At 43.9% G+C, this 207508-nt stretch overlaps 1 protein-coding gene and 1 long non-coding RNA gene across 2 annotated transcripts; one reads left to right on the top strand and one right to left on the bottom strand.

Moving 5' to 3' along the window:
- The first annotated feature begins 36043 nt into the window (after positions 1-36043).
- On the top strand, positions 36044-188885 carry LOC128902132 (F-BAR domain only protein 2-like). Its single transcript, XM_054184550.1, has 26 exons — positions 36044-36215; positions 43274-43365; positions 51231-51305; positions 53932-54073; positions 54158-54310; positions 88259-88363; positions 91001-91099; positions 92545-92641; positions 122381-122425; positions 124324-124396; positions 138153-138177; positions 143751-143805; positions 151908-152086; positions 152662-152676; positions 153101-153125; positions 153953-153995; positions 155849-155943; positions 159856-159959; positions 166137-166266; positions 176005-176116; positions 176726-176881; positions 179172-179304; positions 181984-182183; positions 185256-185320; positions 188368-188532; positions 188767-188885. Exons 1-26 carry the CDS (start codon positions 36186-36188, stop codon positions 188787-188789), a joined length of 2436 nt encoding a protein of 811 aa, XP_054040525.1. The 5' UTR covers positions 36044-36185; the 3' UTR covers positions 188790-188885.
- On the bottom strand, positions 64454-64708 carry LOC128902135 (uncharacterized). Its single transcript, XR_008463642.1, has 2 exons — positions 64602-64708; positions 64454-64489 (listed from the first exon to the last, which is right to left on the bottom strand). It is a non-coding gene; the product is annotated as an uncharacterized LOC128902135 (long non-coding RNA).
- Positions 188886-207508: the final 18623 nt, after the last annotated feature.

The following is a 207508-nucleotide window of genomic DNA, read 5'->3' as shown; positions in this document are numbered from 1 at the left end:
CACAGCATGGGGAATAAGCAGGAAGAGCTGGAGATCTGTGTGCGGTCGCAGGGCCACGATCTCATTGCAATTACTGAGATGTGGTGGGACAGCTCACATGACTGGAATGCTGTCATGGATGGCTATGTCCTTTTCAGGAAAGACAGGCCAGCGAGGCGAGGTGGTGGAGTTGCTCTTTATGTGAGAGAGCACCTGGAATGCATCGAGCTCTCACTAGGGGCAGATGAAGAGAGGGTCGAGAGCTTATGGGTAAGGATTAAGGGGCAGGCAAATATGAGGGACACTGATGTGGGTGTTTATTACAGGCCACCTGATCAGGATGGGGAAGCTGATGAGGCTTTCTACAGACAGCTGAAGGTAGCCTCAAAGTCACAGGCCTTGGTTCTCATGGGGGACTTCAGTCACCCCGATACCTGCTGGGAAGACCACACAGCCAGGCACGCACAGTCCAGGAGGCTCCTCCAGTGCATTGATGAAAACTTTCTGACACAGGTGGTACAGGAGCCAACAAGGAGAGGAGCACTCCTGGACCTGGTACTGACAAACACAGAGGGACTGGTGGAGGACATGAGGGTTGGGGGCAGCCTTGGCTGTAGTGATCAAGAGAAGATACAGTTCAGGATCATGGGTACTATGCACAAAACAACAAGAAGTAAAATCACAACCTTGGACTTCAGGAGGGCTAACTTGGACATCTTCAAGAAACTGCTTGGAGAGATCCCACGGGCTAGGGCTCTGGAAGGCAAAGGGGCTCAAGAGAGCTGGTTGGTATTCAAAGACCACTTCCTCCAAGCTCAGGATCGGTGCATCCCTAAGAGCAAGAAATCGGCCAAGGGACGCAGGAGACCTGCATGGTTGAGCAGGGAGCTTCTGAAAAAGCTCAAGTGGAAGAAGGAAGTTTACAGTAAGTGGAAGAAGGGACTGACCCCTTGGGAGGATTACAAGAATGCCACCAGAGTGTGCAGGGATGAAACAAGGAAAGCCAAGGCCTCCTTGGAATTAAACCTGGCTAGGGAGGTCAAGCCCAACAGGAAGGGCTTCTACAAGTATATTGGAAGCAAAAGGAAGACCAGAGAAGTTGTGGGCCCACTGTTGAATGAGACACGAGCCATGGTGACGGAGGATGCGGAGAAGGCAGAGTTACTGAATGCCTTCTTTGCTTTGGTCTTTACTGCTCAGCCCAGCCCTCAGGAGTCCCAGGCATTGGGGGAATTAATGCGGAAAGAGGAAGACTTCCTTTGGGTTGAGGAGTATCGAGTGAGGGATCAATTAGGTCAATTAGATATTCACGAGTCCATGGGCCCCAATGGGATGCACCCGAGAGTGCTGAGGGAGCTGGCAGAAGTCATTGCTGGGCCACTCTCCATCATCTTTGAAAGGTCCTGGAGAACAGGCGAGGTGCCTGAGGACTGGAGGAAAGCCAATGTCACTCCAGCCTTCAAAAAGGGCAAGAAGGAGGAGCCGGGGAACTACAGGCTGGTCAGCCTCACCTCCATCCCTGGAAAGATGATGGAACAGCTCATTCTGGGCGTCATCTCAAGGCATGTGGAGGATAAGAAAGCTATCAGAAATAGTCAACATGGATTCACCAAGGGGAAATCATGTCTGACTAATCTGATAGCCTTCTACGATGGCATGACTGGATGAAGAGATGAGGGGAGGGCAGTGGATGTGGTCTACCTTGACTTAAGCAAGGCCTTTGACACAGTCTCCCACAGCATCCTCATAGGGAAGCTTAGGAAGAGTGGGCTAGATGAATGGACAGTAAGGTGGATAGATAACTGGTTGAAAGACAGAGCTCAGAGGGTCGTGATTAGGGGCACAAAGTCTAGTTGGAGGTCAGTGATGAGTGGTGTTCCCCAGGGGTCAGTACTGGGTCCAGTCCTGTTCAATATATTCACCAATGACCTGGATGAGGAGACAGAGTGCACCCTCAGCAAGTTCGTTGATGACACAAAGCTGGGGGGAGGGGTGGCTGACACACCAGAAGGCTGTGCTGCCATTCAGTGAGACCTGGACAGGCTGGAGAGTTGGGCAGAGAGAAACCTTATGAAATTCAACAAGGGCAAGTGTAGGGTGCTGCACCTGGGGAGGAATAACCTCATGCACCAGGACAGGTTGGGGGCTGACCTGCTGGAGAGCAGCTCGGTGGAAAGAGACCTGGGAGTCCTGGTGGACAACAGGATGACCATGAGCCAGCAATGTGCCCTTGTGGCCAAGAAGGCCAATGGTATCCTGGGCTGCATAGGGAAGAGTGTGTCCAGCAGGTCGAGGGAGGTCATCCTCCCCCTCTACTCTGCCCTGGTGAGGCTGCACCTGGAGTACTGTGTCCAGTTCTGGGCTCCCCGGTTCAAGAAGGACAGGGAACTGCTGGAGAGGGTGCAGCAAAGGGCTACCAAGATGATGAGGGGACTGGAACACCTCTCTTATGAAGAAAGGCTGAGGGATTTGGGTCTCTTCAGTCTGGAAAAAAGACAGCTGAGGGGGGACCTTATCAACACTTATAAATACTGAAAGGGGGAGTGTCAGGAGGATGGGGCCAGGCTCTTTTCAGTGGTGCCCAGGGACAGGACAAGAGGTCATGGGCACAAACATGAGCATAGGAAGTTCCACCTAAACGTGAGGAGGAACTTCTTTACTTTGAGGGTGGCAGAGTGGCAGAGGGGAACAGGCTGCCCAGAGAGGTGGTGGAATCTCCAACTCTGGAGACATTCAAAACCCGCCTGTATGCGTTCCTGTGTAACCTGCTCTAAGGTGACCCTGTTCTGGCAGGGGGGTTGGACTAGATGATCTCCAGAGGTCCCTTCCAACCCTATGATTCTATGATTCTATGATATTTGAAAAGTTGTGGCAGTCTGGTGAAGTTCCCACTGACTGGAAAATGGGAAACATAACCCCCATTTTCAAAAAGGGGAAAAAAGGATGACCCAGGGAACTACAGACCGGTCAGTCTCACCTTTGTGCCTGGCAAGATCATGGAGCAGATCCTCCTGGAATCTCTGCTAAGGCACATGGAAAATAAGGAGGCGATTGGTGACAGCCAACATGGCTTCACCAAGGACAAGTCATGCCTGACAAATTTGGTCACCACCTACGATGGGGTTACAGTGTTGGTAGATGAGGGGAGAACAATAGACGTCAGTTACCTGGACTTATGCAAAGCATTTGACGCTGTCCCACATGACATCCTGGTCTCCAAATTGGAGAGACATGGATTTGATGGATGGACCACTTGGTGGGAAGGAATTGGCCAGATGGCTGCACTCAAAGGGTTGCGGTCAACAGCTCAATATCCAAGTGGAGACCACTGACGGGTACCATTTGCAGTGGTACTATTTTATGAACTGTCCAGGAACATAATAGAAAGAATCAATGAGACAAATTTTGAGAGCAGAGGAAAATATGAAATGACCTCTAATAGTAGAACACGTTCAATTTCTCTTGAAGCAGACCAATAATGTAATTATAATTGGTTTGAGACCTCCCTTATGGTATATGATAGATACACATTAAAGTTATGTTATATTACTATAACAGCAATAATGAAGAGAAAACTTAGAGGAGTGGGAGAAAGCCAGTCTCAGAACTGGGACTTATTTTGCATTCTGGGCAGAAGCACAGATTTCATCTGTCAAAACTGGTACAAGAAGCAGCCGAATAAAATAACTCATACAACATAAATGGTAAGACTGTAAAGATGAAATTTTCAAACATCCTTGGGGAATATTATTCTAAAAATTTCTAGTTTTGTAATGTGAGATGATATTAGTTAAGGTGTTAGTGAAGAATTTTGCATTAATTTTGAATTCTTTAATACCCACACAGTGAAGTCATGCTAAAACTGGCTACAAAGTGTCTGCATAATTTTAATAGGATAAATTCCTTTATTATGACTAAAGTTGCAAAATACCATTGAGTATAGAAAACCAAACTGTACTGGAGTCACTCATCCTGAGTAGTAGTTACTCCTTGAGTAACCCCTTGAAAACATGAGGAGCACTTGTAGAATAAACTTCTACTTAGCTTGAGTAACATGTGAGTGAAAGGAATGAACAGTTTTAGTCAGTCCGAAACCTTATAACAGGTGTGCAATAGTTGTAGAGACATATCTTTTTTGGCAACTGTTCAACAGCTCCAACACCATAATCAGCTTGCAGCCTTGGCATTTACAGTGGCCTATGCTGTTGCAAACGCCAAGTCCATCCCAGCATCAACAGTAACAGAACAAGAGAACACGTAACCCAGTAGAGTTTTGAGGTTGGAAAGGTCCCACATTTCATCAGCTCAGAGACAAAATGTACAGCTGTATCCAATTATTAATTTTTCTCTTTGTCTCAGTATGTAGTTTGTACCTACTGAAAGACCCCTGTACCAAACAAGGTGCCGTAGAGAAGCAACCTTCTCCAAGTTGCATGTTAAAATTTAATGGAAAGTAATCTGTAATTTGGGCTAATTTAAAGCAGATAGTGCTCGTCGTATTCCAGCTATATGCTCATAGAGTGATATGCTGATCTAGGAGTCAGAGACTACAGCATGCCTATCAAAGCAGCTGGCTTTCTGCCCACTTGAATGAATGGCTCAAAAAGCCAGTTGCTCATAGCCTAAATGATGAGTCAATTATCCGGTACTGCATTGGCAGCAATGCATCGTTACAACTAGCAGCAAATTACTCAAAACAACAAATTGTCTCAGTTTAATTCCATCACTAGTACAGACAACGGCCATGTTCACTTTTTATAAGTGCAGGAAACTTTGGCCATGCTCACCCTGCCTAAATTTGCCTTAATTCCTTACTCACCAAACCTAAGTTTATTTCCCTCTGCCTGGTGTTTCCTAGTGCTTAGCTGTACACTTACACTTGAATTATATGAGATGGAAATTCCCTAAGCAGATGTCATTTGCTGTCCCATAAACCTCAGGCCAAGAATTAGGCTAATTAGAATTAGGCATACATCTCCAGGCCTGAGCTCTGCAGTGAATTGTTCTGTTAGCCTCAGAAGTTCAGAGGTCCTTAGTAAGTGTACAGCTTACAGTAAAAAGAGTTTCTATAAATACATTAGTAACAAAAGGAGGACTCGGGAGACTCTCCATCCTTTACCGGATGAAGGCAGTAACATAGTGACAAAGGATGAGGAGAAGGCTGAGGTACTTAATGCCGCCTTTGCCTCAGTCTTTAGTAGTAGAATCGGTTGTTCCCTGAGTACCCAGACCCCTGAGCTAGTAGACATAGACAAGGAGCAGAATGAAGCCCCCATAATCCAAAGGGAGATGGTGAGGGACCTGCTCCAACACCTGGACATACCCAAGTCTATGGGGCCGGATGGGATCCACCCGAGGGTACTGAGGGAGCTAGCAGAAGTGCTCACCAAGCCACTTTCCCTCATTTACCAGCAGTCCTGGCTAATCGGGGAGGTCCCAGTTGACTGGCATCTAGCAAATGTGACGCCCATAGACAAGAAGGGCCAGAAGGAGGACCTGGGGAACTACAGGCCTGTCAGTCTGACCTCGGTGCCTGGGAAGGTTAAGGAGCAGCTCATCTTTAGTGCCATCACATTGCACGTACAGGACAACCAGGTGATCAGGCCCCGTCAGCATGGGTTCATGAAAGGTAGCTCCTGCTTGACAAACCTGATCTCCTTCTATGACAAGGTGACCCGCTTGGTGGATGAGGGAAAGGCTGTGGATGTTGTTTACCTGGACTTTAGTAAGGCCTTTGATACAGTTTCCCACAGCATCCTCCTGGAGAAACTGGCTGCCCATGGCTTGGAGTACTCTTTGCTGGGTTAAAAACTGGCTGGAGGGCTGGGCCCAGAGAGTGGTGGTGAATGGAGCTAAATCCAGTTGGTGGCCAGTCACCAGTGGTGTTCCCCAGGGCTCAGTATTGGGGCCAGTTCTCATTAATATCTTTATCAATGATCTGGATGAGGGGATTGAGTGCACCCTCAGTAAGTTTGCAGATGACACCAAGTTGGGCGGGAGTGTTGATCTGCTTGAGGGTAGAAAGGCTTTGCAGAGGGATCTGGAGAGGCTGGATCAATGGACTGAGGCCAGTAGTATAAGGTTCAACAAGGCCAAGTGCTGGGTCCTGCACTTGGGCCACAACAACCCCATGCAGTGTTACAAGCTTGGGGAAGAGTGGCTAGAGACACTGCCTGGCAGAAAAGGACCTTGGGGTGTTGGTCGACTGCCAGCTGAGTATGAGCCAGCAGTGTATCCAGGTGTCCAAGAAGGCCAGTAGCATCCTGGTCTGCATCAGGAAGAGTGTGGTGGTGAGTAGGACTAGGGAAGTGATCGTCCCCCTATACTGGTGAGGCCCCACCTCAAGTACTGTGTCCAATTTTGGGCCCCTCACTGCAAAAAAGACATTGAGGTGCTGGAGCGGGTCCAGAGAAGGGCTACAAAGCTGGTGAGGGGTCTGGAGAATAAGTCTTATGAGGAGTGGCTGAGGGAGCTGGGGTTGTTTAGCCTGGAGTAAAGGAGGCTGAGAGGAGACCTCATCGCTCTCTACAACTACCTGAAAGGAGGCTGTAGTGAGGCGTGTGTCAGTCTCTTCTCCCAAGTAACAGGTGATAGGACAAGAGGAAATGGCCTCAAGTTGTGCCAGGGGAGGTTTAGACTGGATATTAGGAAAAATTTTTACACTGAAAGGGTTATTAAGCATTGGAACAGGCTGCCCAGGGAAGTGGTTGCAGCACCATCCCTGGAGGTATTTAAAATACGGGTAGACATAGAGCTTAGAGATATAGCTTAATGATGATTTTTGCCAGCGTTAGGTTGATAGTTGGACTCAGTGATCTTAAAGGTCCCTTCCAACCTAGGCGATTCTATGATTCTAATGTAATGACATCACTGATGAAGATACCTTCGCTGATGAAAATACCTTCGCTGAAGCTTATGAATATTTTTCAAACTATCATAGCTGCTAACTGTTGTGAAAGGTTGTCGTAATTTTCAGTGCATCTGGAAAAGAAGGCAATTAGTTTGTAGAGTTACTAAGTTACACATTTGGATTTTGTTTTTAAACAGCCTTTTTTTGAAAGTATTGAACATCTCCTTTATAGTGCTTTTTGCCAACTACTCAGGATTTCCAGGTGTCACGGGCGGAGTGAATAACTTCACTTGTAAGAGAGTAGTGGAATGTTTATTAACATAAAACAGTGATTTAACAAAGTTAGTAGTGAATGCAACAGTGTTTTACGAGATTCGATGCCAGGGCACACTTGATTATTTACTGCCTAGAGGCCAGGGTCAGACAAGCTCTCAGGGAGACCCTCCCGTTGAGTCACGAGGTTCAGAAAGGACCCCCTGGCTTTCTAAACTCCTTCTCAGAGAGGAGCCTAGGTGCGACTGGATCCAATCCTAGTCCCAGACTTGGTCAACGGTTTATGTCTAAAGGATTATATATGCACAGTCAATCCTTTATATCACTTAGCTAAGATTTCAAAGTTTAGCATGCTCTCAGTCACTTACCGAGAATCTGCTGCGGCAAGGAATCTCTCAGCCTCGAGGAGCAGAACCTTATGCAACCGTCCCCACGTCCCCACATCCCCACTCAAGGGGAGATCCTGTCGTGCAGCCTGCTGCCGTGCAGGAGAGCTCAAAGGGCTCTTGGGCTGTCCGCTATTTATGGAGTAAGATAATTGACCTATAGCCATATTCTCATGGGAACAAGATACCTAGGCCCCCACTCCAGACAGTGTTTTGACTATGTTGCCAGGCATCCCCCAAAGTTCAAGTGCAACTCATAACTCCCGCTGATGGCCATGGCTTGAGCAGGAGCTGGGGGGGGGGGGGAAGGGAAGAGCACACCGCCACACTAGGATGCTACATGAGAGCGATGAAGGATTTACCACCTTTATCTCAATTTAGACTCAGTGTGTAACATCCAGGCACAGAAGAATTTTTCTTATTGTCTTATTTTCCCCTTATTCCAACAGCTAATTTTATTTGGTTCCTTTTCACCAAGTCTTCATTTTAATCCAATTGTCTCATTTAACACTCCAAGCCTCTTGTTGAGGCAATTTAAAAGACAATTATTCTTCATTATTAATTTAAAGAATGAAATGTCCAAGTCGCACAACTTTGTCAGGATTTCAGTTTTACCATTATCACTACACTTACTAACCTCAGTGGGAGAAATACCACTGATAAGTTGTGTTTTGTTAAATATTTCACCTAGTATGATGACCTCCATTCTGTTTCCCATTGTTTCTCTAAGCAATACATTACTCTGTACAACTCTCTTGTCAGTTCCACTGAACATTTTGTAAAACAAAGTAACAAACATTAGATCAAAAGGCAATCGACCAAATTACTTGTTCTACAGCTCCACTGAAATCCATCCACCTAAGGGATGACCTTGGCCAGCTGATTCAAACTTTGCATTCATCTTACCATATAGTGGGCCAAATCTCCTTTCATAAATCATAGAATAGCCCAGGTTGGAAGGGACCTTGAAAGATCATCTGGTCCAACCTTTCATGGGACCAGAGCATTCTCCAAGGATTCATAATTTGACATAAGGTTAAATCAGGGTAGTATACCACAGCTCATCTGCAAAGCATCCCAGTAAGCATGATATTTAGTCATTGAAAATGTACTGCATTTATGAAAATCATATAGTGAGCTTTTCTGTTATTGCTGTTACATCAAAGCCAAGTGTCATGGTTTGGGCCAGATTGGCCAATGACAAGACAACAGATGACCTCCCCCACCTCTCACTCCAAGGAGAGGAAGAAGAGACATAAAGAGAGCTATGAGTTTAGAAAGAACTAAACTACTTTAATGAAATATTAATAATAAAATAAAAAGGACATAATGAAAAAGATACAATATACATAAAACCATATCAAGTTCCTAGGAAGATGCCACCAGCAGGCACTGAGAAAGACTCACACTAAACTTAGCAACAGACAAGAACTGAAGTCCTAGATCTGACAACACCAACACCAACCCTTTGCTCCCTCAGCTTTTATACTGAGCATGGCAGATGGGATGGAATACCCGATTGGTCAGTTTGGGTCACCTGACCTGTCCACTCCTCCCCACAGGTGCGACCCCTCCATGGGGTAAACAACCAGGTCAGCTGACCCTGGTTGCCACAGCAACAAGTGTGAGCAAGAGCCTCTCTCCCTGAGCAGAAAGTGGGCTCTGCTCCACCCCAAACCAGGACAACAAGAGATTTCAACTAGTTTGGGATCCCACCAAGTAAAGAATTACAAAGATATACAGCAAACTTTCAAGAGTTTATGATTTACATTATTTTCTAAATAGAAAACAAAGAGTAAGAAGAAAACAGAATGACTTTTGAAATGCCTTGTAGCAGGGCCAGGAATGAGAAGCCAATTCTTCCAAATTATTTTCTACGAGTCCATCTACCATGCCACATTATCTCATCAAGATAAACAGATTAAGTTACATCTTGTTACATGAAATAGCTTCTGTGTGTAAATTATATGCACGTGTGTCTGTGTATTCATGGAGATGCATACCTACACATTCCCATAAACATTTTAAAACTTTCTTGGATAGATTAAATTCTTTGCCTATGAGCTTTGACTTTCACATGAAACAGAAATATATTGATTATCTCCTTTCAGGATAAATTGTGGTACTTTTTTATCCTTTCTATTTCTTGTTTATTTTCTGCTCCAGTAACTTCACTTGTCTTTCTGTTGTCTGAAAAATTCTAAAGAAAAAAAACCCACTCAAAACAGCAGCACTTCAAGAGCAAGCTTTTTTCTTGGTGCTTCCCCATAGCAGCATGACCTTTGTCTTACCTTGGTCTATATTTTTTTCAACAATATTACACAGGCTCAAACCACTATACCTGGAATTATTTACACACACAGAGTTTGTATGACTGCACTTGCATAGGCATGTGAATATGTAAACTGCTGTCTTTAGTACTTTTGAAAATGGTAAAGAAATTAGGTATCTATTTGCATGTTTGGACAATAAATACCTTAAAAATTTGATCATGATATATTAATACATAATTTCTGTAATACATAATATGCAATACATAATTAGTGTAACTATAAAAACTATTGACAATTTATATATCTAATTATTTGCATTAGGGGATCAATGCCTGATGTTTTAAAAACTGTAATTGGGACAATCAGAATAGAAACGTTTTTTTTAAAGCCAGTTCCTCCTTCTCTTCCTTGTTTAAGGCAGATGTCCTGATTTGAGGTAAAACAGAACGAATTTTCTTTTCAGTAATTTTACTTTTTAGTGAAGCCTCTTCTAACTGACTGAAATTAACAGCATATTTTTCAAACAGTGTGGGCTTCTAGCAGGGATAAGGCCTGATGTTTATAGTGAATACCAAGGAATGGTATGCAGAGAGGCTCCTGCTTTGCTATAACAACCAAGGTCAGACAACTTCGTTATTTGCCCCATTGGAGGGTCGGAAGCAGAAAAACGTAGAGAGGTCGCACCTGCAGGGAGGAGCGGACAGGACAGGTGACCCAAAACTGACCAACAGGGTATTCCATCCCATCTGCCCCATGCTCAGTATAAAAGCTGAGGGATCAAAGGGGTCAGCCCTCTTTCTTCAATGGCTGGCATCCAAGGAGGACTCTCTCTGTTCATCTGCCTTTGATCCCAATTCGTGCATTCCTGAATCTAGTTCCTGAGTTCAGCTCCTGTCCCTCACTGAGTCCAGTGTGGGGCTTTCCCAGTGCCTGACAGGGATGTGATTGTCATCCTGGGAGCTTGATACTGGTATTGTATATATTTCATTATTTTCTTATTGATATTATCTTTTCTTTTTATTATTAATATTTCATTAGAGTAGTTTTAGTTTTCTTTTCAACCCATAAGCCTCTCCCTTATTTTCTCTCCCTTCTCTTATGGGAAGGGGGAAAGAGAGAGGTTAAAGAGAACATCTGTCATTTATTTTAGTGGCCAGCCCAGCCTAAACCACGACAACCAACCACCTGAGCTCCTTTCCTGCATTTTCCCAGTTCTTTTCCTTGTCTATAGTGTGTTGCCACACTTACATTGTGGAAGAGGGGGAAATTAGTAACAAGGTGGCATGTTAGATTTGAATGAAAGATAGCAAAAGACTATGGGAGTGGGTCCCAATCTCCACTTGAATTCCTGCTGCCCGGCCCCTGTTTTCTGCAGTCCCACCATGGAGTTAGGTTGCATTAGTCTTCAACACTTTTACATCTCAAGATACCAGCTGGGCTCAGACACCATGTCAGAAGATGGCTTTACCACTAAGTCCTCAGACTCCTAAGATCTGCATTTGGCCTGTTGCCAGACTGTACATTATAAGGAGTCATGGGGTAATGTATGCCAATGGAGTTTGACATTGTTTGTGAAATGTACAGGCTTGGCATAATACAACTTCTAGTCTTGTTTAATAGAAAACATTACACTGAACTTTACCTTCTAACTGAATGCAATGCTGCTCTAATAACATGTCTTTCTCATTTGTATCACTCAATGAAATCCTGCTCTCTGACATTAAGTTTCATCTGCACCATCAGCCTCTAGCAGAAAGACATACAGAAGCTTTCCTTAGGGGACTGCACAAATCTTTTTTATTATTATTAATGCTGAGAATAACCACTTTGTAGTCATTATTTTCTGAATTACTATTTTAATTTTTCTGGAACTTGAGAAAAATATAGGGTTTATGTCTTATTTAATGAACTGTGGTTCACACCGTAATGGAATTCCAAGATGTAACGGGTTCTTTTTTAAAGATTCCAACGTACAAACCAGAGCCCACACAAAGGAAAAAATTTAACTCAGCTTTATTGTGAAACCTTGCTTACAGCGAAAAAGGTACTCAGCTTTATTGTGAAGCCTTGTTAAGCAGTTCCCAAATGTCCCAAAAATTACTTCAGAGAGTCTTACCACCCCATAGATCGTAGCAGCACCACTGAGCAGCAGGATAACAAGGAGCCCCATTGGTACGGCAGAGGGAGGCAAGGCACAGCGCGGTAAGGGCGTCCCCTGTATCTTCAAAGTGCGCTCATGTCTCTCTCTCCCTCTCCGCCCGAGACTGCCCCCTTATATCCTGCACTGGATTGAGTGGAGAAGTACAGGCCAGAGTCACTGCACGTGTGGCCAGCGCATGCAGCGAGCCTCACCAAGCTCATGATCCAGCTTTGCTAATGGCAGCTTTCTGATACGTGACCACATTGTTGCACTTCCTTCTTGTTTTCTTCTTCGAAGGTCAGGTTCTCATGGACACGCACAGAGTTTTTGCAGCAACAGTACTGAGGTCCTTTTCTCGGCACGTATACTGGGTTTGGTTCAATTAGTAATTTTCCGTCATGTCTCACTTGGACCATCCTCTATTATCCCTTACACACAAGCTACTGTCAAATCATAGATAATATGCCATCTGTGATGTTATACTAAGTTGTTGGGCCAAATATTTTTCTGGTATAAGGCAGCACAGCTGAATTTACATCAGAGGAGCCTTTTGATCAAACTCAAAATAACAAATTCATCCATCCAAATGATTTTTCCCTTCTAATTCCAGAGCCAAAGTGCAGATTTTAGAAGTTATATTACAACCTCTAAGCGTGAAAGCACTACAGCATCAAAGCAAACAAACAAACAAACAAACAAAACAAACAACCCCAAAGCAAACCTTTTTAAAAGAAGTTCACATATATCTTAAATAGAGATTATTGGGTTCTGTCTGCCTCTAAACATTAAATTGGTCAGTCTATAGCAGAAAATATATTTCCAGTCCTCAAAAACTAATGCATGAACCGAGCTTTTCCATTTGTTGGTGTTTATGGTCACTGATTTTTTCTTGTGAAAGTGGATATTATACTGGGCCCAAAGCACAGTCATATCTTGGCTCTTTCACCAGTAAAAAAACAACAAACAGCTTTTCTTATTTTATTATATTATTCCTGCACAAATACCCGAGGTAGTTTAAGTACCAGCAGCAGTCTGTCTGGAGCAATCACTTGCTTTTCAGCGAGGGCAGAACGTCACAATAAAATGGCTATTCTGCCTCCATGCTATTTCTTATGGGCCTAGCGCGAGTCTAAAAAAGGCACATATCACAGAATGATAGGGGTTGGAAGGGACCTTCAGAGATCATCTAGTCCAACCCCCCTGCCAGAGCAGGGTCACCTAGAACAGGATGCACAAGAATTCGTCCAGGCGGGTTTTGAATGTCTCCAGAGATGGAGACTCCACCACCTCTCTGGGCAGCCTGTGCCAGTACTCTGGCACCCTCAAACAAGTTCCTCCTCATGTTTAGATGGAACACTGAAAAAAGACTGGCCCCATCCTCCTGACACCCACCCTTTAAGGATTTTTATAGAATCATAGAATCATTCAGGTTGGAAAAGACCCTTGGGATCATCGAGTCCAACCATCAGCCCCACTCTACAAAGTTCTCCCTTACACCATATCCCTTAACACTACATCTAAATGAGTCTCAAACACATCCAGGGATGGTGACTCCACCACCTCCCTGGGCAGCCTATTCCAGTGTCTGACCACTCTTTCTGGGAAGAATTTTTTCCTAATGTCCAGTCTAAACCTACCCTGCTGCAGCTTGAACCCATTCCCTCTTGTTCTATCGCTAATTACCTGTGAGAAGAGACCAGCACCAACCTCTCTACAATGGCCTTTCAAGTAGTTGTAGAGAGTGATGAGGTCTCCCCTCAGCCTCCTCTTCCTCAAACTAAACAGTCCCAGCTCCTTCAATCGCTCCTCATAAGATTTATTCTGCAGGCCCTTCACCAGCTTCGTTGCCCTCCTCTGCACTCGCTCCAGCACCTCAAGATCTCTCTCATATTGAGGTGCCCAGAACTGGACACAATACTCAAGGTGTGGCCTCACCCGTGCTGAGTACAGGGGGACAATCACCTCCCTCCTCCTGCTGGTCACACTATTTCTAATACAAGCCAGGATGCCATTGGCCCTCTTGGCCACCTGGGCACACTGCTGGCTCACGCTCAGCCGCTTGTCAATTAGAACCCCCAGGTCCTTTTCTGCCAGGCAGCTCTCCAGCCACACTGCCCCAAGCCTGTAGCGATGCATGGGGTTGTTGTGGCCCAAGTGCAGGACCTGGCACTTGGCCTTGTTGAAGCTCATCCCATTAGCATTGGCCCATCGGTCCAATCTATCCAAGTCTCTCTGTAGAGCCTCCCTACCCTCATGCAGAGCAACACTCCCGCTTAGCTTCGTGTCATCTGCAGACTTGCTGATGATACACTCTATGTCCTTATCAAGGTCATCAATAAAGATGTTAAACAGAAATGGTCCCAACACTGAGCCCTGAGGGACACCACTTGTGACCGGCCGCCAGCTGGATTTAACTCCATTGACCACCACTCTTTGGGACCGCCCATCCAGCCAGTGCTTGATCCAGCAGATCGTATGCTCATCCAGGCCATGAGCAGCCAGTTTTTCCATGAGAATTCTATGGGGGACAGTGTCAAATGCTTTTCAAAAGTCTAGGTAGACAATGTCCACAGCCTTTCCCTTGTCCAATAATCGGGTCATCTTGTCATAGAAGGAGATCAGGTTCATCAGGCAGGATCTGCCTTTCCTAAACCCATGCTGACTAGGCCTGATCCCCTGCTTGTCCCTTATATGGCTTGTAATGGCACTCAAGATGATCTGCTCCATGACCTTCCCTGCTCCCGAGGTCAGACTGACAGGCCTATAGTTTCCTGGATCCTCCTTTCTGCCTTTTTTGTAGATGGGTGCTACATTTGCTACCCTCCAGGCCTTTGGGACCTCCCCAGTTAGCCATGACTTCAGGTAGATCATGGAAAGTGGCTTGGCGAGCACGTCTGCCAACTCTTTCAGCACTCTTGGATGTAACCCATCTGGTCCCATAGACTTGTGTGCATCCAAGCGATGTAGCAGGTCACAGATCACTTCCTCTTTAACTGTGATGACCTCGTTCAGCTTCCCCTCCCTGTCTCCTAGCTCACGAGGCTGGGTGCCCAGGGAACAGCTCGTTCCACTGCTAGAGACTGAGGCAAAGTAGGCGTTGAGCACCTCAGCCTTTTCCTCATCCTTTGTGACTATGTTTCCCTCTGCATCCAGTAAGGGAGGGAGATTTTCCCTAATCCTCCTCTTGTTGTTAATGAATTTATAGAAACATTTTTTGTTATCCTTAACAGCTGTAGCCAGGTTGAGCTCTAGCTGCGCTTTGGCCCTCCTAATTTTCTCCCTGCATAGCTTCGCTATATCCTTATAGTCTTCATGAGAGACCTGCCCCCTCTTCCAGAGGTCATAGACTCTCCTTTTGTTCTGGAGGTCCAGCCAAAGGTCCCTATTTAGCCAGGCCGGTCTCCTTCCCCACCTACTTGTTTTTCGGCACACGGGGACAGCCTCCTCCTGTGCCTTTAAGACTTCTCTCTTGAAGTATGTCCAGCCTTCCTGGGCTCCTATATCCTTCAGGGCAGCCTCCCAAGCGATTTTGTCAAGCAGTCTTCTGAACAGGTCAAAGTTTGCCCTCCGGAAGTCTAAGGTGGCAGTTTTACTAACCCCTCTCCTTGTTTCTCCAAGAATCAAAAACTCAATCATCTCATGATCACTGTGCCCTAGACGGCCACCAACCTTTACTTCCCCCACAAGTTCTTCCCTGTTCACAAGAGGCAGGTCCAGGAGGGCACCTTCCCTGGTCGGCTCACTTACCAGCTGTGTGAGGAAGTTATCTTCCACACATTCCAGGAACCTCCTGGATTGTTCCCTCTCTGCTGTGTTGTATTCCCAGCAGAGAGCCGGGAGGTTGAAGTCCCCCACAAGAACAACGGCAAGTGACCGCGAGATTTCCCCCAGCTGCTTATAGAAAGCTTCATCTGCCTCACTGCTTTGGTCGGGAGGTCTATAGCAGACTCCCACAGCGATATCAGCTTTATCGGCCCTTAACCTAATCCAAACACTCTCCACCCCATCATCACTATACTTGATTTCCGAGCTCTCATAGCATTCTCTAACATACAGGGCCACTCCACCGCCTCTCCTTTCCTGTCTGTCCCTCCTGAAGAGCTTGTAGCCATCGATTGTGGCACTCCAGTCATGTGAGGCATCCCACCATGTTTCTGTGATAGCCACTATGTCATAGTTTTCCTGGTGCATCATGGCTTCAAGCTCCCCCTGTTTGTTGTGCATACTGCGTGCATTGGTATAGATGCACTTCAGATGTGCCAGTGACTCCAGCACCTTTTTGTGAGTGTGGGCCCCATTTCCCACCAGACCCCTCCCAGGTGCTTCCATGATTTCTAAACATCTATCCCTTCTCTCAAATGAAATGGCAGAGTGAGAGTCCTCACTAGTCCACCATCCTTCAAGCCCTGGCATGCCTCCCTTGGGTTTAGTCCTGACAGGCCCAGTTATCTCCCCTTCCCCCCTCATATCTAGTTTAAAGCCCTGTCAATGAGCCTTGCTAACTCCTGCCCCAAAATTCTTTTCCCCTTCTGGGACAGGTGCATCCCACCTGCCACCAGCAGGCCAGGTGACTCATATAGCAGCCTGTGATCAAAAAACCCAAAGCCCTGCTGATAACACCAGTCCTGGAGCCACGAGTTGACCTGATGCCTCTTCCTGTTAATTTCCTCATTCATGATTGCCACTGAAGGGGTAGAGGAGAACACAACTTGCATTCCTGATCCCTTAAGCAGCCATCCCAAGGCTCTAAAAATCTCTTTTAATTGATTTTGGGCTCCTTCTACCCACTTCATCAGTACCCACCTGAAATACTAAGAGGGGGTAATAGTCAGAGGACTTTACTAGGGCAGGAAGTTTGTCCAACACATCCCTAACTCGTGCCCCAGCAGACTTCCCTGTGAAGTGGGTCAGGATGGCATATTGGCCCCTCTGCCCCCCTCAGTAGAGAGTCACCCACAACAATTACCCGTCTGCTTTTCCTTTTGGAGACAGTTGTGATGCTGGGTCCATGGCAACTTGGTCTTTCTGACATTTCTGCCCTGGGTGTATCGTCCTCCTCTCCAACAGCCAGTTCCTCCTGCAGGACTCCATACCTGTTCTGCAAGGGCAACTGGGAAGGTGGGAGGGGCCAGGAGGGGATTCCCCTGCTTCCCCAAGCAGGGACCTGTTTCCATTCCCCCTCTTCTCTGAGATCCCCTCCTACTGACCTCGGTGCCTGGGAAGGTCATGGAACAGATCATCCTGAGTGCCATCACATGGCACATGCAGGAGAACAGGGTGATCAGGCCCAGTCAGCATGGGTTTGTGAAAGGCAGGTCATGCCTGTCAAACCTGATCTCCTTCTATGATAAGGTGACCCACTTAGTGGATGAGGGACAGGCTGTGGATGTTGTCTACCTGGATTTTTGCAAAGCTTTTGACACCGTTTCCCACAGCATTCTCCTGGAGAAACTGGCTGCTCGTGGCCTGGACAGGTGTACTCTTCGCTGGGTAAAAAACTGGCTGGACAGCTGTGCCCAGAGAGTGGTGGTAAATGGAGTTAGATCCAGTTGGTGTCCGGTCACAAGTGGTGTCCCCCAGGGCTCGGTACTGGGGCCGGTTCTCTTTAATATCTTTATCAATGATCTGGATGAAGGGATCGAATGCACCCTCAGTAAGTTCGCAGATGACACTAAACTGGGCGGGCGTGTTGATCTGCTTGAGGGTAGGTTGGATCTGCTTGAGGGTAGGTTGGCTCTGCAGAGGAATCTGGACGGGCTGGACCGATGGGCTGAGACCAATGGTATGAGGTTCAACAAGGCCAAGTGCTGGGTCCTGCACTTGGGTCACAACAACCCCATGCAGCGCTACAGGATTGGGGCAGAGTGGCTGGAAAAGGACCTGGCCCCAGCAGAAAAGGACCTGGGGGTGTTGGTTGACAGCCGGCTGAATATGAGCCAGCAGTGTGCCCAGGGGGCCAAGAAGGCCAACAGCATCCTAGCCTGTATCAGGAACAGTGTGGTGAGCGGGACTAGGGAAGTGATCATCCCCCTGTACTCGGCACTGGTGAGGCCCCACCTTGAGTACTGCGTTCAGTTTTGGGCCCCTCGCTACGAGAAGGACATTGAGGTGTTGGAGCGTGTCCAGATAAAGGCTACAAAGCTGGTGAGGGGTCTGGAGGACAAACCTTATGAGGAACGACTGAGGGAGCTGGGGTTGTTTAGCCTGGAGAAGAGGAGGCTGAGGGGAGACCTTATCACCCTCTACAACTACCTGAAAGGAGGTTGCAGAGAGGTGGGGGCTGACCTCTTCTCCCTGGTGACAAGTGATAGGACAAGAGGAAACGGGTTCAAGTTACGTCAGGGGAGGTTTAGATTGGATATTAGGAAACATTTTTTCACTGAAAGGGTTATTAAACATTGGAATAGGCTGCCCAGGGAGGTGGTGGATTCACCATCCCTGGAGGTGTTTAAAAAAAGGGTAGATGGGGCACTTAGGGACATGGTTTAGAAGTGGTTTTTGTCAGGGTAGGTTAATGGTTGGACTTGATGATCTCAAAGGTCCCTTCCAACCTCAGCAATTCTATGATTCTATGATTCTACTGCCTGGTGACAAGAGGGGAGGGGGTCCTCTGTTATATGTGGGGCCTCAACCTGTTCCCTCTCTCTCAGGGAGTGGGTCCACCAGTCAATCTCCCTCTCACATTCCCTGACACTCCTCAACCTCTCCACTTCATCCTTCAGCTCAGCCACCTGACTGAGCAGATCATTTACCTGTTCACATCTGACACAGGTGTTGTCTCTGCTGCCCTCTATCGCAAGTGCCAGGCTCTGGCATTCTCTGCAGCCAGAGGCCTGGACACCCACATGTTTGTGTGGGGCCTCTGTCTGGGTGCCCACAGCTTTTCTAACAACGGCCTTTGACCGGGTAGCAACCATGGCTGGATCTGTACAAGCAAGTGACACCTTGCGACTCGAGGGTCAGTTGGGATGGGCGCCCTAGTCCTCTGACCACTTAGAGGGATTGAACTTACCTTGTACGCTGTCAGAGGCTCGGCGCCCTGCCGTACAAGCTGCAGTCAGCTGAGGCACCTGCCGGGGCACACACACAAGCACTGGTTGCTCATTCTATGCTCTGTGGGCAGGGACTAGTCCCTGCCCTCCCTGACAGCCCCCAGCCCTCCCTGACAGCCCCCAGCAGAAGCAGAGGGCTTTTCCCAGCTTCAAAAAGCCCCAAAGCTTTTTGTCAGCCCTTTTTGCTGAGATCCCTTCCCCAGGGAAGGAGCTGAGGGAGCTGGGGTTGTTTAGCCTGGAGAAAAGGAGGCTGGGGGAGACCTTATCACTCTCTACATCTACCTGAGAGGAGGTTGTAGAGAGGTGGGGGTCTGTCTCTTCTCCCAAGTATCAAGTGATAGGACAAGAGGAAACATCTTGAAGTTGCGCTAGGGGAGGTTTAGACTGGATATTAGGAAAAATTTCTTCATGGAAAGGGTTATCAAGCACTGGAACAGGCTTCCCAGGGAAGTGGTTGAGTCACCATCCCTGGAGGTATTTAAAAGATTGGGTAGACGTGGTGCTTAGCAACATGGTTTAGTGATGGTTTTCGTCAGTCAGGCTGATGATTGGAGTAGATGATCTGAAAGGTCCCTTCCAAACTAGACAATGCTATGATTCTATGATTCTGTGCCTTATCTTACAGCATGAAGTGCAAAGGATATCAGTGTTAAAATAGGGGTAGGGGAGATTCTCAAACCAGAACTAATACAGTTTCCTTGAGGGGGAACCCAACATAGAATATCAATTTCTTGCTTTTTTGTATCTTGGATAGAGCTTTGTGCTGAGAAAATCATAGATAAAGTTTGGATAAAAAAAATTAACCAATGCCTAGGACTGCGAGCTGCAGCCCCTCACATCATTACTTAGGCCCGGTCCTCTAATTTTAGTCAATAATGAAAAGCTAACTGCTGTCTTGAATAACGAATCATCTTATTTAGGTAGAATAGGAACTCTTTGGGGGTCCCAGAAAGAGACCAGTGGTGCTGACTCTGCCATGAAGAATATCTAAAGATATTCTTACTGAAAAGCAGCAGTCCAGGTACAGAGTGGCCCCAGACAGCAATTCAGTGGATCTGTATTCTTTTTACCTGAAATAAAAGCTCTCGAAACCAAAAGTAGTTTAGAGAGGAGATATTGCTTTATTCGATGTCGGGTGCTAGGGGGAAACCCCACAAATCTAGCACCCCTTACCGGGGATATTCACCCATTATTTATACACAAAAGATTCTCATAATTCCGCCTACCTAATACATAACTCCACCTAGGCTTACATATTCATTTGGATGACTGAATAGCCTTTTTGCACATGCGTATTAAATTTTGCTGCGTTGGCAAGACACTTCTGCACAAGCATGAGCTTCTCAGTGGTCGTTTGGGTAAGGAGACCCTTCCTCACATTATCCTTTTAAGGTATTGAGTCATCTCAGGACAGTAAAAGTTTACTGTAAGTTTGCCAACTTCTTGAGGATGATAAGGGTGTTCCTTGAAGTAGCCACAGCTCTGTCCTAATTGGTATAGGAGGACATACTTGATGCATAAAAGAACCTCGAAGTGATTAACTACTTCTTGTTATCCCATCCTCGGTGATTAGCTACTTCTGGCTGTCTCCTCATTATCACTATCTGTAACATCAGCTCAGTGACTAACTATTTTCTCGCACAGTGAGAAGGTTAGTAGGAAGCAAACAACATTCTAGTTAGCATATGGTTATAAACAAAGCAGAGGCCTGTCTTTGGTAACATTCTGATCCAGCAATCAACATGATACCAACTGGCTAATGATCTACACCAAGGAAAAGAAGAGTCTGGAAAACTGAACTATCATTGAAGAAGATAAAGGTTTGAAGTAAATGGTTTCTCCAGACTCTTTGACTTTAGGTGAAGTGTATAGTTTTTAGAAGCCTGCACTGAAACTGTAAAATTCTGTGAGAGGAGGTACTGGAGAGGGTAAGATACACTTTGTGAAATGTGCTTAACTGATTCGTGTCAGTGTGGAACAGTGTTAGGGCCACAGGGTGAAGTGTGACCTTTGATTGTTTTGTCTGTATGGCCACAGACCAGACGGTGTGTCTATCGTGTCTGTGTTTTGCAGGAGCCACCTGGCGAACATTCTAGAATACCAACTTAAACCGGTCCTGTTGTTATCTGCATAGTGACCTGTAAGAGGGGGGATACACCCATTTTTGGCAAGGGCCAACCATTTTAGAGGCAGTTATGAATATGTATTAGTATAGGAGATATAAACCAAAAATGGGGTCTGTAAGGTGTGTGTCTTGGTTGGGCAGAGACTCCCGGCACACCCAGCGCTGTTTGCTTGCCTTTATTCCTTTAATAAATTATAAATTCTAATTGGAATCCTGTTTGCGATTAAATCATTTATCACAATTTGGGGGCTCGTCCGGGAGGGTCTTAGTTCCTGAATTCTGACTTGATCTAGGAGGGGCGCCCCACCATTAGGTGGCTCCTGATCAGGTCAGGTCGGGACTAATGCCATCCTGAACCTGAGTAAAGGCAAGCAAAGAAAAGATTTTGATTTTTATTTTTATGAGCTCCCTTGTTGGCTGCAGCAGTTTATTTTACCCGTAATTCTGCGCGCGAAGATCCGAACGAAGACGACGGAGTTGTAAGTATTTAAAGTGTATACCGTTCGGTTGGGTGGGATTCGGTTGCCTGTGTGTAAGAGTGTGATTGAGACGGAACCTGGTTCCGAAGTGATTGTGGAGGTCTTCTAACCGCGGTTCCAATCTCCCGCGAGGGACTTGGCCGGTGAAGGACCGAAGCGATTCCTATAGGATTCATGGGTGGGTGATAGGTCCTAAACCCCCTGCAAGACACTCTTACTGGTAACCAAGGGCTGTAGGAATTGCCACAGTAAAATTCCTAGATGGGTCAGACAAAATCGAAGACCCAGGACCAGAGGAAAGGGAGCAAATTACCAGATATACCATTGGAAAGTCCATTAGGAATAATGATTAGGAATTGGAATGAAAGGGGCCCCAGAAAAGGAAAAAGTAAATTAAAATTAGTTCACTATTGTATGATTGAATGGCCGAAGAAACCTTTAAAACCACATGTCTTTTGGCCTGTTTTTGGATCCTTTGAAGACTGGATTTGCCAGGCCTTAAATCTATATGTTAATTCAAAGGAACCTTTTAGTCAGGAGGAAAGTGATTATGCAGGATTATGGATCAGGACTTCATGTCCTTTTCCGGCTTCAATACTTACATTAAAAACGGATGAAAAGTCTGAGAAAGAAGAAGGAAACAAAGACGAAAAAGGGAAGGAAAAAGATGATAAAGGGGAACCACTGGATAACTTACCACCTCCATATCCTAACAATCCTCCTCCGATGGCGGCTCTCCCTCCAGGGGCCGTAGTACCCCCACCAGTGCCACCGTTACCCCTAGCTCCACCACCGACAGCACCGGAATTAGATCGACCTCCGGCTGCATGTACGAGAAGTAGAACTGCCACATCTGGGGGAGCTTCTCTATATCCCTTACGAGAAGTACCCCTTGGAGGCAATCAGGGAGGCATCGGGTTTGTGGCAGTTCCATTAAATACCACAGATGTAAGGAATTTCAAGAAAGAAACGGGGACCCTATTAGATGATCCCCTTGGAGTAGCAGAAAAACTAGACCAATTTTTAGGACCTAATACTTATACCTGGGAAGAAATACAATCCATTTTAGGGGTCTTATTTACTGGTGAGGAAAAGGGACAAAAATTTTTGTAGCAGCAGTAAAAGAAAGTCAGAAAAATCAGAATCCGTTTAGAGAGAAAAGGGAAAAAAGAATAGAGCAGACACCCAGAGGACAGCCTCACAGGGAGAGATTCACAATTCCTGTCTGTTACTACTGTAACAAGAGGGGACATGTTCAGAGGAACTGTCGTAAGCAAGAACAAGATGAGAAAATGTTCAAAGAAGAATAGGGGTGTCAGGGGCTATATCTTTTGGGGACTTCAACATCAACAGAGCCCTTGATAAAATTATTAATAGGTCCCCATAAGGAGGAGGTTTTATTTTTAGTGGATACAGGAGCTGAAAAATCAACCATTCAAAAACTTCCAAAAGGAATAGAGATAGGGAAGAATTATATGTCAGTAGTCGGGGCAAAAGGAGAACCTTTTAAAGTCCCTATCTTGAAAGATGTAGAAGTAGAAACAGAAAAGAAAATTTGTCTTAATGACTTACTTTTGCTCCCTGAAGCGGAATACAATTTACTAGGAAGGGATCTGATTTTGAAGTTAAACTTGAGCATTCAGAGTCAGGGGAACAAACTGCAGATCAAATTATATACTTTAACACAGGAGGATGAAGAAGCTATTAACCCCTCGGTGTGGTATAAAGAAGGGGAAACTGGAAAAATAAAAATGGACCCCATAAGCGTTCAAATAATAGATCCACATCGATTAGAATCAAGCAATACCCTATACCCATGGAGGGTCGAAAAGGATTAAAACCTGTAGTTGACAGACTTTTGGAAAAAGGAACCTTGGAACCATGTATGTCACCTCATAATACACCCATCCTCCCTGTAAAGAAACCGGACGGGTCATACAGAATGGTACAGGATTTAAGAGCTGTAAATCAGCGAACGATTACTAAATTCCCTGTAGTGGCAAATCCCTATACTTTATTAAGTCATATTTCTCCCAGACATACTTGGTATAGTGTGATAGATTTGAAAGATGCTTTTTGGGCCTGTCCTCTGGACGAGGGATCTAGAGATTATTTTGCTTTCGAGTGGGAGGACCCCGAAACAGGACGGAAACAGCAATTAAGATGGACGGTATTACCACAGGGGTTTACGGAGTCACCAAATTTATTTGGGCAAACTTTAGAGAAAATCTTACAGGATTTTACATTACCCCAGGAGATAAAATTATTGCAATATGTAGATGATTTATTAGTAGCAGGAGAAACCGAAGAGGGGACCCAAGAAGCTACTATTAAATTGTTAAATTTTCTAGGGGAGAAGGGATTGAAGGTGTCCCGATCAAAACTACAGTTTGTAGAACAGGAAGTAAAATACTTAGGACATTGGCTAAGTAAGGGAAAGAAGAAACTAGATTCTGATAGGATATCTGGGATTCTATCTTTAAGACCCCCACAAACTAAAAAGGAGGTTCGGCAAATATTGGGATTATTAGGATATTGTAGATCATGGCTTGAAAATTATAGTGACAAGGTAAAATTTCTATATGAAAAATTAACTAGTAACCAACTTAAGTGGTTTACAGAAGATGACCAGAAATTCGAGGAAATAAAAAAGGCATTAATACAAGCACCTGTATTGAGCCTCCCAGATCTAGAAAAACCTTTCCATCTTTTTGTGAATACATCAAATCAGACAGCATATGGAGTTCTTACTCAAGACTGGGCAGGAATAAAAAAACCTGTGGGGTACTGTTCTAAATTACTTGATCCAGTAAGTAGAGGATGGCCTGCTTGTCTCCAAGCTTTGGTAGCTACCGCATTATTAATAGAGGAAGTTCGGAAAATTACCTTTAGTGCTCCTTTAAAAGTGTATACCCCACACAATGTCAGGAGTGTTTTACAACAAAAGGCAGAAAAATGGTTAACGGACAGCCGGATCTTGAAATATGAAGCAATATTAATAGACTCCCCTGATTTAGAACTGAGGGTGACTTCTGCTCAGAGTCCAGCACAGTTTTTGTTTGGAGAGCCATCAAAGGAAGTACAACATAATTGTTTAGAGGTAATTGAGACCCAGACTAAGGTGAGGCCAGACTTAAGAGATACTGAGTTAGAAAATGCAGAAGTGTTATTTGTAGATGGCTCCTCCCGTGTGGTGGAAGGGAGGAGAAAATCAGGATATGCCATAATTAATAAAAATTTAGAACTTATAGAATCAGGACCTCTGAGTCCATCATGGTCAGCTCAAGCTTGTGAGCTGTATGCCCTTTGTAGAGCCCTGGAATTATTACAAGGAAAAAGCGGGACCATATTTACGGATTCTAAATATGCGTATGGAGTAGTCCACGCTTTTGGAAAAATGTGGGAGGAAAGAGGTTTAATTAATACCCAAGGAAGGAATCTAATACATCAAGAACTAATAGTGAAAATTTTAAAGGCGTTAAGAAAACCAAAGGAGATAGCAGTGGTACATGTGAGAGGACACCAAAAGGGATTGGATTATCGAACCAGAGGGAATAACCTAGCCGATAGAGAGGCCCAGGAAGCAGCCCTGAGGACTCAGGTCGCTAAAATTAATGTAGTACAAGTACAAGGAGACATTAGTGAAAAAGAACTAGAGGAGAAAGAAAAGAAATTTACCCCTGAGGAACAGGCAAAATTAGAGAAAATAGGAGCTAAGTTAGAACAGGGAAAATGGATGCTGCCCGACGGGCAAGAGATGTTGCCAAAAGCTTATGCCAGGCAAATATTAGAACGATTACACACCCAAACACATTGGGGTACAAAGGCGATAAGTGATCATTTCCTTAAACAATTTGGCTGTATTGGGATTTTTGAAATAGCAAAGCAAATCACGCGAGGATGTTTAACTTGTCAAAAAGTAAACAAGAAAGTGTTTCGACAAGCAGCCACGGGAGGAAGGAAAACAGCTTATAGACCTTTTGAAAGAATACAAGTCGATTTTACTGAATTGCCTAAGGTAGGGAGAATAAAATATTTACTAGTAATAGTAGATCATTTAACACAATGGGTAGAAGCTTACCCTGTAGCACGAGCTACGGCACAGATGGTAGTAAAAATCTTATTAGAACACTTAATACCTAGATATGGGATAATCCAGTATATTGATTCTGATCAGGGCACACATTTTACTTCTAAAATAATAAAATTATTATGTTAATCATTAGGTATTCAATGGGAATACCACACTCCGTGGCACCCACAAAGCTCAGGGAAAGTAGAAAGAATGAATCAAACAATAAAACAGCAATTGGCTAAATTAATGATTGAGACACAGATGTCCTGGACGAAATGCCTACCATTGGCACTATTAAACATAAGAACTAAGCCACACAGTGAGACTGGATTATCGCCATATGAAATGTTATATGGAATGCCTTACTCCCAAGGGATGCCCCTGGGGAATAATGTAGTTGAAGATTATAGTATCCAAAAATATATAATAACCATTGGAAAAAGGTTAAAAGAACTACGAGAGATTGGGATGATGGCTCAAACACCACCATTAGGATTTGACACATGTGTCGCGAGTGAAAGGTCCAGTGAAGGAGTGGAGAGTCACATCTGAGCCCGGAGAAGCCAAGCTAACCATCAGACGAACTTAAAGAGACCTTCATCAAGAAGCATAAGCTAAGTTCCTGTGGGAATTTCATTGTAACTACTCCTGTAGAATTAGTGGACAGGGATAAATACCTATTAGGAAAGGTGATTTAGTCCATTGTGTAAACGGTGTTGTTTATTTTTAAGGGCAAAGTGTTCTACATGTTTTAAAATATATCATTTTCCAAAAAAGAAGTCAAGGATCTAGGAAACAGTTTAGAATTTTTGTGCATTCGCTGTGGGGCCACCACTCCCCTATATAACCTACCATGGGTTAGGCTTTATTGTTGTCAATTTAATCAAAGAGTGTTTCTTGATTGAAGGTTACCCCTTAAAAGATTAAGGAAGAGGGCAAGACCGGAGGGGAACGAGTGGTGCGGCTTGAAAGGTCTGCCAAGGGCTGCAACCCCTTCGGGCTGTGACCGCCGATCACTATGGCCCTGACCGGACCTCTTCTGGTCCTATTTGGGGTAAGCTCCTTGACTCTGGTTATGGCAAACAACTGCAGCCAGTGCGTAGTAACTACTAGGAGGGGACGGGTAAGTTCCCAGACTTTGGTTTATAATATCGAAATAAAAGAAAGAATAAGGGAATCGGTACAGCACAGACTACTATTTAACTCATTTTATCATGAAATAGAAACAGGAGTGGAATATGAAATTCCCACAGTTGCTAAAAATCTATTTGTAAATCTTGCTGAAAACATTGCTAAGTCATTAAATGTAACTAATTGTTATGTTTGTGGTGGAACAAACCAAGGTGAACGATGGCCATGGGAGGCTATGGAGAGCAACATTAGTAATCCTCAAATATGGAAAACAATGGGAAAGGGTAACAGGAAACAACAGTGGGTACTTCAAATGAGTATAATTGGAAGGAGTTGTTGGCAAAATTTAAAAGAGAATGGAAAACAAGTAGGTAATCTGTAATAAATAGAATCATGTTTGTTAATCAAATCAGGCTTTCTTAAAGGCTGGTGAAAACTTACACTGTTTCGACTCTTCACATACTTGAATCGCAGGCATCCAGCGGGCTATCTGGTGCACTTTGATACCTCAAGGCCTAAATCACAGGCATCCGGTGTGCTGTCTGGGGCACTTTGACACCTCAAGGCCTAAATCACAGGCATCTGGTGTGTTTTAACACTTCAAAGGGAAGAGCTAAGTTGTGAGATAAGCTGAAAAGAGTCTCCCCAAGGACACTGATAAAGATGAGGAGCCTTCAGTCTCACGACCATCAGGAGGCGGGACAAGACCGACCCCCTAGCAACACGTCGCTTAGACACGGAATATACCAGGATTGACACATATACGGGAACCAGAAGAGTATATAATCAACTACTTTCGGGAAGTGGGTGTGCGCCGTTGGCGGAGCAAAGACTCCCCGGCCGCCCAGCGCTGTTTTGCTTGCTGCCGCTTGCTTAATAAACTAATTTGATTAATTGGACTGGTTCCTGTCAATTATTGGGCCACAATCTATAACAAATTTGGTGCCGTGACTCGGATAGAGGCAATTTGGCTGTAAACCTCACAGGGGGGGCGCCCTGCTGAGTAAGCGGCCCCTGTTGGGGGTTTTTACACCCAAAACCTCTACCGACGAACTCGAAATTCGGCAGCAAGCAAATAAAAGCCGGCAACCCCGTAAACTTTGTGCACGAAGACCCGAACGAAGACTCAGGAATGAGTAAGTATAGGCCGGTGATCCGTTCGGTTGGGGTTGGGTATCCTGGAGTGTGCCTGTGTGAGACGTCCACTTGAGGACGAAGCAAGTGCGGACCCCTTAGTAGTGCGGTTCCCATCTCCCGCGAGGGACTGGGCCACGAACAGGGGGAAAAGATTGTGTGTGTGTGTGAAGGCACTCTGGAAGATGGGACAGAAGAAAAGCAAGCCTTCTGATCCCATGGGTGGGTCGGTGCCTAAGGTTAGGTTACCCCAGATACCGCCAGACAGTTCGTTAGGATTAATGATTAAATATTGGGATGATTACCCTTCTAGGCAGGGTAAGGATAAAGCAAAAATGATACGTTATTGTATGAAAGTTTGGGGTGGGAAACAAATTAGAAGTGACCACCTGTATTGGCCCGTTTTTTGGGTCCTTTGAAGATTGGATATGCCAGGCTTTACATATTTATGTTAATTCTAAGGAACCCTTTAGCCTGGAGGAGAGTGAATATGCACACTTGTGGATAAGGTCAGAGACTAGAGTAAATCTATATCATTTGAGAGAGAAGAAACAGGGGGGTAAAAAAAAAAAAAAAAAAAAAAAAAAAAAAAAAAAACCAAACAAAAAAAAAACCAAACCAATTTGTAGCTAAATCATGGACGGACATTAGAAAGAAGCTGGAGAAAGTGGAGGATTGGCAGGATAGGGGTTTGGATGAATTGTTAAGGGAAGCCCAGAAAGTGTATGTCCGCAGGGAGGAGGAAATACATAAGAGACAAGCCAGAATGTTGGTAGCTGCAGTCAGAGAAGGGCAAAGGACGTCAACCCCTGGAAAAGGGTTTGAAGCTCGCCAGATAAGACAGGAGACCCGAAAACCTTTAAGAGGGAGAGAATGGGGAACTGTGGTTTGTTTTTATTGTGGAGGAAAAGGGCATGTTAAAAAGGACTGCAGAAAGAGAATGATGGATGAGAAAATGTTCAAAGACTAGGGGTGTCAGGGGCTCTATTTGCTGGGAACCCGAGGAAAAAAAAAAAAAAAAAAAAAAAAAACAAACAAAAAAAACAAAAAAAACACCAGAGCCCTTGATAAACTAAAAGTGGGTCCCCAGCAACAAGAAATTGAGTTCCTAGTGGACTCGGGAGCAGAAAGATCTACCGTTCAAAAATTGCCCCAAGGATGTAAAATATCCTCGGCGACTATACAGGTTATTGGAGCAAAAGGAGAACCTTTTGGAATACCCGTAATAAAGGATGTGTTTTTTGAAACCCATTCTAAGGTAGGGGTGGGGTCCCTGCTACTCATGCCTGAAGCAGACTATAATTTATTGGGCCGAGATTTGATGATTGAATTAGGAATTGGCTTAGAAGTAAAAAATGAAACACTAAAAAAAAAAAAAAAAATTAAACTGTGTCCCTTACGAGTAATAGATGAAGAGAAAATAAATCCTGAAGTCTGGTACACCCCGGAAACAGTAGGTAAGTTAGATATTGAACCCTTTTCAGTAACAATAAGGAACCCAGAAATAAAAAAGCCGGATGGAAAATATAGGTTAGTACATGACTTATGAGAAATTAACCAGAAAACAATAGCTAGATTCCCGGTGGTGGCGAATCCACACACCCTCCTGAGTCAAATAGGGCCCGATAATCAATGGTATAGTGTAATAGATCTGAAGGATGCATTCTGGGCATGCCCTCTCAAAGAAGATTGCCGAGATTACTTTGCTTTTGAATGGGAAGACCCAGATAACCATCGGAAACAATTACGGTGGACGGTATTGCCCCAAGGGTTTACCGAATCTCCGAACTTGTTCGGACAAGCCTTAGAACAAATCCTGAAGGGGTATGAGTTAAGTGAAGGAGTCACACTGGTCCAATATGTGGATGATTTGCTCCTAGCTGGTGATAGCGAAGAAAAAGTGAGGCAGGAAAGTATTAAGTTACTAAATTTTTTGAGTTTACAAGGATTGAAGGTATCAAAATCAAAACTACAATTTGTTGAGAAAGAAGTAAAATATCTGGGACACAGACTAAGCAAGGGAACTAAGAAATTAGACCCCGAAAGGGTGAATGGCATATTGTCATTACCGGCTCCTAGAACTAAAAGACAGGTTAGGCAATTATTAGGTCTCTTTGGCTATTGCAGGCAATGGATTGAGAACTATAGCAAAAAGGTGAAGTTCCTCTATACCAAATTAACTAAGGATGGATTATGGAAATGGTCGGAGGATGATGATAAACAATTAGAAACACTAAAAAAACTGATTTAGTAAATGCCCCAGTTTTGAGCCTGCCAGATGTAAAGAAACCATTTTATCTATTTATCAGTGTTGATGAAGGGACTGCATTTGGGGTATTAGCACAAGAATGGGCAGGAAGAAAGAAACCTGTGGGATACTTATCTAAACTCCTGGACCCTGTAAGTAGGGGTTGGCCTACCTGCCTTCAAGTGGTAGTAGCCGCAGCCCTTTTGGTAGAGGAAGCCCATAAAATTACCTTTGGAGGAGAATTGAGGGTATTATCACCTCACAACATCAGGGGAATTTTGCAACAAAAAGCTGACAAATGGATAACAGATGCCCCGGCTCCTAAAATATGAAGGCATCCTAATCTCCTCTCCCAAACTGGAACTCGAGGTAACAAGCGTGCAGAATCCAGCACAGTTTTTGTATGGGGAGCCAAGTGACAAAATAAATCATGATTGTCTTTACAACATTGAGGAGCAAACAAAAATCAGGCCAGATTTAGATGAGGAAGAACTTGGAGAAGGAGAAAAGCTATTTGTAGATGGATCATCCCGGGTAGTTGAAGGAAAGAGAAAATCAGGATTTGCAATCATTGATGGAAAAACATTTAGTGTAATAGAATCGGGACCTCTGAGCCCTAGTTGGTCTGCACAGGCTTGTGAACTATATGCTGTATTAAGAGCCTTGCAACTTTTAAAAGGTAAAATTGGAACCATATATATGGATTCAAAATATGCCTTTGGCGTAGTGCATACTTTTGGAAAAATTTGGGAAGAAAGGGGTTTAATAAATTCTCAAGGAAAAGGATTAATACACCAGGAATTAATAATCCAGGTCTTACAAGCATTACGAGGACCGGCGGGAATAGCCGTAGTACATTTAAAAGGACACCAAAAAGGATTAAGCCCATTAGTCAGAGGAAACAATCTTGCTGATCAAGAAGCAAAAAGAGCGGCATTAATGGTGATCCAGACTAAAAGAACTCGGGAGGACTGTATAACTTGTGGAAAGGAATCAGACGAATTTCCATGTTATGAGTGTTGGAAGGATTTTGGAATCGATGCAGTCCCTTGCAGATGTCTAATTTATGATGAGTGTGACAACCCCAAGTATAGCCATTGCCATCTACACGGAAAAATTCACTCAATCCTGAGTTTTACAGTGCAGGAAAAAGATAAGCTGACTCAGATGAGAATCAGGGAGACAGAAAAAGGAAAGTGGAAACTCCCGGATGGCCGGGAAGTTCTCCCAAAACCTCTGGCTTTGAAAATCATGCAAAAATTCCATGAGAACACCCATTGGGGAACTCAGGCGTTAGTGGATCAGTTTGCCACAAAGTATGTGTGCATTGGTATATACAACATAGCAAAGAGAATAGTTAGCGAATGTATGACATGCAAAAGGGTCAATAAACATCAGTTACAGAGAAAAAGCCCTGGGGGGAAGGGAACTGGCTCACAGACCATTTGCTAAAATCCAGCTAGACTTCACTGAACTTCCAAAGGTGGGACGATATAAATACTTATTAGTAATCATAGACCACCTAACCCATTTTGTGGAAGCTTTCCCGACAGCTAGAGCCACCGCTCAAACCGTAGTGAAGACTTTGCTGGAAAATATAATCCCTAGGTATGGATCCATTGAGGTAATACACTCTGATAGGGGCTCCCATTTTGTTTCAAAAATAGCAAGGGAAGCTCTCTCCTCTTTGGGGACAAAATGGGAATATCATACTCCCTGGCATCCACAAAGCTCGGGAAAGGTAGAAAGAGTAAATGGGGAAATAAAGAAACAGCTCACAAAATTGATGTTAGAAACTAAGATGTCACGGGTAAAGTGCCTCCCCTTAGCACTATTGAATATAAGAACACAGCCCCGAACTGATGTAGGAATTTCCCCCTTTGAAATGTTATATGGGATGCCATACGATTTAGAAATTCCGCAGGACCACCCCCAACTTGAAAATTCACAAATTAGACCTTATATAATTCAACTCATGGCTAGGAGAGTAAAGCTGCGGAATAAGGGCTTAGTAGTACAGAGACCCCCCTTGGATGTAGCCATGCATAACATAAAGCCAGGAGACAAAGTGCTAATCAAATCATGGAAAGAGTCCTCATTAACCCCCGTTGGGAAGGGCCCTATCTCGTTTTACTCACCGCAGAAACAGCCATCCGGACAGCAGAGAGAGGCTGGACCCATGCGAGCCGCGTAAAAGGACCATTAAAAGACTATTCTTGGGAAGTGACAAGCCCGCCTGGAGATCTGAAGATTGCCTTCTGGAGGTTGTAAATGGACACACATATAACTGTGGTACAAGTGAGCGACTACAGCATATCGGTGGGGTACGGTTACGGTGATACAGGGGACATAAGAATCAAGTGTGACATTCTGAGCTGTAATTGTTATCCTTTTTATTTGTTTTATTTGTAAAGGGTGTCGAGAACGGAGGGGGACCCATTGCCGTTACGGGATACCCCCTCGAGGGGTTTGCCAACCTTGTGGGGACAAAGAGCGTGAGCTCACCAAATTGGCTCTAAACATAAAAATATTTAATGGTGAAATCCAGGAGCAATCTAGTGAATGGCGGGAGATATTTGCACGGGGTATTAAACCCGAGTACTATTGCTATCACCCTCGCGAACCTGCTCCATTTGTAATTGACATTATTAAAGTGTGTTGTCGCAAGACACTTAAAGGGGTTCAGTGCGATTCACCTGAAATGCACAGAAGCAAGCGACTAAAAATTGCATTTATTCTCCTGAAGACTACCCCTGCTGCCGAGAAGATGATACCCCTCGTGGCTCGAAGCAACCGAGTCGACGAGCGAGGCAGAGGAGTACAAAGCTGTGGAGAACAGAACCCAAAGAGTGGGACTGTACAAAGACACTGGGAGGACTGCCTCAGTGTTAACCAAGGGAATCGCACGAAATGCCCCGGGAGGAGTGATAGCACTGAAAAGGACTGGGTAATTGGAGTGAGTCTTCAAACTAAACTTATTAGCCGGCCGGGTTTCCACCCTTCTCGCCACACTCTAATTTTAATTTTACTAAATCTTGTAGGTGTCTTATTGTTTGCACAGCAAGGGGGGTTGTGTGTTGCTCTGGATGAGGAATGCTGCGTATATGCAGATCACACTGGAGTAGTTAGAGACACCATGACAAAACTACGAGAAGGATTAGAAAAAAGAAAGAAAGAAAGAGAAGCACAGCAAAGTTGGTATGAATCCTGGTTCAATTATTCCCCATGGATGACTACGCTATTGTCTACCATCGCGGGACCTATGCTACTATTAATTTTGGGATTAACATTTGGCCCTTGTATATTGAACAGAGTAATTGAAATTGTACAGGGCAGACTGGAAGCTGCCCATTTAATGCTTCTCAGGGCTAAATACGAGTCATTAGATCAGGAACCAGCAATAGAAGAAACATTAGCTTTAAGTCACGCTGAACTCCAAAGATTTGATGAACAAAATGGTAAATAAAAAAAAAAAAAAAAAAAAAAAAAAGGGGGGATTGTAATAAATAGAATCATGTTTGTTAATCAAATCAGGCTTTCTTAAAGGCTGGTGAAAACTTACACTGTTTCGACTCTTCACATACTTGAATCGCAGGCATCCAGCGGGCTATCTGGTGCACTTTGATACCTCAAGGCCTAAATCACAGGCATCCGGTGTGCTGTCTGGGGCACTTTGACACCTCAAGGCCTAAATCACAGGCATCTGGTGTGTTTTAACACTTCAAAGGGAAGAGCTAAGTTGTGAGATAAGCTGAAAAGAGTCTCCCCAAGGACACTGATAAAGATGAGGAGCCTTCAGTCTCACGACCATCAGGAGGCGGGACAAGACCGACCCCCTAGCAACACGTCGCTTAGACACGGAATATACCAGGATTGACACATATACGGGAACCAGAAGAGTATATAATCAACTACTTTCGGGAAGCGGGTGTGCGCCGTTGGCGGAGCAAAGACTCCCCGGCCGCCCAGCGCTGTTTTGCTTGCTGCCGCTTGCTTAATAAACTAATTTGATTAATTGGACTGGTTCCTGTCAATTATTGGGCCACAATCTATAACATAATCTAGAGTGTGAAGGAGGTTACCTATGGAACGAAACTCAAAATAAATGGGATAAGTGGGGGAGTCCATGGGAAATGAGTGATCAATTTAAAAATTGGACCAATGGAACAAACATACCAAATGGATGGCCCACTCCTGAAGGACATTATTGGATTTGTGGTAAACTAGCTTATGCGTTTTTGCCACAAAATTGGACGGGATCCTGTGTATTGGGAATTATAAGGCCCAGTTTTTTCCTGTTACCTATAAATCGAGGAGAGCGATTGGGAGTCCAAGTGTATGCTGAAGCTGGTGAATTAAGAAAAAGGCACTATAAACGGAGTCTACAAATTGGACATTGGAAAGATAAAGATTGGCCTCCCGAAAGAATCATTGCCTACTATGGTCCAGCCACATGGGCAGAAGATGGATCCTGGGGCTATAGAACTCCAATATATATGCTAAATAGAATAATTAGATTACAAGCTGTATTAGAAATAATTGTAAATACAACTGGAGATGCCCTTGGACGAATTGTGAGACAAAATACCAAGATGAGAACTGCTTTGTATCAAAATCGCTTAGCCTTGGATTATTTGCTAGCACAAGAGGGAGGTGTTTGTGGGAAGTTTAACCTTAGTAATTGTTGTTTAGAAATTGATGATGAAGGGGAAACTGTAAATGAACTTGTAAAAGAAATGAAGAAAATTGCACATGTCCCAGTTCAGACTTGGACTGGAATCGACCTAGAAGGATTCTGGGAAAACTTTACGGGAGGTGATTGGCTTACTAAAATCGGGATTGTTATATTGGGGGCATTTGCAGGATTGTTAATAATTCCATGTTTTATACCTTGTTTTATTAGACTAATACACTCAGTTATACAAGGAAGGCAGATAGCTACAGTACCTGTTGATTCAGAACCAGGGAAAGAGAAAACTCTTTCCCTGATGATCCTAAAGACAAAAGAAGATTCGAAACTAATACCCATTCGGCAAGTATTAACTCGGTTGGAAACAAAAACACGAATCAATGCCATAGAAAAAGAAAATGGGGGATTGTGAAATGTGCTTAACTGATTCGTGTCAGTGTGGAACAGTGTTAGGGCCACAGGGTGAAGTGTGACCTTTGTTTTGTCTGTATGGCCACAGACCAGACGGTGTGTCTATCGTGTCTGTGTTTTGCAGGAGCCACCTGGCGAACATTCTAGAATACCAACTTAAACCGGTCCTGTTGTTATCTGCATAGTGACCTGTAAGAGGGGGGATACACCCATTTTTGGCAAGGGCCAACCATTTTAGAGGCAGTTATGAATATGTATTAGTATAGGAGATATAAACCAAAAATGGGGTCTGTAAGGTGTGTGTCTTGGTTGGGCAGAGACCCCCGGCACACCCAGCGCTGTTTGCTTGCCTTTATTCCTTTAATAAATTATAAATTCTAATTGGAATCCTGTTTGCGATTAAATCATTTATCACAACTTTGTTAATAAGTGCCTAGTAGTCATCAAATGCCTTGAAGGATCTTATCCTATGTGGATGGAAAGATGCTTGGTTATGAAGCCACTTCAAACAGCATGAATCTATTCTCCTGGCTGTCAAATAATTTGTATGCATTCCAGCCCTCAGTATAGTCACTCCTTAGTGTTTACTGAATATTTTAGAGGGGATTTAACTCAAGATTTCTGAATCTGCCTTCTGCAAGTATATTAATATTTCTACAGAGATCAGTGTTTCTTCACTTCTGAGATAGCACTTCTCAGCTGCGGTGGGGCCGGCGCTCTGGGCATGCGCACGCCGCTCCTCCGCCCGGGGGAGGGAGAATGCGACGCGCCTGCGCAGGTGTTGTGGCGCCTGCGCGGGACGGGGTGTGGCGAAGTTGCGTGGAAGGGAGAGGTTGCATCGTTAACAGGAAGGTTGGCGCGCCGTATTGGTGCCCGTTTCCTCATTGCGTCTTGGTGGCTGAGGCTGAACTCGCTGAGGGTCGGGGTGGCGGCGTCGTGATGATGGCGTACTTCGTGGAGAGCTTCTGGGTAGGGAAGCGGCGCGGGACGGTTTTTCCGTGTCGCGGGTGGGATGATGGGCACGGCACGGTAAAGTGCGGTGCGGTGCAGTGCAATACAATACAACACAGTGCAGTCGGCGTACTTTCCATAGGAGCAGCCTCGACTCTTACGCTACCCTGAGGACTGGCCTTGGGTCTTGCTGTGGGGAGCGTGGCGGAGGGAGGGTGGCCGCTGTCCCCTCCGTGGCACCCTGTGCCTCTTGCGGCGGCCTCCTGCGCCTGCCGCGGCTCGCCTTGCCTCGGCCAGGCTGGGCTGTGGGGGAAGCGCTCTATCCCTGCCTCGCTCGGTGGTCCGTTAGGGAGAAACGTTGGGGAGAGGGATTGCTGGGCCAAGGGACGTGCAGGTACGAGCAAGAGACCCTTTGCTAGGGGTCCTACTGTTGCAGCCGCTGTGGTGCGTAGATGGGGCTTCTATTGCAGTTTGAGCTCTCTTCCGTAAGTTTCTTCATTAAGAAACATTAAATGTTTTTGTAAGATATTTCCATTATACATGGCTAGGTTTTGTTTTGTCACTTTGAGTACACTCATACTGGTACAGTAGAATAAAAAGTATTCGTTATCATTGACTTACTGTTTTCTTAGCACTACTTAAGAAGTGTTGCATAAGCTTTAACATAAGTTTGATTTTTAAACTGACTGGTGCAGGCAATACTCTTGTTAATTGTGAGTCTATTAAACCGTTTCAGGTCAACCAAAATAAGCAATTTCTAAGCCAGTCAGTGTATATTTGTTAGTTGTTTTAAATTAATTTGATTCAACTCTTGGAAGTTCTGTGTATAGCTGAAACTGGTCTTTGTGTAATGCTGTGCATGGTAAGTCTGCAAGTTCTGTGATATAAAATTGTGTGTTTAAATTGGTTTTGACTAATTCTTTTTATTTTATCTTTTAATTGCTGGTGTTACCTGTAGATTTTTTTAGAATGGCTGTGAGGAAGATTCCTTTCAAGTTCTTTTGTAATATGTAAGGGCTGGCTGTGTTCAGGGCTAATTATCTTAGCTTTGTGAAGAAGCTTGCTCTAATAAGTATAAGATATATTCTCATATGTGCTTATGTGATATGAGTGATAATGAGGCTTGTCATGCTTCCACCTGGAGTTCCATTCACATGTTTATATAGTGCTACTCTTCTGCTTGGCACACAGTTGGATGCTCAGTTTCAAGAGAGCTGTTGTGCAATATTTTCTCAGTCTCCTCCCTCTCTGTCTGCATTTAGCATGAGTTGGCAACTTTTCATCTCTTTGTTCAAAAAAACATTTTTAGTTATCTAGATATAGATAAAAATATCTGTTCTCCTTCATGTACATAGAGCTTCTCTGGAGCTGATCTTTATTTAATTTATTGAAGCTGGAAGAAGAAAATTGAAATTCCCAGGTTGCTTTTGTGTTCAAATTCCTCAAACCTTTCAGAACTGAAGAAGATATGTTGCCAGTGTAAACATCAGGTGACTCCTTTTTTTGACTTTTGATGCTCTCAATTTTATGTAGCTCTTTCAGACACTTGGTAGTTGAAAATTACTGTTAGCTAGCTTTCAAAAATATAACACCAGAGGAATATTTTCATGTATTCAGGGTACATTAAATAATTGCCTAGGCGGAAGGTATGAAACACGTTACTTATTTGAAACTGCAGCAAGCAGCAACAGTTTAAACAAAATGACAGTGATGTTTATCAGAGCACCTAAAATGAGTTTAAATTTACCCGGAGTTAGGTGAATGAAAAAAAGTCGACAATACAAATGGACAAACCATAATGACTAGTATATGTCTTTCTGAGTTTCTGGGTAAAGATAAGGTTGGTTTTGGTTAATGTTTGGAACTTTAATTTCAGAATTACAGGAACATACACCGAGTTTCTATTGTTCTGTTGCACTAAAACTTGTAAATTAATTATTAAATAGGGTAGCTTTTAAGTAGCATAAATCAAATCTTGTCGTTGTTGAAAAGTTGTACCTAGTTTCAGCAAATACTTTATTTTACCTATATGAGGGAGTTGTGCCCCCCTCCCCCATTAATGGATTGTGTACGGTTATTTGGCATATTGGTATAACTCTGGAATCTTCTTGATGCAGGCAAAATTTTTCTACCAAAAGGACTTCTATGCCATTATGATTTATCTGTATTAGGATTCTTGCATGCATAATCTGCATGTGGTTTTTTTCATTCTCCTATCTGACAGAATAGTATGGGTAGTACTGTTAAGTGTAAAACTAGCTGTAGGACAGCTTCTCTGGAGCTGACCAAAACAAGAGGCAAAGGATACAAATTTTTCAATTCTCACCCCAGAAATTGAAGCAAGTGACTCTATTTCCCACATTCATTCTTTTCTAGGCTTTACCTATTTAGCGTTTATCTAACAAGACGGGTGGATTTTTTTGGTCATATTTCATTGATATATCATGTTTGCCATAGGCAGTTGTACGGTTTAACTAGGGTTTGGAAACTTAATTTGGAGATTATCTAGTTTTCATTTTATGACAATTTGGAGTAAATTAGGGTCTTAAACTTTTTATGGTTGAGTACCACTCTAAATATCCAGTCTAAACCTCCCCGGCGCTCTCTACAGCTACCTGAAAGGAGGTTGTAGAGAGGTGGGGGTCGGCCTCTTATCTCAAGTAACAGGTGATAGGACAAGAGGAAATGGCCTCAAGTTGTGCCAGGGGAGTTTTAGACTGGATATTAGGAAAAATTTTCACACCGAAAGGGTTATTAAGCATTGGAACAGGCTGTCCAAGGAAGTGGTTGAGTCACCATCCCTGGAGGTATTTAAAAGATGGGTAGACATAGTGCTTAGGGATATGGTTTAGTGATGATTTTTGCCAGCGTTAGGTTGATGGTTGGACTAGATGATCTGAAAGGTCCCTTCCAACCTTGGCAATTCTATGATTCTAAGAAGGATATGGACCTTTTGGAGCAAGTCTAGAGTAGAGCCATGAAGATGATCAGAGGGCTGGAACCTCTCTCCTGTGAGTACAGGCTGGGAGAGTTGGGGTTGTTCAAGCTGGAGAAGACTCCAGGGAGACCTTGTAGCAGCCTTCCAGTACCTAAAGGGGGCCTACAAGAAAGCTGCAGAGGGACTTTTTACAAGGCCATATATTGATAGGACGAGGAGTTATGGCTTCAAACTGGACGAGGGTAGATTTAGATTAGATATCGGGAAGAAATTTGTCACTATGAGAGCATGGTGAGGCACTGGAACAGGTTGCCCAGAGAAGCTGTGGATGCCCCGAAGAGGCTGTGGATGCCCCATCCCTGGAGGTGTTCAAGGCCAGGCTGGATGGGGCTTTGAGCAACCTGGTGTAGTGGGAGGTGTCCCTGCCCATGGCAGGGGTTTGGCACTTTAAGGTCCCTTCCAACCTAAACCATTCTATAATACATACTTGTTTTTTGTAAATTGATCTTTTTCCTCTTAGCTGCAGTATACCTCTCTGTCTTTTTCCTAAATAGAGAGCATTAACTCTGCTGCTCAATGTATGAATTGTTTGAGCTACTCTTCATGAAATTACCTTCTAAATGAAGTAGTTCTGGATAGGCCCTATAGCTTTTCCTCAGCAGAAAAATGTGTGCTCTCTGCACTGAGATACCATGCTTTTACATAGGTACGTATATGTCTCCAAACGCAAGCAGAAGATAATCTAATTTATAGAATTGTCATCAGGTTAATAGTCAGTACTCTTCATCATGTAACTTGTAAATAATTGAACAGTTTTGAAATTGAGATGCTTGTGCTCATAGATGGAGCCTGATATTGGTAAGGTAGGCTGCAGTTGGCATTATGTTTGCAAGCAAAAACATCTTTTAGCTTTCCCAAACTTAAGGCACATAGGCCCTCAAATCTGTGAGTCTGCTTTGGACTTGCTGCTTTGTTTAAATCTTAATATATTTTTCACATAGCCTCACAGCCTCTGATAACTATTGAGAATGTATAAAGGTGTGGCTTTCAGGGGACTTTGAATTGAGAAAAGTATCTGTTTCTCTCTTTTGCTTTTTGCTATTCAGTGTGAAGGCAAGAACAAGAGGAGGACTGATTTGAAAACTTCATATAAGTGGATAAACTAGTTTGCAATAATCTTCAGTTACAGTTGTGAAACAAGATGATGACAGGAATTGTTTTTTCTGGCTCATTCCATTCCGTAAAGGTTTGCAAAGTTACATTTCTGATAGATTATCAGCCCTCAGGAAGGCTGCAGCCAGAGGCTGGGTCATGGCTATGCTACCCTTCCTGTATTTCTAAACTGGCAGGAAATTTATGGAGCTCCAGTATAGAAAAGATTAAAAGCTACTCCATTATGAAAAGTTGTTTTTAAAAGTTCAGCAGCAGTCTATGTTCAGCACATTTTGATCAATATGTTGGTTTCGGTAGAATACCTTAAAGCAAGGGAAAGAACATTTCATAAAGGAGAATTTTATTAGTTTTTCTGGAAGAAATGCTTAATGCTTATTTGTAAAAGTTTACTCCAAATTTGGTCACAATAACAACTTTGATATAGTTAAATAAGAGGGGTTTTATTGTATTTTAATTGAAAACATCAGTAATGTCTTAATTATAGAGTTATTCTGGTGATTTTTGTAATGCAGTGGCATTCAAGGTTTATATTAAGTAAATACAGAAAACTAACAAGGTGCACCAGTAGTCAAAATTATTTTGAGCTTCAAACTGGTTAGATAGGAGTAAAAGGGGAGTGGGATTGTTTACTTTTTGCATTTGCAGATATCTTATGTTTAGTCGTTGTGGTTTAACCCCAGCTGGCAAATAAGCCCCAGGCAGCCACTTCCTCATTCCCACACAGTGGGATGGGGGAGAGAATCAGAAGGGTGAAAGTGAGAAAACTCGTGGGTTGAGATAAAGACGGTTTAATAGGTAGAGCAAAAGCCGTGCACGCAAGCAAAGCAAAACAAGGCATTCATTCCCTGCTTCCCATCGGCAGGCAGGTGTTCAGCCATCTCCAGGGAAGCAGGGCTCCATCACGCATAACAGTGACTTGGGAAGACAAACGCCATCGCTCCGAACGTCCCCCCTTCCTTCTCCTTCCCCCAGCTTTATATGCTGAGCATGACGTCATATGGTCTGGAATATCCCTTTGGTCAGTTGGGGTCAGCTGTCCCGGCTGTGTCCCCTCCCAACCTCTTGTGCACCCCCAGCCTGCTCGCTGGTGGGGTGGGGTGAGCAGCAGAAAAGGCCTTGACTCTGTGTAAGTGCTGCTCAGCAGTAGCTAAAACATCCCTGTGTTATCAATGCTGTTTCCAGCACAAATCCAAAACATTGCCCCATACTAACGACTGTGAAGAAAAATAACTCTATCCCAGCCAAAACCAGCATGTTAATAAAAGTGGATCTGGCTTCCTCAAACCTAGTTTGCTAGTTATTAGTTCTTAATTGCATTCCCAATGTGCAAAGTGTTTAAAAAAAGTGTTTGTTCATATTTGTTATCATTAACTACTCCAGTTCATTGAACTGTTCTGATTAGACTGGTACTTGGAATAGTAAGACTACATCAAAAAAACCTAAAAAAAATTACATTTCCTACTAGTTAGTGTCATCCTTCCTTTGTTTTTCAAACATATAAAAGCCTTGCCCTGTAGATAGTCCTTTTAAAGTTTGCTATATTTTGGTGTATTCAATTTAGTTCTACTTGTACTTCTTACAGACCTTTCTGTAATTGTACTTATGCTAAACTGATCTGCGTTTTGATGAACTTTTTCAGATTACAATTTACTGCAGTCTTAGGAACAGTCATTTTATAGGTGTCTGTCTTTTTGTTTGTTTGTTTTTTGTTTTCCCCAATGCTTGGAAGAAGTAAAGCAAATAATTCTAGTGCAGTTAACACTTCACAGAAGTTGGCCTACTACTGCGGCTGCTGTGAGGTTCATCCATCCGCTTGTGTCTGCTTCCACTTAAGCTGGCAGATCCCTGCCCGCCGCCACCTCCTTGTTCCCATCTATTTTGCTGAGCAATGCAGCTGTTCATGTCCTCATAGAGATCTGGATCACTGATTTTTATTTGCTAGCTTTATTTTTCAGCTGTATAGTTTCCCTGATCAGGTGTGCCTTATGGCTCCACAAACAAATTTTTCCAGAACAAAAAGGACAGAAATGATTGGAGTGGTGTCTGACCAAATCCTCAGGCTCCTTTCACTGGAGATGTAGAGCTGCCATTGTGAAAAGTCCAAGATTCTGCTTCCCATCCTTCTTTCCCTTCCAACGTGAACATGCATACAATTTTCCTGAGAGCGTGCTTCTGTCTTTAGCAGCAGCAGCATTATGGATTTGAAGCTTTTGGAAGGCAGGAGGGGAATGGATAGTTTGACAGGAAAACTCTTATAGTAGCAGTGTTGTTCTGTTATTCTGTGCCTTGTCTCACCTTCATTTCATTTATTGTTGCTTTCTCCTGTTTGGGGGAAGTTCACTATGGTGCCAGAGTGATAAGTTGGCTGAGTTTATTAATCAGTTTTTAGGGCAGTGTCTCAGTTTTAATGGTGAGAAATGCCTTACTGATTGGAAAATGTTTTAAGTTTTAAAACTAAACTTAAGAATAGACAAAGGAATGTGACTTGTGAGAAGGAAGAAGTTAGTGATTTTTACCAGTTTTACAAAAAACAGAGGCATATCCATGAAGAATTGGGGAGGTGGGATATCCAGTGATCCCAAAGTGTGAATTTTAGTTCATGGGAAATAATGAAAGATATGAGGGAATGCAGTATTAAGTATATGTTTAATAAGATGGGAAGTGAAAGAATACAAGACCCGTAGAAACATAGAAAATAAATGGCTTTAAATATAGTCTAGAAATACGTAATAGAAGAGTTGTCATTCAAAGGGTAGCAGTGGTTGCTGAGGTGATTTTAATTTGTTTTACATATAAGGGATTGAAGGGAACTAACAGCAATTGGTAAAAAGCTGAAGCATTAGAAATCATTCACTTCATGAAACTTGATCAGTTATTAAAATATATTGGTTCCATACTTTGTTCTGTAATTGGTTTAGCATGTTGTGTTTCATAGTTCTACTTTCTTTTTATTATTAATCTTTAGGGGGAAAGGAACAATGGCTTTGATGTCCTCTATCACAACATGAAACACGGACATTTGTCAACAAAAGACTTAGCAGACTTTATAAGAGAAAGGTAAGTATTCATCCTTGCTAATCCTCGCTCTTTGTGGGTTTTATTTAAGTTTATCATTGTTTAAGTAATGTGCAAAACATAAAAATCAAGGAGCATTTTAAAATGTCTCTCATATCCTACAAGAACATTTAGGTTTATTCCATTCCCTTAGAACTGAATAGTGACTCTTAAGCGTCAATTAATAACAAACTTCTAATTTTTAGGTTTGAATTAAAAAAACAAGAGTAAAAAGCTAGAAGTGCCACATTAGGTGTCCAGCAGTTTATTTAAATTAATCCATATTTTTTTGTCACGTTTGGAAGAAAAGCAACAATTTAAGTAGTAAAAATTATCAGTCTTGAAGTTTTTGACTATAGATGTAGAATTAGGGTATTGGCAAGTTCTAGTATGATCTTAATCTAAAAGTATAATTTTTTTAAGATGTTGAGAAACTAGGTTGATTAAAGAAAAGGGAGTGATACATATGGACAAGAAAATAATATGCAGAAAATGACTCAGGTTGTTCTTTATGGGATGGAAGGGACAGAACTGAAACCTGCAAATGTGACAACTTCCTAAACAGATGTTCTTTATAAAAGATGATTGCTGCTGCTACTTTGACCATAAGAATTTCCATGATGGATGAAATTAATGATATGTCTGCTTCAGAATTTTGTCTTATTTGGTTACTGACACCAGATGATGTATGGAAAAAACTTGCAAGAGACTAATTGAGGACCTGTTTCAGTGAAGGTTTCTTGCAGTAAAAGCTGTCTAAAAAAACCAGCCTTTGTTTTCTGGATTTTTTCTTATCAAAATTTCAGTTTTGGCCTGAAATAGACCTCAACTAAGAATTTTTTAAAAAAATTTCAACAAGATGTAGCCATCATATCTGACAGGTACTCAGCGACACTGACTTTTGCATAGTTTCAAAGGGAGTTGAAGTGGAGAAAATGACAAAAATCTTTCCACTGAGTGAAACAGGTGAATTCCAGAGTCCGTATCTGATAGGCTGTCTCCTGTTGGAAGGACTGCACAAACCAAGGAATGCTGTGTTTCAAGAATCCCTGATTCCAGAAAACATATTATGAAGCGAGACAGTTCTGGATTTAGTGGATTTTGGATTTAGCGGAGGGATATTACGCTGTTGATGTTTAGTATGAAATGTTTAGGGCTTCACAAGCTGCTAAAAAAAATTTTTTTTTTTTTAATTTAAAAACTGCTTAACTGCTTTTAATATTGACTGAATATCCGTTGTGTTTTCTTCATCTCTGCTTTATTGAAACATCTTGATATGCCAGGCTGCCATAAAAACAAAAAAAGTTGCATGCCAAATATATGCTGCTTTTCAAGTCGGGTACATCACTGATGAATCTCAGTCTAAGCTAGTGGTAGTTTGTGGCATATAGTTTGTAGTTTCAAAGAAATAAATGGACTTTAAATATTTGGTGTTCTCACTTAAGTAAAAAATGCTTATGACTGTCCATATCTAGGCAGTGAAGCCTTTCCACTGCCATTGGCAGGTTATTGCAGTGTTGTCAGTCTATTTCCTGGGAAATAAATATGGTTCAGTAGCACATGTGGGTCAAATTCTTGATCTCAAAAGACATTGTATTGGGTAATACTACAACAGTCTTGCTTGTCTTGACCGTATTCTGTTTTGTATCTTTGTTTATCATAGAATGGTTTAGGTTGGAAGGGACCTTAAAGATCATCTTGTTCCAACCCCCCTGCTGTGGGCAGGGACACCTCCCACTACACCAGGTTGCTCAAAGCCCCATCCAGCCTGGCCTTGAACACTTCCAGGGATGGGGCGTCTACAGCTTCTCTGGGCAACCTGTTCCAGTGCCTCACCATGCTCATAGTGACAAATTTCTTCCCGATATCTAATCTAAATCTCCCCTCTTCCAGTTTGAAGCCATAACTCCTCATCCTATCAATATATGGCCTTGTAAAAAGTCCCTCTGCAGCTTTCTTGTAGGCCCCCTTTAGGTACTGGAAAGCTGCTACAAGGTCTCCCCGGAGCCTTCTCTTCTCCAGCTTGAAAAACCCCAACTCTCCCAGTCTGTCCTCATGGGATGCTCCAGCCCTCTGATTGTGGCCCTCCTCTGGACCTGCCCCAGAGCTGGATGCAGTATTCCAGATGGGGTCTCACCAGAGCAGAGTAGAGGGGCAGAATTACCTCCCTTGCCCTGCTGGCCATGCTGCTTTTGATGCAGCCTGGGCTGCGCTTGGTTTTCTCAGCTGTGAGCACACATTGCCAGCTCATGTTGAGCTTCTCATCCACCAACACCCCCAAGTCATCCTCTTCAGGGCTGCTCTCACTCCATTCTCCACCCAACATGTATTTGTGCTTGGCATTACCCCGACCCAGGTGCAGGACCTTGTATTTGGCCTGGTTGAACTTCATGAGGTTCGCACAGGCTTACTTCTCAAGCCTGTCCAGGTCCCTCTGGATGGCATCGCCTCCCTCTAGCATGTTGACTGCTCCACACAGCTTGGTGTCGTCAGCAAACTTACACTTGCACTTGAGGGTATACTCAATCCCAACATCCGTGTTGCCAACAAAGATGTTAAATAGTACTGGTCCCAGTACTGACCCCTGAGGAATACCACTCATCAGTGGTCTCCACTCGGACATCGAGCTGTTGACTGCAACACTTTGAGTGTGGCCATCAAATTATTTCCTTGTCCACTGAGGGGGTCCATCCGTCAAATCTATATCTCTCCAATTTAGAGACCAGGATGTCATGCGGGACAGTGTCAAATGCTTTGCACGAGTCCAGGTATATGATGTCAGTTGCTCTTCCCTTATCTACTAATGCTGTAACGCCATCGTAGGGAGCCACCAAATTTGTCAGGCACGATTTCCTCTTAGTGAAGCCATGTTGGCTGTCACCAATCAGATCCTTATTTCCATATGCCTTAGCAGAGTTTCCAGGAGGATCTGCTCCATGATCTTGCTGGGCACAGAGGTGAGACTGACTGGCCTGTAGTTCCCTGGGTCTTCCTTTTTTCCCTTTTTGAAAATGGGGGTTATGTTTCCCCTTTTCCAGTCAGTGGGAACTTTACCAGAGTGCCACGACTTCTCAAATATGATGGATAGTGGCTTGGCAACTTCATCTGCCAGTTCCCTCAGGACCCACGGATGAATCCCATCAGGTCCCATGGACATGTGCACCTTCAGGCTCCTCAACTGGTCTTGAATCTGGTTTTCTCCTACAGTGGGCAGTACCTTGTTCTCCCAGTCCCTGCCTTTGTCTTCTGGGACTTGGGCAGTGTGGTTAGAGCCCTTGCTGGTGAAGACCGAGGCAAAAAAGAGGTTGAGTACCTCAGCCTTGTCCTGGGTGATCAGGTCTCCCGTTTCCTTCTGGAGAGGGCCTACATTTTCCCTAGTCTTCCTTTTATCACTGAAATACCTATAGAAGCTTTTCTTGTTGCCCTTGACGCTCCTGGCCAGATTTAACTCTGTCAGGGCTTCAGCTTTCCTAACCTGATCCCTGGCTGCTCAGACAATTTCTCTGTATTCCTTCCAGGCTACCTGTCCTTGCTTCCACCCTCTGCAGGCTTCCTTTTTCTGTTTGAGTGTATCCAGAGCTCCTTGTTCATCCATGCAGGCTTCCCGGTGTTTTTGCCTGACAACTTCTTTGTTGGGATGCATCACACCTGAGCTTGGAGGAGGTGGTCCTTGAATACTAACCAGCTTTCCTGGGCCTCTCTTCCTTCCAGGGCTTTATCCCATGGTAGGTACTCCGTCAAGCAGGTCCCTGAAGAGACCAAAGTCTGCTCTCCTGAAGTCCAGGATAGTCGGTTTGCTGTGCGTCCTCTTTGACACCCTAAAGATCTTGAACTCCACCATCTCATGGTCACTGCAGACAAGGCTTCCTTTGAGCTTCACATTCCCCACCAGCCCCTCCTTGTTGGTGAGAACAAGGTCCAGTGTGGTTCCTCTCCTCGTGGGCTCCTCTATTTGTTGGAGAAGGAAGTTATCATCGACACATTCCAGGAACCTCCTGGATTGCTTGTGCCATGCTGTGTTGTCCCTCCAACAGATATTGGTATGGTTGAAGTATCCCATGAGGACCAGGGCCTGTGAACGTGAGGCTGCTCCCATCTGTCTATAGAGGGCCTCATTTGCTCGGTCTTCCTGGTCAAGTGGCCTGAACAGACCCCCACTATAACATCACCTGTCCCTGCCCTCCCTTTAATCCTGACCCATAAGCTCTCAGTTGGTTCCTTATGCATCCCCAGGCAGAGCTCCATGCACTCCAGATGGTCATGGACATAGAGGGCAACATCTCCTCATTGTCCCCCCTGCTTTTCTTTCCTGAAGGGCCTGTATCCCTTTCAATCCCCTTCCTTTGGATCAGGAGGATTGATGAAAAAAACCTACTACTTATTGCAAAGAACTTAAGAGATGATGTATACAATTATCTCTTTCCCTCCTGTAGTCTGAATATTATTTTGCGGTACTCTCTTCTACTAGGAATATGTAAGTGGATGAGCAAGATTAATTAGGAGCCACCTATATCTAGTGTTTTTATGCCCTACTTACACCTGATTTTCTGAGTTGTTCCCTATGAAGACTAAACATATATATTTGCAATTTCTTCATGTCTGCCCTTCCATTCCTTCTGAACATATTGGCCAGTTTTATTCACATGTGGAGATATAGGAGAGTGGAAAAACTGAAAATTGCTGGCTAAGTAGAGGAGACACATCTGAGTTGGTGATAGTACATACAAAAAGTTAGAGTACTTTACTATCAAACAGTATATACAGTTGTCAGCTGGTCAGTCAGCATTGCTGGAGTCTCCAGACTAGCCAGAATATTTTATTTTTTTATGGGAGTGGCATAAAAGAGAAAGGAAAGACAGTTGAGTGTATTTGCACGTACAAACTGATTAGGGCACAAAGGACATGTTTGTATGAAGTCAGTCTCCATTAGTTGTGCTGTTCAGAATAGTGTTTTGGTTGTGTGCAGCCTAATCAGGGAAGAGTATTGTTCCCTTTTCTCCAGCCTTGGAAATAGTAATAACTAAAAAAGAAAAATTGTCTAGTATGTGGAAAAAATGGTGGGTTTTTTTTATAATTATAGTCAGCTTAAGCATTTTAATTACAATCTTTCTTTCAAAACTTCTATAAGAACCTTCTGAAATCACAAAGTTTTTTTTCCTCTGATAAAATGAAACTGGATATCCCTAGAAGGAGCAGAAGGTTTCCCCTTTGTCTGTGTTCAGTTAGTCAATACCAATTCAGTTTTCAAATGTGGTATTCACTTTTTAATGGTCAGGTACTAAAGGAACTGTAGGATAGTTGGATCTATGGTTCTTTACTGCCTTTTGTCCAGATATTCTGCTACTGTGAATGGGAAAGACTTGCTCAGTCAGTAGTTATTGCTTTCTAGGAGGTTCAGATATGTGTCCTGAAAGAGTGAATTTTGTGGCAGGCAGTCTGCTCAATGTTGGTAAATCTTGAGTGGGTCAGGATATCTGTCTGCTGAAAGATAGATATCTTTGTTCTATTCTTGATAAAGCATGTAGAAATTATGTTTTAAAAGAAGTTAAAATATAAGAAGATTGGGCTGCCCCCGTGCTGTTTTGGGGTTTGTGGGTTTTTTTGTTGTTTTTTTTTTCTTTAAATATTGGGAAGATTTTGTAGGTGAGCTGTCTTGTGTTTGTGTGCATTTAACACCTAAAGCGTTTATGTGTAAGAAACCACTCTGCTCAGCTAGGAACTGAATAAGTATTGTTGGCTTTTCTCCGGAAGTCTTTAAAACATTTTTCTGTGCCAGTTGTCTGTAAGCATCATGAAAAAGAAACTCCTTGATCAGAAGAAACTGACAATGCATGTATTCCCATTTCAGTTTAAATATTTAACAGATTCCAATCAAAGACAGATTTTTCAAATTAGTGAAAACTAATTTACTCAGATGTTCATAGTGTGTTACCAGTACATCAGAATGCTCTGGGAAGTCAGTTGATAAAACAAATGTAGATATATATGCCCATCTAGTCAGCAACAGCATGTTTCGGGTGTTAGTGTTTGTAACTGTTGTATGTTGATAATGTGTAATAAGTTGGGGAACTCCAGTTTTGTGGAGATTGCTCATGTAAGTATTTTGTAAATTGCTGCAGAGAGGTGTGGATTTTGGTCAGAAATCTTGTGTTTAAAAAAAAAAACAACCAACATTGAGCTCAAATCTGGAAAACTTTGATAGAGGCTACTGATAATTAATCAAAATATATTGTTCATCATGGTAATTAAAAAAAAAAAATCAGTGTCTCTTCTGGGTGTCTGTACATATGTGCTTGCTGCTGGGCAGTGAGCAAGAATTCCAAACCTTGGAAACTTAAACTTTTTCAGATCATCAAGAATGCTTACATATGGGGAAGGAGGAAAAAGCTTTGATGTTGGTATTTTATTTTTTTTTTAATGGTGAATAACTTTGTAGCTGTTTGTAGGTGAGATTTAAAATGTAATTGAATTACTGCATTTTATAACTTAATCCCCTTCTCCAAATTGATTGTCTAAATGACTGGATTGTTATTTTGGAAGTTCACTAGGTTTAAATACATGCTCCTCTGTCAAAGTTTCAGGTGACTGCTACTACTTTGTTTCATATTTTCATAAGAAAATGCTTTTTGCTTGGAAAGTGTTGCTGTGAAGGAGAAATAAAAACATCTGCCTCAGCAATAAGTGGTTAGTCATGGTAACTTGAGAGAATGGTGAATTTGTCATCTCTTTTTTTTTTTTTTTTTTTTTTTTTTTTTTACTCTTCTGCCCCTGAATATAGGTATTACAAAGCAGGAAAGAAATTGCTTCAAGATTTTGGATTTTCAAGACAGACAATTACAGTAGTTGCTCAAATCCAGAATGCTTATAAATCTAACTTGACACTACATATTGAGTATTGATTTAGGGTGGAAAATTATATTAGTGTGTATCTTAACCTTAATAATAGGAGAGTGAGGAAGATTGATGGGAGAAGGACTTCCAGGGGAGTCACTGCCATGATATGTTGTGTGTGACTGCTGTTCCATGGCAATTGCCCCAGTACAGGCTCTAAGGGGGAAATCTATGTGGACCCTTGGATTTTGAATCTCCAAAAGACAAGTAAAAATGTAGGTTTGAGTGCAGGAAAATATAATGAAACTTTATGTAGGGAAGAGTTTATCTAAAAGAAATCAGAATATATTGAGAAAAACTTCTTTAAAAATAATTATAAACAGTAGAACACAATATATTTCATTGCATGTTATTTGACTATGTTTTCCAAACTCAAACATCACTATGCAAAGAACTTTAAAAAAAACCAAAACCAAACAACCCCCCCCCCCCCCCCCAAAAAACCAAAACCAAAACAAAAAAAAAACCAAAACAAAACCCACAACACACAAACTAGACAAGACCCCATTTTATTTAATGTGAACAAATGTGAATGCTCAGTACGCATTCAGTTTGGGATTTTTAATGTTTCCATTACAAAGATATTTGATTTTGTTGCTCTGTAAATCTCTGGTATTTAGACAGTTTTATGTGGGCTATTGTTATGTCACTGTGTTTTGACTCCTACTAAAGAATGTTAAAGGCAGAGGGGAACAGCAGAGAGTATAGGAAGGAAGGAATCATCTTTTGTAAGTCTTGAGCCCTTAGGTTTTACTTGTTTCTGTTCCCTGCAACATTCTGTCACTGTGTTCTTAGATTTTTATTTTTTTTTTAAATATACTTCTGTGGTTTGACATACAGTTTTTGAGGGGTCATAAAATGGAGTCATTTTCAGCTGAAGTAAAAAGTCCTATGCTTTGCACCTTTAGAATGCATGTTTATCTGTCTTCAAATATCTTAAAAATTTCGATTATGCTTTTGATTGCTTTCTTTGACAGGGCTACAATAGAGGAGGCATATTCAAGGTCAATGACAAAACTAGCCAAATCAGCAGGCAATTACACGCAACTTGGGTAAGTGTGTATAAGAGAGAAATAATTAACTGCATATGTGTTAAGAATCAAGTTTTACTCTGAATATTGATGATCTTGAAGGTAGCATAACTTTAACACCTTTAAAAATGCAAAATACAGAATCATAGAATGGCTAGAGTTGGAAGGGACCTTGAAGATCATCTAGCTCAAATTCCCTGACCATGGGCAGGGACACCTCCCACTAGACCAGGCTGCTCAAAGCCCCATCCAGCCTGGCCTTGAACACCTCCAGGGATGGGGCTTCCACAACTTCTCTGGGCAACCTGTTCCAGTGTTTCACCACCCTCATTGTAAAAAATTTCTTCCTTCTATCTAGTCTGAATCTCCCCTCTTTCATTTTAAAACCATTCCCTTTCGTCCTATCGCTCCACTCCCTCATAAAGAGTCCCTCCCCATCTTTCCTGTAAGTCCCCTCTAGGTACTGGAAGGCTGCTATAAGGTCTCCCCAGAGCCTTCTCTTCTCCAGGCTGAACCACCCCAACTCTCTCAGCCTGTCCTCATGGGAGAGGGGCTCCAGCCCTCTGATCGTTTTCATGGCCCTCCTCTGGACCCGTTCCAACAGGTCCATGTCCTTCTTATGTTGAGGACCCCAGAGCTGGACACAGTACTCCAGGTGGGATCTCACCAGAGCAGAGTAGAGGGGCGGAATCACTTCCCTTGCCCTGCTGGCCATGCTGCTTTTGATGCAGCCCAGGATACAGCTGGCTTTCTGGGCTGCAAGCGTACGTTGCTGGCTCATGTTGAGCTTCTCATCCACCAACACCCCCAAGTCCTCCTCAGGGCTGCTCTCAAGCCAGTCTCCACCCAGCCTGTATTTGTGCCTGGGATTGCCATGACCCAGGGGCAGGACCTTGCACTTGGCCTGGTTGAACTTGTGGAATAATTACTAAATTGGCCAAGAATACAAAAGTACAGCATTGTTCACACATTAAGGAAAGTCATAAAATCAAGAGGCTTCTGAGGTAGAATACAGCCGCAGCTGGCACACGAAGAATGCCACATCTGCGATCACCTGTACAAGGTTGTTTGCGAAACTACACAAGGGATGGAACGGAATGCGATTGTTCCATGGCCTTCCCTTGTGACGAATAGCAGATATGGGGACGAGATGGTACTGTGGAACAGATAAGCTGCCTACTTGCTTACTACGAAACAGATAAGCAGCCCTACTCGCTACCTGAGCCAACATTTCGTCAAATGTTGATGAAATGCTGTCCTTTGTGCGAACTTTGCTCATTACAATGTACCAAAACACACCTCCATCCCGGAGGCTACCTGCCCCCAAGGTGCAACCACTCCTCCTTGAGTACACCAATCATAATAAAAGTATTTATGACTAAAGTCACTCAAACTCCACTTTGAATATAAAGAAAATAGTATAAAAATAGCCCGAGAGAGGGGGGTATCGGGGAAGACACCATTGTGAACAAGTCGGGAGAACTCCATCACTGACTTCCAGGACCAGTCGACGGGCTGAGCCTTTCTTCCCTCCCACCCCCCATAGGGACGCCTTTGGGTAACACTTAGATTATAGCGAGTGTTTCCTTGGGAAACTTAGAAATTTCTCTAGAGAATCTCTTTCCTACATTTAGAGCCAGGCTGTATCGTTTATAACTTTGTTGCGCATTTTGTATATGTAACAATACTCTTATTTGCATATGCTTTGCGGACAGTGTATTTATCACTGGCAATCCTAAGGACCTGTATATCTGTTGTTTAAATAAACTGTACTTTTTTAAGTAGCTAGTCATTTCAGTTTCTCACTGAATGCGACCAAAGACTGGAGAGTGGCCGTGCTAGTTCATGAGCACGACTAGACTGAAGGTGCAGTCCACTATTAGTGTATCCAAATCATAACAGTTTAATGCATATTAAATGCGATTGGACTGATAGTGCTGAATTGGGCATCACTCAGAATTTAAACCTAGCTGCACCTGGCCTCCCACCTCGGTGAGGATTATTAGAACGCAAGGGGGTTTATCTTCTGCCAAAACCACTTTGCCCCCTTTTCACGCAACAGAACTTTGAGGTTTGCACGGGCCCACTGTGCAACCAGATATGCACCATGTCTTTAGAATAGCTGGAGAAGTCCATTTGGTATAGAAATCTGAATATAAGGAATGACCTGTCCCCTACCTTCCTTTACCATATGGTTAATTTTGTGGTAGTAATGATGCAAGACAACTGGAAACTTAACTAGCCAAGTAACTTTTGTTTTCTATTTGCTATTCAAGTATGCACATAAAAATACTTGTACATATTTTTTTTTTTACCTGCTCTTGCATCATCTTTAGGTATATCTTTTGTCATTATTGTATGTTGATAATGGAGAAGAACAAGTTAATTTTGCTGCATGTTACACATTAGAGTAAATACAGGTAAAACATAAAACACTGAAAAGTTAGGTAGGAATCCAATTATGTTTGAAACATTTAATAAGAACATTATAGCAGTTGTTGATTTTTTTTTTCTTCAGTTTTAGCAACAGAGCTGAAATTCTGTAAACATATCAGTTATACTTTAGCACTATTTAAAAAAAACCTGTAGCCGACTGAAAGAAAAAAAATTCAGATTAGTGTTAAATTTTTTTTTCCCCTCAATCTAGGACATTTGCACCAGTTTGGGATGTCTTCAAAACCTCAACAGAAAAACTAGCAAGCTGTCACTTGGACCTTGTGCGGAGATTACAAGAGCTAATAAAAGAAGTTCACAAGTATGGAGATGAACAAATCAAAACTTATAAAAAGGTTATTAACTTTTTTCTTATGCATGTCCAATGACTTGTTAATGTTAAAATGGCTTGGTTTTGACAACTATGTGATATTTGGCAGACTAAAGAAGATGTTTCAGGAACACTGGAAGCAGTGCAAAATATTCAAAGTATCACTCAGGCCTTACAGAAATCAAAGGAAAACTACAATGCCAAGTGTGTTGAACAAGAACGTTTGAAAAAGGAAGGAGCAACACAGAGAGAAGTTGATAAGGTAGTTCTCTGACATCTTAAATTCATTGTGTTGTCAATCTGTAACACATTCATCTTGTATTAGTAAGTGAAATGCTCAGGAAGGGCTAAAAGTCGTTGTGGCTATTTCATAATGTGTGTGTGTCGTGGTTTAACCCCAGCTAGCAACTAGGACCATGCAGCCACTGTCTCACTCCCCTCACAGTGGGATGGAGAAAGAGAATCGGAGGGGTGAAAGTGAGAAAACTCATGGGTTGAGATAAAGACGGTTTAATAAGTAAAGCAAAACAAGGCATTCATTCCCTGCTTTCCATTGGCAGGCAGGTGTTCAGCCATCTCCAGGGAAGCAGGGCTCCATCACACGTAATGGTGACTTAGGAAGACAAATGCCATCACTCCGAACGTCCCCCCTTCCTTCTCCTTCCCCCAGCTTTATATGCTGAGCATGACGTCATATGGTCTGGAATATCCCTTTGGTCAGTTGGGGTCAGCTGTCCCGGCTGTGTCCCCTCCCAACCTCTTGTGCACCCCCAGCCTGCTCGCTGGTGGGGTGGGGTGAGCAGCAGAAAAGGCCTTGACTGCTTAGCAACAACCAAAACCCCGAATGTGCTATCAACACTATTCTCATCCTAAATCCAAAACAATACTACACCAGCTGCTAGCAAGTAAGTTAACCCCATCCCAGCTGAAACCAGGACAGCATGATACTTTGAATGCCTGTTTATTTTTTGTTTGCACTTCCTTATTTGTTCTGACTGCAATGCAGTTCTAATTCTTTATTTTGTAATTAACTGCTTCATATGATAATTTTGTTCAGTGGCTTTTACAGAAATTGCATATAACTGTTTCAGATTCTATTATGTTTTTGGATGCATTTTCTTAAGTAAATATGCAAACACTCAATGCTTTTGTTATTGAATTAAGGAGTAGGAAGTTTTGTGTTTTCCCCTCAAGTGAGGAACAAGTAGCTAATTATAGGAGTAGTTGAAGTCTATTCCATTGAGAAGAAAAACAAGTTAACATGCTAATTTAAGAGGTTCCAATAACGTGGACCAAAACCCCAAGGGATGAGTAACTTGATGTTGCTTTTAGTACTGTCCTTGGGTCATGGGGGAGTTTGATCCATTCACAGAATCACAGCATGGTTAAGGTTGGAAGGGACCTCTGGAGGTCATCTTGTCCAAACACCTCTGCTCAAGCAGGATCACCTAGAGCCAGTTGCCCTGGACTGTGACTAGATGGCTTTTGAAGATCTCCAAGGATGGAGACTCCACAGTCTCCCTGGACAACCTGTTCCAGTGCTTGGTCACCCTTGCAGTCAAAAAGTGTTTCCTGATGTTCAGAGGGAACCTCCTGTGTCTCAGTCTGTGCCCATTCCCTCTGGTTCTGTCACTGGGCATAACTGGAAAGAGCCTGGCTCTGTCATCTTTGTATCCTCCCTTCAGGTGTTTACATGCATTGACAAGATCTCCCCTGAGCCTTCTCTTCTCCAGGCTGAACAGCCCCAGCTCTCTCAGCCTTTCCTCATAAGAGAGATGGTCCAGTCTCTTCATCATCTTGGTGGCTGATGCAGTGAAATGCTGAAGTTAAGGCTCAATAGCCTTGGTGACTACTAAGCAGGTATTCTTTATCGCAGTGCCGGGCGCACAGGGGATTGATCCACCTAATGTGTGCGACAACTGATTTAGTTGTACGGTTTAAATACATACTATGTATGCATATTCACTAGCTTTCCAAGAAATGATTACGAATTCATTACCTCATTATTACAGGTTACTGCCCACTCCCGCATGCGCACTAGAGTCTCTCAGTGGTCTTCAGAGATATCTGGTGGTCGTTTACTTCCTCCACTCCTCTTCATCGTTGTGACTTCTGGGTCAACTGCAGGCCTCTACTCTACTCCTTTATTCTTGCTGGCACATCAAAAGTGTTAGCTTTGACTAGTCTCTGCATTCCTCAGTAACCCTGGGCCCCTTGTTTTGAGAGATAAGCTTCTACTACAAGGTTATATTGTCCTAAAGCATTCTGCCTTAAAAAAATAGGAGACAAGTTCTGCCATTTAGTACTACAACTGTTGCATCTGCTCTTTGTACAGCCTTAAGGTGCCTAGTCTCCTAAATTAAGCTCCTACTCTAATTTACAGTTCTAATATATTAAGCCCCTACTTCAATTAGTTTACAGCTTTAATATATCAAACCCTACTTCATGGCCCTTTGCTGGACTCTCTCTAGTATGTCTGTGTCTCTCTTTAAGTGCATTAATAGCAAGAGGAGGCCTAAAGAAAACATTGGACCGATACTTGTTGAAGATGGTGTCCTAGTTTGAGGTAGAACAGAACCAATTTTATTTTCATTAATTTTACTTTTCAGCTAAGTCTCTTCTAAATCTTTGAAATTAACAGCATATTGTGCAGAAAACTGTTCACTTCAGGTGAATAGTGAATGCCAAGGAACGGTAGGCAGAGAGGCTCTTGCTTTTACTTATTGCTATGACAACCAAGGTCAGCTAATTTTATTTGCCCCATTGGAGGGTTGCAAGCAGAAAAGTGTAGAGGGGTCCCACCTGCAGGGAGGAGTGGACAGGACAGGTGACCCAAAACTGACCAACAGGGCTATTCCATCCCATCTGCCCCATGCTCAGTATAAAAGCTGAGGGATCAAAGGGGTCAGCCCTCTTTCTTCAGTGGCTGATGTCCGAGGAGGACCCTGTCTGTTTGTCTGCCTTTGATCCTGATTCGTGCATTCCTGACTCCACATCTAGAATCCAGTTCCCATTTGTCGCTGACTCTAGTCTGGGACTTTTCCTGTGCCTGCTGGTGACACAATTGTCATCCTGGGAGCTTAATACGGTTTTGTATATATTTCATTTTTTATTAACTTATTAATATTTTCATGAAAGTAGTTCAGCTTTTTCCTAAACTCATGAATTTCTCTCTCTTCCCCTCTTCTATTTGGAGAAAGAGGTGGGGGGGCATCTGTCATTCTCATTGGCCAATCCAGCCCAAACCATGACAGATGGTCATCAGGGACGAAGAAGTGGAGGCATTGAATGCTTTTTTTTTTTTTTCCTTTTTTTTTTTTTTTCTCCTCCCCTCAGTCTTTAACAACACTGATAATGGGCCGGGCAGCTCAAGGTCTGAGTTGGAGGACCATGAGTGTGGGAACAGTGATTTTTCCACTTGTGGATACTGAAATTGTAAGGGACCAGCTGTATCAGCTGAATGTTCACAAGTCCATGGGGCCAGATGGGATTCATCCAGGAGTACTGAAGATGTTACATCAGGACCCCTCTTGATCCACCTACCAAAGGTCTTGGGAGTCTGGGGAGGTCCCCGCTGACTGGAAGCTAGCCAATGTTATTCCATTTTACAAGAAGGGCATGAGGGAAGACCCAGGAAACCACAGACCTGTTAGTCTAGCCTCAGTACCTGGAAAAATTATGAAGAATATTATACTGGGTACTATTGAAAGGCATTTACAGAGTCATGCAATCATCAGGCACAGCCATCATGGGTTCACAAAGGAAAAGTCCTGTTTAACTAACTTGATAACCTTCTATGATAAGGTCACCTGCCTAGTGGATGAAGGGAAGGTGGTGGATGTAGTTTTTCTGGATTTTAGTAAGGCTTTTGATACTGTCCCTCACAGCATCCTTCTGGACAAGTTGTCCAACTGTGAGATGAGCGGATTCATGGTGTGCTGGGTGAAGAACTGGCTGAAGGGCAGGGCTAAAGGGGTTGTAGTGAATGTGGCTACACCTGGCTGGTGGCCAGTCACCAGCTGTGTGCCTTGGGGCTTGATTCTAGGGCTGGTGCTGTTCAGTATTTTTCAGTGATTTGGATGCAGGAGTTGAATGCACCATTAGTAAGTTTGCTGATGATACCTAACTGGGAGGTGCTGTTGACTCTCTCAAGGGACAAGAGGCCTTGCAGAGGGATCTAGATAGATTAGAGCACTGGGCAATCGTTAATGGCATGAAATTTAACAAGTCCAAATGCCAGACTCTGCACCTGGGACAGAGTATAGATTGGGAGAGGAGTGGCTGGAGAGCAGCCCTGCAGAAAGGGATCTGGGGGTGCTGGTTAACAGCAGGCTCAATGTGAGTCAGCAGCGTGCCCTGGCAGCCAAGAGGGCACACTGCATCCTGGGGTGCATCAAACACAGCATAACCAGACAGGTAACAGAGGTGATGATCCAGCTGTATTAAGCATTGGTGCAGTTCTGGGCCCCACAACTTAAGAAGGATGTGAAGGTCCTTGAATGTGTCCAGAGGAGGGTAACAAAGCTGGTGAGAGGGCTGGAAGGCATGTCCTATGAGGAATGGCTGAGGACTCTGGATTTGCCTAGTTTGGAGAGAAGGAGGCTGAGGGGCGACCTCATTGCTCTCTACAGCTTCCTGAGGAGGGGATGTGGAGAGGGAGGTGCTGAGCTCTTCTCCCTGGGATCCAGTCATAGGATGCGAGGGAATCCCAGAATGGTAGGGGTTGGAAGGGACCTTTGGAGATCATCTAGTCCAACCCCTCTGCCAGAGCAGGGGGTTCACCTAGAGCAGGTTCCACAGGAACGCGTCCGGGGGGGTTTTAAATGTCTCCAGGGAAGGAGACTCCACCACCTCTCTGGGCAGCCTGTTCCAGTGCTCTGCCACCCTCAAAGTAAAGTTCCTCCTCATGTAAAGATGGAACTTTCTATGTTCAAGTTTGTGCCTGTTACCTCTTGTCTTGTGTTGTGGTTTGGGCCAGGTTGGCCAATGACAAGACGACAGATGCTCTCCCCCACCTCTCGCTCCAAGGAGAAGAAGAGAGAGATAAATAGTTTTTTCTGAACTCATAACTCTAAACTACTTAAATAGTAACAATAAAATGAAAAATGAAATAATAAAATAGATACAATATATATAAATATATACAAAACCATATCAAGCTCCCAGGGAGACAGTCAGTGGCAGTCACTGGGAAAGTTCCAGACTGGTCTCAGTGACAAATGGGAACTGGATTCCAGAACACACTGATGAGTATCAAAAGTAGACGAACTGATAGGGTCCTCCTCAGACATCAGTCAGTGAAGAAAGAAAGCCCTTGAAGAAGCAGAACAATTGAAGAAGAGCCCTTTGATCCCTCAGCTTTTATGCTGAGCATGGCAGATGGGCTGGAATACCCGATTGGTCAGCTTGGGTCACCTGACCTGTCCACTCCTCCCCACAGGTGTGACCCCTCCATGGGGTAAACAACCAGGTCAGCTGACCCTGGTTGCCCCAGCAACAAGTGTGAGCAAGAGCCTCTCTCCCTGAGCAGAAAGTGGGCTCTGCTCCACCCCGAACCAGGACATTCCACCCCTTAGTCCATACCATTAGCACCTTGCTCAGATTACTGTCACTTCTTATCCATCAAATATATACATATATATGCACACAGATTAGTCATCTATGATTTATCTCTATACACAAAATTTCATTAAGTCCACTGAAGTCATAATTATAGAATTTAATCTATCATAGTAGACTCAGGATTAAGTATTCTCACCAAAGGTCAAATTTTCTTGAGGTATACATTGAACTTCCCCATACTTCAGCATCACCCACCAAGTACATCCAGGTCCTTGAGCAAAAACAGTCCTACGAATGGGTTTGCCTTTGCCTGAAGTAGGAAAAACCCAAACAGCTTTCCCCAGCATATTCCTTCCATGCACCACAGGGACTTTATCCCCTTCTACTGTATGTAAAAGCTCCATTGATGTTAACTAACCAGGTAGCTTGTGCTAAATGCTTGTCCCAATTTTTAAAAGATCCACCACCCATTGATTTCAGGGTGGTTTTTAACAATCCATTGTATCGCTCAGTTTTCCCAGAAGCTGGTGCACGATAGGGGATGTGATATACCCACTCAATGCCATGCTCTTTTGCCCAATTACTTAGAAGACTGTTTTTGAAATGAGTCCCATTGTCTGACTCCATTCTTTCTGGAGTACCATGTCGCCACAAGACTTGCCTTTCAAGGCCCAGGATGGTATTCCAGGCAGAGGCATGGGGTATGGCATAGTTTTCCAACCATCTGGTGCTTCCTTCCACTGTTGTAAGCACATAGTGCTTACCCTGGTAGGTTTGTGGGAGTGTGATACAGTCAATTTGCCAGGCCTCCCAATACGTAGATTTCAACCATCATCCTCCATACCAGAGAGGTTTTAACCTTTTAGCTTGCTTGATTTTGGTGCATGTTTCACAGTCGTGGATAACCTGCACAATAGTGACCATGGTTAAATCCACCCCTCAGTCACAGGACTATTTATATGTTGCATCCCTTCATTGGTGACCTGAAGTGTCATGGGACCACCGAGCTAAAAACAGTTCACCTTTATGTTCCCAGTCCAAATCCGTCTGGAAGATCTTAGCAGCCTGGTCCACTTGCTGATCGTTTTGATGTTCCTCAGTGGCCCGACTCATGGGTACGTGGGCATCTACATGGCGTACTTTCATGACTAGTTTCCCTAGCCGGTCAGCAATGTCTTGCCGCAATTCAGCAGCCCGGATGGATTTACCTTTGCACTGCCAGTTGCTCTGCTTCCACTGCTTTAATCACCCCCACAGATCATTGTCCACCATCCATGAGTCAGTATAGAGATAGAGTACTGGCCACTTCTCTTATTCAGCAATGTCTAGGAGGAGCTGGATGGCTTTTACCTCTGCAAATTGACTCGATTCACCTTCTCCTTCAGTTGCTTCTGCGACCTGTTGTGTAGGACTCCACGCAGCAGCTTTCCACTTTCGATGTTTCCCTGCAATATGACAAGACCCATCAGTGAACAGAGCATACTGTTTCTTATGATCTGAGAGTTCATAATACAGTGGGGCTTCCTCAGCACGAGTCACCACCTCCTCTGGTGGCATTGTGAAGTCTTTGCCTTCAGGCCAGTTTGTGATCACTTCTACAATTCCTGGACAATTTGGGTTTCCTATTCGAGCTCGCTGTGTGATTAGGCAACCCACTTACTCCAGCTAGCATCAGTGGCATGATGAGTAGAAGGAACTTTACCCTTGAACATCCAGCCCAGCACTGCTAATTGGGGTGCCAGGAGGAGCTGTGCTTCAGTACCAATTACCCCTGAAGCAGCTCTGACTCCTTCATATGCTGCCAAGATTTCTTTCTCAGTTGGGGTATAGTTGGCCTTAGAGCCTTTGCATCCTCAACTCCAGAATCCTAGGGGTTGACCTTGAGTCTCCCCTGGTGCTTTCTGCCAGAGGATCCAGGTAGGGCCATTGTCCCCGGCTGCGGTGTAGAGCACATTTTTAACATCCCATCCTGTTCGGACTGGTCCAAGGGCTACTGCATGTACAGTCTCCTTTTTAATTTGTTCAAAGGCCTGTCGTTGCTCAGGTCCCCACATAAAATTATTTTTCTTTCAAGTCACTTCATAAAGAGGTCTCACCTCACAATCTGACTATAACCTGGAACATGCATTCTCCAGAAACCCACAACACCTAAGCAGGCTTGTGTTTCCTTTTTGTTAGTTGTTGGGGACATAGATGATGTTATTGTTAATCACATCCACTGGGATCTGGTGTCGACCATCTTGCCACTTAATTCCCAAGAACTGGATGTCTCATGCAGGTCCCTTGACCTTACCTTTCTTTACAGCAAAACCTGCTTTCAGAAGAACCTTGATTATTTTCTTACCTTTCTTGAAAACAACTTCTGCTGTGTTACCCCACACAATGATGGCATCAATGTATTGCAGGTGTTCTGGAGCTCCACCCTTCTCCAGGGCAGTCTGGACCAGTCCATGGCAAATGGTGGGGCTGTGCTTCCACCCCTGGGGCAGTCAATTCCAGGTGTACTGGATGCCTCTCCAGGTGACAGCAAACTGTGGCCTGCACTCTGCTGCTAAAGGAATAGAGAAAAAGGCATTAGCCATGTCAGTGGTAGCATACCACTGGGCTGCCTTGGACTCCAGTTCATACTGCAGTTCTAGCATGTCTGGCACAGCAGCACTCAGTGGTGGTGTGACTTCATTCAGGTCACCAGAGTCTACTGTTAATCTACAGCCTCCATCAGACTTTCGCACTGGCCATATAGGGCTGTTAAAGGGTGAGCGAGTCTTGCTGATCACTCCTTGGGTCTCTCGCCAACGAATAAGGTTCTGGACTGGCATCAGGGAGTCTCAGTTAGTGTGATACTGTCATTGCACTGTGGCAGTAGCTATTGGCACCTGCTGTTCTTTAACCCTCAGCAGTCCCACCACAGAAGGGTCATCTGAAAGACTGGTTAAGTCAGACAGCTGTGTAATGTCCTCAGTCTCTACAGCTGCTATACCAATAGCCCACCCATACCCTTTTGGGTCTTTGAAATACCCTCTCTTGAGGTAGTCTATGCCAAGGGTGCATGGAGCATCTGGGCCAGTCACAATGGGGTGCTTCTCCCATTTATTCCCATTCAGGCTCACTTCAGCCTCCAATACAGTCAGTTCTTGAGACCCACCTGTCACTTCAGAAATAGTGATGGATTCTGTCCCTTTATGATTCGATGGCAATAGGGTGCACTGTGCACCAGTGTCCAGCAGGGCTTTATACATTTGTGGCTCTAATCATGGAATCATAGAACGTGTTGGGTTGGAAGGGACTTCTTCTAGTCCCTCCACAAAGTTCAAGTTTATTAGATGGATAGTGAAAGGAGACAAGAAGTATTTTTATGGGCTTATGTTTTTCACAGTTCAAATTCTAGATGCTTTTACTGCTACACTTAGAAGACAACTTATATGTGACTACTCCTCTTTGCCAGATTTCCTCTACTTACTCGTCTGGTTAAGAACCGTTTCAACAGGTCCATGTCCTTCTAATGTTGGGGGTTCCAGAGCTGGACACAGTACTCCAGGTGGGATCTCACCAGAGCAGAGTAGAGGGGTGGAATCACTTCCCTTGCCCTGCTGGCCACGCTTCTTTTGATGCAGCCCAGGATGCAGTTGGCTTTCTGGGCTGCGAGCGCACATTGCTGAGGAGAAATAACTGGACTCCAGACGATCCAATGTGAATCAACAGAAGCCGTTTATTAAGCACAGATCATCATCTTCTATACCCTGTGTTGTAGCTGTACATGCCACTCGCTTATTTCTGATTAGCTAGTTACACTGTCCACGCGCTGTCCATGCAGTTCATTCACAGATCAGATTGGTTACAAGAATTCACATAGTAAATTGCTTAGTCATTAGCACAACATGTTTTCTACTTTCTTAGTTCCCGTTTTTCCCATGTACTAATTCCATCTTCTACCACCTGTTTTGCCCTTAATCTAATCTCTCACAGTAGGGAGGCTGGCTCACATGGCCATTTTCTCTCAGACACATTCCTACAATACCCCCTTTTTCTTCTTGAGGCAGCCAGACCTTATGCATGGCATTTTCTATCATGTCAGTCACTTTGCGAAGAACACACGAGGCTACCATAATCAATAATAATATAACCAAGAATAGCATGAGCCCTTGCTTTAGTAAGTCTGATAACCATCCCGTTATACCCCATGAGCTTAACCAGTCATCGAAACCGTTTTTAACCGCTTTTAATTTGGACATGTTATCCTTCAGATCCCGTAACTGCTTATGAATGGATGATGAGTGGTCGGAAAGGTTCATACAACACATACCTTCAAAATCTTCACATCCGTGACCCTGAGCCAACAGCAAAAATCAATCATCACCCCTGTGGTGTCTCCACAAAAGTTCACTAGGGACGTGTTAAATGTTGGGTAAACTGAATTGAATCCTGCTGTATTAAAAGAAGCCGAAATACCAAGGGTTCTCAATTTTGTGCTCAGCTACAACTTCCAATCACAAGGATAAGCCCGACACTAATTCCCAGTGGCATCTTCAAATATCAGTACCCTTGCCCTTCTTTCTGCGCTGTAGATGACCGAACCTGTTGCTACAGTGACGTACTACCTGTTCCCACTAGTCCTCCGGAACCGACCAGACCTCTGGCAGTAGCACTGTGTAACAGCACTGTATGCCACACCCTGACCAATCCTTGTGAATGGTAGACTTCCCTAATCTCCTGTCGCTCAGCCAGCTCGTGTTGAGGTGAACCTGACTCTACGTACTCTATTGCAATAGCTAAACGAATTAAACCCGTCACCTTACTTAGTTCCTTATTAAAACACACAGCACACCGGAATCAAAATACTAGAATTAAAACACACAGCACACCCTGTCACCTTACTTAACTCCTTATTAAAACACACAGCACACCGGATTAAAAACACACAGCATACTCTATCACTTTACCTAATTCCTTATAAAAAACACACAGCACACTAAAATTAAAATACACAGCACACCGGATTTAAAACACACAGCACACTGGGCCGCAGCACGTGGTCTTTCAAACCACCACCGGCCTCAACAATCCTCACAAGGCACAAGGATCTATGGGTCACAGTTCCACACCTAGGGCACTACACTTCTTCAGCCCTCATCGTCGTCGTTGGTGTTGTGGGGTAACTCATTCGAATCCGTCTGCTCAAACCAGGGCTTTATCCACTTGGCTGGTACCCATCTGGTTCCGGCATCTGTAACGACACAGGCATATCCTCGACCCCAGGTTAATAGTCTACACGGTCCTTCCCACTTCCCCGTCACACTGTTTTTAACTGCTACCATGCCATTTTCCTGCCTAAAATCTCCCAGGTCCCTCTGCAGGCCTGCGCCATGCTGCACGATTGGAGGTACAAGGCAGTGTTGAGGAAGGCGTAGGAAGTTCAGGACGTAAACGGCTTTGTTCAGTCGATCTACAGGACTCAGCCCTTGCTCTCCCCCTTTTTGTTTTTGAAGCAAATTTTTTAAAGACTGGTTCATGCGTTCCACTATGGCTTGAGCCGTCGGAGAATGTGGTGTGCCAGTCACATGTGTAATGCCCCACAGCTGTAGACATACCTCTGTTGAACGGGCTACGTACCCTGGGCCATTATCAGTCTTTATCACACGCGGTACACCTAAGGCTGCAAACGCGGATCGCAAATGCTTTTGTACATGTTTACTAGATTCACCAGTCTGCGCAGTTGCCCAAATTGCAGTTGAATAACAGTCTACACTCAGGTGTATAAATTTCAGTTTTCCAAACTCTGACACATGGGTTACATCAGTCTGCCAGAACTCCAAAGGTCCATGCCCTCGGGAACTGATGCCTGGGTTGAAGTTAGGTATAAATGGTTGACAATCAGCACACGTTTGCACTATACCTCGGGCATCAGACTCCGAGATCCCGAATTGTCTGCGCAGCATTCGTGCAGATTGATGGAAAAATGTATGAGATGCCCGTGCCTGTGCAAACTTATCTGGAGGTGGCGCGGCCCATGCAGGAGCCACAAGTTTATCAGCTCATCTATTGCCCTCAGCTAAACCTTCTGGGAGCCCCGAATGGCTGCGAATATGGGTGATGAAATAAGGATCGTGCCGTTCATTGAGTAGGAGCAACAATTCATGGAGCAGGGTGAACAGCTGCTCATCTCTGACCTCCTTCAGCAAAGCACGCTCCATTCGTTGAACGATTCCAACCACATATAAGGAGTCACATACGATATTAATACCTACCTTTGTCCACCTGCGAAACACTTCTAGTACAGCACGTAATTCCAGCTTTTGTGGACCCCTTACAGTCCGTGATCACAATATCATGCCATTTATTGTCCATGTACCATGTTATTGCTGCTTTCTGTGTCTTCCCCCCGGCATCTGTAAAGATTGTCGGCCCTCGGACAGGTCGTTGAGACAACGCGGGAATTTCCTCAATGTGTCCTACTTGTAGCACACTAAAAAACTTGTGCGGAGGCAAATGTACCTTAACTGTCCCAGCATAGTTCAAAAGCGCAATCTGCAACGCCATAGAGTGTCGCAAGGCCCACTGCAAGTATTCAGCTACTAAAGGAATTACCACATATTCAGGTTCCTGACCGGATATCTCAATGATCCTCTGACGCCCCTTAATCACAAGTTGCGCCATCACCTCTATCCTCAGGATAAGCGTACGTTTTGGTTGGAGAGACAAAAAAAATCCACTCCAGAATTCGTAGCGGGTCCCTTTCCTGTACCCATTGCATTACTAAAGCGAAAGGATGTTCGTCGTGATTTATAATTAATAAACCTATCGAATGATCAGGGTCCCATCGATGCGCGTAGGCGTTGATGACCTTATCACTGACCATCTGCATCGCCTTCTGCGCGTCCAAAGATAACTGTCTAGGGGCATCAACGCCACCGCCTCCTCGCAGCAAGCGCATGAGAGGTGCTAAGTCTTCATTCGTAAGGCCACACAATGTACGAACCCAGTTTAGATCTCCTAAGAGTTTTTGAACATCATTCAGCGTCGAAATGTGTGTTCTAATCTCTAACTTCTGTGGCCTAACTGTAGTTTTAGATATTTCCCATCCTAAATATTTCCAGGGTGGTTCTTTTTGAACCTTTTCTGGTGCAATTTGTAACCCTGCTTTCCCTAATACCTGCTGCAGCTCCTCAATAGCCTTGTCACACTCTAATTGTTGTCCAGCTATCAAGATGTCATCCATATAATGATAAATTATCCACTCAGGGTGTTTCTTCCGCACTGGTGCCAAAGCCCATGCTACGTACATCTGGCACAAGGCGGGTGAATTTTTCATTCCTTGTGGCAACACTACCCAATGATACCTGCACATAGGCCCGTTCTTATTTGTTGTTGGCACGGAAAAAGCAAATTTCGGATAGTCATCGGGGTGCAAGGATATTGTGAAAAAGCAGTCCTTCAGATCTATTATCAGAATCTCCCACCCTTTAGGGATCATGATAGGGGATGGCAAACCTGGCTGTAAAGCACCCATGTCCTCCATAGCCTCATTGATTTTTCGTAAATCGTGCGGTAACCGCCATTTGCCACTCTTTTTGGGGATGGTAAAAATAGGTGTATTCCAGGGGCTGGTTGTTGGTTCTATATGTCCCTTCTCTAACTGTTCCTGTACTAATTGCTTAATGTGGGTGATTTTTTCCGAATTGAGCGGCCATTGGTCCACCCACACCGGGTCATTCGTTTTCCACTTCAATTTCAAAATAGGTCGCCCTTCCCCAATGGCCGCCCCGGAAAATCCGTCCCCCCAGTCGTTAAATGAGTGCCCAGTTGACTTAAAGCATCCCGGCCGAGCAGGCATACTGGTGCTACTGTCACATACGGTCGAATTGAGCAAACTCCACCATCAGGCATTTGGCATTGAATCACCTCTTTGCTTATTCTTGTCGTCTGAGTTCCTCCGACCCCCATTATGGATATAGCTGGGTGTTCTAGGGGCCAAGAGGGTGGCCAACACCCTTGACTGATAACAGTCACATCAGCGCCGGTGTCTACAAGCATATCAAGCATGCATTTTTGACCCCCTGGTGCTCTTAGGGCAACTCGCTGCAAGGGCTTTGTTTTACTAATTTCAAGGGCTAAATATATATCTGCATTACCTGTTGAGCCAAAACCTTTATTCCCCCTTATCTGATTTCCAGCCGTCGGAACGGCAGCCTTAAATGGCACTAGTTGTCCAATGCGAGTACCCGCTGGGATATGCACAGGTGGAGTGGGTGTCCATACCATCATTTTAATTGGACCCGTATAATCAGCATCTATTACCCCAGGTAACACAAACAAACCCCGTCTGGTAATGGAAGATCGTCCCAATAATAGTGCACTCAGTCCATACCCCAACGGCCCTTTCATATCAGTAGGAATGCACTGCACTTGGGAGTCTGTAAGGGTAACCTCCTTTATTGTTGCCACGTCCACTCCGGCGCTTCCTGTGGTGGCAGAGGCTGCACTACCCAAGCACCCTGACCCTGAGGCCTGTTTTGTGTCATCGCGCTCGGGCCCCCCGCGCTCATCAGCCCGCTTCCCAATGGTATGCCATTCTTACGAAATTTTGAGCGGCATTCAGATGCTCTATGTCCAAATTTCTGACACCGATTACATGTGCCTGTAAATCCTCCCGTTCCTCCGCTCCTAACAGGCGTCATATCTGTCTCTCCCCTCTGCTTTCCTGCTCTACACTGTATCTTCAGATGACCAACCTTCCCACACTTAAAGCATTTCGGTCCCAAATTACGATTATTAATCAAGGGCTTGACAGCTGCAGCAAAAGCGGAGGCCAAAAATCCTGCCTGTTCTTCAGGTGTCCCTACCCTAGAGCATGCCTCTATCATGTCGGTAATGGTGGCGTGTCGAGGCAAAGCTTGCAAGATACGCTTACAGGCTGAATTAGCGTTCTCTACGGCCAATGACTGAAAAACCGCCTCTTTGGCTGCCACTGGCAGTTCTCCCCGGTCTAACGCATTCCTTAGTCTATCAAGAAACTGCATATATCCCTCGCTGGGGCCCTGTTTTATCGTCGTATATGGGGGAGTGACCTTGCCATCCTCTGGCAAGGTCCTCAGTGCTTCGCGCGCCAACTCTGCAGACTGTTGTAAGATAGCGACATCTAGCCGCGCTTGTAGCTGAGCATCAGCAAAAGGACCTGTTCCTGATAACATCTCCATAGTCGCCAACCGTAACGGATCCCCCTCTGCTCTACTCAAATTCGCTACAACCGCGCGTTGTACACCATCCTCCCACCTTGATCTCCACATTAGTTCTTGCATTGGTGTGAGGATAAGGGACATCAGTGTCCGGCTATCAAAAGGAGTCATAATATTAGTAGTGAAAATATTGTTAAGAAACGACTGAGTGTCGGGAGAATTAAGACCAAAGTCATGCACCGATTTTCTCGCTTCCTTTACGATCGGCCAAGGAAGACCCTCCCACCTACTGGGATTCTTTCGACCTCCCGTAGTTCCCCCCAGTATCACCGGAAATGCTGTTGGTAACATTACACCCTCTATCAAGGCATTTTGAATAATTCCTTTCCAATGCAATCGCGGATCCGGCGGCTCCCCTGAGCCCGCGGTTGCACCCCCCAACTCTCCTCCCGCGTTCCCGTTGCTGGCACCCCAATGCCCTCGTGTATTCAGCAGCTCCCCCGAGCCCGCGGTTGCACCCCCCAACTCTCCTCCCATGTTCCCGTTACCGCCACCCCAAGCCCCCCCACTTTCACCCCTCAGTCGCCTCTCCGTATTTCGTATCGCTTGCTCCTCCTCTAGTTTCCGTCGATTCTGCCGTTCTCTCTCTAGCTGTTCCAATTTCTGTTGCAGAAAATGATGGATCAAAAGGTTGTCTGGGGCGCACATCAACACGCTGCCATGGAGACTTAGGTGGACCTTCGTAAAGCCCAGTTCTAGGGTTGTACCATTCTGGTGGAGGTGCCGTTGGTCTCACTTCCGAGGGTGGTGGTAGTGGCCAGGGAACGTCCTCCTCCATCGGTTCTTCTTTCTCTGGAACTTCCTCAGGTGGAGCAGAGGGGATCGGCAGGGGATCTTCCCAAACCTTCGGACCTGGTCTATTTGATCCTCCCCCCGTGGGTTGTAATGCTGCAAAAGCCCCGGCCGTCGCAGCTCGCTCTGCTTCTATATCTTGTAAGGTCGAATACACCAACCGCCACGTTGTCACTAACGGTGATGCCTCTTTGTCTCCTTTACTTATCACTTCCCACAGTTTTTCCCCAACAGCCTCCCATATTTCTGGTTTAAAAGCTGTCTGGGGCTCTGGTGTGAATCCGTTCTCTCTGCACCAGGTTAACAGCCTTCGGAGCATACGCTCATCGTATTTCACCCCTCTCTTAGAGAGGATATGCAGGAGAAGTTTTAACATAACCCCTTCTTCTTTTGTTACTTGCTGCCCCATCTCCTGCCCCGGCTGCTCACCTCTCTCTGGGTGTCTGTGACCATGTCGTCTGTTTCCTCTATTCCGGATTGCTGCCCAATCCGCCCGGTCTCAGTCCAGCTGAGCCGTCCTCCAGCCGGTGGATCTCCTTCTGGGTCTTCCGCCCCTCGCGTTCCGCTGCTCAAGCCAAGCGCCGATCGGTATCGCGTCGGGGTCACCATCTGAGGAGAAATAACTGGACTCCAGACGATCCAATGTGAATCAACAGAAGCCATTTATTAAGCACAGATCATCATCTTTTATACCCTGTGTTGTAGCCGTACATGCCACTCGCTTATTTCTGATTAGCTAGTTACACTGTCCACGCGCTGTCCATGCAGTTCATTCACACATCAGATTGGTTACAAGAATTCACATAGTCAATTGCTTAGTCATTAGCACAACATGTTTTCTACCTTCTCAGTTCCCGTTTTTCCCATGTACTAATTCCATCTTCTACCACCTGTTTTGCCCTTAATCTAATCTCTCATAGTAGGGAGGCTGGCTCACATGGCCATTTTCTCTCAGACACATTCCTACACATTGCCAGCTCATGTTGAGCTTCTCGTCCACCAGCACCCCCAAGTCCTTCTCCTCAGGGCTGCTCTCAAGACATTCTCCGCCCAACATGTATTTGTGCCTGGGATTGCCGTGACCCACGTGCAGGACCTTGCACTTGGCCTGGTTGAACCTCATGCAGTTCACATGGGCCTACCTCTCAAGCCTGTCCAGGTCCCTCTGGATGGCATCCCTTCCCTCCAGCATGTTGACTGCTCCACACAGCTTCGTGTCATCAGCAAACTTGCTGAGGGTGCACTCAGTTCCACCGTCCGTGTCGCTGACAAAGATGTTAATCAGCACCAGTCCCAGTACTGACCAGAGGAAAGCCACTTGCCACTGGTTGCCACTTGGACATCGAGCCATTGACCGCAACTCTTTGATTGCAACCATCCAGCCAGTTCCTTATCTACTGAGTGGTCCACCCATCAAATCCATGTCTCTCCAATTTAGACAAAAGGATGTCATGCAGGAAAGTGTCAAATGCTTTGCACAAGTCATAGAATCATAGAACGTGTTGGGTTGGAAGGGACCTTTAAAGGTCATCTAGCCCAACCCCCCTGCAGTAAGCAGGGACATCTTCAACTAGAGCAGGTTGCTCAGAGCCTCATCAAGCCTGGCCTTGAACGTCTCCAGGGATGGGGCCTCCACCACCTCTCTGGGCAACCTGGGCCAGTGCCTCCCCACCCTCATTGTAAAGAACTTCTTCCTAATGTCTAATCTAAACCTGCCCTGCTCTAGTTTAAACCCATTGCCCCTCGTCCTATCCCTACATGCCCTTGCAAACAGCCCCTCCCCACCTTTCCTGTAGGCCCCCTTCAGGTACTGGAAGGCCGCTATAAGGTCTCCCCAGAGCCTTCTCTTCTCCAGGCTGAACAACCCCAGCTCTCTCAGCCTGTCTTCATAGGAGAGGTGCTCCAGCCCTCTGATCATCTTCGTGGCCCTCCTCTGGACCCGCTCCAACAGGTCCACGTCCTTCTTGTGCTGAGGGCTCCAGAGCTGGACGCAGTACTCAAGGTGGGGTCTCACGAGAGCAGAGTAGAGGGGGAGAATCACCTCTCTCAATCTGCTGGCCACGCTTCTTTTGATGCAGCCCAGGATGCAATTGGCCTTCTGGGCTGCAAGCGCACATTGTCGGCTCATGTCCAGCTTTTCACCCACCAGGACCCCCAAGTCCTTTTCCGCAGGGCTGCTCTCTATCACATCATCCCCCAGCCTGTATTGATAACGAGGATTGTCCTGACCCAAGTGTAGGACCTTGCACTTGTCCTTGTTGAACTTCATAAGGTTTGCTCAGGCCCACCTCTCCAGCTCGTCCAGGTCCCTCTGGATGACATCCCGTCCCTCTGGCATGTCGACCGCACCACTCATCTTAGCATCATCGGCAAGCTTGCTGAGGGGGCACTTGATCCCACTGTCTATGTCATTGATGAAGATGTTGAACAGCACCGGTCCCAGTACGGATCCCTGAGGGACACCACTTGTCACCCCTCTCCATCTGGATGTTGAGCCATTGACCACTACCCTCTGGATGCGACCATCCAGCCAGTTCCTTATCCACCGAACAGTCCTCCCATCAAATCCGTATCTCTCCAACTTAGAGAGAAGGATGTTGGGGGGGGGGGGGGGGCGCATGTCAAAGGCCTTGCAGAAGTCCAGATAGACGACATCCGTAGCTCTCCCCTTGTCCACTGATGCAGTCACTCCATTGTAGAAGGCCACCAGGTTGGTCAGACAGGACTTGCCCCTGGTGAAGCCATGCTGGCTGTCTCGAATCCCCTCCCTGTCCTCCATGTGCCTTAGCATAGCTTCTAGGAGGATCTGTTCCATGATCTTCCCAGGCACAGAGGTGAGGCTGACAGGGCGGTAGTTCCCAGGGTCCTCCTTTCTACCCTTTTTAAAAATGGGTGCGATGTTTCCCTTCTTCCAGTCACCAGGGACTTCACCTGACTGCCACGACTTTTCAAATATCATGGAGAGTGGCTTGGCAACTACATCAGCCAATTCCCTCAGGACTCTGGGGTGCATCTCATCAGGTCCCATAGACTTGTGTATGTTCAGGTTCCTCAGGTGGTCATGAACATCGTTTTCACTTACAGTAGGAGGGACTTTGTCCCCCAGGTCCCCTTCTTGCCGTCCTTCAACCCGGGAGGTGTGAGGAGAGAGGCTGGCAGTAAAGACCAAGGCAAAAAAGTTGTTGAGAACCTCAGCCTTCTCCTCGTCCCTTGTTACCAGTTTGCCATTCTTGGTCACCAGGGAGGGCACGCTTTCTTTGGCCTTCCTTTTCTGGCTGACATCCCTGTAGAAGCCCTTCTTGTTATTCTCAGCATCCCTTGCCAAGTTCAGCTCCAGCCGCGCCTTGGCCTTCCTGACCTCATCCCTACATAACCGGGCAGCATCCCTATACTCTTCCCAGGATGCCTGATGCTGCTTGAACTGCCTGTGCAGTTCCTTCTTGCCTTTTAGTTTGGCCAGCAGGTCCCAGCTCAGCCATGCTGGTCTCTTCCCTGTCTTGCTTGATTTCTTACACCTGGGAATCGAGAATCATAGAATTGTTAGGGTTGGAAGGGACCTTAAAGATCATCTAGTCAAACCCCCCTGCCATGGGCAGGGACATCTCCCACTAGAGCAGGTTGCTCAGAGCCCCATCCAGCCTGGCCTTAAAAACTTCCAGGGATGGGGCTTCCACCACCTCTCTGGGCAGCCTGTTCCAGTGTCTCACCACCCTCATGGTGAAGAACTTCTTCCTAACGTCCAGTCTGAATAGACCCATCTCTAGTTTTAATCCATTCCTTCTAGTCCTACCATTACCTGACATCCTAAAAAGTCCCTCCCCAGCTTTCTTCTAGGCTCCCTTAAGATACTGGTAGGCCACTATTAGGTCTCCTCGGAGCCTTCTTTTCTCCAGACTGAACAACCCCAACTCTCTCAGTCTGTCCTCATAGGAGAGGTGCTCCAGCCCTCTGATCATCCTCGTTGCCCTTCTCTGGACACGTTCCAGCACGTCCATATCTTTCTTGTAGTAGGGGCTCCAGAATTGGACGCAGTACTCCAGGTGGGGTCTCACGAGAGTGGAGTAGAAGCGGAGAATCACCTCCCTCGACCTGCTGGCCACGCTTCTCCTGATGCAGCCCAGGATATGACTGGCTTTCTGGGCTGCTAGTGCACACTGACGGCTCATAGAATCATAGAATTGCTGAGGTTGGAAGGGACCTTTGAGATCATCAAGTCCAACCATTAACCTACCCTGACAAAAACCACTTCTAAACCATGTCCCTAAGTACCACATCTACCCTTTTTTTAAACACCTCCAGGGATGGTGAATCCACCACCTCCCTGGGCAGCCTATTCCAATGTTTAATAACCCTTTCAGTGAAAAAATGTTTCCTAATATCCAATCTAAACCTCCCCTGACGTAACTTGAACCCATTTCCTCTTGTCCTATCACTTGTCACCAGGGAGAAGAGGTCAGCCCCCATCTCTCTGCAACCTCCTTTCAGGTAGTTGTAGAGGGTGATAATGTTGAGCCTCTCGTCCACCAGCACCCCCAAGTCCTTTTCTTCAGGGCTGCTCTCAAGCCAGTCACTGCCCAGCCTATATCGGTGCTTGGGATTGCCCCGACCCAGATGGAGGACCTTGCACTTGGTCTTGTTGAACTTCATGAGGTTGGCATGGGCCCACCTCTCCAGCCTGTCAAGGTCCCTCTGCATGGCATCTCTTCCCTCCAGCGTGTCAGCCACCCCACACAGCTTGGTGTCGTCGGCAAACTTGCTAAGGGTGCACTCTATGCCACTGTCCATGTCGCTGATGAAGATGTTAAACAAGACCGGTCCCAGCACTGATCCTTGAGGGCTCTTGTGCTTTCTGGAAAGCATCCTTGAAGATCTGCCAGCTCTGTTCTGCTACCTTGTCCCTGAGGACCGCTTCCCAGGGGGTCCTATGGACTCACTCCTTGAAGAGGTGGAGGTTTGCTTTCCTAAAATCCAGGGTCCTGACTAGGCTCCTCATCTGGCACGTATCCCTCAGGACCGTGAACTCCACCAGTGCGTGGTCACTGCAGCCCAGGCTGCCTCCAATCTTGACATCCCCAATGAGCTCACTGGCATTGGTGACTATCAGGTCCAGTATGGCATCCCCTCGGGTAGGGCTGTCTATTTCCTGTCTTAGGAAGTTATCATCAAGGCACTCCAGGAACCTCCTGGATTGTCTACAGCTCACTGTGTTACTTTTCCAGCAGATGTCGGGGTGGTTGAAATCCCCCAGCAGGACAAGAGCCTTTGAGCTGTTGGTTATCCCACAGCTTGTCACAGTGTCGTGGTTTAGCCTCAGACGGCAACAAAGAACCACGTGCCGCTCGCTCGCGCCTTCCTAATACAGGAAGAATCGTAAGAAAAGGCAAGACTCTTGGGTTGAGACAAAGGCAGTTTAACAGAACAGCAAAGGGAACAGGCAAACAACAACAATAACAACAACACGGACAGGGGAATATACAAACACGATTACGGAACCGCCGCTCCGCCGCTCGCGGCCGGACCCTGGACGCCCCAGCCCGCTTTTAAGCAGCAACTTCCTGCCCCCTCCCCCGGCAGCTCAGGGTGGGCGTGGCTCACATGGCATGGAATACCAGGAAAAATTAACCCTATCCCCACCGGAACCAGGACATTATCCACCCCTTATTCCATACCATCTATGCCATGCCCAGCAGGTTCCAATGAATTGCCACCACTTTCCCCTGTTATATATATATATATATATATATATATATACACACATATAATGCCCTTAGTTTATGGGCCATCCCTCCAAAGTGTCCGTTGAGTTCTTTTAATCCACGGCTTTGGGCTCCATCTGTTAGAACAGTCTCTCAGGGCAGGTGAGATGCTGGGTGGTGCTGGTCTGTTGCATGCTGTATTTTTCGGAGCTTGTGACTGGTGCACCTGGTGTGGCTCATGCACGCAGTCCGTGGGCTGAAGATGTAGATCTTGAGGAAACTCCTGGGCGCCAGCTGCTGAGATCAGTTCTTATCCCATCATCCCTGTGCCTTACTTATAGTACAACTGATAGCAATTATAGCAATGAGGACATACAGTGACAGTGTTACTCAGCAATTAACAGCACACAATCTGATTCATTGGCTATTCTCGCCCAAAATCAGATCCCCATGAGGTACACATCGGACTTCCCCATCCTTCCGCATCACCCACCAAGTGCACCCAGGTCCTTGGGCAAAAGCAATCCCACGGATGGGTTTGCCTTTGCCTGAGGCAGGACTAACCCAGACTGTCTTCCCTAGCATATTCTTCATGTGCACTACGGGGACTTTATCCCCTTCTACAGTACGTGGAAGTTTTGATTGGGCAGGGCCAGCCCGATTGTTAGATCCCCTGGTGTTAACTAGCCAGGTAGCTTTTGCTAAATGTGTATCCCAGTGTTTTAAAGTCCCACCACCCATTGCTCTCAGTGTAGTTTTTAACAGTCCATTGTATCGTTCTATCTTCCCAGAGGCTGGTGCGTGATAGGGGATGTGATACACCCACTCGATACCATGTTCTTTGGCCCAGGTGTCTATGAGGCTGTTTCGGAAATGAGTCCCGTTGTCCGACTCAATTCTCTCTGGGGTACCACGTCGCCACAGGACTTGCTTTTCAAGGCCCAGGATAGTGTTCCGGGCAGTGGCATGGGGCACAGGGTATGTTTCCAGCCATCCAGTGGTCGCTTCCACCATTGTGAGCACATAGCGCTTGCCTTGATGGGTCTGTGGCAGTGTGATATAATCAATCTGCCAGGCCTCCCCATATTTGTATTTCAGCCATCGCCCTCCATACCAAAGAGGCTTCAAACGCTTGGCTTGTTTGATCGCAGCGCATGTCTCACATTCATGGATGACCTGTGCAATAGTGTCCATGGTCAAGTCCACCCCTCGGTCACGAGCCCATCTATATGTCGCATCTCTCCCTTGATGGCCTGAGGAGTCATGGGCCCACCGAGCTATGAATAGTTCACCCTTATGTTGCCAGTCCAGATCCACCTGAGCCACTTCAATCCTAGCAGCCCGATCCACCTGCTGGTTGTTCTGATGTTCCTCCGTGGCCCGATTCTTCGGTACGTGGGCATCTACATGGCGTACTTTCACAACCAGATTCTCTATCCGGGCAGCAATATCTTGCCATAGGTCAGCAGCCCAGATGGGTTTGCCTCTGCGCTGCCAGTTGCCCTGCTTCCACTGCTGTAACCACCCCCACAGAGCATTTGCCACCATCCATGAGTCAGTGTAGAGATAAAGTACTGGCCATTTTTCTCGCTCAGCAATGTCCAAAGCCAGCTGAATAGCCTTCACCTCTGCAAACTGGCTCGATTCACCCTGTCCCTCACTGGCTTCTGCAACCCGTCGTGTAGGACTCCACACAGCAGCCTTCCACTTTCGATGCTTTCCCACAATCCGGCAGGACCCATCAGTGAACAGGGCATATTTCTTCTCATTTTCTGGCAGTTTATTATATGGTGGGGCCTCTTCTGCATGCGTCACCTCCTCCTCTGGTGACATTCCGAAATCCTTGCCTTCTGGCCAGTCCACGATCACTTCCAGAATTCCTGGGCGACTGGGGTTTCCCATTCGAGTTCGCTGCGTGATCAGTGCAATCCACTTACTCCATGTAGCATCGGTTGCATGATGTGTGGTGGGGACCCTTTCTTTGAACATCCAGCCCAGCACCGGCAGTCGAGGTGCCAAGAGGAGCTGTGCTTCTGTACCAATTACTTCCGAAGCAGCTCGAACCCCTTCATATGCTGCCAATATCTCTTTTTCTGTTGGAGTGTATCGGGCTTCGGATCCTCTGTATCCACGACTCCAAAACCCTAGGGGTCGACCTCGAGTCTCCCCTGGTGCTTTCTGCCAGAGGCTCCAAGTAGGGCCGTTCTCCCCGGCTGCGGTGTAGAGCACATTTTTAACATCTTGTCCTGCCCGGACTGGCCCCAGGGCCACTGCATGGACTATTTCCTGTTTGATTTGTTCAAAAGCTTGTCGCTGCTCAGGACCCCATTTAAAGTCATTCTTCTTCCGGGTTACTTGATACAGAGGGCTTGCAATTTGACTGTAATCTGGGATATGCATTCTCCAAAAACCCACAATGCCTAAGAAAGCCTGTGTTTCCTTTTTACTAGTTGGTGGAGACATAGCTGCTATTTTGTTGATCACATCCATTGGAATCTGACGGCGTCCATCTTGCCATTTTATTCCTAAAAACTGGATCTCCTGCGCAGGTCCCTTGACCTTACTTCGCTTTATAGCAAAACCAGCGTTCAGAAGGATTTGGACTATTTTACTCCCTTTCTCAAAAACTTCTTCTGCTGTGTTTCCCCATACAATGATGTCATCAATGTACTGCAGATGTTCTGGAGCTTCACCCTGTTCCAGTGCAGTCTGGATCAGTCCATGGCAAATGGTGGGGCTGTGTTTCCACCCCTGGGGCAGTCGATTCCAGGTGTATTGGACGCCCCTCCAAGTGAAAGCAAACTGTGGCCTGCACTCTGCTGCCAAAGGGATTGAGAAGAATGCATTCGCTATATCAATCGTGGCATACCACTTGGCTGCCTTGGACTCCAGTTCGTACTGGAGTTCTAGCATGTCCGGCACGGCAGCACTCAGCGGTGGCGTGACTTCATTCAGACCACGCTAGTCTACAGTTAGCCTCCACTCTCCATTAGATTTTCGCACCGGCCATATGGGACTGTTAAAGGGTGAGCGAGTCTTGCTGATCACTCCTTGAACCTCTAGTTGACGAATCAGCTCATGGATGGGAATCAGAGAGTCTCGGTTAGTGCGATACTGCCGCCGATGCACCGCTGTGGTAGCAATCGGCACCTGTTGTTCTTTGACCCTCAACAACCCCACAACAGAAGAATCCTCCGAGAGACCAGGCAAGGCAGACAACTGTTTAACTTCCTCTGTCTCCAAAGCAGCTATGCCAAAGGCCCAGCGGTACCCTTTTGGGTCCTTAAAATACCCTCTCCTGAGGTAATCTATACCAAGGATGCACAGAGCCTCTGGGCCAGTCACAATGGGATGCTTTTGCCACTCATTCCCAGTTAGGCTCACTTCTGCCTCCAGTACAGTCAACTCTTGGGATCCCCCTGTCACCCCAGCAATACAGATGGGTTCTGCCCCTCTATAGCTTGATGGTATTACAGTACACTGCGCACCCGTGTCCACTAGAGCCTTATACTCCTGTGGGTCTGATGTGCCAGGCCATCGAATCCACACCGTCCAATAAACCCGGTTGTCCCTTTCCTCCACCTGGCCGGAGGCAGGGCCCCCCTAATACTGGTCATAGTATCCATTACTCACTTCTTGCATAAATGACTTGGAAGTTCCTTCAGGAGGATCAGAAGCAAGATCAGGCCTTCTGCTTTGTCTGGGGAACGGCCCACTGGAAACTGGGGCGGCACTTTTCCTGGAGGGATCCCCTTTTGTGGTTGTCCTTCCTTGCAACTCCTGTACCCGTGTCCGCAGGATCGAAGTAGGTTGTCCATCCCACTTCCTCATGTCCTCCCCATGGTCCCGCAGGTAGAACCACAGGGTGCCTCGTGGTGTGTACCCTCCGTACTCCCTCTCTTGAGTGGGGAAATGCCTGCTTCTAATAGCTGAGATACTGGCCCGTGCAGGTGGGGAGTAGGACATATTCCCTTCAAGTTGCTGGACCTTCCGGGACAGTTTCTCCACAGCTGAGACAAGGGGGGAAGAGAAACTTTCTTCATATCGCCGGAGCCGGCCAGCCACCTCATCCACCGTTGGTCCCTCTTCACCTTTCCATTCCATTACTGCCAGGGAGTTGGCATATGACGATGGTGCGCTCCGTACAAACTTACGCCACACGGGCCTTGTGCATTGCACCTCATCAGGGTCTGTGGGTAAGTCTGCATTGTCCAAGTCATAATAAATCATCTCCCGCACGGCTAATTCTCTCAGGTACTGGATACCTCTTTCCATGGTAGTCCACTTGCTTGGCTGACATACAACATCCTCACTGAAGGGGTACCTCTCCCTCACGCCTGACAGGAGTCGTTTCCAGAGGCTGAGGGCTTGGGTCTTTTTCCCGATCGCCTTGTCAATGCCGCCTTCCCTAGACAGGGATCCCAGCTGCCTGGCCTCCCTACCCTCTAATTCCAGGCTACTGGCCCCATTATCCCAGCACCGGAGCAGCCAGGTGACAATGTGCTCGCCTGAAAGTCGGCTGAAATCTTTTCGCATATCCCGCAGCTCACTCAAGGATAGGGATCGAGTAATTATCTCTGGTTCTGCCTCTTCCTCCTGCTCTCGTGATGACCCTGGTTCATCATCATCTCTTACTAAGCGAACTGATTTCTTTGTGTACTTCTTCTTCTGTATGGGGGCAACTGATACCGGCACGGGTTGGTTCCCTGGTTCAGTGGCAGTGGCTGCTATGGGGGTTGGAGTAACTGCAGTGGCTACCACAGGGGTTGCAGTAGCCGCAGTGTCTGTCGCAAGGATTGCAGTAGCTACAGTGGCTGCCGCAGGGGCTGCAGCAGCCGCATTGGCTGCTGGTCTGGTTTCCATCTCTTCCCCTTGAGGGTGCTGCATAATTCTGAGCAGTGCCTGGTAGATACTGGCCAGGGCCCAGCACAGCGCGGTGAGTTGTGCCTCTCTAGAATAGCCACAGCATTTTCCCTTCAGATATTCTACCACTTTATCAGGGTCCTGTAATTGTTCAGGGGTGAAATCCCAGACCATTGGAGGTGAGTAGTTCTCTAGGTACCTGCCCATGCTCTCCCACATGCCGTGCCACCCCTGACTATCCAGCCTCGGAGCAGATCTCCGGGTGGTAGTCTTAAATAGTCGCTTAACCCTAAACAAGACCTGGAACGTATTCAGGAGACATAGCACTAGGAACACGCTGGTTTGAGTATCCCAAGGATATTCAAAATTCTCAAAAGCTGTCATACCTGACCCGAAGGAGAAAAGGGAGGCAAAAGGGCTGGGGAAATTATTAACAAATTCTGAGAGACGGTGTCCAATGTACGGACAGGACAGCAAAACCACATAAACACCCCAAAATAGCCGTCTGAACAGTGATGTTATCATATCATAAACAGATATCGCACAGGACAGCAGAATGATAATCCTCATCCCTCTTCCAGACATGGTAAACAGCATTGCAGGGAGTACATAAGCCATATAGGAATTTATGTAACACAGCCATGAGAACAAACCAAGCAACATGATGACCAGTGACTATTTACCTAATAAAATAAATGCATACAAAAAAAAAAAACCAAAACCGTTTTTTCCACGTTCTAGTTGGATTCTGTCGTTATCTCAACCCTTCGAGCCCCACGTTGGGCGCCAAAAAGGACTGTCGTGGTTTAGCCTCAGACGGCAACAAAGAACCACGTGCCGCTCGCTCGCGCCTTCCTAATACAGGAAGAATCGTAAGAAAAGGCAAGACTCTTGGGTTGAGACAAAGGCAGTTTAACAGAACAGCAAAGGGAACAGGCAAACAACAACAACAACACGGATAGGGGAATATACAAACACGATTACGGAACCGCCGCTCCCCCGCCGCTCGCCGGCCGGACCCGGGACGCCCCAGCCCGCTTTTAAGCAGCAACTTCCTGCCCCCTCCCCCGGCAGCTCAGGGTGGGCGTGGCTCACATGGCATGGAATACCAGGAAAAATTAACCCTATCCACACCGGAACCAGGACACACAGACAAGCCTGATATTATCATCCCCCTCCCCCTTCACATCTAGTTTAAAGCCCTGTCGATCAGCCCCGCAATCTCTTGGGCAAAGACCCTCTTCCCCCTTTGAGAAAGGCGTTTCCCATTTGACATCAGCAAGCCCGGTGCCGCGTAGGCCTTCCCGTTGTCAAAAAAACCCAAAATTGTGGTGGCGACGCCAGCCACGGAGCCATGTATTAATGGATTGGATGCGTCTGTTCCTTCCAGTGTCACTGCCTGCAACCGGAAGGAGCGAGGAGAAAATAACTTGTGCCCCAGACTCCTTTACCGACCTTCCCAAGGCCCTGAAGTCCCCTTTGATTGTTCTTGGTCTGTGAGTTGTAGCTTCATCTCCACCTACATGGAAAGTCAGTAATGGGTAATAGTCCGAGGACCGTATCAAACTAGGGAGTTTCCTAGTTATGTCCTTAACCCAGGCTCCGGGAAGACAGCAGACTTCCCTATGAGGAGGGTCTACCTGGCATATTGGACCCTCTGTTCCCCTCAGGAGGGAGTCACCAATGACTATAACCCTTCTTTTCTTCCTTGTGGGTGTGGTTGTGATACAGGGGGTATGCCTTTCTGACTGTGGAGATGTCTCTAGTGTAGATTGGCCATCATCCACATCCTCATTTGACTGGCCTTCCTCAACCAGAACCTCATATCTGTTGTTCAGAGGTACCGGGGGGCGGGGGGCGAGGTGGGCAAGGAGGGAGTTTGCCCGCTGCCCCAACCATGAACTTGCCTCCATTCACTCTTTTCATTTAGGCTTCTGCCTGACAGGGGCAGGGTACAGGGGCCCCTTGATCTTGGTTACTTTCCATTAGGTGCTCCCGTTTCTGCTTCAAGGAGGGCAGAGCCTGGCTCCACCAGTCTATTTCTTCTTCAGCCTCCCTAATGCTCCTTAACCTTTCAACTTCCTCTCGCAGCTCTGCCACCAGGCTGAGCAGACCGTTCACCTGTTCACAACGCACACAGCAGTTCTCATAACTGCCTCCCATTGCCGGTGAAAGGCTCTGGCACTCCCTGCAGCCTGTGACCTGGACGGCTGCATGTTTCTGTGGGAGCTCTGTCTGGGTTCCCACATCCATTCTGGCTAAGGTTGAGAGCATGACCTTCTGCTGGGTGGAGACCATAGCTAAGCTCCTTCCAAGAGGGTGATGACCACCCTTGTCGTGGTGCTTCCAGGTAACACCCTGGCTGACACCCACTTGCTGCTTGCTTACTCAGTGTGCAGTGACCTGGTTGCAGTGCTCCGAAAGGCTTCTTTTATGGGGGGGCGGGAGGGGAATTTACGCCTCGTTTAGATCTGCCGCCGGGAGTGCTGGCTCCGCCCCCTAGAGCTGCCAGGCACCGGCCCGGGCCGGCCACTTTTCCCGGCTTCAAAAAGCCCCCAAAGGAGACCATTGCCGGCTCTTTTTGCCGAGATTCCCTTCTCCAGTGCAGACTTACCTGCACTGGAGCTGGTCTCCTCGGCAAGCATATTATATACGGTACAGCATATATAATAATTGCCATCTGCAGATCATTGTTTTATTGGAGGGTTAAGGAGACAGCAAGGATTCTGGCTTTCCATTGTTGCCTGTGCTACAATAAAAATTCTGGTTTCTTCTTTATTAAATTTTTAAGAAAAATGCAACAATAAGAGCAACAACTTAATAAATTACCAACAACCACTAACAATGACATCAGAACAAATTAATGAAAACAAACTTTTTTTTTTTAAGGTGAGCACAGCTGAGTCTTCTCATTTGGCCTTCAAAGGTACCTACCTTCTGGGTAAACTGTGTAGTGGACAAACACACACACAGTTTTCCACATATGAGAAGAGGGCACAGAAATTCAGTAGCTAAAAAGGGAAAATCATTCATGACTGTCCTGGTTCTGGCAGGGATAGGGTAATTTTCACAAGGAGCTGGGACAGGACACAGCTGACCCAAACTAGCTATGTGATGCCTCACTCAGTATATAGGTGTGAGAGCAGGCTGGGGTGGGGAGTTATTAACTGGTTATTGCAGGTCCTGCCACCTCTCTTTCTGTTTTTCAGTGTTTTACATTTAAGTGATTTCCCCCCCAGTTAAAATTAAAATATTTGCAACTGAATATATGTGGGTATTTTTTTTATGCTGAATGGAAGAAAAAAACCCCATCCTTCTTCAAATATTGTATCAATACCAAACTTTTAAAAATATTTAAAGTAAAATCAGTAAGAATTAGGTGATAAAGCTGACTAGATAAGTTATTTAGGTAGCAGTTTGCCACAGCAACAAGTATAAGCAAGAGCCTCTCTCATTGAACAGAAAGTTGGCTTTGCTCTACCCCAAACCAGGACATCATGTCACTGAGCAGCACTGAGAAGAATCTGGCCCCATCCTCCTGACACCCATCCTTTAAGTATTTATAAGCACTGATGAGATCCTCCCTCAGTCTTCTCTTCACCAGACTAAAAAGACCCAAGTCCCTCAGCGTTTCCTCATGCTGCGATGAATGGCTATAAGCTCTTCAGAAGGGATAGGCAAGGGAGGAGAGGCGGGGGTGTGGCTCCGTACATTAGGGAATGTTTTGGTTGTATGGAGCTAGATTCCAGTGATGATAAAGTCGAGTGTTTATGGGTAAGGATGAAGGGGAAGGCAAATAAGGGAGATCTTGTGCTGGGAGTATGCTAGAGACCACCCGGCCAGGATGAGGAGACAGATGAAGTATTCTATAAGTGGCTGGCTGAAGTCTCGCAATCGCCAGCCCTTGTTCTGGTTGGGGACTTCAACCTGCCGGGTATCTGCTGGAAATACAACACAGCAGAGAGCAGGCAGGCTCGGAGGTTCCTCGAGTGCATGGAAGAGAACTTCCTGACACAACTGGTAGGCGAGCCTACCAGGGGAGGTGCCTCGCTAGACCTACTGTTCACAAACAGAGAAGGACTAGTGGGAGATGTGGTGGTCGGAGGCCGTCTTGGGTTTAGTGATCATGAAATGGTCAAGTTTTCAATTCATAGTGATGTAAGGAGGGGGGTTAGCAAAACCTCCACCTTGGTCTTCCGGAGGGCGGACTTTGGCCTGTTCAGGACACTGGTTGAGAGAGTCCCTTGGGAGACAGTCCTGAAGGGCAAAGGGGTCCAGGAAGGCTGGACGCCCTTCAAGAAGGAAATCTTAAAGGCCCAGGAGCAGGCTGTGCCCAAGTGTCGCAAGTCTAAAGGGCGGGGAAAATGGCCAGCCTGGATGAATAAGGAACTTCTGATGGGACTTAGGAATAAAAGGAGGGTTTACCACCTTTGGAAGAAGGGACAGGCAACTCAGGAGGAGTACAGAGATCTCGTTAGGTTATACAGAGAGAAAATTAGGAAGGCAAAAGCCCAGCTGGAGCTCAACTTGGCCACTAACATTAAGGACAACAAAAAAAGCTTTTATAAATACATCAACAAAAAGAGAGCCAGGGAGAATCTCCATCCCTTACTGGATGCGGGGGGGAAAGTTGCAACCAAGGACGAGGAGAAGGCTGAGATACTTAATGCCTTCTTTGCCTCCGTCTTCAATAGTCACACCAGCTATCCCCAGGGTGCTCAGCCTCCTGAGCTGGAAGATAAGGATGGAGAGCAGAACAACCCACCCATAATCCAGGAAGAAGTAGTCAATGATCTGCTTCTGCACCTAGACGCACATAAGTCTATGGGGCCGGATGGGATTCACCCCAGAGTACTCAGGGAGCTGGCGGGAGAGCTCACCAAGCCTCTCTCCATCATTTATCAACAATCCTGGTCAACAGGGGAGGTACCAGATGACTGGAGGGTGGCTAATGTGACGCCCATCTACAAGAAGGGTCGGAAGGAGGATCCGGGGAACTACAGGCCTGTCAGCCTGACCTCGGTACCAGGGAAGATCATGGAGAGGATCATCTTGAGTGAGCTCTCACGGCAAGTGCAGGGCAGCCAAGGGATCAGGGCCAGCCAGCATGGGTTTAGGAAAGGGAGGTCCTGCTTAACCAACCTGATCTCTTTCTATGACCACGTGACCCGCCTTCTGGATGCAGGGAAGGCTGTGGACGTTGTCTATCTGGACTTTGGTAAGGCCTTTGACACCGTCCCCCACAGCATTCTCCTGGAGAAGCTGGCGAATCATGGCATAGACAAGTGTACTCTTTGATGGGTTAAAAACTGGCTGGATGGCCGTGCCCAGAGAGTTGGGATTAATGGGGTGAAATCCTCTTGGCGGCCGGTCACCAGTGGTGTCCCTCAGGGCTCGGTTTTGGGGCCAGTTTTGTTTAATATCTTTATCAATGATCTGGATGAGGGGATTGAGTGCACCCTCAGTAAGTTTGCAGATGACACCAAACTAGGTGGGAGTGTTGATCTGCTTGAGGGTAGGAAGGCTCTACAGAGGGACCTGGACAGGCTGGATCGATGGGCCAAGGCCAACTGTATGAGGTTTAATAAGGCCAAGTGCCAGATCCTGCATTTCAGTCACAACAACCCCAAGCAATGCTACAGGCTTGGGGCAGAGTGGCTGGAAAGCTGCCCAGCAGAAAAGGACCTGGGAGTGTTAGTGGACGGCCAGCTTAACATGAGCCAGCAGTGTGCCCAGGGGGCCAAGAAGGCCAACAGCATTCTGGCTTGTATCAGGAATAGCGTGGCCAGCAGGAATAGGGAAGTGATCGTGCCTCTGTCCTCAGCACTGGTGAGGCCTCACCTCGAGTACTGTGTTCAGGTCTGGGTCCCTCTGTACAGGAGGGACATTGAGGTGCTGGAGCGTGTCCAGAGGAGAGCTACCAGGCTGGTGAGGGGTCTGGAGACCAGGTCATATGAGGAGAGGCTGAGGGAGCTGGGCATGTTTAGCTTGGAGAAGAGGAGGCTGAGGGGAGACCTCATTGCCCTCTACAACTCCCTGAAAGGAGGTTGGAGAGAGGTGGGTGGTGGCCTCTTCTCCCAGGTGAATAATGACAGGACCAGAGGAAATGGTCTGAAGCTGCAGCAGGGGAGGTTTAGGTTAGATATTAGGAAGAATTACTTTACTGAAAGAGTGGTCAGGCGCTGGAACAGCCTGCCCAGGGAGGTGGTTGAGTCACCATCCCTAGAGGCATTTAAGAAGTGTCTAGATTTGGTGCTTCAGGGCATGCTCTAGTGGCAGAGATTGTAGGATGTTTGGTTGGACTCGATGATCTCAAAGGTCCTTTCGAACCATGAAGATTCTATGATTCTATGATAAGAGAGATGTTCTAGTCCCCTAATCATCTTGGTAGCTCTCTGCTGCACCCTCTCCAGTGGTTCCCTGTCCCTCTTGAACCAGGGAGCCCAGAACTGGACACAGTACTCCAGGTGCGGCCTCACCAGGGCAGAGTAGAGGGGGAGGATGACCTCCCTCGACCTGCTGGCCACACTCTTCTTGATGCACCCCAGGATGCCATTGGCCTTCTTGGCCACAAGGGCACATTGCTGGCTCATGGTCATCCTATTGTCCACCAGGACTCCCAGGTCTCTTTCCACTGAGCTGCTCTCCAGCAGGTCAGGCCCCAACCTGTACTGGTGCAGGGGGTTATTCCTCCCCAGAGGACTACATGAGCAAGAGCTGTTTAAGTTTTCTCTGTAAGTGTGAAAAACAGAACTGTAGCTTTGATTCCTCTTCCTTTAAAGGCCTGGTTGATGTTTCCCCAGGTGAACAAGTGCTAACACTGTACCGTTACTTATGATTTTCAGTTATTTTTCTGTTGGAAATCACAGAATATAACTATATCTTTCCAGAGGGCATCTTAATATTAATTCATTTGAAAGTTATAGATATTGGTCAGCTTTACAAGTCATTGCAAGTAAGAAATAGTTTCTGTTTTTACTGTGGGACAGATGAAATTAATTTGAAAGAGGGGAGGAAAGCTATTCGGAACTAGAACAAATAGTACATATACAACTGTCTTTACTGATGACATTAACAATTCAGAAATACTTTTGAGTTACAACTGATGGGAAACTTCAATGAGATAAAGTAGGCATGCTGAACACAGAAACTAGAAAAAAGCTGATGTTCAAGGCAAATAATTTTTATTTTAACTGGCTTTTAACTTGGAAATAGCAAGAATATCAGTTTTGAAATATTTCATCTTAAAGGTCCCTTCCAACCTAGACGATTCTATGATTATGTTTGTCATGCTGTAAACTTTGAAAATAACTTTTTCTTTACCAAAAACAATAACTTCATTCAGTTTTGTTTTCCATGTAATATTGTTTCTCCTGTATTAAGCCCACAAAAAGAACATTTTGATTTATTAGCAAAAAATAATGAAACAAATCAATAAATTATAAAGCCAAAAAGGACTACTATAAACAACTCTGAGCTGCATAAATCTGGCCATCAGTATATTCTGCATTAACTTCACTTTCAAATATCTCTTAATCTTAAAATTTCCATTGACGTAACACCTGTACTTTTGAATGTCTCTTCCCTTATATTTCTTCATTCACTTCTGAGAACTGTGCCACCCTGTGTTTTATACCATTAACTCTTTTAGAATTGCACTAAGAACTGTTTGTTCTGTATTCCAGCCCTGCTTTCTTCCTGCTTTTCTGTTGCAGATCTAAATATTTGACACAAGCTAATTAGTTAACTTCATCAATACAAATTTTAAAATATTTATTTCAAAATAAGTATAAATTAGTCACTGCTGATAAGGGGAAGGGATTTAAATGAGGTAATTGCTTTGTTACCTTTTTATCTGGTTTATGTGTAGCTTTAAAGAGAAATCTCTAATGGCTTGAATTAGAGTTATTTGGTGGTGAAATTTTGTTATGACACAAATATTTTGATATGCCACTGAATATTTTTATAGATTATCCTAGGCTTTCTTTTAATAGTGACTTTAAAAGCCTTGGATCAGATTGGATGTATGACATTTGACACTTTTTTTTTTGTGTTAATCTGTAGGCAGCAGTTAAATCAAAAAAAGCTACAGATACCTATAAACTATATGTGGAGAAATATGCTGCAGTTAAATCTGTTTTCGAACAGAAGATGACAGAAACTGCACAGGTAAGTGTTATATTAAATTAATTTCCTTTAAAATAGATTAATATGTTCTATTTTATCTCTCTGAAGATATCTGAAATCAAAGCTTTTGAAAAATTGGTTCAAGATAGAATGATCTCCATTGGAAATTGATATGAACAATAATATCAGAAGTAATATGTTTGAAGGGCAAACATTGACCACATATGTTGTGATGGCAGTGTCCTTGAATGACACAGTTGAACGCTAGCACTCTAAAAAGACTTTTGAAGAACTTTTTAGGAAGAAAACAAAATGAACTTTTGGAAGTATTGTAGATGCATTGTGATCATGTGGGAAATCCTGTGAATTGCTGGAGAGCCAGAACTATTCATAGGAGTTTTAAAACTGGGATCCATCATGTTTTTTCATTATCATTCTAGCAAAACGCTTCAGTAACAGCTTGTTCAAGTGTCTTTCCAGGGTTTATCTGAGGTGGTCAAAAGCCCCTACATCTATTCAAATTTCTATTTTTTTTAAAGCTGTTTTAATCTGTATTTCAGAGGATATCAAGTTCTCTGTATGATTGCACATGTTCCTGCTTGTTATGTTTTAAAGTTTCTTTTTCAAATCTGTTGATAGCAGACTTTTTTCCACTACCCCAGATTTCAAAAAGCAAACCTCACTGTTTCTGCTTTTAGTAGTAATATTTAGTTGAGGACTGGTTGGCATATTTATTTCTATATGTTTCTTGGTTTAGTAAAGCTTTTACAAGATAGGAATTTTCTTTTCGGTTGAAGATTCTTTGTTCTCTTTCTTAGTTTCAAAGATTAATTTTTAGGCATAGATCGAATTATTAGGGAGAATCATTCATACTTGTATTATTAATGTAGAAGTGAAAAAGTGCTAGGGTTTTCCTTAACTCCTTGGAAATTAAGATTTTATGGTATGGGGATTATGTAGGCTGACATGTAAAAAACTGCCCTGTCCTAAACTATAAACTGTTTTTCTACTTTGAAAACTTCATTAGAACTTGATCTAGTTCATCTCTGTATAGATATTCAACACAGCTGTTACAGAAAGGGTACCAAACGCTTCCCTCCCACCTACCCCTCCAGTCCAGGCATTTGTGACACAGTGCTCAGGCATGCTACTGCAAAATTCTGCCTTTAATGTGACTGTTACATTAAGAGTCTTGACATCCTTTCGTTGAAGAGTTCACAGTAAGCACCTTTGTACAGTATCCTAACTAGGTTCTGGTTGGAGAAGCTGTACTCCCTATGCTTTTCTTTTCAGTTTGAATTCAATTTAGTTGAAGTACATTATTTTCCTCTCATTTAAAAAATATATGTGACTCTTAAATGTGGGGGTATTTTTTATTGTATAGTGTAAGACAGTGATGATTGCAGTTATTCAGTGGTATAAAAAGGCTTTATTTAAAATAAACCAACCAACCAAACAACTCACCGAGAAAATTAATGGGTACCGTAGTCTGGGTTATAAGGCCTGTTGTACTTCTCTCTGGTGTGTGAAGCTGTGTTTTCAATATATGTTTTAAATTAGTATTGTTGTTGAAACCAGCAGTTGTCCTCTTTCCATGCTGCTTCCTTTGTCATATTTGACCATAGCAAAATAATATAGTTTATGTAATTAGGCAGTCAGTAAAAGAAGTAATGTCATAGAATAGGCTACGGAAGATGTCCATATCCTCTGTAATTAAGAGGAAGGCTGCTTGAGGGGAAAAAATCATTTTAGTCTGCTTGCTTGATGGCTAGAGAGGCATATAAGTATGGCAAAAGAAAGATTGAGAGTTTAGAAGTTGAGATATTTGACTTGTCTGTATAGAGTTGTACTTGTTTGTGAATCAGAGTATCAGGAGGTGTGAAATGTGGAGAGGTGGTCTTCAGAGAACCCTGCAAAAATTGGAGAGAGGATTAAGTGGTGCTCCAAAGTTTGGACAGTTACAGAAGTAGGAAGAGAACTAGGACAGAGCAGGATTAAACACACGTTTCAGGATGATTATGGTTGACTGTTGGGGAGAATTAGGACATTTTTAGTTCTGATCTTTGGCTAGTAAGGGTTCATTAGAGACATTGGAAATGGTTTTAAAATGGGTGTCAGGTGGAAGCCTGAGTAAGATGGAACAGGAGGACAAATTCCAGACAAACTGCAAAGCTTTTATACAGTGAGTTTGAAGATCAAACAGATGAATCACATTTAAAGAAGCAAATGATATAGATTTAACTAGAGAAAGAGAAAGCATGTGTATATTGCGGGCAGGAAGAGAGGGTGATGCGAGGAGATGCAAAACAGATCTGAAATAGGATTCCTGGGAATAGATGAAAAAAAAGAAACTCTTCAGTCATGGACAAAAAGATATTTTTTTAAACACCCTCCAACCCTATTTTCTTTTGGTAGAAATAGATCAGACTTTTAAAAATCAAGATAGATGAAGGTTTAAAGAGTAAAAAAGTTGGATAATGGTTCCAAAAGGATATTATAAAGTACATTATTTCATAACTCTGAATTCTGCACCTTCCTTTCTTAAACACTATAATTACCATAATCAAGATCTGAAAAAAAATTTTGTTTTTCTGTTTAGTATATTTAATTATTAAAATTTAAGGTTTAGTATTTAAAGAATTATTTTCATTATGAATAATTGCTTGTGTTGGTTTACAGAAATTTCAAGACATCGAAGAAACACACCTTTTTCATATGAAAGAGATTATAGAATCATTGTCAAATACCATAAAAGAAATTCATTTACAAATAGGAGAGGTAATTTTTATATTATTGTTTGTTTGGATCATGCTACATATTTTTCTTAACTGTTAAATGAAACATTTCTTACTGTGTTTGTTGTAATTACAAGATCACATCTTTCAAATGATGGTAACTTTTGAAAACAGTATGAGTAGAAGGAAATAAACAGAAATGATCCACGGAATTCAAAAGACTTTCAAGCAGATGTGGTTCTTTTTACCACAGATATCAAACATTATGTGAGTACTGAACTTGTTTATGAGATGCTTGATGGAGATTTGAACATCTCCTAAATTGCTGGTTTGGTCTTTTATGATGTTTCTGTATGTGTATTCTCTTTTGTTATTCAAGCCTCTCTGAATTTTTTTTTATTAAATGGATCATCCTCTAATTTTGTTCATTGTATTGGAAATCTTTTTAATATCTAAATTCAATATAAGCTGAATTTTTTGCTGCTTCCTGTCGTATTTATAAGTTCAATATCACAAATTTTACAGAATAAATCTGAATAATCATTAAATTTTGTGTTAACAGGAAACAAAATATTTTGACAATTTGGAGAATTATTAGTGTATTTCAAAGTTCTGTTCCCTAGATATTAATTGGCACCCATTTCACACATTTCAGGATACTTGTGCTTTTATTTAAGTAAAACTTGAAATTAATATCAGTCTGAAAAGCTTCCAAATTTTTGATACACTTTGGTTTTTATGAGCAAAAGACCTTCAATAACAGTGTTAAAAGAAGCTTTTAAAGTATCTTTTCTTTAGATGCAAGTTGGTTTAATAATCCTTATAAGTAGTCCTTAATTTCTTGATGTTCTGCAATGTAGTTCTATTTGTATACATTTAATTTGAGTCACTGTTTTCTTCAGTTTTGAGGTTTTCTGATAATGAATGGTGGTCACACAGGTCATGCTATTTATTTCTAAAGCATATACATATTGCCTTGTTGGAAAAACTTCTTATTAACAACATGTGGTTGTTCCTTTGTCAGACCAAAAACCATTACAACAGTAATGCTTTTACTCAAGCAGGTGGGAACTGTGATAATAAAGTGGTAACAGTTCACACCCTTAACTGGTGCTGTCTTAAGAGACTGCTTGTCTTCCTGACATTATAGTGGGACATGTTGCTGACAAATTCAGAAAATTATGGATTACAGAAGTGGTTTAGATGGAAGAAATGGAAGTAAATCCTAGACCCGTCACCAAGCTGTATTCTTTCATTCCTCATTTGTACCTGTATCATACACACACTTGCTAATACTAAAACAAAGAAGGGATTTCCTTAGTAAAATACCTGTTGTTTTTTGGAAGCCCTATTTTAGAGGTAAGTATTTTGAACCTTAGCTCTAGAGAAAAACACTTTTTAAAGTTAATTATATTCTTTCGGTTTTTGGTTTTAAAAATCCTTTTGTGTGGTGTGGTTTTGTGTGTGTTTCTTTTTTTTTTTTTGAAGGTGCATGAAGACTTTATTAATAGTATGACAAATACTACAGTTGAGAGTTTAATACAGAAATTTGCTGAGTCAAAAGGAACTGGCAAGGAAAGACCTGGTAAGAGATTAAAAATAAGAGTAGGAAATGTTAATTTAAAAACTGTAGATTTACACCCTTAATAAAAGGTCAAACCCTATTTGTTAATGTGTTTTAGTGGTAATGTACTTACGATTAGATTGCAAATTCTCAAAATTCATTAGCTTTGATATTAAATGATTCATAGAAATTTAACAACACAATTTATTATGTAAGTGTAGTATTTGTATTTGTAAAGCATAGCATTTTATACCTCTTGAGTCCCTCTATGCAGACCTTCGAGGAAGCTCTTAAACTATACTTCTCCCTGATACATCAGTGAAACTTGTCAAGAAACTGAAGTTCCTTGCACAAACTTATCTTTGCTACGTGCTTCTGCACAAATTATATTTCCAAACTTTATTTAATATAAATTTATGGATATATTCAGAAAAAATGTCTGTAATGCTACTTATAGAACCATTGGAACAGTTGCATCAGTTTATTTGGTTAGCTTACAAAATTATGCATTTTAATAGATTATATGTAGATTATTTCCTTTAATAAGCAGCAAATTGAATTGTTGGGTGTGGTGTATAAGACTTTCTTGGACTGGCATAAAAAGACAGTCTCATATTCTCATAGCGTATCTAACATTATAGAGTTCACTTTAATATTTGGGCATGAGCACATGGTCACTAGGTGTGTGAGTACAGGAATTCAGTAGTACCATTTTCCTTTGAGCATTGGGAGTCCTGGCTAGCATCTCTGCCTTCTAGTACAGAAGCACAAAGTTTTTTTCAGAGCAAGGGTGAACATAACAGAGTAGATCTTGAGAATTTATATTAAATTGTTAAATATGGTTACTAGGTGCCTTACAATACCTCTGTGAGGTGTTTTTAACATAATATTGTTTCATATTCTCTCTGTGATCTGCTAATGCTGATACTTGAGTGGGCTGAGGTAAGATTGTATATGGAACAGTTTTTGAATGTTTCCTGTATATTTTACAATGTTTTAATAAAGAGTAAGAAAGAAAAAGTATGAACTTCAAGGGTTCAAGTTCAGTTGATCTGAAATCAGGGTAAAGACGTGAAAATTCAGTGTTCAGACTTCTTTGATTAGCTAGTGCTGAGATGTCATGGCTAGGGATCTCTATCTTGCATTTAGGATCCTGACTCCCTGGGTTACAAAGACCCTTGCTTATGTATCACAGAGTACTGTGCGCATGTCATCCACATTATTAGTGTGGTTTTTTGCTAGACAACATAGTAATCATAAGAAAAATAACACTTCTCTTATTTAGTGGGAGAAGTTATACACACTGTGTACTTATTTATTGCTTTACAGAGTTCTTCAAATCCCATTTGTATTCTCTGGGGTCAAATAAAAACTTTTACCATAGTAAATTTCACTTATTCAATCCTACAACTATTTTAACAGCAAAATATTTTAAGGAAATACTACTTTTTTAGTGTGGAAATGTATGCACCTTGAATTTTCTTTTACGGAGTGAAATTATTGTATCAACTTTGTAAAGCAGTCATGGTGCTGAGGAAAGCATAGACAAATTCAGCAGCAAAAGAATACAAATTCACGAGAAGTTGTGAAGTGTCTAAGATAGGAGAGTAGAAACACAGACTGCTAGTGATATTAATTATGGTTACTGCTTCTATTACATTCATTTTATTAACTTAAAATCATATAACTTTGACAATTACAAAGATTTGGAAGGCAAAGTGAGGTATCAGTCTTCTAAGAATGAAATGGAAACATCCACTGTGGGAGGGAAAAAATACTTTTCTGCAATTGAGAACTATTCTTAATAGAAATGTATTTTAACTCATGGAGCAAATGTTAGAAGTCTTTCTATGGTGTGAATTTACAAGTTATCGTGGAGAAGGAAATGGTTTCTTGGATAAATCTAAGTATTCAATGTATAAAAATGATACTGACTTGGTATACAAGACAAATGTAGAAAGAATGTCCTACGGCTGTCACTGTTGCTTAAGATTACAGTCCTAAATGTATTTGAAGGAAATACTTTAAAAATCCCCAGGACTATGTAGGCCTTCTACCTTCCGTATTATTTGTGGGCTGATATACTGAATTGGTTGGTGGGCTGCATTCTGAAATACTGAATTTTGAAAACAAAATAAACTAAAAGGATATTGCATAACAAAATACTTTAGATTATTTCAGTATATTCTAGCTATAGTTATAGTACTTCATAGCAGAGTTTACTTACTTTTATTTATATCTGTAAAAATAAAAATTAATCTGAAAGGAAGTACTGAGTAAGGCTGGTTTATTGCATAGATTATAAACAATTTACAAGAAAGTTTTCTAGATATAGGCAATTAATTAAGTTCTCATCTGCATATCTGCAATTTCTTTTGTACAGTGATGTCCTTCATACCAGATTATATGGGCTCTCTCTGGTGGCTAATTTCTGGCACCTGAAGTCTTAATATACAGGGGCTTCTTCAGTTTAATGCACACTTCTTTTCTAGTACAAATAACATTTCTTTCAATCAGTAATGCTTTATGAGTTTTTTTAACTTCATTTATCAACTTCCTTACAATGGCTTTTTTAAACTGCTACCTAAATAACTTATCTAGTCAGCTTTATCACCTAATTCTTACTGATTTTACTTTAAATATTTTTAAAAGTTTGGTATTGATACAATATTTGAAGAAGGATGGGGTTTTTTTCTTCCATTCAGCATAAAAAAAATACCCACATATATTCAGTTGCAAATATTTTAATTTTAACTGGGGGGGAAATCACTTAAATGTAAAACACTGAAAAACAGAAAGAGAGGTGGCAGGACCTGCAATAACCAGTTAATAACTCCCCACCCCAGCCTGCTCTCACACCTATATACTGAGTGAGGCATCACATAGCTAGTTTGGGTCAGCTGTGTCCTGTCCCAGCTCCTTGTGAAAATTACCCTATCCCTGCCAGAACCAGGACAGTCATGAATGATTTTCCCTTTTTAGCTACTGAATTTCTGTGCCCTCTTCTCATATGTGGAAAACTGTGTGTGTGTTTGTCCACTACACAGTTTACCCAGAAGGTAGGTACCTTTGAAGGCCAAATGAGAAGACTCAGCTGTGCTCACCTTAAAAAAAAAAAGTTTGTTTTCATTAATTTGTTCTGATGTCATTGTTAGTGGTTGTTGGTAATTTATTAAGTTGTTGCTCTTATTGTTGCATTTTTCTTAAAAATTTAATAAAGAAGAAACCAGAATTTTTATTGTAGCACAGGCAACAATGGAAAGCCAGAATCCTTGCTGTCTCCTTAACCCTCCAATAAAACAATGATCTGCAGATGGCAATTATTATATATGCTGTACCGTATATAATATGCTTGCCGAGGAGACCAGCTCCAGTGCAGGTAAGTCTGCACTGGAGAAGGGAATCTCGGCAAAAAGAGCCGGCAATGGTCTCCTTTGGGGGCTTTTTGAAGCCGGGAAAAGTGGCCGGCCCGGGCCGGTGCCTGGCAGCTCTAGGGGGCGGAGCCAGCACTCCCGGCGGCAGATCTAAACGAGGCGTAAATTCCCCTCCCGCCCCCCCATAAAAGAAGCCTTTCGGAGCACTGCAACCAGGTCACTGCACACTGAGTAAGCAAGCAGCAAGTGGGTGTCAGCCAGGGTGTTACCTGGAAGCACCACGACAAGGGTGGTCATCACCCTCTTGGAAGGAGCTTAGCTATGGTCTCCACCCAGCAGAAGGTCATGCTCTCAACCTTAGCCAGAATGGATGTGGGAACCCAGACAGAGCTCCCACAGAAACATGCAGCCGTCCAGGTCACAGGCTGCAGGGAGTGCCAGAGCCTTTCACCGGCAATGGGAGGCAGTTATGAGAACTGCTGTGTGCGTTGTGAACAGGTGAACGGTCTGCTCAGCCTGGTGGCAGAGCTGCGAGAGGAAGTTGAAAGGTTAAGGAGCATTAGGGAGGCTGAAGAAGAAATAGACTGGTGGAGCCAGGCTCTGCCCTCCTTGAAGCAGAAACGGGAGCACCTAATGGAAAGTAACCAAGATCAAGGGGCCCCTGTACCCTGCCCCTGTCAGGCAGAAGCCTAAATGAAAAGAGTGAATGGAGGCAAGTTCATGGTTGGGGCAGCGGGCAAACTCCCTCCTTGCCCACCTCGCCCCCCGCCCCCCGGTACCTCTGAACAACAGATATGAGGTTCTGGTTGAGGAAGGCCAGTCAAATGAGGATGTGGATGATGGCCAATCTACACTAGAGACATCTCCACAGTCAGAAAGGCATACCCCCTGTATCACAACCACACCCACAAGGAAGAAAAGAAGGGTTATAGTCATTGGTGACTCCCTCCTGAGGGGAACAGAGGGTCCAATATGCCAGGTAGACCCTCCTCATAGGGAAGTCTGCTGTCTTCCCGGAGCCTGGGTTAAGGACATAACTAGGAAACTCCCTAGTTTGATACGGTCCTCGGACTATTACCCATTACTGACTTTCCATGTAGGTGGAGATGAAGCTACAACTCACAGACCAAGAACAATCAAAGGGGACTTCAGGGCCTTGGGAAGGTCGGTAAAGGAGTCTGGGGCACAAGTTATTTTCTCCTCGCTCCTTCCGGTTGCAGGCAGTGACACTGGAAGGAACAGACGCATCCAATCCATTAATACATGGCTCCGTGGCTGGCGTCGCCACCACAATTTTGGGTTTTTTTGACAACGGGAAGGCCTACGCGGCACCGGGCTTGCTGATGTCAAATGGGAAACGCCTTTCTCAAAGGGGGAAGAGGGTCTTTGCCCAAGAGATTGCGGGGCTGATCGACAGGGCTTTAAACTAGATGTGAAGGGGGAGGGGGATGATAATATCAGGCTTGTCTGTGACAAGCTCTGGGATAACCAACAGCTCAAAGGCTCTTGTCCTGCTGGGGGATTTCAACCACCCCGACATCTGCTGGAAAAGTAACACAGTGAGCTGTAGACAATCCAGGAGGTTCCTGGAGTGCCTTGATGATAACTTCCTAAGACAGGAAATAGACAGCCCTACCCGAGGGGATGCCATACTGGACCTGATAGTCACCAATGCCAGTGAGCTCATTGGGGATGTCAAGATTGGAGGCAGCCTGGGCTGCAGTGACCACGCACTGGTGGAGTTCACGGTCCTGAGGGATACGTGCCAGATGAGGAGCCTAGTCAGGACCCTGGATTTTAGGAAAGCAAACCTCCACCTCTTCAAGGAGTGAGTCCATAGGACCCCCTGGGAAGCGGTCCTCAGGGACAAGGTAGCAGAACAGAGCTGGCAGATCTTCAAGGATGCTTTCCAGAAAGCACAAGAGCCCTCAAGGATCAGTGCTGGGACCGGTCTTGTTTAACATCTTCATCAGCGACATGGACAGTGGCATAGAGTGCACCCTCGGCAAGTTTGCCGATGACACCAAGCTGTGTGGGGCGGCTGACATGCTGGAGGGAAGAGATGCCATGCAGAGGGACCTTGACAGGCTGGAGAGGTGGGCCCATGCCAACCTCATGAAGTTCAACAAGACCAAGTGCAAGGTCCTCCATCTGGGTCGGGGCAATCCCAAGCACCGATATAGGCTGGGCAGTGACTGGCTTGAGAGCAGCCCTGAAGAAAAGGACTTGGGGGTGCTGGTGGACGAGAGGCTCAACATTATCACCCTCTACAACTACCTGAAAGGAGGTTGCAGAGAGATGGGGGCTGACCTCTTCTCCCTGGTGACAAGTGATAGGACAAGAGGAAATGGGTTCAAGTTACGTCAGGGGAGGTTTAGATTGGATATTAGGAAACATTTTTTCACTGAAAGGGTTATTAAACATTGGAATAGGCTGCCCAGGGAGGTGGTGGATTCACCATCCCTGGAGGTGTTTAAAAAAAGGGTAGATGTGGTACTTAGGGACATGGTTTAGAAGTGGTTTTTGTCAGGGTAGGTTAATGGTTGGACTTGATGATCTCAAAGGTCCCTTCCAACCTCAGCAATTCTATGATTCTATGAGCCGTCAGTGTGCACTAGCAGCCCAGAAAGCCAGTCATATCCTGGGCTGCATCAGGAGAAGCGTGGCCAGCAGGTCGAGGGAGGTGATTCTCCGCTTCTACTCCACTCTCGTGAGACCCCACCTGGAGTACTGCGTCCAATTCTGGAGCCCCTACTACAAGAAAGATATGGACGTGCTGGAACGTGTCCAGAGAAGGGCAACGAGGATGATCAGAGGGCTGGAGCACCTCTCCTATGAGGACAGACTGAGAGAGTTGGGGTTGTTCAGTCTGGAGAAAAGAAGGCTCCGAGGAGACCTAATAGTGGCCTACCAGTATCTTAAGGGAGCCTAGAAGAAAGCTGGGGAGGGACTTTTTAGGATGTCAGGTAATGGTAGGACTAGAAGGAATGGATTAAAACTAGAGATGGGTCTATTCAGACTGGACGTTAGGAAGAAGTTCTTCACCATGAGGGTGGTGAGACACTGGAACAGGCTGCCCAGAGAGGTGGTGGAAGCCCCATCCCTGGAAGTTTTTAAGGCCAGGCTGGATGGGGCTCTGAGCAACCTGCTCTAGTGGGAGATGTCCCTGCCCATGGCAGGGGGGTTTGACTAGATGATCTTTAAGGTCCCTTCCAACCCTAACAATTCTATGATTCTCGATTCCCAGGTGTAAGAAATCAAGCAAGACAGGGAAGAGACCAGCATGGCTGAGCTGGGACCTGCTGGCCAAACTAAAAGGCAAGAAGGAACTGCACAGGCAGTTCAAGCAGCATCAGGCATCCTGGGAAGAGTATAGGGATGCTGCCCGGTTATGTAGGGATGAGGTCAGGAAGGCCAAGGCGCGGCTGGAGCTGAACTTGGCAAGGGATGCTGAGAATAACAAGAAGGGCTTCTACAGGGATGTCAGCCAGAAAAGGAAGGCCAAAGAAAGCGTACCCTCCCTGGTGACCAAGAATGGCAAACTGGTAACAAGGGACGAGGAGAAGGCTGAGGTTCTCAACAACTTTTTTGCCTTGGTCTTTACTGCCAGCCTCTCTCCTCACACCTCCCGGGTTGAAGGACGGCAAGAAGGGGACCTGGGGGACAAAGTCCCTCCCACTGTAAGTGAAAACGATGTTCATGACCACCTGAGGAACCTGAACATACACAAGTCTATGGGACCTGATGAGATGCACCCCAGAGTCCTGAGGGAATTGGCTGATGTAGTTGCCAAGCCACTCTCCATGATATTTGAAAAGTCGTGGCAGTCAGGTGAAGTCCCTGGTGACTGGAAGAAGGGAAACATCGCACCCATTTTTAAAAAGGGTAGAAAGGAGGACCCTGGGAACTACCACCCTGTCAGCCTCACCTCTGTGCCTGGGAAGATCATGGAACAGATCCTCCTAGAAGCTATGCTAAGGCACATGGAGGACAGGGAGGGGATTCGAGACAGCCAGCATGGCTTCACCAGGGGCAAGTCCTGTCTGACCAACCTGGTGGCCTTCTACAATGGAGTGACTGCATCAGTGGACAAGGGGAGAGCTACGGATGTCGTCTATCTGGACTTCTGCAAGGCCTTTGACATGCGCCCCCCCCCCCCCCCCCAACATCCTTCTCTCTAAGTTGGAGAGATACGGATTTGATGGGAGGACTGTTCGGTGGATAAGGAACTGGCTGGATGGTCGCATCCAGAGGGTAGTGGTCAATGGCTCAACGTCCAGATGGAGAGGGGTGACAAGTGGTGTCCCTCAGGGAGCCGTACTGGGACCGGTGCTGTTCAACATCTTCATCAATGACATAGGCAGTGGGATCAAGTGCCCCCTCAGCAAGCTTGCCGATGACGCTAAGATGAGTGGTGCGGTCGACATGCCAGAGGGACGGGATGTCATCCAGAGGGACCTGGACGAGCTGGAGAGGTGGGCCTGAGCAAACCTTATGAAGTTCAACAAGGCCAAGTGCAAGGTCCTACACTTGGGTCAGGACAATCCTCGTTATCAATACAGGCTGGGGGATGATGTGATAGAGAGCAGCCCTGCGGAAAAGGACTTGGGGGTTCTGGTAGGTGAAAAGCTGGACATGAGCCGACAATGTGCGCTTGCAGCCCAGAAGGCCAATTGCATCCTGGGCTGCATCAAAAGAAGCGTGGCCAGCAGATTGAGAGAGGTGATTCTCCCCCTCTACTCTGCTCTCGTGAGACCCCACCTTGAGTACTGCGTCCAGCTCTGGAGCCCTGAGCACAAGAAGGACATGGACCTGTTGGAGCGGGTCCAGAGGAGGGCCACGAAGATGATCAGAGGGCTGGAGCACCTCTCCTATGAAGACAGGCTGAGAGAGCTGGGGTTGTTCAGCCTGGAGAAGAGAAGGCTCTGGGGAGACCTTATAGCGGCCTTCTAGTACCTGAAGGGGGCCTACAGGAAAGGTGGGGAGGGACTGTTTGCAAGGGCATGTAGGGATAGGACGAGGGGCAATGGGTTTAAACTAGAGCAGGGCAGGTTTAGATTAGACATTAGGAAGAAGTTCTTTACAATGAGGGTGGGGAGGCACTGGAACAGGTTGCCCAGAGAGGTGGTGGAGGCCCCATCCCTGGAGACGTTCAAGGCCAGGCTTGATGAGGCTCTGAGCAACCTGCTCTAGTTGAAGATGTCCCTGCTTACTGCAGGGGGGTTGGGCTAGATGACCTTTAAAGGTCCCTTCCAACCCAACACGTTCTATGATTCTATTACTTGTGCAAAGCATTTGACACTTTCCTGCATGACATCCTTTTGTCTAAATTGGAGAGACATGGATTTGATGGGTGGACCACTCAGTAGATAAGGAACTGGCTGGATGGTTGCAATCAAAGAGTTGCGGTCAATGGCTCGATGTCCAAGTGGCAACCAGTGGCAAGTGGCTTTCCTCTGGTCAGTACTGGGACTGGTGCTGATTAACATCTTTGTCAGCGACACGGACGGTGGAACTGAGTGCACCCTCAGCAAGTTTGCTGATGACACGAAGCTGTGTGGAGCAGTCAACATGCTGGAGGGAAGGGATGCCATCCAGAGGGACCTGGACAGGCTTGAGAGGTAGGCCCATGTGAACTGCATGAGGTTCAACCAGGCCAAGTGCAAGGTCCTGCACGTGGGTCACGGCAATCCCAGGCACAAATACATGTTGGGCGGAGAATGTCTTGAGAGCAGCCCTGAGGAGAAGGACTTGGGGGTGCTGGTGGACGAGAAGCTCAACATGAGCTGGCAATGTGCGCTCGCAGCCCAGAAAGCCAACCACATCCTGGGCTGCATCAAAAGAAGCGTGGCCAGCAGGGCAAGGGAGGTGATTCTGCCCCTCTACTCTGCTCCGGTGAGATCCCACCTGGAATACTGTGTCCAGCTCTGGAGCCCCCAACATTAGAAGGACATGGACCTGTTGAAACGGTTCTTAACCAGACGAGTAAGTAGAGGAAATCTGGCAAAGAGGAGTAGTCACATATAAGTTGTCTTCTAAGTGTAGCAGTAAAAGCATCTAGAATTTGAACTGTGAAAAACACAAGCCCATAAAAATACTTCTTGTCTCCTTTCACTATCCATCTAATAAACTTGAACTTTGTGGAGGGACTAGAAGTTGTTTGCATTTGTTAAAACATTGTAAAATTAGTGCCTGCAATCTATCTGGTCTTTGGTTTAAATGATAATGGAAGCAGATGACAATGTTTATTGCATTTGACTTTTGTCCCCCTTGTCCTTTTACATATTAGGAATAATAGTATAAGTCCTTTTAATCAAATGGTGCTTCCACAGTTAACAAGATTCAGAAAAGGACAGATATTTTGTCTCTAATTCTTTTCCTCCCTCCACCAAAGCCAGAAATTGGCATTTTAGTCAGTATTTGATCAGTAATGCTGGTTAAAAAAAAAAGTTTGGTCTGTTGCTTTTTTGAGCTGCTGAAACCTATTTTGCTTTATTTGCCCATGCAGAAAAAAATTGTCTCAAGGCTCCTGGTAACTCCATGGGAAAGTTTAAGGTAATAGATGTCAAAGGGTGACATTAGTTCAGTATATTTTTTTTTAATCATTTTGAAATTCTTCTTTCTGGGAAGGCTATCAAGTAGCCTAGAGTAGAAAATTTATCAGTGACTTAGGACAGTTATAATCTCAAGATCTTCACTGCCTTGCAAGGTAGCGTATATCAGAAAAATATGTCCTGGCATCCTTGTCAACATGCTGGTGATCCTTGTTTGTTCTGAGGAAACACATCTGGGAGCTCTGTTTCTGGAGTGCTAACACAGTTTATATTTTGAAGTCTTAAAAAATAATGGTTTATTTAGGTATGGCATTTCTGCTGAAAGCAATGTGGAGTTTTCACAGGCTGCAAAACTGTTGATAAACCATTGTGTTTACTATTTGGATGGCAATCAGAACAGTTTAATCTGAATTCCTTACAAGTTCATTAATGCTGCCAGCATTGCCTGTTATCAGAATCATAAAGCATCAGTGCTTCAATTTATTAAACATTTAAAAAACCCCAAATTTTACCTAGGCTTTAATTCATCTGACTTCTGATTTAGTGAACTCAACTGAATTATTGTTCATTTGATTAAAATAATGTTTTATGTGGCTGGCTGTTGGTGGCAGTGGGGGGATTAGTGCAAAGTTCAGTGTGAATGTGACATGCTATTGGGTCTTTTCTAATTGCTTACATGGGCATTTTAGTCCTAAATGCCTATGGAGCACTGCTTATGTGTTGTTTGTTGGAGTATTTTTTTTCAAAGTGAATGTAAGAGCATTGAAGTGAGCTGCACAACAACTAGGAAGCTAGTGCAAATTAACTATCATACTGTAAATGCACAGTTGTGCTCACTCCATGTTAATATTCCTATTTAAGTTAGTGTGTTGTGTTAAACTTTGTGTTTTCTATATAATGAAGACATGTACAAGATGCACAAGATAAAGTAGTTGAAAAAGGGGTTAAGAACAACTGCATTCCTCTAAGAAATTTTAGAAATAAGTTAGTCCTTTCCCAGAGATTTAGAGGCAAAGCAAGGGACATGGAATATTGAAGCTTGTTTTGATTAAAGCTACTAGCTTTTTATGTGCTTAAATAATAAACTCTGCTTTGAGAGAAAGACTTGAAATAGTGATGCATGTGGTATTTGTTTTTTCCATGGGTTGGTTTGATAACATAATATAGAGTTCATAAAAACATTTTTCTAAGAAGCTAAACAGCAACAAAGTAGATAGCAATAAACATTAAAAATGGTTAATACTAATTTCTTAACAGCTCTGCATGACATCTTTGAGCTCCTTTTCCACAAAGAAATATAAAATAAATACTTGCTATGTTATGTTCTTATAAATTATTTTCTTTATATTTTCTGTAAATATTATGAATGTTTTAATGTGGCCAACACTTGTGACTAGATGCATAAATAGCCAGAAGTGTTTCAGTTTCTCAGAGCCTGTGCCCACACATAATTCTACACAGAAGGTTGACTGAGGAATGAATTTAGTTTATCGGCACTGACAGTACACAAGGGATTCAGAAAAGGATTCTTTGTAAAGGCAGGCAGTCCATTGCTATGTTTCAGAAGCTAATGGGAGAAATTAAGTGTGGATATCTTTGAGGATTTTTAAAAAAATGTGGGCTTGAGGCAATTTTTTAAAAGTATTTAAGGGCGCTGTGCTGTAGAGCTCTCTTTTCAAAGAGGAGGTGCAAGCTCAAGAGCTGTACCAACAAATGTGTCTTAGTTCCTGTCCTAGATCTCTATTGGATTTTGCCTGCAAAAGTTGGGTCCCTTCATAGACAACAAACCTGCCAAAGCTGGTGTAGACTTTAGGAAGTCTCATCTGTCAGCATAGATTAATAATTACATATACCTAAGTTGCAAACTTGTTTTAATTTGCATTTTATTTATTTTTAATTCTCTGGAGAGTTATAACTGTACAGGTTTTGCTCCAAAAGTCTCTTAATGCAAGTGGAAGACTGGTAGCATTGCACTGCCAATATTAGCTGAATATGCCAACCAACTGGGAATTTAACATTATTTGTCAGGCAGGGCTACAAATGTGATACTCTGAGGAAGCCAATTAAGCTTTTCCTTTTAGTGTGATTGTATTTTAATCAGTAGCAAGAAAAAATCATATTGAAAACAAAAATTATTCTTGCTGTAGCATCCTCGTTCAATATATAGTGTTGGAAAGGAAGTTCACACACACATACACACACATACACATGTCCACATCTGAACTTGAAAGCTTGATGATCTTTTCCTAGTGTGTGAAAAATTGTTTGGACTCATTCTATTTGAGAAAGAAGAGTCCATCCAATTCACAGAATGGATTGGATGAATATCCAATCCCCCTGAAGTACTCAGAGAAATCAAGAGCTGTCTGTGATACCTAGCAAGAAATTTTGTAAAACAACAATCCCAAACTCAACTGCATTCAACCATTCAACAAAAGGAGAAAACAGCAGAAAAGAAAATAGTGTATGTTGTTGTGCAAAAAAAAATTAAATAAAATCAATGAATGGTCACATCAACATGATATTTAAGAATGCTTTTGCCACACCTCCTGGGAACATACAGTTGTTATGGGGTTTTTTGTACTTCGTTACAATTCTGCAGTATTTTGGTATGATCTATTCCACAGAGCTAGCTAAAACACTGAAGTAGAGTATAAATATATTCAGCAGCAAGTGAGAGACAGGGAGACGGGGGAAAAATGAAAAAAACAAAAAAGCCAACAACAAAACCTTAGACAACATTTGTTGATACAGTAGGGCAAAAGCTGGGGGGGGGGTTGAGTGATTTTTGGACTCAGTTACATGAAGTACTGTTGGGTTTCCTTCAATTTTCCTGCTTACAAACAAAAAGAAACGGTTGCAGCCTGAGGCAAATAAGTTTTCTGGACTGCGGGAGCAAAGAAATGTCCATTTCAGTAACTTAAGTAGGAAAAAGATATTAATTGATAGTCATCAGAAAATGCAGTAGTATGCAGGATGGGTACTACTGTGATAATAAAATTGTGGATTAAGAGCTTTTAAACACCTGAGAATAGAAATAACATCCTAAGACATGTTTTATGCTAATACAGTAAATAAGACCTATATTTTACTTATATAAAATAGCATAACCTTATTTGGAATTAATATTGAGGGAAAAGGGGTTTTGGTTCTTTTTTTTTATTATTTGTTGGAGGCATACTTTTATTTTAAGATGGAAAACATCCTTTGGACAGAATAAATGTTAACTATATGGCCTTCTCAAACATGAAATTTTCATAGGAAACATACTTAGCAAAATTGGAAGGAAGAAGTTTATTTATTTTTTTTCTTTCAGAAGATAAAGCTTACAAAAAATGAAACTTTCTGTAAAGATTTGGAAACCTGTTTATAAACATCTGTACTGTAGTTCATTCTTAGTAGATGCAATGTTAGAGAAGAGCAATGTCTTGAATTTTGTAACAAGTTTTTTGAGGAAAAATGTGGTTTTAAATGAGGGAAAGCAGACAGAAAACTAAAGGTAAACTTAAAAACAAATGTAAAACCTTATATCTTGTCTCATATTATACTTTTCTAATAAAATTGAAATAAATCCTAAACTGTACATATAGTATTCTTACATTGGTCACTAAGTTGTGCTGCACAGGGACCTGCTCCTAATTACCTCAATTTCATTGACCATAATACTGTAGTGTGGTAGTACTTTATACCAGGGCAAACTACCATTGGACAACTTCTGCACTGAATTGTCTTTATGGGTCAACTAGGTCTTTATATCATACTCTTTCTTGAACAAGAATATTTGCTTCAGCATTAGAAAATGAATTCTCACTTGATTTACGTTTGACTTTGTGTGTCCATGATGGTTCTCAGTAAGTGCAGGATCTTGTCTGCTTTGTCTTTAGTATATTTTTATTGTCATCTTAGTTGTTGTAGATCACCTGGGTGGCCTTCTGCATCAGTAATTCCATTTTAAATGACGGAGTTATGTTTATATGTATGCATGCATGTGTGTAAACTGATTTCTTGGGATGGGGAGAAGGGCAGAATTTTTTTTGAGTGCCTGAGTGTTTCCGGTTACTGAAAATTAAATGTAGTTAATAAAAATATATGCTTGGGTGGGATAACATTTCTTTCTGTGTTGCATACTCACCCTTAAACTAGAAAGGAGACATTTTCCAAAAGCAGATACAAATGTAAAACAGTTTTTAGTTGATTTGTTGACTTTTTGATTTGTTTACCTTTTTAACTGGGCAGGATTTTTCCAGTTCATTTATATACTTACTGGGGGCTCTTTTTCAGGGTATGACATAATATTATGTTTTTCTTCCTAGTAATAGTAGTTGGCTTTTGTATTTGCCTTGTTTGTTTAAGAATCCAAAAAATAAAACATTTTTTTTTCCTCTCTATTGAGGAAAGTGCAAATTATTTTATTCTTTTGACCTTAGCAAAACCTTTATCTGCCCAATGACTCCCTCACAGTATGCTAGAGATAGGGTTTGTAACTGTTTTCAAGGTAGTTGACAAAGAACTTTACTGTCTTCAAGACAATTAGTGTCACTATGTAGATAAATAAAAGCCTTACACCTGCTGCTTAATTTATAAACCCTCTTCTTTAGTTGCCTTGTGTATACTCTGAAAATACTGTTCCCATAGATGTGGCCTAAATATGTAGTAGGTACTGTATTATAATTAACAGTGCAATTGTATCAGTGTAATTACATTTTCTTCATTCATCTTTGAATAAGATCAGTATCTTCTTATTGCTAGCCATCCACTTTGCCTTTTAGTGTCATGAAAGTCTACATGCCTCTTGTAACAAGAAAAACAGTATGTATATTTTCTCACAGTCTGAAATGCATCCTGAGCTGCAGACTCACTGTTGCTTATTTTATGCCAATATCATTTATTGTATGTTGTTAGGTTAATTAAAATCAGAATTGTCCATTTATTCAAATAACCTTTCCCCTCTTCTGTTCTGGCAAACCAAAGCTTCCTCATTTTCAAAAGCCTGACAATTTCACCACTTCTGATTTATTTGCTTCAGTCTCTTGTCAAATAGCAGCTGTCTGCTTCCATGTGTCTATAAAACCATCATCCATTTGTCTTTTCTTCATGTCCATATCTATCCCGACTGGTGGAATGCTGTGATCTGCAGCAGCTTGCCTTGGAAAATGTTTTAGGATGACACTTGGTGGGAATGTTTATACACAGTTAGAGGAGCTCACTGATTTTTGAGGCCTGCTTCCTTTGTAGAATACTAAACTCTCATTAGCATCCTGATAGCTAGGTATGTATCCTTAAGTGACTGAAATCCCACTTGATATTCATATCTCTTTCTGTTATAAAGGCTAACCTTAATTTATGCACTATATTATTTTTTCTATCCTGCATGTGTACAGTATCAAATACTTCTTTCAAGTCTATGTACAGATATTTGAGATATTTAAGCCATAGAGTTACCATTCTATAGCTCAATGTAGCAACAGGCAGGCCAGACTGTAAAAAAGTTATCTTGAGCCTGAAACTATCTATGGTTAACACATATCTATGGTTAACATTAATTCAGAGACTTTTGCAAGGGTTGGACTAGTTCTCAGCTATTACTTTTTACATTTTAAGACACTTATCAGGGTAAGTATTTTTGATTTTCACAGTCCTGCTTTAGTTCTAATATTTGTATTTATTTTGCGTTCATATGAAAGCTTGAGAAAAGGCTTCCTTCTCAATTCACATTGTTTTGTTTTATGTGAAAAAGAACAAAGGAAATCTCAGTGCTTTGACTGTAATATTGCAGATTATTGTTGTTATTATTATTATTATTATTGCAGTGTGGCAACATCTAGATGGTCCTTTTTGGTGCTTTGGGCTATGACGTGGCAGGGACTCTAGAGACTACTTCAGAGAATTACATTATTCCCCATCATCATCAGTACCTCTTAAATGTGAAACAACTGCTTTTCTTTCTTTGGATGCTGCAACAGACAGTGAATCTGTGTATTTGCTTAAGAAATTTTGTTGGTTAAACTATGCAGCATGAGGTTCTGTAAACAAAAGTATCAGTGCAGTTAAGCTATGTCGCACATGTAGTGATTAACTTCACTCGTAAGAGAGAAGTAGTGAAATATTTATTGATATAAAACAGTGATTTAACAAAGTTAGTAGTGAATGCGACAGTGTTTTACGAGATTCAATGCCAGGGTACACTTGATTATTTACTGCCTAGAGGCCAGGGTCAGACAAGCTGTCAGGGAGACCCTCCCGTTGAGTCATGAGGTTCAGAAAGGACCCCCTTGCTTTCTAAACTCCTTCTCAGAGAGGAGCCTAGGGGCGGCTGGATCCAATCCTAGTCCCAGACTTGGTCAACGGTTTGTGTCTAAAGGATTATATATGCACAGTCAATCCTTATCTCACTCAGCTAAGATTTCAGAGTTTAGCATGCTATCAGTCACTTACCGAGAATCTGTTGTGGCAAGGAATCTCTCAACCTCGAGGAGTAGAACCTTAAGCAAGCGTCCCCGATCAAGGGGAGATCCTGGCATGCAGCCCGCTGCCGTGCAGGAGAGCTCAAAGTGCAGATTTATTTTTTTTTTTACAGATGCACAAGTACAGTGGACAGTGCAGGGGTACTTCTTGAGAAAGCATCCAAATTCCTTGTTGATGGTATGATTCCATAGCGATATGTGTGCTTAAGGCCTTTTGCCTGGCTAGGAGACTGCAGCTGATTCTAGTGGGAGATAGTGTGGTCACAGGACACACATCTGGCTAGGCTACAGTATTATTACCTCTTTGAGCACAAAGCCATCTGCCTGTGGGAGACTCGAGCTATTATTTCACTCTTTTCTGCTCAAAAGGGCAAAATGTATGAATTTGCCTTTGTTTGTCTTTGCTACAAGCAAATAGTGCAACGTGTTTTATTGGTGGAGGTGGGTTAAATATAAACTGTAGAAAACCAGCAAACATCTTTGGGGATTGGAGGAAAATGCTAAACTTAATTATTTTAATGTTCATGGATTCATTAGCAACAGCCACTACTGTTAAAATCTTCTGGGATTCCAAAGGCTAAAAGGCCCTTACTTTTCATATTTAATTCAAATTAAGTTAGGATCAAAAGATGCTTTAGAATTTTAACTGAATCATAGAATCACTTAGGTTGCAAAAGACCTTTAAGATCGAGTCCAACCATTAACCTAGCACTGCCAAGTCCACTGCTAAACCATGTCCCTCAGCACGGTGTCTACACGTCTTTTAAATACCTCCCGGGATGGTGACTTAACCACTTCCCTAGGCAGCCTGTTCCAATGCTTAATAACCCTTTCAGTGAAGAAATAATTCCTAATATCCAGTCTAAACCTCTCCTGGTGCAACTTGAGGCCATTTCCTCTCATCCACTTGTTATTTGAGAGAAGAGACTGACCCCCCACCTCGCTACAACCTCCTTTTACGTAGTTGCAGAGAGCGATAAGGTCTCCCCTCAGCCTCCTTTTCTCCAGGCTGAACAACCCCAGTTCTCTCAGCCGCTCCTCATAAGACTTATTCTCCAGACCCCTCACCAGCTTTGTAGCCCTTCTCTGGACACGCTCCAGCACCTCAATGTCTTTTTTGTAGTGAGGGGCCCAAAACTGGACACAGTATTCCAGGTGGGGCCTCACCAGTGCCGAGTACAGAGGCACGATCACTTCCCTAGTCCTACTCACCACACTGTTCCTGATGCAGACCAGGATGCTGTTGGCCTTCTTGGCCACCTGGGCACACTGCTGGCTCATATTCAGCCGGCTGTCCACCAACACCCCCAGGTCCTTTTCTGTCACTCTTCCCCAAGCTTGTAGCACTGCATGGGGTTGTTGTGACCCAAGTGCAGGACCCAGCACTTGGCCATGTTGAACCTCATAGCATTGGCCTTAGCCCATTGATCCAGCCTGTCCAGATCTCTCTGTAAAGCCTTTCTACCCTCAAGCAGATCAACACTCCTGCCCAACTTGGTGTCGTCTGCAAACTTACTGAGGGTGCACTTGATCTCTTCATCCAGATCACTGATAAAGATATTAAACAGAACCAGCCCCAATACTGAGCCCTGGGGGACACCACTTGTGACTGGCCACCAACTGGATTTAACTCCATTCACCACCACTCTCTGGGCCTGGCCCTCCAGCCAGTTTTTTACCCAGCGAAGAGTACACCTGTCCAGGCCATGAGCAGCCAGTTTCTGATTCCCACAGAATGCTGTGGGAAATGATGTCAAAGGCTTTACTGAAGTCCAGGTCAACAACATCTACAGCCTTTCCCTCATCCACAAAGCGAGTAACCTTGTCATAGAAGGAGATCAGGTTAGTCAAGCAGGACCTGCCTTTCATGAACCCAGGCTGACTGGGCCTGATCACCTGTTTGTCCTACATGTGCCATGTGATGGCACTCAAGATGATCTGCTCCATAACCTTTCCCGGCACCAAGGTCAGACTGACAGGCCTGAAGTTCCCCAGGTCCTCCTTCCGGCCCTTCTTGTAGATGTGTCACGTTTGCTAACCTCCAGTCTACTGGGACCTCCCTGGTTAGCCAGGACTGCTGGTAAATGATGGGAAGTGTCTTGGTGAGCACTTCTGCCAGCTCCCTCAGTACCCTTGGGTGGATCCCATCTGGCCCCATAGACTTGTGTGCGTCTAAGTGGTGTAGCAGATCGCTAACCATTTCTCCTTGCATTATGGGGCTTTTATTCTGCTCCCTGTCTACATCTTCCAGCTCAGGGGGCTGGGTACCCCAAGAACTACTGGTCTTACTATTAAACACTGAGGCAAAGAAGGCATTAAGTACCTCAGCCTTTTTCTCATCCTTGGTCACTATGTTTCCCCCCGCATCCAATAAAGGATGGAGATTCTCCTTAGCCCTCCTTTTGTTGTGAATGTATTTATAGAAACAGTTTTTATTTTCTTTTACAACAGTAGCCAGATTAAGTTCTAGTTGGGCTTTGACCCTTCTAATTTTCTCCCTGCATAACCTCATGACATCCTTGTAGTCCTCCTGAGTTTCCTGCCTCTTCTTCCAAAGGTCGTAATCTCTCTTTTTTTCCCTGAGTTTCAGACAAAGTTCTCTGTTCAGCCAGGCCGGTCTTCTTTCCAGCCGGCTCGTCTTTTGGCACATGGGATGACCTGCTCCCATACCTTTAAGATTTCCTTCTTGAAGAATGTCCAGCCTTTCTGGACTCCTTTGCCCTTCAGGACTGCCTCCCAAGGGACTCTGTCAACCAGGCCCCTAAACAGGCCAACGTCTGACCTCTGGAAGTCTGAGGTAGCAGTTCTGCTGACCCCCTCCTTACTTCCCTGAGAATCAAAAACTCTATCATTTCATGATTGCTGTGCCCAAGACAGCCTCCACCTGTCACATCCCCCACAAGTCCTTCTCTGTTTGCAAACAACAGGTCTAGTAGGGTGCCTTCCCTAGTTGGCTCCCTCACCAGCTGTGTCAGGAACCTCCTAGACTGTTCCCTCTCAGCTGTATTATATTTCCAGCAGACATCTGGTAAGTTGAAGTCCCCCAGGAGAACAAGGGCTAGCAATTGTCAGACTTCTCCCAGCTGCTTATAGAATATTTCATCTGCCTCTTCATCCTGGTTGGGTGGTCTATAACAGACTCCCACCATGATATCTGCCTCGTTGACCCTTCCCCTGATTCTTACCCATAAACACTTGACCCTTTCATCACCATTGTCAAGCTCTAGACAGTCAAAACACTCCCTAACACACAGGGCTACCCCACCTCCTCTCCTTCCTTGCCTGTCCCTTCTGAAGAGTTTATAGCCGTCCATTGCAGAACTCCAGTTGTGAGAGTCATCCCACCATGTTTCTGTGATGGCAACTATATCATAGTTTTCCTGCTGCACAATGGCTTCATGCTCCTCCTGTTTGTTGCCCATGCTGCATGCGTTGGTGTAGATGCACTTCAGTTGGGCTACTGATCCCACCACCTTCTTTGGGGGAGAAGCCCTAATGTCTACGTGACCGTTCTCAGGTGTTTCTGTGGTTTCTAACACATCAACAGCCCTTGTGTCTTTTCTCCATCCCCTACCTCCCCTGAGATGGCAGACCAAAGGCTCTTGCTAGCACACCGTCCCTGAAACATCGGTGTGCCGCCCCCAGGCTTATCTCTGGCGAGTCTGGTGTTATCCCTTTCCCCTTTCAAATCCAGTTTAAAGTTCTTTCAATGAGCCCTGCTAACTCCCATGCAAAGATCCTATTCCCCCTTTGAGAGGGGTGTACCTCATCAGTCGCCAGCAGGCCTGGTGGCATGTAGACTGACCCATGATCAAAATCCCCAAAATTCTGCTGGTGACACCAGGCTCGGAGCCAGGTATTGATCTGCTGGCTCTTCCTGTTCCTTCCCTCATCATTCCCTGCAACTGGAAGGATAGAGGAGAACGCTACTTGTGCTCCTGATCCCTTAACCAGTTGTCCCAAGGCCCAGGAGTCTCTCTTGATTGCCCTTGGATGACTTCTTGCAACTTCATTGCTGCCTACCTGAAAAATCAATAATGGACAACAATCCGAGGGCTGTACCAGGGTAGGAAGCTTTCTCTTCACGTCTTTAACCTGGGTCCCAGGGAGGCAGCAGACTTCCCTAAGAAGTGGGTCTGGTCGGCATATCCGGCCCTCTGTTCCCCTCAGGAGAGAGTCTCCTATAACAGTGACCTGTCTTCTTTTCTTTATGGAAGTGGATTCTCTTAGAACAATTTGTTGTAAGAGAATGCTGTTTTCATGGTTATTTATCTATCTTGTAGTAAAGCAGCTAGTAGATGCAGGGGAAGGAGAGAGAGTGTGTGGGGAGAAGGGACTTTATTAACTCTGCCCATTTTGGTGAAGCATATAAGATAAAATGTATAATATAGGAAGAAAGCATATTTAAAATTTCCAAGTTAACTTCATAGAGAAAAGTTGGACCTGCTTACTGAAATTTTTTGCGCAGCTTCCATCTGATTGCTATCTCTGCCAGTTCTTCAGTAACTGAGAGTTTTTCAGATTGCGTTTTATAGTCTTCCCTATGAGAAAAGAATACACTGTTGCAAGAGCAAGGTGAATTTTGGCAGGGTAAGCTGGCTTCCATTAAATCAAATTAAAAATACTTATCTGATCATCATATCTCTTTGCGTTTCAGTACTAAACATGAGTGTTTGTCTCTTATCAAGCCATAAAAAAACACCCTCAAAGACAAGTGTTAGACAAGTCTAATGGACAAAATACAGAAACTGTGTTGTTAAAGAAAATCTTTGCTTTCTGCTTGTGTTAGAAGTGAGGTTAAAGATGCTGATCTGAAATAAGTATGAGTTTTATTTGAGCCTTGAATATTGAATCATTAGTGTAAAGTCTTAAAAGTCTGGGGATCAGTCTTTGTAGCTGGGAAGGGTAAAGAAAAAGATGGTATTCTGAAAAAGCTTGAATATTGTTTTTCTCTGAAAATATGTTTAACTGTTGTTTACAGTTTTTTCCTTCTGTTTTTGCTTTGGGGATGAGTGTTTGTGATTGGCTTGGCTTTGTTTTTTTCCTGGACAAATGGGAATATGTGTAGAAGCAAGAAACACTAGTTGAAACCTTAGCAAACTGATGAAAAATGTATTGTCTGAAGTGTAGTGCTGAAGTAATTGTTTTGTTCTTCAGCTTCTATGTTTTATTATATTTTTCTTATTTTTTTGCTCAATATATTTTGAACAATAGAGTTTAAATACCTAAAATAAAATGTCAATTAAATCAGTGTGAGGATGTAGACATATACAGTTCCCTGAATCAGTTTTTCTGGGGGTTTTTTTTGTTGTTGCTTTTTGTTTTGTAAGACACCCAGATTTGCTGACTTGTGGAGCATACTGACTTTGTTTTACTGTGAATTTAATTGAGAGTAAAGGAGAAGGGATTGGAAGAGCAGCTTAAAATGTCCATGTATTTACAATATGTAGTAAGGAATTTACAGCATATTTACAATATGCTGTTAGGAATTTGTGTTTCATCTTGTCATATTGAATAATTAGACTTGCCTTTGAAGTTATTTAATAATTGAAACTTAAACTGCATTTAAGACTGCCATTTGAGATTGGCCTTTTGATAATCTGCTCTCAAGAGCTTCATTTGGAAGCCAAACAAGTACATTATGATAAATGGGATATTGATGGGTTCTATTCCCAGATTCTCATCATGCTGCTGGATTTACAATGCCCAGGATTTTTTTTACTGGCAGGGAAAATTTTGCAGACACGGTCTTAATTACAATAAATACAAGTCATTACCTTGAGCACAACTTTTTTTAAAAAAAAAATCATTAGATCTCTGTAAATTTTCAAAGAAAATATTTGGTAGATTTTATCTAATGTCTAAAATTACATTTGTTTAACATCAGTGAGTATCAAGTTACATCATCAGCTTCTCAATTGTCTTTCTATTTGTTTGATTTAAGCATAATTTTTTTCATCTGCAGTTTGAGAAATGCTATCAAAATGTAATGTTTATACTGAATCGAACACAGATTTACACTTTACACTGCAAGAGTTAAATATACATGTTGAGGGTTTCATTACAAATAGAACCATTTGAGGTACTTAATATGTATTTGATTCATGCAGTTAATCCCAGTTGTGTAATTCACAATGCTAATTCACAGCTAAATTATTTTTTACTTTCATTGTGGCATTTCTAATTGCAGTGCAATGATTTGTTGTGTTGTACTATTTAAAAACAAACTGAAGCTTGTAGTCTCCATGTTTCTTGTATCTAAGATCTGTTTATATTAGCTACTTATTTTAAGATTAAGAATATGACATATTCATTTTGAAAAGAGTACAAGTGAAAACACTGGAAAATGCTTGCAAGTACACCTTTTATTTTATGTGAAAACACCCTGAAAAATGCACAGCTCTTGTTTTTATGGTGGATACTCTAGAATAACTGTAATTTCATAATAAAGATAAATAAATCAGAGTACTTACTAGCATGTGTGTTTTGGGGCAGGAGTGAAAGTAGTTTCTGTATTTGAGGTTTCCACAATTTATTTACTATCAGTTGCTCGTAACTGAAATTTTCAAGATTTCAATCTCTCACTTGAAGTAGTTGCATAAGGTGCAATGGGTGGGGGGGAAGTTTGGCTACCTTAGAGGATAGAATTGAGAACAGTTTTGTGGGTTTTTTTCCTCTGTCTTATTTTTAACATGTATATATGTAAACTTGTGTATACTCCCATCAAAATGATTACAGAAAGATAAGTAATAACCCCTGTGTCACAGTACTAACATGATAAACTTTGTTTTTACTTTTGTTGGTTCAGTTGAAAGTTACCATTTCAAATACAGGCCAAGGGACTAATTCATAGTAGGGGCTGAAAGTAATGGTGCCTGTTTGCATGTGCTCTCTGCTTTCTTTGCACTTGCACAAGTGCTGGTGTAATTCTGCCATTTTAACTCCCAAGGTCTTACAGAAAATCACTGGTTTTCTGCAAGTTTGGTTCCTAAAATGGCAGGGTTAAATAAATTCTAGACCTAGCCAGACTGAAAGAATGAGGGTTAGGACTGCCCTTGGCAATGACAACTGACTCTTATCTTGTGTCAACTTGTTGCCAATCCTGATTTAGGATCCTGCTGACTATGCCAATTTGTCAAAAATGGGTGATTTAGACCGCTGTCAAAGGTATCAGCAGAAGTGGTTTTATTGAAATATGATGTTGTAAAAGTGCGACTTAACAAAGTTCAATGGCAAGGTTCACTCTATTACTGTACTGCACAAAGGATATAACAATGATTCAAAGTTACCAAGACGGAATCAAAATTACCAAGACAAAATCTTAGTGCACTATAATACAAGGTTATGCGCGATATCGGTCACTTACCAAAGATCTGCAGTTGGTAAAAGGTCTCTCTGCCTTGAGGAGCAACCTTGAGAGGCATCCCAGCTCAAGGGGAGATCACCACCATGCAGCCAAGCTGCCTAGCAGGGAGAGCTTGAAGAAGGCTCACTTAGGCTGTCATATTTATGGGATAAAGTGGTTGGCTCATAGTCAAATCACATGTGATGGAAAAGGTATGCATGAGACTCCTTGAACCTACAAGTTTCTTTGTTCCTTGATAAATGAGTCTTGGAAAAGCCACCTGCTATTCATCTGTTGATCTCATGATTGGTGACCCAAGCCCATATGCATCGATGCTCACTGTGTCATTCTGCTCCTTTGTGGGTTTTCAGAGAACAGATTGAGGAGTTCTTGGCCTAGCTACGACTCGGGCCTTTACCTCCTTTGGAGTCTGTACCAAACTAGTGCTAGTTTGGTCAAGGGGTCGAGCGCATCCATCACACAACTATAATGGGAAGCCATAATAATTAATTTATTTAGATATGGCCCTTAACTAGTGCTATCTGCTTTTTTGTCCTGCTTAGTCTTAATGACTTTTTAAAAGATTTTATCTTCTTTATTGCTATGTTTAAGATTCTGCACATCACTTTTAACTGTCCAGGTAATTGGCTATGAAGAGGAAACAGAGGAACTAACAATACAGAGTTAGAAAAAGTGTGAATCTCAAAATTAGGGCTATAGCTATGCTTTTTCCTTTTCGATTTTTCTTTACATAGCTCTTGTTCATTAAAAGAAGATAAATCAAAAGCCTTGCACTATATTATAGATGCAATTTTGAATGAGAAGAAGAAACAAATTAGAAATGTGGTTGTAATAACATAGGCAATTAAATTGTATTTAGACAGCGTGCACTAGTATTTTAGTTTTTCAGTATGAAAGAGTGAAAATATTTAATGATTTGCTGTACATGTATGATTTTGCAATCTGTTTGACCATGGGCAGAGTAATTGTGGTTTTCAGTTACCACCTAAATTTTTAATTAGATTATTTAGTATTTTCAGGAAATATTAATAGTTGTTAAAATATCTTAGGGTTTGACCTTCATTTGAGATTAAATTTAACCTAATAAGAGCCTTTCTTCCCTCCCACCCCCCATAGGGACGCCTTTGGGTAAGACTTAGATTATAGCGAGTGTTTCCTCGGGAAACTTAGAAATTTCTCTAGAGAATCTCTTTCCTACATTTAGAGCCAGGCTGTATCGTTTATAACTTTGTTGCGCGTTTTGTATATGTAACAATACTTTCATTTGCACGTGCTTTGCAGACAGTGTATTTATCACCGGCAATCCTAAGAACCTGTATATCTGTTGCTTAAATAAACTGCACTGTTGAAGTAGCTAGTCGTTTTGGTTTCTCACTGAATGCGACCAAAGACTGGAGAGTGGCCGTGCTAGTTTGTGAGCACGACTAGACTGACGGTGCAGTCCACTATTAGTGTATCCAAATCGTAACAGTTTAATGCATATTAAACGCGATTGGATCGTTCTTAGTTTGAGTTTGTCAAGCACAGTTGCAGTCAAGCATCAGAAGATGCTGGAAAAATAATAGAATACCCTCTTAAGAAACATTTTTTTGAAATAAAAAAAAGTTGTCAGCAGAAGGGCAGTGATTACAAGCACATTATTCACAAGTGTTATTTTTTCTGCTATAACTTGAATTTAAGCAGTAATATTTTAAAAAATTAACAATGCTGAATCTCTCGCTGATGTATGCAAAAAGTAGAAGCAATTACATTTACAGTTTGTGGAAATACTTGAGTAGAATACGGTACTCTCTAATCTGAACCCTGACAAATAAAGCCATAAGTGCCAGTGTAACTGCACAACAGTGTTTTTATATAGTCAAACTGAACATCTTAAATGTGTACTTATTAAAAGAGAAAAAAATAAAATTTGTAGCAAAGTAAATAATCTTTTCTAAAAGGCTAAATGGGTTAAAAATAAAAACTACAGTGTCTTTAAAAACAAATATGAAAACTTGCTAACATGGAAGCATTTAGTGATCATGAAATGGTCAAGTTTTCAATTCATAGTGATGTAAGGAGGGGGGTTAGCAAAACCTCCACCTTGGACTTCCGGAGGGCGAACTTTGGCCTGTTCAGGACACTGGTTGAGAGAGTCCCTTGGGAGACAGTCCTGAAGGGCAAAGGGGTCCAGGAAGGCTGGACGCCCTTCAAGAAGGAAACCTTAAAGGCCCAGGAGCAGGCTGTGCCCAAGTGTCGCAAGTCTAAAGGGCGGGGAAAATGGCCAGCCTGGATGAATAAGGAACTTCTGATGGGACTTAGGAATAAAAGGAGGGTTTACCACCTTTGGAAGAAGGGACAGGCAACTCAGGAGGAGTACAGAGATCTCGTTAGGTTATACAGAGAGAAAATTAGGAAGGCAAAAGCCCAGCTGGAGCTCAACTTGGCCACTAACATTAAGGACAACAAAAAAAGCTTTTATAAATACATCAACAGAAAGAGAGCCAGGGGGAATCTCCATCCCTTACTGGATGCCGGGGGGAAAGTTGCAACCAAGGATGAGGAGAAGGCTGAGATACTTAATGCCTTCTTTGCCTCTGTCTTCAATAGTCAGACCAGCTATCCCCAGGGTGCTCAGCCTCCTGAGCTGGAAGATAAGGATGGAGAGCAGAACAACCCACCCATAATCCAGGAGGAAGTAGTCAGTGATCTGCTTCTGCACCTAGACGCACATAAGTCTATGGGGCCGGATGGGATTCACCCAGGAGTACTCGGGGAGCTGGCGGGAGAGCTCACCAAGCCTCTCTCCATCATTTATCAACAATCTTGGTCAACAGGGCAGGTACCAGATGACTGGAGGGTGGCTAATGTGACGCCCATCTACAAGAAGGGTCGGAAGGAGGATCCGGGGAACTACAGGCCTGTCAGCCTGACCTCGGTACCAGGGAAGATCATGGAGAGGATCATCTTGAGTGAGCTCTCACGGCAAGTGCAGGGCAGCCAAGGGATCAGGGCCAGCCAGCACGGGTTTAGGAAAGGGAGGTCCTGCTTAACCAACCTGATCTCTTTCTATGACCACGTGACCCGCCTTCTGGATGCGGGGAAGGCTGTGGACGTTGTCTATCTGGACTTTGGTAAGGCCTTTGACACCGTCCCCCACAGCATTCTCCTGGAGAAACTGGAGAATCATGGCATAGACAAGTGTACCCTCCGCTGGGTTAAAAACTGGCTGGATGGCCGTGCCCAGAGAGTTGGGATTAATGGGGTGAAATCCTCTTGGCGGCCGGTCACCAGTGGTGTCCCTCAGGGCTCAGTTTTGGGGCCAGTTTTGTTTAATATCTTTATCAATGATCTGGATGAGGGGATTGAGTGCACCCTCAGTAAGTTTGCAGATGACACCAAACTAGGTGGGAGTGTTGATCTGCTTGAGGGTAGGAAGGCTCTACAGAGGGACCGGGACAGAAGAAGGCCAACAGCATTCTGGCTTGTATCGGGAATAGTGTGGCCAGCAGGAGCAGGGAAGTGATGGTGCCTCTGTACTCGGCACTGGTGAGGCCTCACCTCGAGTGCTGTGTTCAGTTCTGGGCCCCTCTGTACAGGAGGGACATTGAGGTGCTGGAGCGTGTCCAGAGGAGAGCTACCAGGCTGGTGAGGGGTCTGGAGACCAGCTCATATGAGGAGAGGCTGAGGGAGCTGGGCATGTTTAGCTTGGAGAAGAGGAGGCTGAGGGGAGACCTCATTGCCCTCTACAACTACCTGAAAGGAGGGTGGAGAGAGGTGGGTGGTGGCCTCTTCTCCCAGGTGAATAATGACAGGACCAGAGGAAATGGTCTGAAGCTGCGGCAGGGGAGGTTTAGATTAGATATTGGGAAGAATTACTTTACTGAAAGAGTGGTCAGGCGCTGGAACAGCCTGCCCAGGGAGGTGGTTGAGTCACCATCCCTAGAGGTATTTAAGAAACGCCTAGATGTGGCACTTCAGGGCATGCTCTAGTGGCAGAGATTGTAGGGTTTTTTTTTTTTGTTTGTTTGTTTGGTTTGGGTTTTTTTTTTTTATGTGTGTATGGTTGGACTCGATGATCTCAAAGGTCCTTTCCAACCATGAAAATTCTATGATTCTATGATTAATACGGAATTCAGTACAAGCTGTTAAGAAACTGACAGTGAGATGAAGGATCTGGTCTCCTCTGAAAGGCCCCACACAAAAGAAAACACATGTGACCAAGTTTCTAAATGACTTACATCTTATCTCCCTCTCCTGGCTAAACTGAATTCACTGCAATAGAAACACCTATTTAAAAAGCTATTTTACAGAAAAAAAAGAGACAACATATTAAATTTCTCTCAAAAGGTATAAAAAACAGATGTTATGATATCTGCTTTTAAAAAGCATCTGTACTTAAACAAGACAGCCTGAAATCCATAAAAGTTAAGAAATGTGAAAGATGTGAGGCAAACTACAAAGAAAGCAATTCAGCTCATGATGAAGATTATTCAAAATTAGCAACCTAATAGATCTCAAAAAGTAATGGCAGATCAAGTATCATTCAGAGGATAGACACACGCTATCCAAGCCAACATTTCATCAAATGTTGATGAAATGCTGTCCTTTGTGCGAACTTTGCTCATTACAATGTACCAAAACACACCTCCATCCCGGAGGCTACCTGCCCCCAAGGTGCAACCACTCCTCCTTGAGTACACCAATCATAATAAAAGTATTTATGACTAAAGTCACTCAAACTCCACTTTGAAGATAAAAAAATAGTATAAAAATAGCCCGAGAGAGGGGGGATATCAGGGAAGACACCATTGCGAACAAGTCGGGAGAACTCCATCACTGACTTCTGGGACCAGTCGACGGGCTGAGCCTTTCTTCCCTCCCACCCCCCATAGGGACGCCTTTGGGTAAGACTTAGATTATAGCGAGTGCTTCCTCGGGAAACTTAGAAATTTCTCTAGAGAATCTCTTTCCTACATTTAGAGCCAGGCTGTATCGTTTATAACTTTGTTGCGCGTTTTGTATATGTAACAATACTTTCATTTGCACGTGCTTTGCAGACAGTGTATTTATCACCAGCAATCCTAAGAACCTGTATATCTGTTGCTTAAATAAACTGCACTGTTGAAGTAGCTAGTCGTTTTGGTTTCTCACTGAACGCGACCAAAGACTGGAGAGTGGCCGTGCTAGTTCGTGAGCACGACTAGACTGAAGGTGCAGTCCACTATTAGTGTATCCAAATCGTAACAGTTTAATGCATATTAAACGCAATTGGACTGATAGTGCTGAATTGGGCATCACTCAGAATTTAAACCTAGCCGCACCTAGCCTCCCACCTTGGTGAGGAGTTTTAGAACGCAAGGGGGTTTATCTTCTGCCAAACCCGCTTGGCCCCTTTTCACACAACAACCTGACAGGATCCATACTCAAGAGAGAATCATAGAATCACAGAACCATTTAGGTTGGAAAAGACCTTTAAGATCATTGAGTCCAACGGTAAATGTAACACTGCCAAGTCCACCACTAAACCACGTCCCTAAGAGCCTCATCTACACGTCTTTTAAAATACCTCCACGGATGCTGATTCCACTACTTCCCTGAGCAGCCTGTTCCAGTGCTTGATTTTTCCTCAAATCCAATTTAAATCTCCCCTGGCGCAAGTTGAAGCCATCTCCTCTTGCCATAGAATGGTTAGAGTTGTAAGGGACCGTAAAGATCATCCAGTTCCAACTCCCCTGCCATGGGCAGGGACACCTCTCACTAGACCACGTTGCTCAAAGCCCCATCCAGTCTGATCTTGAACACCTCCACGGATGCGGCAGCCACAGCTTCTCTGGGAAACCTGGGCCAGTGTCTCACCACCCTAATTGTAAAATATTTCTTCCTAATATCTAATCTAAATTTTTAATTAGATTATTTAGTATTTTCAGGAAATATTAATAGTTGTTAAAATATCTTAGGGTTTGACCTTCATTTGAGATTAAATTTAACCTAATATTTATCTTCATTGTCATTTCTTTAAGGCCCTATTGAATTTGAAGAATGTAACACATCCAGTGCAGTTGAAGGTGAGTTGTTGTAGCATAGTTATTTACCTGACAATCCTGTGGATAGAACCTGAAACTGAGGAGACAAGGATATTCTTGTTTTTACAGGACCAAGATCCTACTTTTTAGGAGAAATAGGGGCTTGCAGCTAACGGGAAAATGCAGGGAAATAAGAACAGGGTGTTGAACTGCAGTAGCTGAGAGAGGCAGGGTTCAGTTTCTGATCCAAGTGCATTGGCTATTCAGGATCAGCTGGAGCAATAGCTCCTGTTGAGTTTCTGTGAGCAGAGTCCCTTGCCTCAAAACTAGCAGTACACCCATCTTCTATAAACAGTGACAGTCTAGCATAACCAGCTTGGAGAGTTGGATGTACAATGCAGATCAGTTTTATAAAGACTTATGTTATTAATGTATTGCTTGAACCATATTTTAATTTTGTTTTGTATGAAGCTGATGCTGTTTAGCCTCAGTAGGCAGTTAAGCCCCACACAGTCACTTCCTCACTCCCCTCACAGTGGGATGGGGGAAGAGAATCGGAAGGGTGAAAGTGAGAAAACTCGTGGGTTGAGATAAAGACGGTTTAATAAGTAAAGCAAAAGCCGTGCACGCAAGCAAAGCAAAACAAGGCATTCATTCCCTGCTTCCCATCGGCAGGCAGGTGTTCAGCCATCTCCAGGGAAGCAGGGCTCCATCACGCATAACAGTGACTTGGGAAGACAAACGCCATCGCTCCGAACGTCCCCCCTTCCTTCTCCTTCCCCCAGCTTTATATGCTGAGCATGACGTCATATGGTCTGGAATATCCCTTTGGTCAGTTGGGGTCAGCTGTCCCGGCTGTGTCCCCTCCCAACCTCTTGTGCACCCCCAGCCTGCTCGCTGGTGGGGTGGGGTGAGCAGCAGAAAAGGCCTTGACTCTGTGTAAGTGCTGCTCAGCAGTAGCTAAAACATCCCTGTGTTATCAATGCTGTTTCCAGCACAAATCCAAAACATTGCCCCATACTAGCGGCTGTGAAGAAATTTCATAGAATCGTATAATGTTTTGAGTTGGAAGGGACTGTAAAGATCATCTAGCTCAAACCCCTCTGCCATGGGTGGGGACACCACCCACTGGACCAGGTTGCTCAAAGCCCCGTCCAACCTGGCCCTGAACGCCTCCAGGGATGAGGCATCCACAGCTTCTCTGGGCAACCTGGGCCCAGGGCTCACCACCCTCACAGCAAAGAATTTCTTCCTAATATCTAATCTAAATCTCCCCTCTTTCAGTTTGAAACCGTTACCCCATCTCCTATTGCTCCACTCCCTCATAAAGAGTCTCTCCCTATCTTTCCTGTAGGCCCCCTTTAGGTACTGGAAGGCTGCTATAAGGTCTCCCCGGAGCCTTCTCTTCTCCAGGCTGAACAACCCCAACTCTCTCAGCCTGTCCTCATAGGAGAGCTGCTCCAGCCCTCTGATCATCTTTGTGGCCCTCCTCTGGACCCGCTCCAACAGGTCCATGTCCTTCTAATGTTGGGGGCTCCAGAGCTGGACACAGTATTCCAGGTGGGATCTCACCGGAGCAGAGTAGAGGGGCAGAATCACCTCCCTTGCCCTGCTGGCCACGCTTCTTTTGATGCAGCCCAGGATGTGGTTGGCTTTCTGGGCTGCGAGCGCACATTGCCAGCTCATGTTGTGTTTAATTTAATTCCGTCCCAGCCAAAACCAGCACACTGTGTTACTGAACAACATATTGGAATAACGTTCCCTTCGTTTGTTCTTGTGTTCCCTTAGTTTGGTTCCATACCTACCTCCACCTTTAGATTTTTGTATCATTTGTCATGGCAGCATTTAAAAAGTATTGTCATTGATATGCACCAGTGTTTGACATTGCTAAATATATATTCATCTCTTTGATCTTTAAATGAAAGATGTTTGTTTCATAGGGATAAAACCACGGAAGAGGAAGACTTTTGGTTTATCAGGAATAATGAAAAAAGAAAAAGATACTGAATCTGTGTAAGTATATTTCCAGCTTGAAGTCTTGTCTTATATGAAAACTAGGAAATGTATGGAGATAAACATTAGCTGATGTTTAACAAAAAAATGTTTTTTTAACAGAAGTTTAGAGGAATGATATGAATATGAAAACATCACAGCTATTTAAGATTTCTGTAACTAAGAATTTTAAAGAAATAATATAAATCTGTTCATAGTAGTCTACTCATGTTTCATTCTTTCCTTTGCATAAGGTAAGTAGTTCTCTCTTGTTTTACATTTGAACATTGTAGATAATGTGATTCTCATGTGTACCCCTAATTATATAGTAGCTCTGTATGTGGAAAAAACACTGTATATCTGTGTTTGCAGAATTGAAGCTTCAGTTATTTTGTTACAAAAACTTTTATGTACTGTATAGAAGGACAGAAAAATTTTTGATTTTTTTTTTCAGTAAATCGTGTGCACATTCATTTCTGAAAGACCATCATTCTAAATCATGATTGATGTCCCAGCTATACCCTTTGTCATATTCACTGCATGCTCTCTGTCTTAGATGGATTGGTAGCATTCTATGTATTAGTAATTATGGTTATATATTTCAATGTATTTTGTTCATAATTTCTAGATGCATTTTCTCAGTAGAAGTATTTGATTTAACAGAAAATAGCTTTCAATTTAACAGGAACTTAGCAATATACAAACATTATCAGTGGCAACATCTTTTTGCATTCTTTTTTAAATTAATTTTTTAACCAGCCTTGTTTTTTTAATATAGTGCTGAAAAATTAATGACCTTAGAACTGCAGATGCTAATTATTTGCACATACAAAGTGCCTTATAGCTATTTTTCTTTTGGTGTTTGATTTTAATAGTGATATGCTTCTAAAAAATGCTTTTTCTTCTCTCTGTCATGATGCCATTAGGGTTCCAAGGTGTTATTTTTTGAAGTAATTTCTCTCTATTTCTGTTCTTTCTGTGATTTAATCTTTCCCCCACCCTCTCTTCTGTACTTTATTATGCTGAAGTAAATGGTGAGAGAAATGTTGTATATAGTGTGATTTTGGTGAGCAGTAATCTGAGAATTCAGTAATCTGAATTCAGAATTTAGTGATCTGAGAATTCAGCAGTAATTCTGTTAGAAAGAAATATTTATTCTGATGATGATTTAGTTTAAAATATTTAAAATAAAATGTTATGAATATTTGACGATATTAGTATATTAAATAGTTTTGGTCCCCTTTTAAAAGTAATCCATTCTCTCTGGGAAGTTATTTACTACAATTTTTTGTGATGCAAAAATGTTGCAGTATCAAATAGCTGCAAAAAAGTATGTTCGATCATTTGCCTTTTGTTTCTTGCATTTACTTAATAGCAAAGTAGTGATTTTGATAGTACTGAGTACTGTTGTATGAATGAGTTCTGTAGCTGTCAGCTTTTCTTGTCCAACAAAAAAATTATTTTGCTACCTTATGCTTTTAGCCTGCTTGCAAACCAGGCATCTCCTTCTATCCATTCTTTGGCAGATGATGAAATGTAATCTGCCCCAGCAAAGATTCATGGCTCTTCATAGTAGTTTTCTGGAGACAATAAAGGCCAGTAAGCTCCAAATTAACTCTTCCCAGGTGTATCACTCACTGTATCCTTACTTAGAGATGATGTTTTTCCTTGACCTGTAACAGAAAGAAAATTTTCTGAGGCACTGAGGGCTGAAAACTGGCTTCTATACTATGTGAAACAATTTGCACCTTTGTATGTTTGTCCACTGGATCTGAATACTTTTCCAAATGCTGTCTTTTTCCAAAGACATTTTATTTAATGTTGAAAGCTAATATGGATGTGTCTCTTTCTAGAAGAAATTTTGTTTTTCATAGCACAATGATGTCATATATATGACATATATAAAATATAAATCAGCTCAGCCACTCTGAAATGGGAAAATAATTTAACTTGCTTTCAACAAGTTGGACTGAAAATTAATTTATATTGTATTATTTGTTTCTACATTTATACACAATACAAAAATTAATAGATGCTCAGGTCAGAAAGAATGAAGTATGACAGCATTCTCCTGGAGAAGCTGGCTGCTCATGGCTTGGACGGGCATATACGGGTAAAAAACTGGCTGGAGGGCTGGGCCCAAAGAGTTGTTTTGAATGGAGTTAAACCCAGTTGTCGGCCGGTCACAAGTGGTGTTCCCCAGGGCTCGGTATTGGGGCCAGGTCTGTTTAATATCTTTATCAATGATCTGGACAAGGGGACTGAGTGCATCGTCAGGAAGTTTGCAGACGACACCAAGTTGGGTGGGAGTGTCGACCTGCTTGAGGGTAGAAAGGCTCTGCCGAGGGATCTGGAGAGGCTGGATCAATGGGCTGAGGCAAATGGTATGAGGTTCAACAAGACCAAGTGCCAGGTCCTGCCTTTGGGCCACAACAACCCCATGCAGCATTACAAGCTTGGGGAAGAGTGGCTGGAGAGGCTGCCTGGCAGAAAACCATCTGGGGGTGTTGGTGGAAAGCCAGCTGAATATGAGCCAGCAGTGTGCCCAGGTGGCCAAGAAGGCCAACAGCATCCTGGCCTGCATCAGGAACAGTGTGTCCAGAAGGACTAGGGAAGTGATCGTGCCTGTACTCAGCACTGGTGAGGCCCCACCTGGAATACTGTGTCCAGTTTTGGGCCCCTCACTACAAAAAATACATTGAGGTGCTGGAGCGTGTCCAGAGAAGGGCAAGGAAGCTGGTGAGGGGTCTGGAGAATAAGTCTTATGAGGAGCGGCTGAGGGAGCTGGGGTTGTTTAGCCTGGAGAAAAGGAGGCTGAGGGGAGACCTTATCGCTCTCTACAGCTACCTGAAAGGAGGTTGTAGAGAGGTGGGGGGTCTGTCTCTTCTCCCAAGTAACAAGTGATAGGACCTTGTTCTCCCAGGTGGAAGACCTCCTACAGCAGACCGCTGAGCTGCAGGAGGCAGTGAGGAGGCTGCGTAGCATCAGGGAGGCTGAGAAGGAGATAGATAGTTGGTTCCAAGCGCAGTCTGCAGCGGACACACAGCCCATGGCCAAACAGTCAAAAACTGCCCCACTAGGACACACAGAAGGGAGTGGGGCCAGTAACACAGAAAAATGGAAGCTTGTGACTGCAAGGACCAGCAGGAGGAAGAGACTTCCCTCAAAAGCTGAGGTACCCTTGCAGAACCGCTTCACTGCTCTGCTGAGTGAAGAGGAAAGACCTGTCACATCAGGAGAGGCACTGGAGCTGAGTAAGGCAGCCTGATCTGCTCCCCGTACAACAACCAGTCCAATTAAGAAAAGGCGACAGGTGATAGTAGTAGGTGACTCTTTTCTGAGAGATACAGAGGCACCCATTTGCTGACCTGATGCACTCTCTAGGGAAGCGTGCTGCTTACCAGGGGCTCATATCAGGGATGACACCGAGAGACTACCAAGCCTTGATCAGTCCACTGACTATTATCTGCTGCTGCTGTTTCATGTGGGCACCAGTGATGCAGCCAGGAGCAGTCTGAGGAATATCAAGAAGGATTACAGAGCCCTGGGAGCAGTGGTCAGGGATTCTGGGGCACAGGTAGTTTTTTCATCAATCCTCCCGGTCAAAGGGAAGGGGGTTGAAAGGGCCAGGTTAATCTGGCAAATCAACAAATGGCTACAGAACTGGTGCCACAGCCAGGGGTTTGGCTACTTAGACCATGCGACTTGCTTTGAGAAACCTGGTCTACTAAGGCCTGATGGGGTCTACTTGTCAGAGAAGGGGAAGAGTATCTTCGGTCAGAGGCTTGCCAAGCTCGTGAAGAGGGCTTTAAACTAGAGTTGCCAGGGGAGGGGAACCTCAATCCATCCCACTCCTACCAGTATGATACCAGTGCCAGTAACAGATGCCCGGAGCCTGGAGAAGGGTCACAGGTCAACAAGAGAGCACCTGGAGTGCAGCACAAAGGAATTCCAGCCACTCCAGCCAGTAAGTCAGCTTCATCAGGGGCCCAACTTAAACGCCTCTATGCAAACACACATAGCATGGGGAATAAACAGGAAGAATTAGAGACATGCACACACCTGCAGGGCGATGATCTTATTGGCATCATGGAGACATGGTGGGATGGCTCCTATGACTGGAGTGTTGGAATAGAAGGACACAGGCTCTTCAGGAAGGACAGGCAAGTAAGTGTTGCTCTCTGTGTCAATGACCATCTGGAGTGCATGGAGCTCTGCCTGGGGATGGATGAGGAGCTGACTGAGAGTTTATGGGTCAAGATTAAAGGGAGGGCAGGGACAGGTGATGTTATAGTGGGGGTCTGCTACAGGCCACTCGACCAGGAAGACCGAGCAGATGAGGCCCTCTATAGACAGATGGGAGCAGCCTCACGTTCACAGGCCCTGGTCCTCATGGGGGACTTCAACTACCCCAATATCTGTTGGAGGGACAACACAGCATGGCACAAGCAATCCAGGAGGTTCCTGGAATGTGTCGATGATAACTTCCTTCTCCAACTGATAGAGGAGCCCACGAGGAGAGGTGCCACGCTGGACCTTGTTCTCACCAACAAGGAGGGGCTGGTGGGGAATGTGAAGCTCAAGGGCAGCCTTGGCTGCAGTGACCATGAGATGGTGGAGTTCAAGATCCTTAGGAAGGTGAGGAAGGCGCACAGCAAGCTCACTACCCTGGACTTCAGGAGAGCAGACTTTGGCCTCTTGAGGGATCTGCTTGATGGAGTACCATGGGATAAAGCCCTGGAGGGAAGAGGGACCCAAGAAAGCTGGCTAATATTCAAGGACCACCTCCTCCAAGCGCAGGAGTGATGTATCCCAAGAAAGAACAAGTCAGGCAAAAACACCAGGAGGACTGCATGGATGAATGAGTAGCTCATGGACAATCTCAAACAGAAGAAGGAAGCCTACAGAGGGTGGAAGCAAGGACAGGTAGCCTGGGAGGAATAGAGAGAAATTGTCCGAGCAGCCAGGGATCAGGTTAGGAAAGCTGAAGCCCTGATAGAGTTAAATCTGGCCAGGGACATCAAATTTGGTGGCCTTCTACAATGGTGTTACAGCATCGTTGGATAAGGGGAGAGCAACTGATGTCATCTACATGGACTTCGAAGTGGTCTTCAGGGACAAGGTAACAGAACAGAGCTGGCAGATCTTCAAGGATGCTTTCCATAGAGCACAAGAGCTCTCTCGATCCCCAGGTGTAAGAAATCAAGCAAGAAAGGGAAGAGACCAGCATGGCTGAGCTGGGACCTGCTGGCCAAACTAAAAGGCAAGAAGGAACTGCACAGGCAGTTCAAGCAGCATCAGGTGTTCTGGGAAGAGTATAAAGGATGCTGCCTGGTTATGTAGGGATGAGGTCAGGAAGGCCAAGGCGCGGCTGGAGCTGAACTTGGCAAGGGATGCTGAGAATAACAAGAAGGGCTTCTACAGGGATGTCAGCCAGAAAAGGAAGGCCAAAGAAAGCGTACCCTCCCTGGTGACCAAGAATGGCAAACTGGTAACAAGGGACGAGGAGAAGGCTGAGGTTCTCAACAACTTTTTTGCCTTGGTCTTTACTGCCAGCCTCTCTCCTCACACCTCCCGGGTTGAAGGACGGCAAGAAGGGGACCTGGGGGACAAAGTCCCTCCCACTGTAAGTGAAAACGATGTTCATGACCACCTGAGGAACCTGAACATACACAAGTCTATGGGACCTGATGAGATGCACCCCAGAGTCCTGAGGGAATTGGCTGATGTAGTTGCCAAGCCACTCTCCATGATATTTGAAAAGTCGTGGCAGTCAGGTGAAGTCCCTGGTGACTGGAAGAAGGGAAACATTGCAGCCATTTTTTAAAAAGGGTAGAAAGGAGGACCCTGGGAACTACCGCCCTGTCAGCCTCACCTCTGTGCCTGGGAAGATCATGGAACAGATCCTCCTAGAAGCTATGCTAAGGCACATGGAGGACAGGGAGGGGATTCGAGACAGCCAGCATGGCTTCACCAGGGGCAAGTCCTGTCTGACCAACCTGGTGGCCTTCTACAATGGAGTGACTGCATCAGTGGACAAGGGGAGAGCTACGGATGTCGTCTATCTGGACTTCTGCAAGGCCTTTGACATGCGCCCCCCCCCCCCCCCCCAACATCCTTCTCTCTAAGTTGGAGAGATACGGATTTGATGGGAGGACTGTTCGGTGGATAAGGAACTGGCTGGATGGTCGCATCCAGAGGGTAGTGGTCAATGGCTCAACGTCCAGATGGAGAGGGGTGACAAGTGGTGTCCCTCAGGGAGCCGTACTGGGACCGGTGCTGTTCAACATCTTCATCAATGACATAGACAGTGGGATCAAGTGCCCCCTCAGCAAGCTTGCCGATGATGCTAAGATGAGTGGTGCGGTCGACATGCCAGAGGGATGGGATGTCATCCAGAGGGACCTGGACGAGCTGGAGAGGTGGGCCTGAGCAAACCTTATGAAGTTCAACAAGGCCAAGTGCAAGGTCCTACACTTGGGTCGGGACAATCCTCTAGTTGAAGATGTCCCTGCTTACTGCAGGGGGGTTGGGCTAGATGACCTTTAAAGGTCCCTTCCAACCCAACACGTTCTATGATTCTATTACTTGTGCAAAGCATTTGACACTTTCCTGCATGACATCCTTTTGTCTAAATTGGAGAGACATGGATTTGATGGGTGGACCACTCAGTAGATAAGGAACTGGCTGGATGGTTGCAATCAAAGAGTTGCGGTCAATGGCTCGATGTCCAAGTGGCAACCAGTGGCAAGTGGCTTTCCTCTGGTCAGTACTGGGACTGGTGCTGATTAACATCTTTGTCAGCGACACGGACGGTGGAACTGAGTGCACCCTCAGCAAGTTTGCTGATGACACGAAGCTGTGTGGAGCAGTCAACATGCTGGAGGGAAGGGATGCCATCCAGAGGGACCTGGACAGGCTTGAGAGGTAGGCCCATGTGAACTGCATGAGGTTCAACCAGGCCAAGTGCAAGGTCCTGCACGTGGGTCACGGCAATCCCAGGCACAAATACATGTTGGGCGGAGAATGTCTTGAGAGCAGCCCTGAGGAGAAGGACTTGGGGGTGCTGGTGGACAAGAACCTCAACATGAGCTGGCAATGTGCGCTCGCAGCCCAGAAAGCCAACCACATCCTGGGCTGCATCAAAAGAAGCGTGGCCAGCAGGGCAAGGGAGGTGATTCTGCCCCTCTACTCTGCTCCGGTGAGATCCCACCTGGAATACTGTGTCCAGCTCTGGAGCCCCCAACATTAGAAGGACATGGACCTGTTGGAGCGGGTCCAGAGGAGGGCCACAAAGATGATCAGAGGGCTGGAGCAGCTCTCCTATGAGGACAGGCTGAGAGAGTTGGGGTTGTTCAGCCTGGAGAAGAGAAGGCTCCGGGGAGACCTTATAGCAGCCTTCCAGTACCTAAAGGGGGCCTACAGGAAAGATAGGGAGAGACTCTTTATGAGGGAGTGGAGCAATAGGAGATGGGGTAACGGTTTCAAACTGAAAGAGGGGAGATTTAGATTAGATATTAGGAAGAAATTCTTTGCTGTGAGGGTGGTGAGCCCCGGGCCCAGGTTGCCCAGAGAAGCTGTGGATGCCTCATCCCTGGAGGCGTTCAGGGCCAGGTTGGACGGGGCTTTGAGCAACCTGGTCCAGTGGGTGGTGTCCCCACCCATGGCAGAGGGGTTTGAGCTAGATGATCTTTACAGTCCCTTCCAACTCAAAACATTATACGATTCTATGAAATTTCTTCACAGCCGCTAGTATGGGGCAATGTTTTGGATTTGTGCTGGAAACAGCATTGATAACACAGGGATGTTTTAGCTACTGCTGAGCAGCACTTACACAGAGTCAAGGCCTTTTCTGCTGCTCACCCCACCCCACCAGCGAGCAGGCTGGGGGTGCACAAGAGGTTGGGAGGGGACACAGCCGGGACAGCTGACCCCAACTGACCAAAGGGATATTCCAGACCATATGACGTCATGCTCAGCATATAAAGCTGGGGGAAGGAGAAGGAAGGGGGGACGTTCGGAGCGATGGCGTTTGTCTTCCCAAGTCACTGTTATGCGTGATGGAGCCCTGCTTCCCTGGAGATGGCTGAACACCTGCCTGCCGATGGGAAGCAGGGAATGAATGCCTTGTTTTGCTTTGCTTGCGTGCACGGCTTTTGCTTTACTTATTAAACCGTCTTTATCTCAACCCACGAGTTTTCTCACTTTCACCCTTCCGATTCTCTTCCCCCATCCCACTGTGAGGGGAGTGAGGAAGTGACTGTGTGGGGCTTAACTGCCTACTGAGGCTAAACAGCATCAGCTTCATACAAAACAAAATTAAAATATGGTTCAAGCAATACATTAATAACATAAGTCTTTATAAAACTGATCTGCATTGTACATCCAACTCTCCAAGCTGGTTATGCTAGACTGTCACTGTTTATAGAAGATGGGTGTACTGCTAGTTTTGAGGCAAGGGACTCTGCTCACAGAAACTCAACAGGAGCTATTGCTCCAGCTGATCCTGAATAGCCAATGCACTTGGATCAGAAACTGAACCCTGCCTCTCTCAGCTACTGCAGTTCAACACCCTGTTCTTATTTCCCTGCATTTTCCCGTTAGCTGCAAGCCCCTATTTCTCCTAAAAAGTAGGATCTTGGTCCTGTAAAAACAAGAATATCCTTGTCTCCTCAGTTTCAGGTTCTATCCACAGGATTGTCAGGTAAATAACTATGCTACAACAACTCACCTTCAACTGCACTGGATGTGTTACATTCTTCAAATTCAATAGGGCCTTAAAGAAATGACAATGAAGATAAATATTAGGTTAAATTTAATCTCAAATGAAGGTCAAACCCTAAGATATTTTAACAACTATTAATATTTCCTGAAAATACTAAATAATCTAATTAAAAATTTAGATTAGATATTAGGAAGAAATATTTTACAATTAGGGTGGTGAGACACTGGCCCAGGTTTCCCAGAGAAGCTGTGGCTGCCGCATCCGTGGAGGTGTTCAAGATCAGACTGGATGGGGCTTTGAGCAACATGGTCTAGTGAGAGGTGTCCCTGCCCATGGCAGGGGAGTTGGAACTGGATGATCTTTACGGTCCCTTACAACTCTAACCATTCTATGGCAAGAGGAGATGGCTTCAACTTGCGCCAGGGGAGATTTAAATTGGATTTGAGGAAAAATCAAGCACTGGAACAGGCTGCTCAGGGAAGTAGTGGAATCAGCATCCGTGGAGGTATTTTAAAAGACGTGTAGATGAGGCTCTTAGGGACGTGGTTTAGTGGTGGACTTGGCAGTGTTACATTTACCGTTGGACTCAATGATCTTAAAGGTCTTTTCCAACCTAAATGGTTCTGTGATTCTATGATTCTCTCTTGAGTATGGATCCTGTCAGGTTGTTGTGTGAAAAGGGGCCAAGCGGGTTTGGCAGAAGATAAACCCCCTTGCGTTCTAAAACTCCTCACCAAGGTGGGAGGCTAGGTGCGGCTAGGTTTAAATTCTGAGTGATGCCCAATTCAGCACTATCAGTCCAATTGCGTTTAATATGCATTAAACTGTTACGATTTGGATACACTAATAGTGGACTGCACCTTCAGTCTAGTTGTGCTCACAAACTAGCACGGCCACTCTCCAGTCTTTGGTCGCGTTCAGTGAGAAACCAAAACGACTAGCTACTTAAACAGTGCAGTTTATTTAAGCAACAGATATACAGGTTCTTAGGATTGCTGGTGATAAATACACTGTCTGCAAAGCACGTGCAAATGAAAGTATTGTTACATATACAAAACGCGCAACAAAGTTATAAACGATACAGCCTGGCTCTAAATGTAGGAAAGAGATTCTCTAGAGAAATTTCTAAGTTTCCCGAGGAAACACTCGCTATAATCTAAGTCTTACCCAAAGGCGTCCCTATGGGGGGTGGGAGGGAAGAAAGGCTCAGCCCGTCGACTGGTCCCAGAAGTCAGTGATGGAGTTCTCCCGACTTGTTCGCAATGGTGTCTTCCCTGATATCCCCCCTCTCTCGGGCTATTTTTATACTATTTTTTTATCTTCAAAGTGGAGTTTGAGTGACTTTAGTCATAAATACTTTTATTATGATTGGTGTACTCAAGGAGGAGTGGTTGCACCTTGGGGGCAGGTAGCCTCCGGGATGGAGGTGTGTTTTGGTACATTGTAATGAGCAAAGTTCGCACAAAGGACAGCATTTCATCAACATTTGATGAAATGTTGGCTTGGATAGCGTGTGTCTATCCTCTGAATGATACTTGATCTGCCATTACTTTTTGAGATCTATTAGGTTGCTAATTTTGAATAATCTTCATCATGAGCTGAATTGCTTTCTTTGTAGTTTGCCTCACATCTTTCACATTTCTTAACTTTTATGGATTTCAGGCTGTCTTGTTTAAGTACAGATGCTTTTTAAAAGCAGATATCATAACATCTGTTTTTTATACCTTTTGAGAGAAATTTAATATGTTGTCTCTTTTTTTTCTGTAAAATAGCTTTTTAAATAGGTGTTTCTATTGCAGTGAATTCAGTTTAGCCAGGAGAGGGAGATAAGATGTAAGTCATTTAGAAACTTGGTCACATGTGTTTTCTTTTGTGTGGGGCCTTTCAGAGGAGACCAGATCCTTCATCTCACTGTCAGTTTCTTAACAGCTTGTACTGAATTCCGTATTAATCATAGAATCATAGAATTTTCATGGTTGGAAAGGACCTTTGAGATCATCGAGTCCAACCATACACACATAAAAAAAAAAAACCCAAACCAAACAAACAAACAAAAAAAAAAACCCCTACAATCTCTGCCACTAGAGCATGCCCTGAAGTGCCACATCTAGGCGTTTCTTAAATACCTCTAGGGATGGTGACTCAACCACCTCCCTGGGCAGGCTGTTCCAGCGCCTGACCACTCTTTCAGTAAAGTAATTCTTCCCAATATCTAATCTAAACCTCCCCTGCCGCAGCTTCAGACCATTTCCTCTGGTCCTGTCATTATTCACCTGGGAGAAGAGGCCACCACCCACCTCTCTCCACCCTCCTTTCAGGTAGTTGTAGAGGGCAATGAGGTCTCCCCTCAGCCTCCTCTTCTCCAAGCTAAACATGCCCAGCTCCCTCAGCCTCTCCTCATATGAGCTGGTCTCCAGACCCCTCACCAGCCTGGTAGCTCTCCTCTGGACACGCTCCAGCACCTCAATGTCCCTCCTGTACAGAGGGGCCCAGAACTGAACACAGCACTCGAGGTGAGGCCTCACCAGTGCCGAGTACAGAGGCACCATCACTTCCCTGCTCCTGCTGGCCACACTATTCCCGATACAAGCCAGAATGCTGTTGGCCTTCTTCTGTCCCGGTCCCTCTGTAGAGCCTTCCTACCCTCAAGCAGATCAACACTCCCACCTAGTTTGGTGTCATCTGCAAACTTACTGAGGGTGCACTCAATCCCCTCATCCAGATCATTGATAAAGATATTAAACAAAACTGGCCCCAAAACTGAGCCCTGAGGGACACCACTGGTGACCGGCCGCCAAGAGGATTTCACCCCATTAATCCCAACTCTCTGGGCACGGCCATCCAGCCAGTTTTTAACCCAGCGAAGAGTACACTTGTCTATGCCATGATTTACCAGCTTCTCCAGGAGAATGCTGTGGGGGACGGTGTCAAAGGCCTTACCAAAGTCCAGATAGACAACGTCCACAGCCTTCCCCGCATCCAGAAGGCGGGTCACGTGGTCATAGAAAGAGATCAGGTTGGTTAAGCAGGACCTCCCTTTCCTAAACCCGTGCTGGCTGGCCCTGATCCCTTGGCTGCCCTGCACTTGCCGTGAGAGCTCACTCAAGATGATCCTCTCCATGATCTTCCCTGGTACCGAGGTCAGGCTGACAGGCCTGTAGTTCCCCGGATCCTCCTTCCGACCCTTCTTGTAGATGGGCGTCACATTAGCCACCCTCCAGTCATCTGGTACCTGCCCTGTTGACCAAGATTGTTGATAAATGATGGAGAGAGGCTTGGTGAGCTCTCCCGCCAGCTCCCCGAGTACTCCTGGGTGAATCCCATCCGGCCCCATAGACTTATGTGCGTCTAGGTGCAGAAGCAGATCACTGACTACTTCCTCCTGGATTATGGGTGGGTTGTTCTGCTCTCCATCCTTATCTTCCAGCTCAGGAGGCTGAGCACCCTGGGGATAGCTGGTCTGACTATTGAAGACAGAGGCAAAGAAGGCATTAAGTATCTCAGCCTTCTCCTCGTCCTTGGTTGCAACTTTCCCCCCGGCATCCAGTAAGGGATGGAGATTCCCCCTGGCTCTCTTTCTGTTGATGTATTTATAAAAGCTTTTTTTGTTGTCCTTAATGTTAGTGGCCAAGTTGAGCTCCAGCTGGGCTTTTGCCTTCCTAATTTTCTCTCTGTATAACCTAACGAGATCTCTGTACTCCTCCTGAGTTGCCTGTCCCTTCTTCCAAAGGTGGTAAACCCTCCTTTTATTCCTAAGTCCCATCAGAAGTTCCTTATTCATCCAGGCTGGCCATTTTCCCCGCCCTTTAGACTTGCGACACTTGGGCACAGCCTGCTCCTGGGCCTTTAAGGTTTCCTTCTTGAAGGGCGTCCAGCCTTCCTGGACCCCTTTGCCCTTCAGGACTGTCTCCCAAGGGACTCTCTCAACCAGTGTCCTGAACAGGCCAAAGTTCGCCCTCCGGAAGTCCAAGGTGGAGGTTTTGCTAACCCCCCTCCTTACATCACTATGAATTGAAAACTTGACCATTTCATGATCACTAAATGCTTCCATGTTAGCAAGTTTTCATATTTGTTTTTAAAGACACTGTAGTTTTTATTTTTAACCCATTTAGCCTTTTAGAAAAGATTATTTACTTTGCTACAAATTTTATTTTTTTCTCTTTTAATAAGTACACATTTAAGATGTTCAGTTTGACTATATAAAAACACTGTTGTGCAGTTACACTGGCACTTATGGCTTTATTTGTCAGGGTTCAGATTAGAGAGTACCGTATTCTACTCAAGTATTTCCACAAACTGTAAATGTAATTGCTTCTACTTTTTGCATACATCAGCGAGAGATTCAGCATTGTTAATTTTTTAAAATATTACTGCTTAAATTCAAGTTATAGCAGAAAAAATAACACTTGTGAATAATGTGCTTGTAATCACTGCCCTTCTGCTGACAACTTTTTTTTATTTCAAAAAAATGTTTCTTAAGAGGGTATTCTATTATTTTTCCAGCATCTTCTGATGCTTGACTGCAACTGTGCTTGACAAACTCAAACTAAGAACGAAATTCCAAAAGAGAAAAGCTTTGAATTCCTTTAAGAATAGTCTTAATTGCTTTAAGAACTGGTTATTGTTCAAAATGTTTTGTAATTGCATGTGGACTATTTCATTATGATTGTTGACTTTTATTTATTATGCACATCATCCATAGAGACCTGACTTTTAAAATATATTCATCCAAAATACAGTGTGATACTCTGGACTTCCCTTGATTTTTTTAAAAACATTTTTTTTCACTATGATGTGTGTTTGTTTTTTCAGTATTTACTATTCATTTTTCTTCTGCAGTGTTTTTAGCATAAACTTTCAGCTTCTTTTATTTAAATCTCATTCAGTTGAATGTGGATTATTTATAACAAAAATTTTAAGAGTTTGAAAGGCAGATGGGTCAAATGCAATGTTTCAAATGAATTGAAAATATTAAAGGAAGTACCAGAACTGTATGAATAAAATCATTTGTGCATCTTATAATTGTATATTTTCTTTCTTTTTTTTTTATAGGGAGTGTCCAGATACAGACTCAGTTGTAAGTAGACTTATTTCCAACACAAATGCGTACACTAACATTCAAGCACTACAATCTGACGAAACTTGACTTATATACAGTACCTGCAATGTATTATTTATGATAGAGGATTTAATATTTTGATAACATAGGTGAAGCGTTAATTTTTCTCAGAACATGATCTTTAGCAGTGTGTATAAATATTGACTAATAGATTTTAAATAAGAAAAGGGTTCAGAGGACCCAACTTTGCATCATCATGTTCCTCTGCTTACTGCTGTCTCTTTGGAGAACTGTTCTAATAAAAATGGGGTTCTACGTGATTGCTGGCAATAGTTTGTAGGAATATACTTTTTTAAAATATGGCTTTAAATGCAGTATCTTGATGCACTTTATTCCTGGTCTGTTTTTCATTGCTCTCAGTTTGATCTGTGATACGTCTTACAATTTTATTTATTAAATTCAAATAAGTGACAGTTGCAAATGAAATTGGTATGTTAATGCTTTTTTATTTCCTTAATTGAGCATTTTCTTTTTATTTAAATGTGTATGTTGTCTTGAATTATATGTAACAGAGATTGTAGCTCCCTATAGCTATAGTAGGGAATAATTTACAGAATGATTTAAGTGACTTTCTGTAGACTGATTTGTTTTTCAGTTCATTTATTTAGATGGCAATTATATTAACCAATTTAAGTTTCCAAGCTCACCTATTTTGTGGATTTTCTTCTTTGCATTTAATATTTGTGAGTTTTAGTACCTAATATTAAAAATTATTTTGAGAAATTTGGTTTAAAAAATCTAGTAGAACCATTCTTCTAAATAAGAAAAACTAAGTTTGGCTACATAATAGAACTATATGTGCATGAACAGCCTTATAAGCATCGAGACAGTTATTTTATCCTGTACAAAGTCTTCTTGATTTAGAGCACGTTTCTTGGGTACATTTAAAGTAAATTAACTTTAGAATCAGTTTTCATGGAAATAATGTCTTTTGACAGTTCAGGTTGAATCATTGGAGTGAAATACAACTGGGTTTGACATGCAGTATTTATTTTCTTCCTTGCTTATTTTGGTCTCTACATTTTAAAAAAAATAATTCAACAAATTCAACTGTAAATGTGTCTGATGTTCTTTCTGGCTGCATGAGGCACACCATATGATCATTTAATTGTTCTGTCTAAATGTAATTTATATATGATTAAAGAAAAAAGATCTAACTTTCATAGTGTCTAACAACAAAACTAATGCTTTTGTTGCATTCTCTTTTTTTATGCCCAACATTTTATAAATGCATGTGGAATTTTAAATGTGCTCTATCATTTCTTCCTGCTTTTCACAAGCAACAATATTACTCCAAATGGTAGAATGCTTTAATAGCAGAAGCTATTACTGTCCTTCTCATGAAAAATGATGCAGCATACCATAGATGAGATTAATTTCATCCCTTACAAACAAGCACCCCAGAGTGCTTTTACATTTTAAGGCTGGCATCCTCTTCTAGAAGGTCCCATTGCAAATGTTTTTAATTTTTCTTGTCTTTTACTTTAAGATTTCCTTTCTGTTTCATTTTTCAAACTTGATCTAAATAGTTATAGCCATCTATATTGTTATATCTATGAGGATTTTTTTTGTATGCATCTTTGCAATAAATTACACATTTCAAGAAACTGAACTCTGAAAAGTATTATTGCAAAAAAAAAATAATTAAAGCAACTGTCATTTTTGTTTGATTGCTAGAAAATACCAAGGACCAGCCCTCAGAAAATTCAACTTAATTAAGGTGTCCCAATTACAGTTTTGGTCAGCTTTGGTCATTCTCAGAAAATCTGTCTGATTTTATATTATTAACATGATCTTTTTTTAAAATGTGTCTTTTGTTTATTTGTCAAGAATTTTAATTGTTGTTCTCTTGTGTGAAAGGAATGTAAGAGAAAACCACTCTACAATTATTTATATCTGTAAGCACTGAGGTAAATATATTGAAATTTTATAAATTAAGGATCTAGTAAGAACTGAATTCAATATCTTATCTACCAGTTCGATGTGATATTGTGGATCTTTCAACACACAGTATGTAGCCAATACCATTAGGGCCTTCTCATTAGTCCAAAATGTATAATGCAGTGTCTTCTAACTTGTATTCTGTTTTCAGAAAACAAAGCAGTTAGATGGTCTTAAGAAACGTCTTTTGTACCAAAATGGAAGTTCTCAAATTTATCTTTGGCAAGCTATTTGCTTATGCTCATCCTTTTTTTGTAGCCACCAGATTATATATATTGGAAAATACAGTTTTAATGCATATGAATAAATTGCTATTTCCTGTCAAGAATTTTTTGTAACTGCTATAAGAGGTTTTTATGTGATCATGAGTAGGAAGGCAGCTGTGAACTGAGAACTGGTATTTGTTAAAAAGATTGACTGCTTCAAGAAGCAGTCTCTCTTTAAATATAGATTACAGCATGTCATGAGATCTACACATGTAACTTCCATTAAGTTAAGCCTTGATAATTAAGAATTAAGAAAAATAGAAAGTTAACTGTGTGTACACTAGAAAGAGATCGCAACTGAAGTTTGGCTCTGTGTGCATTTATTGCCTAGCAAGTTGCTCTATGGGCAGAACTAATTGTCTTGTTTCCCATGGGTTTGCCATGTCTCTAAGGATGGTCTATAGGAAGATACGAGCTCTAGTAGAAACTTTTCTTCTGGGGAAGCATTACAAGGTTCCACTTGTGTCCAGTAAGATCTGAGTTTGGACTGCAGCCCTTCCCTTGGTTGGAATACTTGCAGATCTCTCTTCTACTTGACTGCCTATTTTCATGAAGACTGTAATAATGTTATCTTTTGAGTCCTCTGTTCTTTCTGTCAAATCCATTTGAAATTGTCTATTAAGTTCAAAAGTAATTAATAAGGGAGCCATAGATGCAGAAAATAATGATGAACCTTTTTTCATAGAAAACTGGAATGCAAACAAATCCAAAACTTTTCATTAACCTCTTTACATATGAGTGTAGCATAATTAAGGTTATATAGAATTATATACCATTTTTATTGCTAGGGACTGTTTGAATTTGGAACTTTCAAACTCTAATTTGTGGAACAGAAGTGTAACCTTTTGTGAAATTAAATATATTTTTTTATTTGCATTTTGTAATGTTTAGTTCTGACATATTTTGAATAGCTGCCATTGATACAGGGTATGAGGCTTTGTAGTCCAGTACAAGACAGGAGCACTTTGAATATCTGATTTTCTTTCTGCATCTCTGTCAATGGAAGAAAGTGACTGTCAGTTCTTTGTTTTTGTGTCTTTTGGGTTAATAGGCACCCTAAGGAGAGGAAGCTGAGAATATGTTATACCTCTGTCTTAACCCAAGGATATACTTGAGTCAAATTTATATCTCAAATATGTCAAAAGTGGAGGCTCTTTTTTCTCCTGTTCAGGTTATGAGCTTCAACTGCTTGCTTTGAGTTCGCTTTGGTCCTTGTCTGGATGTACAAGAAGTCAGTCCAGTTTCTACCATTTGTCAGTCAGTCATTTTTCTACCAGTAAAATGGTAGAAAGTTCATCTGGGAAAAAAAGAGAGCGAGCTGTTCAGCTCAGTGGTATCTTGAGGAAAAATTGATAAGGAGCTCTCATGACCACTGTAGATATCCCAGGAGAAGAGAAAAAGGGCAGAAATCAAACTGAAGTGCAGTTAACATTATTTGCTTCTTGACCTGTTGACCAACCTGTTGCTGAGGAAGGGCCAAATGAAGTAGCTGGACTGCAGTATGCTCCACATGTTCCTCTCTTGTCCTTTGTACATACCTCAGAGGAACCAATGTCATGGTTATGGTGTGGCTTCTTCCATTGCTTTTTGGATGCCAGATGGGACAGAGCAAGGAAACTGAGTCAAAATATTGACTGAAACTAAAAATAAGTTTTGGGAATATAATGCTCAGTCCTCATGCTTTTTGTATAAGCAGTTTTACTTTGTTATTTATTATGTCCTTATGTTTTATTTTTTTTTAAATTATTCACCCCAGAAAGTTTATAGAACATACTAATGCAAAGGCAGAGTTATAAACCCTACATTTTTTATGTATATTTAAAACTATATAATACCTGAATCAATAATGTGTTGTATTACATCTACAAACACAGGGAAAACTCTGTGTTTTTTATCGTTATATGTTTAATTGCTTGATAGAAACTCTGAGAATGTGAAACCTTCTTCCAAGGAAGTCCACCTTTCCAGTGACTTCCAGAGAGTTCAAGTCATATCCATATTGAGCTTATTTTTACTGCAAATACTACAAATAACATGTTTGGGTAGGAGGCTAGACCTTCATTCCCAATGTTACAAAATGTAGATTAGTAAATAAAATTATGATGCTTCAGAAAGCAGAACTGTCCAACTGTTCAAAATATTGAAAACAATATTTTGAATTTACTACTTAATTCGTAAATAAGATTTTGAGGTACCATTTTGCTTGTATGTGACACAGTTTGTCTTTGTCAATACAAAGGTACATTAAGTATCTCTTCCACCCTTTGTCATTTTTATAAGAAATTTATAACTGGTGCGATTTTGAAGACATCTGAGTTGTGGCTTTTGTAATAAACTTACTGTAGCATCTCAGCAGTTCACATAGACTAACTATATATGCTGTGTCATGAGCGGGCTTTTCTTTTTCTGTTTTGAATGGGGAAAGTATCTGTGTATCCAAATCTATTGCTTTATATATAATATACACAGGTGTGGTTTTTTGCACATTTTTAAAATTTAGATGATCATATTAGAGACTTGTTTCTCTCTGTCCCGAAGCACTTCTGTGAAACTAAGTACTTAGCTAAGAATTCTAAATTATTTTAAACATAATTCTCTTCAATTAATATTTAACTGCCTGCAAGAACTGAAAAACTGAAATAGTTTGGAGTTCCCAGATGCTTATTAGCTTTAAAAATCCAGGACGGTGCTGGAGATGCATAAATGAAAACTCTGGAACCTGATGCCGAGCATTTGTATTTTAAGTTTTAATTAATGTGGATATTATTTGCTAAAGCAACAGTACAGGCTTGCTGCCTTTTCAAGGGGGAGAGAGGAAGTTGCAACCTGTATAACCTGGAATGCTTTTACTCACATATTAAAGTACTGGCTAGTATTTAGGAAAGGTACTCCTGCACCATCAGAGCCTCCAGTGGCTTAGCTGAAAGAATTAGAAGTAGAAATTGGAAAAATATTTGGGGCTGAGAGGATTGCAGGCTTATTTAACACTCAGTATGAAAGTTAAAATGCTTCTGCTGGTTTCTGACCTTTTTGATAGAATATCAGTAAAAGCAGATGCAGTAAACTTGCCAGTTTTCATAGGAAATTTGGAGGTTGTTTTGTTGCACTGTGTTCCTGAGGTATCTTATCTGTCACACTACTTCTGAAATATAGAGCATAACTTAACTGTAATAATTAATAATGAATAACAATGACTTTCATGCATGAGGTGTTGCAATCAAATTTTAATTTGTCAATGAAATAAAATTCAGTCTGATGTAAGAACAACATATTTTTAGTTATTTGTCAATACCATCATTATTGTTGTGTTTTGGTTTTTTTTAGAACATTCCTGATGTAGATGATGAAGGATACAGCATTAAACCAGAAGCATCACAGGATATCCTTTTTGCTATTATTGTGCCAAGTTATTTCCTGCTATTACAATTATTTGGGGAGGGGAATTACTCATTGAAGTGTTAAGTCAAGGAAGATAAATGACATTCATGCTTATGTTGTAACCTTGTAGACTTTTGTGCATTTTGCAGAAGCTATGAACATAATTTTGTCTAGCTTAGATTTTGTGTCTGTGTAAATGTTAAAGGTTAGATCAGATGTCTTAGGAACTTTAAGAGGATGTTTTTTGTCTGACACTTAAAATAAAAAAACCCCGCCTGAACAAAATCTTGAAGCTTTAAGGTAACCATGTGGATCTTTCTTCATGAAAATCTTTCAAAGAGTTTGTAAAGTGAAGCTTGTAAACTGTTTTGAGGATACTAAGTGGTTTTCTGTTCTATACCTGTGCCCTCCCCGCTTTTTAATAACACCATTTAAAAGATTGGGAACTCCAGCAGTCTAGAAATAGAATTTTTGTTAATTAATGAAGGGTTGTTAATGTTTATTCATTAATGAAGGCTCAGGGGATTGTGATTAGGGGCACAGAGTCTAGTTGGAGGCCTGTAACTTGTGGTGTTCCCCAGGGGTCAGTACTGGGGTCCAGTCTTGTTCAATGTATTCATCAATGACCTGGATGAGGGGACAGAGTGCACCCTCAGCAAGTTTGCTGATGACACAAAGCTGGGAGGGGTGGCTGACACACCAGAAGGCTGTGCCGCCATACAGAGAGACCTGGACAGGCTGGAGAGTTGGGCGGAAAGAAACCTTATGAAATTCAACAAGGGCAAGTGTAGGGTGCTGCACCTGGGGAGGAATAACCCCATGCACCAGTTCAAGTTGGGGGCTGACCTGCTCGAAAGCAGCTCTGCAGAGAGGCACATGGGAGTCCTGGTGGACAACAGGATGACCATGAGCCAGCAATGTGCCCTTGTGACCAAGAAGGCCGATGGTCTCCTGGGGTGCATCAAGAAGAGTGTGGCCAGCAGGTCAAGGGAGGTCATCTTCCCTCTCTACTCTGCCCTGGTGAGGCCACATCTGGAGTACTGTGTCCAGTTCTGGGGCCCCCAGTTCAAGGAGGACAGGGAACTACTGGAGAGAGTCCAGCGGAGGGCTACAAAGATGATCAAGGGACTGGAGCACCTCTCTTATGAGGAAAGGCTGAGAGACCTAGGTCTGTTTAGCCTGGAGAAGAGAAGACTGAGGGGGGATCTCATCAATGCTTATATATTTCTAAAGGACGGGTGTTAAGAGGATGGGGTCAGGCTCTTCTCAGTGGTGCCTGGTGACAGGACAAGGGGCAACGGACACAAGCTGGAACACAGGAAATTCCATCTCAACATGAGGAAAAACTTCTTTACTTTGAGGGTGGCAGAGCACTGGCGCAGGCTGCCCAGAGAGTTGGTGGAGTCTCCTTCTCTGGAGATATTCAAAACCCGCCTGGATGCATTCCTGTCCAGCCTGCTCTAGGTGACCCTGCTTTGGCAGGAGGGGGTTGGACTAGATGATCTCCAGAGGTCCCTTCCAACCCCTACCATTCTGGCATTCTTATGATCATGCTGTTTCTAATTGGTGCTTCTAGCTTTTATTGTATTTTTAATGATGGTTTTGATATGCAGAATAGGTTTTTGTTATGAGTGATTTTTTATGGGTTTCATTATTTTCTTTGGTCTTCCTTTGAAGAAAAAGATTCTTGTCCTTTTTTCTTCCATCAGAAACAGAGGAAAGCTCTACTTAAGAGCTAGGAATAATTTCTCTAGATCTAAGCAAGCCTAATATGTTAGCAAGATAGCTAATTTTTGGAAATGTATTCAATGACTTTTGTGGGGTCTACATATACAAGGTAAACTTACACTTTGCAATTACTTTAAATTGTAAAAATTTTTAACCAGTTGAGAGCACTTTAAAGTGGGCCAGTCAATCATCATAGCTTCTCTGTTCTCATCAACTTTGCTGAATATGCCTTCTGTTGCCTCCAGTGAAGGTTCCTGTACTGATAAAAATAGTTCTCGTTATCTCTTATTTACATAATTGGTATAAAAGCAAAAGACTATTATCCAGTTCTGGAGGGGAGCATTATTTCATGTTTTGCATATTTTTATGAAATGGAGGCAACAATGAATGACATTCATGCTTTGTAAATGATTCACCTGGGCATCCTTTTCTCCATTATCCTTTTTGTCATGAAGCAATAGAAAAGTCTATACATCCAGTGAAGAAGCTCAGTGGTTTGCAATTCCTGTCAGCCAGATAGTACTTCAGCTTCTGAAAATCTTGACTGGATTCACGAAGGCATCAGTTCCCTTCCTCTTTTCCTCCCTTAGCCTCCAAGAGTGGATATTTATTCTGTTGATGGGAACTCTTAAGATGATTTGTTGGAGGGCATTATTTTACCATAATGGCAGTCAGTCTAATAAGGCCAGTCTTAAGTGTTGGAAAAACACTCATCCTAAAAATTACTGACTGACCTTTCAGTTCATGCCATTCAGGTCTAAACTGTTCTTTGTCAGTAGCTGTTTAATAGACTTAATACTTCAGCGGTCGGCTCATGCCACTTTACAAGAGCCACCTGATTCATAGGAAATGAATCTTGAAACTCGGTGATAACTTTCAAGGCAATAAATCTTTTGGTGAAATGAAAAATGGCTTGTCTTTTAAAATTTTCTTTTCCAGATGTGATTCATTTTGAGGAACAGATAGCCTGTAAGATCATGGAATCACGGAATCACAGAATCACGGAATCTTCAGAGTTGGAAGGGACCTCTAGAGATCATCTAGTCCAACTCCCCTGCTAGAGCAGGATTGCCTAAAGCACATCCCTCAGGGCTGCATCCAGGTGGGTCTTGAAAATCTCCAGAGAAGGGGACTCCACACCCTCCCTGGGCAGCCTGTTCCAGTGCTCTGTCACCCTCACTGCAAAGAAGTTTTTCCGTGTATTTGAACGGAACTTCCTATGTTCTAGCTTGTGCCCATTGCCCCTTGTCTTGTCACTGGGAACCATTGAAAAGAGCCTGGCTCCGTCCTCCTTAAACCCACCCTTTAGGTACTTGTAAACATTAATCAGGTCCCCCCTCAACCTTCTCTTCTCCAGGCTAAAGAGTCCCAGCTCTTTCAGCCTTTCCTCATAAGGGAGGTGCTCCAGTCCCATAATCATCTTGGTTGCCCTACACTGGACTCGCTCCAGTAGTTCCCTGTCCCTCTTGAACTGGGGAGCCCAAAACTGGACACAGTACTCCAGTTGTGGCCTCACCAGTGCAGAGTAGAGGGGGAGAATGACCTCCCTCGACCTACTGGCCACAGTCTTCCCTATGCAGCCCAGGATGCCATTGGCCTTCTTGGCGACAAGGGCACACTGCTGGCTCATGGATAATTTGCTGTCTACTAGGACCCCCAGGTCCTTCTCCTCAGAGCTGCTTCCCAGCATGTCCGCCCCTAACCTATACTGGTGCTTAGCATTCTTCCTTCCCAGGTGCAGGACCTTACACTTGCTTTTGTTGAACCTCATTAGGTTCTTCTCTGCCCAGCTCTCCAGCCTGTCCAGGTCACGCTGGATGGCAGCACGGCCCTCTGGAGTGTCGGCCACCCCTCCCAGCTTGGTATCATCAGCAAACTTGCTGAGGATACACTCTGTCCCCTCATCTAGGTCATTAATGAATATATTGAACAAAATTGGACCAAGTATTGACCCCTGAGGGACACCACTCGTTACAGGCCTCCAACTGGACTCTGTGCCGCTGATCACAACCCTCTAAGTTCTGTCACACAGCCAGCTCTCGATCCACCTCACTGTCACCTCATCTAGCCCATACTTCCTCAGCTTCCTAATGAGGATGTTATGGGAGACAGTGTCAAAAGCCTTGCTAAGGTCAAGGTAGATGACATCTACGGCTCTCCCCTCATCCAGCCAACCCGTTATAACATCATAGAAAGCTATCAGATTGGTCAGGCATGATTTGCCCTTGGTAAATCCATGCTGACCACTTCCAATAACTTCCTGTTCCTCTACGTGTTTGGAGACGACATCCAGAATGAGTCGCTCCATTACCTTCCCAGGGACAGAGGTGAGACTAACCAGTCTGTAGTTCCCTGGGTCCTCCTTCTTGCCTTTTTTAAAGATTGGAGTGACGTTAGCCTTCCTCCAGTCCTCAGGCACCTCTCCTGTTCCCCATGACCTTGCAAAGACAATGGAGAGTGGTCTAGCGATAACATCTGCCAGCTCTCTCAGCACTCGCGGGTGCATCCCGTCAGGGCCCATGGACTTATGAATGTCCAGCTTGGCCAAGTGGTCTCTGACCCAGTCCTCCTCAAATAAGGGAAAGTCTTCCTCTCTCCTGACCTTCCTCCTTGCCTCCAGGGTATGGGATTCGTGAGGGACGGCTTTATCAGTGAAGACCAAAGAAAAGAAGGCATTCAGTAGCTCTGCCTTCTCTGTGTCTTCCACCACTAGGGCACCCGTCTCATTCATCAGTGGACCTATATTTTCCCTAGTCTTCCTTTTTCTGTTGATATACTGGAAAAATCTCTTCTTGTTGTCTTTAACTGCAGTGGCCAAGCTGAGTTCTGATTGAGCTTTGGCCCTTCTAATCTTCCCCCTGCATAGCTTTGTTATATCTTGATAATCCTCATAAGTTGCCAATCCCTTTTTCCAGAGAATGTAAGCCTTCCTTTTTTCCCCGAGGTCCAGCCAAAGCTCTCTATTTAGCCAGGCTGGCCTTCTTCCCCGTCGGCTCGTTTTTCGAGACATGGGGATGGCCTTCTCCTGTGCTTCTAAGAGCACCTGCTTGAAGTATGACCAGCCTTCCTGGGCACCTTTGCTCTTCAAAACTGCCTCCCAAGGGACACTCTCAACCATGCTCCTAAACGGGCTAAAGTCTGCCCTTCGGAAATCCAAGGTGGCAGTTCTGCTGGCTCCCTGCCTTGCCTCAACAAGAATTGAAAATTCTACCATTTCATGGTCACTGTGCCCAAGACGACCTCCAACCTTTACATCCCCCACAAGACCTTCTCTGTTAACAAACAGTAGGTCCAGTAGGGCACTTCCCCTAGTAGGTTCCTTCACCAGCTGTGTTAGGAAGTTGTCTTCCACACACTCCAGGAACCTCCGGGACTGTTCCCTCTCTGCTGTGTAGTATTCCCAGCGGACATTCGGGAAGTTGAAATCCCCCACAAGAACAAGGGCAGATGATCGCGAGACCTCTGCCAGCCGCTTATAGAATACTTCATCGGTTTCTACATCCTGATTAGGGGGTCTATAACAAACTCCCATCACGATGTCTGCCTTGTTGGCCTTCCCCTTGATTTTTATCCATACACACTCAACACTGTCATTCACACTGTTGAGTTCTAGACATTCAAAACCACCCCTAACATAGAGGGCCACCCCACCACCTCTCTTCCCTTGCCTATCTCTTCTGAAAAGCTGGTAGCCATCAATTACAGCACTCCACTTGTGTGTGTCTTCCCACCATGTTTCCGTGATGGCAACCACATCATAGTTTCCCTGCTGCATGATGGCCTCCAGCTCGTCCTGCTTATTCCCCATGCTGCGTGCATTAGTGTAGATGCACTTCAGTTGGGTTAATTGTCCTGCCACTTTCTTGGGGGGACAGGCCCTGATTTGCACCTGATCATTCTCGGACACTACTGTAGTTACCAAATTATCACTACTCCTTGTGTCTATGCTGCCACACAATTCACTATCCCCCACCATCGCTGAGACAGGCTGCAAGACCTTGCTATCACTTTTACCCATGAGCACTGCTATGTTGCTCCCAGGCACCACTTTTGTGATCCTGGTTTCGTCCCCATCCCCCATCAAACCTAGTTTAAAGCCTTATGGATAAGCCCTGCTAATTCTTGTCCCAGTCTCTTTCTTCCCCTTCGGGTTAGGCTTCCCCCGCCTGATGCCAGCATGCCTGGTTTCCTGTAGATCAGCCCACGTTCAAAAAAGCCAAAGTCCTGCCGGACGCACCAGTCTCGGAGCCAGGAGTTAATTTGCTGGCTCCTCCTATTTATCCCCTCGTCTACCCCTGCAAATGGTGGGATAGAGGAGAACACTATTTGTGCTCCCGATCCCTTAACCAGCCGTCCCAGGCCCCTAAAGTCATTCTTCATTGCCCTCAGACTTCTGGTACCTACTTCGTCACTGCCCACCTGAAATATCAGTAGCGGATAGTAATCTGATGACTGGACCAGGGAAGGGAGTTTCCTCCGTATGTCCTTAATTCTGGCCCCAGGGAGGCAGCTGACTTCCCTGTGGGATGGGTCCGGTCTACAAATAGGGCCCTCTGTTCCTCTCAGAAGGGAGTCACCTACCACAATAACCCTTCTTTCTTTCTTTGTTGAGGACGTCCTGAGGCGTGGGGGTGAGTGACTAGCACTGGGCATTACACTGGATGGATCAGCTTCTCCATCCTCAATCGCCTGGTCCTCAATTTCCAGAGCCTCATACCTATTACGTAAGGGCAGTTGGGATGGTGAGGGGGGCCGTGAGAGGTTTCGCTTACCTCTCCGAGGAGGGATCTGACTCCACTCCCCCTTATCCCTTGAGTCCTCTCCTTCTGCCTGGTGACAGGAGGGAAGTGGGACATCCACTTCTGATAGAGCCTCTTCCTGCTGCCTTTGCCTCAGGGTATGGCAAAAGATGAAGACGTTTGACTTTTTCCTCACCACATCTCACTGTTTCTTTCAGTTGAATTGGATTTGGAATGTCTTTAGGGTTCAGGGTTTTAATATTTGTCAGGGAATAGTTTGAAGAGATTTCATTCAAATGGCTGGCCTATTTCCAAGTAAAAATAACAGAAGTGAGGTATAGAATATGTATGCTCCCCCTAGGTGGCAAGACACTTTTATGTTTCAGCAGAGGAAAATTTTCAATTTGTTTCTTGTTAAAACATCTGCATCTTTTAAGACTTAGCATAGGCCTTTCAGAGCTTTTGTTGAGTGCAGTTCCTGTGCATATAAAGAACCCAGGCTAAATTCATCTGTATATTTTGCTTATTTTGAGGGCTGAGTTGTCATTGTGATTCCTTTTTAGCCAAGGATGACAGTGCTTTAAGCGGATGATGGGGTTTAGTTTACTGTGTAACTGGCATCCTTTGTTGAAAAATTTTCAGTGCCTCTGCAAAAAGGGCAAGTAATGGTGGCTGCTGCTTCCTCTGCTGCTTCCTCTACTGTTATACTTGGTACAGGTACCATGGGCATTTCATTGCTAATTAAAAAGGCTAGGACTTTCCCTCACTTGGTTTACAAGGATTTCTACAATGCATACATGCATTAGAATGCTTCGTTGAGTCTTAAAAATCATAAATTTAACATAAAACATATACAAAACATAAATTTAAGTGTTGCTACTGTAGAATCTTTCATTTATCCTGATGCTTTCAAATATGCAGTTGTTCAGTTATATGACATCATGCCTTTGACAACAGAATACCATTAAGAAGATGAATGGAATATAAAACCTAAATTTTAACTCTGAGTTGTGAATATTGGACAGTGGATATAATTGAAGTGTCTGTATAAGCACACAAAGAGCTTAGGCAGCATTGTTTATCTGTGGTGTTTACTTAATATGAGCATTTTGTAGTGTCCTGGTTCCGGTGGGGATAGGGTTAACTTTTCCTGGTATTCCATGCCATGTGAGCCACGCCCACCCTGAGCTGCCGGGGGAGGGGGCAGGAAGTTGCTGCTTAAAAGCGGGCTGGGGCGGCCTGGGTCTGGCCGGCGAGCAGTGATGAGTGGTGGTTCCGTAAGTAGTAGTAGTGGTGGTTGTGGTGGTTGTGGTGGTTGTGGTGGTTGTGGTGGTTGTGGTGGTTGTGGTGGTTGTGGTGGTTGTGGTGGTTGTGGTGGTTGTGGTGGTTGTGGTGGTTGTGGTGGTTGTGGTGGTTGTGGTGGTTGTGGTTTTCCCTTTGCTGTTCTGTTAAACTGCCTTTGTCTCAACCCAAGAGTCTTGCCTTTTCTTACGATTCTTCCTGTATTAGGAAGGCACGAGTGAGCGGCACGTGGTTCTTTGTTGCCGTCTGAGGCTAAACCACGACATGTAGAGAGTAAGTATGAAACAGGTTAAACAGATGAATTTGAAGTATTTCCACCTTAACTGAGAAAAACATACCAAAGAGAACCATTTCTATTCATCCGGTGATTCTGACTCTGAAGATGATGAACCCAGGAGGTTCCATGTAGAAATAAAACCTGTCCAGTCAAATAATAGCTCTCAATATACCATGCCTTCCTTGGATGAATTAAAAGTATCTATAGGGAATATTGCTCTTTCTCCAGCAATATCTGTAAGTAATTTTGTTCCTTGTATTTTTAATGAGTAGAGAAGAAAAGTGGTAAGGAATCTTTTGTGTTAACATATATTTTACTGTTCAGAATTTATTCTAGGTTCAAATTCAATGATTCTTTTTTTCTTGTGCACTAGGTCATCTTTGATACACTTTATTGCAACGTAATGTTAAGTAATTCTCCCTTCTCAGATTGTAACTTTACTTTGAGTTTTGGGAGTGCTCAGTCCTTGTCTTTCTGGTGTTGCCACCACAAGACATTTGAATACATACGGAGTTAGCTGAGCATGGCTTTTAACATAGTTTACTAATTTGTATTCAATAATATACAAATCTTTAAAACAGATCATATAATGTGGATGCATATAACTTTTACAGTGCAGCTTTATTGTATGTATTCTGCCAAACCACAAAATGATCGTTTATACCGTGGGATGATATTACAAATAAATAGTATTAAAATATACTAGTACAGTATTCAGATCAGAAAATAGATGTCTCTGATTTTAAGGAAAATATTATGCATATTAAAATATTAATGATGATTTTTCTTTTTTCTCCCCACGTTTTGAAAGCAGAAATGCAGTTCTGTAAGTACAGAATGGCTTTTTATTCACATTTTTATATTAAAACCAAGTAAGTTTAGTATGTGAGAAATTTATTAGGAAAACCTTAGGAATGTTTCTATTCTTACTTGTCTGGCATACCATGTGATATAAAAGCTGTTTAATTTTACTGGACCAGCCTGTCAAGGGATTTAGTCGTACTGTTACCTTTGTCAGCTCTGCAGTCTTCATTCTAGCCTTTTCTTACCGGTGTGGCAGGCATGCACTAGTTGCTCTGTCCTGGCTCATGTTCTGGTCTTCTGCAAGCTCCAGAATGTTCTGCTTGGCATTGAAAGCAAAATATCGCATGGAAAGCCGGGGGGAAAATAGGAACTCTGGGACTGTTAAGTATTTTATTTGACAGCTGTTAAAGAATTTATTCTTATGGGTTTGTTTTTTTCTGTTTCAGTCACAAATGAATCAAAATTCATCCGGTAAGTGTGAATATTTAGCTTTTAGTCTCTTTTTGTTATTTTTTTAACATAGCATGAAAATATTTTCTTGTTGAAGAAATAAACTTATTAAGTATTTGTATTTTAAGTAGAAAAAATATTTCTCTTGTCAGTTCTAGGTATCTTTATGATATTTGCCTTTGAACTACTCACAGTAAATTCAAAGGACAAAATTAAGTTATTTGGTCAAAATTTCAAAGCAGCTAGTAGAATCCACCCAAAGACCTCTTCTTTTTCTGTATACGCAGCTGTTCCCCGTTCTGGGAAACAGATGAGGCTGTCTGTGACAGTGATGAGGAACAAGTCCAAGAGCCAAAGGTGGTGGTGGGGGGGGATTCCCATGGAAATGACTTGTGTAAGTTCTTAAAACCCTTCCACCTGCTCAAGTTGAGTATCATCCACAAAATAGCAAAGCACGCACTCTCTCTGTTTTATAGTCAAAAACACCAAACACGGCCATGGAGATCGAGGATACGGCATTAGTCTCTATCCTTTAGGGTTTTTCTCAGTGGGAAACCAAGCCAGGCTTCCTGAAGAATAACATTAATGTAAACAGTATAATTTAAGGAAGAAATTTCAAGTGACCAACACTTTCTCTTGAAATGCATTGCTCTGTTTAGTCCTTTCCTTTTAGAAGGTATTTCAGGAGTATCTGAATTTATATTATCAGAGATAATGCATTTTCTCTTTTCCATTTCAATAATTCATAATAAGTTTTGAACTGTAACAATTAACACTTACTATCTTTTTATAATGAAGCCGAAAGATTTTTATTTTAGAGTGGTGATAATACTGTGTCTTTTGCTTAGGTGAAGAGTTAACAAAATCAAAGCTTTCTACTCCAGCTAATGAGTAAGTTCAACTTCTACAATTATAGCAAGTGTAGTTTTGGGGGAATTTGATCTTATTTTGATCTAAGACTCTGAGACTCATTGGAAATATGTAACAATGGAGATCTCTAAGCATGTAGAAGAAAAGAAGGTCATTGGGAGCGATCAACATGGATTCACCAAGGGGAAATCATGCTTGACCAATCTGATAGCCTTCTATGATGGCATGACTGGCTGGGTGGATGAGGGGAGAGCAGTGGATGTTGTCTACCTTGACTTCAGCAAGGCTTTTGACACCATCTCCCACAGCATCCTCATAGGGAAGCTTAGGAAGAGTGGGCTAGATGAATGGACAGTAAGGTGGATAGATAACTGGTTGAAAGACAGAGCTCGGAGGGTCGTGATTAGGGGCACAGAGTCTAGTTGGAGGTCAGTGATGAGTGGTGTTCCCCAGGGGTCAGTACTGGGTCCAGTCCTGTTCAACATATTCACCAATGACCTGGATGAGGGGATGGAGTGCACCCTCAGCAAGATTGCTGATGACACAAAGCTGGGAGGGGTGGCTGACACACCAGAAGGCTGTGCCGCCATACAGAGAGACCTGGACAGGCTGGAGAGTTGGGCAAAGAGGAACCTAATGAAATTCAACAAGGGCAAGTGTAGAGTCCTGTACCTAAGGAGGAATAGCCCCACACACTGGTATAGGTCAGGGGTTCACCTGCTGGAAAGCAGCTTTGTAGAGAGGCACATGGGAGTCCTGGTGGACAACAGGATGACCATGAGCCAGCAATGTGCCCTTGTGACCAAGAAGGCCGATGGTCTCCTGGGGTGCATCAAGAAGAGTGTGGCCAGCAGGTCAAGGGAGGTCATCTTCCCTCTCTACTCTGCCCTGGTGAGGCCACATCTGGAGTACTGTGTCCAGTTCTGGGGCCCCCAGTTCAAGGAGGACAGGGAACTACTGGAGAGAGTCCAGCGGAGGGCTACAAAGATGATCAAGGGACTGGAGCACCTCTCTTATGAGGAAAGGCTGAGAGACCTAGGTCTGTTTAGCCTGGAGAAGAGAAGACTGAGGGGGGATCTCATCAATGCTTGTATATTTCTAAAGGACGGGTGTTAAGAGGATGGGGTCAGGCTCTTCTCAGTGGTGCCTGGTGACAGGACAAGGGGCAACGGACACAAGCTGGAACACAGGAAATTCCATCTCAACATGAGGAAAAACTTCTTTACTTTGAGGGTGGCAGAGCACTGGCGCAGGCTGCCCAGAGAGTTGGTGGAGTCTCCTTCTCTGGAGATATTCAAAACCTGCCTGGACGCATTCCTGTGCAACCTGCTCTAGGTGACCCTGCTTTGGCAGGAGGGGGTTGGACTAGATGATCTCCAAAGATCCCTTCCAACCCCCTTGTTTTTCCCTTCTAATGCATTTGCTTCATTGTGAGCTGTCTCAATGGATATTTATAATTACGGGATTACAAAATACTGTTTTTTATTAAAATGTCAGGTTTTAAATAAGATGGATTTAGTTTCCATCATATAGTGTTCCATTGTAATGTGTTTAAGATTACAAGCCCCAAATTTGGACGGGTCTATATACATTGCTTATATATGTATATACTGAAACAAATTGATTTGTAGACGTATGTCTTGTTGAAAATGAAAATAATTTACTGACATTATGAAATATATCCACACACAAACTTGCACCAAGGTATCAGTTCAGATAGTTTCCTTATTTGTAAATCTGTTCGTTGACTTGCAATTTGTAATTTTTAGATGCAAAGACTAACTAATACAGAAGATTAATTACCAAAATTGTAATTTTATTTTTACGAGTCTATACATCTTTCATTAATATTTCAATTGTAACTCTTACTATAGAAAGGGGAACAATGACCTTCTAGCATGGGATCCACTCTTTAGCAGTTCTCTTGAATCTTCCTCTTCAGCCTCCTTGGCATCTTCATCCTCCTCAGGTAAAATATTTGATAGTAGAAAACGTTTTCTGCGTATTCTTCAGGATGTTCTGTTGTTGCTTTTTTAGTGATTGCAAGGGGATGTGCCTTGTCTATTGAAATGATTTTGTTATGAGTAATACACAACTCAGGGTACAGTATGTCAGGCTTTCAAGCTAGGGAGCAAGGGGGAAGAGGGAACACTAGAAACCTTAGGAAAATTCTATCTTGCTTTTGTCTTTTTTCTCTCCTTCTCTCCCTTTACAAAAAATGATCATCATCTATGCTGGAAGAGGAATATAATCCTTGGTAAAGTTGGGAAATTTAATGGAGGTTGTCAGAGCACCCGAGAGATGCTGAACTTGTACTGTGAATATGGATGGGTTTCTTCTTTCCAGGAAAGTCTGTTGAGCTATGTAGTACAAAGCCACTGTGGAGCTTTGTTGTGAGGAATTTGTTTCTTGTAGGAAACAATGAATCTGTTAGGAGATGTGTGGGCATAATGCAAGGGGAGTGGGAGAAAAATGGCAGGACTGAGACTGGAATTAAGGGGGAGTTCCTGGCACCACCTGAGAGTAGGTGTATTGGGAGGAAGAGTGAGGGCCAAGGAGTATGGGAGGGGGAGGGGAGGGGGCAGATACTGCGTGGGAATTTTGGGTGCAGGATTTGGGAAGATATTAGTGTGGGCAGGACACTGGCAGGCTTTCCTGAAACTTGGTCTTGGGGGGGGAGTTTACAAAAATAGGCAATATTGATTTTTACATTCAAAAGGCAGTGAGGGAGAGGGAGGCAAAATAACATGTGAGTGGGTATGTATGTTGAAGAGGTTAAGAGCGGAAGATGTTAAGAAACTAGTTCAGAAAGAGGAAGGACAGACCAAAACAAAAATGGATATTATGGCTATGTTAGGACCTGCTTACTAAAAGTATTTACATTGATTATCTCAGGGGATTTAAGGTGGAATCTACTATTTACTAACAGTAGCAGGTACGCTGTTTCATAGTTCTCTTCAGTCTACCTACTGCATGTCTATTTTCCAAACCCTACTGTCTTAATGTAGAAACTCTTCTCCCGTGTGCCTGAGAAAGGAAGCATTCACTGTTTCTTTTAGCTAGGTATTCCTATTCCAAAAATTATAATAGACCTTACTTCTTTGTTCATGATCATGGCTTTCTAACTGTTTTCATCTGTACTTGATCATACAGATTGAAGAACAGAAGGAAAGAGTACATATATCAATGGGAAAATTCTTTATGACTAATGCTAATTCTTCTTGGCCTTAGTAATGTCCTTTTAGCAGCAACCAGCATAGCTACATAACCCTTAGGGTTTTAAGTGGAACTTATTCCTCCACGACAAATTCATGTTCCTTAAAAGTTATATTTTATGACAAATCTAGTTTAGAGAAATCATTAGATTATCTCTTCCTCACTGTCGTGGTTTAATCCCATCCAGCAGCTAGAACCACGCAGCCGCTTGCTCACTCCCCCCAGTTGGTTGCAAATCTGGTGTTACGGCAGCACCATCAGGGAGTACCAGTACTTTATCCTCTGTTTTGCCGTCTCAGAGTCAGTGGATTTCCTCTGCTGATGAACTTCTTACAATTAGACACACAAGCGCAGACAAGGAGCCCCAAAGATTGCATTTTAAAACTGAAAATGCCGGCCTTGCCTCTTCTGCTTTGCTTGGGAATTCTTCCAACAGCTGTGCTCCTGGGGAATCAAAGTGACCTTTTCAATAATACTCTATGCCATGAGCAATTATTCATTGAAGAAACTAGCACTGCTGTTGAAATTTCTTCTGTATCATCTTCAGCGCTACTGGACTATAGTTTGTCTTCTTGTGTTTATACAAATGGCAAGCATGCATTGTGTACTGCTCTTTGCTAATTGACTCAAAAAAGCAAGCTTTGGACTGATTTTTCTTTTTGTTATTATTGCTCACCTGAAGTTAAAATTAACTCATATTTTTACTTAGAATGTACTAAACTGCTTGTTAGCACCAACTTCCTTCAAAGTTATACAGTGAAATACTCAGCTTGAAATAAGAAAAGTTCTAATTATTTAAAGGCATTATTTTTTCTTAACTGTGCAGAGCTTTCCTAGAAATAGGAATGTATACATGTTTTCAGATTAAATAAAGTTAAGGAAATTGGATTTAAAACTGTTCCTTTTTAACACACAATATTTTGAAGCATGGATGATATCATGGTAATGCTACATACTAAGAGGGCAAAGGAAAAGTGCATTTGGGCAAGGGGGCCATAACTCACTACATACCTGCGATACTACAGCAGACTGCTCAATGTTTAGCATGTACTGTCTTCCTGGGGCACAACAAGAATTTTAAAGGAGTGACTGATATTTCAGAAGTGAATTTATTTTGGGATATTTGAGTTTGCAACTCTTAAGGTAGATGTGGTCATTATTAGCCTAATTTCTTTCTTCCCAAGTCAGTGATGAAACTCCCATACTTCAATGATGGCAGAGTTATACTGAATGCCTGAGAAAACTCCATACTTAAAAGTTACATTTTTAAGTAACATTAACTTATTTAATTGAAAAAGAACCATTCAGGATAATTTGAGAGAGATGATAGGATGTGCAGCAACAGCAAAGTCATATATTAGGGTTTCAGTCTACTTCAAAGTTAATTTTTGTCACAGTTTGGGCCAGGATGGCCAATGACAAGACAACAGATGCTCTCCCCCACCTCTCACTCCAAGGAGAGGAAGAGAAGACATAAAGAGATTTATGAGTTTATAAAAAAACTAAACTACCTTAATGAATTATGAATAATAAAGTAAAAAGGAAATAATGAAATACATACAATAAATACACCAAGATCCCAGGAAAACGCCACCAGCAGGCACTGGGGAATTTCCAGACCGGACTCAACAACAGACAGGAACTTGGTTCCAGATCTAAACTCAGAAAGCACAGACTGGAATCCAAGGCAGACAAAGTCCTCTTCAAACATGAGCCATTGAAGAAGCACCTAACCCTTTCCTCCCTCAGCTTTTATCCTGAGCATGGCAGATGGGCTGGAATACCCGATTGGTCAGCTTGGGTCACCTGACCTGTCCACTCCTCCCCACAGGTGCAACCCCTCCATGGGGTAAACAACCAGGTCAGCTGACCCTGGTTGCCACAGCAACGAGTAAGAGCAAGAGCCTCTCTCCCTGAACAGAAAGTGGGCTCTGCTCCACCCCAAACCAGGATGATTTTAGATCCGTCATACTCACTGGATAGCATCTAACATTTATTTTGAAGTACAGTTCTATTTGGAAAAGTGTCTATGTAAAAGTGCCATCTTTGTATTGCTGCCACCATCTGTCAGTTGTGTCTGTTAGGTTTAGAATGACATGAGGGCAGTATTTTTTTAACTGCTTTTTACTTCTGATAGCTCAGCTAAGTGATAACATGGAGTTACTGTGTTCTTGCAATCAACAAAGTAATTTGTCTGTTATACTGGTGTATAGTCAGTGGGTCAGTGGGGTTTCAGAGGGCACAATTTGATGTAAACAGAGTTATGCAGTTGTCAGCCAGGACAAAATATGAATTTCCACTGAATTTTCTATTTGTGGTGAGACATGAAAGACTGTCCTGTATTCTGAATTCATATAGACTATACATAAGAAGGAACTCAGGTAAAGCCATCTTTTTACATACAAACCTCTGAGAATAGTTAGTATAAAATCATTTGAGAGCAATGAGAAAGCCCATGATGCAATTTTTAGAGTCACTTCTCAGGGTATCACATGGCCCTATTTTAAAAACAGTTATGATTAGTAGTAAATCTTACAAAATGGAGCTTGTAAAATAAGAACTTTTAATAGAAACATAACTTCCAGTTATTCTATTCAAGTGAGCATATATTTATGTTCAGTGTGACCTTTCTAATATTGATTTCCTTAAATTTGCTCTCTTTCAGCAAGGCCCACAACTCCTCTTTCTGTAGGCACCATTGTACCCCCTCCAAGGCCTGCTTCAAGACCAAAGTTGTCTACAGGGAAACTTAGTGGAATTAATGAAATAGTATGTATTAATTTTTTATTTTTTTAATTCTTGATTTTAACTCAATTTCAGATATATCATTTACACTGTTACAGTGGAATTACTCTCCAGCCAATGTTCAAGGAATCACATACTCAGATTTTCATCGTTGCTGGATAGGCATGGAAGTTGTTCTTGATAAACATGTTACTATAATAAAATAATTCTTAACTGAACTAAAAAGGTCCAAAACATAAATTTTGCATCAGCTGAATGCTTTTAAATGAACAAATCAATAACTTCAAAATTAAAGGATAGCATATGTGTGAGATTAAAGTTTTCAAAATGTGAAATACTAGCGAAGTTATTAACAAAACTCCATTGATTTAGGGATATCACCAAAGCTTTGGGGAATGAGTGGTATTAAGTAGATCTTTATCAGTTGTGTGCTGACACAAGTAGCCCTGCTGTGACTTTGCCCTGCCCTTGGTGCTGGTTGATGGAGAAGGGAGGTGGCAAATTGCAGCAGCTGCCCATCAGGATAGTGAGAGGTTGCATGCTGCCTGCATCTCTGCTCACTGCTTGCAGTGCAGATCCACCTGCAGATAAGGAATGTGGCAAAGAATGCAAATACCCAGAGAGCACATCAGATCAAGCCATGCTTAATCTCTTCTATGAATATTATGATTCTTTGGGTTTCATTTGACTTGCTGACTTGGAAACATTTTACCATGGTAAGATCCTCTTACTGTCTTTCAAAGTAGCAAGATACTTTCACCATATTCTTGTTATGGAAAAAATTCTGGTCTTATGCTTTGACCAAACTGAAACATTCTGTCGTGGTTTAACTCCAGCCAACAACTAAGCCCCATGCAGCCACTCGCTCACTCCCCCCAATTGGGATGGGGGAGAGAATCGGAAGGGTAAAAGTGAGAAAACTCGTGGGTTGAGATAAAGATGGTTTAATAGGTAGAGCAAAAGCCACGGAGGCAAGCAAAGCAAAACAAGGCATTCATTCCCTGCTTCCCATCGGCAGGCAGGTGTTCAGCCATCTCCAGGAAAGCAGGGCTCCATCACGCATAACAGTGACTTGGGAAGACAAACGCCATCGCTCCGAACGTCCCCCCTTCCTTCTCCTTCCCCCAGCTTTATATGCTGAGCATGACGTCATATGGTCTGGAATATCCCTTTGGTCAGTTGGGGTCAGCTGTCCCGGCTGTGTCCCCTCCCAACCTCTTGTGCACCCCCAGCCTGCTCGCTGGTGGGGTGGGGTGAGCAGCAGAAAAGGCCTTGACTCTGTGTAAGTGCTGCTCAGCAGTAGCTAAAACATCTCTGTGTTATCAATGCTGTTTCCAGCACAAATCCAAAACATTGCCCCATACTAACGACTGTGAAGAAAACTAACTCTATCCCAGCCAAAACCAGCACACATTGTTTAACTCTTTTGCTCTTCTGTAATTTTATATGGTCAGAATAGGGTTCATTTTGAGATTCTTTTCTCATTCCAGTATAAAATTGTAGTAATTGTTCTTAGACCAAGAAATCTGTTCTTCATATCATCAGAATTAAAGAGAAGAATTTAGCCAGTACTGTTCTGCTATAAAGTATGATTCTGCACAAAGTTACAAAGTTAGAAATTGGCTATGACCTGGATACAAGTGGAAGATTGTGAGTAGTCTTCATTATACATCACCTCCTTTTACAATTCCCTCAGTGTGTATAAAAGTCATATACTCAGTGGCAAGTGTGACAGAACCGAAATAAAAAAAAATTACCCAACCAAAATAGATGCTTCAGTAGTTCCATTACCTTTTAGATAGATTAATCCTGAAATGATAATTAGTTCTTTTAAACTAATAACAGTTAAATGGATCATAAAACTATCCAAAGATTTAGGGTGGAAGGGACTTTTAAAGATCTCCTCTAGGCCAACCTCCTGCTCAAAGAAGGGACAACTTCAAAATTGCATCAGCTTGCTCAGGGACGTGCTGAGTTTTGAAAATCTCCAGGGAGGGAGATCTCACAACCTCTTTGGGCAACATGTCCCAGGGCTTAACCACAGGTTACAAGAAGGAATTTTTTTCCCTATGTTCAGCTGAAATTTCCTTTGCACCTCTGAATAGAGCCTGACTCCATCTTCTTTGTAGCTAGTGAAAGACTGCTAGTAGATCCCTCCTTAAGCTTCTCTTCTCCAGGATGAACAAACTCAGGTCCTTCACAGAATGATAGAATCATAGAATCGCTTAGGTTGGAAAAGACCCTTGGGATCATCGAGTCCAACCATCAACCCCACTCTACAAAGTTCTCCCTTACACCATATCCCCTAACACCACATCTCAATGAGTCTTAAACACATCCAGGGATGGTGACTCCACCACCTCCCTGGGCAGCCTATTCCAGTGTCTGACCACTCTTTCTGGGAAGAATTTTTTCCTAATGTCCAGCCTAAACCTACCCTGCTGCAGCTTGAACCCATTCCCTCTTGTTCTATCGCTAATTACCTGTGAGAAGAGACCAGCACCAACCTCTCTACAATGGCCTTTCAAGTAGTTGTAGAGAGCGATGAGGTCTCCCCTCAGCCTCCTCTTCCTCAAACTAAACAGTCCCAGCTCCTTCAATCGCTCCTCATAAGATTTATTCTGCAGGCCCTTCACCAGCTTCGTTGCCCTCCTCTGCACTCGCTCCAGCACCTCGAGATCTCTCTCGTATTGAGGTGCCCAGAACTGGACACAATACTCAAGGTGTGGCCTCACCAGTGCTGAGTACAGGGGGACAATCACCTCCCTCCTCCTGCTGGTCACACTATTTCTAATACAAGCCAGGATGCCATTGGCCCTCTTGGCCACCTGGGCACACTGCTGGCTCATGTTCAGCCGCTTGTCAATTAGAACCCCCAGGTCCTTTTCTGCCAGGCAGCTCTCCAGCCACACTGCCCCAAGCCTGTAGCGATGCATGGGGTTGTTGTGGCCCAAGTGCAGGACCCAGCACTTGGCCTTGTTGAAGCTCATCCCATTAGCATTGGCCCATCTGTCCAATCTATCCAAGTCTCTCTGTAGAGCCTCCCTACCCTCATGCAGAGCAACACTCCCGCTTAGCTTCGTGTCATCTGCAAACTTGCTGATGATACACTCTATGTCCTTATCAAGGTCATCAATAAAGATGTTAAACAGAAATGGTCCCAACACTGAGCCCTGAGGGACACCACTTGTGACCGGCCGCCAGCTGGATTTAACTCCATTGACCACCACTCTTTGGGACCGCCCATCCAGCCAGTGCTTGATCCAGCAGATCGTATGCTCATCCAGGCCATGAGCAGCCAGTTTTTCCATGAGAATTCTATGGGGGACAGTGTCAAATGCTTTTCAAAAGTCTAGGTAGACAATGTCCACAGCCTTTCCCTCATCCAATAATCGGGTCATCTTGTCATAGAAGGAGATCAGGTTCGTCAGGCAGGACCTGCCTTTCATAAACCCATGCTGACTAGGCCTGATCCCCTGCTTGTCCCTTATATGGCTTGTAATGGCACTCAAGATGATCTGCTCCATGACCTTCCCTGCTCCCGAGACAGACTGACAGGCCTATAGTTTCCTGGATCCTCCTTTCTGCCTTTCTTGTAGATGGGTGCTACATTTGCTACCCTCCAGCCCATTGGGACCTCCCCAGTTAGCCATGACTTCAGGTAGATCGTGGAAAGTGGCTTGGCGAGCACGTCTGCCAACTCTTTCAGCACTCTTGGATGTAACCCATCCGGTCCCATAGACTTGTGTGCATCCAAGCGATGTAGCAGGTCACTGATCACTTCCTCTTTAATTGTGATGACCTCGTTCAGCTTCCCCTCCCTGTCTCCTAGCTCACGAGGCTGGGTGCCCAGGGAACAGCTCGTTCCACTGCTAGAGACTGAGGCAAAGTAGGCATTGAGCACCTCAGCCTTTTCCTCATCCTTTGTGACTATGTTTCCCTCTGCATCCAGTAAGGGAGGGAGATTTTCCCTAATCCTCCTCTTGTTGTTAATGAATTTATAGAAACATTTTTTGTTATCCTTAACAGCTGTAGCCAGGTTGAGCTCTAGCTGCGCTTTGGCCCTCCTGACTTTCTCCCTGCATAGCTTCGCTATATCCTTATAGTCTTCATGAGAGACCTGCCCCCTCTTCCAAAGGTCATAGACTCTCCTTTTGTTCTTGAGGTCCAGCCAAAGGTCCCTATTTAGCCAGGCCGGTCTCCTTCCCCACCTACTTGTTTTTCGGCACACGGGGACAGCCTCCTCCTGTGCCTTTAAGACTTCTCTCTTGAAGTATGTCCAGCCTTCCTGGGCTCCTATATCCTTCAGGGCAGCCTCCCAAGGGATTTTGTCAAGCAGTCTTCTGAACAGGTCAAAGTTTGCCCTCCGGAAGTCTAAGGTGGCAGTTTTACTAACCCCTCTCCTTGTTTCCCCAAGAATCAAAAACTCAATCATCTCATCATCACTGTGCCCTAGACGGCCACCAACCTTTACTTCCCCCACATGTTCTTCCCTGTTCACAAGAGGCAGGTCCAGGAGGGCACCTTCCCTGGTCGGCTCACTTACCAGCTGTGTGAGGAAGTTATCTTCCACACATTCCAGGAACCTCCTGGATTGTTCCCTCTCTGCTGTGTTGTATTCCCAGCAGAGAGCCGGGAGGTTGAAGTCCCCCACAAGAACAACAGCAAGTGACTGCGAGATTCCCCCCAGCTGCTTATAGAAAGCTTCATCTGCCTCACTGCTTTGGTCGGGAGGTCTATAGCAGACTCCCACAGCGATATCAGCTTTATCAGCCCTTAACCTAATCCAAACACTCTCCACCCCATCATCACTATACTTGATTTCCGAGCTCTCATAGCATTCTCTAACATACAGGGCCACTCCACCGCCTCTCCTTTCCTGTCTGTCCCTCCTGAAGAGCTTGTAGCCATCGATTGTGGCACTCCAGTCATGTGAGGCATCCCACCACGTTTCTGTGATAGCCACTATGTCATAGTTTTCCTGGTGCATCATGGCTTCAAGCTCCCCCTGTTTGTTGCGCATACTGCGTGCATTGGTATAGATGCACTTCAGATGTGCCAGTGACTCCAGCACCTTTTTGTGAGTGTGGGCCCCATTTCCCACCAGACCCCTCCCAGGTGCTTCCATGATTTCTAAACATCTATCCCTTCTCTCAAATGAAATGGCAGAGTGAGAGTCCTCACTAGTCCACCATCCTTCAAGCCCTGGCATGCCTCCCTTGGGTTTAGTCCTGACAGGCCCAGTTATCTCCCCTTCCCCCCTCATATCTAGTTTAAAGCCCTGTCAATGAGCCTTGCTAACTCCTGCCCCAAAATTCTTTTCCCCTTCTGGGACAGGTGCATCCCACCTGCCACCAGCAGGCCAGGTGACTCATATAGCAGCCTGTGATCAAAAAACCCAAAGCCCTGCTGATAACACCAGTCCTGGAGCCACGAGTTGACCTGATGCCTCTTCCTGTTAATTTCCTCATTCATGATTGCCACTGAAGGGGTAGAGGAGAACACAACTTGCATTCCTGATCCCTTAAGCAGCCACCCCAAGGCTCTAAAATCTCTTTTAATTGATTTTGGGCTCCTTCTACCCACTTCATCAGTACCCACCTGAAATACTAAGAGGGGGTAATAGTCAGAGGACTTTACTAGGGCAGGAAGTTTGTTCAACACATCCCTGACCTGTGCCCCAGGGAGGCCGCAGGCTTCCCTGTGAAGTGGGTCAGGACGGCATATTGGCCCCTCCGCCCTACCTTCAGCCTCTCCCTCTCTCTCATGTCCTCCAGTCCTCAACTATTTTAGTTGCCCTCTGCTGGACTCACTTCCAGTTTGTTAGTAGCTCTCCTTAAGCTCTGAAAATTCACATTTGCTGCACATGTACACAGGGCTATAGGCTTAGGTTCTGATACTGTGTTACAGCGCAATTAATTACAGGCTGTTATATAATCAAATACATTAGACTTAACTACCCAGGCAAAAAAAATTAATAATGATAAGCTATGAAATAATGGAATTGAATCCCATAGAAAATGTGGGTTCTCTGTTTTACGCTAAAAACTAGGATAGATAAAGCATTAAAAGAAATATGTTGAGAAACAATATGAAATTGATTGGGGAATGAAATTAAGAACTCTTCTATTTACAGTCTTTTTTCATCTTTTTAAAACCACTTTCTGTCTCTGTAATACTCTTGTGATCTCTTGTGTTTAGCCTAAGCCATTCAGCCCTCCATTGACCTCTACCTCAAGACCACAACCTGCAGCTCCCTTGGCACATGCAGAGAGCATTCCCTCAATATCCTCTTCTGCTTCCCTCAGTGCAGCAAACACACCTACAGTTGGTAAGTTAAATTAACCATTTTAACTCATTTTAGAAATTGTATAATTCTGACACTAAGTTCCACCTGTTAGGAAAACCATTCCCTGGAGTTAGTTGTTCCACATGTCAGTCCAGTCTAGGTACTTCAAGCATCTTTTGCAGTATCTGCTTCTAAATGACACAGAGACAGGACAGTGGATTTGACTAGATTAGACCATGGATCCAATTGTGGCATGTTCTTTAGTGAAATATTTTTCAAAATTAAAATATTCCATGAATTTGTATTTGGTGTGCTTGTATATCCATTCATCAAGCACAATGTTATCATGTATTTGTTCAGAAGATGTTATTGTATATGTACAGAAATATTTTGGGATAGTAATAAATTTAAATTAATATAAATGTTCACAAAATTTAGTTCTTTTTATGATATTTTTGTTTGTTATCCTGTAATTGCAGTTTCAAAAAAAAATGCAACTGATGCATCTTTTTCTTCAAATTAGTAAAGTATATAAGCTAAACAGTGTTTAGTAAAAGCAAAACAATCAACCAAACAATAAAGATGAAGTTGAAAAGCAAATCAGTCTTCCTGTGCTACCACTAATTTCAGAAGATTTTCTCGTGTTTTCAAAATAAAGTCCTTCATTTATGATATTTGATTATAACAAATAACAAGGAGACTTGGGAATGTGTGTTTATTTGTGGGGGTTTTTAAAAGACATTTTAATTTGTTTCTGTAGCAGAATTCCATTCCTGAACACTATTACCACTTTAGTCCCAAGTTAAATCAGGCTCTTGAGTTAACACTCTATGGATCTAAGAATGTTACTGATGCCAAGGATTCCCCACACAGGCTTAGCATCTCAAAAGAGCACCTGCACAGCTTCTAGCAGGAGTTCTGCGTTGAAAGCAATGCAGCTGATCCATCCTGTGCAGAACCAAAGCAAGTAAGGTCTGCCTAGCCTTAGCTGCTGCAGTGCAGGCACAGTTAGTTTAGTGTCCACCAGTTTCCCAAATGCTGAGGAGCATCATAGAAAGATAACTGATATTTTGGTTGCCAGAGTCCATACAGGCTCACTTCCTCAGGTCTCAGCACTGGTGCCAAGGAACCAGACCTTGGTGGCAGCAACATCAATAGCCCCATTTTTTGTGTGTGTGTTATTTGAGACAGTGACAGAGCAAAATTGTGAGATGAGGGAGGAGGTAAGGAGGTGTGTTCTGACACCAAGGCTTGACACAGTTATTAACCTGGCCTAGCAAAAATGAACAAGGACAGATCCATCTGCACTGACTGTATGAATTAAATAGTCCTGGAGCGGTGGGAAGAATGGTGCAGACAGATGAATGATTTTCAGGCATGAGGATATACTCTTGTCATGGTTTGGCCTCAGACGGCAACAAAGAACCACATGCCGCTCTCTCTAACTTTCCCAATACAGGGAAGAATCAGAAGAAAAAGGCAAAATTCGTGGGTTGAAACAAAGGCAATTTAACAGAACAGCAAAGGGAACAAGAAAAACAACAACAATAACATGGACAGAGGAATATACAAACATGATTACGGAACTGCCGCTCCCCGACCAGACTGGGACCGGACTGGGACACACCAGCCTGCTCCCAAGCGTGACTTCCTGCCCCCTCCCCTGGCAGCTCAGAGTGGGCATGGCTCACATGGCATGGAATACCTGTGTCTCTGCTGGAGCCTGGGGGAGAATTAACCCTATCCCTGCCGGAACCAGGACATTATCCACCCCTTATTCCATACCATTTTTGCCATGCCCAGATCTTACAGGTTCCAATGAATTGCCACCACTTTCCCCTGTCTCATATATATACACACACATATATATTCATGCAGATGTAATGCCCTTAGTTTATGGGCCATCCCTCCAAAGTGTCTGGCGAGTTCATTTAATCCATGGCTTTGGGCTCCATCTGTTAGAACAGTCTCTCAGGGCAGGAGAGATGCTGGGTGGTGCTGGACTGTTGCATGCTGTATTTTCGGAGCTTGTGGCTGGTGTACCCGGTGTGGCTCATGCACACAGTCCATGGGCTGAAGATGTAGATCTTGAAGAAGTTGCTGGGCGCCAGCTGCTGAGGTCAGTTCTGATCCCATCACCACTGTGCTTTGCTCAATTTTTCATCAAAGTCCATCTGTCCTTAATTTGGGTGATTCTTACTGTAGTACAACTGATAGCAATTATAGTCATGAGGACATACAGTGGCAGGGTTACTTAGCACCTAACAACACACAATATGATTCCTTGGCTATTCTCACCCAAAATCAGATCCCCATGAGGTACACATCGGACTTCCCCATCCTTCCACATCACCCACCAAGTGCACCCAGGTCCTTGGGCAAAAGCAATCCCACGGATGGGTCTGCCTTTGCCTGAGGCAGGACTAACCCAGACTGTCTTCCCTGACATATTCTTCATGTGCACTACGGGGACTTTATCCCCTTCTACGGTACGTGGAGGTTTTGATTGGGCAGGGCCAGCCCGATTGGTAGATCCCCTGGTGTTAACTAGCCAGGTAGCCTTTGCTAGATGTGCATCCCAATGTTTTAAAGTCCCACCACCCATTGCTCTCAGTGTAGTTTTTAACAGCCCATTGCATCGTTCTGTCTTCCCAGAGGCTGGTGCGTGACAGGGGATGTGATGTACCCACTCAATGCCATGCTCTTTGGCCCAGGTGTCTATGAGGCTGTTTCGGAAATGAGTCCCGTTGTCCGACTCAATTCTCTCTGGGGTACCATGTCGCCACAGGACTTGTTTTTCAAGGCCCAGGATAGTGTTCCAGGCAGTGGCATGGGGCACAGGGTATGTTTCCAGCCATCCAGTGGTTGCTTCCACCATTGTGAGCACATAGCGCTTGCCTTGATGGGTTTGTGGCCGTTTGATATAATCAATCTGCCAGGCCTCCCCAGATTTGTATTTCAGCCATCATCCTCCATACCAAAGAGGCTTTAACCGTTTGGCTTGCTTGATTGCAGCGCATGTCTCACATTCATGGATGACCTGTGCAATAGTGTCCATGGTCAAGTCCACCCCTCGGTCACGAGCCCATCTATATGTCGCATCTCTCCCTTGATGGCCTGAGGTGTCATGGGCCCACCCTTATGTTGCCAGTCCAGATCCACCTGAGCCACTTCAATCCTAGCAGCCCAATCCACCTGCTGGTTGTTCTGATGTTCCTCCGTGGTATTCTTTGGTGTTCCTCCATGTATTCTTCAGTACATGGGCATCTACATGGTGTACTTTCACAACCAGATTCTCTATCCGGGCAGCAATATCTTGCCATAGGTCAGCAGCCCAGATGGCTTTGCCTCTGCGCTGCCAGTTGCCCTGCTTCCACTGCTGTAACCACCCCCACAGAGCATTTGCCACCCTCCATGAATCAGTGTAGAGATCAAGTACTGGCCCTTTTTCTCGCTCGGCAATGTCCAAAGCCAGCTGGATGGCTGTCACCTCTGCAAACTGGCTCGATTCACCTTATCCCTCACTGGCTTCTGCAACTTGTCGTATAGGACTCCACACAGCAGCCTTCCACTTTCGATGCTTTCCCACAATGCGGCAGGACCCATCAGTGAACAGGGCATATTTCTTCTCATTTTCTGGCAGTTTATTATATGGTGGGGCCTCTTCTGCACGCGTCACCTCCTCCTCTGGTGGCATTCCGAAATCCTTGCCTTCTGGCCAGTCCACGATCACTTCCAGAATTCCTGGGCGACTGGGGTTTCCCATTCGAGTTCGCTGTGTGATCAGTGCAATCCACTTACTCCATGTAGCATCAGTTGCATGATGTGTGTTGGGGACCCTTTCTTTGAACATCCAGCCCAGCACCGGCAGTCGACGTGCCAAGAGGAGCTGTGCTTCTGTACCAACTACTTCCGAAGCAGCTCGAACCCCTTCATATGCTGCCAATATCTCTTTTTCTGTTGGAGTGTAGCGGGCTTCGGATCCCCTGTATCCCCGACTCCAAAACCCTAGGGGTCGACCTCGGGTCTCCCCTGCTGCTTTCTGCCAGAGGCTCCGGGCAGGGCCATTCTCCCTGGCTGCGGTGTAGAGCACATTTTTAACATCTTGCACTGCCCAGACTGGCCCCAGGGCCACTGCATGGGCTATTTTCTGTTTGATTTGTTCAAAAGCTTGTCGTTGCTCAGGACCCCATTTAAAGTCATTCTTCTTCCAGGTCACTTGATAGACAGGGCTTACAACTAGACTGTAATCTGGGATATGCATTCTCCAAAAACCCACAATGCCTAAGAAAGCTTGTGTTTCCTTTTTACTAGTTGGTGGAGACATAGCTGCTATTTTGTTGATCACATCCATTGGGATCTGACGGCATCCATCTTGCCATTTTATTCCTAAAAACTGGATCTCCTGCGCAGGTCCCTTGACCTTACTTTGTTTTATAGCAAAACCAGCGTTCAGAAGGATTTGGACTAATTTACTCCCTTTCTCAAAAACTTCTTCTGCTGTGTTGCCCCATACGATGATGTTGTCAACGTACTGCAGATGTTCTCGAGCTTCACCCTGTTCCAGCGTAGTCCAAAGGGAATGAGAAGAATGCATTCGCTATATCAATTGTGGCATACCACTTGGCTGCCTTGGACTCCAGTTCGTACTGCAGTTCTAGCATGTCTGGCACAGCAGCGCTCACCGGTGGTGTGACTTCATTCAGGCCACGCTAGTCTACAGTTAGCCTCCACTCTGCATTAGATTTTTGCACCGGCCATATGGGACTGTTAAAGGGTGAGCGAGTCTTGCTGATCACTCCTTGAACCTCTAGTTGACGAATCAGCTCATGGATGGGAATCAGAGAGTCTCGGTTAGTGCACTATTGCCGCCGATGCACCGTTGTGGTAGCAATCGGCACCTGCTGTTCTTCGACCCACAACAACCCCACAACAGGAGGGTCCTCCGAGAGACCAGGCAAGGTAGACAACTGTTTAACTTCCTCCGTCTCCAAGGCAGCTATGCCAAAAGCCCACCGGTACCCTTTTGGGTCCTTAAAATACCCTCTCCTGAGGTAATCTATGCCAAGGATGCATGGAGCCTCTGGGCCAGTCACAATGGGATGCTTTTGCCACTCATTCCCAGTTAGGCTCACTTCCGCCTCCAGTACAGTCAACTCTTGGGATCCCCCTGTGACCCCAGCAATACAGATGGGTTCTGCCCCTCTATAGCTTGATGGTATTAGGGTGCACTGTGCACCCGTGTCCACTAGAGCCTTATACTCCTGTGGGTCTGATGTGCCAGGCCATCGAATCCACACTGTCCAATAAACCCAGTTGTCCCTTTCCTCCACCTGGCCAGAGGCAGGGCCCCTCTAATCCTGGTCAGAGTATCCATTACTCACTTCTTGCAGAAATGACTTGGAAGTTCCTTCAAGAGGAACAGAAGCAAGATCAGGCCTTCTGCTCTGTCTGGGGAACTGCCCGCTGGAAACCGGGGCAGCACTTTTCCTGGAGGGATCCCCTTTTGTGGTTGTCCTTCCTTGCATCTCCTGTACCCGTGTCCGCAGGATCCAAGTAGGTTGTCCATCCCCCTTCCTCATGTCCTCCCCGTGGTCACGCAGGTAGAACCACAGGGTGCCTCGTGGTGTGTACCCTCTGTACTCCCTCTCTTGAGTGGGGAAATGCCTGCTTCTAATAGCTGAGATGCTGGCCCGTACAGGTGGGGAGTAGGACATATTCCCTTCAAGTTGCTGGACCTTCCGCGACAGTTTCTCCACAGCTGAGACAAGGGGGGAAGAGAGATTTTCTTCATATCGCCGGAGCCGGCCAGCCACCTCATCCACCGTTGGTCCCTCTTTGCCTTTCCATTCCATTACTGCCAGTGAGTTGGCATATGACGATGCTGTGCTCCGTACAAACTTCCGCCACATGGAAAGTTCCACCACGTTGTACCTCATCAGGGTCTGTGGGTAACTGTGCATTGTCCAGGTCATAATAAATCATCTCCCGCACGGCTAATTTTCTCAGGTACTGGATACCTCTTTCCATGGTGGTCCACTTGCTTGGTTGACATACAACATCCTCACTGAAGGGGTACCTCTCCCTCACGCCTGACAGGAGTCGTTTCCAGAGGCTGAGGGCTTGGGTCTTCTTCGAATCGCCTTGTCAATGCCGCCTTCCCTAGACAGGGATCCCAGCTGCCTGGCCTCCCTACCCTCTAATTCCAGGCTTCTGGCCCCATTATCCCAGCACCGAAGCAGCCAGGTGACAATGTGCTCGCCTGAAAGTCGGCTAAAATCTTTTCGCATATCCCGCAGCTCACTCAAGGATAGGGATTGGGTATCTCTGGTTCTGCCTCTTCCTCCTGCTCTCGTGATGGCCCTGGTTCATCATCATCTCTTACTAAGCGAACTGATTTCTTTGTGTACTACTTCTTCTGTATGGGGGCAACTGATACCGGCACAGGCTGGTTCCCTGGTTCAGTGGCAGTGGCTGCTATGGGGGTTGGAGTAACTGCAGTGGCTACCACAGGGGTTGCAGTAGCCGCAGTGTCTGTCGGTCTGGTTTCCATCTCTTCCCCCTGAGGGTGCTGCGTAACACTGAGCAGTGCCTGGTAGATACTGGCCAGGGCCCAGCACAGCGCGGTGAGTTGTGCCTCTCTGGAATAGCCACAGCATTTTCCCTTCAGATATTCTACTCTCTGTCAGGGTCCTGTAGTTGTTCAGGGGTGAAGTCCCAGACCACTGGAGGCGAGAAGCTCTCTAGGTACCTGCCCGTGTTCTCCCACATGCCATGCCACCCCTGACTATCCAGCCTCAGGGCAGATCTCTGGGTGGCAGTCTTAAAAAGTCATTTAGCCCTAAACAAGACCTGGAACGTATTCAGGAGACATAACACTAGGAACATGCTGGTTTGAGCATCCCAAGGATATTCAAAATTCTCAAAAGCTGTCATACCTGACCCAAAGGAGAAAAGGGAGGCAAAAGAGCTGGGGAAAGTGTCCCCCCCTGTTTCCCCCACAGACTGGGTGTGATTATTAATAAATTCTGAGAGACGGTGCCCAAGGTACGGGGAGGACAGCAATACCACATCAACGCCCCAAAGTAACTAACAAGTGATGTTATCATATCATAAGCTGATATCGCACAGGACAGCAGAATGATAATCCTCATCCCTCTCCCAGAAGTAACAAACATCATTGCGGGGAGTACATAAGCCATATAGGAATTTACATAACCCAGCCATGAGAACAAACCAAGCAACATGGTGACCAGCGACTATTTACCTAATACAATAAACGCATACAACAAATTCGTTTTTCCAAGCTCCAGTTGGATTTTTTGTCATTATCTCAACCCTTCGAGCCCCACGTTGGGCGCCAAAAAGGACTGTCGTGGTTTAGCCTCAGATGGCAACAAAGAACCACGTGCCGCTCGCTCGGGCCTTCCCAATATGTGAAAGAATCGGAAGAAAAAGGCAAAACTCTTGGGTTGAGACAAAGGCAGTTTAACAGAACAGCAAAGGGAACAAGAAAACAACAACAATAACACGGATAGAGGAATATACAAACACGATTACGGAACCGCCACTCACCAACCGGACCCGCTCACCGACCCGACCTGGGATGCCCCAGCCCGCTCCAAGTGGCGACTTCCTGCCCCCTCCCCTGGCAGCTCAGGGTGGGCATGGCTCACATGGCATGGAATACCTGTGTCCCTGCCGGAGCCTGGGGAGAATTAACCCTATCCCTGCCAGACCCAGGACAACTCTGCACTACTGTCTGTATTCTTTTGGCTTTTGCACAATCCAATGTTTCCCTTACCCCATTTGTTCTGAATAATGGATTGTTGACTATAATTGTCTTGTTCCAAGTGAACTTGTAGACATGCATAATTGTATTTCTTTTATGCTTTAGCCTTGGTATCATTTATGAAGTATTTTTTTATATATTAAATTGTTTAACATCTATAATGTCTATTTTTGCTTGAAATATTTTGATTTCTTGCAATGTTTTGTTTCATTTAAACATAATAGAGGATGATCTTTTGATTGAAACACTTCCTACAATTGAAAAGCTTTGTGAAACACCACCAGGTATTGTACTAGAAGCAGATTTACATTTTAACTAATCATCCTAATGTACTACAGCTAATAATATTGTATTTCTTTTGAAACAAATTTCTCCAGCTATTTCTGGTGTCTGGCAGATACAAGTAGCTTGAAAGCTCAACTACTTAAGTTATATGTTGCTGAAGTCACCAAAATTTTATAAAACATAATCTTCCATCTATTCCTCTCCAAAACAAGCTGAAAATTGGTCTTGTTTCTTCAGTTTGTCATTACTACTTTCTTGGAAGAAAAGGGAATATGTGTTTACTGTGACAATCCTTATTCTTATAAGACAAGTAGATAAAACTGTTTCTATATTTCTAAATAACACAAAGCTTTGAAGCTACAGATAATAAAGATAATATTTTTTAATACATTTTATTTTTACAACAACAGTTTAGCCAATATTAAAATTATCTCAGTTGTTGTTCCTAAACTGAACTAAAACCATTTGATCAGACTTATTTATTTGCCCTTTTTATGGCTAATGATGCAGTCTTTTATTCTGCAGTTTGGCAACCTCCTCAAGTGTGTCAGTGCAACTGTTTGCATGGTTGTGTCATTAGCTCTTGAGTCAGCACAGCTGAAGGGCTGTAAATGGTGGTTGGGGCTGAGGCAGTTGGCAGGGCATCAAAACCAGATTTGCTAGTTCTGCCAAAGGTCCTAGAACTGGACCCGTGAGCTGTACTGCAGCCTGAGATACAGTGAGTCCACCTTGGCACAGCTCTGTGACATCCTGTCCCTCTGAGAGCTCGCAGCAGGCATGTGATACAGGCTGTTTCAGCAGTGGTACAAAAAATTAGTAAGATGCTCTCCACTACAGTACCGCACTAATAAAAAGATAGAACTTCCAGTATTGTCTTTTATATTCAGTACACATATAAAACACTACTGAAAAGTAAAATCCTATGACAACCAGTTTTGTCAATTATACACACACATTTCAAAAAGCCTTAGCTGAGGTCTGAGTTGATTTTTATAGCTATGCATTGGAACTTTGTTGTGTAGGCACAGGCATCTATGAAGGCTGACGCAGGCCTGGTAATTATTTTTCTTGTAAACTGCTATGTATTTCCAGGTACCTCCAAGGTACTCCCAGAATATTTACTACTTAAACATTAGAAAACTTTGCAAAATACTTCTCCAACAATTTCTGCTTGGGAATTGTAATCTTTGTTGGCTGAAATAGTTAAAAGAAAGTTCAACAGTTCACTTATGTGGGTTAATATTAATGTATGTGCATTTATATTCATACATACCGTAACTGAATTCTTTGCATTTCTGTGACTATTTTATCATACATTTTTCCATACTATGAGCATACAATAGGGACTTTTTAAAAAGTATTGTAGTTAACATCTAATTTCCTTTAAATCTGTTGACTTCAGTTTTATCAGTAGCCATTTTAATGCAGTGTTCCTCTGTCTCATATGTATTTTCTTGTGTTTGTCTATTTACAAAATGTCATATTGATAGTCCTGTTTTTTTAGGCTGCTAAGCAGTGTTTTGATGGTGTGATTATATTGTACTATGTTTATATTTTTCTACACACTTTTCAAGTAATACTTCAGACTCTGCTGTGACCTTGATGGTAGTAATCTCTTGTAAAAATGACAGGTGTAGTCAACTATTCTGAAATCTATTGCTAAGCTTTTTGAAAATTAAACCTATACACTGTATGTATTCTAGGTGTTTCACGTGGTCCCAGCCCTGTCAGACTTGGAAACCAGGACACCTTGCCTGTTGCAGTAGCCCTTACTGAATCTGTTAACGCCTACTTTAAAGGAGCAGATCCCACAAAGTTAGTTAAATAGTGAATTGGTTTGAATGTAATAAGTTACAATAAGAAAACACACTGGTTTTACTTTTAATATTTTGGGGGAAAATGTATATACATTAGAAGGGGGATTCAGAGGGTTTTTTCCCCTGATATAAGTGACAGCAGTGGCAAATCACTCTCTTGGCCCACATCCTGCTAGGAGTCCATATATCCCTGCTTTACAAAACTGTGTTCAATGAGAACACTGAAAATGAGAAGGATTTTTATTATAGTCAGGTAGGTGCTACATGTAAATTTGGGCAGCTTAAAAGCACCTCATTCCCTCTGTCACATTGCTTGCTATGCTATTTAGGCCTTGCCTAAGCATAGTTGTGCCATGTTTTCAAAGCCTGAAAAATATCCACCCATACTACTGTATGCTTAATGAGCTAAACTTTTTTCTTATTTCATCTGACTTCCAAGTTGATAGTGATAGTACATTGTCATAGTGCCACATTACCCTCAATTGAAACAGATTTTCTGTTTTGAATTCAGCTCATCAGATTATAAAAGTACGATTGCTTTAAAATTAGTATTAAAACTAGGCAGTTAATGAATGGCAATAAAATTGATGTTTGCATTCTCTTCTAGATGTATTGTGAAGATCACTGGTGATATGACAGTATCATTCCCAAGTGGGATTATTAAAATCTTCACCAGCAACCCATCTCCAGCTGTGCTCTGCCTCAGGGTAAAAAACACAAGCAAACTAGAGCATATTCTTCCAAATGCACAACTTGTATACAGGTTTTGTATTTTAGTTTTTTTTAATATAATAGTAAACTACATGACTTGTAAAATGTGAATTGTTGTATATGTAAATCAGAATTCTCTACAGTCTTGTTGATTTGCTTATACATAATTTAATTTCCTGAACGAATCTTGTTTAGCTCAGTTTCTCTCCGTGCTACCATTAAAAATATCAGTGATTACTGGACTTGAAACTTATGTTGAATATAACAGGAGCCATAAAAAATAGTTTTCAAATGTATCTGTGTTTTTTACACACATTTTATAAATAAAATGGTTAAACAAAATATTTTAAAAAAAACAAAACAAAACATTTTTTTCTAATCAAACTACATGAACAATATAACTAATTACAGATACGGAGAAAAATTAGGTATCAAAAATAGGACACTCATTGTCATATGGATTTCTTTATACAGTAGTAACAATGGTAAGATTAAATTATGCAACTAGTCTTAAATAGAAAAAAAGTAGTAGGAGCTCATTTGTCAGTTATTTGTCAGTTAGTGTATTTTTTAAGCTGTATCATTTCTATGGTAGATCAGATCCATTACATAACTGTGTCTCTCAAGCATATAGCAGCATGCTTAGAATTCTTAAGAAAAGCAGCTACTGGAATCACATCATTTGGACATCTTTTCAAAAAAAAAAGAAAACAATTGTAAAAGCAGATATCCTTTCTGATCAGTTTCTATTTCATTTATTGGAGAAATTATTTGAAAAACAGTTAAACACTTCTAAATGCTACATTTTTTAAATTACTGAAATAACTTGAAACAATCAATCCACATACATTCATTCGTTTGTATTTAATTTCATTTTGATCATTCATACTTAATGTAATGAATGATTCATACAAAATTAAATTTATCATTCTTTGACATGACAGTTTATAACTGAAATGTTAGCAGAGCCATATCTGACAGTGAATTATACTGAAAAATTATATTTTGGAAAAAAGTGAAAATGTCTGGTATTCTTGTCCGAGTGCTATAACATTTCACCTCTAATTAGAAAGGATGCATGTACTGGATATTTATGAAGTTAAACCCATATGGTAATAATTTGACTTTTCATCATATACTGTAATGACTATCATTTGCTTAGTATTTATAGGGATGGAACTTTTTAATGTGAGTGATATTTGTGGAGACGTCAGAATTTCTGTTTTTACTTGCACTTGGTTTTGGAGCAGCAGAAGGATTTTGCTACTGGTTTCATTTGTTTAAATTTCGGAAGGCCTCTGTGATAAGTGTTTATATATTTTACTGAACACTGTACAACACTGTATTGAGAACCAAATTCTAAGTAAATTGGACAGGCTACTGGTATGTAAGTCACTGTTCTAGGACATTTAACCCATTGCAGTCATATTTACTGTGTTCCAGGTGCTCGTTTTCAGCTCTCACTCTGCACACACACTCTGCACACACACTCTGCATGTCTCCTTTGAGATGGATGCAGTTCCTCTATGTATCCACAGATGATCCGTGGAGCTCTTGGATTCTTAAGTGATTTGAATTTTGTTTCTGAATCAGTTTTCTTAAAAGCTTCATCCTTATCAAAAAATAAACCTGATGCAACCAGAGATTAAAATATTCTTGATGTGCAAAACACCTTTTCATGCTCCAGTAGCCTCCCAATCAGGATTTTGCTTCTGCAGTCATGTGCACTCTTACCTACATATAGAAATGATATAATAAATTGTTACTAAGATTGAATGTAACTATAAGTATCTGAGAAACAATTGTTTATAATAATTTGAAAATCACTTTTAATTTAAAAAATTTTGAAAGCTTACGCTTACTATAAATATGTGAAAGTGTGGTAACACATACAGCACAAATCTTAATTCAGCGCATTAGTGAAGCCATGTCATAACAAAAGCTAATTATGATTTTAGGATTTATTCCAAATTGGATAACAATTCTTTTCAAAGACCACTTTCATCCCCACCTCCCACACATTCTTACAGGACCTGATTGTATTAAAATTGTGTTTTATTAAAGGTAAAATCCAAATTCAACGTTAACTCCATCTTGTGATGCAGATCATCAGTGGAGGAAACTCAGTGCTCCAAAACCTAGAAGGAGAATTTTTCCCAGATACAACAAGCAGTTAATTTGTCTTAATATTTAGGAAGGTACAATTATGTGTTATAAATCATTAGAACAAATTCTTGCTTGAAATATTGAAGAAGGGGAAAGATCTAGTCCTAATTTTTAGACATCCAAAATAATAAAACTCAGTGTTGCCTTCTGATTCCTACCTTTCTTTTTCTTTGTAGTGATCAGTCACAAAGTGACTCCAGTACTAAGGATTTCTGGATGAACATGCAAGCTATAACTGTCTACCTGAAGAAATTATCAGAGCAGAATCCATCTGCTTCCTATTATAATGTGGATGTTTTAAAGTATCAGGTAAACACTTTTTTCCCTTTGGAATTTTTTAAGTACCTCTGGCAGATTTCATCTCTATACAGAAATCATAAGAATTGTTCTTTGCCTGCTTGCATGCAGGTGAACTGTCATCCCTCATCTAGGCCAATTCTGGGTATGTTACTGTTTCCAATGCATAGGCTCTGCCCAGGCTGAGTGCATTCGTGTTATGCCTTCATGTCATTCCCTGGTCATTCATGACTTGTTTCAGCTTTCTCACACTTCAGTCCAATTCATGTGTGCAAGCTTCAAACACTGCTTCTTTAGGTATTTGTTAACAAAGTTAAGTTTTCCTCGAATTTAGGAGTTTTGGTGTGTGTTTGAGTTTGTAATTACATTGTATTTTGATTTTGTAATTGCATAATTTTTGGATGCTGTAGCTAATCAACTGTAATATATGAGAATGCATGATGTTCTCACCTCTTACAATATAATGGAACAACTCATTCTGGAAACCACTTACAGGCACGTGACGGACAAGAAGGTGATTGGGAGTAGTCAGCATGGACTGACCAAGGGGTAGTCACGCTTGACCAATTTGATAAACTTCTGTGATAAAATGACTGACCTGGTAGATGAGGGGAGAGCAGTGGATATTGTCTACCTTGACTTCAGGAAGGCTTTTGACACTGTCTCCCATAGCATCCTCATAGAGAAGCAGATGAAGTACAGGCTGGATGAGCAGACAGTGAGGTGGATTGAGAACTGGCTGAACAGCCAGGCCCAGAGTGTGATGGTCAGTGGCATAAGGTCTAGTTGGAGGCCAGTACCTATCCAGTGTACCCCAGGGTCAATACTGTGTCCGATCCTGTTTAACATCTTCATTAAAGATCTGGATGAGGGGACAGAGTGTACCCTCAGCAAGTTTGCAGATGACAAAACTGGGAGGAGTGGCTGATAGGCCAGAGGGTCGTGCTGCCATCCAGAAGGACCTCGACAGGCTGGAGAAATGGGCTGACAGGAACTTCATGAAGTTCAACAAGGGGAAGTGCAAAGTCCCACACCTGGGGAGGAACAACCCCAGGCACCAGTATACGCTGGGGGCCACCCAGCTGGGAAGCAGCTTTGCAGAAAAGGCCCTGTGGGTCCTGGTAGATACCAAGTTGAACATGAGCCAGCAATGTGCCCTTGCTGCAAAGAAGGCTAACAGTATCCTGGGCTGCATTAGGCAAAGTATTGCCAGCAGGTCAAGGGAGGTGATCCTTCCCCTCTACTCAGCACTGGTGAGGCCACACCTGGAGTACTGTGGCCAGTTCTGGGCTTCTCAGTATGAGAGAGACATGGAGCTACTGGAGAGAGTGCAGTGAAGGGCCACAAAGATAATGAAGGGACTGGAGCCTCTCTCCTATGAGGAAAGGCTGAGAGAGCTGGGACTGTTTAACCTGGAGAAGAGAAGACTGAAAGGGAACCTCATCCATGTGTATAAATACCTGAAGGGAGAGTGCAAAGAAGACTGAGCCAGGCTCTTTTCAGTGGTGCCCAGTGACAGAACCAGAGGGAATGGGCACAAACTGAAACACAGGAGGTTCCCTCTGAACATCAGGAAGCATTTTTTGACTGTGAGGGTGACTGAGTACTGGCACAGGTTGTCCAGAGAGCTTGTGGAGTCTCCCTCCTTGGAGATATTCAAAAGCCGTCTGGACGTGGTTCTGGGCAGCCAGCTCTAGGTGGCCCTGCTTGAACAGGGGGGTTGGACCAGATGACCTCCAGAGGTCCCTTCCAACCTCAACCATTCTGTGAATCTGCGAGAAGATGTTCTGGCTGTCGACAAAAAATCTTCATGAAAAGTCAAAATAGACAGACTCTCCTCAAAAGGGAGAACAGGAATTTGCTAAGCCTGCATTGAGATGGTTGAACATCTGAGCCAACTGTCTCTACATCAAAAACCAAAACCTAAAAGTGCAGCTATTAATATTATTGTAGCCTTCCACATCCTCCCAATATAGTTTAAAATCTTGGCGTACTGAATCTATAAGAAGCATGCTAGGTACACAGAGAATTCCTGAGAAAAATGGAAGGAACAGAACATATTTTTGGATTGCAGAAATTAGTACTGTGGGAAAAATGAGATCTATTTAAGATCTTTACTGTTGGAGAAAAATAAGGCAGTGGCATGCGGAAGCCCTGGCAGATTTTCCCCTTTCTGGGTTCTGGGCTGCCAAGGAAAGGCGAGACAGGACACCAGGGCGTAGAAGGTTCCTCGAGTAGACTAGGAAGGTGGTAGAGGTGCAGCAGGGCAGTAGCACAAGCTCAGCTACAGAAGCAGCAGCATCCAACCCTCCTGCAGCAGGAAAAGAATGCATTTAGTAGGTAAGAACTGTTTTGCTGGCTGCCTGTCCAGTGACAGGTATCGCCCTCTGCTGCTGGCTGTTTGGGCATCTGAATTGGTATGGCACACAACTGCTAAGGCTGAAGTCATTTTGCTGCAAGCATGTTTCTTGTGTGAGGCAGAACACAAGACTAAACCAAAACTGTTTTGACTTATGAAAGCCAGAACAGGAAGGAGCCTTGTGGGCCAGAGGGAGTTTAAACCTTTTTAAAATTATTTTAATTTAAAATTAAAAGAATGGGAATTACTTTAGGCTACAACAGTCTTCACAATTCTGAGATTATGGTCTCAGAGGTCAATTGTTCTGCTTTCAATGGTTTATTCTTTTACAGGTATCTTCAAATGGCATCCACTCCTCTCCCTTGAATCTTGCAACTTACTGGAAATGTAATGCTAGCACTACTGATGTGAGAGTGGATTATAAATACAATCCAGAGTCTATGAATGTGCCTAGTATGCTGTCTAATGTCCAGGTTGTGGTACCAGTAGATGGAGGAGTAACAAACATGCAATCACTTCCACCTGCAAAATGGTAATATTAATACTTTTATTTTTATTATTTCAAATTCATTTCAGTGTATTCATTAGTATCAGCCTGAAAAATTTCACTGGAAGAAACAGCTAATTTTTTTCCTCTTGATAAAATGCATGGTATCAGATGTTTAGGACATTTTCTGGTCCAAAACAGATGACATACAGCCAATTCACATAAACTAAAATGAGACTATATGTACCTATTCCAACTGTGTAATAATACAAACCTTTCTAAATACAAGCCTTTCTGAAATTTCCAATGTTTGCTTTCTTTTGGCCAATACACAGGATAGTTATTTTTAATGATGTGATTTGAAACAAAAATATCTTAATGGTTAAAAAACCATTATATATGTGTGTATAAATATATCCATATATATAGATTATATAGAGAGAGTAGAGGAAATGTAGTTCTTAAAAAGATTTCTTGATTGTTCTAGCTTAAAAATTAGCTTCTAATTGAAATGGTTTTAAAACAAACTTACGTAACTGAGGAGCTCTTCATAAGCCAGGTAGCATTGTCTCTCAATTCAAGCATTGTGCTGATTATTATCTGACTCACAGCTACCTGCTGCCACCTTCTAAGCTTTCAGACCATTTACAGCAGCACTTGAAAGTGAGACACCTGTCTCAGATAATTATGTTTCTACAACTTTGTGAAAACAAGTAGAGGGTAGCAGGGCTTAGGCAGGGTGGGACATCCCTGGAGCAAAAGGTGAGCAGAATTCAATTACTGTGTCTGTGGTTTGACAGCACATGGGTATTTGCCCAGCTGTAATGTAATTCCTGGACTGTTTATTTCCAAGAGGGATAAGAGGGTCTTTTTAACGTGAAGGTTAAGAGGGCAAAGAATACCAAATTGAGGGAAGTCAGGATTTATTAACCTTATTACTTATAGAGCAGTTTACCTTATAAAGCAAGGTTCAGAAATAAAATAAACCTGGTGTATTTATCTGAAAGTTTCTAATGTTTCTGGAGGTGATATATTTAAATGTGTTAATTAGACAAAGTGGTAATACAGTGTCATTTTAAGTGAAAAAAATCCTGGCAAGACTGAATCTTTCTTGACTTGGTATTTCAAGGAAACAATACTTTTAACCAAATCACCTTAAGCTTATTCTGAACAAGAGCGGGTCTGGTATCCTGCCTGCACAACTTGATTAGAGCTTTTAGCGAAGCCAGTCTCCCCCCTCCCTGCTCAGGCTTCTTCCACAAACCCCTCAGTAATGAAACCTGAGTGAGAGCAGGAATGCCCACCCAGAACACCTAGCGCTAGCTAGGAAGACTCAAAACTTAGTGATAGTTTCATTGCAGTTTCATCAGAGTAAGGGTCTCGAGCCCCAGGTATTCTCTCTTTCACCTAGGCAACTACCCAAGGCCAGAATTTTGAGCCTTGAAAGCTGACAAAAAAAAATACAGTCACGTCCCAGGCAGCTCTAGTATGTGTCTCCTGCTATATGTTTGGTCTAGTGGACTGGGTGGTGGGGTTTTGGGGTCTTCTTAAAGAATAAATGTTTTATAATTCGACCTCCTGCAAGTAACCACTACCATCTCTGCTACTTGTGTGAGCACTTCACTTCTGCTACACCAATGCCAAAGACAATTTCAAACCTATCAGCACTTCATGCTGCTCACAGCTTTAAGTTGTTGACTTTCCTTTGATGAAACAGCTGCAAAGTGCTCAAAGAGTTAAAAATACCCTGTCAGCTTAGAGACTATGGTGCTTGGTGCCCTTTGCTTTTCTGCCCCTTTACAGCATCAGAAGTTAGCTTAAACCCTGAGTCGCTTCTGCCAACTAGTTTTACTAGAATGGAAATAGAATAAAATTTACACAGCCAGGAGTCTCACAAAGGGGAGAGCAATCAGAGAGCACTCAGAAAAGAGGGGGGGCAAGTGACTCAGATTCGCGAATCCCCAGCAGCGTGGACTAAAGTGAGACAAATCTCAAGGTCCATATACAAACATTTATTAGATTCCTACAGTGATTAGTATAGGTCTTAACTAGGTCCACGATAATTGGTTAGGTATAAAGCAAATTATGGCAAGCAGTAAGGTACGCATTGCGTTACTTTTTAAGAGAAAAGAAAAAGAAACAGAGAGATAGAGAAGGAGAGGCAGAACGAGAGAGAGAGATAAAGAGATCACCGGTCTTGGTTCCAGCATTGGTCCGGCCAATGCGGGTCATAGAAGTGCTGCTCTGTGAAATTCCCCAAGGAAAATCTCTTCAGGGAAAAATCTTCTCCGGCAGAAATCCTCTCTTCAGGGAAAGTCTTCCCCCTTTTATGTTCGCCCACTCCTAGGGGCAGTTTCATCTCCAGTTTCTCTCCCCCCTGGGTAACGTGTAGTATGATTTGGGTGGGGAGATGAGAGCTATAGTCATATATGTTTAGTATGATCTCTATAATCTTCATTAGCATATGCAGGGGTGTGAACTTTAATATGCATTTCACAGGTAATGAGGCAAGGGTTATCACCAGCCATAGCATCCTTCCGAAGAAACAGCTGGTCTTTGCTGGGAGAAAAAACAGGGCTATTCTGTTTCTGTAACACTTGGAGAATGAGTTTTTCTCTCTCCCATGAATCACACAAGAGATAAGCAGGCGTTAGTCTGGTACTTCGAGTGATCGAGACATTCCTCAGGCTGCTTTGATTGAGACATTCCTCAGGCTGCTTTGTTTAGGGGAAATTACGAGTTGTCTCTTACAGTCATGAAGCATAAAGACCCAGCTTTCAAACTGCTTCCAGCATGTTTGGCCTTTCCTTACCCTTTGAGACCATAGAGGGTTTTGTGAAGTGGAGCCATAACCTCGGCATAGGACAGTGTTAACTGTTTAACAAGGTGGTATGTACATCTGAGCTCTGCTGCAAGCTCAGGGGCAATGCAGACACACCCTTCTGTTTGCTTTGTATAGTTTTCCACAAACTCACCTTAAAATGATCAGATATTTTTTATAAACCTCCATTGAGAGATGTAGGTTATACGCGCATGTCCTGTAAGGTACCAGTATACATCTAGGGAAATAATATTCTAAAAATTGGTGCTTATAACTAACCCACCGTTCTCTTACAGGAATGCAGACCAGACAAAAGCTTATTGGAAAATATCTAGCATTTCAGAGAAGTCTGAGAATGGAGGCAAGTTGAACTCTTTTGTTTTGTTTTCTTGTAAAGAAAAATGATAACAGTAAAAAGGTAATAATTTTAGCCTGTGTCCTCATGCCTGTTTACACTTGCTGTATCCTGTTCACCTTCTCAATTAAATTCCTCCTGAGAGATTCCATTAACAGTGAGATGTAAAAATATTATACATGTATATACATTATATATATATACACATTATATATAAAAAGAAAAATAGTGATGCCTCTTGAAAGCAGCAAGTACCACTAAAATAGTTTAGACTGGGCAAGGAAATTATTACATCAATGCTATTTGGAAATGAGCAGTTATTCAAAGGAAAATATGTTTAATATCTGTTCTGTTTTTCCACACACTGACAATTGAGATAAAGTAGAAAGAGGTAAGTGGAAGAACTGGGGGAAAGAAAAAAAAAATAAATCCAAAAGCCCCGTGCTGAGATAGGCTCAACTATAGATGATTCTTGACCAACATTTTGAGGGTTTTTGTTTTGACCATATACGACTCCAGGAAAAAAAATAATCTATGCACATCTGCTCACAGTGGTAATTTATATAGCATTTTGTAAGGTACTAATAGTTGTCCTCTGCCCAGCTGCCTTTCCCTGAGGTCCAGTTGATGTCACAGCCCTTGCAGCCTTTGCAGATGCAATGTTTTTCTGAAGCAGAAAAACAAGAGCCAAAGGGAGGCATCTCATCCACAAAGCCTTTGTGGAGAAATGGACTTGAAGTGTAATGCCTTTGGCCCTGTTGAGAATTTAGTGAAGGGAATTATGAAAGCACAGATTTGCTTGTAAATATGACTGGTTTCATATAGGAACCACAAGCCTAGGAAGGGAAAAACCTCTTCTGTTGCTGCAAAGGCTGCAAAGCTGTGGTAGTCATTCAAACAAAATCAGAGAGAATTTGATCTGATAGAGGTTATTGCTGTAGTCTGGTGTACTTTATCATTCACTGACCACACAGTTCTTTACCATCTGTCTTCCATTATGATTATGATATCTTTCTCTTTTTTCTTTACCAAAGTGCAGAGCTTCTTTTAAAATAAAAGAATCATACTAAAACATGAATGCAGCCAGATAAAGAGCTACTGCACACCTGCAGAGAAGCATAAAATGGGCTGCCAGTGATGCAGATCATGTCTTGTGTATGTTCAGTAGATTTGCACGTATCCCACTGCTTCTGCTATGTTCCCTTCTCTTCCCACTTTCTTCCCCTTTTCTTTGAGTATAAACACTTAGTACTCACAATTCAGTGTTTAAGAGGAAGCAATACTATGCCAGTCTTACACTTATGGAAACAAAGGGAAAAGTTGCAGAAACACTCTTAATATTAGGACAAAAGTCTTGAAGTCCTCCTTATTCTGGTGTACAGGATGGTAAAATTATAGAATGGTTTGGGTGGAAGGGACCTTTAAAGGTCATCTAGTCAAACCCCCCTGCAATGAGCAGGGACATCTTCAACTAGATCAGGTTGCTCAGAGCCCCGTCCAACCTGACCTTGAATGTTTCCAGGGATGGGGCATCTACCATCTCTCTGGGCAACCCGTGCCAGTGTTTCATCACCCTCATTGTTAAAAATTTCTTCCTTATATCTAGTCTGAATTTCCCCTCTTTCAGTTTAAACCGCTACCCCTTGTCCTATCGCAACAGGCCCTGCTAAAAAGTTTGTCCCCATCTTTCCTGTAGCCCCTTTAGGGAGTGGAAGGGGCTCTAAGGTCTCCCTGGAGCCTTCTCTTCTCCAGGCTGAACAACCCCAGCTCTCTCAGCCTGTCCTCACAGCAGAGGTTCTCCAGCCCTCTCATCATCTTTGTGGCCTCCTCTGGACCCGCTCCAACAGGTCCATGCTGTGCTGAGGCCCCAGAGCTGGACACAGTACTCCAGGTGGGGTCCCACCAGAGCAAGAGCAGAGGAGCAGAATCACCTCCCTCGCCCTGCTGGCTATGCTATTTTTTTGATGTTTTGGGTTTTTTATGTTCCAGCACATTATGTAAGCTATCAGTTGCAGACAGAGATAAAATGCAGAACAAACTTTCAAAGCACTTGAATATATGAGTTTCCATATTTACAGTGGAAAGAAGTTCCAATTTAACCAAACTGTGACAGACCTACTGAAGAAATGAAATGGACTTTAAGCCATATTTATCAAGAACAAGCCATTACATAAACCAATTTTGTTCATCAATTCCTGCTTTTACCCTAGTAACATTTCCATTACTAACTTTTCTCCTCATTTAGCAGTTCCTACTGACTAGTTGTTTTAAAGAATTAAAAATACTTGACTTTTATTAAAGTCAAAGACTTGACTTCCATTAATTAATTATTTAAATCTTTTTTTCCCAGCATATTTTGCAAGAACAAGAAAATAATTGTTTAAGAACTAGGAAAAGAGACCAGCAATAATGTTGTTTTTTTAAAAATGTCTTGCATTGACTACAAAGTTGCACTTAAAGTAATTTTGAACTATTGCTACTTTATAATGGCACTGAAGTGAATTTCACCACTGTCTATGAAAAACCAACTGAAGTTTTTGGGGAAATGTATTTAATCAGATCTTGTCTTTATTAGAAAAATAAGAATTTCTTTCCTCTGGGAACATTACTGTTCAGCTGCATTTCTTCCAATGGTTTTGTTCATGTACATTCATCCAGGCAGATCATGACAACGTTTAAATATTCTGATGTACTTTAAAATCTGCTAATGAAAAGTACTACATACAAGATAGACCAGCAAGCAATAAGGAACAATCGGGTATTTAATGTAATAAGAGATTACCAGGCTGTCTGATATATACATTCTTATATGAGTACAATCTTGTAGAAATGTGTATTGCTTCTCTCTAAATCATTCACTAGTCACCATTTTAAACAGAGTGTTGGAAAAAAGAGAGTTGTACTCTCATCTCTTCTGAAAATTTATACAGGACTGCCACTAGGAATAGGTCTTAAAGATCACCATGTTAGTTCTACTCCTTACTACTAAAAATTTTGGGAGATTGTCTTGGTCTTGCAAAACAACCAGCCTTTCAGTTTTGTTATTTTTATAGGTTCTGGATCCCTCAGGGCAAAATTTGAACTTTCCAAAGGACCCAGTAAACCAGCAACACTTGCAGTGCAATTCATTAGTGAAGGAAGCACCCTTTCAGGAGTAGATGTAGAGCTAGTAGGCACTGGCTATCGACTTTCCCTCCTTAAGAAGAGATTTGCTACTGGTAAGACACCAACATGCTTATATAGTCAAATTAATATGATATATTCTATAGTGCTAAATTATAAAATATGAAACTGTTAAATAAGTGATGCATAAATAATTACTTTTCCTCAAAAAACATGGCTGAAAACTGTTTCAGATTTTTGTTCTTCCATTTTGTTCTTCAAACTGCACCCAGGAAAATACAAAATCTGTTTTATCTACTGACTGAAAAAAACCTACATTTATTTTTCAGGATGGTATATGGCAGACTGCTGATGAACCTGTGGAAGTCATTGGATCAAAGGAGTGCAAGAAGCTCACTCTGCCGACTCTACTTTTCAAACACTATTTTTAAGATGCATTAATTCTTTTTAAATGTTGACCTACTTTGAGGCTGAACTACAGAACAGAAAACGCACTTTTAAAAGTCATTTTGCAAGCTTTTTATTACTTTATAATAGCACTTCAGCACTATCTGTAAATGATCATCTGCAATATTTGGAAAAAATTGTTGAAATTTTAGTAAATTTGTACAGATGAAGTCAAAATAATAATCAATTATTGTAATGAAAGTATGAAATTGTATGTTATACTGTAACCATTAAACCTAAAAATGTAGGAAAGCAATGAAGAAATATTTGAGCTTCCCATAAGTAATATTAATTTTTCAGATTCTTTAATTGCCAGTTTTTAAAGAAAACAGAGGCAAAGTCTCACATATTCTTTCATCCACTCGTGCCATAAAACCAGCTGATTTAGAGATGTATAAAAAAATGTAACTTGATGTCTGTATATTGTATATTATTAACATATAAGTTGTTTTATATAGGGGATTTTTCCTAAGTGCAATGTGTTACAAAATTGCAAAAGACAGAAGAGATTTACTTCTGCAGTTAGTAAATTTTATGGGTGTTGTGATTGTTTGAATCAATGCTGTAGATTTAATTTATTTTTATATGAATTGCATAACATTTGTGCCTTTAAAAAAACCAAAACAACTGTGCCTATCCACTTTGTTATTCAAATGCCTCAATTCCTTTTTCAAAGTTTGGCTCTTCATCAAGAAATCACAGTGTTTGTATAATACATACAACTTTATAAAAATTCCTTTGACTGGGATTTAGAAGGCAGATTTGCAAAACTGGAGATTGTTTTAAAAGAAAAAGCTTTAAAATACTGGTTTACTTTCTCATGGGGTAATTGCAATAAATGCGACTGTAGTAAAGGGAGATGCATCACGCAGGACTTTGAAATTTTGAGATAGTAACTTTAATGTCACCAAAGATGAAAATCCTGAAAAATCACAGAAGATGGTAAAAGCAAACAGCATTTCCTTTCACTTTGACTGCAAGTCTTTGGAATTTAAGTGCTTTGAGGGTTGCGTGATGTGAATGTAAACATAGTACTTTGGGAGGAATAGCATTTTAGAAGGGTATTTTATAGAAACAGGATGACAAGTACTGCCATATCTATTAATTTAAATTTTATCTAAACCCACCAATTTTAATATTTGTATTGTCATCCAATCTGCTTGCCACAGCCTTAGCACAGGGAAGTGACACATTAGTAACATTTTTTTAAAGCAAGTCCGAAATTTAGAAAGTCTTATGTATTTGCACTATCAAGTGTGTTTTCAATGCTGAAATAAAAAGTATTGGGCAAAATAATTCAGTACCCTACAAGTGGGAATTTTATATGACCATTTTGAATACCAGTATCTATGTCAAATTCTCTATTAAAACAATAAAATTTGCTTGAACTAATTCATGCAAAACCAGTAATGAATTGGACTGCTAAAGCTTTACAATAAATTAAGCTTTGAAGTGGTTACATAAATTCTAATGTATGCTATACAGTTTTGCAGAAAAGAGTTCCATTATTAGCACTAAGCACATACTATAACTGTAGATTTGATTGGAAGAGTATATTTGGCTCTTAACTTGCTAATCTTATTGAATGGTAAATTTCTAACTCATAAAATGGTACAGTCTTTTTACTGGAATCTTAATTGTAATCTGCTTTGCAATCAAACCATGTTTAACATGACAATATTTTATTAATGAAAACCCAAAACTGTATTACTGTTTTTAATCAAGTATTACTTTCATTTCTTAGTTAAATTAAGTAGTTCTGTTTCAGCACTTTTAAACTAGGTGATTATACATACATTTGCATTGGGTGCAGGTTACAATTTTGAAGCCATGCAAGTTTATATAGACTTTTTGTAAAGAAATTAAAAAACAATCTAAAAAGTACACGTGTCTGATAAGAAAACCATATGTAGCAAGCTGGTTCTTGCTTGTGTATACAGCACTATCCTTGTAGCTGCCTCCTAAGAAAATTAATTTGTAAACACAACTCTAAAGCATCTGAATTTTTATAGATTGTCACTACATCAGACTGTAAATTAGAGCATACAACTTGATCTTACAAAAATTGTAAATACTTCTGATTTTTCATAAAATATAAATTTAAAAAAAATTTTGCATCCAAAAAATAAACATGTAAAATATAATTTAAATACTGATTTATATTGCTTATACTTTCGCAGTTAGTCCCACAAAGCTTCTAAGCAATAATAGAACAAAGCTATGCCCGTACTGAATGTTTTTAAAATGTCAATTGATTTGTAAGAAGTAGTAATCAGTACAGGAAAGACCTTAGAGCCCCTTCCAACATCTAAAGGGGGCATACAGGAAAGTTGGGGAGGGACTGTTTATCAGGGAGTGGAGCAATAGGATGAGGGATAATGGTTTTAAACTGAAAGAGGGGAGATTTAGATATTAGAATCATAGAATTGCCTAGGTTGGAAGGGACCTTTCAGATCATCTAGTCCAACCATCAACCTAACACTGACTAAAACCATCACTAAACCATATCCCTAAGCACTATGTCTACCCATCTTTTAAATACTTCCAGGGATGGTGACTCAACCACTTCCCTGGGCAGCTTGTTCCAAGACTTAACAACCCTTTCAGTGTAAAAATTTTTCAAGATATCCAGTCTAAACCTCCCCTGGTGCAACTTGAGGCCATTCCCTCTTGTCCTATTGTCTGTTACTTGGGAGAAGAGACCGACCCCCACCTCCCTACAACCTCCTTTCAGGTAGTTGTAGAGAGCGATAAGGTCTCCCCTCAGCCTCCTTTACTCCAGGCTAAACAACCCCAGCTCCCTCAGCCACTCCTCATAAGACTTGTTCTCCAGACCCCTCACCAGCTTCGTTGCCCTTCTCTGTACCCTCTCCAGTAGCTCAATGTCTTTTTTGTGGTGAGGGGCCCAAAACTTGACACGGTACTTGGGGGGGGGGGGGTAGAAGCACTTCAGCTGGGCTACTGGTCCTGCCGCCTTTTTGCTGGAAGAAGCCTTAACTTCTACCTGACCATTCCCAGGTGCAGCCATAGTTTCTAGCCCATCAATGACCCTCGCGTCTCTGCTGCTGGGTTCATCCCCTTCCCCCTTCAAATCTAGTTTAAAGCCTGTTTGATGAGCCCTGCCATACTGCAAGGATCCTTTTCCCCCTTTGAGACAGGTGTATTCTATCTGTCTCTAGCAGACCTGGTGTCATGTAAACCATCCTGTCATCAAAAAACCCAAAGTCCTTCCGCTGACACCAGGCTTGGAGCCAGGTATTGATCTGCTGGCTCTTCTTGTTGCTTCCCTCATTCTTCCCTGTGACTGGAATGACAGAGGAGAACACTACTTGCGTTCCTGACCCAAGTCCCGGAAGTCTCTCTTGATCATCCTTGGGTTTCTTGTTATCAGTTCATCTCTGCCTGTCTGAAAAATTAGTAGTGGGTAATAATCTGAGGGACTTACCAGGGAGGGAAGTTTTCTTTTTATATCTTTAACCCAGGTCCCAGGGAGGCAGCAGACTTCCCTGAGGAGTGGGTCTGGTCTGCACATCAGGCCTTCCTCTCCCTTCAGGATGGAGTCACCTACGCCAATGACCCATCTTTTTTTCTTAACTGAAGATGTTTTGATGCAAGGTGTAGTTTGACTTAACCTTGGCAATACCTCTGTGGACACTGAATTATCTGGCTCATCATGATTGGGTTCCCCTTGCAGAGCCTCATACCTAATTTTTAAGGGTGCCTAGGAAGGTGAGGGAGTTACTGGGGAGACACGCCTGCTTCACCAGGCAGGGACATGTTCCCACAGCCCCCTATCCTCTAAGTTATCTTGTTCAGCCAAGCAGAGAGAGGACAGAGAATCCTCTGTATCATGTGGCCATATTAGGAAGAAATTCTTTGCTGTGAGGGTGGTGAGACGCTGGCCCAGGTTGCCCAGAGAAGCTGTGGATGCCCCATCCCTGGAAGTGTTCAAGGCCAGGTTGGATGGGGCTTTGAGCAAGGAGGTGTCCCTGCCTATGGCAGGGGAGTTGGAACTAGATGATCTTCAAGGTCCTTTCCAAACCAAAGCATTCTATGATTCTATGAATATCCCTTTGGTCAGTTTGGGTCAGCTGTCCTGGCTATGTCCCCTCCCAAGATCTTGCCCGCCCCCAGCCTACTGGCCTTTGAGCGTGAGGGGGGGAATATTGGAGAGACAGCCTTGATGCCAAAACACTGGTGTGTGTAGAAAGGTGTTATCAACACCTTTCTAGTTACCAATTCTGAGATACTGGAACCTCAAAATAATTGTCTCAAAGCTTGTTTAAGCTTCTGCAAATCAACAGCAGGCTTGCAGCATGATAAGAAGCTTGCTTGTGTCTATTTAGCACTTTCTGCAGACCATTCTTTTGCTTATGAGTCACCACCCAAGATTGCCACCAGCTGAAAAGGGTGTGTTGCCACCAGCTGAAAAGGGCGTAGGCCTTTGGTTATCAAAGTGGCCAGACCCTGCCTGCCCTGGGGCTGGCCCAGACTTGTCCCGCTACTCCAAACTTGTGTCATGATGACTGTGCTAAACCAAGCTCTGCCCAAGCAACAAAGGCAGGAAGAGCTCATACAGAGACTGTGCCAAACGACAATTAGCTGGGTAAAGGCCACCATCACGCTGATTGGTCAAGCTATGGACTGACCTGGACTATAACTGGTGTGGTCACCCGCCACAATTGGGAACTGGGACCCCTACCACCATCACGAGTTGAGAACCATGGATCAACAGGATACCAGTGAATTCCAGAGAACCGTCGAGATGCCGTTGGGCCTGTGGTGGTGACTATACTCTTGCTGTGCTCCGTAATACTGCTTCTCCTTTCTGCCTTTCCTCTACTTCCGCCTTTATCACTCGTCTCAGTGACTATTGCTGGGGAATAACAATAAACCTGCAGTGAGTGGCACCTGACCTCATTTGTGTCTTAATCTCACGCTGGGAATCATTGCAAACCTCTCCTGGGCCCAACGTAGTCGGACCAGGGCATAACATCAATACAAAGCACAACACTATGTGGCCTGCTATGGGGAAAATTAACTCCATTCCAGCCAGATGCAATAGAAGTGCACTGAGGACAACTTCCTAGTACAGGTGATGCCTGACCAGAGGAGAGGCACTCTCCAGAGAGGCACTGCTGGACCTGTTGCTCACTAATGCGGAAGAACTTATTGAAGAGGTCAAGATCGGAGGTAGCCTGGGCTGCAGCAATCATGCCCTGGTAGACTTCTCAATCTTGAAGAGTACTGGACTGGTAAAAAGTAGAGTCAGGACCCTAAACCTCAGAAAGGCAAAGTGGGATCTCTTGGGACACTGCCCTCAGAGATACAGGAGTGAACAACAGCTGGGAAATATTTAAAGACATTTTTCTTAGGGTGCAAGAGCTCTCAATCCCGATGTGCAAGAAGTCAGGCAGGGGAGGCAGGAGGCCAGCTTGGCTAAGTCAAGACCTCTTAGACAAACTAAAACGTATAACCAAAATGCATAGGCAGTGGAGGCAGGGATAGTGTATCCCTGGGGAGATTATAGGGATATGGCCCAGGAGTGCATGCAGGATTAGGAAAGCCAAGATGCAGCTGGAGCTGAACTTGGCTAGAGATGTGAAAAATAACAAGAAGGATTTCTTCAGGTACATAGGACAACAAAGGAAGATGAAAGAAACTGTACCCCGCTGAGGAGCAAAACGGGAGACCTGGTGTCGTGGTTTAGACCCAGCCAGCAACAAAGTACCATACGGTCGTTGGTCACACCTTCCCCCCCGGCGGTGGGATGGGGGGAGAGAATCGGAAGAAAAAGGCAAAATGCACGGGACGAGACAAAGGCAGTTTAACAGAACAGCGAAAGAAAGAGGAAAACAACAACAACGATTCTGATAGAGGAATGTGCAAACATGATTACGGTACCACCACTCACCGACCCTGACCCGGGATGCCCGAGTCTCCTGGCAGCTCCGGGCTACTGACTGGGAATGGCTCACATGGGATGGAATACCTGTGCCCTGCTGGAGCCTGGGGAGAATTAACCCTATCCCCACCAGAACCAGGACATTATCCACCCCTTATTCCATACCATCTACATCATGCCCACATCTTAGTTTCCAATAAATTGCCACCACTTTTCCCTGTCTTATATATATACATACATAAAGACATAATTCCCTTAGTCTATGGGCCATCCCTCCAAAGTGTCCGTTGAGTTCATTTAATCCATGGCTTTGGGCTCCATCGGTTAGAACAGTCTCTCAGGGCAAGTGAGATGGTGTGTGGTGCTGGACTAGTGCATACTGTATTTTCGGAGCTTGTGGCTGATGTATCTGGTGCAGCTCATGCCCATGGTCCATGGGTTGAAGATGTAGATCTTGAGGAAGTTGCTGGGCGCCAGCTGCTGAGGTCAGTTCTGATCCCATCACCACTGTGCTTTACTCAGTTATTCATCAAAGTCCATCTGTCCTTAATTTGGGTGATTCTTACTGTAGTACAACTGATAGCAATTATAGTCATGAGGACATACAGTGGCAGGGTTACTTAGCACCTAACAACACACAATATGATTCCTTGGCCATTCTCACCCAAAATCAGATCCCCATGAGGTACACATCGGACTTCCCCATCCCCCACCAAGTGCACCCAGGTCCTTGGGCAAAAGCAATCCCACGGATGGGTCTGCCTTTGCCTGAGGCAGGACTAACCCAGACTGTCTTCCCTGACATATTCTTCATGTGCACTACGGGGACTTTATCCCCTTCTACGGTACGTGGAGGTTTTGATTGGGCAGGGCCAGCCCGATTGGTAGATCCCCTGGTGTTAAGTAGCCAGGTAGCCTTTGCTAGATGTGCATCCCGATGTTTTAAAGTCCCACCACCCATTGCTCTCAGTGTAGTTTTTAACAGTCCATTGTATCGTTCTGTCTTCCCAGAGGCTGGTGCGTGACAGGGGATGTGATATACCCACTCGATACCATGCTCTTTGGCCCAGGTGTCTATGAGGCTGTTTCGGAAATGAGTCCCGTTGTCCGACTCAATTCTCTCTGGGGTACCATGTCGCCACAGGACTTGTTTTTCAAGGCCCAGGATAGTGTTCCAGGCAGTGGCATGGGGCACAGGGTATGTTTCCAGCCATCCGGCGGTTGCTTCCACCATTGTGAGCACATAGCGCTTGCCTTGACGGGTCTGTGGCAGTGTGATATAATCAATCTGCCAGGCCTCCCCATATTGATATTTCAACCATCGTCCTCCATACCAGCGTGTTTTGAACCGCTTGGCTTGTTTGCTTACAGCACGTGTCTCACATTCATGGATGACCTGTGCAATAGTGTCCATGGTCAAGTCCACCTCTTGATCATGAGCTTATCTATGTAAGCTGCCAGTTGCTCTGCTTCCACTGCTGTAACCACCCCCACAGAGCATTTGCCAGCATCTGTGAGTCAGTGCAGAGATAAAGTACTGGCCCCCTTTTCTCGCTCGGCAGTGTCCAAAGCCAGCTGGATGGCTGTCACCTCTGCAAACTGGATTGATTCACCTTGTCCTTCACTGGCTTCTGCAACTTGTCGTGTAGGACTCCACACAGCAGCCTTCCACTTTCGATGCTTTCCCACAATGCGGCAGGACCCATCAGTGAACAGGGCATATTTCTTCTCATTTTCTGGCAGTTTATTATATGGTGGGGCCTCTTCTGCACGCGTCACCTCCTCCTCTGGTGACATTCCGAAATCCTTGCCTTCCGGCCAGTCCATGATCACTTCCAGAATTCCTGGGCGACTGGGGTTTCCCATTCGAGTTCGCTGTGTGATCAGCGCAGTCCACTTACTCCATGTAGCATCAGTTGCATGATGTGTAGAGGGGACCCTCCCTCCCAAATAAGCACTGGCAGTCGAGGTGCTAAGAGGAGCTGTGCTTCTGTGTCAACTACTTCCAAAGCAGCTCGAACCCCTTCGTATGCTGCCAATATCTCTTCTTCTGTTGGAGTATCACGGACTTCGGATCCTCTGTATCCCCGACTCCAAAACCCTAGGGGTCAACCTCGAGTCTCCCCTGATGCACTCTTCTGAGATCAGGATGTAGGGCAGGACAGTGTGAAATGCTTTGCATAAGTCCAGGTAAATAACATCTGTTGCTCTCCCCTTATCTATCTAGAAGGGTCCTCCGAGAGACCAGGCAAGGTAGACAACTGTTTAACTTCCTCCGTCTCCAAGGCAGCTATGCCAAAGGCCCAGCGGTACCCTTTTGGGTCCTTAAAATACCCTCTCCTGAGGTAATCTATGCCAAGGATGCATGGAGCCTCTGGGCCAGTCACAATGGGATGCTTTTGCCACTCATTCCCAGTTAGGCTCACTTCCGCCTCCAGTACAGTCAACTCTTGGGATCCCCCTGTCACCCCAGCAATACAGATGGGTTCTGCCCCTCTATAGCTTGATGGTATTAGGGTGCACTGTGCACCCGTGTCCACTAGAGCCTTATACTCCTGTGGGTCTGATGTGCCAGGCCATCGAATCCACACCGTCCAATAAACCCGGTTGTCCCTTTCCTCCACCTGGCTGGAGGCAGGGCCCCTCTAATCCTGGTCAGAGTATCCATTACTCACTTCTTGCAGAAATGACTTGGAAGTTCCTTCAAGAGGACCAGAAGCAAGATCAGGCCTTCTGCTCTGTCTGGGGAACTGCCCGCTGGAGACTGGGGCGGCACTTTTCCTGGAGGGATCCCCTTTTGTGGTTGTCCTTCCTTGCATCTCCTGTACCCGTGTCCGCAGGATCCAAGTAGGTTGTCCATCCCACTTCCTCATGTCCTCCCCATGGTCCCGCAGGTAGAACCACAGGGTGCCTCGTGGTGTGTACCCTCTGTACTCCCTCTCTTGAGTGGGGAAATGCCTGCTCCTAATAGCTGAGATGCTGGCCCATACAGGTGGGGAGTAGGACATATTCTCTTCAAGTTGCTGGACCTTCCGGGACAGTTTCTCCACATCCAGGGTGAGGGGGTGTGGGTGTTACTAAATTGGCCAAGAATACAAAAATACAGCATTGTTCACACATTAAGGAAAGTCATAAAATCAAGAGGCTTCTGAGGTAGAATACAGCCGCAGCTAGCACACGAAGAATGCAACATCTGTGATTCCCTGTACAAGGTTGTTTGTGAAACTACACGAGGGATGGAACGGAACGCACTTGTTCCGTGGCCTTCCCTTGTGACGAATAGCAGATATGGGGACAAGATGGTACTACGGAACTGATAAGTGGCCTACACGCTACCCGAGCCAACATTTCGTCAAATGTTGATGAAATGCTGTCCTTTGTGCGAACTTTGCTCATTACAATGTACCAAAACACACCTCCATCCCGGAGGCTATCCGCCCCCGAGGTGTGAACACTCCTCCTTGAATACATTAATCATAATAAAAGTACGTATGACTAAAGTCACTCAAACTCCACTTTGAAGATAAAAAAATAATATAAAAATAGCCCAAGAGAGAGGGGATGTCAGGGAAGACACCATCGCGAAGAATTCCACCGCTGATTTCCGGGATCAGTCGACGGGCTGAGCCTTTCTTCCCCCCCATAGGGACGCCTTTGGGTAAGACTTCGATTACACCGAGCGCTTTCTCGGGGACTTAGAAATTTCTCTAGAGAATCTCTACCCTACATTTATAGCCAGGCTGTATCGTTTATAATTTTGTCGCGCGTTTGTATACTTAACAATATCTTTATTTGCATGTGCTTTGCAGACAGTGTATTTATCACCGGCAATCCTAAAGAACCTGTATATCTGTTGTTTAAATAAACTGCACTGTTTAAGTAGCTAGTCGTTTAGCATTCTCACTGAACGCGACCAAAACTTGAGAGAGGCCGTGCTAGTTCAGGAGCACAACTAGACTGAAGGTGCAGTCCACTATTAGCGTATCCAAATCGTAACAGTTTAATACATATTAAACGCAATTGGACTGATAGTGCCGAATTGGGCATCACTCAGAATTTAAACCCAGCCGCACCTGGCCTCCCACCTCGGTGAGGAGTGTTAGAACGCAAGGGGGTTTATCTTCTGCCAAAACCGCTTGGCCCCGTTTCACGCAACAGGGGGGAAGAATTAGCCAGCCACCTCACCACCATTGGTCCTTCTTCGCCTTTCCATTCCATCACTGACAATGAGTTGGCATATAACGATGGTGCATTGCATACAAATTTCTACCACATGGGCCTTGTGCATTGCACCTCATCAGGGTCTGTGGGTATCTGTGCATTGTCCAGGTCATAATAAACCATCTCCAGCATGGCTAATTCCCTCAGGTGCTGGATATCTCTCTCCATGGTGTTCCACTTGCTTGGATGACATACAACATCTTCACTGAAGGGGTACCTTTCCCTCACCTCCAGAGGCTGAGGGCTTGTGTCTTTTTCCCAGTCACCTTGTCAGTGCCCCCTTCCCTAGACAGGGATCCCAGCTGCTTGACTTCCCTACCCTCTAATTCCAAGCTACTGGCCCCATTATCCCAGCATCAGAGCAGCCAGGTGACAATGTGCTCTCCCAGAAGTCATCTGAAATCTTTTTGCATATCTCGCAGCTCTGAAATCTTTTCGCATATCTCGCAGCTCGCTCAGGGATAGGGATCGGATGATTATCTCTGGTTCTGCCTCTTCCTCCCTTACTAAGCGAACTGATTTCTTTGTGTATTTCTTCTGTGTAGGGGTGACTGATACCAGCATGGGTTGGATTTTTGGTTCAGCTGCAGTGCCTGCTACCAGAGTTTGAGTAGCCACAGTGCCTGTTGCAGGGGTTGGAGGAGCTGTGATGCCTGTTGGTCTGGTTTCCCTCTCTCTCCCCTGAGGTTCTCTAGATACCTGCCCGTGTTCTCCCACATGCCATGCCACCCATGACTATCGAGCCTCAGGGCAGATCTCTGGGTGGTAGTCTTAAATAGTTGTTTAACCTTAAAGAAGACCTGAAACACATTCAGGAGACATAGCAACAGGACCATGCTGGTTTCAACATCCCAAGGATATTCAAAATTCTCAAAAGCTGTCATACCTGGCCTCAAGGAGAAAAGGGAGGCAAAAGAGCTGGGGAAAGTACACCCCACCCCCCACCCCCGTTTCCCCCATAGACTGGGTGTGATTATTAATAAATTCCGAGAGACAGCACCTGAGGTACGGGCAGGACAGCAATGCCACATAAATACTCCAACATAACCATCTGAACAGTGATGTTATCATATCATAAGTCAATATTACACAGGACAACAAAATGATGATGCTGATCCCTCTCCCAGAGATGATAAACAGCATCACAGGGAGTACACAGAGGATATAAGAATTTACATAACACAGCCATGTGAACAAACAAAGCAACATTGTGACCAGCTACTATTTAACTAATATAATAAATGCATATAACAAATTCATTTTAACACGCTCTGGTCAGATCTGTCGTTATCTGAACCCTTCATGCCCCACGTTGGGCGCCAAAAAGGACTGTCATGGTTTAGCCTCAGTTGGCAACAAAGAACCACACGGTTGTCGCTCACACCCCCACAGCAGTGTGATGGGGAGGAGAATCAGAACAAAAAGGCAAAACTCGTGGGATAACATAAAGTCAGTTTAACAAAACAGTGAAGGAAAGAGGAAAACAACAACAATAATACAGAGAATTGTACAAAACATGATTACTGTGCCACCGCTCACCGACCAAACCTGGGAAGCCCCAGCCTGCTCCTGAGCATCGGTTTCCTGCCCCTTCCTGGCCAGCTCCTTGGCATCACAGGGGATGGAATATCTGTGTCTGTCCCAGGTCCTTGGGAAAATTAACCCTATCCCTGCCAGAACCAGGACACCTGGCTACAACCAACATGGACAAGGCTGAGGTACTCAACCTTTTTTTTGCCTCGGTCTTCACTGGCAAGGGCTCTAACCACACCGCCCAAATCACTGAAGGCAAAGGCAGGGACTGGGAGAATGAGGAACTGCCCACCGTAAAAGAAGACCAGGTTCAAGACCATCTAAGGAACCTGAAGGTGCAAAAATCCATGGGACCTGATGAGATTCATCCGCGTGTCCTGAGGGAACTGGCAGATAAAGTTGCTAAGCCACTATCCATCATATTTGAGAAGTCGTGTCAGTCTAGTGAAGTTCCCACTGACTGGAAAAGGAGAAACATAAACCCCATTTTCAAAAAGGGAAAAGAGGAAGACCCGGGGAACTACAGGCCGGTCAGTCTCACCTCTGTTCCCGGCAAGATCATGGAGCAGATCCTCCTGGAAACTCTGCTAAGGCACATGAAAAGTAAGGAGGTGATTGGTGTCAGCCAACATGGCTTCAGTAAAAGCAAATCAGGCCTGACAAACTTAGTGGCCTTCTATGATGGTGTTACAGCACTAATGGACAAGGAAAGAGCAACTGACATCAACTACCTTGATTTGTGCAAAGCTTTTGACACTGTCCCGCATGACATCCTTGTCTCTAAATGGAGAGACATGGATTTGACGGGTAGATGGCTTGGTGGATAAGGAAATGATTTGATGGTCACACTCAAAGAATTGCAGTCAACGGCTCGATTTCTGGGTGGAGATCAGTGACAAGTGGTATCCCTCAGGGGTCTGTACTGGGACCAGTATTATTTAACATCTTTGTTGGGAACATGGACAGTGGGATTGAGTGCACCCTCAGCAAGTTTGCAAATGACACCAAGTTGAGTGGTGTGGTTGAAAGTCTAGAGGGACCTTGACAGGATAGGGAGGTGGGCTCATGCAAAGCTCATGAAGTTCAACCAGGCCAAGTGCAAGGTCCTGCACGTGGGTCGGGGCAATCCTAAACATGGATACAGGCTGGGTGGAGAATGGATTGAGAGCAGCCCTGAGGAGAAGGACTTGGGGATGCTGGTGGATGAAAAACTGAATATGAGCCAGCAATGTGTGCTTGCAGCCTAGAAAACCAACTGCATCCTGGGCTGCATCAAAAGAAGTATGGCCAGCAGGTCGAGGGAGGAATGCACGCAGCTTGGGCAATAAACAGGATGAGTTAAGGGCCACTGTGCTGCTGGAAAGCCACGACATAGTGGCTATTACTGAAACTTGGTGGGATGATTCCCATGACTGGGATGTAGGGATAGATGGATACAAACTCTTTAGGAAGGACAGGCAGGGTAGGAGGGGAGGAGGTGTTGCCCTCTACATCAGTGACCAGCTAGAATCGATGGAACTCCACATGGGGAAGGACAATGAGCTGGTTGAGAGTGTATGGGTTAAGATTAAAGGGAAGACAGGGGAAGGCAATGTTACAGTAGGGGTCTGCTACAGGTCACCTGACCAGTGGAGCCAAGCAGATGAGGCCCTCCATAGGCAGATAGGCGTGGCTTTGCGTTCACAGGCCCTGGTCCTTGTGGGGGATTTCAACCACCCTGACATCTGCTGGAGGGACAACACAGCAAGGCACCTGGAGTGCATAGATGACAACCTCCTCCTCCAAATGGTAGAGGAACCAACAAGAAAAGGTGCTGTGCTGTGCTGGACCTTGTTCTCACCAACAGGGAAGGGCTGGTGACCAATGCGAGGCTCAGGGATAGCCTTGGCTGCAGTGACCACGAAGCGATAGAATTTAAGATCCTCAGGGCAACTAGGAGGATGTATTCCAAGCTTACGACCCTGGACTTTAGGCATAGAGACTTTGATCGCTTCAGGGATCTGCTGGCCAAAGTGCCGTGGGACAAAGCTCTAGAGGGAAGGGGGGCCCAGGACAGCTGGTCAGTAATCAAGGATCACCTTCTCCATGTCCAGGAGCAAACTATACCGACAAAGAGAAAGGCAGGAAAGAATGCTAGGAGACCTGCCTGGATGAACAGGGAGCTCCTGGACACACTGTCACACAAAAAGAAACTTTATAAGGAGTGGAAGAAAGGACAGCTGCAATGGGGGGCATATAAGGAAGCTGTCCAAACAGCAAGAGACCTGGTGAGAAAAGCTAAAGCTCAGTTAGAATTAAATCTAGCCAAGGAGATCAAGGGAAACAGCAAAAATTTCTATAGGTACGTTAATGGTAAGAACAAGACTAGGGAGGGTGTGGGCCCCCTCAGAAAGGAAACGTGAGAACTGGTGACAAGTGATATGGAGAAGGCCGAGGTTCTCAACGACTTCTTTTCCTCAGTCTTCACTGGCAAGGGCTCCAGCCACACTCCCGGAGTCACAGAAGATAATGGCAGGGGTTGGAAAGAACTGCCCATTGTAAGTGAAGATCAGGTTCGTGACCATTTGATGAACCTGAAAGTGAAGAAGTCCATGGGACCCGATGGGATACACCCACGGGTACTGAAGGAACTGGCGGATGAGGTTGCTAAACTGCTCTCTATTATATTCCAAAAGTCATGGCAGTCTGGTGAGGTCCCCACTGACTGGAAAAGGGGAAACATAATCCCCATTTTCAAAAAGGGAAAGGAGGAGGAACCAGGGAACTATAGCCAGTCAGTCTCACCTCCGTGCCTGGTAAGATTATGGAGCAGATCCTCCTGGAGGCACTGCTGAGGCAGAAGAATAACAGAGAGGTGATTGGGTACAATCAACATGGCTTCACCAAGGGCAAATCGTGCCTGACAGTTGTTCAGTATGGAGAAAAAAAGGCTCCAAGGAGACCTTATAGTGGCCTACCAGTATCTTAAGGGGGCCTACAAGAAAGCTGGTGAGGGACTTTTTAGGATGTCGGGTAATGGTAGGACCGTTGCCACAGAGACCAGCTTCAGGGCAGGTAAGACTGTGCTGGGGAAGGGACCTGCAGCAAAAAGGGCCAACAAAAAGCACTGTTTGGGGCTTTTTGAAGTCGGGAAAAGCCCTCAGCCTGTGCTGAGGGCTGTCAGCTGGTGGGCGGGCTGCTGAGTGAGCCTGGGGGCGGAGACAGCACCTCCCCAAGGTTGATCAAGCCACCAGGTTATAAGAAGCCTCTGGGAGGTTAGGGCTAGTCCCTGCCCACAGAGCAACCAGTGCTCACCCCAGCTGACCCTCGAGTCACAAGGTCTCACTTGCTTGTAGAGATCCAGCCATGGTTGCTACCCGGTCAAAGGCTGCTGTTAAAAATCCTGTGGGCACCCAGACAGAGGCCCCACACAAACATGTGGGTGTCCAGGCCTCTGGCTGCAGAGAATGCCAGAGCCTGGCACTTGCAATAGAGGGCAGCAGAGACAACACCTGTGTCAGATGTGAACAGGTAAATGATCTGCTCAGTCAGGTGGCTGAGCTGAAGGATGAAGTGGAGAGCTTGAGGAGTGTCAGGGAATGTGAGAGGGAGATTGACTGGTGGACCCACTCCCTGAGAGAGAGGGAACAGGTTGAGGCCCCACACAAATCAGAGGACCCCTTCCCCTCTTGTCACCAGGCAGTAGGAGGGGATCTCAGAGAAGAGGGGGAATGGAAACAGGTCCCTGCTTGGGGAAGCAGGGGAATCCCCTCCTGGCCCCTCCCACCTTCCCAGTTGCCCTTGCAGAACAGGTATGGAGTCCTGCAGGAGGAACTGGCTGTTGGAGAGGAGGACGATACACCCAGGCCAGAAATGTCAGAAAGACCAAGTTGCCATGGACCCAGCATCACAACTGTCTCCAAAAGGAAAAGCAGATGGGCCATTGTTGTGGGTGACTCTCTACTGAGGGGGGCAGAGGGGCCAATATGCCGTCCTGACCCACTTCACAGGGAAGTCTGCAGCCTCCCTGGGGCACAGGTCAGGGATGTATTGGACAAACTTCCTGCCCTAGTAAAGTCCTCTGACTATTACCCCCTCTTAGTATTTCAGGTGGGTACTGATGAAGTGGGTAGAAGGAGCCCAAAATCAATTAAAAGAGATTTTAGAGCCTTGGGGTGGCTGCTTAAGGGATCAGGAATGCAAGTTGTGTTCTCCTCTACCCCTTCAGTGGCAATCATGAATGAGGAAATTAACAGGAAGAGGCATCAGGTCAACTCGTGGCTCCAGGACTGGTGTTATCAGCAGGGCTTTGGGTTTTTTGATCACAGGCTGCTATATGAGTCACCTGGCCTGCTGGTGGCAGGTGGGATGCACCTGTCCCAGAAGGGGAAAAGAATTTTGGGGCAGGAGTTAGCAAGGCTCATTGACAGGGCTTTAAACTAGATATGAGGGGGGAAGGGGAGATAACTGGGCCTGTCAGGACTAAACCCAAGGGAGGCATGCCAGGGCTTGAAGGATGGTGGACTAGTGAGGACTCTCACTCTGCCATTTCATTTGAGAGAAGGGATAGATGTTTAGAAATCATGGAAGCACCTGGGAGGGGTCTGGTGGGAAATGGGGCCCACACTCACAAAAAGGTGCTGGAGTCACTGGCACATCTGAAGTGCATCTATACCAATGCACGCAGTATGCGCAACAAACAGGGGGAGCTTGAAGCCATGATGCACCAGGAAAACTATGACATAGTGGCTATCACAGAAACATGGTGGGATGCCTCACATGACTGGAGTGCCACAATCGATGGCTACAAGCTCTTCAGGAGGGACAGACAGGAAAGGAGAGGCGGTGGAGTGGCCCTGTATGTTAGAGAATGCTATGAGAGCTCGGAAATCAAGTATAGTGATGATGGGGTGGAGAGTGTTTGGATTAGGTTAAGGGCCGATAAAGCTGATATCGCTGTGGGAGTCTGCTATAGACCTCCCGACCAAAGCAGTGAGGCGGATGAAGCTTTCTATAAGCAGCTGGGGGGAATCTCGCAGTCACTTGCTGTTGTTCTTGTGGGGGACTTCAACCTCCCGGCTCTCTGCTGGGAATACAACACAGCAGAGAGGGAACAATCCAGGAGGTTCCTGGAATGTGTGGAAGATAACTTCCTCACACAGCTGGTAAGTGAGCCGACCAGGGAAGGTGCCCTCCTGGACCTGCCTCTTGTGAACAGGGAAGAACTTGTGGGGGAAGTAAAGGTTGGTGGCCGTCTAGGGCACAGTGATCGTGAGATGATTGAGTTTTTGATTCCTGGAGAAACAAGGAGAGGGGTTAGTAAAACTGCCACCTTAGACTTCCGGAGGGCAAACTTTGACCTGTTCAGAAGACTGCTTGACAAAATCCCTTGGGAGGCTGCCCTGAAGGATATAGGAGCCCAGGAAGGCTGGACATACTTCAAGAGAGAAGTCTTAAAGGCACAGGAGGAGGCTGTCCTTTGGAAGAGGGGGCAGGTCTCTCATGAAGACTATAAGGATATAGCGAAGCTATGCAGGGAGAAAGTCAGGAGGGCCAAAGCACAGCTAGAGCTCAACCTGGCTACAGCTGTTAAGGATAACAAAAAATGTTTCTATAAATTCATTAACAACAAAAGGAGGATTAGGGAAAATCTCCCTCCCTTACTGGATGCAGAGGGAAACATAGTCACAAAGGATGAGGAAAAGGCTGAGGTGCTCAATGCCTACTTTGCCTCAGTCTCTAGCAGTGGAACGAGCTGTTCCCTGGGCACCCAGCCTCGTGAGCTAGGAGACAGGGAGGGGAAGCTGAACGAGGTCATCACAATTAAAGAGGAAGTGATCTGTGACCTGCTACATCGCTTGGATGCACACAAGTCTATGGGACCGGATGGGTTACATCCAAGAGTGCTGAAAGAGTTGGCAGACGTGCTCGCCAAGCCACTTTCCATTATCTACCTGAAGTCATGGCTAACTGGGGAGGTCCCAATGGCCTGGAGGGTAGCAAATCACAGAATCTTAGTGGTTGGAAGGGACCTCTGAGATCATCGAGTCCAACCACAAAAAAAAAAAAAAAAAAAAAAAAAGCACCCACCTACTAAACTCCACACCCACAACCCCACACACAACACCCCACCACAAACCAATAATCCTGGGCACTAGAGCATGCCCTGAAGAGCCATGTCTACACGTTTCTTAAATACCTCCAGGGATGGTGACTCCACCACCTCCCTGGGCAGGCTGTTCCAGTGCCTGACCACTCGTTCAGTAAAGTAATTCCTCCTAATATCTAATCTAAATCTCCCTTGCTGCAGCTTCAGACCATTTCCTCTGGTCCTGTCGTTATTCCCTTGGGAGAAGAGGCCAACCCCTGCCTCTCTACAGTTTCCTTTCAGGTAGTTGTAGAGGGCAATGAGGTCTCCCCTCAGCCTCCTCTTCTCCAAACTAAACATGCCCAGCTCCCTCAGCCTCTCCTCATATGACTTGGTCTCCAGACCCCTCACCAGCTTGGTGGCTCTCCTCTGGACACGCTCCAGCACTTCAATGTCTTTCCTGTACAGAGGGGCCCAGAACTGAACACAGTACTCGAGGTGAGGCCTCACCAGTGCGGAGTACAGAGGCACGATGACTTCCCTGCTCCTGCTGGCCACGCTATTCCTGATACAAGCCAGGATGCTATTGGCCGTCTTGGCCACCAGGGCACACTGCTGGCTCATGTTAAGCCGGCCGTCCACCAGCACCCCCAGGTCCTTTTCTGCCGGGCAGCTTTCCAGCCACTCTTCCCCAAGCCAAAACGTAGCACCCATCTACAGAAAAGGCAGAAAGGAGGATCCAGGAAACTATAGGCCTGTCAGTCTGACCTCGGGAGCAGGGAAGGTCATGGAGCAGATCATCTTGAGTGCCATTACAAGCCATATAAGTGACAAGCAGGGGATCAGGCCTAGTCAGCATGGGTTTAGGAAAGGCAGGTCCTGCCTGACGAGCCCGATC

The sequence above is a fragment of the Rissa tridactyla genome, chromosome W (assembly GCF_028500815.1).
Source record: "Rissa tridactyla isolate bRisTri1 chromosome W, bRisTri1.patW.cur.20221130, whole genome shotgun sequence".
Taxonomy (NCBI): Eukaryota; Metazoa; Chordata; class Aves; order Charadriiformes; family Laridae; genus Rissa; species Rissa tridactyla.
This window is presented reverse-complemented; position numbering and strand designations above follow the sequence as displayed.

Coding starts and splice junctions, on each gene's coding strand:
- LOC128902132 (XM_054184550.1), top strand. CDS start 36,186: ATGATGGCGTACTTCGTGGAGAGCTTCTGG. Junction 51,306..53,931: donor GGCAATTACACGCAACTTGG/GTAAGTGTGTAT, acceptor CCCTCAATCTAG/GACATTTGCACCAGTTTGGG. Junction 138,178..143,750: donor GTCCAGATACAGACTCAGTT/GTAAGTAGACTT, acceptor GGTTTTTTTTAG/AACATTCCTGATGTAGATGA.